The sequence below is a fragment of the Carettochelys insculpta genome, chromosome 8, assembly GCF_033958435.1.
Source record: "Carettochelys insculpta isolate YL-2023 chromosome 8, ASM3395843v1, whole genome shotgun sequence".
Classification (NCBI taxonomy): domain Eukaryota; kingdom Metazoa; phylum Chordata; order Testudines; family Carettochelyidae; genus Carettochelys; species Carettochelys insculpta.
In genome coordinates this window covers 11,943,577-12,188,507 of record NC_134144.1, presented here as the reverse complement: position 1 = coordinate 12,188,507, position 244,931 = coordinate 11,943,577, and the positions used below count along the sequence as shown (strand labels likewise).

Sequence of the window (244,931 nt, the reverse complement as noted above, 5' to 3'; positions counted from 1 at the left end):
AAAAAGGGTTGCAAGTGAGGGAAGAAATGGGGCAAAGGCTCAAAGCAATGAACAGGGAGAACATGATTTGCAAAGGTGTGTACTTAGTGCTAGCACAGCAAGTGAATTGGAAAAGTGAGTCACTGGCTGGAGCCTGGAGGTTTGAAAAGGCAACCAGGCTGGTTAACTTTTGCCACCTGTGCTCTATTTTCAGAGTTCTCCATTGAGAGCGCTGCAGCTAGTTTTTTTATTACAAGCTTGCACCAGCAGCAGACTGGGACCAACACTGGCAACCACCACAGCACCTTGAAGTACCATTTTGCTTTAAAAGAAAAAAACGGGGGGGGGGGGGGAACAGAAGGTAAGGAGCCGCAACGACATCATTTTAAAAGAACACCGTCTTTTGGATTCTGTAACTCAGTTATCCATTGGGCTGGTACAGAAATAAAACACACATAAATTCAGAGGATTTGCTGCATTAACATTTCTTCAAAGACGCACAAAGTTGTGAGCTTGCCCAAAGCTAACAAGTCACAAAAAAGATTAATTCCCGTCCCTTTGGTGACATTCACTCGCTTCACTGCAAATACAGCGTTTTGCTTTCCGACTTCCAGCAAACTGCTCAAGGGTCTGCATTCATGGCCCCAAGGGAAGCAAAGACAAGACAAAGGAACTCAATCATAGGAAAAGGAGAACAAGTCTCATCAGCCTTTCAAGGCATTCCTCTGCTACGATTACAAACAAGTGCAGCTCCCAGCGACACCTCACGCGAACGGACGAATGAGAGGGCTGACGTCTGTCAGTGGAGGGTCCGGGGTTGTGTGTGTGTGCGTGTGCGTGTGTAAGTAAAGAAAAGAAAAACTGACCGATTTAGCTCCCCTAGAGAACATGAGTGCACAGTCACAATGACCAGCAGGTAAACATCAATTAAAAAACTATGAGACTAGAATGTCTGTGTACTTTTCACGCCACTGACTGAGAGCCAGCATACAGTACAAGCAGCAGAAGGAACAATGTAAAAAAATTACAGCACCCTTGAATTGTAGCAAAGCTTAACAATCTTGTTACTAAGACACTAGCCAGCTAACTGAGCATGCTTAAAAATAACAATGCCAATGCTTTTAAGGACACTTTATAAGCACAACAATAGTAAAAACGAAACTTTTGTGAACAGCTTGAGAGATTCAAAAAAGTGCCTTTCCATAGCAGTGCGTTAAAAAATGCACACAATGGTGTAGTCTTATTGCTCAAATAAACTCCTCTAAAACAAGAGAACAATTTCCAGGAGATGCGGAGGGCGCTCAAGCAGAGTCACAAATCAGATGCAAGAGGTCAGCACAGACAGCACCACAAAGTTTCTCTCTTCAGGATGCACTTCTTTAAAGCTATCTAAGTACAGATGTTTTGTGACCGCTTCTTTCCTTGGCAAACCCTCATTTCCTCACGTGGATTATTATTATTATTATAATACCTTTAAAAAGGGAAATGAGGTAACCAGTGCTGCTCACATCTATGAGTCCAAGGGGCAACTCTGTTCTCTTACCAATACTAGTGTCTGTGTTACTGATGCAAGTGATATATTACAGCACCGCTTGTGATATCTGGGCTGCCTTTCTTTTAGTGTCTATTAATGAAGGGAAAAAAAAAATCTGACCCACTCCAGTCTTGATAGTGTCTCTTTAGTGGTCAGGGAAATGCACACAAGTGAGCATGTTAAGGTACAGCGCTAATATTGGCGTTATTTTACAACGGACACTGTACTGCACATGCATGAGACACAAGATTGCTGATACTAACTATACTACCATACCACAATGTCCATACCCGCGTAAGACTGCACAATCAAAAACTAGCGGCTTACCAAAAAACAAACAAACAAACAAAAAAAAAAAGAATCTATTAGTGTGACCGTATGGTTGTAATCAGCAGCAAATAAATAACAAATCAAATAAAATACTCTAGTTCCTCCTAATAAGGCCCCTCAGAATGTAACTGGATTCCTAGCAGATTTTATCAGCTCCCAAGTTTTTTATATATATATTTTCAGTCATCTTCCATGACTGCCAGAAGTGCAATTTGTTAATTAATAGGCTTATGCATTTGTTACAGTCGCAAAAGGTCAAAGAAAACAGGTTTGCAGGTATTCTTGGACAGAAATTACCAGTCCCATCCCTCCCTCCCCAAATGAAAACTTCCAGCGCATTGATTGCAAATTACAAATAATGCTTCCTCAAGGGCTCTCAGCCTTCAGGCACCCATAAGAGAAGCACCCCTATGTGATGTGATAGAGTATTAGTGAGCACTGAAACAGACCTGTATTTTCAGTAAGATGTATACATGTACTGATGATATATCCCATGACATACAGCTCACAGGATATACCACAGGAAATATCATTGAGCCTTTGGTGCTGGGCTGCAGGTCCTCCCAACACGTCAGGAACTGCAGCCCAGCAATGCTTGCAGGAGCACCAGGCAGCTCTCAAAAAGAGTTCACATGGCGTTTCTTCAGACCGGTACAAATAAGCTACCAGGCTCCTTGCTGAGTTAGACTGGAGATTGGCTTGGACCAATAAATATGCGTCCCACTTACTGTATGGACAAAGAACTTGAGCACCATGAGTGGTTTTCAGCTATTTCGAAGGGGAGGCTCTGTGCAGTATAAATATATTTTACTCCAGCCCATCATATATAATTTTCTTTTTGCTCAAAATGTATTTATTTTCAGTAGTATTCCCACTAGGAAGTTTTGGTGTGTTGTGTCTGCACTGTCAGTCAATTGACAATGTACAGAGACTGACAGAATACTTCCGCTCTGTACCATTTACCCGTCACAAACTGCCAAAAGATGCTTTTTCTGATTTAAAGTGCCCCCTACGTCCTCATTTTCAGGTAAAGGTTTGACTGGTTAGAGTCCAGTCCCTGGCAATATATACGTCAGTGGACTGAAACAATAAATACAGATCTACCAAATCATTCTGGTTATCTTCTAGAACTGCGACATAATATATCACAATCGATTATAGAACTACATTTATCATACATGCACAAACAGGTCTCACATGGACAGACACTACGAACATTTCTTTTTTTCCCCTTAAATGCTGGAAAAAACAAATTAAGAAAGCTTTTTGGTCCAATCCAGATGAAGGATAAAAGAAATCGCAAAGGAGAGGACAATGCTCCTCTAACCCTCTTGAATAACCAAACCCAAACCCTCTAACTTTTTGGACTACTTCTGAAAGGGAATGAATACAGTTACCCTTAGTGAAAGTTGGAGACCACTCGATCATGTTATGGCCCCAGCCACATGTCCTCTTTCTACACAACGTACAGATCTGATGATTGTAGCAGTGACTGAAAGTCACGCTAAATATAGTTTGCCTAACAATTACCAGTCTCTGGAAAGCTTGGTGTTCTGATCCCGTTTGGGGGGGGCAGGAGGTGGCCCCCTCCGCAACGTTGCATAGCCTGATATATGACTGCCTCCGTAGCTGCCAGTCTTTTGCTGATCAGCAAGCAGTTCTGGTGGGGGCGGAGGCAATGCCATGTCATCCATCGTGGCAGTCGGTTCTGTTCTGGACACCCGGGAAGAAGAGAGGGAGCCGTGCCGAGTGATGGACTTCCTCTGCAGAGTCCTGTTTAGGTCTGCCAGGAAGCCAGGCTGCACACTAAGGCTAGACTTGGGCGAGGTGGGCACGTGCGGAGTGACTGTCCCATGCGATTCCACGATTTCTGCCTGCGTGAGACGTGTGCTGTCATTCCGCTTGGGACGTGTGGGCGGAGGGGCTTTCTTCACAGACGATTTAGACCAGGGCTGAGGCTGGGGATTAACAACGGCGACTTTTGGCGATGTGCTACCTGAAAACACCGACGGGATCTCTACTGGTGGTAAAGGCAGGTCTATTTCTGGGGGAGGCGGTGGAAAGTCAGAATCGGATGGAGGAGAAGGAAATTCGACCACAGGCTCCTTCCCAGAGACTCCTATTGTAGGTGCCTTCACTGAAATGCTTCCTTGCTGAAGAACTATAGGCAGGTTCACCCCCGAGAGATTTAGCTTTCCTGGCTTTGGCGGAGCAGCAGGAGGCGGCGGAGACTCCTTGGAAGGAGATCCTGAAGGCTCTGGTGGGTGTGCAAATTTACTGACAAGGCTGTCCACCGACGGTCTCTTCGACTCGTGATACTCCGCAGAGCTGCTGGATTTGATGCTGGAGTTCCGCTGAGGTGTCGGTGGTGGCTTCTTCCCTCCTGGACTTGAGGTCTTGCCGCCCTTTTTGACTGGAGAGCTCGCCTTGTCCAAGGTAGGAGAAGCTGCAGAGGTAGCTGGGGAGGGTGGTGGAGGAAACACGAGGCTGCTCTCAGGAGGAGGAGGAGGAAAATCAGGAGATGGAACAGAGGTGGGCTGCCACTTGGGCTTTGCTTTCACTGCTGGGGGAGACTGTGGTGCCCCACTTGCTGGGACAGGCTTCAAAGGCAGCGGCTCTGTCCCTGGAGGGGTTGGAGGAGGTGGAAACTGACTGGCTATTTGCTTCACAACAGATGGTCCAGGAGGCTGCAAGGATGGGGGAGGTTTGACAGAGAAACTCTGTTGTTTCGGTAAGGTTGGTGGGGGAGTAGGGCCTGGAGGAACTGGTGCTGGCGGAGGACTGGTGAAATTCAGCTGCTTTTTGATGGCAGGAGGAAGGGGAGTGGGCTCGGGTGGCAGGAGATCGGTCACTACGGGAGGTGTGGCCTTTGCACTTGCCTGTGTGGGGACAGGCAGGGGGGGCTTAGGAGGGGCTGGCGGGGGAGGTGCTGCAGGCACAGGGGGTGGGGGAGGGGGCGGCGACGATGCAGCAGCTGGAGTGATGTTCTGTGGAACCTGATGGATTTTGAGCGGAGGCGGTGGGGGGGTGAACGGTGGCCCGGAAGGGGCACAGGGAGCTGGTTTCAGTTGTGCCATAGCCGATCCAGGGGTTGGTGGAGGCGGCGGAGGGGGAGGCGGGGGAGCCACCAGCATGGGCAGCTTTCCCAGTGCTGGGGGCAGGGGCGCTGGTTGGATGACGGGGGGAGGTTTAAAGAGAGGCCCGGTGTTCTGGGAAGCATTCTGCAGCCGCGTTATCGTGCTGTACTTGACAAACACGGTGGCAGCTGAGCCCGTCGAAGAAGTGGACTGGCTGGGAAGAGGTGGAGGGGGCGGCGGTGGAGGGGGTGGAGGAGGTGGAGGGGGCGGCGGTGGGGGAGGTGGCAGGGGAGGTGATGGCTGAGAAGCTGTATATGGGGTGGCCACTTTAATTTGTGGGGAGGCGGCAGGTGCTAGCGAAGTGAAGGGCCGGCTCACAGACTCCATTTTGGCCTAAAAGAAGGGGGTTAAAAAGAGAGAAAGAGACATTAAACGAGGTTCTAAATGTGTTTGTCGTTGAGAAAGTAAGACACAGGCTACAGCACGCAGCAAACAAGCACCACGATGCAGCCGCAGGAAATTCTGGCCACTGATGAGATGGAGAAATCTGCATGCACTGCCGGGGGCGGGGGCTGGAAATGGGGTCTCACGAGAACTAAGTGCTTGGTTAATGCAACTATCTGCCTGAACATGGCCTGGATCTGAAATTCTGTGATCAGAGAAGAGTTCAAGGGGCGGCGTGTGCATCACTATTGTGGTTGGTATTTGAGGCCTTTAAGAGCCCCTGTCATTCCAAGAGTTGTGCTTGCACCAGGCCATGCTATACATGTTCCCTGTGTCTACAGGAGCCCCTTCCTTTCAAAAGGGGCATGTTAATGAGCGGGTCCGAAAGATGCTCATGAGGCACTGCAATGAATATGCAGTGCCTCATTAGCATAATGGTGGCCCTGGCGATTCGAAAGTGCGGCTTTTTGAATTGCGCGCCGCCTGTGGAGATGGGACCTTTCAAAAGGACCCCCCAAGTTTTCAAAAGCCCTCTTTCTAACACCAGACAGGAAGGCCCCATCTCCACGGGCGGTTCACAATTCAAAAGCCGCACTTCCGAATCGTCACGGCCGCCATTATGCTAATGAGGCACTGCATATTCATGGCAGTGCCTCATGAGCATCTTTCGAACCCGCTCATTAACATGCCCCTTTTGAAAGGAAGGGGCTCGTGTAGAACCAGCCATTATGTTAGCTGTGGTGAAGCTTTTAATGTTTTGCGACAAGGAAAACTGAAAATATTCTGAGACAAGTGCAGTACACTGCAGGAACAAGCTCTAAATGCTGGTACATCACTGTGACACTTTCATCCAACATGCACTGAAGCCCAGCAAAGTAGGGAGAAGTGGGGAATTCGATGGAAAAACCCTCGGACATATTGTATAAAATAAAAAAAATTGCTATGAAAAGTCTATATTGGTAAAGAGTGGCTAGACATGCAACAGAGAGCACGGATGAAAATAAATGGGTTGAGACAGGAAAGAATACTTCATTCTACCAACTACTGAGCCAATTCATCTGATTCTATTCAATAGCATTAGGGTTACAGTGTTTTTAAAATTGTAAATATAAATGTCTGTAAAGATTGAAGAACATAATTATATTTTTCTCCTCAGATCTGTCAACACCTATCACCTTATAATCTCCTTTAAGCCCAGTGATGTGTTACATGGGGATTGTAGTGAAAGCTTTCTTAACATCTCAACGCCAGAACCAGATAACTGGCAAGGACAACCACCATTATTAAACCAGCGGCGCTCAAGCTTTTGCACCGGCGGTGACTCCCTTCACACAGCAAGCCCCTGTGTGCGCCCACCCCCCAACCTTATAAATATACAAGCTTTTTGTTTTTAATTTAATACCATTATAAATGCTGGTGGTATAGCAGGAGTAAAGTGAAGGTTGACAGCTCGCAACCGTGTGTGTGCGTGCATCCTGACTCCCAGTTTGAGAACCCCAGCACTACACTTTTTATAAGTCGGTGCCACTATTTATGATCTATGAATAGCTAGCTTATAAGAAATGCTTTGCCGATCAATTTGTTCTAAGGGCCAATCCAGGGATATTACTCCTCATTTGACTGGGAGAAATATTAATTTATGCCACCCAGCTGAAATAGAATGCCTTATAATGACTCTATTTGTCAGATTAGGCTAGTAAGAGACAAGGAATCAGCCAAACCCCGAGAACAATTCAGCAGGTCCAAAAGAAAGATTAAGATCTCTTAAAATGGTTAGTCTGCACAGCTGCGGTAATACCAGTCACCCAGGTTAATGTGCTTTCCAAACAGCCCCTGACCTGAATTCTGCCCTGTATAAGGCACGCTGGCCATCGCATTTGAGACCTGAGACAGTGAGGCAACAGGAGAAACACAAGGAGCGTCAAAACACCAAGTGGTGACAGGAGCGCAAAAAGTGCAGATCGGCGCAGAGAGGGTTTGGGACTTAAAAACCACAGGGGAGGCTTTTCTGTGACCACTCTGGTCATTTCAAAACCACTCTCTGAACTCTCATTTTGGCCCTTATTTTGTATCACCATTAAAAATTGGAGAACAGTTTGCACACTAATAAAAACATTAATCTGAGTAACAATGTATTTGATGTCCTTAACGCTAATGACCTAAACTGGTTAATAAAATTTTCCTAGGCTGATAGTCTCAGAGGAGTAGCCATGTTAGTCTGTATCTACAAAAGCAACAAGTCGTCCTGTGGCACCTTATAGACTAACAGATATTTTGGAGCATAAGCTTTCATGGGCAAAGACCTGCTTTGTCAGATCTTTGTCATGCATCTGATGAAGCGGGTCTTTGCCCACAAAAGCTTATGCTCCAAAATATGTTAGTCTACAAGGTGCCTCAGAACTTCTTGTTGTTTTAGGCTGATAGACAAGTTCATGGTGTCAGAAATACAGAGTACTTCATTTGCTCCAACTGTATTGTTAAAGAGCCATCATTTCATTGATTTGACATATCATTTCTGAACATGTCTTTAAAATTTTAGATACAATCAAGGATGAAGAATTTTGCCTGGCATCTGGGAGGGGAATTTTTTACACGAAGCAAATGAAATACATGTAATGCTGGGGAAAGGACAAAGAACAATGAATCTTAACTATTAAGATGCAGAACTATTTGTAACAAATTACGTAAGTATGTTCAGTGAAATCTGGTTTATAATGGTCCAGAAGATAATTAATTCTGCATTTCAGATTTTTTCTCTTTGCTTAGGCAGCTGTAAATGGCTATATTTGCAGCTGTTCATTCACAACAGTGAGGTGTATCTAAGAATATTTAAAAACTATAAGAAGCTATTTCAATTTGTATATGCAACAGCTACGCTATTGCTAAAACATTATTGGCCTGCAAAATTACTTTATATGCATGGGAATCTCACAGACAAAATAATCAAGAACAGCTCCCCTTGCTCCATCCAGTGATCTAATGCGTTTATGAATGTTTTCCTTTTTGGGACTCTTCCAACACCTTTTCATTTTATCAGCAGGGTTCCCACTATTCACTCTTCCTTTGCTATTCATAACCTGCATTATGATTCTTCTTCTGCTCAATGGCCCACTCCTTCTGAAGCTCCTCAGTGTTTTGTCTGGCAAGAAGATAACCAAACTATGAAAGCCCTCCTCCCAGCAGAGGGCTGATAACCTAGGAATGAGAGACGAAGCACAAGTCCCACAATGATCTGAATCAGAGCTACAACCAGACTGGCAAGCCAAGTCTCCATTCTGAAACTTTATAGCTTGTTTCATCTCCTGTAAAACCAGCCAGACTCTCCAAAAGGCACTGTAGGCCAATCAATGATCTGCCTGTACCAGGCATGCCTCACTGTGATTGTAACGACCTCTTTACAGTATTAACATTCCAGTGACATCTTCTTCCTGCCCAATATACTCTAATTCTTATCATCGCCTTACTTCTTTGAGCTCTGGTATTACCAAGGTCAGAGATCTAAGCAAGACCAAAATTAGGTACTATATATATTGTTTCACGTAGCGATTGCTATATTTGTACTCAATTCTTCAGCTGTAAACTGTTACACTCAACTATTTCAAAACTGTACTTTTCACAACTTAATATACTTTGTATAAATGCAAGAGTGAACTCTGGAAGTGTTTAGGGCTAGATCTGCAACATCCAAGGACTTCTTTGTGGCTCCCAACACTATAATTGCGAAGTAACAAAATAAAACCCTCCTGATTATTTTTGAAAAACCAAGAACATCTAAGAACCCAACAAACAACTCCTATCTTAGTAGCAAACAATATGCGATCTCAAAACACTGGATAACTCCCTCTTTAATGTGCAATGCATTGTGGGATGTGATACTGTATCTGTGTTTTGATCATGTTGCTAATAAAGTCTTGATCTTGAAAAGGAAAAGAAAACTTGTGGCATTTCTGCTGTGAAGGGCAACGTGCAGTTTCAGACAGAAAACTGAAATTAAACATGAAGTAAAACTCGCATAATTAAAAAGGGTTCAGGAACAGAAGTCAGGAAAACAGTAATACACACACAAGTGTAAAGTGTGAGGAAACAGAATATGTAAAAGGTTTGTGAACGTCTTGCAGTAAACACATACTGTATTACAAATCATTGTTTGTGTGTAGTTCTTAAAATAGGGGTTACAAAAAGTACAGTTTGGCGTTATTTATTAACGACTGTCTTATATTCCCGTGCACTGCGGCTCTTGAATTACTGAGTTTTTACCAAATTTGGGGGGGGGGAGGCCCTTTTTGCTATTTTGGTTGCCGACCCCATGGTTTACAGCAATCATTCACCTATCTCGGCAAGTAATAAAACCTTTCTTGTTTAAAAAAGTTGTTCCACTTGGTGTTTCACACAAACTCAAGCTGATAAATTATAGAACTTCAGTCCTTGTACATGGATAACCCCCAGTAAGGAACCGTAGGAAAAAATGTGTTTTAAAAATGCTTTAATCAGATATCTACTACAAATTCTCTTTGGTTTTGAGATGAGCATTGCCAGTGGCAATGCGGATCTGTAAGAATACATCATCACAAGTCCAGAGGACTGAGCCTTTTCCAACCTGTTGAACTACAAGAAAATTAAATGCAAAAAATTGAAGTGCAGCGGCGAGTTTTCAGTGTTAAAAAAAAAAATCAGGAAATTGAAAATTACAGTATTCATAGCAGTATCATCTCATCCACATTGCATTTTCTGTACCAATGCAGATTTTCAAAGGCACATGCCTAATGCCTGCTCAGATTATGCATATCAGGATCACAAGCATGAACAAATGTTCAGCTCTGACGCAGTTTTGAAACTTTGGTCCACAGCATGCAGCATTTGTTCTTACGACAGCAAGTACTTAATTATCAGATTTAAGTAAAAATCCCCCATCCAAGACTACAGATACTCTGACAAACTATGAAACAAAGTATGTGCAGTGTAGATGAGTTAACATTGCTAAGAAAATGATAACTTGTATGTTGCTTAACTTCTGCATGTTTGAATTTGACAATTTGTGTTGCATCAATTTATTTTCTTCATTTAATTACACAGTCTACAACCATAGTTCTCAACTGTGTCTAGCTCCTGGAGGGCTGAGAGCCAGTCTCAGCTGGTCTGCCACATAGGCCTGGCTGTAGACTTGTGGGGCCCAGGACAGACAGCTGAAGCCCAACCGCATGCGGCTGAAGCCTGGTGCGCAAGGCCTGCCACTTGTTGCTGAAGCCAAAGCTTGAGCAATTCAGCTCCGCAGAGTCTTGCTTGCTGCCCCAAAAGACTGGTCCTGGCTCTTCCATGCAGAAAATCAGTTGTTGTGGTACAAGAGGGCAATGGAGCTTTTATAGCATGTTGTGGGGGTTAGAGATAAATGGGTGAGAAATCTTATTCTACAACAGCCCATCAGCACTGGAGGACAAACGAGAGCTGTACGCTTTCTACTTAAGTGAATACGTTTCCATTATAAAAAAACATTATCTTTTCGAAACAAATGCAGTGTCTGTCATAGATGAAAGATTGTCAACAGTTGAAGAACGTAGTCCCAAGGTATCTCTCACACACTGTCCTGACAATGTACCTCAACTCTGAGCTGACACTTAATTTAGATGCAGCGCCAGTTCTGGCACCACCTCTGCCAAGGCTACCAACGCTGTCATTCATAGTTGTAATGTTTGTGGTGTCTCCTGCTGTTCACAAGAAGTGGCATTACCAACTTACTTCACAATGGAGGAGTACGACCTCGGTGATTACTAACCCACAGCTGAGCCAGGTAATAAGGAGTTGAAATTCTTTATACCCCAATTCCCAATATTATGAGGCATTCACTCTCCTCTCACTACTTAGTTGCTATATCTCTTTCAGATTTTGTCCACAGCATATTAAAATTTACTGCTTCCATTCTTACAGAACCCCAATAAAAGCACTGAGGGGAAAATAGGCTTGTTATCTGTCTGCTCCTATCTTTACCTCTCAGGTCTTCACAACCTCACAATGGAAGGAACTGACCAGCTTCTTACATAGAGAGACCTTCCCAAAAACATTCTGACAGTTAATGTTGTTCCTTGGTCTTTTTCAATGTTACTCAGCAGAATTCTGAAGCCCCGGTTGTCTTATACCTAAATTGGAAAATGGCTACAAATCCTGTCAAGTTCCTATGGGCATGCATAAAACCAGTAAGAAAGCTCAAGAGGTGATGCATTAGCCGGGAGAAAGCTACATTTGAAAGTAACTATTAAGCAATCTACTGAGAAGGTGGAGTAAAGAGAAAAGAATCTCAGGAGAGACAGAGAGATGCAGACAAGAGATCACTCTGTTCCGTACATTTTGTGGGGGGTGTTGAGTCTCATGCTAAAGTCTTCTTGTTACCTTGCTGGTCTCTTCCAGCTGAGTGCCTCGCTTCCAGGCCTCAGAGAAGATAGAGCTGACAATACTTTGGGAACGGACGTGGCCAGTTGGCTGTGTGTCAGAAACTCCACTGTCAGATTGATTGGAGTGATTTGATTGAGACTCTGTTTAAAAAAATACCAAAACACAGGTAAGAGTTCATTTTTATCCAAGTCAGTCAATGCATTTGTAAGGTGACACTTTTATGAATGGAAGTTTCTAAGTGCAGAGGTGACAGGTTAATTTTATGCTTGCTAAAAATACATTAGGTCACCAAAGGATCCTACTTCCTCTAAAATATTTAGCTAATGGTCAGGCACGCTGGAAAATTGCATGTGGGAAACACACCCCACCCCCCGATACACTGATTCTAAGAAGTCCTGACAATCAAGACTTCAACCTTGTGAAGACAGCAGCATATCAGTTATGTTACGTGAAAGCTATCCTGGTTCCCTGCTTTGCAGGAGCTTCTGTTCATGCTGCCTGGCCCAAGGATGCCATGAAGTCATAACAGTTGTACACCTTAGTCCTGGTGGCTCCAAAGGTATCTTTACAATGCTCTGCCCATGCAAAGCATAACAGTTCTACAAACACATTGCTTCCAGCAGAACTATGCTTGACTACCCCTTGCAGGTGCAAACCCAGTTCCATGCAGCTGTAAATTAGCTGTAAACAATGAGTGAAAGTTAATCAATTTTTGAACAGCTGGTTGTCTTAAAAATGGGATAGTTACAGGTTGGAGACCAGTGTTCTTAAAAGTCTGTGGCTGTGTCTACAGCGATCCTTTGAAACAAGTTCTTCTGGAAGAGAGCTTCCGAAAAAACTTCGTTTGAAAGATCACGTCCACACACAAAAGAGTAGATCAAAAGATCCATCTGTTCTTTCTACAGAGAATGTCCACACGGCCCATGCTCTCTCCAAAGAACAGGACAGGGATCAAAAAATCCGATGCCATGAGGACTGCTCTTTGAAAAGAAAGGCCTGCAGAGTGTCTACACATGCTTTTATTTTGAAAGAATGTGTCAGAAAAAGGCACTTTTGCTCATCGGGGAGAGGAAAAGGGCTGCTGGAAAAATGGCCGCATTCCTTCAATTTCAGATTGAAAGAGTGCATTTTGTGTGTAGACGCACTGTGGGTGTTTTTCAAAAAAGGCCTAGCTTTGCTAAAAAACCTTGCTAGCATAGACTCAGCCTGTGTGAACTGCTTTGTGGAATTTTGCCTTTGAGTAGAGATTTTTTTTATTTCATATATTTTATCCCACCAAAGCAGTTTAAAAACTGTACAGGTTTCCATTCATCACTGAAACACAAGCCGGGGTGTAATTTTGTAAATTGGTGAAGATAGGTACAAAGCATTTGAAAGGACAATTCCTTTTCTTGGCTTTAGATAAATTCTCTTTTAGCTGTGAATGAGAAAAGTAGAATATATTAATATCACAATGTCTGAAGATCAGAACAGAATAAACTGCTTTTTGAGATTAAAGACAGTCTGAGGCTATGAAAATAACCACTCACATTTATTAGTCACAGCAGGAGTTTTCAAATGATTTCAGGAGTAAATGGTATTAACAGTATTTCCATTACAGGCCAGGCTGTTATAGTTACCTGGTAAACTGGAAGAGCTGGATCCTGACTTGATACTGGAGCTGGATAGGGAAGTCCAGTCATATGCTGACTCTGTCCTCTTCAGTGCTTCCTGATAGTTCACATACAGTTGCTTCCCATACTAAACAAAGAGGAACAATAACATGTAACAACTGTTTAGACGGTGCCTTTGCCAGCTGGTTGACTTATGACCTGAGCTTCTCTTGCCCTCAGTTTCTTTTAGACATGATAAGTAGCAGGTTCTCTGCTAAGGAACTTAGGCAGTCCGATTATTTTCAATGGGAGTTTAGTTTTTCTTTTTGTTTAAGAACAGTAGCATTGTCTTTTCTTCTTCTTTTCTTGTCTAACTGCTTACCTTATCCTGGAGAAGAAATGTCAAACAATTTGGTAACATGGAAGAAAAGTGAAATAATATCTACTTGATCTACTGAGCCAACCAGCTTGTTCTAAGTAACCTCTACCTTTACCACTAACTCTCTATTTTTGATACAGCTACCTTTCCCAAATCCATGTCTGAGTTAGCCCAAAATGAGTCACTATGGCTAAAAACTAACCATGTCTCACATCTAGTGGGACTTCACCGAGGGACCAGACGTCAAGAAAAAAGATTTGTGTAAGCACCTAAAGCAGCAATTCTGCTAAAGAAATGTATGCATCGTTGCTAACATCAACAAGAAATATGTACAAAAGCAAGCTTCAGACTTTTGTGGAGCTTCAAGTTGAGAACAGCTAAATAAAGGGAAGCTTATCAAAAAATAACAGGCATTGTGTCAATAACTGTTTCAAAAAAGTAACATTTGATCCATAGCTGATTAACTTCTTGATTAGTTAATTTTATGTCTTCTCACTCTTCCCTTACCGATACCTCATCTGCCTCAGCAAAATAATGTATAGGTCACATTATTAATTAATTCCATTACAAGAATGGAAGAGGACTAAAATGATTCAAAGTCATTACCTTAGCAATACGGATGCCATTTATCCACTGGTGTAGTGTTCTCACATCATCACAGCAGAGATATTTGATATACTGAGACTTCTTCTGGATTTGAGGGTGCTAAAAGAGATTATTTAGTTTTTTGGTATTTTGTTCTAAAGAACATTAAGAACTGAAGACTTTAAAAAATGCTGCTGTTGAAGAATTGACTCACTCAAAATGCTGTTATTCACTCCCTGACATTGCTAATTTCAGATCCATTAAACAAATAAAGCAGAAAATGCACAAACAACTTTAATCTGTTAAGGTTTGGATCAGGACTTCCTAACTGTTAAGTAAGTGGTATGTCATTGAAGATGGTCTATATGTTCGGTTGGTAGGATAGCACGTTCCAGGAGGAAAATAAAAGATTACTTTGCACCCAAATTGGCACCATGAGGACTGTCTAGCTAGCACCCACTGCAGGTTTGCAATACCATAAAACAGGCTAGTCTTCCAGTTTGGTATAGGAGCTGGTCTGCCCTCTTTTAGTTATTAGACTTAAGTACATTTCCCCTCAAGTGGCAGCACTTTTACTCAAGTAATTTTAGGGGTACTTTTCCCACCTCTGATAACAACCCGTCTTTGAATCCATTAACTTTCCGGGGTGTGGGGAGGGGGGAAGCTGGGGGCGAGGGTAGAAAGAGAGAGACAAAGGTAGTATATCAAATTCCCCTATATTTGCTCTGTACATAAGACACTTAAAACCATGTAACAACTTACCTTCAGCACTAAACAATAATCTGTAGGTGCTTTGTACTTGTTTCGATAGTCCTGCCCATAGTAAACATTAACATGATCTAGCTGAAGAAAGCACACCAGATCCCGCGAAACCTATTAAACACAAAAATATTCGATTATAAAAAAATATCAATAAGGAAAATAATAGCTACAATGGAAAACCTTGATTTAAAGAATCACTCTTAGAACTGATCTACACACAAAATTGCACCAGTTTCACTGGCAATAAAATATTTCTCCAATTTTGTTAAACTGGGGACAACTTTTACATTGGTTCGGGCTGGCAAGGTAAAAAAAAAGTTGCATGAAAATGAATCTCACATCTTTAGTTAAATCACTGAATTTTGTGTTTGTAGATAGCCCTTTAGACTAGAATCCCACAGAGCAAACTACATCAGTGCGAGTGTCTGCCCCATTCCAAGAAGCTAAACTAAAAACCAAAACTGAACTAAACCAAGAAACTGGTGCCCTCAAAATTCAATGAGAGCTAGCTAATTTTCTACAGGCAAAATATCTGTATCTGAGTTTTAACCAACATGAGGTATAAGAAGTGAAGAATTAACAGAGAAAAATACTACAGTTATCTGTGATACAAGTTCCCAGCATGTTGCGAAATGTTTAAGGGGTTTTTTATTCCACTCACATAAAAAAACCTGTAGTGTTAATTAAAACATAGAACACATAATCATTAAGACTAACCAACAATATGCCAAGTGGAATAAGTCTATTCAGAAGGATTTTTTAAAAAAAAACAGGATTTGTTTTTTGCAGATCTGCGCCTTTTTGTGCATTATTTGTTTTGTTTTCATTTGACAGTATTATATTCCAGGCCACCACTACAACTTAAAATCAACAGAGGATCAACAGAAATGTTCCCATTAGAAATTCTTCAGCAACTACTGCTAATATAAGCATTCAACCAGATCCACAATGTTTTAAGATTTCCTATTTAAGTACTTCTCTTAGGATAGTTTTACTCACAAATTCAGCAATGTAAGGTACACCCTTTTTATATGATTTCTTATATGTAGCTTGTCTAATAAAATTGAAAGCCTTAAAAGGAAGACAAATATTTGAAATTTACTCAGTTCTACAGGGAGACACTGTACCAATCAGAACAGAACACTGGGTTGGGATTTATTTGCTTTTGGTGGCCAGATGCTGGATAGGTGAATTGTTGTGCTTTGGACGGGCAATTTCCATGCACAGTGACTTGCATGAACAAACCTGGAAGTCACAAAGACAATAATCAGTGTAGCAGCTTAGTATTTTCCTACCAGGATAATATGACATCGACACTGAAAACAAAGTTGTAGAAATTGCGCAGTAAATGTATAATCTACATTGATTCTAGCAGTGCTGGTACCCTGGTGTCCCCAGCCACGTGACTGGCTGAGGGGGAGGGCCGGGGAGCTTATTGAGTTCCAGGATTTTTAAAAACAAACAAACAAACAAGGCACTGGATTCCAGAAACTGTGAATAAAATAAGACTGAGAAGAAACCCTGGAATATGAACTACTAAAACCAGTGTCATTTGTTAGTCTAAATGACTGAAGTATTTCCTTGGCACATGTTAGTCAAGGATACACTAATACTGGTAGTGTCACTTAGTCCTTAAACTGTGAAAAAAGCACTATTGGACCAGGCAGGCGAGAAGATACTGAATTGGTCTGTACCATACTCTCACACTTTTTGAATTTGGAATCAGGCTGTTTTACATCAAATCCTTCTTGAATAAAATTATTGTTCATTTATATTTTAAAACTGGGTTTGCAATTAATGGGCTGTAATGATAACATAAGCAAAAACCTAGTGCAACTAAAACTTTGAATATTCCAGGCTCCTTCTACACATGCCCATGTAAATTATCACAAGAATGTCCACTTTGCTTAAGTTTTTCACTCAGGCGTTAGAGAGTTACCAGACAGCATGCCAAAGTGAGTAAAATAGTGATTGCCTGGAGTAAACCAAGGACAGCACCTTTGCTTTTCCTTTAGGGACATAGTAGATTCCAGAGGCTCGCAAAAGAAAATAACGCTTCTTCCAAGACTTCTTGCCATCCTCTTTCAGCCACAGGACTCCCTCAATTTCTGGCACAGTGACAGAACTTCCACAAAAACATTCCTACAGAGAGTCAAAGGGAGCAAAGGGGCAAAATTACATATAACAGCATATTAATATTTTCAAATGACAAAATAGACTAGGTTTAGTATCCTATTGGCTGATGTTCTTGATTAAGGGAATATATATATATATATATAGCATGATTGGTGACTTCTCCACTCAGTTCTAACACAAAGGGCAAAATGATAATTATGAATATGTGCCAATTTGAACTTTGCCTCTGATTTAATAGTTCTTCCATCTGTAAACAATGTCAGTAATGGTAGTGCTTGTTGACAGGTGTGAAGGTTTCTTAACCAATGCATATATATCAGTAATGGTCCCAAAAGTCCTCCACAGGCTTTAACCAAACCTGACAGATATGGGTCTGCAGATCAGCTGTTGATTCAAAAGCTTGGTATTAGTCAGAGACACAGCTGTGATCCTTTCTAGTATTACCTTATCTAGTATTTCTAGTAACCTTTCTAGTATTACACCATCTCTGCTTTCAGTTTGCATAAAACTATCTAGAATTTTAAGTTTATGAGGTTATAAGTGATACTTATGATGTTTATTCCTATACTTTCTTGGTTAACTGTTCAAAATTCTTTTGATTTTAAGTAGCTTCCTTTTCAACAGTTACTGTTCTCCTTTGCTTTTATGATTTTTTTATATTGTGGATGTTTTTAATCTATTAAATCAGGACAGTGCCAAATGCTTCTGTGCTAGCTAAGTAACACATTTGTGGATATAGCATATGTTGCCAGAGAAGAATATGCTTTAAGTTTTCATGGGACAGTCAATGCAGTTTGGATACCACTGTCCTCTGAAAAATCTCTCTCCTCTCACTGATCAAACATCAAAGTAGAGTTGCGCAAGTACATAGCATTTTAACCCCCTAATGGATGGGGACTTTCTCTTAATTTGTCTATTCCAAAAGCTCCCAGTTCAAGAACAGCAAGAATCTCCCTGGGGTACATACTTATATCTGACACAGCCTGTTCAACACTTCGTGGAACTTCCATTACTCTTTATCACTTTAAAGCTTAGTATAGTTGAAGAGTTTAACATACTGTAGCTCACAAATCACCACTTTCATTTTTGTTTTGGTAGTCTTACCTCCAGCAGCACTTCTTTATTTCTGTCTGCCATCTCAGAGGTTTCTTTTTTCCCCAGCAGATAGTTCTACAGTGAAACAAAATAAAAAGAGGAAATTATTATTTAAGTTCTGAAGTGAAACCATGTTACTTTTTTCACTTGCTCACACTGATAAGAATATAGACTTGGCTGGTCCCTTAGTACAACTAGGTATTATATATAAAAACAAACAAATTCATGACTTTGGAGCAAAATTGAGACTCACTGGTAAGTGGCTAAAGAATAAATGGAACTAAAATATTATATTCTGCAATATTACATGGTAGGACAAAAACTCAGATTTTTTCAGGAATACTGATCTGTATTGTGATATTACTTTAAGTAAAAACATAAGATACAATTCTCAGCCATCATGGTTAGCTTTAAAGCCAGTCACTGATTGGTGTAATATAAGCAAACAAGAAAATTAAAAGCCCAGAATAAAAATTGGATGAACATTAGCGGCGCTATTCCAACCCGCTATTCATATTTTGGAAGGAATGGAAACGGGAATGTTCTATTTCATTCCACTAAAGCTCTGTATTTTTCCAAATAATATTTATTTCTATGAAAAACATCATGATTACCAATAGCTAATATGCTTCTTTTTCCCCAAAAGTTATTATCTGCACTGTGCATTATTAGTATGATATAATCCTTTTATCTAGTAAGGTGATCCTTCACTACCCCACTAACTCAGATGGGACTGAGACAGGGAGCATCTTCCAGACACCTTAATATTCAACTTGCTTTCTCTGGAAGCAAAACAATATTCATAGTCTTAGGTCAGACCAAGGTTTTAATTGAGCAAGAAACAAATTCATGCCAAATTCCCTCTACTGTTGGGCCATTCTCCTTACTAATAAACAATGAAATGGACTGATCTCATACATTTTAACTTGGACTAAGCTTGGCTAAATTACTAAGATTTTGGGTGCCTCATCTTGACATCTCAGAAAGGAACCCGATGTTCAGTTCCTGCTGAAAAATCTCTCTCCCTGGAGCACACTGGGGGGGGAGTTAGCCAATGTTTCGAGATCACATATCATTTGCTATTTAAATACGAGTTGTTCATTTTTGGGCTTTCAGACATTCACCATTTACTGAAAATAAACTTTGCAATTATAGAGCCACAGGTTGCAGACCCCTGTCCTACATCATCAAGGTTTAAATTTAGGAACTGATCTTGCACTGACAAAAGAGTGTTCGGTAAGTACTATTAAAATGCTAAGCTCCTCTGTGTTTGAACAGATATAAATAATAATAATAATAATAATAATACAATGTTGACCAAGATATGACCAAGAGACATTTATAAGTTTACATTTAAGTGCAAAATCAAAACAGCTTGAGACTTACTTGGGGGTTTTTGAAAAGTGCATATTTTTCTATACGTTCCACAAATATAAGTTTGTTTTGACTGTCTCTTGTCCAGTTTAGAAGATTTTCAACTAAATTTTCATGGTCCTCAAAGATTCTTTCTGCATGAACAAGAGAAAAAAAAATGTAATTTCTCATATTATGTACTATGACCTCAAAGAAGGAGCCTGTACATAGAATAGATGTGAGGAAAAACACAAATATGGTTAACAGTCTGTTAGAATGGAAGATTCTAGAAAACTGCTTGTTAAACCTGGTGTATTTGAAAGTTTATTCATTGTAAAAGTATTCTAAGCTTTACAGTTGTAACAGAACACACTGTGCAAACTGTAAATATACCCTTTTGTGTCCTTTTCACAACAAACGTAATTTCTGGGAGGCTCTTACAATGGGACTATTTATTTTAACTGGTGGGTATTGGGTTAAATTCTTCATTCTATTTACAGAACAGGATTTGCAGGACCATTTGTGGAATTTCATTAATACAACATAAAAGGTAGACAGAAAGTTCATAAATTCATGGTCTCCAGCAGCACCCTTTATTCATCATCCAATAGGCGGTTTACAACTGTGAGCCATAAGTGTTGGCATAACACATACTTATCACACTACCTCATGACCAAATATATCTAGTAATAAATTATTTTTATGGCAAAACCCAAACATTTCACAAATTTGCAATGCCTGTGGATACAGGACAGTTCCTTGGTCTCATGCAGATTAAAGTAGTCCTGCTCATTTTTCATGTATTTGTAGGACTGCTGAAGTAAATTATCTGCCTACAAAAAAGACCAACTTCCATCCTTTTGGCCACTGCAGAACAGCACGTGACAATTTGAGTACGCTGAAGGGAAGGAAGAAAACTATATTGGAAAAATACAGTTATATTTGAGGGAAAAAGAACAACTCAGAAATAGAGAGCTTTAAAATATTTTGGCTACGTCTACACTAGCCAAAAACTTCGAAATGCCCATGCAAATGGCCATTTCGAAGTTTACTAATGAAGCGCTGAAATACATATTCAGTGCCTCATTAGCATGCGGGCGGCCGCGGCACTTTGAAATTGACGCAGCTCGTCCAGACAGGGCTCCTTTTCGAAAGGACCCCGCCTACTTCCAAGTCCCCTTATTCCTATGAGCAGATGGGAATAAGGGGACTTGGAAGTAGCCGGGGTCCTTTCGAAAAGGAGCCCCCTTGGGACGAGCCGCGTCAATTTCGAAATGCCGGGGCCGCCCGCATGCTACTGAGGCGCTGAATATGTATTTCAGCGCTTCATTAGTAAACTTCGACATGGCCATTTGCATGGGCATTTCGAAGTTTTTGGCTAGTGTAGACGTGGCCTTTGGAACCAACTTGTTTCCTTTAAAATGTGTTGCGGGAGGGGGGGTAGAATTCTACATGCAAGGATGTGCACCCTATCTGCACCATGGGAAACATTTATACTTGAGCAGAAGATCGCTTTCCGAATCAAATGAAAAGCAGCTGAGAATTTACATCTTCCATTTTACTTCACCAATCAGTTATACTGTATTACCACCAGAGGGCACATAGAACGGATCACATGCTGCAAATCCAGAGCTATGAGCTATCTCTGTAATGAAGAATACGGTGACAGATAATATATCAATGCCAGATAGGAAACGTTAGCAAAAAGCCTTTATAACAGACATATCAAACCAGCAGGTGTCTGCAATGGACAGCCATGGCGGAGGGGTGTGCTGTGACCTGTGGCTGCAGAGCCGCCTGGAACAGCTGAAGAAGCCCCCCTGACTACCTTAGCCACCAGGAGAGACTGCCCCCGGCATCTGCAAGCCCCAGTGGTCCCATGCTAGGGACGTGGGGGGAAGTTCAGTGTTCAGTGGGAGGCCAGTTGAAGTGGTCTCCCCTGACTATCTTAGTCGCTGGGGGAGACTTCCCCCCCCGCCACAGGTGGCTGCAAGCCCCCGAAATTCTTTCCTCCCGTTAGAGCCCTGACTGTACACAAGCTAGGACATGATGCTGCCTGGCAGCATGGTCAGCACTGAAAGGGAAGCACATGCTTTCATTGGGTCAGGGGCTACCCACATGATGCGGCTGAGTGTGGGAAAGGCTCCAACTGCATGATGCCTGTGGGGCGGGGGGGAGGGTTCATGCACAAATGTAAACCACTGAGAAGTTTCTCGGCGTCTTATGCAAGCACGACCCCCACAACAGGCTTGTTGCCACGTGGTGTGGTGGGGCAGCAGCTGGTGCCAGGCAGCACAGAAAAAAAATACCAAGAGACAGAACCACGAAATCCCTGCAGGGGATATTTGTAATGGGTAGATGTGCTCACAGTGCTAATTGCAAAGGAAGGAAGACGTTTCTCAGGCTCTAGTGCAAACATGAGCCCACAGACACAGGCTTGCTGCTCCTACTTTGAAATCCACCGTCTTCCTGTTACCTAATTCCTGCGCATCTGGAGGGCAGTGGCCAGAGCGGAGCACTGAGGAACATTGTGGGTTATATATGGGACACCTCTGGAGGTTAATAAATTCGACTTTAAGACGTGGCACTTCCACACTGGCCTTCAATTGAACTTTTGAATTTGAGCTTGACACTATCCCAGTTAGGTAATGGCGATACTGTAAGCTTGGTATTAGTGCTCCCTACATCGAGCTAATGGTATTTACAGTGAAGACAGTCATGTGGTAATATCGAGCTAACTGCCTTAAATCTGAATTCATCTCGTAGTGTAGATGCAGCCTTAGTATGAAGAAGCCCATATGGGCAAATGGTGCTATTACTAAAATAACTGGTAACACTAAGATATCAAGAAAGAATCAACATGTTTATTTACCCATTTGTAATTCAGATATGGTTTCTACCAGCGACCAGTCTAAACTGTAGCCACAGTGGGATTTGTCCATCAGATTGTCCAGTACTTGTCTGACTGTCTGTCTTTCATCCACCATCATAGTTTTGGAGCTGTCATCAGACATGTGAACTCTGATTACCAGCTGTGTTCAAAAGGGGAAGAGGAATAAAAGAGATTAATTCCCCAGGCATATTTCTTATTGATCCTAGAGTACAAGAATACATTTTAGGTCAGGTAGAAATTATATCATAAACAATTCCTTCTTCCTTAAAGATATGAAGAACCATATTTAATAACCAGATGTTCATTTCAATGTCCATATATCAAAAGGTCACGTTCCTCTTGTAAAAAGAAAAAAATCTACACTGTATAAAGATGGCCTCATTTTAGTTACATAGTAAGAAAGGAAACAAAACCTTCTTGCAAAAATTGACTGTTCTAGTTCATACAGAATCTCAACACAAGCTTGTCTCAAGCAACTAGATGCACGCACAAAGGGCTTGTATAAATTCATATGAAATGTTAGGTATTGCTCTGTTAAACAAGGATACAATGATAATTTGTTTCCATTGAATCACAGAATCATAGAACACTAGGACTGGAAGGGACCTCAAGAGGGCATCGAGTCCAGCCCCCTGCCCCAATGGCAGGTCCAAGTACTATCTAAACCATCCCTGATAGACATCTGATAGACATAGATTGATCTACTGGACAATGAATTTTTGTTACTGTTTTTATGCTCATGAAAAAACATAAGTATGCAAGAAGCTAATGTGTTATTAACTGAAAATTATACGAGGAGAGTTTTGTGTATTCCTGCTATTCCTGATAAATTTGTGGTTTTTCATTTTTTAGCATCTACGTTTTCCTAATTTGTTGAAACCAACAAAAACATAGACTCGGACATAATCAAGCCTGACCTCTTGTACAACGCAGGCCACAGAACCTTGCTCACCCACTCCTGTGAAGATCCATAATCTCTGGGTGAGTTACTGAAGTCCTCAACTCACAATTTAAAGACTTCAAGTTACAAAGAATCCACCATTTACTCTATTTTAAACCTGCAAATGACCCATAACGCATGAAGTTAATTGGATTACTGGTTGAAGTAAATTAGTATTTGAAAACTCATCTCCAGATTACAACCTCTATAGTATTTTGCATCATATTTAGCAAAAAACAAGCAAAACAAAGTCAAACACACTTAAACGTCAATTCTTAAGTATGATTAAAAATCCCAACTATACATATATAAATGCAACACATGACACACAAAACACTAGTATCTTTCCAATTATGACTGACAGTGCAGGTGGCAGGAAGCTTTAATACAAAAATTTGAAAATTTGCAAGTCATTAGACTTCTGCCACTTTCTGCCCCCTTTTGCATAAACAGTTTTTTACCTGTGGAGCCATCAACCAAAAAAAAAAAAACCCACCAAAAACACCTGTCTGATTTAAATTGTCTTTTGGAAGGTGTGTAATGAAAGCAGCACTATTTTAAAGACTTAACTGCTACTTCCCTGCTTTTTCCTCTATTATTTTAAATAGAAGACAATGTCTAATCTGTTATCTACCCTAACTTAATAGAACAGTGTCAGAATCTTTTTCCCACATTCCATACGATTTGTTTCGCTTTCTTCTGCTCACTCAGCTGGCAAAGTTAAAAGAAGTTGGTTGATTTGTTTTTAATTCTTGTGCTCTGGCACAACATTGCAACATTTGATTTGTAAATATTAAACATGGAATGTTTAAATATTAATATTTTCAGTGATTTAAAATATTGGACATCATATTCTTAAAATTAAAAGATATACACATGTATTTATTAAACATATTTACATACTGGTACTAAATTACTTGACAATGTCCCTAAATTTGGAGGCAGTGTATTTTCCACCTTGGACAGAGCATCAATTACTGTATTTGTGTTGTCCACTTACTATTCTAGTGCCTATTGTTACTCATTAAAGTAAGGTTTGTGTCTTGCAAACTGGAAGTTGGGAGAGTTACAGGTATATTGAATGAGATTCTAAACAAACAAAACAGTTTGAAATGCAAAACTACTGAACTGACAAAGGCAAAACTGAATATGACTGGACCTCTATTTCAGCTGTGAATGCCTATTGCCAAAGTCTTTTAAATCTGTACCCAGCTTTAGACTAAGCTATAACTTTAGAAAAATGTGATGCCATACCATAGATTTTAAATTCTTGATTAAGCACTCACTGGATGAGAAAAGAAATAGAATAATTACTTAAATTTACATCTACCTAACTACAGGTCAGAGAGTAGTGTCCCTCAAAAGAAAAGCTAAGCATACACTTATTTTATTAAAATAATTTAAGGGTAATTCACAACAATTTTCAACATGTAATCCTAGGAATCATGTAAAATATATTTACCTTTTTCACTTGTGCCTCTTTAATCTTTTCCAAAGCAACCCTAATCTTCTCAGCTTTCAGTTTAGCAGCCTGTTCTTCCTGTGGAGAGACAGCATACCAGTTAAACAAATGTCAATCTGATTTGAGGACTCTGAAGCTTCTAAATAGGAGGTTACCATAGGATAAACTTGGAGAAGGAATACTAGGTCCCCCACAGGCAACAATTGCCATGGTGAAAATTAAAGGAACCATCACGGATGCTGAAAAAAGCTACTATGTTTAAGATGCAAAGACTTCCTGTACCTGTCTGACATGCACACACACACACACACAGAGACGCTGTGGTGTTGAAGACTATACACAATCATTTTTCATACAACCAGCCACTGTTGCATTGCTCCTTTACATTCTCCTCCTTTCTCATCCATCGATTACTAAGTGCTTGAATTTGCCAAATATTTATAATGACAATCCCAGCTCATACCATATTTGCACAATTAAACACATCCAATAGATTTTCAATTTATCAAAGTTAGTATCACAATGAGATATACCATGTCCTGATGGTACAAAACACTTCCATTAAATTGCATTCCATGCTGTTCCAGGGGGGTTAGGAAACTTTTAACATGTTACATTGGTTAGCAAAAACTAAGCATTTGTACACAACCTTTCATCTATGTTCTAAACTATGTTTTTCCTTTTTTTTTTTTTAAGTTACATTCGTGATTTGAAGACAAGTTAACCTTTTCCAGTGATAAATCACTAAATAATCTAAGGTTGTTACAATTTAAAACAGTAAAAATCCAAGAAATTTCAACCCATTCTAGCTCTTAATTTGCTTTTCATAAAGAAACTGGTAAACTGCACCATTACTAATACTTACTTTCAAACTCCAGCAACCTAACCTCTGCCTGCAGGTTTCAAATTTCAGAATTCTAAGATTTGGATTACTGCAGTGTGAAATGTCTAAGAAACACACATAAACCTCCATACAGACCTCATAATTGGAAAGCCACACAATCAATAACAATAGTTCTGTCGGTACCCTCAAAAACAGAGCAAAAATAGCTCCCTTCTTCACAAGTATGGAAGTCAGTCCCAGCTGGTCATTCACTCTTCATTGTTTCGTTCTACAAATATTATCCCTATGCTGCTGCTCTCTCCATCACACTGTTTGGATGAAGTTGCTTTTTACTTAATGACAAAGGCTTGCCCATTTTCCAAATTGTGTAGAGCTTTACTTGGTGTAACACTGCTACCGGCTTTTTTCATTTCCTTGGAGCTACAGTTATTATTCTCATCCTCCAGAGCTGCCCTTTTCCTAGGCTGCTTTTTCTTACTCATATTTAGCTGCTTCTGTCCCATCATTCTCAGATTGTACTTCTCTACTACACTGAGGAGAAAGCAACAGCTGTGGAGGGGTATAGACTTGCTTGTGAGAAACATAATATTTTGCAATGACAGGAGCCAATAAGCTGACAAGAGTGGTAATAATTGGGATTTGAAACATTATCTGAAAATTCAATTAGGCAAAGAACAATGCTTTTTTATTAGGCTAGTGAGAGCTAGGACTCATTTTAATTTCTCATAAAGATAGTATCATATAACTAGGAAAGGTTAGACCAGAATATCTTACTTACCAAAACCAGATATATCTCACATATTTAACTTTAACCAAATGTATACAATTCCAGGATTGCAGAATAATCATTCTACCTCTTAAGACCTGGTGGCTACTTTCTATTATTATTATTACTTTTTCTTCAATTTGGAAGGGTCAGGCTCCACAGTTAGCCTTTTTGTGCGCTGGGCCTGCTCCTGCTCCCAGTGAAGTCAAACTGAGTAAGATGGACCCTTTATATGTTTTTAAAGCCAATTTGGAGGAGCTGAACAACTTCTGGCTTCTACAACAGTATCTGTGTACTCATGCATAGACCTCATGACTCTAACACACCTCTGTCAATGCACTTCAGTAAAAGCCATCTGATCCACCACTTCGAGAACTGGCAAAAATGGTTAAGTGGCATGCCCAGCTGGGACCAGCTGCTGCAGGCCAGTATGAATGCCAAGATGGGTTGCCAACTGGGGCTGGCAGGAGTGGGGTCAAGTGCCTGCTGCCAAGATAGGGCCACTGGGAGTGGAACTGGCTCCCCTGTGTCCTTTCGGGGCTTGTACAGCAGGACTAGCTGCCTGGTTGGGACGGTGGCCCCAGTGCAAATAACCAGTATATTTTACTATCTCGCAACCCCCCGTTCCCCAGGGATGCTGGATAATTAAGCTTCTACTGTATAGTCTTTTCTCATAATCTAGTCCTAAGCGATTCCTTATCAGAGAACCATTAAAAACTGTGGCGGTTTTATGATAAACAGTAAGTATGTGCTGTTTCTATGACCAATTTAATTTTCATTTGAAACCTTAAGGACTGAAACAGGATTGGAACCAGAGATGCAACAATAGCCTAGAATCACAGAAAAGTTGGACTGGAAGGGACCTCAATAGGTCAGCAATTCCAGTTCCCTGCACTGAGGCAGGTCTATGTGTTATTCAGATAATCCCTGACAGGTGTTCATCTAATTTGGTTTAAAAACCTCCAAAGATGGAGATTCTATAGTCTCCTTAGATCAGGAGTTCTTAACCTGTGGGGTGTACCTCCTCAGAGGAGGTGCAGAGCGGATACAGGGGAGGTCTGAGGTGCCCCCCAGAAAATTTACTGCAATTGCTTTCTCACTGTATAAAATTCTAAAGTTTAGAATTCTTTATAATTAATATTATGAATTAAAATTATTAACATTAATTGCTTATTAATTAAATAATCGGGGTACTTGAGGTGAGATTGGATACTTAAGAGAATAATGTCAACTTTCACCATTAGAGCTATTCGACCGTATTCCACCATATCACTTTAAACTGGTTACGACAGAAACTATCATCTTGCTAACAGTGTTACATTTTGAGTGGCTGACGCAACAGGAGGTGATATTTTTTTCCCTCAAGGCTGATACTTTTAAAAAATTAGGTCAGCCACAATATCACGCCTTTGTAGAATTACTGCAATCTTCACACACATCCCGTGCCTTGATTATGCCTATTCAAGGTCAGGTGTACTGCTTTCTCTTGCATCGTGCCGTATTGTCACGTCCTTTGCCCACATGCACTGGTTCAGTTAGCAGTCTGTCTTCGGTGCGGGTAGTGTTTTTTGCGTTTGATTCTACCACGATCGATAGTTTAGTTTACATTTATGTATCCCCTCAAGAAGACGAGAAAATGTCAAAGAAAAAGAAATACAGTGAGGATTATTTGGGTTCACATGTTGTCTTGACTGCGATGGAACCAAAAAGCCTCAGTGCTTTGTATGTCCAAAAGTCCTCTGTAATGATAACATGAGGCCTGCCAAACTCCGAGAGCATTTTGCAAATGTGCACCCAGGAAATTCTGGAGACTTGCTGGAGTCGCTGAAGCAGAAGAAAGCTTGATTCCACTCATCAGGCACTTTACCCAAGTTGGGTTTTGGAGCTACTCAGAAACCACTCCTTGAGGCCTCCTACAAAGTGGCATATCTCATCGCAAAGAACAAAAAGCCTCACACAATCAGTGAGGCTCTGATCAAGCCTTGTGCCCTTCAAATGGTTGAAGTTGTTCTCGGAAAGCAACAGAGGAAACAGATTGCTGAAATACCTGTCAAACGATGTCATCAGTTGTCGAATTTTGGATATGTCATCTGATATTCTGGATCAGCTCATGGAGGAACTCAAGAAAGTGACACTGCCCTTTGGACTTCAATTGGATGAAAGTATTGATTAGGCTCAATGCAGTCAACTCTTGGCTTTTGTAAGATACACCACTGAAATGTGCATGAAAGAAGAGTTTTTGTTCTGTGAACCTCTGTTGGCTACCACAAAAGCTGCTGATGTGTACCAGCTAATCGACGAGTTCTTTTCAAAAAATGGACTGGGCTGGAAGGCAACACTGGGCTTCATATGCACGGATGGTGCACCTTCCATGCTGGGGAAGAAATCTGGCTTTGGAGCTTTGGTGCAGGTGAAGGCCCCACAGGTGGAGGTCATCCACTGTTTTCTACATCATCATGCATTGGCGTCAAAAAACTCTTTCTCCAGGACTGAAATCAGACATGGATACCGCTGTTCAAGCAGTGAACTTCATCCGGTCTCGAGTTTTGAACCACAGACTCTTCAAAATATTCTGCCAAGAAGTTGGAGCTGCTCATGAAGTATTGCTATATCACACAGAAGCACACTGGCTTTCACATGGAAATGTCTTCACTCGTGTTATGGAAGTTAGAACTGAGATAGCCATGTTTCTTCGAGAAAAGGAAAACAAACTGTGGGAAGAGTTCGAAAACCAAGGTTTCATTGTGTCGTTGGCCTATCTTGTAGATATATTCTCGCAATTGAATGACCTCAACATTTCACTTCAAGGGTCAGAAGTGACTGTTCTGGATGCAAATGAGAAGATTACTGCCTTCCAGCAAAAAACTGGCTCTTTCGAAGAGACATGTGGCGAAGAACAATTATGAAAATTTTCCTACTCTGGAAAATGTTCTTCTCTCTGGAAAGGGTTTGTTAGAGATGGTCCCAGACTGGATTCAAGGAGATATTTTGAGGCATCTGGAAAATCTCATGGACTCTTTTGATAATTACTTTGTTAAAGATGAATTGAAAAACGACGAGAGAATTCGAAATCCTTTCACCTTTAATCTGGACTCAAGGGATGATGCTGACATGCAGAAGGATGACCTCATCGATTTACAGAGCAAAGCTTTGCTGAAGCAAGGATTCTCCAATCAAAATCTTCATGAATTTTGTTGCTCTCAAATAGCTGCCTACCCAGTTTTGGCAAAGAAAGCTCTTTCAGACTTGATCCCATTTGCTACAACCTATCGCTGCGAATCTGGATTTTCAACATTGGTCAATGTGAAGACAAAGGTTAGAAATCGGTTGGATGCCAGACATGACATGTGCCTAGCATTGTCCAAGACTGTCCCTCAAATTTCTACCCTTACTGACTGAAAGCAGCAACAGCCATCTCATTAAGGTGGCCCTGAAGAACTTTTTAATTTATTTATTTTTATTTTTTTTGTGTATGTGAGGAATTGGCTAGAAATAAAATCCCTTTATCATCTTAATTATGTCTTGATTGGTTCATTGATTAATTTGGGGAAGGATGGGAGGTGTAAACATTAAGTTCACTTTCAGGGGAGGTGTGAGGGCAAAAAGTTTAAGAACCCCCTGCCTTAAATAATTTGTTCCAGTGCTTATCTACTGGTAGTGTTAGGAAGCTTTTCCTAAAGTCTAACTTAAAGCTCCCTGGCTGCAATTTAAACTCATTATTTCTTGTCCTGTCCTAGTTATGGTTACGGAAGACAATTTAACACACTCTGTTACATGATTTATGTATGTAAAGTATGTTTTCACAGACTGATCACTCTGTATCTGACTTATCCTTTCCCACCTTCAAAGGAAATCCACACAACCTTTCAAAAGTACAGCCCAGGCACTAAATATCATGGACTGAATGGAGACGCTGGATTTATGGCTTATTCCAACAACATGTAACCTGCCAATCCCCCTTTTGTTCTATATCTGAAGGGATGTTTGTGGGTCACTCCGCCTTGAATAGTCCTTTACATCATATGTTATTTTTACTGTGTCTGTCCATGTTTGTCCAGGCAAGGTTCTACCATGTTCCCCCGCCCCCCAGTACTGTACCCATCCCAGCCGTCACCTAGCATGAGGCCTGGCCCAGTCCCCACTTCACTCACACCCTGCACCATGCCATCTCCTACGCCAGCTCCCATCCCACCCAGCGCGGGGCCCAGTACAACCCCCAATGGAACCCCTTGCCCAGCCAGGGCTTGGCCTGGTCCAGCCTCACAAATAAGCCTCTCCCAGGTGCCAGCCCCAGCCATTCCCCCAGCCAGCACATGGCCTGGATCAGCCCCCTGATGGAGCTACTCACTGACCCATAACAGTCCACCTCCCACCCAGCACGGGGCCCAGCCAACCAACAGAGCTCCCCCTGCACCGTGTCAGCTCCAGCCCTCTCCTTGGTCAGTATGGGCCCAGCCCTTCCCCCAGTGGAGCTCCTCCCCCAGCCAGCCCATGGCCCAGCCCATGCACTTTGTATGTGTATTACAAAAGGTTTCTGACTAGAACTTTCTTCCAGCCCAACTTTTGCTTGCAAGCGGAGCTGCAACAGGGCCTCTAGTGCTAGCTAACCAACCTGTTCCACCTCACATTTTGCTGATAGGCTGTGACTACCTTTCCCAGATCTAAAGAAGAAACACAGCAGATCCCTGCAAGATTCAATATGCTCTTCTAGCTTGATTGTGACCCAACGACAAATACTCTTCTGATTATGCTTTTTCAACCAGGTGTGCACACACCTTATAAGTAGGCTGTACTTCTCTAGTTTGTTTATAAGTAGGCCATGTGAGATGGTAGCAATAGCCTTACTAAAGTCGAGCTACATCTACTGCTTTCCCCCCTTATCAACAAGGCTTCTTACCCTTGTTAATAAGGATATTAGGCTGGTTTGACATGAGCTTTTTTTGACCAGTACATGCGTATGACCATTTATTGCACTACTAATTAATACTAAAAATTAACTAATTTTAGACTAAACAAGAAAATAAAAATAGCCATACTGGGTCAGACCAAAGATCCATCTAGACCAGTATCTTGTCTTCCAACAGTGACTAATGCCCCAGAGAGAATGAAGAGAACTGGTAATCATCAAGTAAGTGATCCATCCCCTGTAACCCATTCCCAGCTTCTGACAAACTAAAGCTAGGGATATCATTCCTCCTCATCCTCCATGAATTTATCTACCAATGTTTTGAACCCTATTAAAGTTTTGGACTTTACAACATCCTCTCGCAAGGAGTTCCAAAGGTTGACCATATGTTGTGTGAAGAATTTCCGTTTTTGTTTTGTCTTGTTTGATTTGGCGACCTCTAGTTCTTGACTATTACAAATGATAAAATCCTAAAATTGTCATTTCCATAAAAAAGATCTTATTTACTAGCAGAAAACTCTAAAGAAGATTAAAATTCATTTATAAGAAAAATCAAAGCAAAACTAAAATGTGATATTTAAAAATAGTTCTTTAATGATTAAACAGACTGTTTCTCTTAAACTACCAGACGTGCCAAGGCATGTATAGGACACATGGCAGGTACTGCTTCATTGATGCAGGGTGGGGAATTATGTACGGTTATGATTTTCCTTTCCCAAAAGTACAGTTGGATTATGATGCTTTCAGAAGTATGACTGGATAAAAAATGGTATTCTTCAAACTTGCTGCATGCTAATCAAGCTGCCTGTTCTCTCCTTGTCATACCAAATACACTATAAAGCAACAAACCCTGAAACAAGGGACAAAGAGGATTAATAAACAAGAAGCAGCCTATGCAGCTAGATAGTGCACAGAGCTAACAACATTTGTCATTCCATGTGATGTTATTTTTGTGAGAAGACAGACAGGTGACAGTAATATACTTCAATACAGCTGCAAGCCATTCAACCATATATGCTAACAACTGTTATACACGCTGCCTGCATTTTAGAAATATGACTGATTAATCAATCTAATCACTTTTAGCATTAGCAATTCATTTCCCCTACAATGGTAAATAAACCTAAAATAAGAGCTTCAAATAGTTAGAACCTCTCGGAACAGGAAATACCAGCACAAGTCACTGAGGGTGTACTTACACTATGGGGAAGATTAGTAACAGAGAGAAAGCCATGCTAGTCTATATACTATCAAAACAAAAAGGCAGTAAAGTAGCACTTTAAAGACTAACAAAATAATTTATTAGGTGAGCTTTCGTGGGACAGACCCACTTCTTCAGATCACAGCCATACACAAACAGACTCAATAGTTAAGGCACAGAGAACCAAAAACAGCAATCAAAGTTGACAAATCAGAAAAAAAATTATCAAGGTGAGCAAGTCAGAGTAGAGGGGTGGGGAGGGTGGGGTGTCAAGAATTAGATCAAGCCAAGTTTGCATAAGAGCCCCTATAATGACCCAGAAAATTCGCATCCTGGTTCAAACCACATGTTAATGTGTCAAATTTGAATTTGGGGAAGATTGCTCTGGTCAGGGTTGATCTTTCCAAGTGTGATTTTGTGTGCCTGATAGAGATGCGTGAATTCTAACTGTCTGGGGTCAGCAGTCAACTGCTGTACTCGTCAATATCACAAGGAGTAAGAAACTCTCCCACTGACCTCCCTCTGTGTAGACAGTCAGGTAAGTTGACTGCAGATAAGTCGATTCTGGCTATGCAATTGCCATAGCTAGAATTGGATATCTGCAACAGACTTTCCTGCCTAGTGTAGACCAAGCCTAAGATGCCCCCAAATCTTACAGAAATTAGATCTAATTACAGAAGAATATCACTAATTTTCACATCATACATACAGTAACCCAAAAATTCTCAAAAGTCGGCTTTGTTCCGTTTCTCAAAGCAGTAGTAACTACAGTGATAGCTTATTAATGCAAAATATAACATCATACAGAGAATCGAAATAGATACAAATCTTCCAGTGATGCAGTATTCTTGAATAACTGATTTTGTTTGCTTTATCTTCAGAGCTGGCAATTTGCTGTGATTCTCCCATTAAGTGAATGTCAGCTGCATCTTTATATTACTGTTACATGAAACACCCCTCCCCCCCGCAACTTTAATGCATTTTTTAAAAGTACCACGGTTAAAACTTAAGAATTCAAAAGTTAAAAGGTTCCTTCAGTAATGCTAACCCCTATTTAATAATTCCCCATTAAATTTGTAATGAAATATGCTTTAACACAAAAAACGTAGGTTGTGAAATGTGAGTTAATGTTACTCTAAGTACTTAACCCTTTGCATTTGTCTTCTTACATTCTACTGGACACAAACAAAGTTTTTCGTGGCTGAACTCCTTATATTTGGGTTTTTTTTTAAAGCAAAACTTACCTGTATTTAATAGACTTAGCAATTAATTGGTCCTTAAGCTCTGAAGTTTACACTTCATTCAAGTGACTGGGGTGGACATAATTTCCTAAAACATGAACTGGATCACTTAACTCAATGGGATAAAACACTTTTCATGGACCTTTTCATTTGATGCCTTTGCAAGTGTGTACATGTGAACACTCTTCCAGCATACAATCTACCAGCTGCAGAAAGGACGTGAGGAAAGACATGAAACTAAAAGTACATTCAAGATTTTTTTCCCCATGACATCATACTTCTTAATTCTCATGCATCCAAACCTGTCCGGGTTTTTTAAAAAAAAGTGAAAGAGGGAAAGAGCAGAAACTAATTTTTGCTCTGGGCTGCTGTTAGAGCTCCCTCATTACACAGCATTTGGAACAAATTTCCACAACACTTCTTAACTGGTCAATAGCTAACAAAAATATGGCTTACTGGGGGGCGGGACTAAAATGTAATTAGCAAATGCAGCCAAGTAAGCAAATATCCCTTGTTGCTTTACTGTATTGGTGTAATCTGTAGATAGTCTTTGTCTTCAGATTCTCCCCAGCTTCTCCCTAAAACACAAGCTCTAATGGACTGTGCAAGACTCTCACCAACAGAAAACTACATAGTTTCTATCACCTCAGCTGGTTGTCACTAAACAGAATCACAGTCCATATCTCTCCTCTCCTCTGGTATAACAATTCTGAACTCCCAGGGGATACAGTGATTATGATTCCCAACATGATGACAGCACCAGAAAGCAGATAACAATATATTAAAATGTGAGTGTACCTTTTGGAGTGTTACTGATTCTTTCTATGTGTTATGGAAATAAATTAGGCATTAGCCATAACACTCTTTTGTGTTTCTTGTCTTACTAGTATGTTTTTCCAGATTACACCAAAGAACATTCAAAATAGTAAATTTTGATCCTTAATTCTAAAAGCTGTTTCTAGCAATTTTAATTCATTTCAAGGATGGTATTGTTTGCTGGCAGTATGGGAAAAAGCATTCATGTGCTTTCCATAACTTGGTTTTTATACCCGTATAGAAGAGAACAGAAGAACTTTTGGATTCCACAAACTTTTGACTCCACTTGACTTTTTAAGCTAAGAATGCTAGCATGACTATTACATTCTGTCCTATAACTTGGAATGTTGGATGGATACCTGCATTAACTCAATAGAGTATACTTAAAACGAGCCAGCTTTTAAAAAACAGCCCGAGAAGAAGAAAAGTCACTAGCAAATGCAACAGATTTTTGGAGGAGGGGAAAGAGGAGTGAGCATCAATCACATAAATCTGTAAATGGGAACAGCATTCTATCAACAAGGAAAAAAGTCACATGCAGGTGGAAAGAAGATGCATCACCTTGGTCAGCAAATGAGAAGGCTTTCCTGCAATGTTTCGCAGAAGAAGGGATGTTTCCCTGTCCAGATAGGAGTGCTTGTACAGAAAGAAAGAGAGAGCGAAAATAAGTCAAAGGAAATCAGTGCAGTAATTTTATAGTGTGTTGATAATAGTAGACAAGCAGAATATAAGCAAACACTTAAAAACTTTCGGCACTTAACCTCTCCACACAAACTCCTCCCATCCATAAAACTAACAATCGCTAGACAATGAATTCCAGAAACACTTGACTGTCAAAACACGCCACCTTGACTCTTCACCTGTTTTTCAAACACATAAGAATTATAAAATGTACTTAAGGAATTTTTTTCTTACCTGTTACTGTTTTCTTTTCTACAAGACATTGGCTAGTATTTTCAAAAACATCTCCATGACTTTGGAGCACAAGTAAATGGGACTTACATTGCTATGTCTACACTACAGCATAAATTCAATTCTAGGGCACTTAGCTGATTTTAAATTGTGACTGTTCACACAGCAAAAAACGTTAGTCAATATTAGGGGGCGCTACGGCCGATATTCTTACTTGGACAGCCTGAGGGAGATTAATGGGAAGTTTGAGTTTAAGCATTCGGATTAATGGTAATGTGGAAACAGCTTCAGTGGCCTCCAGAGTTGTCCCACATAGATCCCCCACAATGCCCCACAGTTGTCCGTTCTGGCCACTTTAATATGCAATGCTCTACAGGTATGCAGGAAGTAGGTAACATACATATTGTAGCACGTGGGTATGACAGTTCCCTGGTGTGCTAATTGGCTGATCAGGCAATAGTTGTATCTAAAGGGAATACCGCCCATTAATTCAAATGGAAGCAGGCATATCTGGTTTTCTTTCACCTGGGATTCCCTGCTTTGCCTTCTTTCCCTCTGAAAAAATGGCTGTTTGGTTTCCATGGGAGTGGAATGAGGGCAATACATGTGGGAAGATGACACCATGTGCCCATGACCACTTGCGGGGCATTTTTTCCCATACTGCACCAGTGAATGCTATGGGGCTCAAGGAACTGTGGGATAGGTTCCCATAATGCACTGCTGCAATAGTCCATCTTTGGAGGTTTCGTATGGCAGCACTCACTCAACTTTGTGGGAAGTTAAGGATACTCAAATTCGAATTTATAAAACCCAGCTTTACAAACTCAAATTTACGGAACACAAATTTATCTTGTAGCGTAGACGTAGCCTGAGAAACTTTTGAAAATCCTACCCACATCTGACAAATCCTATACAAGTGAGTTTGCTGCTTCTGCTATGCAAAGATGAAGATAGGACAATAACTGCCAGTCATGGAACCAGGACATGCTACGCAATCTTTGTGCTCTGGCAGTTATTCCCAAGAACAGGAGTTCCAAAACTGAAGAAAACACCTTACTATAATGAGAGTAACTGATCATAACAAACTATTGCCAACAAATTAAACTTTTTTTTAATGTACAGACATCCTCTTCTCACATATATTCTGCTCTCTCTGTCAAAATACACTCCTTGACGGATGGGTCAGATTGCCCTGTATCTCCCAAGTGAGAAATTTGCAGATACAAGAATTTTTTTTGACAATCACATTGATCAAGAGTTAAAATTGCTCAGATGAGAAAGCTGATCAAAATAGAACTGATTGCACCTCAGTTAACGATAGGTGGAAAAGGAGTAAAAATCATGAAGAAGTCTCTATCAGAGGAGGGTGGAATGTCGTTCAGGAAATATCATCCTAGCTCAGCTCTAGAGCAGTATCGTGGACATTTCTTATTCCAGTAAATGGCAAACAAATCTGTGGTTGGTGTCCCCCACTGTCTGAATAGATTAGGAAATGCTACTAGGTCAAGCTCCCACTCATGACTGTGTGGAAATTTGCAACCTGGACTTCTGCTGTTGAGTTGTGTGTGCCTGGGAGGTAGGCTGTTGAATGAGAAAGTACATCCTGGCATTTGCGTGGGCATTTAGAGAGTGCTAAATAAAAATCCACGTTTCGGCTTTGTTTTTTCATGTAGACTTTTGATTTAAAGCATTTTGATTATTCCTAGTAATACAACTGTAACTTGTAAAAGCTGTCATTCAGTATTCCTATGTCCAGCTTTGCTGCATTCAGGATACTCTGTGGTTCTCCATTCTGAATCTATATAATATATGCCTGAAGATATATTTAGGGTAACAGCAATAATATGTAAGATGACAATGCAACATTGTTTGCACGTGCATTTAAACAATCCCTCATGTTTTATTATTTACTTCAATTCTTGGTATGAATCTCTCTACCCACATTACGAAAATACTGATAAATGGTATTTACATGTTCATAACTAATTCTCACCAATCAAAATGCACGAATAAAAACGTTTTTGAGAATTATTTGAATATTTCAAATTAGCAGTTATGTACCCAACATCCTTCAGTTGCAATAAATATTGCACAGTACAGTGGTATCCAATAGAAATTTAAGGATTGCCACAGGACTCCTGCCCAAGCCAGGCACCACCCGCCCCGCGCAAACTGGCAGCAACTCACCAGAGCCGCCCCGCGGCTGGTGCCACTGCCGTGCAAGCTGCGGCTGGGGCTGCACAGGGCTGTGGAGGGCTGCAGCCGCTGCTATTATGTGCTTGTCCCACCAAGCGGTGGGGGGCCTGCATGGAACGGGCCAGTAATGCTCCATGTGTGCAGCTGTAAAGAGCCACACGTTGCCACACCACCATGTCCAGAAAGCGTATTGAACGCCGCAGGCATAGTACGGAGTTACTGTGTAGGTGCCAACTGGGGATAGCTTGCACTGAGAAGGAAGAGAATTGGAAGGAAGACAACAATTCTAACATAAAAAGAAATTATCCCTCACCACTTCTTTTTCTAAAGCAGAAGTACATTTGCAGGAGCTGCCCTCGTAGGTTTTCCCAATATTTTATCAGTGACCTTAAATCTGATCCTGTAAAAGATTCTGACTCGTTGGAGCCGTGTGGATCTATACCCTGTTTCCTTGCAGAACTCTGAGGACCTTTTCCCTCTCATCTTGATTTGTGCTCTGAGTTTCTGGATTATTTTTTAAAACACCCAAAACAAAACTCTGCTCAAACTAATGATCTTTTTCACTGGATTTTGTATTGAAACCCCCTAAAATCTGCATAACTTTGAAGTGAAAGAATCATTAGGTCCTAGGTTTAATGTTTTGATGAACAGTTAAAAAAAAAAAAAGCATCGTGCCTTGAAAACTCAGCTAGTTCCTGTTTTATATTTTAAAACAACCCCCCACCCCTTTCGCCACACACAAAACAAAAAAACCATTGAAGGGGGTTGAGGGAAAGGGAGAAAGAACTGGTGTCATTTGTTATTTGGAATTTAGATGCATGGGGTAGGTCAAGCAGTTAAAACAGGGAAAGAAAAAGTTAAAAATTGCTTAGAAAAGTTATCAGAGGGGGAGCTGTGTTAGTCTGTATCTTCAAAAACAACAAGAAGTCCTATGGCACCTTACAGGCTAACAGATATTTTGGAGTATAAGCTTCTGTGGGCAAAAACCGATACCTTTTTAGAAGAGTTCTTACTCCTGTCCTTATCCCTCAGCGTCAACAACGCCTGCTGCTGTGGGCTTTTGTGAGCCAAGAATACTAAGGCAGGTCTCGGTGCCAGAAGCATCAAGGATACTAAGCTTGCTATAGAGCATTTGTGGCTTTCTCAGGGCTCACTGTTCCTAATGTCTTACCAGACTGAGCCCTAATCATACAATTACTCTATAAGCAATAATAACAGCTATCAATCAGCATTAAGTGCAGCAGAACCTTTCAAAGAGAAGGGGAATTCTATCCAGAAAAGCGGATTTATCCCATACACACCTTAAAAATAAGCAGTGATGTAGAGAACTGCAAATTTGCTCAGGGGGCATTCACCTTGCTACGGTGGCAACTTTATTTTATGGCTGGAACGCTAAAGGAACATCCTCCAGCTCACCTGGCCACATCATTGTTAGCATGTTACCTGGCATGTACTGGTGTCTACAGCCACACTGTATTTCTGCAAGCTTCATCCAAACAGTAGGTTTCTCATCACAGGGGAATAAACTGGTCTAATCCTAGATAAATCCTAGATAAATTTGGCCCTATAACTATAACTTTTACTGATTTATTCAACCACAAGGAATAGGGAGCAGGAAATTTACATAAAAGGATGACAGTTTAATGGTCCACTTAGTTGTCAGTTTTAAGTATTATCCCAGTTCCCAAAAAGGAGCAGAAATTTACAATCCTTTAAACCAGTGTTTACCAAAGTGTGGTAAGCATACCACTGGTGGTACACGGAAGGATTTCAGTGGGTATGCAGCAGATAATAAATTACTAAAAATCAGGTGATAAGCACTGGGATAGGGGTCTGTCGGAGAGGGGGTCTGCCGATAAGGCTGAATTCTCAGAAGGGGCACACGAATGTTTCAAGTTTGGGAAATACTGCTTTAAACTAATGGTTACTGTTGTACAAGTTGGAATAATTAAAAATAGGCGCTTACAAAACAAACATGGACCACACATGCACACGAGCACTTTTTTTGTTTTCTACAGCATCGATTGAGAGACTCTGGACCTAGGCATTTTTAAAAGTGAACATATCAGTATTATTGAAGTACCTATTGAAGCAAAATCCAAATAAAGAAGAACTAAGGGGATTTTGGTCCCATTGCTTCACTGATCTATGGCAAAAATCAAAATGCAGATATTCAATGGCAAGGAGGCACTTAGAAAGACGAAATAATGAGCTTTGATTGGATTGTTTCTGGCCATCAGAGTCAGATCTAGCAAATCAATGACAGCAACTGCCAATATGAATTTGAGATGCAGTGAAATTATGTCAAAGGGCAAACGGCTGAAGTCGGGGGTCACAGCCCAAAGGCCATCTGCAGCCTGAGCAGTTCCACAATGTGGCCCACAAATTTGTCTGTCCCAGCGTGGGGGTGTTGATACACTTGGACCAAGCCCAGCCCTTACTCCACCCTCTCCCCCTCATCACACACCTCCCAACAAACACCCTCCTCCAAGGAACGCAGCCTTGGCGATTAGTGTGTGGTGAGGGGAGGGAGCTGGCCTGGTGCAGCAGCAGAGGATGGGTCCCCTGCACTCACCCTGGCAGTGGGAGCTGCCGGGAAGCGGAGCGATGCACAAACCTCTGCTCTGCCACTATCTCCCAGGCCAGCTCGGTTGCTCTAGTTCACCACAGCAGCAGACCAGTCCCAGCAAGGGCTGGCTTGGGAGTCGACACAGCGGTGGAGCAGGCTGCCGCGCAACTCTGTTTCCCTGCAGCTACCGTTGCTGCAGTGAGTGTGGGGGAGGAGGAGTGGGGAGCCCAAATGTTGCTGCCGGCCCCAGTCCACCTGGGGCTTTACAGGCTGAACTGAGTACAGGGGACTGTCCCATCCATAAGACTGCTGGGTGACCCCCTCTCCCTGCAAACCACAGAGCCTGGGGCAGCTGCACAAAACAGTCTTATGGACAGGACGGTTCTGCACACATCTCCCCCAGGCCTCAGGGATATGCCTGCAGCAGCAAGGCGCCAGCAGCTGGAAGCCACTCAAGACCCACTTACTACTGGGAAGGTGCCACAGGCCCTCGGGGAGGGGGTAAATCGCCAGACAGAGATGGGGGATGCATGGATGTTGGGGGGGGGAGCATGCAGGTTGGCAGGCAAGGCTGGGAGACCTGCATTGGGGGGTACGCACACAGAGCATGGAGTCACCCTCCCACCACCTGGCAGAGAGGGGTGCCCATTGGCCCACTGGGAAGATCCAAAGACCAGCACTGGCCCTAAGGTAAACTGAGTGAGATCCATGCTATCGTCTGTTGCAAACCTACGGTGCCCTTGACTCTGGAACACTCTGTTTAGTTTTGGGCACTTCATTTTCAGAAACATGTAGAGAAGTTAGAGGGAGTGTGGATAAGAGCAACAAAATGATTAAACAGCTGGATGGTTTGTTTTATAAGACAAATTAAAAGACACATTACAGCTTGTCAAAGCAACAGCTAAGTGCACATACCAGTCAGTTCATACCACAGAGAGACGGAGATAATTCAGGGTGTGGTCCAATGGAGCAGTAGGCATGAGAGAGTAAAACTAAGAAAAGGATTGTTTATAAACCAGATTACTTTTGTTTCATGTTATAGGGCAGAAATACATTCTGCGAACTAAGTTTGCATTTTTAAACCCTTTAAAACCTATGTAATACAGGAAAACGTTTAATTCAACAATCAGGAATAGTTTTGAGATTCATAACTGGTAAATTATGGAATAACCTTCCATGAGCAGTTATGGAAAACCTATTGCTTGAGACATGTTGAGATAGACTGGGTATAGAGCAACAGAAGATTACTACAGCAAAAATAATCCAGCTAAGGCCCCCTGGGATGGACCACATGACTGTCAAAATTCTATGATTCTCTGCCACAGGTGAAAATTTTGACCTACAACTACCTTTAACCTGTTAACCAATTACCAGTGGGTGCAGCTAGGGAGGACTCCCCATCTGCCTTCTCCTCCCCTGCACACGGTATGTTGGGGACTGAAGCTGCTCTGGCCAGGCTGGAGCACCCCCGCCAGCCAGGCACCCGCAGCTGCTCCAGCCCAGATGGAGTTTCCCTGTTTGCAGCACTTATGTGGGTGAGGAGCACTCCAGCGGGGCTGGAGCAGCCCAGGTCCCTGGCATGCCAGCCCCTGTCAGCAGCCTGTCCACCACCCTCCCGCCAGCTGCTGCAGACTGGACTGCTCTGGCTGGACTGGAGTGCCCCTGCCCGGTGGCCCTGCAGGGCTGGGGCAACCCCCTGCCCATGGTGGTAGGAGGACTGCTCCAGCCCCCACCAGTTAACTGATTAACCATTAACATCCCTACTTACAACTCCTTGACACATGCTGTCCTTTTAAGTGTAATCCTAAATGAACTTTTTTCCTAGGTACAATTTATATCTAGAAATACCACTGACGTAACATTCAGAACAGTATCACACACACATTAAAAACCAAACCTGCACTAAAACTTGCTAGTTCAAAAGGGGGTGAACAAAGTCCTTTTCTGGTAACTTTTACATTTTCAAATCTTTAATGTATTTGACTATCATATCTGGATTCAGATATTTCTGTCCTTTGCCCAAACAACTTCAATATAATAGGCTAGAATAAGTAGAAGGCAGCCAGTGGAAGTATCTCCTGCTTGCTTATAGAGTTTAAAGATCAATTATATTTAGCCTACACAGTAAAAATACCCCAGCCACAACACAATGTGGCCCATTTAAGCTGTGTCTACACTAGCGCGTTCTTTTGAAAGAGCAGGCCCCACTTAGAAGTAGCACATGGCACATCTATATGTGGCATGGCCCATGGGGCAGGGGTCAGTGGCCACAGCCCGTTTCTCTCTTCCCCGTTTCTGCAGATGCACCATCTGAGGGCCAGGAGAGCCTCGCCCTGTCTGTGGCGCCGGACAGCCCCCCAGAGGTGAAGGATGGTGACTGGCTGGAGCCGCTACCAGAGCCAGGACGGGCCTGGTTGTGGCGGAGCCAGAGGTGGCCAGCGGAGGACCTCCACCTCATCACCTCCATCCGGCGCCAGGTGGAGCTGACCAAGCGCCAGCTCCATTTTGAGGAGGGGGAGGCTGCCTGACACTGGGAGCCCTGGGGAGAGTTCCTGGCCACTTATTAAAGAGATGGCTACATCAAAGAAACTGGCTCAAGTAGGCTGGTTGTGAACTAAGCAAGAGTGATCTGGTGGAGGATTTTTACTGCCAGACAAATTTAATCTAGGAGCTACCTAATGAAGGCAAATTAAGTTTAAAAAAGATAGGGTCTCAAAAGCTATTTTTGAGATTGGTAGGAAACTTAACAGAGGTCATACAGACTCCAGGATTTGGAAGTGATGTACAGGACAGAGGAAGGTTCCTGGATGACAGAAGACTCTGATCAAATCGCATAGAGCACTCAAGTGCAGTGAAGAGAAGAGCCTTGGAGTGGCATATATACGTGTTTTATTGCTTTTTTTCTGTAACTGCATATTTTTTGTGCTGTCTAAACTACTGAATGACTAGTTTTGGAAGGATTTTTGTTAAACAGAAGAGAACAGGGGACCCAGCACTAGTTTCAGGGCCTGAGCAGTTGGACTGCAGGATCTCTGAAGGGGTCCTAGAGAGGGGATCAGTATCCTGAGAGTATGCCTGGAGAACCTGAGCCAGAAGCAGTGCTTGAACTATAATTACACTGAAGAAGGTTAAGAGAAAATGGGTTCAGAGTGGTAGAAGCCAAATGGTGGCCTAGTGGTTGTTCTTCTGGGGGGAGCTTGATGAAGGCTGTGACAGATTCCTTCATGGGTCTTACTGCAGGATTTCTTCACAAAAAGTATTCAGGTAGTCTCACCACAGTTAGTGTAAGCAGTACCATCCAGCTTGTTTTGGTCACCATAGATAAGGCATTTAGTGTAGAATGAAGGAAAGAAGACTGATTTTACATATCAGCATTATACATGCTTTTATCTGATGTTCTCACTAAGGTTTGTCTTCACTACACGTAAGACTGACCAGTGAGGGTTGATCTTTCAGAGTTCACTTTTGCATGCCTAGTAGGGAGATGCAAAATTGAACTGAGGTTGTCAGTCAACCCCTGTACTCTTCAATATCGGGAGGCATATGGAGGTCGATGAGAGACTCTCCTGTAAACCTCTCTCCGTGAGGACAGCCAGGTAAGTTGATTATAGATAAGTTAATTCAAGCTATGTAATTGTCTTCACTATCTGGTGTAGACCTGGCCCCAAAAACACTCCCTTCTCAGGAACTATGTTTACAACAGACACAAAAGAAACTCACTACGTTTGAGTGATTTTGCACAATACAGAATAAATTGTCAAATTATATTTAGATACTTTCCTTTCTCAAAATTTATTTTAATAGGCCAAGGATAGATCTAAAGGGAAACATATGGCGAGAAGAAAACATGATGAAATAAAATGTACAAAATGAAGTAAAATATATATATGATGTATCTGAAAAAGCAAGTCAGACTACATTAAACTTTCTGTTAATAGTATTTCAGATTTTGCATATTCTCAGTTTACATGCTGCCGTTAGATACCATAAAACGAACACTATATCAAAACACTATATTAAAAATTATTCAGCTCAAAACCAAGATTTGCTGATCAAATAGTTTCAACTGATAAAAGATTTATAAAATCCTAATCAATAGCTTTCAGAACAATCCTTTAATTACAGAAAAACCCAGGCAAGCTATGTTTGAACTGCAAATCTTAATCTACATAACTGATAATCAAATAAATAAAGAAATAGGGGATACTTCCAATAACCATGAAGACTTTAATCTCAAACACAAGCAGTAAAAGGAAACGGTTTAACCACACATATGTGTTATCACAACACATTCCACCAATTGCCCCAGGTTTTATGTCATGAGAACATATCACATTTCAAGAACTGAGTTTGAATAGAATAGACATTAATTTCCTTAAACTTTTAAACTGTTTTTAAAAGTTTTTAAATATTTTTTAAAATATGAATACTTTTCATGTATATTTCATTTAACAAAAATCAGCTTGCTTAGATTTTCATAAAAACATGGCACTTGTGCTTGTTTCACATTACTTTTAGTCTTTCTTCCATCCTTTCCTACCTATGCATCATTAGACCTACATTCCCGGAGAGGTTCATGGACCAGCTATTGGGGATAGCATTTTACAACATTTTGAGAGACTCCTACACACTAAGACTAGTGCTGGCAGCTTGATGCAAATGAGCAGTCTCGAAAATGCAAAACAGTCACTCAGTTGCATATTTCAGCAGCTCAGTTGCATATCTGTGGCAGAAAACAAGAAGTGAAGATGTGGTTCTGATGGCAAAAACCCCTTTTGTCGGCAGCCCCTTATCCCCGGAAGAAATCAGAGATAAGGGGCTGCCAACAAAGGGAGCTTTTGCCAGCAGAACCACGTCTTCACTGCTTGTTTTCTGCAACAAATATGCAAATGAGCACCTTGAATATGGTAATGAGTAGCCAATTTGCATTTTCAAGATTGCTTATTTGCATCAAGCTTCCAGAACTATGGGTGACTGTAGCACAAGCCTAACACTAAATGCTTACCCTATTCTAAGATATTTCAATGCCAAAACTCTATTTGCTCCTTGTCTCAAATATTACCAGCATCTATAACTTAGGGATGTTAAACAGTTAAGCGGTAAACATGAGGCTTACAAGTACAGTCACCAGTTAATTGGCCCTTGTCAGTTAACTTTGGCAGTGGGAAGCTGCACCAGGCCAGAGCAGCCCCGGCTGTGGGGGCAGTGGGACCCTATGGCTGCAGTAGGACCCCATGGAAGTGGTAGGCCAGGCAGCAGGCCCTGAGTTAAAACAACTAACTAGTTAACCTTTTAAACATCCCTAATGTAACTTGAGTTCAATATAGTCAAGCATATTTTCAAATATTTACAAGAGAAGTTTCTATAAAAAACACTTCCATCCTACCGTTTAGGAGCTAAATGAGATAAATGGTTCACATTACCACTCACACAGTGTTTCCCTTGTAAGAATGCAATGAAACTAATGTATGTGTCAGGCAACATTATTAACTGTACTACAAATCTCTTGCCCATCAAAACCAGCGTACGATCTCTCCCTCTGTGGTAATAAAATACTCATTTACAATTTGGTAGTTTCCATTTATCTGAAAGAAAGGAATGAGCGGGTTTTCATATTTTTTGTTTGCTATAAAGAGAGAACAGTTCTGAGATTGCAAATATTTTTATCAATCTCAATTTATAAACAAAAAGATACACCTGCATCCATCTCAGAGTGATACTCATGAATCATCTAACACTTTTGATTCTAGTAATATGTTTAGATTTACTCCAAAATAAACGTGAAATGCAAAATTGTTAGGAAGTCCCTGCTAGACAAGTTAAAACAGATGCATTGAAAAGACTCACACACAGCATCATGGTGATTACTGAAAAGTACGTACTGCACTGAAGTATAACGAATTGCAGCAGAAAAACTTTCAAATACCCAAAACCAGTTTCCCTCTCCTTGAACAAAGAATTTCAATTTCCTTTTTAATAAACTCAATAGCTTGCTTCTAATTCCTTAATTTGGTAGGGCTCAAGAGGAGAACAAAATTTCAAGTTAAAAAAAAAGCTGTATAAAATTCCAACACGGAAGAATTTCACACACTAATCAAACAGATTACTTCTTCCCAGTCAAACACCTAAAAATGCAAATTTATACATATTAACAAAAATCTGTGCATCACAACCTGTTTATTTACAAACTGAATTCCTTAATAATTGCTTTTTAAAATAGGCAGATAAAATATTGCATCTTGCAACTACATGATAGTCAGAGTTACTACATGACATGCCATGCACTTAAGATTGGCAGACATATTTTAAAATAATTTCAATGGTTATCAGTAATTATTTTAAAGCTTTTTTTCTGCTTTTTTTCTATTTAGACATTCAGAGTTGTGCAAAGTTATGGATTTTGAGCTTTTTATCCCAATTTTTATCTATTTAAATTTTCAGAAAACCAGTGGGGGGAATCAGACAGTGGGTGGGTGAAGGGTGACACAATATTTAATGACAAAAAACGTTAAAGTTTTGTATCTGTTAAATCATAAATTGTCAACATCACTTGTTAAAAAGTAAATGTCCTTAAATCACACACAACAATTCTCAAGCAACATTCTTTTTACTTTGTAAGTTAATTTCAACAATCTTCAAATGGAAATACTTTTACATTGGGTTGTATGTAAACAGAGAAACAGACATTTACCAACAAAAAAACTAATCCTTCCACGTCCACAAGACACTATTTTTAGACATAAAACTCCAGAATTTAAGGCTTGAGTGCATTGCTCAACTTCAGCGAATACAAGTGAGTTGCTTGTTTTATATCAGTTCCTTTACCTAAGGAGGCTGCTCCTTTGAAGTTAGAGACTTGAGGGAACATACTTACAAAAACGTTTATGTTAGATATATCAGATGTACTTAAGGATCGTGATTTAACAATGTATTACTTGAGAGATGTATAGCCTTTACATTATCCAATTAAAATGCAGTACTACTGTAAACAACAGAATTTACATGTTCATTAAACTGTCATTCTAGACCAACTGTAAATATTAACAATTTGATGCAGATTTCAAAATTCCTCCTCCAAAAAATCTTCTGAAATCTTCTGAAATTCCTTAAGAACTTACATCTTAACTTACTAGTTTCCTGTTACAAAGTAGACTATTTAGTAGATCTAAAGACTGTTTGAAATTTCATAATCAAGTTTCATCCCTTTATGGCACTCTTTACAGAATGACTCACTATGTGTAACACTAAGGACACACATAAGATCTTAGGAAGAGTAGCACATCCTACAACTTTTCTTAAAAAGTCATCTACATTGTAAAAAGAAGAAGACATCTCCATTGAACTTTTTCCTTTCATAACAGCCCATCAAAGTAAAAGACGTTTACCAATGAGAAAAACTACAAATATCATAGCCAAAAAAACCTAGCCAAAGTTTTTTATGAATAAATGATAACAGTAAGCCTATTTATCAGGCATTTAAAAAGTAAGAACTAAGTCAATATACAGATGAAAAAAAGAATGACAAGTCAAGAACAAAGGAAAAAAAAGGGACTACCACAGAAAAAGTTCCTACTTGGAGTGAGGAGGAGAAAACCCATATGCATTTTACTGTGTATTTACATTCACAGAATAGTTGTTCTACACATGTGAATACTTTTACTCAAACTGGAGTACAGTATACAATTATCCAGCTGACTGATTTGATTCCCTTAATACAGATATTAATTACAAGGCTATCTACATTTGCTTTACTCCTGTCTGATTTATCTTCTAAAATGACTTTAATTAAAAGGAAGAATCCTGAAAAACACCCATGTAAAACACTGGATTTAGATGAATGTATTTATAGCAAAAGTTTTCCGATGATTCGTATGAATGCTCAAGTTTTGGATTTTGCTTTTTTTTTAAACTTTACTTTTATGATGGCAGCAGAAAACCTACATATGAAATCTGAATAATTTATTTTCATGAGATTCTCTTGGTGTACTGAGTCATTAAAATATATTATAAATACTAAATAGCTTGCCTAATTTAGCCAGCTGAGGGCACTGTTGTGCAATTCATTCACATGTTTTACAACTCCCATTTTAAAATCATATCTATTCTCAGACTAAATTTAAAAGGGAGATGGGATCAGAATCAGTGACATCTGATACGCAAAACCCACATTTTGGTTCTCTTGACAATTCTGTGTAAAGTTCACTCTTACCATAATTTCACATTGTAATAGTGTTCCCTATTCTTCAGACTCGTCTTTAAGATGCAAAATTACACAGTACTTTTGAAGAAAAAAGTCTAATTTGAAACAGACTATAAATAAATTTGAATAATTAAAATCTCTGGACGAAAGACTTTTATTCTATGGTCAGAAATACTCAGTAAACTTTACTCCTGGTTCTGCCACAAGGCTGTTGAGTGACATTGGACAAGTCGCTTCATCTCCATATGCTTCAGCATCCCCACCTGTAAAACTGGAACAGTGCCACTGACTGCCTTTGTAAAGCTCTTTGAGATCTATGGATGGAAAGCGCTGCATGAGTGCGACATATCATCCTTACAAATCACAGACTGCATCTTGTGGAGAAATCTCACATTGCACCCTTACCTTGGAATGGCTGAAGCTTTGTTAGCAGCAATCAGGATTAACATACAGTTTTAACAAGAGTGTAAATCAGCAATGGGCAACCTAGGTTTGTGAGATGGCTGCATTAGCAGCTGCTCTTCATCTCGGTGGGCTGCAAGACTGTCTCCTGGGATGAGGTAGTTTGGCTAACCACACTGGCCTACCTAGAAGTTGCGGGGAGGGCCAACTGAATTACAGCAGCTCTGATTGGTTGCACAAGGAGTGCATGGCTGTCACAGTCAATGTAGTGTGCAATCAGCACACACCTCTCTTCATGCACCTTTGCTCTACATCTGTGTCACTTTAGTAATAGGGGTAGGAAAAACAAACAAACAAACAAAAACTATGGAGATGGAAAGCAGATGAATCTGGCAGCAAAATGCCTCATGGGCCACATATAGAACACTGATGGCCCACATGCCACTCAGGGGCCTCAGGTTGCCAACCATGGGTGTAGTTTAATCAAACTATAGGCTGAACCTCTCTCATTCGGCACCCTCAGGACTTGACTGGTGCTGGTCGAGAAAATTTGCTGGACCATGGAAGTCAGTATTTTCTAGCCCATTACCAACATTTCCACTGCTGACTGGGCTATTAGAAGACATTTAGGGGTAAATTACAACTAAATAACAGAACGGAACAGAACACTGACAGCCAGGATTGGTGGCTGTCAACAAACTTCGTAGGACAACAGGAAGTCTGGCCACACCCATGATAAGTGGTCTTCTGGCTAACTAAAATCACGCCTGGTTATGGATGCTGCTGGATGAGAGAATTCCAGATTAAAGAGGTTCAATCTGTAACATATTCGTGAATTAAGTGGTAGGTGATAGGTAAAGATCAACTGTAAGGAAGTCTGCAAAGAGCTACAGGATATGACAATCTTTGTACATAACAGAGGTATTAATGTATAAGATTCAAATCACGGATGCTGTTTCTAATTACAAGAGGCGTTGGTATGGCTACAGATGCTGAAATAAAAAGTTCAGACAGACATGTCATAACTTACAGGAGTTAGCTCAGCCTCCTCTTCTGTGAAGTCAATGTGACGCTTGGGCTGCCTGATGAGATGTTCCACAGAAACATTATGCTGTGAAAGTGAAGGAATGGGGGAGAAGTGGGGAAATGAAAGAAAAAGGAAGAGGAGGAAAAGGCACCATTTATTATCATGCAGGAAGAACAGGAAGGAGCAGTGATGTGAACCAGTAAAAGAAAGGGAAGTGAAAATAAACATATCAAGGAACATGCAGCATCCCTGTTCCCACCCCGTTGTGCATTAATGATCAATGGATTTTAGGGGATAAGAACAGACACTTATTTTCCCATTTCACTTACAACCAGGGAGCAATTTGTATATTATAGTAATCAAAAATTGGTTACTACAATAAACTTTCATATATCTGGTAGCCCTGGGACCAGGACTTTGCTGAATATTCACGTTTTGGATAATAGAGCGGCATAACTAACAATGTACAACACTAAAGAAAAAAAGATTAGACATTAAGAAACAAACAAAAATGTAACAGTAGTGTTGTACACTGTAAACTTATACGGTATTTGCTGTATTTATTTGTATTTACTTTCACTATACCATACTTGTGGAAAAAGTAATTAAAATTTACTTATAGTTAACATTCTGGTTATTTGAGAGTTCCAGATGACAGAATGCCAGACACGAAAGATAAGTAATGAGAGGTACCCTTGTTAGTTTGTATCCAAAAGCAGTCACATAGCACTTTCAAGACTAACAAAATAATTTATTAGGCGATGAGCATTCCTGGGGCAAACCTCCTTCTTCAGACCTGGAGACAGTGCTGTACTGGAAATGGCATGACAGTTTTATAACACAGAGAGACGGAAAAACTGAAATAAAAACTAACAAATCAGACACACAGGACAGAAGGGGGGAAAGTAGGCAGAGAGATGTGCTGCCTGAGATCAGACAGGACACTTACAGGCTGGGTCTACATGGACCTGTAGTGCTGGCAGCTTCATGGAAATAAGCAGTCTCGCAATTGCAAATTGCTGCTCATTAGCATAATCGTGTTGCTAATTAGCATAGCCTTGAGTGATCTCCCTGCCGGCAGAGGCTGATGACGGTAGTAAACAAGCCGTACAGACGTGCCTCTGCTGGCAAAAACCTCCTCTGTCGCCAGCCCCTTATGCCTGAATTTTGGGCATAAGGGGTTGGCAACAGGGGGTTTTTGCTGGTAGAGGCATGTCTACATGGCTTGTTTAGTGCCAGCAGTAAGATCTCGCACGGCTATGCTTATTATCTGCAAGATTATGCTAATGAGCAGCCATTTTCAATTGTGAGAATGCTCTTTTTCATGGAGCTGTCACCACTACAGGTCCATGCAGACCCAGCCACAGTTAGCAATTCTCTCCCTCCGCTCTGTGTTGTAAAACTGTCATGCCATTTCCAGTACAGCACCATCTCCAGATCTGAAGAAGTGGGTCTGCCTCATGAAGGCTCATCACCTAATAAATTATTTTGTTAGTCTCTAAAGCGCTACAGGACTGCTTTTTTGATTTATTAGATATGAAAGCGTTTACTGTATTTTCTTTCCTAGTAGTCTAGAATGCATTTGTTTATTTTCATGAAATCTGTGTTATCTTTAATAATTTTCCAGCTATGTTGAAACTGATTAGGAAGACACCACACCCAGACGCTACGGGGTCCTGATCTAAAATATACTCTCCCCTTGACACTGTTGTCCCTTCCAACAAATATATTCTATGATTCTACATTAAACTAAAATGGAAAAGTGTTTTTATTTTATTCATAACCACTTGTAGGCAATCCTTATCCAACTAGGTAAAAATTAATCAACATCACATGCAAGAATGACACAGCAGCAATACAAGAATAAATAACAGTCCCTTTGGTACATCTCATGTCACAGAATCAAGTTCCTCTGTAACCCACAAGAAGACTGAGGTTTTATTTCTGCAGCTTGTTACAGTATGTGATTTATTAAAGAAAATTGCAAAAATTCCCCCCACATTTTATAGCTCCGCTGAATGCTGCCGTGTTCCTAATTTTTGGTCAGCTGTTCCAAATGTGTGTTTTGGCTGAACAAGTAATCTTGCTAATTTTACACAGATGTAGTATCTCTTCTCTTGCCCCCACCCTTCTCCAGGATGAATCCCTGCCCTTTTGCACATTTCACTATTTCAGTATCAGGACGACAAGAAACTGGTTTACAAAGCAGAAAAATATTCTATAGTCATATTTTATTTACAAGCGCCCATACTAATTCATCACTGCTTTTAGGGAGGGAATTTCACTGGGAGTTGTGTGCTTTGGATAGAAAAGTTAACATCACAGCGTAACACCATATCATAATCCCGTTCTTCTGTTCCTCAGTTCAGATCCAGTTCCTTGGCACAAACCTACTTCCTCTGAAGTGTGATTTGTGCAGATTTTCATGTGAGGAGTCTATGCATTTAGAGGTTTCTAACAGGGTTCTACTGATGTGTGAAATCCCCGTTCAATTATTTTCTTATGGCTTATCTAAACAGTGAGGTAATGCATGATTCAGAGGGATGATTTCTTAGGGCACTAATATGTTGTGCATTAATTGATCCATATAGACCTTGCTGGTGAGCACTAAAATTTCTCTTTCATGTAGTGCTGTTTGAAACCGTATCAAAAAGCAGACTGCCATAATGCACATTATCCATATACACATGCCCTCCGTTTGTTCATATCAATGGAACAGTATACACAATGCGTATGTACCTACTGAATGCGTGCGCGTGTACACGCAACAGAAAGCCTATTCAGGGTTATTGTTGTGGGATGATTTCTTCAGAATCAGAGGCTTTTTTAATCCCTTTCTGCTAAATTATCTGTTACTTCTGGGTAGAAAAATGACATTTGAAAGGAAAAGACTGTCTGAAAGGAAAGCGACTTCTCTGACTGGGACGTGTGAAGAGCTGAAAGGCTTAGAAAGATCACTTTACTGGGACAGCCATGGTATCAACAGTAAACAGATTGTCATCAGTACCTTTAAACAGAAAAAGCACAAGCACACTTGGATACAAGCCCAAACACTGAAAGGAGATTCTAGTCCAGCTGATTGCTGCTGGCAAGTATCCAGATTCCTTCCACAGATCAGGAGAAAGACCATCATTTGAGCAGCTTATCTTGAACTAAGCCACTTCTTCCCAAAAGAACGTGTTGGACATCGGAAACTGTCATGGATTTGGAGGCTCCAAAAGAACTTAGAGAAAAGAGAGCGAGAGAATGTGGTCGTATTTAAATTTTGGGAGATGCAAAAACAGAGTGGTGAGGGTTGTATCAAGGTCTGGATAGACAGATATCTTCAAACCGATGAGTTACCTTCAACATGCTGTTGGTAAGGCTTCTTAAGAAACAGACAAATAAAAACTGAGGCTAGTGGGAAAATTACTTTGTATTTATTTTTTCCCTTTCATACTCTTAAGTTTCTGGCAGACTGTGATGTAGTGGGGGGTTCGTGTGTGAATGTGTGTGGGTCACAGAGGGTGTGGGGCAACCAGGTGACATCTCTGGACTGCAGTCAAAGGTGGAGCCTGAGGGGTTTGAATTGAACCGGGAGTTGGAAAGCAGTTAGTCTGGGCTGGGAGAGAGAGAGACAAAGAAGGGGGCAAGGCCCTGGCTCCAGGGGCCCCTCAGGGCCTTCTCTCCCCAGCACAGATTGGACCAACTGTCTCTGCCGGCCATACTGACTCCTCTGTACTATGCTGTGTCCTGTCCGCTAATAAATCTGCTGTTCTGCTGAGTGAAAGTCACTCTTGCCTGTGGACAGGGAGCAGAGCTTGGGGACCCCTGAACCCCATCACATAGACACAGCAGTATATAGCCAGTACTTTTAAGAATGAAAATGTTTTCATCTCTTGGTCTTCTACTGGCTCCTTGTGTTTGTTTTTATAGCTTTAAGAATAGTAAGTTAAGGTGAGAACGAAACTGTCTACCACGTTTGCCTGCAAAACACATTACTTAAAAGTCAAAACGGGGGGTGGTGGTCATGGAGACAACACTTAGCCTTAGAACTAAATGCAGTCAAAATATGACTGTAGTAGCAACACCAGGCATTTTAAAATTTTTGTTCCACAAACTAACAAATTCCTTCATTACTGCAAATTGAACCAGCTAAGTGTAACAGACAAGATACTATTTTTTTTTAACTGGAATGAGGGAACCTCCATTAGCACAGTAAATCCTAAAACTGTACTTAGGCAATTGGTTCAGTACGGTCTCAGATGGAAGAATGTCCCCTACTGAATCACTAAGAACAGTCCCTTACATCAAGTTTTCCATGTTAGATTCCAGTCCACACACTGATCGAGTCTGAGTTCTCTTTGCTTGTGTGATCTCAAGACACACTACAAAGAATCACAGTTGCAGGCAAGGAAACACATTAAAAACAACAATTGATTTTAAACAACACTCAGGGAACATGCAAAAGCAACGAGGGGTCCTGAGGCACCTTATAGACGAACAGAAATGTATGAGCATAAGTTTTCGTGGGCAAAGACCCACTTCGTCTGAAAGCTTATGCTCATACATTTCTGTTCGTCTATAAGGTGCCACAGGACCCCTCCCTGCTTTTGCAGATCCAGACTAAAACAGCTACCCCTCTGACACTTGATTCAGGGAATATATTAACCAAGAAAACGATGGTACCGTTTCAGCAATCTAACTACAAAGCTATTAATTAAATGGCTGGAAGTGAGAAACTACATGCGGGCCTCCTGTACTACGCACAGAGGTTGATACTGTTTTCACAAATGTGTGCAGTAAACTAGCAATTTACCTAAAACAGTGCTTTTTTTGTGGCACTTTGGCAGCCCCAGCCATGGGATTGGCTGGGGGAGAAGAGCAGGGAGCTGGTTGAGTACTGGCTCCTTTTTTTGTGAAAACAAACCTAAACAAATAATAAAACTGATTTGCAAACAGATTGGAGTTTTCTATGATCTTCCATTACAAAGTTCTTCAAATCTATCTTGGTTTCCTTTTTTAAAAAATCTGAGTTAAAAAAGAAAAAAAATCAATATTCTTCAAAAAAGACTTGTCTTAAAAAGACTACCACGTATTTGTAGCAAATGGTACAAACAGAATACTGTGCTTATTTTATACATAAAGCACCTATGGAAGGAACTAATGCAGCTGAATACTGCAAAGTGTAAACAAATTCCTCAAATTACAAACCAATAAGTTTCTCTCTAAGATATTTTGAATAACTCCACAAGATTTGGCAAGTTTTGATTTGTATTTCAGAAACAATAATAACTAGACTGCTAATACTTGTACTGCCAAAAAAGTTGAAAACCAGATAGTGTTTAAGGTTGATTGATTCACAGAATTTTCCTTTGCTGCTGCCTTCTGCTGCCTTTTTAAAGTCATCAATATCACTGATGATATCATGATAAACTGTTCAAAAAAGGGGAGGGGATGCAGGAGAACGAGCTGTGTTAACAACTATGGCTAAGTCTCATTTATTAATTATTTCATTGTGTTAAATTTTACAGGCTAAACAAAGGTTAATTAGAAGCAACCTAGAATACACGGGCTTTCACTGCACACAGCCAGAACGCCTTAGAAGAACTGGCAAAGAACAGACAATTTGGAACCTCAAAGTTTAAGTTCCAGTCCCTGATTGATGGAAGTCATGACTACACAGAGCTGCATAAACAAACTTTGGCATATATGCTTGATACGTGTCAATCATACACAATTCATAGAACATAAGTAGGGCCCTACAAATTCCCATTTCACTTTGGTCAATTTCACAACCTCCAGGTCTTAAAATCATTAAAGCTCATGATTTCAGCTGTCACCCCAACCCCGCCGCTGCATCCCACCTCCCACCCAGATCCCGTTCTACCCCCACTCCTGCACTCTCCCCACCTACCCTCAGGCTGTTCCCTCAGCAGCTCCCTCCCACATACTGAACCCCTCATTTCTGACACCATCCCAGAGCCTCAAGGCCCCCATAATAGTTAATCTGGCCTTAGGGGTCATCCTGATCCTTGCTAGTCCCCTCCTTCTGTGGGGTTGGAACTTGAGGGAAATGAGGCAAGTGTTTTGTTTTAATCCCTGCTTCTTCGTTGGGGGCTACATCTGTGAGGGGGTGTTTTTGTTCCATTTTGATTTGGTTTGGCTTTGCTTCTGACTGATTTTAATGTGGGCCAGTGGCCCGTGATCCAAAAGAAGGTTCCCCACCTCTGATTTAAACTTCTATCTAGCTACCACATAGGACTATCAGATATTTCACATCTGTTTCCTGTTCTATGGACTGGGAAGCTTTTGCTGTACAATGTCAGATACTGCAGGGGTTAATTTAATGATGGCCATCATACAAACCCACAAAGGCACTAAGCTGCAGTTGTTGAGGAAGGCAAACTTTGAATTTTCTTATGTTTAATTCTTAATATTACCATTGTCTTACAGTGTAGTTTTACACTGAAACTGGTTTTACTTGAGCCTGTAAGTCTAACAATTCATAGTCTGACTTAAGTTTTGATATGTGCCCCCAAGCTCCATGAAAAATGAAGAGATACACTAACTGTGCCGAGCGAATTCCAGCGCAGTGTCTAACATTATTTTCAAGTATGTACACAGAGGTTCTCTGCCCTGATTTCCACATCTTACATATTCCAGCTGAACTCCTCCTGTCACAAAAACTCAGCTAAAGGATTCCCTTCTCTTGACCCAAGAACTTATGGGGAAAGAGAATTTCCCATTATTCCCAGGTCAAGATATTGTTAAGAGTCTACCCTTCCTAGGCCTCTGAGGTGAATAAAGGAACACCTTAATTTCTTTCCAAACGGATTAACCTTGTATTCAACTATAAAAACAACGGGTGTTATCATTTAATGTTATTCAGGTTTGGCATTCTCCTTCTCTCATTATTCCTATCAAACCTTGGAGAGGGGAAAAAAAGATAATTTTTTAAAACCACTCTGCTGCTGCATAAGACAAGAGCAGAGATGCCAAGCCACTCATGCTTCTTGCAGAAACTATTATAGAAAAGGAAAAGATTGTGAGGGTTGGCAGCCTTAGGGATACAATACAAAGAGTAAGAGACTAAACTCATGGTTGCACACATGGACAACCTGCCCATCAAAGGTTCTGGTAATGAGGGAGCACTTATGGACTTTGTCCATGGAGAACATCTGGGGAAATATTCTGCATCCAGATCCACTCAATTCTCCATTGTTTTCACTATGAAGAGGAGAATGGAACACAACCCCAGCAGAGAGAGATTTAGGTAGCAGTGTCTTTGAAGAAAATCTTATATTCAAGAAAAGCAATGAGAAGTAACTGTTTTGTGCAGATACCAAGAGAGAAACACGAGACAACTTTCCCTGTTAGGACAGACAGTATAGTTGTGGATGTCTAAAACTGTCAAGGAATCTACCAAGGAATTTCTGAAAGCTGCATACTCCAGCCTCTTCTGTCAAGTGCAATTGAAGAGAAGGACAAGGTTTGAAGTCTGTTTCTTTTTTTTAATTCAGAAAACTGTCCCCACCTGGTTTGTAATAGAAGAAGTTCCAAAGTTTTGTTTGGATAGATTACAGACCAGGAGTTTAGGATTTTCATGGATAGATAAAAATGTATGGGAATTTGATGAACCCAAAGGGTTCATCATCTGAGGTCTTATGACAACTTGTTTCACAAGCTTGATTCTGCTCAGGCCACAAGAATAGCCACAATATACAGAGTGATGATTAAAAGAAGTTGTGAAAACGCCTAAATCATACAGGACATACACCTTGCAGAAGAACAGAGGCAGTTCTCGTGGACAGAGCCTAGAATTTTTCCAGCCCTCACCGGATAGTGAGTCACCAAATGATAAATGATAAATTAGACAAAAAGAGTAGTAAAACAAAGCCTGCTGGTTAAACAGATTGGCTTAGTTGCTACTACCCCAAAGAAAGGAAATAAGATATGGTTCACACACTCATCTCAAATGACTAACAGACGGGTGTTACCTTCCTCAAAGAGAACATTCTTATCAATTTACGGCACAGAAAAAATAGCAGGATTCTTATGAGAAGCAGTCAGTCTCCTCATTCATGTTAAAAACAGTAGTGGTTTACAAAGGCCAGCTCATGCTCAGGTTTACAACAGGTTCTCTCACTTGTAATCAGTGGTTCAGTTGCGAAAGCAGGCAAAGTAAACAACTCGGTAATAACAGATTAAGGTAATCTGCAACACACACTTGTGCACACAAAAAAGCAATTTCCTCCCCACCCCTTCTATCCAACTTTCAATTTGTTGTGATAAACACTTTTTTCTTAGAAAAATGTAAGCAATTAAGGAATGCTGGACTGCTTATTATTTATTCCATAGCAAAAACTGGAAAATCCAGGAAAGAAATAAGGCAGGATTTTCTTTGCCAAAACTTCCGGAACAATCTCAGGGATTCTTCAGCATATCATTTGCAAGATAAGAGTGAGTGAGACAAGAGTCTCAAACTGCTGGGTCAGCTACAGAAAATACACTTCACTAAAAAGTTTACATACAAATCTTGCATCTAAGTTTTCCCCCATACAATCCACCCTCCAAAAAATCCATTTGTGTGTAACACCTTTGTCCTCTCAGATCGACTTAGATCCTAGAGCTCTATAAAGACAAGCACAGAATGCAGAAACACACAGGAAGGATCGGAACAGTTTAACGTTTTTAGCCTACTATTGCAGTGCTTCTGCAGCTAATCATGGTACAACTTACTCTGCATGAAGCAATGAAATACATTCAGTTGATGAACTTCTAAATTGTTTCGGGAAGAAAAGGATAAGGTCTTCAATGACTATGAACAATAAAATTCAGTATTTACTGATCAATAAATCAACTATTTCGTAAGTCACACTGATAGTTTTTTTTAAAACAGCCGCCTCTGATTCAGTACCTTATTGGTACCCGTTTCACTGAAAAAGCTGACCTTATACTCCGCACATGCCCATTCCTGAAACTTCACTCTGGTACAAAGCAACCAGGAAACAATAGGCAATGATAATTATACTAACTTTAACTTTCATGGATAGGGAAACATCTTTCCGATGTTTCACCTTTGCTCAGGATTGAAAACAAAACTAAATGCAACTACATTACACTTCATATAAAGCAAACTAATTGCAAGGATAGTACTACACTGAATAAATGATAGTGAGAACCAAAAGAATAAAACATCCTCACAGGAGCGATCTGGGCTGGAGTGGGGCGCAGAAGTGGGCTGAGGGTGGAGGATGTAGGAGGGAAGGGGTTGGGGTCTGAGCAGGAGGGGGAGTGCAGGACCAGGCAGCTCTGGGTGTGGGTCTAGATGGGAGGAAGGGTTCAGGTGGGTTTGGAGTACAGGATCTGAGAGGGAGGGGTTACGGTGAGGATGAGGGTTCTGGGAGGGAGGGAGCAGGAAGAGGCTGCGGGTAGGGAGTCTGGGCAGGAGAGGGGTGTGGGTGTAAGGGGTCTGGGAGGGAGGCTGCGGAGCAGGGTGGGGGTGGGGAGCTGGGGTGGGAGGGACAGTGCAGGAAGGGGGTGGGAGTGGGGGATCTGGGTGGGAGAGACAGTGCAGGAAGGGGGTGGGAGTGGGGGATCTGGGTGGGAGAGTGACACAGGAGCAGTCAAGGGATGCAGGATCTGAGCGACAGGCATGTACTTACGTGCTTATTTTTGGACCTACATGGCTCTGGGCCCATCTACCCTGCTCCCAGGCACCACCCACTGCTGCTCCAATTGGCTGGAATACTGGCCAATCAGAGCAGCATTATGAAGCCTCTGTGCAGTGCTGCTGAGGGTGCTGCTACTCCACTTCTCCTTCTCCTGGCTGGGGGAACAGCAGCGAATGGCTGTGCAGCCCAAAGCTGCTTCCTGCTCCCCCACCCTCCAGCAGAGCTGGCAATCTGGATCTGTCTCCAGCTTACCTGATCCAGCCTGTGAGGCTCAGGGCTCCCTATCCCCCAACCCCACTGCAGTCTGGATGCTAAGGAGGGCAGCCTGAGGCTTCAGGGTCTGGATCCAGAGAAGCTGCACCCTGGATCCTGACTGCGGGCTGGGGCTTCCCCACCCCATTATAGAAGATTGTCTCTAACTTCCAGGTGTGCCTTGACTGGTTTGTAAACAGAAGAGGATTCTGACAAGTGACAGCCATTCAGGCTACAAGGAAGACACCTTGGGTTTGATTTTTTGTTTTGTTTAACCCATTCAGGCATATTTCCAGGTAAAATGACACTGTTGGAGTATGGATTAAATAAATAAAATAAATATGAGCTGTTCCTTACTTTCTAAGCATTCTATACAAATATCAAGTACTAATGTGGTCCTGAGAAGTTCATGAACATCAGTCAGAACTGAGGTATCTACCCTTCACAATAGATAAACACATTTCTGCCTCATAGTTGGAAGAGTCATTCTTTTGCTTCAGCTGAAATAAGATATAACATAGTATTCAAACCGATTTAATTATCCGCAAAAATAAGCCACCTTTGTCCTTACTATCTAATTTCAACAGAGATGAAACTAAAAAGCCTGTCTATCAGCAGAGCAAACTTTTGGATGACAATCAGGTTATCAGTAGTAGTTTCTAATGTTATCAAAGAATCATGAGTAATTCTTTCTGACTGAAGACCTCTGATTCACTAGGACATTCTTCCTTATCCCTGTGGGTTCCTTCAGCTACTCTAAACTTGCATTGCAAACTAATATGGAATTTTCTGAAGAATTTCATAGTTGGTGCTGATGACATATTCACTCTTCACACAGAAGCAAAATGCCCATTAGGCCTCCAAAAAATATCAAAAGATCATTTGCAATTTGGAGGGTGAGAGAGTAGTTGATCAATTTTCTTCTTTATCGATTGTTTCAAGGTAGTACATGTATCATGCTAGTATTAGTACAGCTACATCTATTCTGGCTATCCAATCTTCATTTCTATTTCTGCAAGTGATACAACATTTAAGATCCTTGGAAGCAAATTCTTACAAAGGCACAGTGGGATATATATGAAATTTCAAAGGCACTCGGTAAGTTGCCATGTGTGTAATGTATCTTTTTGTCTATTCAAAAAAAAATTTTTCTGCCTAAGAGCTAGCAGCAGAATGATTTGTCTTAGAGATAAAGAGCAGGTCAAAATGGAATACTTTATGAAGACAAGGGAGAATTCAGGCCTGAAGAAAAATAGCCCATATAGAAAAATAGCAAGAACTTCAGGTTTATATGCTGAATAATCTCTTATTATTGAATATTTGAATACATTGTGTCATTTACAATATATTATGTTATTATGCTGAAAAAATGATAAATTAACAGAATTTATGTATGCTATTTTTCTTTCCACATAAAGCCAAAATAAATCATGGATTAGTATACATTTTCCTCTTTTTTTGGAACTGAGTAATAACACAAAGGTTAAATCTTTGGACACTGTCATTCTAAAGGCTATACTAATCTGACTAGTTTTAAACATAGTAACATTATCAGCAAAGAGAATGAAAAGGCTCTTTCTGAAGCGGACGACCAAAATTTATCACATCACTAACCTCAAAAGTAATTTTTAAAAACTCTGCTATAAAATAATTACATGTGCACCTCTAGATTACAGTACTGGACTTTCTGAACATTTAATGTAGTAACCTTTTAATCCTTAAAATACAGAAAATGTTAACATGCAACTAGACAGGGTGGTGGGAAGCCCCTCAAAAAGCCTTATACGTGCTTGAATGGAATCTTTTTTTACAGGAAGCAAGAGAACCAACTAACCATCACTGATCCCATGCCACATTGAATATACGTGGCCGTGATACAATCTCTAGTGGAAATAATGATACTCTACCTCAGTAATTGGCTGCCCTTGCTGTGTTAAATCCAGTTCCTGAGGTCTCGTCATTTTATCAATATCCAAGGAGTCCATGCTGGATGCTGCAGAGGTTATGCTGGAACGGGATGAGTTACTGATGGAGCGCCCTTCAGCATCACTCACTGTGCCGGCTGATGCTGTCCTTCTGTGCTGAGCAGTAACTACAGGTTTAGCATCTTCCATTACAGATTGCTGGGCTGCTTCATCCATGCTCAAAGAAGCTTTTTCTAATTGGGCAGTAATGTCATCCAAGGAAAAGTTGGCATTTGAAGACTTAGTTACCCTACCAGATGACGACAACGATCCTTTTATACTGCTGTGTTTAGAGGAAAGTCGACCAGCAGGTGGTCTCTGAGCTACTTTCGTTTCTGTGGCTAGACATTTCATTGCAGCACTGTTTGCTGACTGTGACCCAATGCTGCTGAGCTCCTGCTCTATGGAACAAAGATCAGCCATGAGGGCATCCAGATCCACGGTCTCCCCCTGATTAAGGGCTTCTGCAAGGAACAACAGGCATTAGCTTGCTCAGGACTGACCCACTTCTCAATCCTGTTCTCCAAGCAGTACCACTTGGCAATGGAAACAATAAAAACAATTCAGTAATTACACCATTGTGAATCTACAGAACTCAAAATAAAAAGATGTTTTTAAAATTTAATTTCAGAGTGATACATTTGCCAGCGCAAGTGTCAGTAAGGAAGCCTATCATGTAAGTGAATTCTTTCAAGTTTACAAAAGTGCTCAATGAGCTACTACCAGGTTAAAAACCCTCACTGACATTTTTTGAAGAAATAGAGAGGTGTTCTCTACATATTTTTAATTAATTTTATTGGAAGATGTGTGGCAAAAATCTGCTCACTGCTTTGAAAACCAAAACCCATTTTAAAAAAAATGCAAGTTTCCTGTACTATTCCCAGGGTCAGAGATAAAAAACTGACATTTTTTTGTAGCATTAGCTTTTTTGTGTTTTTGTTTAACACAATATGATACCTAAGCACTGCATCACTCTTTCAGGTGCAATGTTAATTAGATTTTTTTCCCCATTTCCACCCAATGGGGTTTATCAATCCCATCTTTCGTTAAAGAGATTATCAGAACAATTGTTCTTTTCAAATAATCACTCTGATTCTCAGACATTAGCTGCTGCTGGACACCGAGTTTTGGATACTAAGAATTCTGTGTCACATAAACAGGATAACAGAATGTAAGCAAACTAGAAAATGATATCCTAAGTATTCCTGGATGCTATGTTTTAAAGCTAAAGGATTTGAGTGTTTTGTAAGATGTCTGCTTATGCTAAAACAAATATTCCTTTAATGTTAGAAAAAAATTGAGGGGTTGAGAAAATTCTGTTTACCATTCAGATTGTACATGGAGAAGCGATAGGAGAAATTGGCAATGTTGGTTTCTTGGCGAAGAGGGGATTTCTTGACTGGATCCATGGGCTTCTCTGTATCCAAACTCTAAAAAAAAGTTGAGAAGAGAGAAAAGAAGCTAAAATAAAGTTTGTATTTAAATATCACTGGAGGTGGTGCTCATACAACAGTGTTACAAATATGGATGACAGCCTAATTTCAATGGGACAAATGTAAACGAAAAAAATTAAGTCTTTTGTAGGCTTTGCAAGAGCAAATACTTAGGCACCAGACTACCAAGATTAACACCAACTGCACAACTACAAGAGATGTTAAAATAAATTCACTCTGCTGGTAAAGAAGTGAAAAGAAGGAAAATCCATTCATAAACTTGTTTTTCAGTAGTACTGTTCTTTCTCACAGCCTTTTGAAAGAATTACTTTACTGAGATTTTCTACAGGGATCTGTATCAGTTTGATTATTAATGTAATTTGTGAAAAAAAAAAAAAAAAAAAAAAAGTAGTAACATCTCAGATGCAAGCTTCAGTATCTTTCCAGGTATTGAAGTTCGGTTGACTGGTATATAACTCCTTAGGTCATGTGTTTCCCTTTTTAAAGACAGGTAATACATTTGCCCTTCTCAGTCTTCTGTGCCCTCTGCTGTCCCCCAGGATTTCTTAAAGATAATTGCTAACAGGTCCAAGACGCCTCAGCTAGTTCCTTTAGTCCCCTGGGATAAACTTCACCAGGCCCTTCTCGTTTGAATATCTCTAACTTCTCTAAATGGTCTTTAACTACTTCAGACCCTATTTTGACTTGCATTCTTTCCCCCAGCTGTCAATATTATGTTGAGTATCTTGTCATCATAACTTTTTTTTTTAAATGAAAACTGAAGCAAAACAGGAGATAAATAGCTTCCGTGATATCAACAGTTACTAGCTCTCCTGTTTCCCGTTCAGTAGAGGACCTACACTTTCCTTTATTTCTCTCTTGCTCCTAATGTATTTAAAGAACTTCTTATTCCCTTTTATGTCCCTTAATGATTCATTTGTAGGTCTGTGAAATTAATGACCAGATACTTGGAGCTACAGCTAGAAACCTGCATGGATACAAATATCTATTTGCAGACAGACATCGATGTCCTCTATTCCCAGGAGACGCTGTGGGAAAAGGAGAGGCGTGTGCTGCCAATGGTCCCAGGAGCTAATGCCCTACCCCAGCAGATCCTCTTGGCCACGCGACTGTACTTCCCCCAAGACTGCAGGGCTGTATGACCCCCACAGAGGAGAAGCAGCTGGTGGTGAGGTTGGAGGTGGTAGATTCATATAGCTGGGAGGAGCTCCCAGACCAGGGCATTGGCTCCTGGGAACAGCGGCATCATGCACCTCTCCTTTGGCCACAGCATCTCCTGGGAGTAGAGTCCTGAGGATCACCAACATCCAACTGTGGATCGACACTTATATCTGTGTAGGTCTCTAGCTATAGCTCACCAAGACAAAGGACTTGCTTATAAAGGAAAGCTATGCTAGTATAAGGTAGGCTGTGGCATAACGCATTGTGGGAACACCTATCCCTCCCAATGTGCATTATTTTGGCTCAGCTCGTATCACTTTGGAACAAACTCCACTCTTATTTCAGACCGGGGGGAGGGGGTCATGGGTACACTTGCACCCTCAGAAATCACGAAACCAGGTATGAAAAAGAGGCAGTTTCAAAGTCTGTAAATAGAATAATGGGTGGGACATTCACTAGGTTCAGTCTCGCTACAGCAAGAGATGAAAGAAAGGGCAGGTTGCAGCCACTCAACTCTTTAGGTCTTCACACGCATGTAGCCCCAAACAGACATCACTTTTCAAGAAACTCCACTCTCATGTGCATAAGGTGTATGTGCTCCCTACAGTGGGATTCACACTGATACATACTCAGAACTAACAATGGTGCCAATTACTTATTGAAATATTTGACTCTTGTATTCAAGAAGGGTCCCTGACCTGTGTGAGTTTGTCCAGTTCCCCCAGCCATGCCCCAAACATCTTGTCCAAATCTTGGTCTTCCTTATCACTATCTTCTTCTGCGCCATGATCAAGTTCTTCATCTGATAATTGCTCCATCTAAAATACAAAAGAAATATTCCAGTCAAATTACATTCAGCATTTAAAAAGCAGTAACAAGGCCTCTTTAGACGATTATATTGAACACTTATGACCATTCCGCAGGACTGCAGTTTGAGAACCTTACTAAATGTCTATCTACAAATGATATCACTATACTAGGAAATGTCATCATTGAACAAAGAAACCATTGAAACCTATGCAAGAGGTAAGATTTTTCCCTAAGATAGTATTAAGTTGGATAAATTTTCTGTATTAACTAAATGTCGTTTTTGTTTCTACCCAAACAAGCCTGAGACAGAGACAGTAGAATTCACTCGGTAAATATGGTCAGATTGGAACACCATGCAAAATGCACTGGAGTATATGTTTCATCTTACTCTGTGAATATGAGTTGTCTCCTCTTCTTTCCCCTCAGACGACTACCTTTTTTTGCTACCATATTTTGGTTAAAATATTACAACTATAATCAACTCTGCATTTCAAGGGAAACACTACTATTTATTTGTTAACCACTGCAGTACCTGGATTTTTTAAAAGACACAACCAAATTAGCAGATACACCAGCTGAGCACCTGGTCTACAATAGTACCAAAAGTCCCCTCCTCAAACAGCTTACAAAATAAAAAAGCAAATAAGGGCACAGAATTTACTGAGAAAAGCCAGCAGGCAGGAATGACTTAGGGGATACTTTTTTATTATTAATGTTATTCTTACCTTGCTTTTTTGGGTATGCAAAGTCAGAGTATATAGGAAAAAATGTGACTCAGTGAAGTGTGATAGCCGAAAGTGTGTAAGAAGCAATAAGTACAAAGGCAAAGATGGAAGCAAGATATGGAATCATCTAAAGCTATGTAGAGGTTGTTGAAATGAGTAGACTTAAGACCAGTGTTCCCTGTAGTAAGCTGAGCACTTGGGTGTCTACCCAGGAGAGAGTCAAATGCTGCCCAGCTGATTAGCAGAGGTGCCCAGCCAGCAGCATGTACTTTTTATTGGTGGTGCACATCAATAAATGCCTTAGTGCACATAAAATTTATTCTGTACATGGATGAAAAAAATTAGAAGGACCATTCCTTAAGACATCCTGTAATACAGAGGCAGTGGCAAATACAGGTTCTAGCTTTTTCTACGAAGAGATTCTGCCCACACTGTACAGTGTATTCGGGAAAAGAGTATCGACGTGCCAGAGGTGATTATTGCAGAGCGAAGGAACTTGCATCCCACTTCGATATAACAAGTTTGCCAACAACGTTGTGTCATATGCTAACCTCGTCTATAGTTTCTCAATGCGGGCTCCAAAGGAGCATGAGCAAGTTAGTGTAACATCTAGGTAAATGGGATTTACAGAATGAGTAAATACTAACAAGGCTAGGCCTGTTCCCACTGAAGACAGACATCTAGCTGTAAATTCCAGTGGGTGCAATACTGGCTTATTATAAGTGTCCTCCCCCTTTTACTCCAAGGCTATATCCCAGGTTTTGTTTTTAAGGTCGATGACAGATTACATCTCATTAATTTGGAGAAATCACTGACACCATTTGCGTGAAGTAGAAGGATCTGGATTGAAATGGCTGAAATTACTTTCACAACTCGCTGTCTGAAGGCCTTAGCCCATGCTTTTCATGCCACAAAGCCAGCCATGTGTTACCCACAAGAAATGGCATGCAGAATCCCCGAACAGATGTGCCTCCAAACCCTTCAAAAAAAGCAAAACCAACATACTTGTAAACTACAGTGTTTGTTATTTGCGAAATCGTGGAAAAAAGGAACCCATAAAGGTCACATTAACTATTAAAGTTATAAAATAGCTAAATAAGTCCCTGACTACTGGGGACTAATACATACTAAAGTGCAAGGGTATGCAATAATTTCATGTGTGACCAGATATCCTCATGCATTTTTTTCCCCAAGCATTTCCATGAGACAGAGTAATTTTTTCCCCATTAATGCAGTATCAGAGAGTTCATTCAGCCAGTCTGTATAATAGAGAGAATTGTTCTGTTTTCTCAAAATAATCCTCTTGGTCACAATAGTTACTCTGATCCATTTTTAATGCTACCTGATAATCCATAAACAATTTTCAAAAATGAAAAGGAAGTAGAGGGAGGCCTAAGCAAAAGTTTTCAGAAGTATGATCCTTGAAGTTAGGCTTCTAATTTCATTTTTAGGCAACTGAAAAAACAACAAGCCACTTCTATTTAGCACAACTCGTCAGTGGGAGCTCACCATATTTGAAAATCATGACACTTCTTATTGAGCATTCTAAATATGGATTTAGAGGCCTAACATTAGGCACCCAGATCTCAATAATTTTGGCCATCAGCACCTGCTTAGCCATGGCAGCAGTTTATAAGAACAAAGCTGTCTTCTATCTGAGCAGCTTCTGAACCTCCCTCGAGCAGCCCAGCTCTTCAAAATGTTTATGTTAACTTATTTTAGCACACAGGTCAATTATTCCAGGGAAGTGCACATGAGTCAAGGGAAATGATGATTTTTTTTTTACAGTTCATAATTCTGCTGAAACTAAATTCAGTTTCATGGCACAAAAGAAAAGGCACTTATTCAGTTATAAAGCTCTCTCCACACCAAATATACATACGCAGAGGCAGAGACACCAATGTACTCAGACTCTAGGGGGCACTCAACACCGGATCCACCTCAGATCCCGCCTCCACTACACCCATTCCTCCAACCCCATCCTTCCTGCTCCTTCTCACACCCCCACCCGCCTCTTCATACCCCTGCTCCTCCCCATGGAGCCTCCCAATGACTGCTGAACAGGTGATTGGTTCCATATCTGCAGGGCTTTTTCTATGTGTGCTCTGCCCCAGAGCACATAAGGAGTTTGTGCCTATGATCAAAGATCTGTTACAAACAGGGGACGGACAACATCTTCTTTTAACACCCTCCCCGCACAAAAACAAAACACAACAAGAATCTTTTAGAAAGCCAGATGGCAGGCAACCTAAATACAGGCTTCAATACCAGCTCCCCCTGTAATATATACAGGTGGTGACAATTACTGAACTCTAATCATTAAACCACAAAAATATGGAAAAGCATTTCTATAATTTGGTTTGAAATTAAAAGCAAGTCAGACTAACACTATTGTGTCAGACTATTTGAAAGATACCAGCCTCAAAAAAGTACAGCTAAACAACCCAAGAAAGCATGCAGGACCCCTTATAGTCTGAATCCTTATTATAAGAAGAGACAAAAATAAAAAGGTTTTTTATTAATATATTTAAGAGTCCATTCTTCTGACACGACTTTGCCTCTGCCATTTACAAGATCAGTACAAAGCACCCAAAAAGCCACAGAGCTAACACAAAGTACGTAAGTGACGTCTAACATGCCTCATTACATTCTTTCATGCTAACCCTTTAAGACATGCATTGCTAGCAGCAGTCTTCGGACTAAAGAATTCAGCCCTCTAATCCAAGAAATTTAGCTGACCACAGTTAAGTAATATCACTCTATCTACCGGAAATGCAGTCTCACTGCATCAAAAATAGCTTACTTTACACATCTGTTTACAGAAATGATGCTTAAGTGAGCCAGAGAATGCCAGCAACACATCCTGTCAGCGTTTAAATATTGGATGCTCTCCAGATTTTGTTGTAATACACTTCATGCTCACTGCACAAACAAAAGAAAACCTCTCTCAGAAAAAGACAGTTAAAGTTTTGAGATTTCATTCCCAAGCTCTTTTATGCAAGTATCAAGGGAGTTTTGGTGACCATTCAACAGGAAGGAAGCTATCCATCCATCCATCCATTCCTGCTGCCATCAAGATTAATTAATTTTAAACAGGTACTAGCATTCTCTAAGCTTTCCACCTCTGGGCATCTCACTCCCCTCAATATACTAACATGGTTCAGTTGGACTCATAAGGCAAATATATAATTTTAACTTTTCCAAAAAGCATCTACCCATAGATTGATTGTTTTACATTAAACCACAGTAGCTACTATTTGATCTGACAATTACAGAAAAAGAATAATAAGTCTAGTCAGAAATGGTCAAAGCTTTGATATCTGAATTATCGGTTCATAAATAATTTAATAAGTAGCTTCAGTAGCCAAACCTATTTACTAATTCTCTGTGGCTCTTTTTTCCCCCTAGTAAATTCTCTAAGCTACACACAAACAGTCATCTTCATTATAACCAATTCCCTTGCTACAATTCCACTACACCCTGAAACACCCGAGACCCACAATAGTAAATCCTGCATTTATTCCAAAAAGCAAAATTAAAAAGCGGGGAAAAGAGAAGCAGCACAGGTGATGAACTGAGAACAGAGCATACAATGAAGACCAAGACCAAAGAAAGCCAACAAACTCTGAGGAGTTTTGTGGGGAGAAGAAAGTGACATAAAACTGGTAAAGAAGTCTTCCCTCCCAAAGAGCTGAAGCAAGAAATAGATACTAAAGAATGTGCTGATGGCTTGATTTAGCCAAATCTCAAATTGCAGCATAAAATTTAAAAAAATAGTAGTTACTTTTAACAGTAACAGAGAGAAAGCCGCGCTAGTCTATATGCTATCAAAGCAAAAAAGCAGTCAAGTAGCACTTTGAAGACTAACAAAATAATTTATTAGGTGAGCTTTTTTTTTTTTTGTTAGTCTTCAAGTTAGTGCTACTTGACTGCTTTTCTGTTTTGATAGTTACTTTTAAATTCAAAATAGCATAAATTTTAATCTTGTTACAAAATTCTAAAATGCTAACTTTTGGAGAAACAAAGCGATGGCTGAAATGTTGCAAATAAGGACGGTATACAACTGATAAAATATAGGACTACTACCTCAATGTTTAATTACAAGACAAGGACCATGCGGAACATATCTGAAGGGCCCCTGTAGCTGTGCTGATGACCTGGACATACTTTTGAAGAAGAGGCGTGTGCATGGTCGAAAGTTTGTCTCTTTCAACAACAGAAATTGGTCCAATGAAAGAAATTGCCTCCATCCCTCTTGTCTCTCTAATGGGGAAGATAACATACTTACTGTATTAAAGAGGAATATTTCATGTGGCCAATAAAGAAGCGAGATTTTGCTTAATAAATTATTCAAATCAATTATATCTAAAAAGTTGATTTTTACAACATATCACATCATAAAACTTTATTAAAAAATACTTCTTGCATTCATGTTTTATTTTCCCCCATATCATTTTACTTGGCGACTGAATGGATCAGTTTCATTTTCCGGTTCTCATACTCTGTCTCTTAATTATTTTTGAGCTTCGTACAGTACTACTAAATGCTGCACACCCACACAAAAAGTCATTTGTAGTTAAGAATGTACTGTTTTTAAACATACTGATGCCGTGAACTTGAATCTAGAGAAAAATGTCAACAGTAATTTCAGGTACTACAGCTGTGCCCTTAAGCCCTCCTTACAATTTTTGTGGTTTAAACAACAAATAATTATTTTGTGTGTGGGTGTCACATTCATCTTCCCTCAATGCATGAAAGACAACCAGACACACACACGAGCATTGAGCACACGGGTAACAATACCATTTTCACAAAAAATGCTGTCGAGTGCACAAAAACATTTAAATGAATACTTTTTTTCTTCCAGTTTCTCTTAAACATCATACGTGCTTACTTGGAATAAGGAAAAAAAATTATTTAAAACAAAACTGGGAAATCTGACTAATGTGGAGTGATCAAATTCAAGGAAATGATGAAATAATGTAGGCAGTACTTAACATTTGCAGAGATTTTATATGGCTGGCCTCTCTTCCCTTAACCTTCTTTTGCCACCACTAGACAGTATTTATTCAGTAACATTTTTCATAGTTTATCCTTCCAGTAGAAGAAAGTACCTAGTAATATTACTACTGCATCTTTCTGAAGACTGGAAATCACATTCTCCAGGTCACTAACTGCTCCTCTAATTATTTTAACCTGGCATCAGATACTCTGCCCTAATTTTATTAGCTCAGTGGATAAAAGTCAGCAGCCCGAGCAAAAATTTCACAAGGACTGTACTGTTTTACATCAGTCAGCCTGGTACTAAAATTCTGTGCTGTCTGCCAGCTCCTTTGCAACCCCACCCAAGCCATCCTGACATCAGCTGTATTTCCTATAAGTCCTATATTTGTCCTCCTTGCTTACTGTTTTTGGTTCTCTGTGTCTTAAATATTGAGTCTGTTCTGGTCTGGATACGGTCTGAAGAAGTGGGTCTGTCCCACAAAAGCTCACCTAAGAAACTATTTTGCTAGTCTTTAAAGTGCTACTTGACTGTTTTTTGTTTTGATCCTATAAGTCAGTGTCTGTTCCCAAAAAGAACACTAAAATGATCAAATATTTGGTCTCATTTAGATTTAGACTCACTGACCCTGGAAGACAGAATTTCTTGGAACAAAGCCCAATCATGTTAACGGTCATATCAACTGTTAGCCACTACAAAGGATTAATTCAATGGTTAAATTCATGTAAAACAAATTGGTTGATTATATCAGATCACTCCTTTGATCACAGTAATAAAGTGAAACAGAAGGCCGAGGTGACAGGCCTGTTTTCTCCTATAGACAACCTCCTAACCTTATGAGGATTCTCAGTAGCAACCACAGGTTATACCACAATAATACTAATCCTGGAACTTTTCCTCGCAACACGCCCTGTTTTCAATTTTGTCCACATATCTATTTTGGAGATACCATCTCTGGACCTAACCATGTTAATTACAGAATCATGGGCATGTTCTCCTGTTCCTCAACTAATGTGTATATATATATATACACACATACACACACACACACACAATCATGTGCCAGCAATGCCCCCATGATATGTGTACTGGGCAAACTGCAAACACTCTTCGCCAAAGAATGAATGGACACAGAGCATACATCAAAAATCTCCAAATACACAAACCCGTCAGCCAGCACTTCAACGGAGTGGGCCATTATGTTAAAGACCTCAGAGGGTGTGTTCTGGAGAAGAGACTTTAACAACCATCTACAGAGAATGATCGGAACTAACATTCATATTCAAATTTGACACATTAACACTTGGTTTGAACAGGGACAGCAATTACTTGACCCATTATAAGGATTCTTTCACATACTTTGATGTTTGACCAAACACTTAACTTCCCCCACCCCACCCCCCCTCTTTCTGCTCTCCTATCTGATTTGCCTACTTTGATAACCATTCTTCTGATTTGTCAACCTTGATAATTTTTGGACCTTTGTGCTTTATACATTGAGTCTGTTCAGTTATGGCTAAAGATCTGAAGAAGTGGGTCTGTCCCACAAAAGCCTATTTCCTAATAAACTATTCTGTTAGTCTTTGAAGTGCTACATGACTGCTGTTTTGTTTTGAAAGAATACGGACTAACACAGCTATCTCTCTGTTAGTAATAAACAAAGTTGCTCATGTTCATACTTTCTAACATGTTACCATTGTCATAAGACAATTAAAACATGTTACAAATTCCCATATAAACACGCAATGCTCTTCTACTTCCTTTCCCATGACGGCTGAGTAAAGACATTCAAGTAATGCCATAATCTAACTTGAAAGTTACATGCATTTATTACACTGTTTAAAAACCACTGCCTTATCTGCAATGTTATCAGTAAAACATTAAATTTGTAGTTTTCTTTAAGACAGAGCTATTTGAAATCCAATTCAAACCGAGAAAAGGGAAATGCAATATTTGATATTTTATTTCTTAAGAGAATTTGGGCACTAAAACTTTAAATGTGTTGCATCACCAAGATGAAGAGCAAAATTAATTTAGTAATTTAAGATTCAAAGAGAATGGATTCTTCAACATTTCAGCTCTAACTTAGTTGAAGTCAACAAGCTATCTGAACAAATTTTTGAGAAATACGACTGATTCAAAAATAATTCAGAATTAAAGCTATTCCCTCAGACCCGGATTTTGCATTGTAAACTATATGGGTTGTCTGCTGTACCCGTCCACACGACCAGCTGAACTCAATAAGCTCTACATCAGTGGTTCTACATGAAAAACTTTCCACAGATCACCAGCTGTGGCGCGAAGGAGGGTACAGGAGCAAGAGGTTGCAGAGTCTTGGCTGGAGGAGGGCACAGGAGGGTGCTGGGAGCCCAGGGTCTGAGCATGAGGGATATGGGGGGTTGCTTACCTGGTTCTGCACCCCATGCTGCTCCCAGGCACTATTCTATGTTTTCCTTAATGAAAAAAATCTTTTGTTTATAATCAAGCCCAGTGTAAATTGTTATCACCCGGGGAGGGTTAACACTGCCCATATCTCCGTTTCATTGATAAAGGGGGCTTACCTAATGAGCCTTCCCTGTGCAAATCCTCTGTGACTGCACCCCGTCACATATACTACACAAACAGAGGACACACACAGTTAAGGTAGCAGTTGAACTTTAACTTTCACATTCCCTGATTAACAGCCAACAGAATGTTAAGGTTATGCATTTAACAGGTTTAATCTGGTTGGCCATTGGTTACCTCCCCCATCACACATAATATAAATACAAATAGACAAATAAAATACAATGTTTTACAATACCTTGATCAATCTTCAAGGAATTTTAAATTTCTCTCTTTTCAGGTCCCTGAGAAACCAGACACTGCTGCTGTTATTCAAAAGGCTCATCTGAATTCTCACTTTGAATTCCCAAGAGTGAAGCGGGTTTCTGAATGACTTCAGGTAGTAAAGCTGTGACTAATAAATCAGATGGCAGATGAAAGCAGAGCCATCATTAAACCTGGTATATGGAAAGCTATCTGGGCCAGCATGAAAGTAACATACAATGTTCTAGCAAGTCATCAAAATTAGTTTCAATACACTTTTAAAAAACATTTACTTTTTCCTTCTTAAACACTGGGTCTGCACCACAGGGACCAAATAAATTCCAACACACTGGGCTCTAATGCTATTCATAACACATCTACCTTTTCAACACTGAATTTTCTTTCTTCTAATTTGATGTTACTGGCTTCAAGAATAACAATATATTCAGTGATTCTATCTTCAAAAGCTGGAGGGTTGACAACTGCTTGAATATTTCCGAAAATTCAACACTAATTTTTCTTGACAAGATCAAAACAAGGATAGCTAGATAACAGCCTTAGGGCTCCTTCCAAAAGTATCTTTTTACCAGATTGCTACTTAATTTAACGCATACACTAGAAAACAGTATCCCTTTCAATATACTATCCAAAATAGTGTTAAAGGCGTAGTTCAGATAAACTAATACTTTACCAAAAAAAGAGAAAAAAAAAGAAGGCAGAGATGTAGCACTTTAAAGACTAAGAAAATTATTTATTCAGTGATGACTCACTTCATCAGATCAATCTTATTTCCAATACAGACTTAAATTTATAAGTAAAGAGGACAAAAAAAAATGCCATAAAAACTGACAAATCATATACATAGGACTGAAGAAGGGGGATGGGGGATGTTAAGCATCCTGCCTGAGATAATTACAAGCATCAAAGGAAGGGAAGCAGTCCTTGTAATGCGTGAGGTAATCAATGTCTCTGTCCATACCATGTGTTAATGTGTCAAATTTGAATATGATTTCCAATTCACAAATTTCTCACTGTAATATGTTTTTAAATCCTCTGCTCTAGGACACAAATTCTCAGGTCTTTAACAGAACGGCCCACTCCACTGAAGTGTTCACTGACCAGCTTACGTGTATTGAGTTTCTTAATGTCTGCTCTGTGTCCATTTATTTTTTGGCAAAAGTTTTGCCCAGTCTGTCCAATGTACATAGTGGCAGGGGATTGTTGGCACATAATGACATATATAACGCTGCTGGAAGTGAATGAGAATGTGCCTTTGATCTTGTAACTAACACAGTTAGGTACAGTGATGGTATCCCCAGAATAAATATGTGGACAAAGTTGGCATGGGGGTTTGTTGCAAGGAAAAGTTCCAGGATTATTAATCATCATCATCATCAATCTTCTCTGAAAAGAGAGTGGGTCCCTCAAATGGCAGGCCTTGAATAGTCTGTTGGACCTCATAAGGGAGGCAGACACCTGCAACCGTGCCCCTCTACACATGGCTACCCCCGGGGTCATGACTCTCATGGCTGTGTCTGCCACATCCAATGCTGCCTGGAGGGCCACTCTAGAAATGAGTTTATTCTCTTCCACCATGGCCACGAATTTAGGTTTAGAGTCCAGAGGGACTAACTTCGAGAGCTTTGAAAGAGAGGTGGCCATGTTGTACGCATATCTACTAACCAGAGCCTGCTGGTTAGCAATTCGTAACTGTAAACCACCCATCACATAAACCTTCCTGGCAAACGTGTCCAACAATTTAACCTCCTTATTTTTTGGGGAGGGACCCTGAAACCCCTGTCTCTCCCTATGGGTTGCAGCATCAACTGCCAGGGAATCAGGGGAGGGTGCATAAATAGATGTTCATTGTTCTCAGAGAACACAAAATATCGGCATTTATTTTTCCTGGCCATTGGCAATGTTGAGGCCGAGGTCTGCCACACTGTTTTTGCCACGTTGGCAATTGTTTTAATGATGGGCAAAGCCACTCTTGCGGGCACTGAGGAGGACAAGATGTCTGTGACAGAATCCGTGTTGTCCTGTACCTCCTTGGCCTGTACTGCAAGCCTCTGAGCCACCCTGTGCAGGAGGTGCTGAAATGCCCTGCCGTCCTCCAACGCCGCTGATGATGATGACCGCAGTGAGGAGGAGATTCCCGTGACCTCCTGTTGTGGAGCCAGAGCAGGGGGTCCCAGTGGCACTGGTTGGGGTCTCTGTGAAACCTGCAGTTCCTGGTGCTCCTCACCTGGACTGACTGAGGTGCCGCAGGCGGTGCCTGAGTTAAAAGCTGATTTAAAGGTGCCAGGCCCAGCACCAAGGCCGTGGGTAGCCATACTGCCAAAGTCAGCCACTGTTACACTTAACTAGAACTATTTACAATTGATTAACACTACTTACACGATCTACAACGCTACCAGAGACGAACAAGAAAGAAAAGGAGAGCTCTAGCAACCGACAGTGCGTCGAGAAGGAACTGAGCAGGGAGTGGGTTGGGTGGTGCATAACTGGTCACCATATTGGCACCACTCCATCTGACCCAATGGCTACTGGCTAGGGCAAAAAGCTTGCAGCGACTGGGCATGTGCCAGAGCGCACACAGTGCGGAATGTACATGAGCAATCACTCGAAGAAGAAACATATTTTTGTATACACCAAGATTTGTGCATGCACACCACCAGGAGAAATTAAAACCTAGCTCTGAGCGCTCTGCTAATCAGTTTATTGGGAAAACTGCTCTGGGACCCGTTTTAAAAATACGTGTTACATTACCCATCCTCCAGATTTTGGTACAGCTGCTGATTTAAAGGACAAGCTCCAAACCATATTAAGTAAATATAAAATACTAAGAGAAAAAAGGACAAATATAGAAGATATCTGCTCAGCTGCTGACAGTTTCTAAAGTGACAAGGCTTTTTAAATCTTTATCCCTGAAGTCTACTCTATGCTTCCTGCTCTTCTCTACTAGAGTCTCACCAGAAATACTAACCTTACCATCAACAAATGGTAACTAATATAGGTAATTTGGTCTTCCATGTGAAACCCACTCCAGCTCTAAAGGATGCATGGAAGACTATAAGAAACTTTTCTTTAGCTCACCTCCCCTTTGCTTCTTATTATTGAGGTCTTCTAGGTCTTAAACAGCATTCAGTGTGAACTTTCACATACTGTTCAAAGTTACAACACAACTTTGGGCTATCAGCCATATGTAGGCACTGAGACCACAAACTAGGGAGAGAAAAACTCTGCTTAAAAGACTCGGCAGAGCACCAGGTAGCCCTTAGCTCATATGGTAGAGCACATTCACTCCTGTAGCCACAGGTTCAATACCTTCTGTTGACAACTGTGTCAGGTTTACAAATATAGTAGCTAAATTTTGTCCCTCATAAAAGGCTTAACAGGAGGCTATGAACAGAACTTCCTGAATTGGATTCAATGACAAAGCAGCTGCAAGATGAACATATCATGAGAATCTTTAAGCAAAGAAACTCAAAGAAACACCCTTCCTCTCCAAAACCTAACGAGGCATTTCAACACACTTCAAATTGATGCCTACCAGGTAAGTGCCCGAACACTCTCTTTGGCTTGTAGATCACACTTTCTTGGGATGAGAAGAAGCAGGTGTGATAGGCAGGCCTTCTTTCTATTAGGCTTAAATGCATGTCACTTCCTGCTGTTGTGCATTAGGGGTCGCATTGCGTGAAGGTTCTCTACTTCTTACCTCTGTTGAGCTGACCCATACAACAAGCAGGATTTTATTTTTAAAATTAAAAAAAAAAAACTTTAACATGTATATATATACACATACACACTAAGAGTGTTTTGCAATTTCCTGTAAACAGGCTGATGCAACAGAAAAATAACCTAACTTTTTAGAAGTGCTAACTATGTATAGCCACAGAAGATAACCAAACATACCTAACAGGATTTTTCACACTCTCACTGAAATCCAACACATCTCTATGCATACCTTTTAAGACAAACTGTTTTAATGCCTCTTCCTTTAGTTGTATGCAGTGTTGTAGCTGTGCTGGTCCCAGGATCTCAGAAACATGAGTGAGGTAAACCTAAATTAATTGACCACTGTTTTATCAAAGAAGATTTGAAAGGTCTTACATCTCTAGAGACTATTTTTAGGAGGCAAGAGGAGAAAGCACACCCAAAAATTCTTGGAATTTCTGCTGAAAGAGCTAACAATCACATCCGAAGGAGAAAGCAAACAGTGACAGCTTTATTCTAATATCTTTCAATGTCTAATCTAGTAGCTCGCCAGACAGATGCTCTCTTGAAAAGGAAGAGACTTATCATTCATTACATTCAATTTCCTGAACCAAGACGTCAGCCAGAGACACCAACTGGATGTAAGGCTAATTGTCATAAAAAATCAGAGCATCTCAGACTGCACCATGTCACAGAGGATCTTTCATGAGACAACCTGGAGACCTCTTAAAGCATTGCTTAGCTAGTGACTCTATGAAATGAAGGTGTTCTCCAAATAACGTTTTGCATTAAAAAATTCTAGCCAAGCAGAAGATATAAATTCAGGTGTGTCCATTAAACCCAATTTCCCACAATTCCACTCCTCTCACCACCTGCAGCAGTCTTGCCACTTTTGTAAGCATGAACTCAGGAAAAAGAATAAACTAGTACAGTATATATAAGCTTTAAGCTATTTTAAAAACAGACTCACATGGTATGCTTTTTATTTAATTTTAAAAAATTAGTACTAATTTTCTAATATTTTCATTATGCAGTGAGAGAGCTGGTATCAGTGAAAATTTCATACTGTACTTTCCATCATCAAATAATGTTGATTTTTGGACATATTTGTGCTGCATTCAAGCTTTAATTTGAATGGGAACTGAACTTCTCTAAGAAAAATTAACTAAAAAGATTTTAATTCAGCAGAATTACAAACTTGAGTCCAAAATAATTTTAAGAAAGCTACTCAGTGTAAGTGGCAGTATTTCTACAAATTAAAATTTTGCAAACTGCTATTGAGCTGTTTTAAATTGTTAGCAGGATGTGCATTCAGACAGGATAAATATATATATCTATATATTTATATACACACACACACACGAGAGCACTTAATTATAATTAAAATAAAATACATCTTCATACAGCTGCAACCTTAGCAAAAGGGGATACTGTATCTGATAATTTTTTGAAAGGCTATAGTGTGTCAAGTTAAGCATTTCTACCTTAGCCATACATTCTGAATATTCCAGAAAGTAAGCTAGTAAAACTCATAGTTCATGTTAATAACTTTGCCCCTTTCCTTTCCATAAAAAAGGAAATTTTGTTACTCATAGGCTGTGTCTACACGAGCCCCAAACTTCAAAATGGCCACGCAAACGGCCATTTCGAAGTTTACTAATGAAGCGCTGAAATGCATATTCAGCGCTTCATTAGCATGCGGGCGGCCGCGGCACTTCGAAATTGACGTGCCTCGCCGCCGCGCGTCTCGTCCCCACGGGGCTCCTTTTCAAAAGGACCCCGCTTACTTCGAAAGGACCCCGCCTACTTCGAAGTCCCCTTATTCCCAGATGGTAGGCGGGGTCCTTTCGAAGTAGGCGGGGTCCTTTCGAAAAGGAGCCCCGTGGGGACGAGACGCGCGGCGGCGAGGCGCATCAATTTCGAAGTGCCGCGGCCGCCCGCATGCTAATGAAGCGCTGAATATGCATTTCAGCGCTTCATTAGTAAACTTCGAAATGGCCGTTTGCGTGGCCATTTTGAAGTTTGGGGCTCGTATAGACACGGCCATAATGATCTACTAAAGGTGATAGATATGAGTTCCTATTCACCAAAGCTGAACATGTCAAATTTGTGAATGAATTCCAATTCGGATAGCTCCTGTATAACACAGATAATATTCAAAGAGGCCCATTTCACGACTGACATGTGCATGTTGATCATAAAACCTCTATGAACTGATGGATGATGTTTGTATTTCAGAGAAGCACATAGTAAGAGTCACTGTAATAAAATTATGGTGAAAGGGATCTCCATGGAAGGTTAAAATAATTACTGACGCCGGTACTCCATTTCAAAACAACAGAATCTATCTAGGGTGAGCAGGTACCCAGTTTTCTACCCGACCACCCAGTCAAAAAGGGACCCTGGAGACTCCGGTCAGCACAACCAGCTGGGCCTACGGAGATTCAGTTGTTGGGGCTGCAGCGCCAAGGCAGGTTAGTCTCCATCTCTCCTGGGACATAGTGCTGCACTCTAGAAGCAGGTTTGGCTCCTAGGCTCCTCTGTGCGCTGCTCCTGCCCTTGAGCTGGACCTGCTGACTGCTTCCAGGGCACAGCACAGAACCGGGACAGGTAGGCAGCCTGCCTCAGAGTAAGCCAGAGATCCAACCCTCTGCCCCACTGCTGAGCTCCCTCCTGCACCCCAATCGCCTCATTCCCATACCCAACACCCTGATCTGAGCCCCCTCCCTTCCAGCACTCTGGCGTCCACACCCCTCCCACACTCCAATCTCCTGCCTCAACCCATGGGCCTTCCCACATTCCCTTTGCCTCACTGCCAACCTGTCTCCCTCTGGCACCCCGAGCCCCTTATTCCACACCCCCACTCCAGAACCTGCCCCCCATTTACAGCCCACACCCAACACCCATCTCAGTCCAGTGAAAGTGAGGGTGGGAGATAGCGAGCCACAAAGCAAGGGGAATGTAGTGTGGGTGAGAGGCCTCTGGGAAGGGGCAGGGCTAAGTGTTTGGTTCTGTGCCAATAGAAAATTGGCAACCCTCAATCTATCATGCCAGACTCTTAATTTATACAGTGTGGGTACTATACAATACAACTAAGAGAAGTTGCCAAATTCCTTTCAACAAGAACCTTGTGTCAATCCTTACACCACAGCTTAAAATGATAGAGTAGTGTTTTAATGGCTATGATCAACAATCAACATTCCTGAGAAACTGTTTTAGCTATCCAGCTGGAAAACTTCATGTATCTCTGTGCTAATCCTAAACTATTGCAACTGGAAAAAGATTTGAGACTGCTGTGAAGAATTAAGATTACATTATTAATGGCATAACCTCTACTGAGCAAGAGCTAGTATATCTTTGATTGATGAAAAACAAAAACAAAAAACACACTCATATTTCAAAAGAACCACAAAATATATGTTCCATTTATGTAGAAAATATTTTCCCCCTCATTCTTAGCATTTAACTAAAATGTGCCTACTCCATTTTATAATTAACTATTTGAAAGAGAACACACTATAGACACCTATAATTTGAACAGTTTTTATTCCCTATGCTATCTGGAAACTACATTCTTGTAGTCCCAAAGCAGCAAGCGTCTGCAGGAAAAAAAATCATTTAAAAAGCTTGTTTTAAAGAAAGATTCAATAAAACACCATCAAGTCTTACCATTGAGCAATCAAGAAATCATAACTCTTCCGCAGAACTTGAGTGGATTGATTTAAATCAAGGCAATTTAAATCACCAATAAATAAATAAATAAATAAATAAAAGTGACCAAAAAAGCTAAGCCTGACTGGGCTTAGAGTGCACTTAAAATTTTGGAGTAAGCCCCATTGAACTCACTGGCACTTCTGTTTTTTAAAGAAAAGTACAGATTAGGGTTCCCTTGGAAAAGGTGAGTTATGGTGAAGTAAGGGAATAGACCTACAGCATTACCATTATGGTCTGTGACCATGATGTTCAAAAATAAGGGGCATATATTATGTAAAATAAAAGAAAACGGTAGTGGCAACTGACAGCTAAAGATTTCTCTTACTGCAATTTTCTATATTGAATACATGAGTGCTAGATTCTAAACCTAGTTGACTAAACAACCCATTAAGATTAGCTAAGACAAAATTTTTTCTAGCAACATCCAACACAGCAAAAGAACACGAAGATTTACTTGTCAAACTATACTTACATTAAAAGGCACAGAGAGAGCTGTGAAGAATGATGCATTGCAAAGTGAATTATTTAAGTTACTCATTGGTTGATCCACTCAGCCACATCCACATCTTCATTCACCTCATTTTCTCCCAATAAGTAGTCTTCCTTACAAAGTTTCATTCTTGCAACTAATCCCTCCACTCTTTCTTACACCGCTTACACATGGTACATTTTCCTCTTTTCACCCAGGAATATTCCAAGATAGGGGAGTCTCATATGCTCAGAAACCATGACAGATTTTCTGTGGCAAACAGCGTGGGGTCAGATAAGAAACTGTGTGTGCGCTGAATAATGTCTTCCCCTTTTCTTTCCACTCCACTCCACTGCTCCTTTCTATGTTGCCTCCATCCTTTCCGACGGATCATCTCTCTGTCTTTAAGACAGTGTCTTAACTAACTCCTCTGCTGTGCTTGGCCAAGGTCCACCACTACCTAAGCACAAAACAAAAACAATCCTAGCCAGCGCCTATGTTTCTTTGTACATGTTACTTCTTAGTCTGCTGAAAAACAAATTAAAAGCCCAGAACTTTCAGGAACCAAGAGCTGGTACATAGGCTGGACAGATTAGAGCCATTAATTCATTTCTATGAGGCTGTAAGTGTATATCTATCTAGCAAGTCTGTGATGAGATTTAATTGTCACTTATTTTTAATTGAAAAATAAAGTATTTTATTATTTTAATACTTTTTAAAAACTCCAAATTAACTACAAAATTGACTTTTTTCATTTTTAAAAATAAATCATGGATCTCTACCCACCCTGGAACTTCTTAACCACATAATAATAGGTCTCACTGTATGGTCTGACATATGAAGTTTTCAATGTAATTTGGGTTGAAGTGAAAATGGATAGCTTATGTACTTTAAAAAATTGCATAAAAAAAAAGTCTGTACAGTGGAAGTTAATTTCTAGAAAGAAAAGCAGGAGAATATTCCCACAGAACACGGAGAGCTCTACTCAAGAAAGACCCACTAGGAGCTGGAAGGGGCTAGCATACATGACAATCAATGGGCCCAGGAATAAAAGAACAGCTCAGCTTCTTTTTTGTTTGTTTCTTTCTGAAGACTTAACTAAATTGATTAAATCCACAATTTACAGGGACCAGACCAGAATTATCCCAACTGCTCCTCAGTCGGGCCATCAACATACTGCAAACACTTCTGCCATCCCAGCAAACAGAATAAGTGGTCCAGTGGGAACACCTCCCCTGCATCTTTTACCAGTGCGGCTAGAGGAGCCTGGGGGATGCACTGTACAGTGAGTGGATCACCAGAAACCTCCAATAGTGCCTGAGCTGCAAAGGAAGAAGATGGGGCACAAATGCCTTTGTGCTAAGTGCACTAGCTGCATCTTGCCTTTCCTCTTGCTTCTACAGGAAGAGATTTAAAAGATTCAGTGTCCTTCTGATAAGTCTCATCAGACTCTTGCTGAAGTCCTCCTCAGCAGCCAATTGGGAGCCTGTCAGTAGCCAGGGAAGACTAACTTCAAAGAGGATTTGTATTCCCCAGCCAGGCTATGTCTACGTGACAGATTAAACGTGAAACAAGCTATGCAACTTGCTCTTCACAAATTGCACATTTCAGCTTGAGTTTATTTTGAAATAAGCTATTCCAGCCCTTGGCACTGTCCTAACCGGTGCTTTTCCACCTGTGTGCTGTGACACACTGGTGTGCCATGAAAACTTTAAAGTGTGCCGTGAAATTCTGTCAGCTGCCCCTCGCCGTGGCTCTTTGCAGAGCCACCGTGGAAAAAGAGGTGGAATTGATGATCCCATTCTACCAGTTAAGGCTCAAGCAACAAGGCTGCCTGAGTCCCAGCTGGCGGGTTTGTCAATTTCCCTCCCCTTCGCTGCAGTGGTTCTCTACCATCAATGCATTTGATCCTTGTTTAGCTTGTTGTTATGTACTATGTTGCAAATCTCTCTTCTAAGATGGTAACCACAGTAGAAGTAAGTAAATGTGACCTTTTTGATCAATCGATTCAGCTGAAAAAAGTGGATGTGCTGTGGAACTGTTTGCCTCATTGAAGTGTGCCAGGTTACTGAAAAGGTCGGGAACCACTGGTCTGAACATCACCAAATGTCAAAATAATGCAGTATTTTGCAGCATCCCTTACTCCTCCTGCAACGAGGACTACGGTGATGCCGAAATAGCATGCCCGTTATTTTGAAAAGCATTTAGAAATAACAGGCGCATTTTGCAGCCATGGAGCAGCTGTTTTGGGCTACCGAGGTCTCCTGAAATAGCTCTGTCATGCAGACATAGCCTCAGAGACTGCAGCATGATCTCCCTGCCACTACTGCTGCAAGAAGAGACTGCAGAACAACCCTTACTATCACCAAGAAATGCCTCCCAACTGCTGCTGAGGAAGATTCATAGATTCCGAGGCTGGAAGGGATCATGAAGATCAGCTAGTCCAGGGGTCAGAAACGTGTGGCTCCAGAGCATCGTGCAGCTCTTTAAGGAGTCATTTGCGGCTCCAGACACTGATTCCTCTGCAGCTCTGGAAGCTGTAATGACTCTCTCCTGCCACCACTGGAACAACAGCTTGTATCTCCAGCCCGGCCAGCACTCGACTCTCCCTCCTCCTCTGCTCACATCTGGCCAGATCAGGAGTCAGCAGGGGGTGGGGAGGACCAGCATTCAATGCGGCAGGGCGACGGAGCAGAGGGAGGGAGCTGGCCCTATTGCTGGGCCTCCTGGACTAGAGCGGAGAATGGTGCGGGGGATGCAGAGAGCAGGGTCCGACTCCAGACATGTACAGAGTAGTTTGCGTGTCTCTTCCCCACCTTTTCTCATTCCTTTTCTTGCCCATGAAGCTAGGCTCCTCCTGAATCCACCTCCCCTTAGACGTGCTGCTCTGTCCGTGCAGCTGTGTGCTGATCCCTCATGTCTCCAGGTGAGTCAGGCTAGCAGTGTCTCTGGCACATCGCTTAAGCCCCAGACTCTCTGGCCGTGCAGCAGCATCCTGTTCCCACCACACAGTGTGTGCTGGCTTAGCAAAGCAGCAATTACCCACTGGGCCTGTTGCTGCTGGACGGCAGGGGGAGGGTGCGGAGACCCTCACCCTGGGAGTGCCTGCAGGATAAGCTTGCAGAGCATCACTGTCAATACATAAGGCAATGCACTCTGTGTTGTCTTGTTTTATAGGACAGTATCTCAACGACTGGCTGACGGATGGGTATTGATCAATGAAATCTCCCTGACAATTTAAGAAGGCAACAAGCCAGTCCCTGGGATCAAAATGGCTTAGATAGCAGAACTGGCTGTATCGTTGTGCATCCATAACCCTGCTACCAAACAGCACTTAATGATTTGAACCAGCTCCAAGAAAATAAGTTCTGCGAGCTAACCGAATCTTTTTTACTCTTTGGGAAACACTATTGGCTACCACTTATTACATCAGTAGTAAGCTTAGTTATGGACACAATTATGTTTACACCCTAATTCTACAAACGTCTTTAAAAGCATGTGAAGTAGATGGGACCTAGATCCTCTGTGCAAAAATATCTTACTCTGGCGTCCTGGGGGCAGACCACCCTAAAACAAGTTTAAAACTTTGACATTATTTATGAAGGACTGTCTCATATTCACATGCACTGCAGCTCTTGAAGTATTGATTCTGTAACCAAATTTGAAAAAGTGACTCTTCTTGCTATTTTTGTTGTAGACCCCTGGTCTAGCCTGAGCTCCTGGATAATGCTGGCCATGGAACTTGCCAAAAATAATACACAGAGCTGATCTTTTGGAATATCCAATCAAATTAAAAATGGTCAGTGACTGAGAATTCACCACAACTCTTAGTAAATTGTTTCAATGCTTAGCTACACTCAGTGTCAGAAATGTACAACTTATTTCAAGTCTGAATTCATCTAGACTCAACTTCCACCCATTGGGCTGTGTTACACCCTTTGTTGCTGACTGACAAACCCATTATTAAATATTTTTTTCCCATTTATATAATTATCAACTGGAATCAAGTCACCCCTTCCCTTCCCTTCGGTAAGCAAAACAGAGTGGGCTTTTTACTGTGTAAGGGAGGTTTTCTAATTCTTTAATGCAGGGGTGGGGAACTCCCAATCCCAGGGTCCACATCCAGCCTCCCAGGCTCAGCGCTCCCCTCCCCAGAATTTGAACCATGGCACAGTGGAATTGTAGAGCCCCAAGCCTCATGGGCCAGTAAGGCAAGCCACGGCCAGGGCCAACCCATGGGCCCTGCTCGGCAGGGAATGGCTCCACGTGGCAGGGGCTTCCCCTCCCGCAGCTGAGGAAATGGCAGCACAGTGCTGCCTGGAGAGGCTTTCTCCCACCACTCTGACTGCTGGAACTACGCCCAATCAGAGCAGCAGGGGAGCTGTGTCAGAAGAGTGCCCCGCCCCCATTGCCCAGACCCACCCACCCTTGCTCCTGCATCCCCCACCCATCCTCACTCCCATCCCACCCAGATGCCCTCCATCCCCAGTCTGCTCCTGCAGCCCTGCCCACCCTGACCCCTTCAGTCTGCAGCTGCACTCCTTCCACTCAGGTCCCCTCCCTCAGCCTGATTCATGGCAGCCCCTCTGGCTCAGACCCCCACCCCAGCCACCTAGACCCCCTCCCCCAAAGCCTGCTTCTGCACCCCCCTCCCACCCAGATTCACAACCCCAGCCTGTTTCCCGGCAGCCCTGCTCCCACACTGAACCCCTCACTTTGGCCCCACTCCAGAGCTATCATCTCCCGGCCCCCACTAGGCTCTAGGGCTGGAGTATGAGGGGAATGAGGGGAGGGTCCTTTTTTGTCTGTTTTTCAGTTGATGACAATGTCAGTGAGGTGGGGGGAGGGACGTCGGGGGGTGGGGGCTGACTGACATTTCTGTGGGTCAATAGCCCCGACCCAGAAATGATTCCCCATCTCAGCTCTAACTGCTCTTGTATGAATCCTCTTCAATTTAGCAATATCCGTCTTGAATTGTGGGCACCAGAACGGGACACAGAAGCCCCTCTTGCACTAGTACCAAACAAAGGTAAAATAACCTCTCTACTCGTACTCAAAATTCCTGTTTATATACCCCAGGTCGCATTAGCTCTTATCCACCATATCTCCCCAATCCTTTACACAGTCACTTCTTCCCAAGATAGAGTCCCCCTCACCATGACTACCACCTACACACTTTGCTCCTTGATGCACATCTAATTAGCTGCACTAAAATGTGTATAGTTTTCTTGTGCCCAGTTTACCGAGTGTTGAAGGCTGTTCTGAATCAATCACCTGTTCACATTACATGTGTGTTCAGGGATAAGGAATGAGAGTCCATTTCACCTGGAAATGTTCATATACCACTGACTGAAGCAGAAATAATGTGACAGCACCATGATAAACTTTGGGCAACATATCACTGAAAAAAATCCTTTAGATGTGTCTCAAAATGGATGGTGCTGACAAGGACGAAAATACTTCTTCATACATAAAGTAAACAAAACAGCTTTGAAATATTCTATATGATTTTGTTTACAGATTCTCTGCCCTGAAAGGAGGGACTAAATATCATAACTTTATTTGGTTACAGTATAAGCTATGGCTATTACTATCAGTGGCTACGTCTACACTAGCCCCAAACTTCGAAATGGCCACGCAAATGGCCATTTTGAAGTTTACTAATGAAGCGCTGAAATGCATATTCAGCGCTTCATTAGCATGCGGGCGGCCACGGCACTTCGAAATTGACGCGCCTCGCCACCGCGCACCTCGTCCCAACGGGGCTCCTTTTCGAAAGGACCCCGCCTACTTCGAAGTCCCCTTATTCCTGTGAGCAGATGGGAATAAGGGGACTTCGAAGTAGGCGGGGTCCTTTCGAAAAGGAGCCCCGTCGGGGCGAGACGCGCGATGGCGAGGCGCGTCAATTTCGAAGTGCCGCGGCCGCCCGCATGCTAATGAAGCGCTGAATATGCATTTCAGCGCTTCATTAGTAAACTTCAAAATGGCCATTTGCGTGGCCATTTCGAAGTTTGGGGCTCGTGTAGACATGGCCAGTATGAGGTAAAAAAAAAAAAAGAAGTATGAAAGTTGTTTAACAGAAAGCTGTAATTTTAGTTAAACACTATATTCTTCACAATCAGTAATGATGGAAAAATAACCACTCAAAAATCATTTTCAACATATAAGGAGGTTCATTTTCTATGCTTAAGATGCTCACAGAAGACATGTTTATGCTGAAAGCGCTACATTACTTCCGTTTCTGAGCAACTCCTGTATTGTACTCCCTATCTGAAGCACCTAAGCCAGTACTAGCTGCAGTACATAGAGGCTCCTTCTATGTAAAGAATTAGTGTGGTAGGAGATCTAAAGAAGCTGTCTAGTGATACATGTGAAAGGATCAAACCAAGAAAAATCCAACTACAATTATTAAGACGAAATCTAAGGCCTCTGAGACACATTCAGGTTTTTGCAACATATGTATTTCATCCCTGACAAGGGAGGGGAGTTAATTAGTGCCCATGGAAATTGTGCAGTTCGTACAATTCCTCAGTGGTATGACATATACTTTTTCCTTCCCTGGAGGAAGAGGCTGACAGCTGGGCCTTGTTAAGGAAACAGGCCTTTGAACCATGGGGTAGGTCATTGCTCCCAAGAGGAGAGCACATTCTGGATCCCAGGCTGAGAGGACCCTGTCTACACAGTTTAGCACTGAAATACATTTAAAAAAAAAAAAAAATCACTACTGTCCAGGGACATTAGCTCTCCAGAAAAGGCTGCAACCACAGTCAGTGATATTTCAGAGTAAGAGGATACTCCTGGCAGTTAAAAACTACAATGCTATTGTTTCTTGGAATTTCAACACTGAAGTCAACTGAACCTCTGCAACTCCACTAAATAAAATGTTCTCAAATTTACCTTAGAGAAGGAATTCTTGGCTACAGTCGGTACAGACAGAGTTTTTCACTTAAATATTGTTCCACTGCATGAATGAGCACTGAGCTCAACTTCACACAGGTGACTTGGGTAGATAAAGCTTTACATTTTAGTATGTTTGGTAACTGACTTTTGTCATTCAGCATTTGATTATTATTTCTTGTCTCTAAATTTAGATTTTTGTTAAAGTCTCTTTGGCTATGTCTACACTTGCCCCATACTTTGAAGGGGGCATGGTGATCAGATGGGAGCTGATGGGAGATTACTAATGAAGTGCTGTGCTGAACACACAGAATTTCATTAGGCTAATTCTCCCCTGCGGCAACTTTGAAGCTTCACGCTTCGAAGTGCTGGCATGCCGTGTAGTTGCAGGCACTTCAAAGTGCCTTTACTCCTCAAAATTTTGGATCACTTGGCACATGAGTTAATGGTGTTCCACAGAGACAGATCCAAGACTCCATGGGATTCATAAACATTGGTACACATTTTCCTATGTCTTTGTTCTACACAAATTCCTGCAGCTTGCAACCAATTAAACATTCCCAGTACCACAGAACCTCAGAGTTACAGACATCTCAGGAATGGAAGTTCATAACTCTTATCAAAATGTCATGGTTTTTCTTTCAAAACTTTATAATCGAACATTGACTTAATACAGCTCTGAAGTTTTACTATGCAAAATATAAAATACTGCTTTTAATCATCTTCATTGAAATGAAACAAACACAGGAACAATTTCTTTATCAGGTCAATTTTTTTTTAGTAGTTTACTTTTAACAGAGAACCATATTGTATTTGGGTTTTTTGATCTCTGCTGCCTCATTGCAAACTTAGAGATCCAAATGAGGTGGGCGGGTTCACTGGTCAGTTCTGAGTTTTTATTGTACCAAGTCAATCTACTTGATTTAATCTAAGTGCCATGTGTCATTAAACCTAAAAGATATATTCTGCCTTATTCTAATGACTGACTAGCTCATAACAGGAGTTCATAGTTATGTGTGGTCAGGGAATGGACATTATGTTGGAAGCATGAGTGGTTTATTGTTGATACTGGGTTTTTCCAACATTGTAAAAAAAATCCAGAACAATTTGGGTGAATTCTTATTTGTGATTAAATAGTAAAAGAAAATACTAAAAACTTGATAAAAAGTAAGCCATTATTTGCATTAGTGGCAGGTGTTCTATAATACTGTTTAAAATAATTAAGAAAACTTATTTATAGTCTTTTTCAATATGAGTTACCTGAGTATTATTTGTTATACTGAAAGCAGAATGTAAATTTCTACAACTATTTTTTTGGCATAATTTAATGACTGAATGGATTTATTTTCTAACAACAGTCTGAAGTCAGTAACAATTAAAGGAGGCCTCTCAAACTAGTGTCAGATGAAATCTTATTTTACATTACTATTAGGAATACAAATTCACTTGTTCATGAAGCAAAAAATAACTATCAAAACAAAAAGCAGTCAAGTAGCACTTTAAAGACTAGCAAAATATTTTATTAGGTGAACTTTCGTGGGACAGAAGTATGAAAGTTGTTTAACAGAAAGCTGTAATTTTAGTTAAACACTATATTCTTCACAATCAGTAATGATGGAAAAATAACCACTCAAAAATCATTTTCAACATATAAGGAGGTTCATTTTCTATGCTTAAGATGCTCACATAAGATGGGAACTTTCTGAGTCACTATAGGGGCTCGTCTGCATACTTGGCTCAATCTAATTCTTGACCTCCCCACCCCTCAACTCTCTGATTTGCTCACCTTGATTATCTTTTTCTGATTTGTCCTCCTTGTTTACTGTTTTTGGTTCTCTGTGCCTTAAATATTGAGTCTGTTCTGGTCTGGCTATGGTCTGAAGAAGTGGGTCTGTCCCACGAAAGCTCACCTAATAAACTATTTTGCTAGTCTTTAAAGTGCTACTTGACTGCTTTTTGTTTTGATAGTGTATAGACTAGCACGGCTTCCTCTGTTACTATTCAAAAAATAACTGTTCTCCTGAGCATCAATGTAGTGCGTTTTAGTGCAGCATATCAAATGTCTGCCAATTTTATTTAAAAAGAATCTCTGAACTCAGAAAACATCCAATTTCAGCTCCTCAGTACACTTAAGTACAGAGTACTAAATCATAGCAAGGACAGCATGTTTGCACCAACAAATATAATGGCTCTCTCAGCAACTGAGTGTGTTAAATTATAGTTTAACCATGGAAAAAAAATCTTTAATTGGACCAAAGTTCTATTTTATTCATTTTCATTCTCATAATAATGAACAATACATACTCTGAAAACTAAACCTCTACTTATCTGCAAAACAGGTACAGCAGACAGCAGTTGTAGAAGCTTCCTCAGGTGCTCAGTCTGTGTGCTAGTTTTGGAGTATAATAGTGAGTGAATTATATGTATAAGATGAAGTGATGGGCAAATGAATTTTGTTTTCATCTTCTGTACAAAGCAACATACTGCTGCATAGCTGTGTGTAGGCTGAAGGTACCATGATCTGAAAGCAGTGGAGGTTATATGGTAAAGAATCCGCGTTGAGGAATATAATGGAATTAATAGTCACTGAAAGGGGTTTGAAAATACTCTGGTGTGTGAGACCAGCTTATACAAGACAATGAAAATCTGAGGATACTGAGATTAATAGAAATTCTTAATGGGTCCTGTTTCCAGCACAGTGTTCCTGACTTTCTCTTTTAGCTGCCTAGATTGATAGGCCATTCTACCCGTGTTCGTGACTATCTCAGGCATAAGCAGCAGCTTTTCTCCTCATTTACTACCAACTCCAAACATTTCTATGAGTTCTGACTTTTACCTTGTTTTGGTATTTGATTAAACATCTATGGACCAAATGTTACAATTTCCTCCCCACTGGGTAGTGAATGAGAAATAACCCTGGTATCTTCATTTCTCCAAGAAAAATTAAGCCTCCTATGAAATGGGCTCTGATTCCTTGGGAAATTTGCATAAGGTTCTCTTGAACCAAGTATACACATTTCTCTTACAACAACACATGTTTTCATTGCTCTGACTAGAGATGGAAGAGTGAAAATCAGACATCAGAGCTCTACAGACTGAGAGGTTCTAGTAATGGGCTTCAAGGAAAGAAGACAGGAGATTCCCTGTTGCATTCCTCTACAGCTACCCAGCTCAAAAATACAGTTCATTGATGAAGTATGGCCCACAGAGACCATTAAGTACCAGTAATATTATCTAAACTTTAATATTTTGTTTGTGTGGAAATGTATGCTAACTTCATATTTTCAAGAGCACCCAAATCCTACTGAGAGTCAAATTTCCCTTATAAATAAGTCATTGAGACTACAGTGCCTAATCCCCAATGCATTTCATAATCCTTAGCCACTAACATCCAGGGTTGAAAATTACTGACTAGTATCTACAACACTCAATAATTTTTAAAAACTCACAGGTAAAACAATTTCAGCAAATTAGAACTTATTCCCAAGTTAACTGGGATGCTCTGTCCAGGACACCAAATGTAGTTTACCTCGAAGTACAAACATTTAAAAAATAACGAAGCTTGATTTGAGCTGACATACTTTGATTAAAGAACTAAAATAAACCATCTTTAAAAATCTCTTCCTCTTTCTTCCAGAAAGCCAGATGAAGCCCAGTCCCCTGCTGTGGACATCTGAAAAGGAAACTTCTGCTCACCCAGCCAGCAGCAGTGGGAAACATTGTTTCCCATTGTCCCTGTCCCTCTTAGGCACATCTTGAGAAAACGAGTATCTGAAAGATCCCCTAAAATTCTCCTTGACACCTACAGCAGTTTGGAAACTTTTGGACATATACAGGCCTGCTGACAGGGCAGAGCAGAAAGTCCTGGCAATTCAAAAGGGCCCAGGATTCTCAGATGGTGCCATGACTGCAGCAGTGGCTAGAGCCCTGGGCCCTTTTAATTGCCACAAAAGCCCCTTGTGGGACACACTGGACAATGCTGAAAGTTGCCTGGCAGATACTAGCCCCCAGTCGCACCCCCTTTGCACCCAAGTCCTTACCCCCTTTAGGTGCATGGAGTTGCGCACCCCTCCCCACTTTGCCTGCCCAGGGGTCTGGCAAATCTGTTGGATGCACTGGATACATATGAGAAAGAAAATGCGATGCATCAAATACAGTTCTGGTGAGTTGGCTAGCTTGGGGGGAAGGATAGCTCAGTGGTTTGAGCATCAGCCTGCTAAACCCTAGGGTGTGAGCTCCATCCTTGAGGAGGTTATTTAGGTGGTCTGGGGCAAATAGATTTAAAAAAAAAAATCTGTTAGGGATGGTGCCTGGTCCTGGCATGAGGGCACAGGACTGGACTTGATGACATCCTAAGGTCCCTTGCAGTTCTGAGATGTGAATCTCCACATAAGGTTTTGTTTGGTTTTTTTTATACATACAGTGGGCAACTCAGATCATTATTTCTTTGTCTACCTGCCACCTCTAGAGGCCAGCACATAAACAAGCCTAGAATTTAGTGCATGGCTCAACCTCCTCAGCCCACAAGAAGAGATTCTGCCGGACCAGTGACATGCACCGTGAAAAGGGGCTGCTACCCTGCTTTCGTTCTTCTCAGACTGGCATCAGGTTAACTTCATTGGTTTTAATGTGCAGCTTTTGTTATATTGGTGCAAGCGCGTGTGTGGCTGTGTATCCAAAAATAAAAGGAGTCCCTACAGCACTGCGCCCAAGCAAGAAGAGGTACAACTAAAACCAGTTTTGTGATTTTAGTGCAAGTTTGTGTATAAACAAGGCCCTGGAAGAGATCAGTTGTCAGAACTTCAGCGTGAGGCTGGGAAGGAGAGGAAGCAACGTTACTATCCTTCCTAAAACAAACAGGCTAGAGAGCCATGGACCAAGCTACACAAAGAAGGGACTGACCACTTGATCTTCTACAGGGAAACTACGGACCACCACCTCATCCTTGATCATCACTACCAGAGGCTCCATTTCTCCCCACCAAGCTGGGACAGACAGGTTTCTGCTGCATATGGTGTGGTGAGAGTCAGTAGCAATTGTTTTTACTTGCTGAATGATCCATCCATTTTCTTTACAGGTGAGTGAAGTCAGGGCTGAGTTGGTGTGGAAAGGTGCCAGTGTGTTGTGTCCACCCTTTTGGCTTTTCCTCAGAAGCTGCTGTTAGTTTCTCTGTCACTGTCCTCTACTGTGAAAAAGAGAGGAAAGGAAAGGCAGGAAAAAGGGGGGGTCACCTGAACCTAACCTGCCCACTAATCTTCTCTCAGAGCTCTCAGCACATTGACTGTGACTGCGGTGCTGGAGCAGCAGCTCAGCTGCGACCCCCTTTAGGCACCTGGGAAGAGATGTTGCCTTGATAAGCTCTAGAGGCAAGAGCCTCCCGCTTGCCTGCCTAGCGCTGAGATCCTGGATTCTCAAGCTAGAGAGCATGTCTAGTGCAGTCCTGCCGTTCTCCATACCCAGTAGCAGGTGCTGACACAGAGTGAGTTTTATTTAGGAGATGGTGACAACAGTAAGGCTAGGGCAGGATTATTCAGATTCTTTACTACACGCACCTATCACTTCTTTGTCCACACTCTCCACGCACAACAATAGGTCAAGAAGGGACAAACAGAAGACTTGACGGGACAAGACCATTTTCTCTCCCCTCTCTCCTCCCTCCCCTGCAAACCTACAAAGTAACATTACTCCTTTATAGGGAGGTAGAGATGAGGATTAGGAGACATGTGAGAGAAGATGCTAGAAAGAAGACATAGGTGATTACTATCAGAAATGAACCATCCTGCATACAGTACACCCTCAAGAAGCACAATTTCTATTTGCTCCTAACTCGGATTAACATGAGTTAAGTGCAAATCAAACCCCCGCCCACTCCCCAGCTCCCGCAGCTGGGAGAGCCTGGTGGGCACACAGCTGCTTGCAGCATGGTTTCTCCCAGCCGGGCTCCCCTACACTTGCCCCAGCTGCCCATTCCCCCGGCAGGGGAATTCCAGGAATCTCCCCAACCAATTTACATGAAATTCGATTTACATGAAGGTTGCCCAGGATGCAACTCCATGTAAACTGAGGGATTACTGTACTTACTTTTAGAGCTAATAAACAGCAATATTTTTGTAACTGCTGAAACTCTGTTTGGGGCAGCAGCAGTAAACTGTAAGAAGGTACAGGTTGACCCTCTCTAATATGGCACCCTTAGGACCCGGCTGGTGTAAAACAAAAGAATTTGCCAGACCAGGGGAAGTCAGTATTATCTAGCAGCATTATGAACATTTCCACTGCTTACTGGGCTCTTGGAAGATATTTAGGGGTAAGTTACAGCTAAATAACAGCCCAGAACACTGACAGCCAGAACTGGTGGCTGTAAACAAACTTTGTGGGACCCCAGTAAACGTGGCTGCACACATGATAAGTGATCATCCAGATAACTAAAATCATACTGGATGTACTCGTTTTACCATGTCTCCACAAGTTCTCATTTCACATACATATATCCTCCTTTCCTTCCCTTGCTTTTGAATTTGAAAGCTAAAATTGTCAAAATTTACCTTCATAAAAGTGGATCATTAAATCTTTGAGAAATTATACGATTGAGAAAATATGGCATTAGTTAGCCCTGGTATTGGGAAAAGTTCTAAAGCCTTTGTGTAAATTTAACTGAGATTTTATTCTTGCCTATTTTTGAGGGAGTCCTTCTTATAAACCTCACAGATGCTGGGGACTTCAGTGTGAAAGCAAGTCTTGACAAACAGGATGGTTAAAAACGCCAGAAAAGAACAAATCTATGACATTTTATTTCTTCTGAATTTTACTGCCAAAAATGTTTGTATCCCAGCTTTTGGAAGTGGAACAGCTGTGTTGTAGGGCTCCAGAGTCATTGCATCAAACCAACTTTGGACAAAAGTATAATAGACAACAGGGCTCTGGAGAATTTTATCAGCGAGTGCAACAGCAACAACAAAAATATCCATATCTGATGCACAATTCAGTGTTAATTCCAAGTTTCAGCATTAGATTGCCACAGGGCGCTCTTTAACCCTAAGGCAGCTAGGAATGGGAAAAATTACAGCGAGTTAAATTCTGCACGACATCATAACTAGTACTTGGATATTTCAGTGTAGACATTTTTTAAGTTCTTACACATCACCCCTCACGGGAATATGATCTACATACATATCAGTGATGTGCACTTCATGAAAAAGTTTAGAGGAGTTAAAAAGCAAGCTGTAATTAAAGAAGCCCTTTCCTAATTATTAAAATAAAGTTTGGTAGTTATAGACTACTATGGTCAATCCCTCATTACAAATAATTATTATTAGCAAAAGCGTAGCATTAAAATTTTTTTAAACATTTTATTGTGTTCAGAGTTATTCCATTGCTCTATATAAGTACTATCTTAAAACCTTTTTTACCTGATTTACCAAGAGATAGGGGAGGTAAACAACTCTATGCTGTGGCCAAACGTGACAAGAAATCATTGGAAAACATCAGATTATTCTATGCTTGCTGAACTCACATTCAGAGAAGAATGCCCTTCCCAAAACACTAATATCATCTGAATTTAGAGAATCGTTACTTATTTATAGCACCATCCAAGCCAAACTTAAGTTCCTTTCTAAAACACTTACGCCTGTGTTCATGAAGTTGATCACCAATGCAGTCATTTCCTTCAGCATAAACTGGACATTGGCAGGAAAACATGACTTACAGCTAAAACAGTAACAGTATAAATCTATGGAACAAGACATAGAATGTACTAGTTACTGTGAGTCATTTTTTTAAACAGAGGTTAAACACATCCTAATATGTCTTACATATAAAGGTTGTCTCTCAAGATTTTTGGGTGTTTCAGACACTCAGTCTCCATGAAAGACCCCAAAGTGAAAGAAGCATGTTTTCCTTCAATGCATTGGGTCAACTTATATTGAGGGCAAAGAGAAGCCACCTAATTAACAAAAATTAAGTCAGATTACATCAAGCAAAAGTTGGTAAAATGTGTTTTACTAGGACTCCTCCTCAATTAACAACAGAAATTTGGAAAGGATTTATCATGAATCCTGCACAGAGCTAGAATAAGAAAAAAAAAAGGAGGAAGGAAGTTCTTATTTATCCCCTTAGTCAAACAAAAACATTATGTCACTTTAACAGCTGTGTAATAAATTGGCAAGAGTCAGACCGAAGAGTTTTTCTACACTATATCCCAAAAGAGCAATTATTTTTGTTTCCTCAAAAATTTCTTTGGCAAGAAACCTCTTTAAGAAGTAAACCAGATGAATAAACTTCAGAATATATTCTAAAAGTAGAATGCACATTAGACATCACATTGAGTATTTTTGCTGCTGAGAGTAGTTCTACTAAGTTAATCACATTGTACAAGAAATGAATTGTGAGCCACCTGTGACATCAGAAAGGTAGTTGACACAAATTCAGATCTTGTTAAGAAAAACAGCCATCAAGAACTAATTGATCTATATTAACTTTTGTAGCTGAAATAAAGAAAATAGAGGCAAAACTAGATGTTTAAAATATACATCACAAGGGTCAGTTTAAAAGTCATATTTTAAGTTACTACTACTGGACCTTAAACCCTAAAGTGAATTTGTCTACTGATCAAATGTGATGATTCTAAGGTACATCATATTCATGCAAATTACATGTAAATACAACTTGTGACATGCTACTAGTTGCAATTTAATATTTACTTTGAATTCCTCTAGTGCATATTGTCTCAGTTGTAGTGGTGAGAAGTAAGTCTATGCCGTTGTAGACAAAAATGTCAGCATTAAGGCACTACTGTAGAAGATGTAACTTTTAGCATAATTTCTCAATTTTTTTCCTATTTACATGAAGTGGAAGGTGACCGATAATGCCCAGACATAAACCACAGATAATAAAGTACAGAAAGCATACCAAGATTGTCCACTGGCCATATTAGTTCGCTGGACCCATTCCATGCCTACAATCATCAGGTAGAGCCAAGCTTTCCAAGTTCTTCCTCCTCCTTTTACTACTCCCATGGACCTACTACGGTTTGCCTGTGAGAATCCAAGACAGACAGACCTAGTTGCCCCCTCTGACAAAGTTTGGCAGATTAACCTTTGAGAAGTGGTGTTCTTGTAGCTGAAAATTCCATATCAGATGGAATTCTTCTGCACATCTCCCTTACTTCCTACCACACCTTAACAACACGAAGAAAGCCACTCACTCATGTTGCACAAGTCAGTTTCTTAAAATGCAAAGCCTATCATTAAAACTCCTCCCCTGCACAATTTTTAGGTAATAAATTCCAGAGGTACAGTCTCTTGTGACAACATCCATCTTTCCAAGGTCAGCATTTTGCTCATCCCAGTATTGGGAGGATGGAGGAAAGTAATCCAAAACAGGGTCTCTCATGTCACTGATGGGTACACCAGCATCTCCCATCCACGATAATAGGCTGGGGAAGAATCACTTGGTCACTTTGCTTTATCTCTACAGGTATTTTTTCTTAATTTTTTAATATCTATTTTTAACTAATACCTCATTTTGTGCCTAAATTGCCTGACAATGTCCCTTAACTTTTTAAAAGTGAAACTACACTTAATAAAAGAAGCCACAGAAAATAATTTTGGAAAAGTTAGGCAAAAGTAAATATAAATAAAATTTAAAAGCAAGATATGTGTAGTATAAACCTTACCTGTAACCACTTCATAGTCCTTACAGCAAGTAGAAGTAACTTCCAAAGAGAATCTAGGTTTATTTTAAACGTATCCTAACTGAGGAAACAAAATTGCTTGGGGAGGGAAAATGGGGGGGAACCCTAACCAGTACTGGCTACCTTTCATTTCTCTATTTGATTTTAATTACCTCTGTTGAGTTGGATGCTCATATTGTGCAACGGATACAGCATCTCTTAACAAATCTTTTGACAGGTCAGTGCTGTGGCGAATCCAGTGCAAGAAGGGGTTTTTTGTTTTGTTTTTGTTTTTAAATGTTGGAAAAAGCTTCTCTTTTCTCCCGTGGAGCTCCTGAGCTTCAGGAAACTCTCCAGGTGAAGGAAATGCCATACAATTTAACTTTGCTGAGTGTCTGGGCTTCCTCTCATGCTGATGAAGTGATTCCCAGATGCATGTATATTATACTGTCCAGCACCTATTATCTGCAATTTTTAACTCACAAAAACCAAGAAGGAAATTATGGCAGGATCCTGTTCACTTCCATCACAACAGCTGGTCAAGCTAATTGTAATGATAGAGTGGATCAATGCTGTAGAATGGTTTTCCTAGATTAAATAAAACGCAGCACCCCTCTTGCAGTTATTCAGGCTCTGCCAAACCTCAAGAAAACAAATAAGCAGGTAAAATTACAAAGTAGAATCTACAATCTGAATCAATTTAATATTCAAAGTAAGTCAGAGCATACCACATAACTGTTCCATTGTACATTAAATAACTCTTACGTTCCTGTTTGCTGTGGTGTTGTAGCTGCATTGACCCACGGCTAAGAGAGACACAAGCGCGGGTGAGGTAATATCTTTTATTGTACCAATTCCTGTGTAAGCTTGAAATAATTTCTCTAACCAACGAAGTCTGTCTGATAAAAGATTCTCAGCCACGTTGTCTCTCTGGTATCCTTAGCACTTAGAATACCCTGCTAATAAAAGTAGCAAACATCCTGGAACCACGACATTAGAAACGCAGTTAGAGATGGGATGGATGTTTATTGATTTTATTGAACTTTAAGCATATATTCTTAGAGAGCACCTTTGATTTACAGATCCAATCTAGAAATCTATCTGAAGAGACTAGACTGGCAAGCACTGTTGCGTGACTAGATTTTGTCAGAGAGCATTTTATAGAGTAGGTGTTCATACATTTCAAACTGACAAAGATGACATGGCTGGTTCTCAGCATAATGAGGAAAACAAAAAGTCGTCCTGTGGCACCTTATAGACTAACAGATATTTTGAAGCATGAGCTTTTGTGGTCAAAGGCCTGCTTCATCAGCTTTGCCCATGAAAGCTTATGCTCCAAAATATCTGTTAGTCCATAAGGTGCCACAAGACTTCTTCTTGTTCTCGAAGCTACAGACTCACACGGCTACATCTCTGATAATGAGGAAAGTTATCTTGCCAGTCGGGCTATGTATAGAGTAGAGAATTTGTCGACAGAAGTTTTTCTTGAAGATCTCTTTCGACAAAACTTCTGTTGACAGATTGAGGCCAGACTGCCAGGTGGATAGCAAGAGTGATCCACTCTGTTGACAGAGCGGCTGGACAGTCCAGCCATTCAGTCGGCAAAACAGCCAACCGGAAGCACAGCAGACAGGGCTGCCTGGTGTCCTGGAAGCCCTTTCTGTTGACAGAAGGTCCCCTGGAATGTCCAGATCAGCTCTTTGTCAACAGATCTCTGTCGACAGCAGCATAATTCTTCATGGCAACTGGGGTACAGCTGTCAACAAAAGTGCTGCGTTCTGGCGACTCACTGTTGACAGAATACCCATGGGAATGTGGATGCTCCACAGGTTTTGTTGGCAAAATGGGCATTTTGCCAACAAAACCCTCTAGTCTAGACATAGCCTTAGAGTGAGACGGCCGGGGAGGGACAGACGTGAAAGAAGTGGGGAGAGCAGCACTCCTGGATTTCAGACTTTTTTTTTTTTAAAGGGGAAAATGTGCTTGTTATAACCCATGATTTTCTTCCCTGCATCACAGGCTGGGCTTCTGAATTTCCATAACTGAGTTCCTATACCTGAGAAGAAGAGTGGATAGCTGGGATTACCTATTTGGCACTTAAGGCTGAAAGGACTCTAGTCCACTCAAGAATGGATACTGAAGTAGGGTCCAAGTGACCACAGACCCTTAAGAAAACACTTCACACTGTGTTTATAAACTTAAGACTTCAGCAAAATATTCACTGAGCTCAATACCTAGAAAGTCCAGTTTCAGCAAAATAAAATAAAGTCTTAAAGAAAATATGGCCTTTAACAGAAGTCAGGTGAATTGAGAAGGAAAACATTTTCCCCGCACCAGCCTACAATAGTACGATCATTAAATCAGGCCAAAAGAAAAACAACCCTAAACACACCATTTAGCAGTACAAAGCTAAAAACCTCTACCAGCACCCAGGGAGGTTTCTAATAAGCAAAATATATCAAACAGCAAATGAAAAGGAACTCATAATGTCAATATTAGCATTAAGTTGATGAGACATCAAAAACTGATTTCACATGCTGTTCTGTACAAGAATTAATAAGCAAAAATTAAACTAATGCTCAGTACATATTTAATAGTTCCCAGTTTCTAATTTACACTATTAAAATTTTCCTTCTGTACATCGTGCTTTTCCATATATCCTCTGTGATAACCTTTTAAAACATTGAGATGACTAATTCTAAGCACTTCATTATTGGCCTGGCAACTTGTCATATGTAGCACCCACTTAAGCGTTAAAGGATGCCAGCAATTTCCTCTATAACCATTAACTGAAACATGTCATCTCAACTCTTTCCATTTAAAATACAACCTCAGAAAACATTCTCTCCTTAAGTTATCTACAGATCACAGTGGACATGCCAAGCTGTCTGAGCCCAAGTAGATAGGAGCCAACACAATCAGTATTAATGAAAAAAGTTAGACGCCTCAAAATCTAAGTTGAGATCCTACATCTCTGCAAATTGAACTCAAACGAATGTAATTCTCTTTTTTGAACGGCAGTGACAGCATATCAGTGTTAAGAGAGCAAAATCACATAAAAAACCTCAATCAACTACATACAGCATTGTCAAATCCAAGGCATGCTATAAAATGCACAGGTATGCAATGCAATGTGTCACTTGCATTTTAAAGACAGTTGTAGCTTTATTATTTAACGAAGTTAGCAGCAAAATCCAAAGGGTTGTGTTGCTGGGGCCTAGGTTTGTTGTTTTGTTTCGTCAAAACGGCTGCTGAAGAGAGCCAGCTGGGTGTCATTTCCCTCTGTCCCTGAATTCCTGCCATCCAGAGGCTACTTGTGTTATCATATCTACATATTTTTGCAAAAACAGAGGAAACAGTTCCATTTTTTTTTTTTTTGCATCCTCCAGTTGCTCTTTATAGTCGTGGGTTTTTGTTCTGTGGGAATTTTCTACAATAAGAGAAGTGCTGCTCTTTCAATGGAAATACCCAAACTCTGACATTCCATTGTAAGGCTTATTTTTTGCATTCTTTCCCATCGTAGGTCACCAAAGAAGCAGCATAAGGAGTAATTAACGGGCGAAGCTTTGGAAAGATTTCTCACCCCTGATTTTATAGCAACACCAAGTAGAGCAAAGATTCCCAACCTATGGGTCGGGACCCGAACATGCATTGTAATTAGCTTTTCTAAGGATTGCTGGCTGGGCTCTTCAGGAGCCTTTACAGCCACTTGACTCCTCCTCAGCTCCCAGCCCCTGCCCCACAGTGCTGAAATGGAACTCAACTGAATTGGTTTAACAGCTGGCAGGAGGGATCCTGCCCTGAAACCAATTAAACTGAGTCCCATTTAAGCCTGCAGGGCAGGGAACTCCCCTGCTGCAGGTGGGGGAAGGGAGTAGGAGGGCAGGGGGAAGCCAGGCAGAGAAGGAGGCAGCCCAACAAAGGAGCGGGAGGGGGGTCAGCAGCGGCAGCTTGGAACTCCCCTGTGAGGTAAGTGGGGGAGCCAGGGTGGCTAAGACAGGTTTAAGCCTGTGGGGGGGCGGGGCGGGGCAGAGGAGGCTGAGAGCCAGTCAGGGCTCCGCACCCTAGTCGGATCCCATCATGCTGCTGGGGGGTCCCCTTTGAGCAGATTTGTATTAACATGTACATGAAATTGCAATATTACAAAAAAGTGACAGTACCTTAAGTAAAAGGCTAATGTAACTTTAATAGCTACTGAATAGTGGTAAGCTTAATGAATGCTTGAGGATAAGGCACTTGGGTTACGTCTGCACTATGAGATAAATCGGATTTTTGATAAATTTGATCTTTTAACCTCGTTCTTATGAATTTGAATTGAAATGTCCACAAACCTTCATGAAATCTGACCTATTGTTTTTTCATGATGAGTTTCCGCATCCCCATTACCCAATGGTTCTGTTAGCTGCGCATCCGTTGCGGACGTTAGATTAGTGGCGGGTAGCTGTGCCTTCAGCCCTCCCCCAAAGCTGCCCGGGTTCCCTGTGCCGCATGTCCTCTATGGATGTTGGCATAGTGGCAGGCAGCTGTGCTATCAACCTTGTCCACTCCCGCCCGGTTCTGTCAGCCACATGTCTGGACCTCTATATTTGCAGGCCTGGGCACTGCAGAATTCAAATTCAAATTCAAATTCAATCAAAAATGCGCAGGCTTCCTGAGACCTTCCTCCTGCGTGCCTGGATAGAGAGCAGTGGAGAAGGAAGCGACCACACATGGAAGGTCACCATGTAGCTTTGTGGGACAAACACAGGACACTTCTGGAGGCTAATAAATTCAAAATAAAGACATGGAGCTTCCACACTAGCTTTTACTCAGAATCTGAAATTGATGCTATACCCATCTGGTAGTATCAACATTTTGTTATCAGTATAAGGGCTCACTAATTCGAGCTAATGGTATTTACACTGAAGACAGTGACATTTTAATATCAAGCTAATTCCTTTAAATTTGATTTTATGTAGTGTAGATGCAGCCTAACATGCCATAATGAAAACCAAAGCTATCAAGAACCGCTTCACAAAAGCTTCCAGTCATTACAACAAATCTGTAGAGATGACTGGCTAAGCTCATGTATTCACATTGGTTTAAAGATAAGCAGTACTGTCGCACCTTAAAGACTCATTTAGTAGGTCAGGAGCTTTTGTGGGTAAGACTCACTTCTTGAGATCTTTTTCCGCAGGTGTCACCCATGAAAGCTCACGACTCAATAAATTTGTTAGTCTTTAAGGTGTTAAAGGACTGCTGCCTACTTGTGAAGCTACAGACTAACACAGCTACACATCTGAAAATATCTGTTTAATGAGTCATCCGGGGTATAGATTTTTCACATCTGAAAGTCAGTTACACTGACCAAATTTCCTCATGTAGATCTGGCCCACAAATGTATTTTCAAAATCTGGTTTAATATTTACAGTTTGCAAATCTGCAGCTGACCTCATTACCAAACCTGTTATCTCCCAGCTGCTCCTTAAGAGTAACAGGCAGTAAAACGGTGAAGGATTGCCAGCCAAGTAATTAAGTGCACACACTTCACAACAAGGAAGAGAGAACTTATTTCCGGCAGTACTCCATTATCAGATAGCCTTCCACTTCTTACAGACAGTGTCTTCACAGGAATAACACTTTCAGTCTAAATGGAAATATACAACCCAAACTTCTAAAGCTACTGGTGCTTTAAAACAGAAGCTGATCAGATCCTTAACTGCTTCATGCCGCATGAGAGATTCTCTCAACAGATAAGAATCCACAGGGAGTCTAGAACTGACACAGATAGCCATTTGGGCTACCTCAACCTCCTGCCTCCACATGGGGAATGCTCTGAGCAGGGGAACAGCAGGGAGGATACAGATTTGTACCTTGTCCACACCTGGTATTGCACTCCCTGTGTTACTACTGCAGCCAACGCAGAGCTTAGAGCAGCTTTTACAATGCTCTGAATTACGTCAGGGCTTATTCACTCCTCCAGAGAGCTTGCAATCAATGAGAAGCAAGGTTGCTTGGATCCCCTTTTCTCTGCACTCTCCCAAGCTGCCCAGTGGAGGATCTGGCTAAAAAGTTTATAGATATTTAACACTGAAAAACATTTGCAATTTTCCATGGGCCATCTGCCACTCTGTATGTAACTCATCTTCATTATTTATGACTCTTGTGGCTTATATTTCAAAAGCAGGTCACTTTTCTAAATAGGCCTATAATGTCATACTTCATTTTCTCTTTAGAAGGGAGGAAAAAAATATTTGACTATTTAACACACTATTTCAATTGAGTCTCAAAATGTGCATACTGAGATACCTGGGTTCTATCTTGTCAATAAGTAAACGTGGGATCTGAAAGTTATGCTCATCTCTCCTTGGAGTCGCCTGGACAGACAATAATGAAGATCCTTCATGTCCATTATGTCCTTTTGCATGCCCTATTGCATGCAATTTATTTGTTTTACCTATACAAACTTATTGACACAGGTTTAACGGAAAACAGATTTTACTCTGTAAATCAAATTAAGTAAATAATTTTTCTGATGCACAGACAGACATAGAATCCATTTAAAATGTTAGCTCAGTACTAAAAATGGGAGGAGGTAGTAGTAGTATTTTGTCACTGGAGCAGTCAGGTGAGACCTTGAATACACAGAGGAGTCATATTGGTGTCACGAGGATTGATTTTTAATAGCAGATTTTAGGGGTACAATTTAAGCTAAAAGCATTACAAAAATATCAAGATCAGAAATACTGAATACATCCTAAATGATACTTAGTATGAGGACTAAAGATCTGCAAGTATCACCTTCAAGACAATATTTTACCCACCTTTGAAATAAAGTAAATTGAGAAACTGCAGAGTAAATAGACAAAATGCAGTAATGAACGTGACAATATAACAATGTGATTGAAATGTACCCTGGAATCATTTACCTAGTCCAACATTTACTGTTTCCTGAAGTATTGCTTTGAAGCTACCTTCATTTCCTCCTTTTAACAAAACAAAACAAAACAAAAAAGCAGCCATGTAGCACTTTAAAGACTAACAAAATAATAACAGTGCTATATATTTGTTAGTTTTTAAAGTGCTACATGACTGCTTTTTTGTTTTGGTAGAATACAGACTAACATGGCTATCTCTCCGTCACTATTCCTCCTTTTAAGTGCTGTTCCGTATTTCAAAACATTATAAATACACTACTACTACAATGTATTTATAATGTTTTGAAATACGGAACAGCACTTAAAAGGAAGAATAGTGACGGAGAGATAGCCGTGTTAGTCTGTATACTACCAAAACATTTATAAATACACTACCTCCTCTACAAGGTCATCAACTGATTACACAATGCAAAGATGTGGATAAAAATTTAGCTCTACACATAGCAAGTCTGCCTTCCAAAATGAGTTTGACTCAATTGGTTTCATGTAGATTATTTCCTTAGTAATCTACAAGAAGTAAACCCAGCACTTAAAGGTATGAATACTAAACATTGTTTGTTAAACAGCAATTGAACAAGCATCTGCTGAGCTTGCGATTTATCTGACCAAAACTAGAAAGAGACAATGTGACAAGGTTTATTTTTATTGGACCAGTCTCTGTTAATGAGAGACAAGCTTTTGAGCCATACTATGCTGCATACAAAACCTAGGACGACCATCGTTATATCAGGGTGAGGAACTCGCAGCCTGCTGTCCAGATCCAGCCTGCAGCTTGCCTAGATCTGGCTTCAGAAGCTCAGGACTCCACTCTACAGCCTCCAGCCCGCTGAAGGGCAGAGGGCATGGAGCCCTGAGCTCTGAGGGCTGGAGCCAGGCAAGCCTGGGCTGGATCTGGCCCATGCATTCCGCCTGTCGGGGGAAGAAGTCTCTCTCGGCTCCATGCACCGCTTCTGCTCCCTTTCCCTCTGCCCCAGCTGGAGGAACCGCAGTGCCAAGAAGCAGTACCTGGAGAGGCTTTTCCTCCACCAACACTCTGATTGGCTGACATGGGGGTTCAGTGTGGAAGGGGAATTGTGGCCAATCAAAGCAACTGAGGGAGAGGCATCTGGGAGCGGGGGGCAGTGGAGGGGAGAGCTGACATCCATCTCCAGCAACCCAGTTGCTTCTGCACCCCTCTCCCACCAAGAGCCCCAGCCCCAGTCCACTCCCGCACCCTCCAATCCACCACCCAGACCTACCTCCCCAAACCTCCTTTCCTGGCAGCCCCCTTCCACACTGAACCCTCATTTTTGGCCCCATCCCAGAGCCTAAGTGGAGTCCTAGAAAATCTACTAGCCCTGGCTCCCCTAGGCGCTCTGGGGCTGGTGCACAAAGGGAATGAGAGGTCTTTTGTTTGTTTTTCAGTTGTTTTCAGCGAGGCACTGTTGGGGGGGTTGTTGTTGTTTTTCTTATGGCTCAGAAGCCCCAAATCCAAAGAAGATTCCCCACTCCGGATCTATGTACAGTTTAAAGCTCAATTCTTCCCTGGATATCGATTTAAAACGGCACTGCCTTAATGCACAACTGACTGAATACACGTGACAAAACCTTCTTCTCGTCATGTTTTAGAAACAAATAATACATCTGTAATTTATCAAGTTACAAAAAACAAATAATCGGTCAAGATCAAGGCGTCATGGGAATTCATAATAAAATGACTATTCAATTTCAATACTTAACAAGCAAAATGTAAAAACTACACACAAAGTTATGCTGCATTTAAGACTCCCTTTTTACTGGGACATACACACACATACATTCTCTCTAACTCTCTCTCACACCAACCCCACTTTAGGTAGTTAGACTGCTCATTAACACATTACAAGTTCTATAAGGCAATAAAATATTATCAAGCTACAGGAACTAATCTGAACATTTGCTGTTAGCACTTTCTCTCACAACATTAAATGCTGCCCGTTTTTTAAGTCTTAAAATTGGAAGAAAATGAAGAAAAAATGTACTGATATCCAGCATATTCTAATTATACTTGAAATAATCCAGAGTCAATCAAGAGTCCTATTTTTAAGTATCTGATAATTACGCTTTCCTAACATTGCTTGAATCTTGCTAAAATACTTTATGGACAGGAAAAACATTGCAACCCATTTTAGAAGCAAACACGCAGCTGCTGAAGTTGTCAACAGTCTACGCCTTTTCCAAGTCCTATGGCATGTCACAACACAGTGAAAGCATGCTCATTTGTAAAACCAAATATTTAAATCTACACTGGAGGGCTAAGGAATGCAGTCAGCATAGGGTCAGCTGCAGCTTTTAACTTTTTCTTTGGAACACAACTGGTTCCTTATCCTGAGCTTCAACTCACTCCAAAGTTTTCAAAATTAAGATTTAGGCAGCTTTAGCTGGAAAAAACAGAATAGATTTAGGTAAGAAGCCAAACTAAATGTTAAAGTATTTTATCTACTTGAAACACATTTAAATCTGATTCATGCACAACTTCTTTTAGCACTTCCAGTTTCAAAATTCCTTCAGGCTTTCAGGGGTGTGAAACAGGTGAGCTGCAACATGAAACAAACCACACAGCATAAGAGAGAAAGGTATATATGATAAATTCTGATTCTCTGAAGATATGATTCCTGAAGGACTTGCACTTTTGCTTCTTAACTTAAAATCAGACCTCAAAGTAATTTTGATCCCAGATGACAGTAAAAGCAGGGTACATTTTAAGTTAGGCCCCATGCTAGCCATCAGAACCACATCTTGGAGGATATAAATGCTACCATCCAAATCTTTCAATGAGTTTCTTCAGTTGCATGGGAGGTGGAACTTCTAACATAGGTCTATTTTAAGTGATTGATTATGAAAAAATGCCCTCAATGGGAAAAGGTCTGGTTCACCTTCTTGTTTCAGGTGAAAGAAGTCTCAAAAAGAAAATTTACTCATTTGCTAATGGTCCAGAAAACTGGTATCAAAAGAAACACAAGTTGACAACCAACTTTAAACTTGTTAGTCCATGCCAAACTACCCTTTGACATCAAGCACAAGAAGCATGGTCTCCTAGAGATGGGCATATAAGTGGGAAAAAGATGTTACCCAGTGTGTCACAAAGGTGGAACTCCAACATTACTTTAGAGAAGAATCTCTGATGAAACCACAGCACCATTTATCCTTGCAAAATCTGATATAACATGCATAATAAGCCGTGAAGCTCTATGAATGATAAAGTCTCTCTTTAGGAAAAGCCAGCTTTTCCTATAAGAAACTCACAAGAATCGAACAATTTAAAAAGAGCTTTTATCAGTTTTGTCAGGATAGAGGGTGGGTGTGGAATAATGAAGAGTTTTGGGTTTGCCCAATATGAACCTAACCTACAGGGAGCCAGCATCTGATGAAGTGAGTCTTTGCTCATGAAAGCTCATGCTCAAAACTTTTCTGTTAGTCTGTAAGGTGCCACAGGCCCCTTCGTTGCTGTTACAGGGAGCCATGTAGCCTACATTTAGCTCAGTCATGAAGGACCAAGGTACTTACCAAATACACCTGAGTATTAGATTCTAAATGTTGAAAAACAAAGTTGAACAGTTGCTGTGCAAAGTAAGTGGATCCACTTTGGCCCTGTATGTACTGTACTGCATATCTGTCTGGGTCCCCAAGATCACTGACTTTTGCTTGTATTTTTGGTAAAAAAGGAACTAGTGGAAGGGTGTAGAGACTCCTCCTTCCTCAGTGGAAGGAAGGCATCAGTCACTAATGCAAACTTTCCACAGTGTCATGAGGGGAAAATTGATTTCTTGTACATATGACTGGCAAACCACACTGATATCTTCCACAATGGAAGAAGTAACAGATAGTAAGCCGTGCTAGTCTATACACTATCAAAACAAAAAGCAGTCAAGTAGCACTTTAAAGACTAGCGAAATAGTTTATTAGGTGAGCTTTCGTGGGACAGACCCACTTCTTCAGACCATAGCCAGACCAGAACAGACTCAATATTTAAGACACAGAGAACCAAAAACAGTAAGCAAGGACGACAAATCAGAAAAAGATAATCAAGGTGAGCAAATCAGAGAGTGGAGGGGTGGGGGGGAAGATCAAGAATTAGATTGAGTCAAGTATGCAGACGAGCCCCTATAGTGACTCAGAAAGTTCCCCTCACGATTTAAACCATGTGTTAATGTGCCGAATTTGAATATAAATGTCAGTTCGTCCACTTCTCTTTCTAAAACGGAGCGATAATTTCTCTTCAGTAACACACATACCTTGAGGTCATTGACAGAATGCCCCGTTCCATTAAAATGTTGACTAACTGGTTTGTGGATCTGGACTGTTTTGATGTCTGTTTTGTGCCCATTGACCCTTTGTTGAAGGGAGTTAGAAGTCTGTCCAATATACAAAGCATCTGGGCATTGTTGGCACATGATGGCATATACGATGTTAGTAGAGGAGCATGAGAAAGTGCCCGTGATTCTGTGAGTAACCTGGTTAGGTCCAGTGATGGTATTTCCAGAGAAGATATGTGGACAAAGCTAGCAGCGGGCGTTGTTGCAGGGAAAGGTTCCAGGACTGGTGTTCCTGGGGTATAGACTGTAGCTGTTAGTAAGGATCCTCATGAGGTTGGGAGGATATACATACGTATCTCATAGAACTGGAAGAGACCACAAAAGGTCATCGAGTGCAGCCCCTGCCCTCAGTAGGACCAAGCACCAAACCCAACAGTTTTTTTTTTAAATCTATTTGCTCCAGACCCCTAAATGGCCTCCTCAAGGATTGTACTCACAACCCTGGGTTTACAAGTCTGAGCTATGGGTGTGCTCATGACAATCTATTATTGATCAGCTTAGTCCCTCTGTGATATATTTTCTTTTCCCAGGTAAATGGAAACTAGCAATGGAACAGATTCCAATCTCACACCTGCAGGCCTTCCCAAGTCAGGTGCGCCTCCTTGCACATTTATGTGGAATGTGGTAGCCTTAATTTTTGAAATTTCAGCTTTCTGAAAACCTTATTATGTATACGTACATGCCCACATTGAGCATATTTTTTGGCAACTGCTATTCTTTGAAAGACAGAGTTCCCCGGCTTCCTATTCTCATTTAGACGCATCCACAATCACTACGGTTGAGTAGGAATCATTCCTAATGGTAACTTTTCCTGGACTGCCACTAAGCTACCCCTTCTCTGATCCAGAATGACAATTCTTTACAGCAACTTGATTAATCATTTGTAAGACTCTAAGATACATAAAAAAGTATATGTGACAATTTAAATATCCATTGATAATGAAGTGACATGTCCACATAAACAAAATAAAGTAGTTTTTCATTAAATTGGGGCTTTGGGGCAGAAAGTGAACAACTAAAGTTCACGTGAAAATATTTTCAATGCCATTAATCAAAAATAGTTTGTATAATGTTAGCTAAACTATTATTGCATAAAAATGTCACAACGAAATGCTAGTTATAGTATATTACTACACCATCAAGAATACTTGAAGTCAGAAAATATCCCAACGTTGATGACCATTCAAAAAAGCCTGATATTATCTTCGAAAGATCCAGGATAAATCCCCATAAACCATATAGAAAGACTGACATGACATATATAACTCCTTGAAGATATACTATCTAATGAACTAATCTATACATGGCAAGTCTGAAAGTTAATTAAGAAAAAAACAGGAACAAAGATGAAGATAAATCTAAGCACTTAAAATATATTTACAGGTGAATAAAAATCGATTACTTTTAAAAAGTTAAACATCAGATTTTTTTTTTTTTTAAATTAATTGAATACTAAATTTCTCATTTAAAAACAACAGTTACAACCACTGCTTTTTATCCTAGAAAAATAGGTGCCACAACTCAAGTCTGATGATTCGTCATGGGGGGTTAGGGTGTTCAATTTTAATGCCCCGGTATCTGCACTGCTGCAGGACTGGCAGGGGCTCATGCCCCGGTCCCAGTGCTGCTGCGGAACCGGCAGTGAAAATTTTTCGAGTGTTCTAATGGAAAAAAGGTGCCAGAACTCCATTCCAGTGCATTCCACTAGAAAAAAAAAGCCCTGGCTACAATTAAATCTCATCACAAACATGCCACATTTGCACTTTGTCTCATAAAAATTAATGAATACCTCTAGTCTACCCAACCTAACTACCAACTCTTACTTCTTGAAAGTTCTGGCTTTCGATTTCTGTTTCTCAGCAGACTAAAAAGGAACACGTGCAAAGAAGACACAAGCTGGATAGAATGGTTTTTGTTCTGTGCTTATGGGGTGGTGCACCTTGGTGAAGCATGGCATAGGAATTATTTAGGACATTGTCTTAAAGACAGAAAGACAATATAAAGGTAAGAACAGAGGCAGCATAGACGGAACAGTGGAGTGTACTGGAAGGAAAACGGGAAGACATTCAACACATGAACAGCTGCCTCTATTCCCTCACTCTTTTGCAACAGAAAAGCTGTTATGGGCATAAGGGAGACCCTGTTTGGGAATATTCTGAAGAAATTAATTCCCTGGGTAAGAAAGGAAAAAGTATCAAAACTCAGCTTTTCCAATGGAACTCCATTCTATACTTTTTTCCCCTCACAAAACTGAAGTGCCAGAAAGTTCAATGGACTTACTCCAAAATTAAGTGCACTCTAAGCCCAGTCAGTCTTAACTTTTTAGGCAACTTGATTTAAAACATTTTTGGTGATTTAAATCATTATTTTAATCATTCCACCCTTATATATTTCTTAATAAAGAGACCTCAGGGGTGAACCACTTGCTGACAAATCTGAAAGTACAGAATATAAACTAGGATGTCTTATTTGCTCTGTATTGGACTTTGAACCTCAGAAAGAACATAAGTCACTCCTAGAAATACTCAGAACTAAGATATCATTAACTAACATTGGCAAATATAAAGAAGTGATAAGTTACTTTTACACTCAATTTTTAATCTACCATTTCCAAGGATACTTTTTAGACCATGCATTGACTTGTAATATTAGTTGCTCCTACACAATTACAATGGATTGGTAGTTTTCTGCACGCTGCAGGTATGCCACATTTTATTCTTATAGCTCCATTCTTATAAGATTAAAAATGTACTTTGCATACATAAGTCCAGTATCACAATAACTGGAGTTTTATCTCTGCTGTATTTGACTTGGCAGAATTCAATTTTTAAAACAATGTTGATGGATAATATGAATGTTTATTTTAACCTCTATTTTCAATTTTTATCCATTTAAATTCTCAGAATTCCAGGAAATTATGAAGGGTCAGAATTATTCAGTGAGAACAACAATTATTCAATGACAACTTTGACATACAGAAAGTGAAACTTTATAACAGTTAACACACAAATTGTCAACATCACTTGACCAAATACACAAAGTACATACCTCTAAATCTAACGCCAGGTTCTTAAACAGCAATTTTCTCATGTTGCCTACTTGCAAATTTTGATCATGCCAAGGGAAATACTTTTTTTATTGGTCTGTGTGTGACATTATGGTATGCTGACATTTGCTTGTAAAAATCTTTCCAACCTGAAACGTTATCAATTGTTGTTTAAATAGCACAAACAAATTCAGCTACCACGTTCCATATCAACAGGTAAACAGTTATATGGGTTCTCTGGCTCATCTAAGAAGTTCACTCATCTTCACACTCTTTCACACCAACCTCTCTGTCAGCAACTGCAAGGGAATGGGAGATGAAAATGTTCTTTATAGCCACACCTTTCCTTAGGCTGTCTACAGTACAGTACAAAGTCCATTTTAAGGCACCTAGCTCAATTTTACAACGTGACTGTCTTCACTCCAAATACCGTTAGGTCGGTTTTAAGGGGCACTAAGGTTGACTTTCTTGCACCGACCCTCCGAAGTGACGTAACACCAAGTTAGAATTTAGAAGGTCAAATTAATGTGCATGTGGAAACAGCGTTACTTTAAATCTATTTTACTGGTCTTCAGGAGTGTCCCACAAGTATCCCACAATGCCCCACAGGTGTCCATTCTGGCCCCTTTCAGCTCTGTTGCTCTGCAGCTGTGCAGAAAACAAGCAACAGGAAGCCCAGAAATTTGAATTCATTTTCTTTCTGACCAGTGTGGATAGCACACCTCAGGAGCCATCCATCGCATCTAGCCATCGCGTCAAGTCACCTAACCATCATGACTACTCAGGGTTCTTCTCAGGATTTGAGTTTTCAGGGTTTGATTGCAAGAGAGCTCCAGCGTGGAGCCATAGTGAGATCCTGATCTCATTTCTGTGTGGGGTGAACAATCAGTTATGAGCAGACTACGAGTCAGCAAGCGACATGTGGAGACTTGGAATTTTGCAGAGCTTGATCGTGAAAGAGTACTCCCAGGACTCTCAAAATGAGCTCAGGCAGAACTATCACAAAGTGAGAGAAACCAACTGGCAATCTGGTTCATCTCCCAAGATGCATCAGTACTATGAGCAGGTGGACTCCACTCTTGGCCCCAACCTACCAGGACGCCGGTGGGAGCAGAGAGTGGGAGCAAGAGGCTGATGAAGAGGAGGATGCTGACATTCAGCAGGCATGAGAGGAAGGTGATCCTGGCAGTCTGGAGCTCTTCACACTTGACCTTGAGCAAGTCCCCTCCTCCTCAACATCTGAAGCTCCGATGTCCAGCAATGGTGCAGAGTGAGTATTTTTTTGAACGCTGCAAGCAGGTTGTGGCTGGACTGAGGTATAGGTTTGCTTCTCTGAAGCACATTTTTTAAACTGCTATGAGCAGGTTGCAGCTCAGGCACGGTGGATCTAGGTCCCTTAGAACAGCTTGTTAATATTTCTGGGGATGTTGCGCTTAACCTTTATGGAGATTTCCATAAAGGTCTCAGCCAGATACTCTTATTTTTCTCATGAGGCTTTTGGGGAGGCCTGACTTATTGCAGCTTCCACAGTAGGACACCCTGCCACGCTAGGCAACCAGTAAGTAATCTGGTATCATGGTGCCACACAGCATTCTGGCAAATTTTCCAACTCTGTGCTCCACCAGTATGAGCAGATTTTCTTTTTTCACTCTGTTATTCTTAGGAGGCTGACGTTTCTTTTTGCAACCCAAAAGTAGCATAGGAATTTTGACTAGTTTTTCTCACTGCTCCTTGGGCATTTAAATTTTTAAGGAACACACTGCTGCACCATGTGGCTGGGGGGCTCTCCTGGCCTGCTCTCCTCCCACCACGCTGCTGGCTTGTCCCCTGCATAGGAGAGATGAGGAGCTACCGAGAAACATTTCTCTATGCTTTACAGTTTACAGGGCTGACCTCCCCACCCAGTCTGCCATGCAGCCAGTGGGATCAACCCCTTCCTCCTGCCACACAGCTGCCAGGCTCTGTGGACCCTGCTTCCGCACACTGGCATGTCCAATGTGGGCTTGCCCTGCTTTAAATGGCTTTTTCCCTGCAGAGGCTTGATGAGGAACGGCCAAGAAACATTTTTTCTGTGCTTTACAGTTTACAGGGATAACTTCCCACAGCCCGTGTGGCTGTCTGGCTGTGCCATCCGTAAGCCTGCAAGATCCTACCATGTCCACAATGAAATGGTCTGGATAACTAATAGCTTCTGTTCTGCATAGATTGATTCATTATCACCCTCAAGAATCCAAGAGGGGCCATGGAAAACAAAAGTTGCCATAATTGTCAAACAAAGACCCATTCATTCAATGGGTAAATACTTTGTGTCATATTTAAAAATTGTACCTAAATTTTTACCCTCACTGTTCTTCAACAGACATTTTTGCAACCTGTTGCTATAATGAGGCGAAAATAGAGATTCAAACAAGACATCATCCTGCAGCAACTTGAAAATGCTGACAGGGAGCGAGCCAGAGCTGCTGCTAACCAGTAGTGGACACAACAGTAGCAGCAAACCATGCTGCAGTGCAGGAACGAGGACTCAGCAGAGTTCCTGATGGCTGCAGGGGAGCAAACTGAGCTCCAGTGTTCCATAATGGAGCTGCAGTGGGATGCCTACCACAGGACTCATTACGCAGCCTCCACACCCTGTTCCCTGGCCTCTCCTCAACATGGCTTGATCCCTCCATTGTCAGGGTCCCCAAATATGTGTGTGGGAGAAGAGAAGGACAGTCTCTTGATTCATGCCCAAGACTTCTCCACACTGTAAAAGGCTCACGTTCCACCATACGATGCCAGGATTCCCCTTTTTTTCTTTAATCCTACGTACCTCTTTGCCCCCCACCTCCCGTAAATTACAAACAATGGGATTTTTTTGTGAAAACGACAGTGCTGTTTAGTGGTGGACATGGGGTGGAGTGCAGTTGGAGGTGGTTTCAGAAAGGCCAAGCACACCATCGTGGGAGGTGATGGTGGTGTCACAATAATTAAATGCAGCAGATTCATGTGGTTGTCTGCTCATTCATAAAGCTATTTTTCAAAGCTCCCTGATTGCAGTTGCTTCTGCATGTGCATTGGTGAATATCCTTGTGTGTGGCTGTGCATAAGCCCTGCTCATGGAATCTGCCTCTGCAGCCCAGGCTGGCGTGAAATTTTCTCCCTCTTATTTGCAAATATTATGGAGAATACAACACACTGCAACCACGGTATGGATGTTGGTTTGGGAAAGGTCCAAAGGGGTCAAAAGTCACCTGAACCTGTCTTTTAAATGGCCAAAGGCACATTCCACCATCATTCTGCACTTGCTCTGTCTGTAGTTGAAGTGCTCCTGGCTGTGGTCCAGGGTGCCTGTGTATGGCAGCAAGTAAGCAGGGTTGCCTAGTATCACTACGGGCATCTCCACGTCGCCAATCTTGATCTGATCTAGGAAGAAAGTCCTATCCTGGAGTCTTCTGTACAGACTGGAATTTCTAAAGATGCACACATTGTGCACTTTTCCTGACCATCCCATGTAGATGTCAGTGAAATTACCTTTGTGATCTGCCAGGGCTTGCAACACCATGGAGAAGTACCACTTGCAGTTTATGTACTCTGAGGCCAGATGGTCCGGGACCATGAAAGATGGAACACACATCCCTATCTCTCCCCTCCCCCAGAAGTTAGGAAACCCCCTGGCAGCAAAGCCATCCACTATGTGCTACACATTTCCCAGAGTCACAGTCTTCTATATCAGATGATAACAGATAACATTGGCTACTTGGATCACCACGGCCTCTACTGTACATCTCCCCATCCCCAATTGACTTTCCACTGACCAATAGCTGTTAGGCCTTGCAAACTTCTGCAGAGAAACTGCCACTTGCTTGTGAACTGTCAAAGCAGGTCTCGTTCTGGCATCGCTGTGCTGCAGGGCGGGAGACAGCAAATCACAAAGTTCTATGAAAGTGGCCTTGCACGTGCAGAAGTTCTGCCTTTTGACATCGTATGCCTTTTTCAGCTGAAAGAGCATTTAAGGGAATTTAATGCTTGTAGATTAACAACAAAACCTTAAATCCCCTGTCAAGCTAAAAACCAACTACAAATGAGGCAATGATAGTGGAAGTGTCCAACTAGTGACCGATAACCTTGTTGCGCAAGTACCTAAAGGCAGAAAAATCTATGTCCAGGCAATCTTCATCCTCTGTTGAAATGCACCTAAATTTGACTAAAGCATTTTCCGAAACATTAAAAAACAGCTTCTTTTATTCCATAGGAAATTATTTGTAGTATCAGTTGTATTCATTATGCTTTTTAAAAACCCTCAACTGTTGCATGTGGCCATATTTTGCTGCCTATAAATTATACACAGGTCTGGTGTCATCGTGCACGTTTCTAAGGTCAAATTTGCTGATTTAATGGTTAAGGAGTCTTAAATGATACACAGACTCTTCATTTTAAGTCTTGTTTCCTGGGGATTCCCAATTCAGGTGTAAAAATTCCTTTCAATAAAACATCTAAGCCCCAAAGTATTCCACTCCATCGCTCCCCGAGGTTTTAGGGAAAAACCTGTGGCGACACCATGAAGCAATTGCACATATGTATGGTTTATTGGCATAATGTACATTTTACATTCCTATTCAATTAGGAAATAAATCAAATGTAGCATGCATATATTATAAACGGATGGTTCTCAACCATGAGGCATGTACATCTGGGAGGCTCATAGAGGTCTTCCGGGGTACCACAAGATGTTTGCTTAGTTTTAAAACAGGCTACATAAAAAGCACAAACGAAATCAGCACAAACTAAAACTCCATATGATTTGTTTACATTGCCCTGTATACTATATACTGAATGCCAGTACAATATTTATATTTCAATTGACTAATTAAGTAATTATATAATAAAAATGAGAAATTAAGTAGTTTTTTAGTAATAATGTATTGTTGGGCGAACGTATTGTATCGTTGTATTGCAAAGGACACACATGGGGGTTCAGGGCAGGGGGCTGAGGGAATATGCGGGGTGCAGAGGTCAGTTTGGGGATGTTTGAGGAGGAGCCGAAGGCAGGAGCTGGGGGTGGTGCAGAAGTCAGGGATGGGAGCATGAGGAGGGGATCAGGGCAGGACGCTGGGGTGGGATGGGGCGACAAGGGCACACTTTAGGGAGGGCAGGGGGCCTGTAGCCTCTCCCCTTCCTTCCTACCAGCGCTGCTTGCTGTTCCCTTGCCATCACTGTCAGGGAGTGAGAGGAACGCTCAGAGAACGTGCCACTCACTCCTCTGCCCCCTCCCCACATAGCCGGGAGGGAGAGGAAGGCAGGCAAGCTCTGCACTTTCCCCTCGCCCCCTGACACTGCGGTAAGGGGAACAGAATGCAAGAAGCAGTGTTGGTTGGAAGGGGGGGTGGGACTCAGCCCCCCCACTCTCCCTAATGCTTCTCTGGGGGAGTGGGGGCTTGGGCACTCCCAGACCAGTAGGGGGCATGTCCCAGCCAGCCTCTTTCAGCCAGCTGCTGCTTAGCACAACAGCCTGCAGAAGAGTCTCAGGAGCCTGACTGGAAGCACAGCCAGCCTCCACCTGTAGCAGAGCACCCCAGCCAGCTCTTCCCAAACTGGTGCACTGGGACGTACCAGCTTCCTTTCATCTCTGATTGTGACACTTCTGTATTTTTTACACACAATACTGTAAGCAAGTAGGTGTTAGGTGAAGAGAAACTTGAGAGATATGCAAGTACCTCTGAAAAGGGTACAGCAATCTGGAAAGGTGGACAGACACTGGTAAAAAATTGTGCATTTAAACATCCTTATGGTTAACGTAACAAAAAAGCAGTCCAGTAGCACTTTAAAGACTAACAAAATAATTTATTAGGTGATGAGCTTTCATGGGACAGACCCATTTCCTCAGACCATAGCCATACCAGAACAGACTCAATACTTAAAGCACAGAGAACCAAAAATAGTAATTCGACATGGTTAACGTAATTCTACTCGGCACCGCAAAAAAAGATATTTACATTATAAACTCTTTGGATAGGTATGATCACTATTCTCAGTGGTGTCAGATGGCAGAACAAGGAGCAATGGTCTGAAGCTAAAGAGGGAGAGGTGTAGGATGGATATTAGGTGGTGGATTCTCCATTCCTCGACGTATTTAAGTCCCAGCTTGACAAGGTCCTGGCTGGGACAACTTGCGGGAGTTGATCCTGCTTTAGGCAGGGGGCCCGACTAGATGACCTCCTGAGGTCCCTTCCAGCCCTAGGATTCTATGATTCTTTGGCCTCAATCCTGTAAAGACTTACACAAGTCCTCTATTTTTACGTACCGAGTAGGTCGATTCAAGACAGTGGAACTCTGTCTACTGCACAGAATAAGCAAGTTCTTAAGTCTTTTCAGGATCAGGGCCTACTTCTGTACAGTCCTTAGCACAATGGGACCCCCAAGGCGGCTGAGGCCAATAGGGGCTACTGAAATATAAATAATAGCAAACAAAAAAATAGACAAAACTTCAATTTTTTAAGTCTGAATACAGACCCCCTCCACTGAATGACAAAACCAATTATTTGCTTGAAATAATTCAGTAAAATCAATTTCATAGCAACAAAAGCAAAGACATCTGAACATGAAGGTTAACATTGACTAAGGTTAACATTATCTTCAACTTACTTCTCTCTGTAAGGCTTCAAAACCCATCTCTAAATGATGTGTGATCCTAAATTCCTTACATGACATTTCTGGCTGTGATGCGGAAAACCACTTGTTTTGCTTTCAAATTCTCTTTTAACGTTGTCCAGGTTTGTCAGCAAAGTGTTCAAAACATGAGAGTTGTCTGGTGCCCTCTTTTATTTCCAATTTTTGATTTTCTATTTAACTTGAAAATTCAGTTAAACTATTCATTATCCTGTACAGATGGCTATTTTATGACTTGCAATTTCAGCTAAGATGCAAGAATTGTCATTTGTTTGGGGAGTTACTTTGTTTGCTGTTCTTGTTTTGCTAATAAGAATTTGAGGAATATGACCCAAGTGTTTAATGAGTGTAATTTTCAGCATAATGTATCTTACTTAGTATTTGTTTAGACATGATCAGCTAATTCACGCTTTCAATGTTGTCCTTGTTTAATAGACTTAAAGTTGCTTTCACTAGGGTGACCAGCCATCCCGTACTGGGCGGGACACTCCCGTATTTCAGGTGCCAAAAAGGTGTCCCTACTTCTTTTTTAAAAGGGGCTAATTGCCCCATATTTGGCCCCCCCCACCGTTGACCTTGTCCCTCACCCGCTGTGCAGGCGCAGTTGCTGGCCAGAGAGCGTGTGCGGTATGTGAGTACATGCTCTCCAGCCACAGGAAGAGGGAGCCAGCAGGGGGCCCTAAAAAGGCTGGAACTCTTTCTTGCCTCCCTGAGGCTCAGAGAAGCCACCAGCAGCTGCCGCGTCCCTGAGTTGGGGAAGCTCCGATGGTTGCTGCTTCCTCGCCATCTCCTCAAGGCTCGGGAAAACTGGGGGAGCTCTGGCGGCTGGCGCCTCTTTGCCACCTCCCTGAGGCTAGGGGAAGCTGGGATGAACATGGGTGTTGCTGCTGCCTCCTTCCCAGCTCCACGAGGTACTGGGAGCAACAAACACACCGCCATGGCTCCCACCTAGTTCCCAGCTCCCCGCGCCTCAGAGGAGCTAGAAGAAGCGGAGGCACTGCTGCTGCTTCCTTCCTGGCTCCCCGAGGCATGAGGCAGCTGGGGAGGCAGCCCCTGGCAGCCGCAGCTGGGGAGCTGACCCCTCGCCCATATCTCCCTGTCCTATATTTGGGATAGGGAGATACGGCCACCCTAGCTTTCACGCTACATATTACTTCTAAAGAGTGCAGTCAGTGGGGGGGTATATACTTCCTGTCAGTGCTGGAACAACAACAGATAAAGTCCCAATAAAAGTCCTAACGGAATATCATTTTCCGGAATGGAGAACAAAGGATACAATATTTATGAGATGCACTGGTATATTGCTAAAATACGTTGCTTAAAAAGCTTAGAACGAACTCCCACGGTGTTTCAAAGGTAGGAGTGGATGAAAGTCATAAAATAAATCAATGTCTTTATGGTAAAAATACCAATCAGTCTATTGCAAAAAATAAAATAAAAGCAAATAAGCCAAAAAAGTTACAATGCCAGAAGACGTTTGAAAAATTATCTTGAATAAAAATATGGCAAGTTGAATACACTGACCCAGTAGCTTACCCAGAAAATGGGTCTATCACACAGTAACCCAAGCTTAACTTAAGGGTACATCTACACTTACTGGAAGATCTACTCCTTCAGGGTTGATCTTTCAAGGTTTGATTTAGCATGTCTAGTGGGGATGTGCTAAACTGAACCATCAGGGCTCTTCAGTTGGCCTGGGTACTCCTCATTGTTGTGAGGAGTAAGGGAGGTCAACCGGAGAATTTCTCCCATTGACTTCCCTCTGTATGGACAGCCAGAAAAAAAAATTAATCTAGGATACATTGATTCCAGCTCTGCAATTGTCATAACTGGAATTGCATACCTTAGATTGACTTTTCTGTCTAGTGTAGACCTGGCCTAAAGCATATAAATTTAGTACTTATGGACATTCTATACATATTCTTATTAAAAGCAGACAGGGTTAAAAGAAATTAAACCTCCATAGACAGAAAGTTCCTAAACAATCATAATGAACTATGGCCCTGGAAAATCTCTAAACAAAATCAAGGATAAAGGTAATGGTTTCAAGTCATTATTGTGCACTCTTTCAGGGAAGGTATAATGGATGTTACATATAATGGATTGTTCTCTCAGTCACATCAAAAATCTTGGTATAGTACTATAATTATCAAAGGGCTAAGATACGCATCAATTGGTAAGATGCAATCCTTTCTTTGACTAGAGTATTTTGTTTCTTGGCAATACAAGAAACGCTTGAGTTACGCAGGTGTTTCATTCCTGCAGCCCCCATGTAATTCAAATTTTCGTGTAAGTAGACAGAGGACAGGAACCAGGCTGCAGCCTGGTTCACAGCTCCCTTTGGCTCTTGCAGGAGCTGGGAAACTGACCAGCCTAGCAGAACTGGTCTGCTTCTAGGCTCCCAGAAGGGCGGGGAGAAGGGAACCAGGTTTCCCTTTCCCCACTGCTTGCAGGACCTGGGAAACTGACCACCTGGTCAGTTTCCCAGGTCCTGCAAGGGGCAGGTAGCTCGGAATCAGGGAGCAGTCTGGCTCAGACTGCCCCCTGATTGCAAAGAGGTGAAACTGACCAGGGCAGGGGCCTTGTTCAGCTTCCTGGCTCCAGCCAGTGTGGGTGAGCCAGGAACCAAAGGCAGCCTGGCTCCCAGCTCCCCTCTGCTCCTTGGAGCCAGGAAACTAACCAGGGCTGCTGCCCTGCTCAGTTTCTCAGCTCTGCAAATGGAGGGGAGCTGGGAGCCAGGCTGCTACCTGATTCCCAGCTCCGGTCACTCTGGAGACTGGGAAACTGCTCCTGTCACGGGCAGCAAAAGTCAGGTTGCTGCCCCCAACAGGAGCAGTTTCCCCATTTCCCCACTGACGCATGGCTGCTGTCCCTAACAGGAGCAGTTTCCCTCTCCTATCAGAAGCAGCAGTCCCGTTAACCTGAGACACGTGCAATTTGATTGTGTGTATCTCCAGGGTTTCCTGTACTGTTTATATTGCTTTCTACTAGCAAATCTAGAAAATCGTGGGTAGCAGAACATTTCATCACAGAATGCTATTCCGAAAGCTAGCCACTTCAGGGAAACAAATTTTCTAACTGGAAAGAAATTTTGGGAGTGTGGGGGAAAAAGCTATATAGGCCCTTCACAATTCCATATGGTCCAGAACTTCACAAGAGATTCCGTACATGTACTCTTGCAACAGTATCCCAGTGCCACCCAGACATATGAAAGCCACCAGCTAACTGAAGCAGGGGAAAACAATTAGCTCTATATTCTTCCTACCCACCCACCATTCAAAAGCGAGACTGAAGTATTACACAGGGACACTATCAACTTGTGTGTATTTTTAAACAGCTAAATTAAAATTCTGGCTTATTCTTTTAGATAGTATGTCCACAATGGGCTTTTTAAAAACTGTTTACAAGAATTTTTGTAAGTGACTTTTCTACTCCTTGTCTATGTTCAGAAGGGTTTTTAGCAGAAGCAAAGCTGACTATGCACAAATAATAGTGAGAGTAACAAAGCACAAAGTAAAAGTTCAAATAATTATTTTTAGCAATTTCCTTTGGTTTGAAACACCTTAGATGTTTCTAGTAACTGTATTAGAGAAATAATTTTCAGTCTAATTGTGCTGTCTAAGTTATGTGCTTTTAAAAAAGCTCACTCTGGTGTACAACATAGTTTTAAGTTATGTCTACAATCACAGACAACAATAATTCTCAACCCTTCCACAACAGAGCACCAACTTTACAGACACTTCAGTACCTTATTTATAGAAAAGGAGTAAGTGCTTCTTTTTCTGTGAATTCTAATAGCCTTCAGCAAGTTCAAAATCACTGTTCAGAAATCCAACTAAAATATACAGGTATTTATTAGTTGCCACACAATAAGACAATTACCCAATAAAACTGAAATTGCTTTAAAAACGAACAGTGAAGTTATTTGGTGCCTCAAATTATTAGCCATATTAAAGCGGAACAGAAAAAAACTCAACAGAGATGGGCAGTAAATTAAAATGCTCTTTCAAAATTCAAAATATATTTCTGTACACAGACACGCCTCCGCCTCCTCCTCCCACTGGTGATTTTCTCTATGCACTAGAAAACTCATCTTCATGAAAACCATTGCAGACATCAGCCTCTGCCTGGGAGGTTCTTCAAGTCTCATTCTGCCCCTCATCACTGTGGATGGCAAAATAGCTACACAAATGCATTTTTTTTAAAAGAAGGGGGAGTTTAAAATTGTAAGTTGTCCCCATTTTTCTCCCTCCCCCCGCCGCACTACGGAACGGGGTTTTAATGGGGGGGTTGGTTCTTTTCAGTGACGGCCACCTACCCCTGGTGACCTCGGCGGATGGGACGGTGGCTTTCAGCCCCACAGCGGACGGGGTGTGCGCGGCACAGATCCGCGGGCTCCTCTCGGCCCCAGTGACAGGAGGCGCAGCCCCACCTTCGCGGGCGAGCTGCCGCTCGGCACCTCCAGCCCAGGCGAGCGGCTGTCGGGAGCCCCAATGGCGGAGGGAAAGCGGCGCGTCCCCCGCACCTTCCCACGCGCCCCCCGCCGGGAGCGGGCAACAGCCCCACGCGCAGCCAGGGGCGCGAGGCGAGCCCAGCCAGCCCCAGCTCGGGCTCCACGCGGCGGCTCCAGCCCCCACCCGGGGCCGGGTCCGGGTCCAGCTCCGCTGCCCGCCCCCAGGGGCCGATCGACGCTGGGCCCGGCCCCCCGGAGGCGCTGCCCAGGCAGGACAATAGGGTGAGGGCCCCCCGGCTCCGCTCCCCTTCCCCGGCGGGCGCTGAGACTCACCGCGGCGGCTCCTCCTCCTCCTCCTCTCGCCGCCCGGCTAATGGTGGCGGCGCGGCACCCCCGGCGCGGAGCCGGAGCCGCCCCCGCCGTGGCCGCCTCCCTGGCCCGAGGCTGCGGCGCGGCTGCTCCCGCTCCCCACCCCAGCGCCTGACTCAGCCCCGCCGCGCCGGGCTCTGCCCGGCCACTCACTTCCGGCGCGCAGGCCCCGCCGCTCCCTGCGCCGCAGCCCGCCGGCTCCCCCGCGCCCGGCCCCTGAGCGCGCGCGGCCCCGTGTCGGGCGGGAGCGTCCACATTCCCGCCCAGCGCGGGGTGGCGGCCCTGGCGCCGGGAGCTGAGGGGGACGCGTGTCCCTCAAACGCCCTTAACATACAGCGTCGGCCCCTAGCGCGCGGCCAACCTGCGGCTCAGCTCCCTGGCTCCCGCGGTAAGTGCCCCCGGGTAGGCTCGAACCTGGGACCTGCGGAGCGGCACGCAGGCGCCGCTGCAGCAGCCTGCGCCGGAGCACGGCTAGTTCTCAGCCCCTCCCCCCCCGGGCGCTTGTTCTTTCTCTGTGAGGTGGTCTCCCTACCACAATGAACCACACCGAGGTGTGCAGGTTACCCATCCACACTGCAAGCTGGCAGGGCGCAGGTCTGAGTCCCAGCAGGATCAGAGCTGTGCTCCACCCCTCTCCCCTCGCCTGGTCCCGAGCACTTCCAGACCGGAGTCAGAGTGGTTTGTGTATGGACGCAAAGGGACTTTGGCTCAAACCCAAGTCAGAGCTCAGGTTTGCTGTGCAATGCAGCTATAATCCGGCCTTCAGTGCGACAGGTCTTGGGACTGGGTGTGAGAGCGCTATTGCAATGTGCATTTTGGATAAGCTATTCCAGAAAATCCATCAATGTGGATGCATTTCAAAACAACACTGCTGTGTAGAGAAGTATCGGAGGGTAGCTGTGTTAGCCTGTAGGTGCAAAAACAACAAGAAGTCCTGTGGCATCTTATAAACTAAGATATTTTGGAGCATAAGCTGTCATGGGCAAAGACCTGCTTCATCAGCTGTAACCCACACACTTCACTGTAGCACCTAGACCCCAGGGAAAGGATGAGCATACTCTACAGCCTGAGCTGAGCAGCAGGTAGCTTTTTAGCTCAAATCATAGAGGCGCTCCAGATGCCCCAGGTTCAAGTCTGCCTGTGGGCAGTTACGTAGAAGACTAAGGCTGGGTCTACACTTGCCCCCAACTTCAAAGGGGGCATGTTAGTCAGGGTGACAGGAGATTACTAATGAAGGGCTGACGTGAAAATGCTGCACTTTCTTTAGGCTCATTCTCCCCCGTGGCAACTTCAAAGTGTCAAACTTCGACGCGCCAGCATGCGTGTAGCGTGAGGAGTAAAGGCACTTCAAAGTAGTGCAGGTGCTTCGAAGTTGCCACGGGGAAGAATTAGCCTAATGAAATGCTGTGTATACACTGCAGCACTTCATTGGTAATCTCCCGTCACCCTGATTAACATGCCCCCTTCGAAGTTGGGGGCAAGTGTAGACAAGCCCTAAGAGCTTCTGTTGACAACTATGCACTTTGCTGTGGCACCAGATCCTTAGAAATGCTTGAAGGAGCTTCTCTCCTGTATTTCTTCTAAGGCATGCAGTAGCCAAATAACTCTTCTACTGATGAAAAGAAGTCACTAATAAGAGTTCTCCCTTGCACAGCTTAACTGTATCAACATGCAGCCAATCACCAGCATGACCATTCTATGGCTAGGGCTACATTACAGCAGTCCTTTGAAAGAAGTTCTTCCAGAAGATCTCTTCTGAAAAAAACTCCTTTTGAAAGATGGAGGCCACACATAAAAAATCGACCTGCTGTTTCGATAGAGTGTAGCCACACAGGGCTTTGTTGAAAGAACGGGTGAGGAAACGCCGCAGAAGAGGTTGCATGGTTGGCAGGTCCTTTTGGGAGTTCTGTCCAGGGCTCCTCCCAAACACTCCCTCCCTGCACATGCTGATGTCTGCCTTGCTGCACAAAGCACAGCAGAGCTGGTGCAGGGACCAGAAGCGGGTAGCTCACAGCTATGCACCCACAGCAGCTCCCTGGCCTGAACCGCATCCACACCCTGGTCAGGCTGCTGGCCACAAAGATTGCAGCTTCCCTCCATCTCCTCCAGTGGCACAGCCCTCATGCAGGGGCCAAGGAGCCCAGTCCCCCAGACCCTCAGCAGCACCTCCCATAGGTGAGCAGGCACATTTGGAGCCATCCTACCTGCTCAGACTGGTGGGACTGGCTGGTGATGGGTGAGTGGGATGACATGCAGTGGGGAAGGAGATGTTCCTGGAGCTCTGCATCTGGCTAGCCCCTGCCCTCTAACACCAGGACACACAGATACAGCCCCGCTTGCCCATTGAGAAATGGGTTGCCATTGCGGTGTGGAAGCTGGCCACCCTGGACAGCTACCGCTCTGTGAAACAGCAATTCCATAAAAATTCCAATTTTTTCCATCCATTTGCAGAACACACTCTGTGATGTGTACCACCAGTAGAAACACATCCTGCTGGCTGTAGGTGCTCTGTTAATCCTCTTGGTGGTATTTGAATCTCTCTTGGTGACCACCCAAGCACTAAACTTACAGGAAACACTTGCTGATAGGTATATTAATTTTCACTTCAGCTCTGGGATGGTTGGTTACCAACAATGACAATTCTGCCAGTGGGCATAAAACTGATTTTATCAACAGGTTACATTGTTTCTCCAGATTCCATTAAGCCAGTCATGCTTTTAAATGGCTTACAATGATAATGAATGGATTGGAGGACAAAGAAAAAATGGTAATGAAAATGAATCAAGTGAGCACAATGAGTGCATCCTTGTGAGATGCAACCAGTCCATTCATTCCTCACTTCATACTCCAGCTTGTACCTGCTTTCAAATTGGTATTAGAACAATGCAACCCAATTTTCTAAACCTCAAAGGTTCAGAGCTAGATATAGCTACCCCCCGCCCCGAGAATATAATGCAAAGAGAGTTACATCCTCTGTGTGTCTTGAAAATATTGGTCTGTGTGTACAAGTTCGTACTTTCAACTGCAAAATATCAGCCTGTACCATGTATTTAATCAGCTTAAGAATTCCATAACTATTAATAACCACCATCCTGATGGATGTGTTTTCTATCAGTCACAAATTATAATTAGAAAGTAGCAGTGGCAACTGATCTCTACTTTTCCTTCTTGATTTTTTTTATTATGTATTTTAGTTGGTCTGAATACAAAAAACTAAAATGTTATATACACGCAAGCATACACACTTGAAAGTTGGAGGGATCTTCTGCAAACAGCATACAAGGCTAACCAGACAAATTTTGGAAACGTGGGTTAAAAAATCCCTCTCACTTCTTAAACACTTCATATACCTTGTGGGATTCATCATAGTTCAAAAACAACTTGGTCTATAAATGTCAGATTTGTGTCTTATCCGTTTATAGAGCTTCTGCACTGCATCAGTTCAGCAGGACTTATCTTTCCACTTTAAAAATAACCACAAATACCTTGCTCAGCCTTAATCACATCAGTTGCTATTGTAATTGTAATGCCACTTCTAAATGGGAGCTACGAAGTAACAAACTCTGTTGATTTATTCTGTTAACAATGGACAAATAATCAATTTCTAAAAATAATTATAAAAAACAAAGCAGAGTACCCCTTATTTTCTTAGCTAACATAGACCTATTTAAAAAGTGAAAAGAAAAGGGATGCGACAAAATTAATAGAACAAAGACACCATACTACAAACTTATTTCACCAGAATAAATCAGGAATAGTTCCACTGGCTTCAGCTGAATTACTCCTGATTTATACTGGGGTGACAGAGACCAAAATCAAACAATTTCAAGGAAATGTAGGCTTCCAAATGGTAAAATCAATAAGAAGTCCTGTGGCACTTTATAGACAAACAGATTTTTGGAGCATAAGCTTTCTTGGGCAAAGACCCACTTTGTCAGATGCATCCGTTAAAGTGCATCTTTGCCCACTAAAGCTTATGCTCCAAAAAAAATCTGTTAGTCTATAAGGTGCCCTAGAATTCTGTTGTTTTTGCAGATACAGACTAACATGGCTACACCTCTGATGCTCCTAAATGGTGTAGACACACTGGAAAATAATATCTGTGGTACTTAAACAGGTGGAACAAGGGCTTTTGTTAATCTGATATATTGCCAAAGGAGACCCCAAATGCAGAGGAACCATGATCATTGCCAAGTGCGGAGGATCCAGCTCATAAAGAGAGCACAAAAATAGATTATGTAATTGTGGCCCACTCCATGTGTGAGGTGGGGAGGATGATTGGACAGCTGGGTATCATGGCCTGGCATAGCTCCTGCATCTACCTACAAGCACAACTAACAACTAATAAACTTCATGGGATTTTGGGGATGATGAATGAGGGAGAACAGCAACTATGGCTTTGTATAATATCGGTGGAATATAGTCATGACTATGGGCCACACATATGGGTGCCCCTCAGTATGACTCCTCGCTAGAGGAGGGGGTCATTCCACTCTACCCCCTATCATGGTCCTCCATGCAAAACACGTTTCTTAAGGTTTTGTATGAGGGACAAATATTACACCCTCAGTGTAGAGGAACAGTTAATACAGCTCAGCGTTTTGCTTGAAGTGCAGTGTACTCAGTTGGAAAGTCAGTAATGATCTGGGGGAAACTAATAATAATCTGGTGAGAAGTATAGTATAGAAATATAGTTCAAAAAGAGTCATGAGGTATTTTGGGGCTGTAAAGCCACAAGAGTAAAGTAATATTCACAATTAATTACGCTATCAAATGATAGAATGCCATGTATTTCAATATTTGGATGTTTTCTACATTTTCAAGTGTTTCAGTTACAACACAGAATTCAAAATGTACAGTTCTCACTTTATTTTTATTACAAATATTTGCATTGTAAAAGAAGACAAACAAAAGAAATACAGGTTGGACCTCCCTGCTCCAGCACCGTTGGGTCCTGAGCCATCCCGAAGGAGGGAGTTTGCTGGACCGGGGAGGTCAGGCCACTCTTGGCCACCCTGCTCCAGCCAGCAAGGCTCCTTGCCCCCCAGCAGCTCCAAACCTAGGCTGCCACTGGCACCATGCCCCCATCACCAGAGTTCCCCACTCAGAGACAGCAGTGGCTCCACACCTCCTGCTGTCCGGGCTCCCCCAACACCCAGGGCCACTGGGGCTCCCTTCTCTGTTGTACTTAAATGAATTATGCAGGATTTTTTTTGGGGGGTGGGGATAAGGAAAAACCCCACATCTACTAGTAATATACAGTAAATTCTGTCTTAACTGGCATTCTGTCATCTGGAACTCTCCCATAACCAGCATTTTAACCATAAGTAAATTTTAGTTACATTTTGCATAAGTGCAATATAGTGAAAGTTAAATACAAATAAATACAGCAAATACAGTATAAGTTTACCGTGTACAACACTGCTGTTGTTGGTAAATAAATAAAATACTCTACATGCATTTCTGTTTGTTTTGTAATACTCATCGTGGGTTATTTTTAGTGCTATGCATTGCTAGGTATAACTTCTCCATTATCCAGAATATTTGAATAACAGGCTATCTCCTGCTCCCAGGGCTGCTGGATATGAAAGATTTTACTGTACATATATCTATCAATGGTGTTTCATATACATATGATATACTATATTCATCCACTCATACACACACAAAAACACACTCTGTCTTATTGTTTAGTTCCCAACTTGTTGCTTGTAACTTATTGGCCAGATGAGTTAGATGGGGGAGAGGAAGGAACCAGACTTTTGTCCATCTGGATCATACGCCAATGTTGACAGGATCCAATTCTATACAGATGGTTTTTCACCCGTCTTTTTGTGTGTTTCAGTCCATAGCTCTTATCCTGTCCTACTCCCCCAAGACACTGTATGACCATGAGTCATCACGTACCAGCAGATAAGACTTTGATCTTTTCTTGATGAGGCTTTTGTCTCTCTTTCTTGGGTGCATTGTTCTTCAGCCATCAAGGCAGGGCTGGCTGCTGGTCATCCAGACAGGCTGGCTTCAGGGTCTAATCCCATTGCACACACCCCTCCCCCACATTCACACTTCTAAATGAGATTACAGACACACACCCAATTTCAAACAGAGTCGAGGCAGTACAGACTTTTTAAAATAGAATTTCAGTTACAATATGGAAGTTACAAGAACAGATTCTTGCACGGGAATTCTTAAAAAGCTACTAACAAATGAGTCCAACAGTGGTCACAATTAATCATGTTACATAATATCATATGGGCAGATACAGTTCATTAAAAAGGCAATTTCATCTTTTAGCTCTATAGCTCTGTGCCCTGGGTAGCAGGGGCTCCCTGATCAGGGCCCACAGCAGCTTCTCTCCCAGCCAGTGGGGCTGCCTGTCACTAGACCATCTGAGCCCCCAGCCACTGGTGGACCAGCAACATCCGTGGTCCTGCTGGACCAGAGATGTTGTTGGGACCAGAGAGTCCCAGACCAGAGAGGTTCATCCTGTAGCATTTTGCAGTTCATTTTGTACGATCCCTTTGTTGTACCTCAGGAACGGTGGCTGAAGGGGAATACAAATGCTTCTCATATGTAGTATGTAAATACCTTGCAAAACAGCTAAAAAAATGCCATGTGAACACCTGTTCTCACTTTCAGGTGCCATGGTAAAGAAGCAGCAGGTAGCAGTATTGCCCATACATGTTAACAAACTTGCTCGTCCTCGGGTTTGGCTGAACAAGAGGCAGGACTGAATGTCTTTGCAAGCTCAAAAGTCATAAGAACATAAGAACATAAGAACATAAGAATGGCCATACTGGGTCAGACCAAAGGTCCATCAAGCCCAGCATCCCATCTGCCGACGGTGGCCAATGCCAGGCGCCCCAGAGAAGGAAAACAGAAGACAAGTGATTTATCTCCTGCCATCCATCTCCTGCCCTTGTTATGAAGGCTAGGGCACCATACTTTATCCCTGGCTAATAGCCATTTATGGACCTGACCTGCAAAAATTTATCAAGCTCTTTTTTAAACCCTAATAGAGTCCTGGCCTTCACAGCCGCCTCGGGCAAGGAGTCTGACGTCGTTTTGCTTTTGAGTGCAGTTATGTAACAAACACCCTCCATTTGTAAATTCCTTTACAAATACTTGCATGAGGTGAACTGAAAAATCATATTATTTATCCTTTTACAGTGCAAATATACGTAATCAATAATAATGTAATGTGAGCACTGTACACTGGCAACAGAAGGGGGAAGCAGAGCAACCTGGCCTCAGCCTACTCCACTGGCTCCCAGCCATATGTTGCACCAATTTCCACTGCTGGTGGGTGCAGGGGATCCCACCCCTCACTTGATCCCCCTGCTCCCATGATGCAGCTGGGAGCCAGGGGAACAGAGCTGGCGGTGGCCAGGTCACTTTGCTTCCCATCATCACTAGTGAGTGTGGAGGGACCAACCCTGCTGCTTGTGCCAGTCCACTAGTTTCCTGGGCCCTGTGGGGACCCCAACACATGAGACCTGGGCTGTTGAACAAACTGGACTCTGCACACGGGCTCCTGGCTCCTTGTCCCTTTCTGAGGCATCTAAGTGGACATAAGAAATAGCAGATAGAACAACATAGGCTACTAAACAAAACACATAAGCTAAGCCTAATACATGAAGATACTTGTTACATGCAGTATCTTAACCTAACAGCAACTCTAATCCTATTTGCTCACAGGCTGGAAAGCCTTTCAGGCTGGGTTTGAATCACCCCTCTATTCAGTCTTAGAAGTTTCCAGCAGTCTTCTTGGGTGGTAAGTAGGGGTGTCTTGACGTTTAGCAGCCACCTCTATTGCTTGGTTTCACACCGTTATGCAGATTTTGCCCAAGGTGGGAATCCTTTGTGCTCATTTCAAACTTTCCCACCTCTTCAGTGGAAAAGTACAAGGACCAAGATGGAATTCAGTATCAGGTGACATGGTCACATGTCTTTGTAGGTGTAAATGTAAGATAATGCACATTGGAAAAAATAACCCAAATTACACGTACAACATGATGGGGTCAAATTTAGCTACGACAGATCAGGAAAGGGATCTTGGAGTTATAGTGGATGGTTCTCTGAAGACATGCACGCAGTGTGCAGCGGCCGTTAGTAAAGCAAATAAGATGTTAGGAATTATTAAAAAAGGGATAGATAATAAGACAAAAGATATCATACTTCCCCTACATAAAACTATGGTATGCCCACATCTTGAGTACTGCGTGTAGATGTGGTCTCCTCACCTCAAAAAAGATATATTGGCATTAGAAAAGGTTCAGAAAAGGGCAACTAAGATGATTAGGGGTTTGGAACAGGTCCCATATGGGGAGAGGCTAGAGAGACTGGGACTTTTCAGTCTGGAAAAGAGGCGATTGAGAAGCGATATGATAGAGGTATATAAAATCATGAATGGTGTGGAGAAAGTGAATATAGAAAAATTATTTACCTTTTCCCATAATACAAGAACTAGGGGACACCAAATGAAATTGATGGGTAGTAGGTTCAAAACTAATAAAAGGAAACTTTTCTTCACACAGCACACAGTCAACCTGTGGAACTCCTTGCCGGAGGAGGCTGTGAAGGCCAGGACTTCATTAGGGTTTAAAAAAAGAGCTCGATAAATTTTTGCAGGTTAGGTCCATAAATGGCTATTAGCCAGGGGTAAAGTATGGTGCCCTAGCCTTCAGTACAAGGGCAGGAGATGGATGGCAGGAGATAAATCACTTGATCATTGTCTTCTGTTCTCCTTCTCTGGGGCACCTGGCACTGTCCACTGTCGGCAGACGGGATACTGGGCTGGATGGACCTTTGGTCTGACCCAGTATGGCTGTTCTTATGTTTATGTTAAGTTCACCCAAAGTTCATGAGTCAGTTCCACTGTATAACATCTTCAGGAAGACAGTTCTCCTTCACAGAATCATAGAATGCTAGGACTGGAAGGGACCTTGAGAGCTCATCGAGTGCAGCCCCCTGCCCTCAGGCAGGACCAAGTACTGTCTAGACCATCCCTGACAGACATTTATCTAACCTGTTCTTAAATATCTCCAGAGATGGAAATTCCACAACCTCCCAAGGCAATTTATTCCAGTGTTTGACCACCCTGACAGTTAGGAACTTTTTCCTAATGTCCAACCTAAACCTTCCTTGCTGCAGTTTAAGCCCATTGCTTCTTGTTCCATCCTCAGAGGCCAAGAAGAACAGGTTTTCTCCCTCCTACTTATGAAACCCTTTCCTTCACTCCATTTTGTCTTGCTAATGGGCCATTGGCACTGGGTCGGGCTTCTTTATTTGTGTTCCTGATGGACTGGTAATTGGCTTTTCTCAACGTGAAGAAATAAATAGTACATCTATCGTCAATATTCCTAATTTCAATACAGAAATGATATACACACACCAATAGAGTATACACGTTCAGTAGATTACAAACTTTCCAGTGATACCTTACAAGAATTATTTTGCATAAAGCATTTTCCATTTATGCATATTGAGAAGCAATATTTTCAAAATGCATAGGAAAGCCTCTGTCACAACGAGATTCTAGAAATAGAAAGTACACTGCATAGCGGAGTACTTCACATTTATTGAGGAAGTTCTTTTGTTATAGGATAAGGCGCATCTGTGATTAACTTCACAATACAATTTGTTATTTTATCTACCTCTATTATATCCTCTTTTCCTTTCCAGTAGGTAGCCCCATGCTTCTGTCGGTTCCTTTGATGGGAATGAGAAAACTCAGCACATCATAGGACTGGGTTCTCTAGTACTGCCATTACCATGTCTTAATATTAGTGTTCCACTAGACCTCTCCCACTGTCTTCATTTTACACAGCGAAGTTTCCGGTTAATTTCCAAGTCCTGTCCATGGCTCTGCTGCACATATTTTTGAGTGTATATGTGTGTGTGCACCCACCCATATATAAAATCCTACTGGGAGCAACCACACACAGAAGGTGGGACTTTCAAAAGTGCTCAACATTAGCTCAGTTTGATTCCTACTGAAGTCAACACTTGATTTCAGTGAGAAGAGAGCACTGAGGACTTTTGAAAATCCCACCCACAGGAATTAGTTATATTAAACCTCCTGGACACAGGTTAACAATAGGGCATTTCAGTCTCCCTGTGGTGGAATATTTCCAATTAATCTTATGCCTGCCTTCAAAACGTTATTTAAACATAGGCCACGTTTTCCCTACAATTTAAATCTTATTTATTATTTTTAAAGTATTTAAAATATTTAATATTAAAGATATCTTTGCTGTGAGACAAATGAGTAGCTGTTTTCCCAAGCAACAATTCCTTAAAAATGTATCAGTCCCTACTGATTCTCTTTCTTTTTTCCTTTCTTCTAACTTGATATGGTTACAGGGAGAATAATGTGGTTGGGTTCCAGCCTCCAAAGTTACATCATACAGCTACACCATAGAGATTTTTATTGTCCTATTAACAAAGAGAAGATTCTGTTCTTTTCACTGTGACACACCATATGAAATACAGGTGGAAAAAGTAAGTGTAGAAGATGAACTGGAGAAGAATTATTAACACCACAATGAAGAAAGACAACATTAACGGGGAGGAGGAACAAACCCAAGCTTGGGAACTTTTCAAAATGAGTGCTAACACCTAGGACAGGGATCTTATTCTTAGGAGAAAACACCGGAGGCATATTTTAAACAGTCAGAAATTATGGAACTAGAGGCTCCAATGTTGCCTATAATTACACCCCTGAATAACTTCGTTTATGTGAGAAGTCTCATTGAAAACAAAACTCCCGTGCATAAGAGTTTGTAGGATCAGGCTCATAGTTTGCTTAAGAATTAAGGCACAAGCTCTAATTTTGTTATGTCAGATACCCTTAGTTTTGGAAACCTTTACTTCAAATAACACCACAATTGTCAGTGAAAGGAGAAGGTCTCAGTGGATAGTGTCAAGGAGAGAGAGAGGGCTTCATCTCCCACCTAGTCATGCTCTTGGCCAGTTGTACTATGCTTAGGGCTGGAGGTTTGCTCATGCACATATTTAGGAACTACTTAGAGAAAAGTGTAAAAATATACAAATAGGTCACTGATGCATCCCTGTAGCTGCAACCCAGATGAATAATTAATAATAATAATAATAATAATAAAACAATGGGGGTGTGATTTGGTTTGGTTTTCACTTGGTACCAATTTATTAGCCTCCCTTGCAGCTTTGGGTTTAACTTTTTAGTTCTGAGGAAAGTTTGATTGACTGACCTTGCGCATAGCTCTTTCTGCTGTGATCTCAAAGGCATGGCCGACCTGATTCATATTTGGATAGAAGACACTTAAGGAAAACCCAGATGTTTTAGGAAGCAGAAGCACTGCTGGTGATTCAATAGGTGGCATTCTCCAATGTCCCAGGAAAGCGTCTGGAGGTACTATCTTGTCAGCGTTGCCGATGAATGTAGAGAGAACAACAAGAAGTCTTGTGGCACCTTATAGACGAACAGATATCTTGGAGCATAAGCTTTCGTGGGCAAAGACCCACTTCATCAGATGCAACTGTTATATGCAAAATATCTGTTAGTCTATAAGGTGCCAGAAGACTTCTTGTTGTTCTCAAAGCTACAGGCTAACACTGCTTCCTCTGTGATACATTGACAGTAGAACATCAGAGTTACAAATACCAGTGTAGCAAACTGACCAGTGAACCATGCTCCTCATTTGGAGCTGGAAGTACGCAAAAAAGGCAGCAGCAGAGACAAAAAACGAACACCCCTTTGGCTTTCCCTGCAAATACAGTGCAGTTCTGTGTTAAACGTAAACTATTTGAAAAATTAAGGGCAAGTTCTAAAACACTTTGACAAGACAAGGAAAGGATAAGGATGTTTATGTGCATATCCTGTAGCAATGCACTGCAGTTTGCAGAGGTGCGCAGGATGGTTGCACCCTCTCCAGGCTGCTGCAGCTACACTTTGTTACAGTAAGAGGAGTAACTATTTTAAATAAAAAAAAGACAAACTAAATAAAAAGTTACATTGTTGTGATTTTAAGGCCACAAGTTTAAATAAAACATTTGGATAATGCAAATAAGCATTAAAGTTCTTTTACAATAATTCCTCAAAATGTACGATTTCAAGTTGTGCTTAACTTGCATTAACCTGAGTTTATGCAAATCAAATCCTGCTCCCACTGGCCCTGGCTCAACCCCCTCCTGTCCCATGTGGCCGTGGTTCAACACTCCACCCCACCCCCTGTGGCCCCTGTTAACACCCTCCTCAACTGTCCCCCCAACCCCAGGACTTACCTTTCGAAAGGAGCTCCAGTCGCTCCTGCTGCTTCCCTGGCTGCAGAATGTGCGTTCTGTTGGGGAAGAAGGCTGCCCCCCACCTTAAGCGAACACATGGGAACACCGTCCTCGTGTAACTTGAGGGACTACTGCACTGAAGCAAAATTAATTTACACCGATGCAACATTTTATAATACTGTTAGATTATTTAAATGCTCGCTTTTATATAAGTTTGATCCCAGTGCTTTCATCTCAACAGGAACAATCTGATCTCGGTGGAAGTTTGGGGTGGTCATGGCCTCACATGAAATTCTCAGCACCATGGGGTTGGGCCCACTACACAGTGTTCACCATGCAGCTCCAGGCTCAGGTACCCAGCTGGATTGGGTGAACCCTGGCAGCCCTGGGACTGGGAGCGAACAGGGGCACAGAGCCTCACCAGCAGCTCCAGCACTGGAGACCTGGTGGTGGTGAGGTGGTGGGGAACCTGCTGTGTACTGCCTCCTCTTTTTTTTTTTTGTTTTACAAAAAAGAGTGCTTCCATCTGACATCTTCCATCTGAAGACACAGCAGAAATTCTTGTCCATGCCCTCATTATGTCCTGTCTGGGCTACTGCCACATCATCTGGCCTTTCTGATGCTACTGATCTGCCTTTGGATCTATTTGAAATGTGACAGCTAAGATCACCTTCCTGGCCTGTATTTCTGACCACGTCACACTTTACGGGACTCATTCCATTAGACTTTACTTCTTATCTTTAAGGCCCTTCATAATTTACTCCCTTTCTCTTATTTATCTGCTTCTGAGACTTGTAACATACTTTCTTTTCTCTGCCACTTTTCATTTGTCTACATCTCCCGCACACACCCTTTACGCCTCCTTCCCTCAGCTGGGACAGGAGTTCCCTAAACAAATCAGTGAAACCACTGTCTGATCCTCCTTCAAATCTTTTGAAGATTAACTTCTGTCATGGTGCCTTTGCCAGATTAGTGACTGACTACAACTAGGACAACCACCATCAGGATATTAATACAAAACCAAACAAATAACTGCCCTGTAGACAGACACACACACACACACCAAAAAATCTAATCAAACCCAAACCAAAGAAGTGGCAGGGAACATGCTAATTATGCACAAAATAAGTTTGGGTGACCTCATTCTACTATCTTCTTTTTTTTTCATTATGCTTCCCTCATTTTCTTCAGTGTATTGTCATGTGCTTCAGGCGTTGTATCAAACTACAGCCTAAGCTCTGCTTGCAGGAACTGTCTCCTAGCATGTGTTTACACTGCCTAGCACAGTGAGGCCCCAAACTGTACAGGAGCCTCTGGAAGCAATTATAATACAAACAAGAAATAAAAACTGATGCAAGAGAGGCTTGCTATTCCAGGGGTCTGCCTCGCCCTGAATACAAAATGGGGCACTGGACTTGAGAACCTGAGGGGAAAAGGACACTGCCCAACCTGTTTGGGGTGGGTCTTTTATTCATGGTTTATGTTTATGGGCCCTGTTTGTGCTGTTTTCCCAAATTAAAGCCAAGTTATTTCTCTCCTTTTGTTAAAAGTTTCTTTTCTGTAGTCAGACTCTGTGCTTGCCAGTGGGGAAGCACTGCCCCTCGGAGGTGCCTTGGGATGGTATTTAACTTGCCCAGGTTACTTGGTGAGGGCTAAATCTGATTCTGTGTTGGATGGCAGAAAAAAGACTCGTGTGTGTGGAACCCTGCAAATCCACGGGCATCCATGCTATACCCGCGGGTATCCACAGCCAACGTCCACCCTTTATTTTTGCATCTATAGGATTGGATGCGGATACTAAACAGGTGGGGGGAGCAAGCACTCCTACCATGGAGCTTTTCCTGCTCTGCCACTTCCCCAGCATGTACTGGGGTGTGGGGTCAGTGTGCTCCTACAGTGGAGCCTGTCCTGTGCTCTGCTTCACTCCCTGGTGCATGGCTGGGGTGCAAGGGCTTGTCCCACTCTGCCCTGCCAGGTGCTCCTAACAGGGCAGGACAAGCACCTGTGCTCGGGCCATGTTCCTTGCCAAGACCACCCTGACCCTGCTTCCTGTTAAGTGTTGGGCAGGGCAGAGTAGGACAAGCATCCACATCCTGGCCATGCTCCTAATCAGTAGAGCCCCAACCCCACTCCTCTCTAAGTGCTGGGTAGAGCAGAGCAGGACAAGCATCCTGCCACAGCCAAGTTCCTTGCCAGGAGTGCCCTGACCCCACTCCCTGGTAAGTGCTGAGGAGCGGGCAGAGAATGGGACAAGCTCTGTTACAGGATCACCTGGCAGGGCAGAGTGGGACAAGCACCCAAGCACTGGCCACGCTCCTACAGTGGAGCTCGTCCTATGCTCTGACCTGCTCCCCAGTGCTCACCAGGTAGCAGGGTCAGGGCTGTACTGGTAACAAGCATGGCTGGGGTACTGGTGCTTGTTCCTTTCTGCCCCACCAAGCGTTCCTCTCAGGGAGCTTCTCCAGCTCTGCCCTGATCCCCACCGCTTACTGGGGAGCAGGGTTGGGGTGCTCCTACCACAGAGATCGTCCTGCTCTGCCTTGCTGCCTGCACTCCTGGTGAGGAGCATAGAGGGGACATGCACACATGTCCTGCTTCCCAGTCACATTTTCACAGGTGTGAAGAAGGCAACATGGGTGGAAACATCAAAGATTGCTGAGTCTGGGAAAATGAGACAGTCTCTTTAGTGTGTTAATAAGGAGGGAAAAACTGGGGTGGAGATTCTAGAACTGGAGAAGGCTGGGAGTAGAGATTCTAGAATTGGAGATTCTAGAAGCAGGGAGGAACTGGAGTGGAGAATCTACACCTAGTGGATCTTCTAGCACAGGAGGAAGTGGGGTGGGAAGGGAGTATGTTGAGAGAGAGCATAAAAGCCTTTTTCAGAGGGCAAGACTGAGTCCCAATAAGCCTTAAGCTATGTCTGCACACTGTTCTGATTCTGCATGTATAACTCCAGGTGAATGAATAATTCTGTATGTGCAACTTAGGCAATGAAGGGAAGTTAGAAAGGAGTGGCATTTTTAATTTCCTAGCATTGTTGGTTTGTGGCACAGGCGTAACATAATTGAAACCTAGTTTGTGTATTTAAGTTCCTTGTTTCTCAAAAAAGACATTTCATAATGGAATGCATCCTCTCTACCAAATAGAGCAGCTCTGAAGGAGGTGTTCTCTTCACCCTGAATTATATTTGTTCGGCAAAAATTAAGTTACAGTATCTGCCAGTAAGAATTCTTGAGACTGTTTATGAAAACATGTACTGTGCACAGAAAAATAAAGGCTATTTTTTACCTAAAAGTCTTAGCTGGTGATTTTCTGAAAAAAACAGTGAAATCAGCTGAGACCATTCCAGGTACAGACAAAATTGGTTCCTCAATGGATTCTGTTTTTTTATGAATATGAAGCAAAATTTACTCCGTAATCAAAAGTTTCAAGCTTATGTGCCCAAAGTTAAAAGCCTAAGACCAAATGTGTCTGCCAGACTTATAGAAGTATAACCACCTCACTCAGAACAAAAAAGCAGTCCAGTAACACTTTAAAGACTAACAAAATAATTTATTAGGTGATGAGCTTTTGTGGGACAGACCTACTTCTTCAGATCACGAAAGCTCATCACCTAATAAATTATTTTGTTAGTCTTTAAAGTGCTACTGGACTGCTTTTTTGTTTTCATAGTATATATACTAGCACGGCTTTCTCTCTGTTACTACACCTCACTCAGGTGTGTGAAAAATTCACACCTTGAGTGGTGTAGTTATACTGACCTAAATCCCCCATGTAGGCAGTGCTGTGTTGATGGAAAAGCTTCTCACAGTGACGTAACTATTGCATCTCAGGGAGGTGCATTAACTATACCGATGGGAGAAGATCTCGTGTTAGCATAGGAGTATCCTCACTTAAGTGCTACAGCTTACAAAGACTCCAAAATAAGAACGGTATGATTTTCCAGATTGTTTAGCATCCACAAATCTCACTGAAAACATCAGGAGCTGCCAACACCCAACACTTTTGAATATCTGACCCATTTTCTTTAAATGTCTAACTTTAGGCTCCCAGGTTTGAAATATTGGGCCAACAGCTGGAGTGATAATTTAAATAAGCAGGACTTGTTTAATAAAAAGATAGGCTCTTATTGAGGTTACAGTGGACCAAAATAAATTGGTATTTTTATTTTTACAATATAGAAAGATATGCGCGATGAATAAACTTTCTGTCAGCAAAAAAAGTTACTCCCTGCTGATTTTAGTTCCGTGAACAGCTGGATTTTTCAGTCTGTTGGCATTTCCAAAAAATTCCAGTTGTTTTGGGTCAAGCTGAAAAACGTTTTGGTGAATTGAAGGGCTGAGAAAACATTTGTTTCAAATTGAACACCACATTTAGTTCAGAGACAGACAAGCTCATGGAATGTTTTGGAATTGCCAAATCTGCATGCGTCACCGAAGAAAGAATTTCATCTGAAGAATTTTACCCAGCTCTATTCTTCAGTAACTTCTAGATAAGGAAGTTGTCCTCAGAAGTTCTTTAATTAGCACTAATTTATTTAATGGCAGATCACTTTCCTGTGATGACAGTACTTTGCTTTAATGAGACTTTTACCTGAAGAAGAATTTTGTGGTCTGGCCCATTAATTTGTAATTATAGCCATAGACGACGACAGAAAGAAAAAATGACAGAGCCACAGTATGTAAGAAATATGATCCCTTTATAATTAGATGATTAATTTGGACACAGAGCATCTGAGGGCATATTTACTTAATCTGGAAGCGGGTAATAAAAAAAAAAATCACACGCCCTGGTACCAGCCTCTCCTTTTGTACTGAAGGGTGGTTAGGTGCTGCCCCTGCCCCAGCCTTTAGATTGCCTGCTCAGGGAGTGGCCATGTTTCCCAGGAGTATACCTGGCAGAGACTGTGCAGGGAATATGCTGAACCAGCATGTCCTCCTCCTTCCTGGCCATGCCCAATCCAAATCAGTGGCTGGTAATGGAGCTGTGCTGGAGCTGTGCTGCCCACCTCCACAGGAAATAAAGAAAGAGATCAGCCACTCCAGAGAGTTTTTGTCTTGAGAGCCCTGTGCCTGGGGTTATACCATCAAAAACCAGCATAACCCAGAGTTGAATCTGCCCTTTGTCCCTCTCTATTCAGGTGTTATATTACATGATCATTCCAGAAGCAACGATGCTCTTCTCTTAACCTCAAACACTGCATTTTAGGGTCCATCCTACCAGGATCGCAGGGGAGTTTTCAGTGGGTAACAATTTCAAATGTTAATGAAAGCCTCATTAATAGTTCTGGTCCCAGATGTTATGTGCTTGGGGCAGAATTCTATTCTTTCATTGGCACTCTGCTCTATGTAAAGTGATTATAACAGAGACTCCTACTGTAGTCACCAGCAGGTCAGTGAAAAGTAAGAGGCACTTACATTCCAGGAAGATATTTTGGAGTTAAGTAGTGATCTTGCATTGTTAGGTTATCAGAGCTGATTATCATAGTACAACTAAGATAGCCTGGAAAAAAACTAACCGCCCTTGAACAAAAGCCAGTTTCTCCCTGGTTTCAAAAAATCTGTTCTCTCTCCATTTTTAAACCACTCATCATCTCTAAAAATCATGCGCTAAGCAACTGCCTCCTGTCCAGCATGGGATTCTGTTAAGCCAGGATTAGAATGCACAAGTTATTGGCTCTTAGACCAAAAATGCCTTGGTTTGAGAGGGTTGCATTAAGAAAGCTATTTATTTACTGAAACTACTTAAGGACAGGAAGTATAGCTATCGACAGACAGCATTAATCATCACTACCACATTATCTGTCATCCTAATTAGAGAATGATGTACAATATAGTTTCCTGATATGCAGTAAGCACTGATATGGATTTTGGTCTTTTCTGTGGTAAGGACCAAACCCACCGAAATTTCATACTCAGTGGCATGTTGTGCAACTATAGAAAACAGCAAGATATTAGACAGCTAAGAGCCTCTATATGAGCAACACTTCATGTATGCATATGAGCAACAAAGCCCTTCTACTCACCCTATGCCATACGATGGGGAGAGAAATGGGTAAGACATGCAGTAGAAAGGGAAGAAACAGATGGCTGCACTTGGCTTTTTCCCACATCAACCCTCTCTGCAAAAGATTTCTGCAGCCCAGAGAACATGAGGGGGCTGGGACCCCATTTTCCCCATGTCTCTCCCCTCCTACCCCTGCTCTACCCATGCCCCACCCCTACTTCTCCCCTGTCCACCCATGCCCTCTCTGCCCCTAGCAGCCTCTCTCTGTGGAAGCACCAAATCTGCTCCCGGAGGGCAGGCGGGGGGGAGTCCCCCTTCCCTGGAGTGGCATGGCCTGGGAGTAGCACTTCTGGGCCATGCCACTGTGGGGAAGGGGTGGGACTGCCCTGAACTCATGGGAAGCAATCTGGTGCTCACACTGAGTTTGAGGAGGGAGGTGACGTGTGGGGGGATGCATGTGGCCCTTGAGTACCTCCCACGCATCACCTATGGCATGGGGCCTTTGCAGGTTTAAAGTAGTGTAAACAGTGGATGCTCTGTAATCTGAGGTCTTTAAATCATGATAGAAGCACTTCAGTAACTCGGCCAGAGGTTAGGGATTTGTTATAGGTTGGCTGGTTGAGGATCTATGGCCTGCGAAGTGCAGGAGGTCAAACTAGACTGAAGTCTACTTTTAACCATCTAAGTTCTTTAATTTTGAGACAGGCTGTCTGAAACAGAGAGCAATGTGTGATCACTGAGACATTAAGTAAGCAATATCCCTTTCTCTTCCTTGAGGGTGGCACATGTGGGCTTGCCTACACTTCCGCAAAGATTGACCTGGTCCGGGTTGATCTTCTAGAGTTTGATTTTGTGCATCTGGTAAAGACACGCAAATCAATCTGTCTGGGATCAGCAGTCGACCCCTGTACTCCTCACTATCACAAGGAGTAAGGGAGGTTGATTGGAGAAACACTCTGGTTGACCTTCCTTAGTGAAGATCATCAAATAAGTTGGTTTCTGATACGTCAGTTCTAGCTAGGCAATAGCTGTAGCTAGAATTGCATATCGGAACTCGACTTTCAGATCTAGTGTGGACGTAGCCACAGACAGGGCAGTAGAGCAAGATTGGAAGAGTGAAACAGAATGACTTCAGAACAACTATACAACCTGCTATACTCTTTTAAGTACAATATTGGTTAGATATTCAAGGTGGAACCTTTTCATGCCTTAGGCGTGGTCTGTACTATACCTTAAAGTTGACAGCAGATACACAATTGTAGCTACGACAACTGTGTAGTTAAAATCGACCTATCTGCAGTCAGCTTTAAGGTCTGTCCTCACAGAGGGAGGTCAGTGGGAGAATTTCTCCTGTTAACCTCCCTTACTCCTTGCACTAGCGAGGAGTGCAGGTGTGGACTGCCGACCTCAAACATATCGGTTTTGCACATCTCCAACAGATGCATGAAACTGTCAGATGGCAGAACAAGGAGTAATGGTCTGAAGTTGAAGAGGGAGAGGTCTAGGTTAGATATTAGGAAAAACTACTTCACCAGACAGGTGGTGAAGCATTGGAATGTGTTGCCTAGAGAGGTGGTGGATTCTCCATCCCTTGAGGTTTTTAAATCCCGGCTGGACAAGGTCCTGGCTGGGATGACTTAGTAGGGGTTGATCCTGCCTGAAGCAGGGGTCTGGACTAGATGACCTCCTGAGGTCCCTTCCAGCCCTATGATTCCGTGATTCTGTGAAACTGAACTCCAGAAGATTGACCCTGACCAGGTCGATCTTCCCAGAAGTGTAGATGTGGCCTCAGTTACAGTTTCTGTTTAAAGTGCATGTTCATAACCTAAGAAGACCTTGCCTGGCAGCTCTGCTTCATTTCATCTTCAGCATAACTAATAACAGAAGGTGTATCTGAGGACTTCAATAGACATGGCACCTGAAACTGTATCTTCAGACCCAGCTGGCCTTTGCTGGGTTGTTTCTTCCTCGTGCAGCCTTAGCCTCTTTTAGCACCATAGTGGCAGCAGAGTGTACAGATCAGTTTTTCTACTGATATCACTGAATATTGCTTTCCTAGGCACTGTCTTAGTTTTCTGCTTCTAGCACCCCTGCTTCTGTTACTGGAAGTACGGATGCTTTCTTGATGGAGAATTGGAAAGTGGCTGAATCCACAGAGATGCAAAAGTTAACCACACAAATCTAAAACCTAGGGACCTGATCCTGGACATTTTGTCTCAAACATTCCTTCTGCACGCTAATGGTTTCATTGATTTCAAAGAGATATTTCAATGAGAAAATTACCTGTCTATGTATACAACTTTGCCATTGTGAATTAAATAGCCTTGTGGAAGAAATATAATGGAACAGGCATCTCAGAATGTAGCTCGGTGAGATTCCATGGGTCAGAAAGTGCAGAGCCTAAATTCCAGTTTACTTGTGGAATGGCAGCTGGTTTTGGAATTCCACTTCATAGCGTGTTCATGGGTTTGTTGTACTGTTGCATGTTTACAGAAGCCACGGCTGCCAGTTAAACTGTGCATGTGGCATCGCAGGGAAAGAATCTGGGACTTTGTGCTCCCAAATACGACTACTAAAACTTGTTCTGTATTTTAGGACAGCAGACCTGTGAGATCTTATGCATTTACAGAGCTCTGTCTATCAATGAAACTGAAAGCATTTTATCATATCAGCTAATTCCTCTAAATACCATCACTGTGATGTAAGGATGTAATATTACCCCCTTTTAAGAAAAAATGGGGAAACCGAGTCACATAAAATGTTAAGTAACTTGCCATAGTTCAGACAGGAGGGAGGGAAGTGAAGGGCATAAAGACCCAGGTCTCCTGACTCACGCCATAGATTTAGCCACAGAATCTGTCCTTTCCCAGCAGAGAGCTAGATAATATGCCAATCTTGGCCAAGATTGTTTGGGTGAACTTGGGAAAAGCACAGATCTTCTCTATGCCTTGATTTCTTCCTCTGTGAAACAGGGACGATATCTATAGCACAGAGATGCCATGAAACTTCATTTAGTCATGTCTGGGTACTTCTTTGCATTCTTCCAATGGAAAATGTGACATCAGTCTGTAGTATTGTTCTGTGGCACCCATACACTATAGCTTGGGCACTAAAATAGCACATTAAGACCTGCTTCCCCATAATAGCTTCATAAGATGCAAGCAGATTTCAGTGAAGTTCCTCAGGAGGCTCACTGACATCAACACATGTACAAAGGAAGGGCTCTTTGAGGCTGACTGCTCACGACCAAATAGATTAACAGATATTTTGGAGCATAAGCTTTTGCGGGCAAAGACCCCTGGGTTTCTGCTCATGAAAGCTTAGGCTCCAAAATATCTGTCAGTCTATAAGGTGCCACAAGACTTCTTGTTGTTTTTAAAGATACAAACTAACACCGCTACCCCTCTGATACTACTCACAACCAAATAGAAACTTATTGCAAGGCATCTTCCTATAAAAATGATTTACACTCTGGAAAGCACTGCTGGAGAGATTACACGTGACAAAATGAGGCAAAAGGAATGGAATGACTAGATTAATAATCTCTTTCCCTGCAAGGTGATCCATTTTGAAAGGAGGCAGTGAAAACAGCACCTGTGGTTACAAGGTATTGCATCCATCCTTTTGCTAGATTAACTGCTGGCTCTGTAACCCACGCACCCATTGGGTGTGATTCACTGTTTCATGCAGTGGGATTTAGACCACTTGCAGAAAAGAAAGGGCGAGTCTCCTCACCAGCCCTACTTGTGCATCAGCTGGGTTTTAGCTCATGTGTCAAAGGCTCATGCACGAGCTCCTGGGGTTCCAGCTTCAGTTCTGCCTGCTGACATTACAACTCCACAGGACCTTTTGTCCACATGCAGTGCCTGCAAAGCTTAAGGTCCGGTGGGTTCCCTAGGAATGATGTAGGTCTCAAGACAGTACAAACACCTGGTTTGGGCTGCGGAAAATAATCTCCCAGAAAATTCACTGGCGCATTAGAGCAGAGAGAATGACTCATTCCCCTCTCTCCATGCCCCATGAGTTTATTTCCTCCAGGCAGCTCTCAGCATGAGACACCTCCAGACATTTGTCAATAACTGCCTCTGTAAAATCCTAGAGACCCACTGACCATACACCATCAACAACCAAGACCTGTTGCAACTGACTCACCAACTTCCTGCCAAAGAGGAAATCAGGAAGAGAAGATGGCGATGGGTTGGATGTACCCTTAGAAAACCAACCACCACCATCACAAGGCAAGCCTCAAGTTGGAACCCACAAGGAAAAAGGAAAAGAGGGCTCCCAAGAGACACCTGGCTTACAGACCTGAAGGCAGACACTAAAAAGACGAGATACACCTGGTCAGAACTGGAAAAGATCGCCCAGGACAGGGGATGCTGGCGAATGGTCATCAATGGCCTACGCTCCAAGCTGTAGGCTTACTCCTCCTCCTCCTCCTACTGGTAGGGTGCAAATCACCATGCATCAAGCACAAGTCTTCAGGGCAGGACTCTGATAATTGGACCCAGATCTACCAAAGACCCAGATGCCCACTTATTCTGTTGCCAGTGAAAGCAAACATTCTTTTGCCCACCTCCCCCATGGCCATTCCAATCCCCATTCTCTCTCCTCCAATATGAAAACTGGACATCACCTTTGGTTGTGACCAGGTTGTAACCAGCTGCTCAGGTTACACAGGACTCTGTTCTAGTTATTAATGTGCTGAGTCATCCTAGTGGTATATCATCATCTGCGTGTCACATGAGGTAGAAGCAGGCTGAAGAGGTAATATGTTCAGTTAAGCTTTTATAGAATACTTCAGCAGGCAGGAGTGGGAGCAACAAGAAGACAGGCAAATTACAGGGGGTTTTACTACTGAGGCAGCAATTTAGAGGAATTGCTTTTACATTCATTTGGTTATCCGCATGTTTCAATGTTTTGGCTAAATATAGGACATCCAAACCAACTACAATGCACAACAAATGACTAAAAACAGGAACAAAGGAGAACAACCATCACCCAGCAACAAGCCACAAGCCAGGCAGCAGGAGTATCCATATGGAACTTACTCAAGTGTCTCATCTGTAGTTTTGCAGAGGATCACTGATAAAATCATCACTAGGCTATAATGTAATTTTGACTTTGTTGACAAGGGGCAGGTGATTGGCATAGCAATATAACAAAGTGCATTTGTCTGTATCAGCACCTACAAAAATACACATCGGTAAGCGATGAAACCAGTGGTCACAATAGACGAGAAACATGCCATAAGAGACAGAAGGCCCGATCTGGTCAGGCACCATGTCGTCAGCAACTCCGAGGAGAGGGTGCAGAGGAAGGTGGGGTGGTTGGGTGGGGAGAGGCATTTGATCATTCTGCCAAATTGTTATTTCAAATGTTTTCATATGGAGTAAGTGAAAGATTGGTTTTAACCCTTGTAGGGCCAGTGTGGGGCAGATGTCCCGTCATATGCTCCATTGTGTTTAGTTACACACTACTGCAAAGTAAATGGATTCCCCATTCAGAGATCAGCCCCCACCGCCCACTGGTGCTGTATATAATTCTGACTCTAGAGACAATGCCGTTTGCACCTGTTCACACCAAGCCTGCCTTTGGGCTGTAACTACATCCATAGCCAGTGCGTTTTACACATTGGTTAATTGCTTTCCCTTGTTATCTCTTGTTCCCTTTTTAGAAGTGTTAGAAAGTCCCTGCCATGTGGGCTCAGTGCCTTTATGGATCTGACAGATTTTAAAACAGCCAGCGGGTGATTTTCCATGTACTTTCTGCTTTCCGAGTAACACCATTGACAATGTTTGTTTTGGATGGGGTTCCCCAGGGCAGGCTGATGAATACCTTCTTGATCTGGTTTCCTTCCCACGTCATATTTTATTTTGCTAAAGGAGCTCCTTCCCTAGTTGTGAGAGCTCTTTATGTGGCATGGCTTTGGTGGGATAAGAACATGCTGCACCACACTTAGGAGTGGCAAACGGGAAAGACATTCCAGCTCCCCTGAAATACATCCAAATTTGACATTGGAAAAAGCAGGTTTAATACTTTACCATATATGCTGCATTGTCTAGTCAGGCAACAGTCATTCACACCAATAGACACTCTCCTGTGAGAAGGATCTAAGGATTTGGCCACTCTGGAGAAGAGGAGTCACTTATGTCAGGAGAGTGTGCAACTTATAAAATGCAGTGCCTGCAAAGCTTAAAGTCCTGTGGGTTCCCCAGGCATGATGTAGGTCTCAAGACAGTATAAACACAAATAAAAACATTCAGTAAAAATCCAACAAGCCCACAGCCTGTCTTCAATTCAGACAGTTTTCCCTCTGTCTCCCTTTTCTCTAAGCAACAAGGTCAATTTTACAATTTTCAGTGAGAATCTCTGGTTTAAATAGGAAGTAAATCTACGTAAACCTTCAGCACTAGAACAATTGACTAGATGACACAGTCAGCATATCAGGATAAAGCAGTACCAATATTAGCTTTAGGGATAGCCAGTGTTCAAAATAGTACAGTCACTAGGTTTATGAAGTTTGTTCTGGAGCAGAAGCAGGCAAAATACAGCCCATGAACTAGGGGGAGTGGTTGATACGCTGTAGGCTAAAGGTAGTGCCCAGAAAGACCTAGACAAATTGGAAAATTGGGCTAAAAGAAATCTGATGAGGTTCCACAAGGACACGTGTTGAGTCCTGCACTCAGGACAGAAGAATCCCAACCACTGATGCAGGCTGGGAACCTAATGGCTAAGCAGCAGTTCTGCAGAAAAAGACACTGGGATTACAGTGGATGAGAAACTGGATATGAGCCAGCAGTGTGCCCTTGTAACAAAGACGACTAATGGCATTCAGGGGTGCATTAGAAGGAAAATTGATGGCAGATCTAGGGAAGTGATTATGCTCATTTATTTAGCACTGGTGAGGCTACATCTGGAATATTATGTCCTATTCTGGGTCCCCCATTACATAAGGGTGGCTGGAGCACATGGCATATGGGGAGAGGATGAGGGATTTGGCCTTATTTAGTCTACAAAAGAGAAGAGTGAGGGTGATTTGATAGCAACCTTCACCTATGTGAAGGGGGTTTCCAGTGAGGATGGAGAGAGGCTGTTCTCCGTGGTGACAGATTGCAGAACAAGGAACAGTGGTCTCAAGCTGCGTTGAGGGAGGTCTAGGCTGGCTAGCAGGAAATACTAGTTCACTGGGAGAGTGGTGAAGCTCTGGAATGGGTTACCTAGGGAGGTGGTAGAATCTGCTTCCCTAGAGGTCTTTATATCCCAGCTTGACAAAGCCCTGGCTGGGATGATTTAGTTGGGATTGGTCCTGTTTTCAGGGGGAGGGGTTGGACTCGATGACCTACTGAGATTTCTTCCAAACTTATGATTCTACGATTCATGATCTGGATTTAACCTGCTGAATATTTGGATCCAACCCACCATGATACTCTGGGCTACCAATGTCTCAGTGAGACCCTTGTTCAGGCTCCCTGCCTACTGTGACCCCATGCGCCACTCCAAGCAGTCAGAGTGTGTGTGTGTGTGTGTGTGTGTGTGTGTGTGTGTGTGTGTGTGTGTGTGTGTGTGTGGTGCAGACCATGGGGAGTAGAAGGTCTCTGTACACTGTGCTAGCCCCCAACACAAACCCTGTAGCTCCCATTTGCCAGAAATCAGCTAAAGGCAACTGCCTGGGCCATGCTTGAGGGTGCAGGCAGCTCGCTGAGATCCTTCCCATGGCACACATTATGATGAGACTTTTACATTGGCCCCAGCAGCAGACTGCTTTGAGTGACATGTGGGGGCATGGCAGGCAGGGAGCCCTGGGATGCCACTTGATTGCTGGCTGGGACTTGTCTATGGTAAGTGCCTGCAGGCCAAGCTTGCACCTAGCACCTCACCTCCTCCCACACCACAGCCTCCTGACCCTCTCCTGTCGCATGTCATAACCCACAGCCCTGCACCCCTGTCCCAGGTAACAACCCCTCCTTCATCCAAATCCCCACCCAGGCTCCACTCCTTCCCTGCACCCAAATCCCCTACCCTGAGCTCCCTTCTGCATCCAACTTTCATCCCAGACCTTGCTCCCCCTCCACTGATGCTGAGAAAGTGGGCCTTCACCCATGAAAGCTTATGCTCCAAAATGTCTGTTAGTCTATAAGGTGCCACAGGATTTCTTGTTCTTCCCTCCCATCAAAAATCATTGCCCACCCCTGTTATGAAGTGCGATTCAAATCCTGGCTTGCCTTTTGGGAGGCACATTGGCCAACTCCCTTGTGCAAACCAAGCAGGATTTGACCTTTGGAGAGACAAAATGGATTTGCTCAACAAAGGGGATTAATTTGTACCATAGAATGTGCCATTTGAAGAAGATATTCATTCTCCCTTTGTGCTGTCAGATTAATGGGTGTTATCACCAGGCACGACAGCACAGCACATTAGCAAGACTCTCTCGTGACCCATCCGCTCCAGTTCTAGCCATGAAATCCTCTGCTTTGCTGGGTTTCATTCAGAACTTTAGTGGTATCTGATTTCTTGCATATGTGGAGAAGATGCTGAGTAGGACCGTTGCCAGAAGGCGGGGCAGCTCTCTTGCTCTGGGGTTTATTAAAAAGGATGGGCTTTTTGGCTTTGGAGTCAGACTGAGTTTGGCTAGGATTTAGGATCAGGGCTTGAGAGCCCATTCTGATTTGGCAGTTGTAATGTCACGAAAACATCCCTTTTCATTAAGTTTGCAATTCACTGGAACTAGAAAATTGGTCTCCTATTGTTACAGGAGCAAACATAAGGGCAGGTCTTTGATCCTCACCACTTCTTCAGAATCAGAAGGGGCTTGGATTTAAGGTTCTGGGCTTGAGCTACATGTACTGTTTTGGTAAACACAGAATGAACCCTTTGAGCATAGGCGTGAGAGGTACTGTTGGGGGCTGTTGCAGCTCCCACAAGTTTTTACACCTGGTTTCCCTGTCCCTGGAGGCCAGCCCTGCTGGGATTCCGTCAGCCTTATGGGCTCCACTGGCCACCAGGGTCCTGCTCCACACCATTCCCACTCGCTTTGCCAACCCTTGGGGTTTCACTGCTCACCAGCCTCACAGACTCCACTAGCCCTCAGGGTCCCTGCTCCTGCTGGCCTCATAGGATGCACTGGCCGTCAGGTCCCACTGCCTGCTGACCCTGCCATGGGCTCTGCAGCCCACTGGCCACACCAGCCCTGGCATCCCACTGCTGACCCAGGGCTCTGCAGCTGTTTCCCGCTTTAGACCCAGACTGGGGTGGGAAGGGTTGCCAACTCTCCTGGACTGTATGGACCAGACGCCATTTGCAGCAATGGAGTTGACTCCAGGAGAGTTGGCAACCCAGTGTCAACACGTCTAAATGGGGCAGAGGGAGGAGTGTGCGCAGCTTAGTACCCCCACCCCACAATAGCTCCGGCAGAATACCAGCTGACATGCCTTGGGCACCATATGGAAACAAAGGAAGATATTTCCCTGCGTCTTTCTGTTTATGCCTCCTGTGGTGATTCATTAACCTTCCTATTCAATGCATCACTTCTTGCCTGAGCTACATGCGGTGTATTGCATACAACATTGCTTTACTACTTAACACTGGTCCTACTTTCCTTCTTCATGAGGTTTGAGCAAATCTATCCAATAGATAGAAACATTTCACACCAATCTCATGCAGTGGAACATGTCCCTTCAGCAATATGGAATTTACTTTTCTATTGAAGTCCAGGGAAGAAGTTTCAATTTGTCATTTAGGGTTGCTGAGAACCTATAAAGGCTTCTGCTGGAACGTGAAATAAAATGCCAGACAGAAGTGTGATGCACAGAAGAACCAGTCAGCCCAGAAACCTTCAGGATGCTTTGTTATTGACCTCACCCTGAAGCAGCTTCACGCAGTCCTTCACTCACTGGGCTCATTAACGGTTGCTATAAATTCTTGCAATATTGGTAACAGTGTTGTATCCACTCAATCAGTTGTGTGAGAACAGGAAGTGCTGGAAATGGATAAAGCAATGCAAAGAGGCTTTCCACCCCAATGATGCCAGCCCAGCTATCACAGGGTGCCTGGCTCAGCCGGGATGCTGGCCATGAGGCAGTGATTTGTTACCTCTTCATTCATGTGGCATGAAAGGATCTCCTGTTGTAGAAGTGAGCTGCCCAGTCCCTGGCCATCTGTAAACAGCAGAGACTCAAGGCAGAGCAGTTGAGGTAGGCACAAAAGTTACACAGCCAAAACTTGCCCAGCTGGCGTAGTATCAGTTTATGGATTCGACACTTGTGAAAGCAAGGAGATGGCAGAATAGCAGGTTTGATTCTGTGCTTCAGATACCCCAGGAGAGCATTACACACTGGAAAGTCTTGCAGTTTGTGTGGTGAAGACTGGAGTCTGTTGAGGACTCAGCCCTTTACTGGTGAACTAAGCACAATCTATGGACTGGACAAAGTGGTGTCTCAATGATTCTCCCACTGGCTCTCCCTGTCAATTATCAGGAGGTTCCCTATCAGATGCAGTGCCTGGAGGGACACAGATAACAGCAAAGCTGCCCTCAGGAGCAGCCACATCTAGATTCAAGGCCAGACGTGTGTGACATTGCCTGTTTACCTTTCATCGAGAAAATGATGGTGCCAAGGCGTATTTGAATACAGTATAGATGCCTGTTACTTATGGAATCTAGCAATGTGTGCAGTTACGTGAGCGAGTGATGGAGAAGTGAGCATTATTTTGGCAACAAAGATGTTCATTACCAGGATATCAAGTGAGGGGAGAAAAGTGTGAAAAAAGAAAACCTGAACTTGACTATTATTTGATGTGTTTTGGCATTCAGCTCTGAATAGGGTTATTCTGAACTACTGTAAAATGATCTCTGTTGTCAGTGATGCAGCATGGATGTTTGAAATGCATTATTCTGCACTGTGATGAATCCAGCCCTACCTATTTGGGAACAGTGTGTCTTCCAAATGGAAATATTAAGACAGGGGAAGCTCAAAAAATAGGTCAGAATATTTCTAGTGTTCTTTAAACGTAGCTTAGTTTGTCTAAGGTGCTTTTCATGCTCATGAAATGTGTCAAACTCATGCCTGGAAACTGAAATCCTTCATATATCCATGGAAAAGATGTAGAATGCATACTATCTCTATAAGCTTCTTTATAGCAACATGTGCCATCTTTTTCTGGAAGGATCAACTCTAGGGTGTCCTCGAGGGTTAAGAGGTTGTTTAGTCTCCTTGTCCAGTCAGACAAGTCACAGAGATTTTGACAGCAAAGATGGCAGATGCAGAGAACTTAGTGGATGATCAGTGCTGTACTAGTGAAAACGTTCACACTGAATCTGTCATGCTCAGCAGACATTGAAATATCCGCTAGCATCCAGCAAACAAAGCTTACAGTATCACAAATTCCCTAATAACAAAATCCTATTAAAACTGTATTTTCTCACCATGGAAACACCCGTCATGAGAGCCTTGGTAACAGACATCTCATTCTGCAGGTGGATCCTATTTTACGTTCTTGAAGCCGGAGCCTCAGCTGATGTGAATCAGCATAACTCCAAGTCAGAGTTATGCTGATCTACCCCAGCTAAAGACCCTGGAGGATTTCAAACCCTCTGGAATTTTTCTGCCCAGACACTGCAATAAAAACACATTGCTGGGGTATAATAGGGCAGTAGGCAGATCTCTTCTGGACTGGCACAACAATCCCAGTTGTGACCATGCTTGTGATTTAACAATTTTGTTCCCCTCAGAAGACAGCAGAGGTGCTTTGCCAGGGGGCTTTGACTGAAAATATTTGTGCACAGAAATGAGAAATAAAGCAATGCTATTAAGGTTCCCCCTCCCCATTACAACATTTTAAATATATTCTTTAATTAAATGTATAGCTGTCGACACTTCATCCTCTTAGTAATCAGTGCAGTCATTCTTCTTGTGCTATTAACTTCATTCCTTTTTATCATGGTTTGCAGGTATCTGCTTAGAGTAACTTCCTCGATGCCCTCCTGTACCCCAGGTCGCAACCCCTTCCCAGATCCTGGTCCCCTCCTGTACCCCTCCTACAGGTCAGAACCCTCCCCTGCACCCATACTTCTTCCTGGACCCTGCACCCCATATCCCTGCTCCAGGTCACAACCCCTCCTTCACACAAACTCTGTCCCAGATCCCACACCTCCTCTTGCATCCCAATCCCTTACTCCAAATTCCCTTCTGCACCTAACCTCCATCCCAGACCCTGCTCCTGCTCCATTAATATCATGGAAGAGCACCACCCTTGATCACTTATCAAATACTTGGTGTGCCCACCCCCATCAAAAATTATTTAGCTTTAGTTCCAGCTAAATGTGTTTTTACTTGGCTCAAACCATGCTCACCACCTTTACCCACACTGACTGTATTTCCATTGAAACCACTGAACTACTTGTTGAATAAGCACTACTTAATGCAAGAACAGTGACAGAATCGAGCCCTGTGAAGAATCAAGCATCTCACATATGTCTGACCTTCCCCTCACTCCCAAAAAGATGCTAATATGTGCTAAGATGCCACACATGTTGGCAACTGTACTTGATTTCTTCCTGGAGTTTCTTACCCAATATTATGTCATGAATAATATTTAATAAAAGGTAAGGAAAATAATCAGACTGCTTAATTTATTGGCTCTAGTTCAGTGTTTCTCAACCTTTTTTTTTAAATAAAGTACCCCTTTAAAAGTACCACTGGTTGAGAACCATGGTCCTTAACCTGAGGTCTTGCAACAAGTGCCATTCAACCTTTCCAGATAACTGTACCCTTTTCAGGAGTCAGACTTGTTCTGCAAATCAAGTCACTCCTCAGTTAAAAACTACTCACTTACAAAAACATGCAAAAATATCACAGAAGACAACTAGTGAAAACTTGCTGACTTTCCACCATCTTAGTATCAAATAATGAATTGCAGAAGAAATACTGTGTTTACATTTTAGCAAAAGGCATATGAAGCAGTAGAAACAAGTCATTGTCTGAATGAATTTTTAGATGGTACTGACTTTACTAGTATTTTTTATGTAGCCTGTTGTAAAACTAGGCAGATATCTAGATGAGTTGATGTACCCCCTGGAAGACCTCCGTGACCCCAAGAGTACATGTATTGCAAAACATGTACATGGTTGCAAAACACTGCTCTAGCTGATGTGGCTACTATAAACATGTATCAGTCCACAAGTCCCATTTGTAGCCTGAATTTTAAGGCCTCTAAAGTTTTTAAAGCACAAAACTTTCTCTATATTTGGATAGAACTGTTACTTTAGCAGCTAAATTTAATTTTCAGCTATTTCAAGTTTCTTATGAAATCTCTACCAATGAATCTCCGGTGTTTTAGTCTTTGCAGCATGCTGCATGATATAGTGCGATATGTGAACTTGTAACCACTCGTAATTGAAAGACTGATTTATTACAAACTGTACAACTTCACTGCAGATCCTCTGCCCGAAACTCATTTGAACCTAAGGCATATGAACGAAAACTGGGATCACATACTTTTCACTGGGGCGTGGGAGGAATTTATGGGAGACAGAAATCACATATGAATATAGAAATAACTTCTGTTGCCAAAATAAGGTAATTATATGCATATAATCATTGTTTTATATAAGTCAAGGAAAATGTATTGACCTCTCCATCCAATAAAGACCATTGGAAAAAAGTTCAAGACGTTGAAAATGCTTTATACTGCATCTTACAGGGACCCCGTCTTAACAAAGCCAAAAATATTGATCTGCAATTTATTTTTATACATCAGTTAGCTGCATGCACAGAAGCCTTTATATGGAGCTTTTGGTTTCAATCCAAATGCTTCAGCACTCACTTTTAAAATTCAAGTCACCAAAAACCAAACAAACAAAACCAAACTTCTCGCTGTCAGCGCAGCAGCCACGACCAACCTATCAATACTGAAGCAGGATTGCCACATAACTGCAAATGTTTCAATGAGGAAACAAATGTCATCTTCCAAATCATTTTAGGAGGAGAGTGAGAAAGAGTTTACTTTTTATATATTTCTCAGGAGAGTTTTTTTATGAAGTCGGAACCAGAACCTGTTTTGCCTACAGAGAGAGAAGTACCAAAAATGTTGCAAAGGACAGAGCATTTATCACCAGTGCATGTCACAGAAAGACCATTTGCTAATGGTTTGTTCCAAAGAAATGTCAGGCAGGAGGAGAAGGATGCAGTCAATCTATAGACTTGTTCAAACTTGATTAGCCTGCAGTATTCACATCTACTCATAGGTGGCATAACCGAAGACCACGTAATGCACTTGTTGCTATGGTATCTATGGGTTTTTAAAGCCCAGAGAAGAAACAATAGCATGAACCCTTGCAGCTGCCCCTGAGTTAAAGGGAGATAGGCAAGGATGACAACGTTCTTTACCTCTGTCATACATTTTTGGTGAGATTTACAAAGGTATTAAGCACTTGCAGCTCTTCAGGGTTTCAATGGGAGCTCTGTATACTCAGAGCCTTTGGCAAAAATCCAGCCATTTATTTCTAAATGCCTCCCTAAGTACATGAAAAAAATCCCTGTCTACTTTACAAAATAAAAAAGGACTCCATCGTGTTCAAAATCCAGCCCCTTACCAGGTGAGAAACTGTCACATGAACCACTTAAATTTCAATGTAATTGCACTAATCCTGCCCTGTCTCCATGTCATGCATGTCAGCCAGGGGAAGGCAGAAGCTTACCAAAATTTTTGCTCCCTGTATGCTGGAGCTTGGTGGTCACTTGAGAATGAGTAGGAGGTCTTCATGTCACCCTCCTATATGTCTCTGTTGATGGCTGACCAGCCCAGTTCCGGAGCTGCAGATCTCATGGCAGAAGGGGCAGGTGTTGGAGGGGCAGCTGCTGGTAGCTATTGAAGTGGAGGAGAGTAGTTTTGCTGCTTTTTTCTTCTTTGCTTCTCCTCGTCTGCACTGTGCAGGACCTCTCAAATTGTGCCACCCCCTCACGGATTACCACTCTCCAATGAGGATGGTCCTGGGCAAGGTTCTCCCAAGCGTCAACACCAATGCTGCACTTTTTCATATGTACCTTTAGCATGTCCTTATATTGCTTCCTCTGGTCCCCAATGCTCCTCTGTCCTTCCTCCATCTTGGAAAACAGACCTCCGAACCACGTGAGCAGTCCAATGAAGCATGAGGGAGCATGCAAGCAAGAGAGCAGCCAGGTGGGAGGGCAGACAGTGTGAGGTACAATTCTAGGGTTGCCATCTCAGCTAGCTCAGTAGTGGCAGTTGCAATGCTGCTGAAGCCCTCACTTTTGGAGCAAAGCATTATCAGGAAGACTTTTTCTTCAGCTGCAAAGTTTAAAGGGGTTGGCAACTGAAAGAGGAGGTTTTGTTTGGATGAGCCTTATCTGACTGCTCAAACCTTTGGGGTCTGCAAAAGCTCAGAAGAACAGATGTTTCCTTCATTGCTGCTGGAGCTTCCCTTTTCCCTGTGATTTTTTTCTGTTCGAGGGGGGATGGGAAGGTCTCTGGCATTGGGCTTGTAAGCAATGTATGCACCATATAGACGGAATATTATTTGGGCCCCATCTTTGAAGTGCCAAAGTATGGTACTCCTGGCAGGCTACCATTGATTGAGGGTAGCACAGTAAGCAAGGATCCAACAAGGGACTGACAACTTTAACTTGATTCAAGTATTGGTGTCAGCTCTTATTTTATCTTCACCACTTCCCCATCTCTACAGACAGCTTTGCTGGTCACCACTGAAATTCACTGACATCTCACTACACAGCCACTCAAGTTTGCTAGTAGCAAATAAACAGGAAGAGAGGTGGAGCTCATGATGGAAGCATCTAATCTGTGTTGGAAAAGAACACAAGGGAATTTGTTGCTTTGCCTTCTGTACATTTATGCTTCCTCTACTGCCAAAATGCTGAGCTTTTAAAAAATGATTCTTTTTCCCTGCTACTTCCATTTTCAATATTCATTTACCACTGACATACCTGTTTCAGAAGTGTACGAGGCTATGCATGTTTGATAGGAATGCAAAAAGGTTTGCAAGTTTGATTTAGAAAACAAGAATTTGTAAGAGCCATGTGCAGTTTAATAGTTCACAGACATGAACTGGTGATAAAATATGTATTAAATTACTGTCTAATCCAATATTATTAGGTTTATTTTTTTCCTGACAGTTTTAATAGTTTAAAATGACTTTTTTTCAGTCACAAGCCTCTTACAATGACCTGACCAGTCCTATTCTAGAGTGAATTACAGTCTAATCCTGCAGCTCTTAAGCAGGAATACTCTTATTTCATACCACTGTCCTCAATGACATCAAAGGGACTGCTAGAGTAAGGGTTGCAAGACTGGGCTAATAGCTGTACAAGAGGAAGTTGCTTCCATGTGCTGCTGAAATAATTCTTATTCTTGATTTATGAAAAATGTGTTTATTAATCCTCTTTAGGAATGAAAATGTATTTTTAATGCTTAAAGTGAAGGCACTTCATGGCATCAGGGGTTCTGGAGTGCAAACCAGCAGGCCTACAAAAGAGCTCAGAAGTAAAAAGAAGGTGTGTGTGTGTGTATGGGTGTGTGTTTGGGAACTGCTGTTTAATGTGTTTTTTTTTAAGTGGTAGTACATGGAAGGAGTGCTAAGGATGAAATTCTGCATTTCATTTTGCAGGGCTTTCTAGTTCCTGCCTGCTACTACTTACTCTAACTTGTCTTCACAAGAGTCTTCTTCTAGAGACCCAGAGGTATGAATTTACACCCCCTTCTCTTTTGGTCACCTAGGATGAAATCTGGTGGAATGTTACTGACTTTAGTGGTGGCAGGATTTCACCCCCAATGAATACATCCTTGGGTGCCACAAATGACCCCTTCTGTGCACTTTGTTGCAACCAAGTATTTCTATTTTTGTATCAACCTTATTGGACTAAGTGTCGAAAAAGAGAAGTGATTTTCCTGGCCAAGATGAGCATGCTGAAGGAACAACAGTTTTCTGTCTCCTTTGGTGACTCAGCTACTCAAGTAACCTCCTCTTTTCTTCCCACATCTTCTCTCATTGCCTGTTTTCCTTTCACTGCCCCCACACCTCTTTTGTGTATGTGTGGCAGTGTGGTCCACTCACTGCAGGTCTGGCACCTCCTCCTAGTCACGCTGAGGATTAGCTCTTGTGGCCAACCCCCACCCCCCATGGTCATACTGTCTCTCTCTCAGGTTTGCATCTTGTCTTTTCCTCCCCCCCAGGAACCATAGCACCTACTTTGAGACTCAGTGTTTCCCTCCTTCCAGGGCATGTCACTAAGGGCCCTACAAATCCAAGGATAACTGCAGTTAGCTGCATCCATGCATGTGGATGTCCACAGCTCATTTTTGCTGATGGGGATATAAATTATGCATAGGGTTGCCCCACCTCACACTGTGGTCTATGCTGGCCTTAACTCCTTCAACTCCTGTGTGATATGGTCACTCCAGTATGCCACTGCTGCCAGCCTACCTTTGCTGAAGATTCTCATTCATTTCTTTTTTCTCTACTATTGCAACCCCCATTCTATGTTCTCCCCGATTGCCAGTGGTCCTTATCTCACACATGCAGAAACCCCTGTTAGCTTTCTTGTATGTATGGAGGGATTAAAGAAATCATACTTACCTATACTGTACATCTGCCGAGATTCTGGCCAACAAATTTATTCCTGCAAGACCGTGGAGTAATTCTTAGGGACTGCACTCCAGCAGTTTCATATGGAGTACATGGAGCACACAAGAGATTGCCATTTTGCATAACCTGCTATCATGCCCTGTTTTTTAACAATTCCCACTCATTGTAGACATAGTATATTAATTAGGAAGCTCTTGAACTTACCCACAGTGTTAAAGATAACCTGCTTCCTATGAAGCAGACTCCCTTGAAATCTCAGCAGGTTAGTGTATATGCCCCAGTTAATACAAATTATAGTTCTGGTTAAACTTCGCTTAAATTGTCTTCAGACTCTTGTGACTGATGAGATGGCTAGGTTCCCCGCAGGCAGCAAGGTAGCCTAGTGGTTAAGTCCCAGTGTTAACTGAGAGCCCAGGGTATAGGACTTCCAGCTATTTACCAAAGTCTGTTTCTTCAGTTGGGGCATGGCCCCAAGAGTCCACTTTCTGCCTCATCAGTGGGGTTTTCCTTCCAGCTCACCCCCTTTGCACCCAAGGAAGGGTTGAGAGGGTTGCATCCTCTTGTGGCCAGATCAGCAGGCTCAGGTCATGCAGACAACAGAACCAACTCCTACCCCTTCACTGATCAGCCCCTAACTGACCCAGAGTCTCTCCTTTTATTTTCCTTCCAGGCCTGGCATTGGCTGCAGGTGAAATGGGGTGGGACTAATTGAGCAAAAAGGCCCAGTTTAGCCCCTCCACTGCCAAGCCTTCCTTTCACTCCCTCACAGACGTTGCTAGGCACTAAAGATTAGTGCTCTTAGAGTTCCTCCAGAAGTAAAAGCCTTTCCATAAGACTGCAGAATGCCACATGGAAAGTCACTGCTCTAGAGAATGCTGGCTTTTGTTATGGCAACATGGTAACAGCTGTTACGAAAGGAGGCAAAGCTCTGTAAAGTGAAATCAACCAATTGGACAATAAATTAAGAATGAGAATTGTGAGTGGGGGGACTACTTTATAATGCTAAGACTCTTAGCTGGTAAACGTATTACAGCCATGGGTAAAACAACTTTTGTTTTAGGAAGATGAGGGGGGACAGATTGTTTTCATCTGCTGAGTACCAGGGAAAAGCGCTAACATTGCTACTTTGACAATGTATGATGTGTGACACAACCAAGTGCATTTAGCAAGAACACAAATTACTCCTTAGCTCTGAGGAAAAAGAAAAAAAGTGCTGAAGATTTGCAAAGATGAAGAAATAACTGAGCTTGGAAAGAAGCATTTCTCCCACATACTTTATTTTAAACCCTGTAAGGCTCACTGTGTGTATTGATCGTATTCAATGAGAAGCAAATAATTTTTATTTTTAGCAGAGAAAGCAGATGATATTAAGAAAGAGACTCCGAGGATGGTGGGCCAGAAGGTGAGATTCAAGAATATATTGTATTGCACATCTGGATTTCAGAACCTCAGTGAACAGTTTTGTGCATTTGTCTATAAACCTCAGTAGGGAACTTCAATTCCAGCTGACCGTTCAAGTTACATTTCTTAACTGGCAAAAACAGACATGACAAAGTCTCCAGTTCTTCTGTTTAGACATCTTCCTAGTGTGTTTAGGAACTGATAACCAAGTTGGTGAGTTACTTGAAAAATAAATGGGCAGCTGAATAATTACATCAAAAACAAGTAATTAATGCTGCAGTGCACTTCCTCCATCACAGGGCTGAGGACACCTCTCCTGGAGTAAAGCTGAAATCAATCTTGTTAACAATTTACTAGCTCTTTTGCCACAAGATATTCAGAATACAGAAAGCCAAGGCATAGATGTGACAGTTGCAAGCCTGTTGTGAGCACATGATTGAAGCTTTGCCTGATCTAACTCTGAATTGGGGAAAATTATGTAACATGACTGAATTTCCAAACCTCCCTCAAATTCTTTGTGCATGGTTCTGTTAAAAAGTGTGGTTCCTAAATGGAGAGCTAACTAAAATTTCCATGCTTTGTATTCAGGTACTGTGAAACACTCGGCAGGGCAGGGATGTTATGTTGGCTATGTTTTATTAGTAAATGTTAATGGTTTATTGCATTCGTCAGACAAAAATCACTTATTTTATCCTGCCCTGTTTACCAGGTGGTTCAGCTAATAACCAAAACACCAAGGCCTTTGTCCTAAAGAACTTATAATCTAAGGAGGCACAAAACCTATCAGGGAAAGTGATAAGATAAAAGACGAGGGAAACAGAGGATAAGATAATGACCTCTGCAACTTCTTGCTTTATTTTAGATTTTTCTGTGGACTAATGTAGATAGTTCAAGCTAGGTAATGGTACCACTCCTGCCAGTATTTATAGCTGCATCCACATAGCTCCTTCCTTTTGGAAGGGGCATGGTAATGAGTGAGGTTGAAAGATGCTAATGAGGCACTTCCATGAATATTCAGCACCTCATTAGCATAATGGCAGCTGCAGTGATTTGAAAGTGCTGCCCGTGTAGATAGGAGCCTTTTGAAAGGACCTCCCAATCTTCGAAAGCCCCATATCTCTATCTGGTTTTAGGAATAAGTGGCTTTTGAAGATTGAGGGGTCCTTTCGAAAGGCCCCCCCCCTACACGGGTGGCGTGCGATTCAAAAGTGGCACTTTCAAATTGCTGTGGCTGCCATTATGCTAATGAGGCACTGCATATTCATGTCAGTGCCTCATTAGCATCTTCCAACCTTGCTCATTACCATGCCCCTTTCAAAAGGAAGGGGCTAGTGTAGATGTAGCCTGTGTGTTTTAAACCTTGTAAGGCTCATTGTGTCTTCTGGTGGCCAAGCTTACATTTGTGTGACGCTGTGGGCAGGATCAATCTCCTGGGAAAGTTATTGAAATATGTAATTGGTGTTCTAGAATGTAACAGATGAATTGTAAAAAGCTAGACAGAAGAAAGAAGAAATATTGAAAAAATGAGGAAAAAGACAGAAACTTCAATACTATTTTCCTCTTACTAGAATTGTGTTACTAGACCAGGGTCGTACAAAATCTACTAGTTTTCCAACACAGACCTACTATAATTTAAAGGTTCAGTTGTAGGACTGATTTCAGCTGACAGATGTTACAGAATGTCAGATGACATTGTTGTCTTTAGGGCTCACATAGTCCAGTGGTATCCAGTCATTACACATCAAATTATAGAATCCCAAAGAACCAGAATCCATGTTGCAGGAGACCAACATCTGAAGGATTCTGCACGGAGGCACAAATCCATATATAGCTACTGTGCTGCTCTTAATTGCTATATCATGTTACTCTAAAGTGTTCTGCAGAACATCCAAACACAACATTGAACCAAACAAAAACAAAGGGGATATGAGTCATCATCATTCTCAGCAACTGTGATTCTTTGTGACTGTCATTGCTATATGTACAAATGCTTCCTTGTGTGAAGTCAAAACCTAAATCAGAATCAACCAGAAGGTGGCCTAATTAGATCAGTTTTAAATCAAGGTAATGTCATGTGAAGTCATTAACACATGGTAAGGTACACAATCCTCTTATGAAATAGTAGCTTGATTGAATGGGAAGAGGAAAAGTTGAGTGGATTGGATCTCCAAGATGGAAGGAATCAAAGCAGAACACAATATAGTTCCATAATATGTCTCAAAGTGCTTTAAAAAGCAATGAGTTTGTAGGGAGATAATTGTTTAGGCAAATACTGCACTCAGTGTGTCCTTAGCATTAGCTTATACAACATTTTAGACATTAAAACCTCTTTCATTTTCAGAAAGAGAATGTTAATTAGAACACAGGAGTTACCATCTACTTTTAATGCTCAACAAGAAATTTGCAAGGGAAGGGTACTTAGTGAAAATCCATGTAAGGAAGGAGACACAGTCTGCGCCTATATTCCTGTCCAGTTGCTTGTTTCTTTGTGAAAGCTGCTATGTGGAACACCATTAGAGGGTTGTCTTGTCATGATGCTTTCTCCCTGGCTGGTATCCCTAAGGAGAAGCCACTAGAATGGAGGATACTGAATTGCTCATCAACAGGCACACAGCAATCACAATTGTTCACAAGTGGCTTATAATTTTGGAAGCCCGTCCTCTGATATACCCTAGTCCAAATTTGAGAGGGCTTTTACTGCTATGCTTAGTTGTATAACAAAAAATCAATTGACTTCTGAAAAAGCTTGGCTGAGAGATTTATTCAGCAATCTCTAACACCAAACATACTGTTAGAAATGGGACACTGGGAGGGGCACTGCAGCCGTGTATTGATATATAGATAATGGTTTTATCTGTTCAGAAGGCTACACTCAGAATAGAGAACGAGGAGCTGTTTGTGGGAAGGACAGACGGATATAGATTTAGGAGCATCACTGGATGCACATGGAAGAAGACTTTCTTTTTCTTTTCAACTAATGGGTGTTTTAATTAAGGTAAGAACAATAACTTAAGATTTTCCATTCAAGATATTGTTACGTACATTAAGTTGAACTTACCAGTGTAGCTCAAAAGAGGGATAACATTTCAAGGTTCAGGAGAACAGTGTGATCCTGAGGTTCTGTGAGCCAGACTGTGGTGGGTTTGGAAAAAGAACTAAAATCTGGTTCTTTGAAACACAAGGTGGGCGAGGTAATAGTTTTTATTGGACCAATTTCTGTGGATAACAGAGAGAAGCTCTTGAGCTTACACAGAGCCTTTTTCTTCAGGTGAGCCATTTGGGAACAGTTCATTTTGATGCCAGGAAATAATTCATCTGCTGCTTGAGAAAGGGCTCCCTGAATAAGATTACTCTGTTTCCTTGTAATATTGATTGCCACAGACTTGATCATGAGGGCCAAAGCCTTGTCATCTGACCAGTGAAACATCTTGGAGAGGAAAGGCATGAGATAAGGAGAATATTGCCTGGGGTGAGACGAAGCATCTGCTGTCCCAGGTCAAGCCCTTTTCTGGTGAGCTATGAAATCTTTTTAAAGTAAAACTATTAAAAATTAGTTCTTTTGAAGGGATGTTATTATAGTCCTCTGCTATCTTTAGCATATTCACTGCCCAACGTCAAGCAGTTCTTGAAACAAACAGAAAATCAGTGTTCACTGAAGGCATTAGACAGCACAAAAGGGTTGCCATGACAACAGGAATTCTAAAGCGATGCCATCCGAGACCTAAAATATTTAATCAACACTTGCATTACAGGACAAACATTAACTCGGATATTCATCATCACAAGTTGTATTAGCATTTATCGTGTCAAAACTGAAAAGCCATCTCAGGGAACAAAAGCAGAAAGAGGTGAGATCTCTTTTATTTATCAATGGCCAAGAAATTTACATGCACAGACGTGTGTACCGCCAGGGGAACAGCTATAGGTATATCTGTGGATCTTCCTACTTCCTTGACTGAGATGGCACCCTGCATTTCCTATAATTGGGAGAACGTGTTTTTGCAGGATCCACACTGCTATCAGTCTTAAACTGCTTTTTGGTTTTGTTCCTCCAATTCCTTTTGGGTTACACCCTATCACAATGCCTATGTACCTTTGGACGCCAAGTTGGACTAACAGTTAGCCAAAAAAATCCAGAGATTATGACTCGCAACATAGATTCACCACCACCAATCAAGGTAGATGATGCAGGCTTACCAAGCACAGGCAGCTTTACGTACTTAGGCAGCATCATCCACCATGATGGAGGCACCAAGAATGGCAGCTACAGCAGCCTAAGCAAGGTCAGAAATGTCCTCAGAAGTATGAACAATGTATGGAGATCTACACAGTACAGTGTCCACACCAAGATTAAACTGTACCAGAGCTGTGTCATATCAACACTACTATACGGCTCAGAGTGCTGGCAGATGACAGAGTGCAACCTTGATAAGCTCTCTTCCTTTCACACCACTAGCCTTCACAAGATACTTCTCATCTTATGGCCAAAGACTATCTCCAACCATAACTTGCTCCTGCAATGCCACCAGGAGAACACGACCACTATCATCCTGAGAAGATGCTGGAGGTGGATGGGGCATGTGACGAGAAAGGAGGCACACACCATTGTAAAGATAGCACTTCACTGGACGCCTGAAGGATGATGGAAATGTCGCAGGCCCAAGAAAACATGGCAGCATACTGTCGAGGCAGACATGAAGAGAATGAACTACAACTGGGACACACTGAAGAAAATAGACAAAGACAGTCAGAAGTGGAGGACCTTTGTTGGTGTCCTACATGCCAGCAGGTGTAGCAGGCTTTACCTAACAAACTAACTAACTTTATCAAGCCAGTGTGGTAGGTCAGACACACACACACTTCTAAAATTACACTGAATTGGGATCCAATCACACACAAGCTGAATTCCCAACTATTGTAGTTTTGTTGATATCACTTCTTGAATCTAGGCAATTATAACGAATGACAGTAAACTGTCAACCATTGGATTGCATTGCACTGTAGACTTGTATCCAGTAGCAGGAGTACCCTATTTTAGAGAACAAAATGCATCGTTCACACAGGTGCTTTCAGGAGGACAGAGCTCCAGGCATATGGCATCCCTATATAAAACTGTTTCAAAACAGTTCTAATACTACTTCAGACCTGGCTGTTTTAAACTGGGTCTAGAACTTGAGGTTAAACTGTCATGAGAACTTTAATCCACATGACATAGCTCCACTTTCCTGTCTCGCTCTTATCCCCTACTGCTCCAGCCAGGGCCACCAACCAGGGTGGGGAGAGGAAGACCAGTGGATAGAGGGGGCAGGTTTTTGGGCCTGGGGCTTATGGATGCCACTGTCACTACCATGGCAACACCAGTAATGGGAACCCTAGGTCCTTTCATCACTACTGGAAACACGTGGTGTAGTCCAGGTGGTGCTGAGGGAGGATAACCCATGACCCCACCCCCTTCATTCTGAGGCCCCTCCCCTTTCAGGTGGGGTCTAGAACTGAGATGCCCCCTCAGGACCCAGCAAAATCTGTCACCATCTCTGACTCCATCCTGCTCTTTTCTTTGTCTTTTCTGTCTTCCATACCTCTTCTTCATTCCCTCCCCTGTCTCAACACCATTGTGCACTAGAGAATGACAAGAACACACCAAAAGGGCAGAGACGAGGGAACAAAGCACAGATAAGGTAAAAGAAGAAACTGCAGCTTTCTGAACCCGCCGCCCAACCCCCGCTTGACCTTCAGTGGGAATTTTGTCCAAAAGAGGAGGCATAGAAGGCATGGAAGGAAATAGCTCATTGAGATCGGTTGTATGTTAACTCAGATCAAGCAGTGATATACATACCCAACTCTGCAACAGCTCACAGCAATGAAAAGAAAGTAGGGTACATGTAGGAGGGAAACATATTTCTTACAATATCAGTGCTTTCCCAGCAATCTCTTAAGCAACACAGACTTTCTATCTGTGTAAACACCACGCGTTTTTACCCTCAGGAGAGCGCCAATTGGAATATGAAAAGGCTATTTATGGCAGCCCAAATACAATGAGTTTCTTGGTTTGGCCTTGAAAGAAACCCCCAGGTGATTGATGCAACTTCCTAACATTACTGATAAAGTAATTCAGGCTATGTCTACACTACGAGATACATTCAAATTTATTTATATCGATTTTCTAATTCTGGAATTTATAAGTTCAATTTTGACCATCCTCACTTCACACTGTGCTTCCCACAAAGTCAAGTCATTGCTGCCACACACACATCGGCTAAAATTGACTGATGCAGTAGTGCATTGTGGGAAGCTATCCCCCAGTTCCCTCATCCACGTAGCATTCTGGGCATGCTTGCTGTTCTTGACATCATCTTCTCCCATTGCATTTTCATCATTCCCCTCTCAATCCCTGAAAATATGTCAATCCCTGGAAATAACGCAGAAGACACTCAGAAGAAAGAATTTTTGAATTTCCCACACATTACATTGCCAACACGGGTTCAGAGACTGTATTCTCAACTGGTCATACAATGATGATTGCATGCATCTGATCCCTGAAAATAATGCAGGGGAATGCTTTTTAATTTGAGAGTAATGTAGGAAGAAAGAATTTTTGGTTGCCCCATTCATAATGTTGACAATGGACAGGGTTTTTGGCTTTTCAGTGCACCACAAGGCTTTCGTGCAATGACCGTGTTCTCAGCTAGCCATCCACAGAGCATTCCACCTCCCATCATCGCAGAAATGTTATCCCTGAAAATAATGCAGGGTCCTGGAATGTTTCTTACATTGACAAGCATGTAGGAAGAAAGAATTTTTGGTTTCCCCATACAATATATTGGCATTGGGGAGGGTCTTAATGCGGGGTCCTGGACTGTGCAGGAAAAAAAGAATTTTGGTTTTCCCCCAGCAGCAGCAAGCCCTTTAGCCACTGAGGGAGACTTTTCCCCTGTGGCAGCAGCAAGCCCAGGTATAGGCCAAGGTGGGGGAGGTCACTGGATGACCAGTTGAAGTGTTTCTTTCCCCAGTGACAGCAAGCTCTTTAGCTGCCAGGGAGACTTTTCCCCAGTGGCAGCAGCAAGCCCTGGTATGGGCCAAGGGGGAGGGGCTCAGTGGATGACCAGTTGAGCTGTTCCTTCCCTGGCAGCAACAGCAAGCCCATGGTGGCAACAAAGCCCCCAGTATCTTAACTGGGGGAGACTTCCCAATGTGATACTGAACTAAACCAAATGCTGTTTAGTCTCAATACAGGGCAGGGGACAAACTACCCCAAAACAGGTAATGGCCAGATGAGTGACCTTCCTACGTATCTGTGAGCCTTCTGCAGCTTATGGCTTATCATCTGAACAATGGAGTGCCTCTCTCACTCTTCCTGCTCCAGGTCAACATGTTTCTATAATGTCTTCTACCTGAGGATCTCATCCCATGTAGGTAGTTCAAGAATGTACAGGAAGCCTATGGTAGAGCTAGAAACAGATCCCAGCCTTCTTGGCACTTAGTTGGCTGTTTTAATCACAAGCCTATCCTTCTTCCCTTACATATTTGTAAATATGAAACAATCACTAGTAGAAGATCTGAGCTGAATTTGTATTGGCCTTTACAAGAGGCACTTAAAATAATAATTCACAGTGAGGAGAAGATAAATTACCCTGAACCGCTCCAGCACTACATTGTATATATAGTCTATGTCTTGGCAAGTCTAATTATTCACCCCACAAAGCCTTTGTGAGATTTCCTGAGCCACCGCTGTACTTTTGCTTTAAATCTGGTAGGCTGACGATACCAGAGGAAGTGAAGTTGGAGGAGGATGTCATCAATGCGTGCTGGTTAACTTGCACTCACCTTGCTTCAGTCAGATTTTTGGAGGAGAGACATACATACACACAAATTCTTTACTGTATGGGATAAGAGCAAAGAGTCTATGAGGAGAATGGCTGTGCTAAGGACAAACTTACTTGTTTGTAGGCAGTCATATTTCTGCAGGGCTTAATAAAAATTTGTTTAAGTTATTGTAGAAAAAAATCAGAAATATCATCCATTAATGACTGTGTTTGAAGATACTGACAGTAACAGAAAAGTTACCTTTTTTGAGACCTAATTCTCCACTAAGCAGAAGTAAAACTCCCCCTCAGGTTTCTCTTTCTAAGCTGAAAAGGGAAACTTGCAGTTTCATGGGGTAAGTTCTTTAAAATAAAACATGTCTTCTAGGTTTAAATTGCAACTTGAGGAATCAATCATACAAAGCAGCAGTTTTGGACAAGTCTAACCTCCTTACCCAACCAAGGAAAATACATTGCAGTCACATTTTTTTGTATGAAATAGATGTACTGGTTTCACAGAAAATCATAGAATTGAAAGGGATCTCAACAGGTCATCTAGTCCAGTCTCCTGCACTCGTGATCTAAATATTAGTCCTGTCATGTCTGCGGGGGATCTGATTAAAGGCAGGACTCTGGCTGTTTACTAGTTTTGTGACACTCTCTCAGGCCCAAGGGCAGTCAGAGAATACATGCCTCTTGGGGGCCGCCACTGAAAAGGAAAAATAAATATAGACCCTATTGCTCTTTCTCTTTGTCCTTGTTAGAGTTTGGAGCTGTTTTTTTTTCAGTTTGTGCATTGAGCCACAGATACAAGCTTGTACGGGATCCTTCTGATGACTAATTCCCAGCCTCGTTTTTTTAATTTCTTGAAACTACACGTAATACAACCCTGTAAATCCCCAGAAAACCCTCGCAGACAGCCTTTTGTCTCCATTAACAGGAACACCACCTTAAACAGGAGATAGTTGTAATACCAACACAGCTGTCTGGAGAGGTTTGGACACATCCATGGAGTTGAAGGCAATGCTGTACTGAGATGAGGACTGAGGTAGGAGCAGCTGTGATTCATGAGGCATGGAGGCTGTAGGTGGGGTTTTATGAATACGCTTTCTGCTCCTTCCACAAACATACAGTGGTGAAGTAATTCAGCTATTTTTTGTCTCTACCAGAGCCACAGGAGGGTTTGAAAGAAGATTTGGTACATGAGGCAGAACTTGGCTCAGTCAGCCTGAGCCTCACTGAATACCATTGAATCATTCTTATTTTAATCCACATTATGCAGCAATAAGTAGTGTTCATCATAATTAGATTTACATTGGTTGCATGGGATTTTACAGTTGGAGAGGGACCTAGCATCTAAGGGAACTGCAGGGAGTTTGAAGTGGTACTTTTAAAAGGGAACTAATAAATGATAGGTAGACAGCAGTTGAGGACGTTTATATAAACCCAGCCAGCTATATAAGAGTAGCAGCCAGTGAACCTAAGGTCACATTTTCTGGAGGGCTGGGGCGAGGGAGGGTTGGATACTTTTAAAAAAAGATTAAAAATGTATTTGGAGCCAATAAGCTGTTCATGTTGTAAAACTGTGTAGTTACATGATGTCATTACTTCGGCCCTGGATCCTCCCCCATCCATTATTTTGTTCTTTGTAACAGTCCCTGCATAATGTCCTACGTGACACTGGCAGGCCAGAGGTCCGCCCTTGCCAAGGCTTTATGCATCAGCTGAGCACTGACAAATTCATGTCTGGAAACTAGCTCAGCTGAGCTGTATGTTAGTTTGTTCAGATTATGTATTAGACTTACAAGAATATGTTTAGCCTCTATGGAACGCGCGTATGTTGTTGCGCACATTCACTTAACTTATAATGTCTGTATTCCGGGATGTAGGGTGATCTGCAAGTTTTGCTTTATAGCTGTAAGAATGCTTGCTTTGAATCTGTGAACTCAGTTGAGAGGAATGGGTCCTCTGCCCATGAAGGTTGACTATCAAAACTAAAGGATCAACATCACAATGCAAAGTTTTAGTTTATGATCCTCTCATACCCATCAAGGAACTACGTGCACGAAAGCCTGTCCCACCTTCTTGAGTACTGGAAGAACAGGATCAAACAGTGATACAAGAATTTGTTCTCTCTCTTTTGCTGTTTGGACTCTTACTGGGCTAAAACTAAGAAACAGAAGCAGCAATTCCTATCGTCAACCTGGGTTAGTTCTATAAGATTTTCACTGCTGACATGTTACCAAAAGGTCACTTTTTGGAACTGTAGACCATAATTCATTTGTGTATGTGGGTTGCCTGTTGTAACCTGTAAATAATTCTCATTTTTTTCCCCTTGTTAACAAGCACTTAGTTTATTATTGAAAGTTTGGCTACAGGTGTTGTCTTTGTGTGGATCTGAGCATTGAGCTCGGTGAGTGACTGGTTTCTTTTGACTGGAAGCAACCTGAATGTTTTGTGAACTTTGGTGAATAGTGACCAAACATCAGTAAGTCCAGCTTACCCATCCATGATAAGACTACTGTGCACAAGAACAGCCATACTGGGGCATACCAAAGATCCATCTAGCCCGGTATTCTGTTTTTCAACAGTGGCCTATCCCAGCTGTCCCAGAGGGAATGAACAGAACAGGTAATCATCAAGTGAGCCCTCCCCTGTCACCTGTTCCCAGCATCTGACAAACAGAGGTTAGGAACACCATCTCTGCCCATCCTGGCTAACAGCCATTGATGGACTTATCCTCCATGAATTTATCTAGCTCTTTTTTTAGCCCTGCTAACGTCCTCATCTTCACAACATCCTCTGACCAAGGAGTTCCACAGGTTGACTGTGCATTGCATGAATACTTCCATTTATTGTTTTAAACCTGCTGTCTATTAGTACTTCAGGAGTTCACATTTGTTACTGGGTTGATTGAATCTAGTTATAGAACATACACCAAGTTTGGGGTGTCTGCCCAGTTTGGGTTGCCACCAATGGTAGCAAACCACTTCTGAGAGCATGACATCCTAAATTACATTTTGGACCATCTGGGACATAGATTCAGTCATTTTGTATGTTTGTACAAAACCTTGCGCAATTGACCCCTGCCCCTTTTATAGTCACAGCTGTTGGATGCTATAGTAAAAAATAATAATAAAATCTCAGTGGACTTGCATCATTACAGAAAAACTGACTCGCTGCAAACATCCACTATGTACAAAACAACCCACCGCAGGAAAGAATTTCTTCAGGACAAGATTCCCCAAGACCTGTCAACACATGATTAAGCTGACATCATTTACCAATACAAGCACTTCAGCCTCCACGGATTGGTATCTGTCTAACTATCAGTATAATTTATTCAGGAGCTCCTTCCCCACCTTTCAATTTTCTGGTCATATAACATACTTTAGAGAGCTATTTGGGCCAGGCCTGTAGCTCATGGTAGTCGGTAAACAATTGCAGCATCTTCCAAACCAGGAATGAAAAGGCCTTCTAGCACCACAAGTGGAAAAACCTTTATGAGTATATTAAAGTACCACTGACTTTATTCGTACTTTTTAAATTTAACATTCAGAACACCACAATACCAAATAATGACAGAAAAATAGTGTGTTGGAGTTTTCATTCCAGGATGTCAGGTCATATAAAAGAGTGAAGTCTGAATGTCCATCTAATTCAGGAGGATTGACTGGCCCACTGTAGGTGTTTAGTAATTTGGTGAAAACAGAGGTGGCTCTATCCTATACCTTTGGCATGGTGACAAATGTTGTTCCAATCATGGCTTGGTAAAGGCATAATAAGCTCAGTGGCAAACTCCAGAATCCAAATTCTTTGAAAGTTCTTCTACAGGTGTTACCGTTTCTCTAGGACCCTGAAACTGAAATCACGAAAAGAAGAAAAAGGTGCCTGCTGTAGCTGGCTTAGCAGGTTAGCCCCTGTAGCTTCCACAGCCTAATGAGATTTCTAGATGATTTGCTTTTTCCAAAGAGTGGAACAGTCACATGGCCAGTTTGGGTCAGAGTTTGGGCATCTTGATAAGGGCTAAAGTTCTGGAATAGGAGTACAGGCTTGAATGTGACAGTGAAATTCAGGGTGATATGCTCTCCTTTGGACAGTGCAGAGAGAACCATTCAAGTGAGGTAGAATGAAAGCTTTGGAGGATCATTCCCAACAGAATGATAGAACTTTTCAATCGCCTTGGGCCTACAGACCTAAAATGAGACACCCATGAGAACAGGCTCACTCTAGTGATAACCAGCACTCTCTGTGTTCTTTTGAATATGCTTATTCTAATTTGGCATTCCCCTTCACCTAAGTCCTGATCAGAACTTGAATTTATTTTATTTAGTACATAGACCAGTTTCCTAGAGCAATGTGAATAAAATGTCAAGTCTTAACGAGCTTTGGTATTATGGTTTCTAAAGCTACATATGGAATTGTAGTTGTTTGCTTTAAAATTGGGTCATAAAGATTCTCAGAGTTTCAACTCTGCAAAATTCTGCATCATTTAAGGGTCATAGATCAAATGCCTTCATCAAACAGTCTATAAATTACAAATATTTCCCCCCCTTTGGCTTTCTTCGTATTAAACAAGCTTTCTCTTGCCTTGGAGTTCAAGGTTCATCATAGTTAGGCAGATAGAAGCAGGTGGCCATTTCAGTATAATGGCAATCTCATTTACTCTTTTTTTAACTGTGAATTTGGCAGCAAATTACTGTGGGCTGTTTGTTAGGATGGGGGAATTATTCTGCCTAAAATTAAAACAGAGCTGAGTCCTTGCCCAGAATGCACAGTAAACCTTGTGTGAACATGTATTTGCTTTTAATTGAAAACATTTCCTTACTGTTTTCCTAACAATCTGATGATGGAACACACTTGTCACTCCATATTATTGGTAAGAATCTATACCACAGAATGAGGCCAGGCTCTAACACACCCAGAGTATAATGGAAAAAAAACCCCCCACAAAACCAAAGTGAAAGAAATAAGGAATGGGCCTTAAATTGCAGGAATTGGAAGCATTAAGAGTCAGGCTGGGGGACTGAGTCACTGATGTGCCAATCACTCTTGTGCTGCCTTGGACTATGTATTCACAGCACAGACTAAAGGCATCTCCAAGTGACAGTGAGGTATGTCAGAGCCAAAGTACAGCAATGAGTAAAGGTCACACGCTAGCTGATTGAAAACAATACCCATAAGAGCCTCACGGTACTTAACGGAACTGGGCTGGGTGAGTAGGTGGAAGGGATGAGAACTCCCTACTTAAGCATTTAAGTCAGATACAGAGACCTGCTAATTTTTTTCCAACTGTCAAGTATTCCGGTAGAAAAACATCATGCAATCCACCAATGGAATGCTTCTTTTTTATCCTTAATAATATAGCCTCATTCTACAAAAAGAAGATATGGTCAGTGAACCTCATCAGTGGTGCAGGCCAGAGGTGAAAGTCACAGCATCCAAATGTTCCATTGCTTTAGTCACTGATATTACAACTCCAGAGACAATTCTTACAACACTAGCACCTTTAATAAATGAAAAATCTCTCACTGTGCATTGCCATGGGCTCCCTGAGATATTATATTTAGAGATTTTTCCAGAAATAGAATAACTAAGCAAAATCACTAACCCTGTTAATCTGATGGTCATTATTTTTATTACAATAGCATCTAGAAGCGCATGCTGCAACCAGATTCCCTTTTGTACTGGCCACAACACTAATATATAGTATGAGATGGTTCCTTCCCTGAAAAGTTTAGAGTTTAAATAGAGAAGAGAGAAAGGAAGTATTATCCCCAATTTACAGATGAGTAATTGAGGAACAGAGGTCAAACAGGAAGTAACAGAATCAGGAGCCAAGATTCACAGTCCAATGCCTTAACACAGGGGTTCCCAACCTGGCATCCACAAGGCCATCACAGGGTGTCTGTGAAAAAAAATAAAAGAGAAATAGAAATGATCATAGAAAGTAGAAATGGCTTTCATGGGGGTCTATGAATGGTTTGTGGGTGGTGATTGGGGGTCCACACTAGTGAAAAGGGTGGGAATCACTGCTTTAGCATATAATATGAGATGCTGACTGACTCTTTTTCACTTGCTACAAAGTGACGCTGTAGTGTTTTTCTCAGTTGCCATGGTTATCTGTGACTTATAATAACATACAGTAACTTAAATTGCAATGGGTGAATCTCAAAAGGCTTTGCAGTTTGGATGAACATCTGCAGGGAGGGGGCTAGATCCACCAATTTCTTCGTTTCAGCTGTTTTTCCAGGACATCCAACTCTTCATTGTAAAATAGATCACAAATGCAGCTGGAAACAAAGGCTTCTTCTAGGGGCTGCCAGTGACATCCAAGGGAGATGGAATGAAGCAGCTGGGAAGTCTATCCAGAGACAGAAAGGTAACAAAAGGCTGGGTTGTCCAGGCAAATGTGTCCAGAGGAAATGGGAAGCATGTGCAAAGGGAGAGGAGAAGAGGTCACTTAATCTTCAAACCTGGTGGGGCAGAGAGGAACAGAGGAGATCAGAGGCTTTTTTTCCAAAAAGCACAAGACCTGTAAAGTAACTGACACATAAAGCTGTATGTAGGTGTAGCTGCCACATGGGTAATTTGCCAACATGCATGAAAGGAAGGCAGCCAGAAGAATTGCTACTAATAAATGTCTCTGCCATGAAGGAGCTTGAGAACTTCAGCAGAGACCTCTGCTTTAGGCAGGGGGAGGGACTAGATGACCACCTGAGGTACTTTCCAGCCCTTTAATTCTATGATCCTATGATTAGGAAAAAGAACTATTGATGAAGAGAGGGGCACACTCTGCAAGAAGCAAGCCTCAATGATAACGATATGAGAGAGGCCTGCCAGGTTTGACAGGAGCATATGGGTAGACAGCTGGGTTATGTCTACATTACAGAGATCTTTCAAAAGAAGCTCTTCTGGAAGATCTCTTCTGAAAGAGCTTCTTTCCAAAGAGTGTGTCCACACACAAAAACATGGATCAAAAGAGTGATCTGCTCTTTCTAAAGAAAGCATCCACACAGCCCCCGCTCTTTAGAAAGAACAGGCCAGGGATTGAAAATGAAGGCTGTTCTTTTGAAAGAAGGGCCCTGCGGAGCATCTACACACCTTGTCCTCACCGGATATTTGACATTCGTAATGGATTGTATCAAACTGAGAAAAGCAGCTGCTAACATCAGCTTTACTTTACACCAGATTTACACCAGTTTAGTTTCATCAGAAATTCTAAATCTTAAGAAGTGAGTCTATCCCATGAAATTTCATCATCTAATAAATTATTTTGTTAGTCTTTAAAGTGCTACGTGTGCTGTTTTGTTTCGTGAACGTCCAGTATGTTTAGGATATCTTATTCCTGAGCACCCCCACCCAATATCAAGTAGAGTACTTAGTAGAACTCCATCCTGGAGCACAAAAGATAGGGCAGATGTCAGACTTCATCTGATGTTTCTCAGAGGTGAGCAAGAACTCTGTGTAAATTTGAAAGCTTGTCATTCTCACCAACAGAACTTGGGGCAATCAAAGAGACCATCTCACCCACCTCGGCTGACTAGTCTTCGTCAAAACACTACATCTTATGGAAGGTGCTACACTACAGTCAAAGCATGTGGTGAAAAGTAGCATTTTAAAAGTTAATTATCACATGAGTAGCTTGGAGTGCGTGATCTATGACCTCCCAAAGGGAATCTGTTCATTGGTTCTCACTGGGCAAGAGTCTGCCCATACCTACTATTTGAGGAAAAAAGCAGTCCTGTAGCACTTTAAAGACTAACAGAATAATTTATAAGGTGATGAGCTTTCATGGGACAGATTCACTTCTTCAGATCTGGAAAATTAAGCGTCAGTTGTGCTAATATGGAGTAAATTTTCAGAATGATGTGCTTGTATTGCATGTGCGCAAATAGGAATTTCCTGCTATTGCTCCTAAGGGGAGGTGGGTGAGCTGCAGTAACATGAGAACCAGTCCCACTACTGTCGTGTCTACACTGAAGCACTACAGCACTTTCCTGGGTGGTAAAGTTTTCCAGAGGTGATGCTAAATACCGAATGTCACAGCTACAGGATGAACTGTACTTTAGACCCTTATATAGACCCTCTTAAGGCTACCTCTTATGGTACAGGCCTGGCTCCCCACACATACTGCTGGGTGGAACCACCTGGTCAACCACCTCTGGCATCAGTCACTGTTTTCCAGCCATGGTAACCCCGCTGCATTTGTTACTCATGGGTTGATAGTGAGGTGGTTAAAGTGACTCAAAAACAGCATCTTCAGACCAAACCGTTCTTTATTCATTCCCCCAAAGGTACAGAGCACATAGAGCAAAGGGTAAATCCAATACAAGGCCTATATGCCTGGGTCTAACACTTTGATCTTTCCTGGCCTGCTTTTGTAAGTTCCCTGCAGCTCAGCTAACTACCATCACCAGCTGGGAGAAACTGACATTACTGCTTGCAGCACGTTGTCCGTTTGCATGTTCCCTTGACAGCATGTCTATTTTTTCTGAGATACCCTGGCAGGCGTAGGGTGACTCACTTGTCCCCTCCCTTTTCTATGCTCAGGATCATAGAATGATTTAATGTTTCCTATGATCATTCTCTTCTCAGCCTTGGCACAAATGGTGATGGTCAGAGATGTATTACAGGTTGAACCTTTTTCTTATCCAGCACCCTTGAGATCTGACTGGTGCCAAAAGAGAGAATTTGTCTAGCACATTACCAACACTTTCACCACTTACTGTGCTCTTAGAAGACATTTAGGGGTAAATAAGAGCTAAATAACAGCTCAGAACCAGGACTGTGGGCTGTAAAGAAACTTTATGGGACCACTGGAGACTTGGCCACATCCATAATAAGTGATCATCCAGCTAATTAATATCATGCCAAATTATAGATATTGCCAGGTGAGAGAATTCTGGAGTAACACACAACCTACACACATATCCAGTGATAAGAAAATATGTTCCTATTTTGTTTAATATGACAGGGAAGGGTTCTTGGCAGATGTATGCAGCAATGTGGTTTACTAAACCCCAAATAAACCTGTCCACCAATGTCTGAATACTAAACTGTTTTGCACACGTCCATGTAGTTAGCCAAAGGCTATTTATGCTTTACAGAAATGGGCCTAAGGCAAAACATTGGATCCAAACGTGGACCTGACCTAGATCTAGAATGAGGAATTCTAATTCTTTTTATATGCTTGAAATGTTACTTCTGGAGAAACCTTTAATATTTTTTAATCCAGATGGGTTTTTATTCTCTAATTTTAATTTTAACCTGCCCCACCTTTGCTCTGCAATCTGATATCTCACTTCACACATACAGATTATTATTATTCACACTTCCTGGCCATGCTCTGCTTATTGTTATATCACAGAGGCTATGTCCAGCTCACAACAATTTGTCTACAGAAGTTTTTGTCAGAAGATACCTTTCAACAAAACTTCTGTTGACAGATTGCGGCCAAAGTGCCAATCGTCCTATCAATGGAGAATGGCTGGACTGCCGCATTGGTCTCTCAACAAAAAGTCCAACTGGAAGCACAGCAGACAGAGCTGCATGATGTCCCAGAAGCCTTGCCTGTTGACAGAGGGCCCCCTGGAACGTCCAGACTGGTTTTCTGTCAACAGATCTTTGTCAACAGAGGTGTTATGCCTCGTGGGGAGCAGGATAAGACTGTTGACAAAAGTGCTGCTTTCTGTCACCTTGGAAATCTGGATGCTCCCTGGGTTTTGTCGACAAACCACTAGTGCAGACATAGCCAGAGAGAATTCATGCGCATCTATCCCATTTCCTTCTATTGGCAGGTCAATGAGCTTCTGTTTCTCTAACTCTGATCCTGGACCCTTCCCCATAACAGTAGTTTGGATACAATGACAATTTTAAAGAAAGCAAATATGGCAACCTAAGAGAATGAAAATGTAAATTATGCTCAGGGCTAAAAAGAAAAACCAAGAGCAGAAGTTAAAATAGCAAAGAAAAAGACAAAGAGTCCTTACAAATCAGAGTCAAGTGAAAATATTAGAAAAGAAGGGTTGTATTTACGCTTGCTATAGGTTAAGGAGAGCACTAAATATTCGTTCCCCTTTCTTTTAGTGCAGAGCCACAAGAGGTCTTGTTTTACAAAGATCAGTCACAGAGAAACTCAAAGGTATCCGTGCTATTGATCAAGGATTATTGTTCTCACTCTCTTATCAGAGGGATGTGTTACCATTATCTTTGTAGTAGGTTATATTTTCCATATATTCTTCTTTTTTCAATAGTTGGCTGAATTAATGGTTGATCAGGCTACTTTATCACACTTTTTTCTATCCATGAATTAATCATAAGTGCATTCTGATTTCTATTAATTTATTGTGAGCATTCACCTAACAGCTTATTCACATACCCCTCAATTGATGGGTTGGTCATAAACTGTTTTCTTTGCAAATACTCTTATTTGTTTACTTCTCTTCCCCCCTTTTTGTGTAGCCTATCTGACATGCTAATGATTTTGCTCTCTGAGGCCACCGGCACACAGTAAAGTTATTTCAAAATAACAGCCATTATTTTGAAAGAACTGTGTGAGCATCTACACTACACACAAGCTATTTCGAAATAAATTCAAAATAATGGTGCGTTAGTTCAAATTTTGTAAACCTCATTGCAGGAATAATAATGTCTATTTCGAATAGCTATTTCAAAATGGGTACTGTTATGACACAGAATAGTGCTATTTTGAAATAGACCATAATGGCATCAAATGGCACTATTTCCAAATACATGATGCATGCATCTGACGAAGTGGGCCTTTGCCCACAAAAGCTTATGCTCCAAAATATCTGTTAGTCTATAAGGTGCCACAAGACTTCTTGCTGTTCTCGAAGCTACAGACTAACACAGCTAACTCTCTGATACCTATTTCCGAATAGGCAGTGTGTGTCTGGACATGCTATTTTAAAATAGCTGGGCACTATTTTGAAATGTATTCTTGTGTGTGGGTGTGTTATTTTGAAATAAGCTATTTTGGAACAGGTATTCTGGAATGCTGTGTAGATGCAGCGTTGTTGAATGGTTGAAACTTTTAAAACTGGAGTATATTGGGTGAAGCATATCAGCTAATAAACAGCCATTAATGCATCTCTCTTATGAGTTCCCAGATGAATAATAACTTGTGTTAAAATTTACAACATGTTTAGAATTCATAAAGATTCTGGCAATCAAATCCCTCAAGCATGACCTCAGAACAGCAGCAGAGAGCTCTAATCAGGAATACAGTCATGAATCACTTTCTTTGATTATGAAACCAGCACTGTTGCTGACTAATTTGTCTTGTTTCTGCAGGGTTACACTGAAAATAATTAAGATTTTGCTTGAATACAGCACATAATACAAACTCCAGAAATAATCATGGACATTTGTCTAAAACTTAATATGAGAATTTGACGTAACAAGATCAAATAATACTGTTTAGCTTGAGTTTAGAATCAGGATACTTAATTTTTTTAAACATTCCAAGGAGGCAGCACAGTCTAGAATGGGAGGCTGAGGGGTTGAATACACTTACAGTATTGCAGTGGTGCAGCTGTGCTTCTGTAGTGTTTCATAAAGTCCTTACTTATGCCAGTGATCGGGCTTCCATGAGAGGTGGTAGCTAACGTAATGAGAGGAGCCCCTGCCTTGACATAATGCTGTTAACAGTGATCAGGCTGATACAGTAAACTCTTTGATATCCAGCAGCCCCAGGTCTGTGAAGTTGCCAGATAATCCAATATACTGGAGATGTGAGAGTTTCCAAATGCTCTGTGTGGGACACTGCACCATGCAGGGAATCGCTTTGGGCGGCTTGTACATCACCGTGTGGGAAGCCACTATGGGCATTTTGCACATCGCTGCACCAGGAGCTGCTCTGGACAGGGCGTCATGCCACACAGGGAGCCGATGTGGGTGGCTCATGCATGGCTGTGCCATGCGGGGATCCACAGTGGTTGGGAGAGTGGAGAAGCCTCTGACCGCAACAAATGCCAGTTAATAGAGAAGTCCAGTTGTTTGAATGCTGGTTAAAAAAGAGTTTGCTGTATTTACATGTAGGAGTGTGAATTTTCACCCCTTCTCTTCTCCCCCTTCCACCAAAGCATGTGGTTATGCTGACATAAGTTGGTAGTATAGATGTGGAGATCTGTTTTTTCATCCTAACAATATCTTTCCACCTCTCAGAGGGGTTGTAAACCTACCTCTCGATCTTGGCAATTTTATTTTGCACATTCCCATGGCAACTGCTTATTAACTAATAAATCTGAAATGTTTTGAGCTCCTTGAAAGGAAGGTGCTTTTAAAATGATGTGTGATGCTTTTTAAAAACTAAAATGGATTGTCAGTCCCCTAAAATCATCCAGATTTTCCAGGGTGGAAGGGTTTATTTTTATCCACTCTCCTCTAATGAAAACTTTGAAAGAAATCTTTCAAGGATGAGTTAAAGAAGGATTCATTTTTTTCTAAGAAGCATCCAGTTTAAAATTAAGAAGTACTTCCCAGAATTTTGGTCACTGGTTCCTGAGCGGAAATATTTGAAGCTGTTGCTAATATATTTATGGTGTGTAATATTCCATCCCAGAAAACATTTCTAATTTACTATGACTCAGTATTTTTCTTTTTTGTTGCAACAGAAAAAACAAGGAAACTTCTGTTTCTCATCACATTTTGGCAGAGAATTATGCTGCAGGCTGGCTTTGGCAGAACCAGAGTCTGAGAAAATGTCACTCCCTTGGCAGCAAGAAGTTGAATTTGGACATCGTCTAGGTTTGCCCAGGCCTATGGAAGCCACTGTCTTCAGGTGAAGAAATCATGTGAAAGTGCTTATTCTACAAGTTACTGTGTATTAGCGTCAAACAAAATAATTATTTCCTGTGAGGGTCACTCAGCATGAGGTAATCCCAAGAACTATGTTCCACTGGATTACGAGGCGAGGCTGTTTAGTAGCTCTGCTCTACAGATATTTCTTTAAAGGGGGCATAATTGTATTGAACAACAAATTCTGACTTCATAAGGAAGAATATATGCTTTTGAGTTTGTAACCAAGGGTGAGCTGTATAGGGAGGGGATGTCAGAAAAGTGCTGTACATAAAAAAAAAACCCCAAAAAAACCCCAACCAAACAAAAAAAACCCCCAAAAATAAAACCAAAAAACCCACTAAAAATCAGGAAACACAAGAAGCAAGAAGGCATAAGACCATAAAAACGGCCACACTGGCTCAGATCAAAGGTCCATCTAGCCCAGTATACTGTCTTCCAACAGTGGCCAATGCCAGATGTCCCAGAAGAATGATTGGAACAGGGAATCATTAAGTGATCCCTCCCCTGTAGCCCATCCCCAGCTTCTGACAGAAGCTTGGAACACCATTCCTACTCATCCTAGCTAACAGACACTGATGGACCCATCCTCTATGAATTTATCTCTTTTTTGAACCCTGTGAAAGTTCTGGTCTTCTTCACCACATCCTCTGGCAAGGAGTTCCACAGGTTGACTGTGTGTTGAGTAAAGAAATACTTCCTTTTGTTTATTTTAAACCTGCTGCCTATTAATTTCATTTGGTGATGCCCAGTTCTTGTGTTATGGGAACAAGTAAATAACCTTTCCTTATTTACTGTTTCCACACCGTCATGATTTTGTAGACCTCAATTGTACCCTCCCTCTCTTTACTCTCCTCTTTCCTAAGATAAAAAGTCCCCACCTTTTTAATCTCTTCTCATAAGGCAGCCATTCCAAAACCCTAATTATTCTTGTTGCCCTTGTCTGAACTTTTTCCAATGTCAAGATATCTTTTTTTGAGCTGATGAGGCATAAATTTAACAGCTTCATAACCAAAACATTATGAGAGAAATCCTCAGCTGATGCATACAGTCATAGTTCCACTGAAGCCAGGGCCTGATTAAGTGTCAGATGCCCCACTGCAATTTACATTGGCCATACTGGACAGTCTCTACGCAAAAGAATAAAAGGACATAAATCAGACATCAGGAACAGTAATGGACATAAGCCTGTGGGGGAACACTTCAATCTCCCTGGACACTCAGAAGCAGATTTAAGGGTGACAGTCCTGAAACAAAGAAATTTCAAAAATCAAATGGAGAGAGAAATCTCTGAGCTGCAATTTATTTGCAAATTTGACTCCATTAACCAAGGCATAAACAGAGGCTGGGAGTGATTGGCAGCTTACAAAAACAGTTTCTCTGCCCTAGGTGTTAATATCTCCCCATTAGACTCTGACAATGGCTCATATGCCCCTGTCTGATCTGACTTGTTTTTTCCTCTTTTGATAGGTACTCTTGATAATGGGCCATTTCCACCTTGCTGAATAGACCTTGTCAGCTCTGGCCCTTCCTTTTACTGAGACCCCATTCTTTAAATACCCCTCTGAAACACCCCCCCCGACTCATGCATCTGATGAAGTGGGTCTTTGCCCGCGAAAGCTTATGCTCCAAAATAGCTGTTAGTCTGTAAGGTGCCACAAGACAATATATTTATAATGCTTTATAAGAGTGTTATTGGCAGCTCATGGAGAGCACAATGGTCTGAAACCCATGCGCTCAGGGTTCTAGTCTTGGCTCTGACAGTGGAGAAGTAACTTGTCCATGGTCATCTGACTATTTCTCACTCTGTAAAATGGGAATAATTATATGTACCCTTCTTTGTAAAATACTTCTGAGATCAACTGATAAAAAGTGCTACTCAAGAGCAAGCTTGGATATGAACTGGATATTTTGGGGAACACCCTGCACGGGTCACATAGTGCTTCAGAAATAATGTGCCCATTAATCAAACCATTTATATCACATCATATTATTGTGAATTTTATCTCTTTCTCAAAAAGTGTGTGGTTGCAGTCACATGTTCCTTCGACTGAGGGCTTGTAGGCAAAAGAAAGGTACAATACTAAGGAGTGCTCTCTGGCATAATTCACAACAAATAGCCCAATTCAATTGCTAAAGTTTTGAGCTCTTTAGATAGCATAAAGAACCCATCTATTTGTTCAGTTGAGAACTGGGCAACTCATCAAAACATGTTCAATGTGATATTAAATATGTTCTTTGCACAGTATTATAATTTAGTCCAGCAACTGAAAAGTCCATGATTCCATGGTGTATGCACATGATGACTTGCTGTTTTCCCATTGGACAATGGTAATATAATGTCACAACTAATATTCTAGGCAATCCCTGCATTTTCATTCCTCTGAAAAGAGAGCCTGTAGAAGTGACTATTGACTATTGAGAACAGTTGGTTAATTAATTTAGTTGGCCCCTGAGTCAGTGCTTTCTGATTTTTCTGCACACAATGGCTACGTCTACACATGAAGCCAACATCGAAATAGCTTATTTCGATGTAGCAACATCAAAATAGGCTATTTCGATGAATAACGTCTACACGTCCTCCAGGGCTGGCAACGTCGATGTTCAACTTCGACGTTGCGCGGCACCACATCGAAATAGGCGCTGCGAGGGTACGTCTACACGCCAAAGTAGCACACATCGAAATAAGGGTGCCAGGCACAGCTGCAGACAGGGTCACAGGGCGGACTCAACAGCAAGCCGCTCCCTTAAAGGGCCCCTCCCAGACACAGTTGCACTAAACAACACAAGATACACAGAGCCTACAACTGGTTGCAGACCCTGTGCATGCAGCATGGATCCCCAGCTGCCGCAGCAGCAGCCAGAAGCCCTGGGCTAAGGTCTGCTGCCCACGGTGACCATAGAGCCCCGCAGGGGCTGGAGAGAGAGCATCTCTCAACCCCCCAGCTGATGGCCGCCATGGAGGACCCGGCAATTTCGACGTTGCGGGACGCGGATCGTCTACACGGTCCCTACTTTGACGTTGAACGTCGAAGTAGGGCGCTATTCCGATCCCCTCATGAGGTTAGCGACTTCGACGTCTCGCCGCCTAACGTCGAAGTTAACTTCGAAATAGCGCCCGATGCGTGTAGCTGCGACGGGCGCTATTTCGAAGTTAGTGCCGCTACTTCGAAGTAGCGTGCACGTGTAGACACAGCTAATGAGTAAAGTGGTGCTCCGGCTAGGTGCCTGATTTTGTCTCAGAGGACTCACAGCGGATCTTATCCACAAGGGAGAAAAGCCAGGAAGTTGTCAAAAAATCCAGCCCCAGCCATTATTGGTGTGGCAGAGGACTTTTCTGATGAAAATGAACAGCATTTTCAGAGCTGTACTGAATATCTGAAGTGATATTTTGTGGCTTATTACTCAAAGAAAAAGATAGGATGAAATTGGGCCCACTGAAGTAAATAGCAATATTTCCATTTATTTGTGTGAGGCAAGGACTTTATACTGCAGGAGCAGAAATATCCACTTCTCCCAGTTTAGGATCATATGAAAGTCTCAGTTCCAGCCATGGAAATGCACAGTAATCTCACGGAAACTAGCAAAATGACTTCAGATTTGCACTGATTTGACTGTGAATAGAATTTGCCTGACAGAGTCCAGACAGATTAGACAGATGGAAATCGGAGTTAAAAATGGCTTGAGGAGAAAAAAGGCATTTTGTGTCCCCAAATTAACAGTACTGAGGAACGTTACCATCTATAGCTTTGGTATTGCTTAGCAAGGGGAACACTGTCTGAATACCTGGAAACCTTAAAGTAAACTAAAGTGAATTGTCATTTTGAGCTGTTTCTTGACTGTTTTTTCTATTGTTTGTCCTGAGCTAGGAGACCTCTTGGTGAGAGCTCTATTACAATGCTCCAAAAGATGACTGTCAAAAAAAAATCCAGGTGTTTATCAAAACCTGCATCCACTGGATCCTCCAGATCCATGGGCCATATACCATCGACAGCTTGTGCCAACTGACTCACCAGCTTCCTGCCACAGAAGAAATCAGGCAGAGAAGATGTTGATGAATTGGACATACCCTTAGAAATCCAGTCACCAACATCACAAGGCAAGCCTTAAGTTGGAGCCCACAAGGAAAAAGGAAAAGAGGAGGTCTACTTGGTGTAGAGACCTGAAGGCAGACACTAAAAAGATGGGATACACCTGGTCAGAAATGGAAATGATCACTTAGGGCAGGGATGGTGGCAAATGGTCGTCAATGACTTATGCTCCGGTAGTGGAAGAGGCTACTGCTACTACTTTTCAGAGGAGCCTTGGCCATAGAGAAGGACCATAGATCTGAAGTGACAAAGAGAAGTTTCTACAGTGTTTAGAAGCAAACAGTTTAAAAACCAGTGATTAGAACAATATGGGCCCAGTTTGGAAGAGAAAGGGAGTCAATGCAAGAGGTGTGTCCTTGGAAACAGAACAGAGATTTGTGCTCCTGTTAAAAGCTGGATAAGCTGGAAGTGAGGAAGCTGCATACTTGCTGAAGAGAATGCCATTCACTGCAGGGATCAAAGAGAAAGCTATTCAGCAACATTAAGTATATGGCTAGAGCATAAGGAATTGGAAAAGGTAGCATCAGAAATGCTGGTTGGCACAGAGAAAATAATACACTGGGCAGTTACAATAGGCCTGCACATGAAGGGGGCAGTTTCTTAGACTGCATGTGGTCTGTTTCAAACATAATTTGGTAATGGTACACCTAGAGCCAAAATGATACACCTCATTAGCCCCAACCTTTCTGGGGGGAGAGGAGAAGGTGGAGAATGGAAGGTGAAGAATGGCACAAAGAGCCTTACTCCCCTCACCCCTGTAACTACTCCCCCACCCTTCCACAAAGGGCCAGGGACATGGACGGCCCTTGGGCTCTGAACTTTTCATGGTCTCCTCCATCCCAAGAGTCGTAAGGGGCACAAAAAAAGGGCAGGATGGGACTCCAGCCAACATTAGAGAGCATAGGCTGTGCAGTCCCACTTGCACCAAGGGAGAGACAGTACTTTCTACGGTACAGTCCCATCCTGCATTTGCCCAGGGGTTTGCCAACATTGCTGCAGTCAGGAAGGTGCCTAAATGGCCCCGTTTTACCCAGGTGGCATAAAAAAGAGACTTGAGCTTTGGGGAAAATTAAACTGAAAGAGGAATGTTGTGTTAAACACCATCATCCAAATCTGATTTTGATGAAGGCTTCAATTCCATCCATGTTGGGTGGAGTTCCAATCACCTATGTCTGCCTTGATTCCAAGTACAGAATATAGTCAGCAATATAATGCCTACAATACATTGGCATATTTGGGCCTGGATTGGCTCTGATAAAATGTATGCAGGTTCATCTGTCTGTGCCAGTGATAGGATGGCATGGTTTTGCAAGGGCAGACCAAGGATGGTTAATGAGGCATGGAGGGAGGTTAAGGAGCCATTGATATGGTCAATAGCAGTGTTTCTTAAACTTTTGAGACCATGGAACACCAAACAGTAATATTTTTTTTGCATAACACCTATGCAAATGTTCTTCAAAAAATTGCTGTCAGATCAAAAAGAAACCAAACATCAACATATACAACAAAAATAAAATGAAGTCATTTAAACAGGTATCATAGTAATGAAGATGTAACATTGCATTTGGTTTTAATGACAGAGAATATATATGATCAGTGTATGATATCAAAAAAGTGTCCGATGATTGCGGCACACCAGCAAGTTGTTCATGGAACACCAGTGTTCTGTGGAAAGTAGGTTAAGAAACACTGGTCAATGGTATTGGAAATTCTGAGCTTATTGTTCCTGTCAGGACCACCAAGCACTGGTTTAGTCATCTCATCTAAAAAAACCTCCACTTGTGTTTTTCTTTTTCTCCCTCTGCAAAACAAAAAAACTGGTCTCAAACAGAAATGCCTGTGCTTAGCATCATGAAATTCCATGAGTTTCCACACTGATTACCAAACATGTATACCCACTGATTTAGCTATCAGATTTCAGAGCTGAGCTCTGAATGAAATATTTCCTCCCAAAGATCTTGTGTGCATGCTCCCTAGAGACCAAAGGAGCACTGTTGACCTATCCTCCCCTGTGGCTACCAAAAGTGAAAAATCCACAAATCAATTTCTCAGAAAATCCATATTGGAAACCACCCTGCTATTGACTATGAAATAAGTGGCAGCAGATTGCGTATGGTTTGGTATCCTTATGACTATATAAATATCCCTGCAAATCTGATTTCTGCCAGAACTACAGGAAAGCCACAATGAAGTAGCTAAGTCAATGGGCATCACAACATATGTGCCTTGGAATGCCTGTCATTCTGTCTTGCCATCCAGGGAAGAATTCTGGTCTAATTTGCAGAAAAAAATGAGCTAGTGTTAATCATAAAAGCAACAATAATGGCCTAAATGTTATGGCCTATAGCAAAAGCACTCACTGAGAAATTTGTTTGCTGCATGCTCACTCTCTTTAGCTGTCAAATAGGTAACAGTCTCCAAATTCTCACCAAAGGTATTTCAGATACTCTTTGTGGATGATGGTAGAATGCCTCCTAGGTCAGCTACTTAATGTAATCACAAAACACTAGAACTGGAAGGTACCTCAAGAGGTCATCAAGTCCATTTCACTACCCACACGGCAGGACCAAGCACCATCAATACCATCTGCACTGGGTGACACTCCCACACATCATGCCCTAAAGATACCTAAAAGAGTGTTACAGGAAGGAGGGAGAAAAATTATTCTCCTTAGCTGTTGATGACAGGACAAGAAGCAATGGGGTTAAATTGCATTAAATGAAGTTTAGGTTGGACTTTGGGAAAAAAATCTTGTCAGGGTAGTTAAGCACTGGAATAAATTACCCAGGGTGGTTGTAAAATCTCCCTCTAATGTTTAATATGAATTCAGGAATCAGTTTGATTCGCAGAAAAGGCATAAATATAACTTTTTGCCAAAATATAATCTCTCTCTCTCTCACTCTCTCTCTCCCCACCCACCCCACCCCCTCAAAATAGTGAAATAATATTGTAGCTTGGAATCTACTCTGATGATATTTTGAGAAGAAACTCAAAGCACTATATGACAAATTCTACTCATGGGTACAGATGTGTAGATTCCATAGATGTCAATGGGAGCCATACACATTCATTTCATATTATTTTTGGCCCTGCGATTTGTTCCTTTTGAGTGCAGGAAATAGTTTTGCATCAAAGATCTCAAGAAGCCTGACCATGCTATCGTTATGGTGGAGAGTATTAATAGGTGCCATTAAGCAGGCCTGTGGTTTATAGACAATCACAGATCCTTCTTGCAGATTAAGTGGAAGGAGTAAGTTAAATACCTCCCTATGTGATGATAGCTGGAAACAACAGGAGGCTGCTGCCCAAGGCACAGCGTTAGCTAGCAAATCCTGAGCCGGGCTCAGGTGTATGAGGACTCCTTTTGGTTTGGCTGCTAACTCAGATGGTAGAGCTTTGTGGGCAAATCGTGCATGCTTTTAAGGCAGGAATCCAGTAGGAGAAACAGTTGGGAGTGTGGCCTTGAAAGGGGCAAAGAGACAGAGTTTCTTGGGCACACAACTGATGGGAGAGACAGACTTGGATATAGTTTAAGCAAGGGTGTGACCTGCTGTTTTGTCTCTACTGTGTTCAGGATGTAGTATACACTCTTTGTAAATGAACAGAATTGCACCAAAGTGTACATACCCAACTTGTTTCATCCTTTGCTTCTCATAACGGAAACATGTCTGGAAGTCCCCTTTCAGACATTGGCTAGCCAAAAGAGGCGGGCATGCTGCTGAATGTTGGAATGCCTTTAACACAATAAACTTATGCCAAGGATGAATTTTTCTTTTAAGCCTCAGAGCGGTATCCGTGTTAGTCTGTATCTTCACAAAACAAAAAAGCAGCCCTGTAGCACGTTAAAGACTAACAGTATAACTGATGATCTTCCAGATCTGAAGTGGGTCTGACCCACTAAAGCTCACCACCTAATAAATTATATTGGTAGTCTTTAATGTGCTACAGAACTGCTGTTTTCATTTAAGCAACAGAAAAGATACTTCCTAACGATAAAAAGCTGAAGTCATCAAACAAGTTAACTTCCGGTTAAGTTGAAATGCTGCCAGCACAGTGGTTTCAGTCAGTATGTACATCAAGTGCTCTTCAGGGGGCAAAGGAGAGGAAAGAGAGAATGTGTGAGTGACTGAACCATTTAGCCCACCAGGTTGGCTTGTGGTTCCATCTTCAGATTTCTTTGTGGGAGGCGGGGTTTAACTGTGCAGCCCACCATTATCACCATGATATTCTGGATATTTGCTGCTCTCAGCTTCACTCAAGCCGCTGAAGTAACAGGTAAACCATTTTGAGCCTTTCCAATGACTTTTGTGAACTTTCAGTAAGATGCAGGTGAACATAAAAAGTATTTTTTTAAAAATCATACTCTTCTCCAAATTTCAGCCTCAGAGGTTTTTTCATTTGATTTCTCTTTGGGTACATTTGAGGGTCAGATCACATATACCACAGGGATTGTCCCCTGGTATTTGTCCGTTTTGAACATATAACTGCTACCGAGATGCATTCTCTTTATTTTGGGGTGTAAACTGATTTGAGGACTGCACTTTTCTCAGGTCATCTGTTTCTGTAGCCTCCAGAATGTTCAGTGTGCAGTGAGAGTTCTTCCTGCATAAAGGGCTGGCAGCCTGACCTCTAAGCATATTAAGTAAGAATTAACAAATATGTAAAATGGATAAAAGTAGAGGGGTTTTTTTAGGACAATATATGAGTTGTTGATAGTTGGTACTTTTAAAAATAATCTATTGCTGCCTGCTAAATAATCGATTTCCATCTGCAAACAAAAATCTCTATTTAAAATGTTACTGAATATTTAAAATCTCTTGCTTATCTCACCCTATGTTTTGTTTTCACATTGGCTGTTCAGTTTAAGTAGCTTTATAATTGCCCCATTTTTGAAGGGATATAGAAGAATGCAAAGCAAGGCAGGGGATGATAGTTTTTGCTGTGCGAATCTCAAGCCAAAGTAATGCTGAAATCATTGGTCTATGAATTCAAGTTATCACTTCTCTAAATGTCAGCACTTGTATATTTACAGGAAAAGAGATGAATAAAACCCTCTTCTTCTAACAGAGCTGGTCACATGTAGATCATTCTTAAACTGCTACTGGTGCTTAACAAACGAATTTTTAAAATGGAGTTAGAAACAGTTCTTATGTTTTTCTGTAATTTTCTTCCCTGGTTAGGAATATTGTAACGTGCCTGAAATCAAGATCGATATTGCTTCAGACTTCATTGGCTTCTGCTCCTTATTCCTCTCTTGAAGTTACAATTTTCTTTTTCTAACGTCATAATTATTTCCACAGCAGGCATTAGGGTTGTCACAAACAGATGAGTATTACTCTAGAAATGCAGATAAGCTGCAGGAATAGGTGAACAGTGGGAGGGTGGGTGTGGGGGTGGGATCAGTGAAGTGCCAGCAGCTTTTAAGTGAATCCTTTGTACTGCAGTATGTATTAAGGATATACGCCAATGTTTGTGTACTTGCTTATCTTTAAATATTTGAGCAGGTCCACTGGATTCAGTGGGACTACACAAATATGTAAAATTAAGCCCATGTGAGGAGCTTGCAGGATGAGAGCTTAATGAGCACTTGCCATAAGTTTATTCTCCATCTTGTCTTTACATTTAGATCCTGAGATGGTTAAAAAATCGAAATTATTGTTGGTCCTTATCTAATCCAAATTCCATTAAAGTCAATGGCTACACCTACACTAAAGGGCTTTGTGGCCAAAACTGGCATCTGCAGAGCATCCACACTAAAAATACGTTTTGACGACTTACAGTCGACAGAACGTGGCACTTTTTTTGACAGCCTTCTGCCTCTCTCCCATGAGGCTGAACACCAGACATTAAATACATGATATTTCAAATTAGCGCAGCCCACTAGGACAAAAAAGCTGTGTGAACACTCTGGGGGGGGGCCCCTCTGTCGACAGACAGGGCTTCCAGGTCACCAGGCAGCCCTGTCTCCTATGCTTTAGGTTGGCCATTCTGTCAACAGATCGGCTGGGCAGTCCGGCCGCTCTCAATCAACAGAGCAGGTCGATAGAGTGATCCGCTTTCACGTGTGGCTGCAATCTGTCAACAGAAGTTTTGTTGGAAGAAATCATCCGACAGTAACTTCTGTCGACAAATCACTGTCGTATAGATGTAACCAATAAGAACGTTGCCTGACAAAGGACAAGACAGTCCAATGATAACACTGTCCCAGAGAACTCTGTATGTTGACCTGAACCACGATCTTTTCATTAATATTGACCAAAAGATATGTTTTTCTTACTTGTCTTTCTGGCTGAATAATTATTTTACTGGAATCTAAGAGGCAGTTAGATTAGTCTATCTGCACTAAGTTTTCATAACCAATACAGGTAGGTTCTCACCATATGGTGTTGCAAATGACCTCAAACTTGTACTGCAGGTAAACTGCTGGCTCATGGTCTTTCTTAGTTAAAAACCAACTCGTAACCCACCCAGGTTACTGGGATGTAGAATGATCTCTGGTTTGAATGCAAAGTGAGCTGTGGTTTACCAGACACTAGGACGACATTAACTCATTTCCTCCTCTTTAAATAAGTTAAACAGACACATGGACCCTGCAAAGTAAGAAGCTGCACTTAACTAAATGAGCAGTGTCTTTCCTGGCATTTGGTACCTTTTGTCACACAGTATCAGAGGTGAAGCCATATTAGTCTTTATCTGCAAAAAAAAATAAGTTCCTGTGGCACCTTATAGACTAACAGCTTTATTGGAGCATAAGCTTTCATGGACAAAGACCCACTTTGTCCATGCATCTGACAAAGTGGGTCTTTTCCCATGAAAGCTTATGCTCCAATAAATCCGTTAGTCTATTAGGTGCCATAGGACTTCTTGTTGTTTCTTCACACAGTACTTAACATAAGGCGCAGGAGATTAGCAAAGGCATGAGTCTCTCATGATCAGGAGAAATGGATATCCAGGAGGGGTTGTTTCATTCCAGAGGAAACTACAGGCTGAACCTCTCTAGTCCAGTACCCTGGGGACCTGACCAGTGCCAAATGACAGACTTTGCCAGCTCACAGGTCAATATTGTCTAGCAGCTTTATCAACACTTCCACTGCTTACTGAGCTCTTAAAAGACACTTAGAGGGAAACAACAGCACAGAACACTAAGAGCCAGGACCGGTGGCTTTATGGGACCCAGGGAAACTTGGCCACACCCATGATAAGAGGTCATCTGGTGAATAAAAATCATCCTGGATTACAGATGTTGCCAGATGAGAGAGTTCTGGATTAGAGAGGGTCAACCTGTACATATCATAGACAGCTGGTTGAAATACAGGCAACAGAGAAAAGAGCCTTCAAAGCATCTCATAAAAGACTGGAAGCAGCTGAGTAGCCTTAAATTAGAATTGCCTTTTTTGTGCCATACACATGTATTTCTTTATTTGTAGATTTTTTTAGCCCTTTTCAGTTTCCTACCTTACCCAGGCATTCAAATGGGTCTTTTCTCTGTTATGTTTATACAGAACGATAGTTAACAATGGCAAAGAAGCCATTGTTTCCAATAGTTGTATGGGGGAAAAGAAGGAATAGAATTATTTTCTTCTCTAGTCTACCAATTAAGGATGGGATGTTATTAATCACTTGCTGACAATGTATGGAAATATTTGGAGAAACAATTCTTATTCCATACTTTCATATTTTCACTATTTGTCTTCCTGGGTCACAATGACTTCAAAGGATTTTTTTTACTTGCATAAAATATATGAGATCAGAACTTCAGTGTTTTACAATTATTAAGTATGGTGAGGACTTTAGAGTGATGAAAAGTCCTAAGTGTAATACGAAGAATGTAGGATGAGAAAGAGATGCTTATGACAAGAAAATCTTACACCGACTATATGCAACAGTTGCTTATAAAACCAAAGGTCCCAGTCCAAGACACACTTATGCATTTACTTAACTTGCTACAGAGAATGGTTCCACCGACTTCAATGATTCCACCCCAGACCTTAAGACTTTTATGCAACTATAGATAGTGATTTTTCATAACTGTTGCTTTCTGGACTCATTAAGGCCAGGTGCAGTCATGGCTCTACACAGGTGTTTATTATGATGTACCTTTTACACTGAACATAGCCTTTGGAAATAGTGATCATAGCTGCTATTTGGAGAAAATGATAAACAAATGGAAACACTACAAATCCGCTTCGGTACCCAATGACTGGAAGACGGCCAATATAACGCCAATATTTAAAAAAGGCTCCAGAGGAGACCCTGGCAATTATAGACCGATAAGTCTAACATCAGTACCAGGCAAATTAGTAGAAACAACAGTAAAAAATAAAATTGCAAGGCATGTAGAAGAGCACGAATTGTTGGGCAAAAGTCAGCATGGTTTCTGCAGAGGGAAGTCGTGTCTAACTAATCTATTAGAATTCTTTGAAGGGGTTAATAAACATGTGGACAAGGGGCACCCAGTGGACATAATATACCTAGATTTCCAGAAAGCCTTTGACACGGTCCCACACCAAAGGCTTTTATGTAAATTAGGCGGTCATGGGATAGGAGGAAAGATCCTTTCATGGATCGGGAATTGGTTAAAAGACAGAAAACAAAGGGTTGGAATAAATGGTAAATTTTCACAATGGAGGGGGGTAACTAGTGGTGTTCCCCAGGGGTCAGTCCTGGGACCGATCCTGTTCAACTTGTTCATCAATGATCTAGAAAATGAGGTAAGCAGTGAGGTGGCAAAGTTTGCAGATGACACCAAGTTGTTCAGGACAGTCAAAACCAAAAGGGATTGTGAAGAACTACAAAAAGATCTCAGCAAACTGAGTGATTGGGCAGCAAAATGGCAAATGAAATTTAATGTGGGTAAGCGTAAGGTAATGCACGTTGGAAAAAATAACCCAAATTACACGTACAACATGATGGGGTCAAATTTAGCTGCGACAGATCAGGAAAGGGATCTTGGAGTTATAGTGGATAGTTCTCTGAAGACATCCACGCAGTGTGCAGCAGCAGTTAGTAAAGCAAATAGGATGTTAGGAATTATTAAAAAAGGGATAGATAATAAGACAAAAGATATCATACTTCCCCTATATAAAACTATGGTACGCCCACATCTTGAGTACTGTGTGCAGATGTGGTTTCCTCACCTCAAAAAAGATATATTGGCATTAGAAAAGGTACAGAAAAGGGCGACTAAGATGATTAGGGGTTTGGAACGGGTCCCATATGGGGAGAGGCTAGAGAGACTGGGACTTTTCAGTCTGGAAAAGAGGCGATTGAGGGGTGATATGATAGAGGTATATAAAATCATGAATGGTGTGGAGAAAGTGAACATAGAACAATTATTTACCTTTTCCCATAATACAAGAACTAGGGGACACCAAATGAAATTGATGGGTAGTAGGTTCAAAACTAATAAAAGGAAACTTTTCTTCACACAGCGCACAGTCAACCTGTGGAACTCCTTGCCTGAGGAGGCTGTGAAGGCCAGGACTCTATTAGGGTTTAAAAAAGAGCTCGATAAATTTTTGCAGGTTAGGTCCATAAATGGCTATTAGCAAGGGGTAAAGTATGGTGCCCTAGCCTTCAGTACAAGGGCAGGAGATGGATGGCAGGAGATAAATCACTTGATCATTGTCTTCTGTTCTCCTTCTCTGGGGCACCTGGCATTGGCCACTGTCGGCAGACGGGATACTGGGCTGGATGGACCTTTGGTCTGACCCAGTATGGCCATTCTTATGTTCTTATGTTCTTATATGTTTCAATGTTTTACCATTTTAACAAAGCCTAAGCTTCATTTACGAGAAAAGTGTTTTCATGAGTACAAGATAAACTTCAGCTATGCCTGTGCAGTGCGTTTGTACACCAGCCTCTTCGGGCAATAGGTTCAAATCTTATTTATTCATGCAGATTCAGCTCCTGTTCTGAAATCCTATTCTGGGCACAGGTGACATGAGAGATTGATGGCCCAATTTTCTCTCATGGACCAAATATATGTTTTGTCATGACTGACTTTCTCCAACAGACAGAACCATAAGAGAGAGAGAGAGAGAGAGAGAGAGAGAGAGAGACAACAGGCCTTCCTGAAGGCCAGGACTTGGGCATTTTGGTAGAGTTGTAGACTGAGTTTGCATAGCACTTGTTTGCATTATGCCTCCATCAATGCATGTAGCTTTCATGAGCAAGAATTTGTTCCACATAACAAAAAACAAAACAGCTCAATCTCTTTAAATGATAGTGCAATTGAATAGCATGGAGCTATCTTGCAAAGCTCATCCTGGTTTTCAGCTTGAACAAAACATTTGTAAACAGTTTGATTCCACTGATCCACTTTGCTCAGACTACAAAGATAACCTACATTCCATATCAAAACAAAAAAGCAGTCCAGTAGCACTTTAAAGACTAATAAAATAATAACAGACTCTGTTCTAGTATGGCTATGATCTGAAGAAGTGGGTCTGTCCCACAAAAGTTCATCACCTAATAAATTATTTTGTTAGTCTTTAAAGTGTTACTGGACTGCTTTTTTGTTTTGGTAGTATATAGACTAGCACGGCTATCTCTCTGTTTATATTCCATATGTTCAGCTAATGAAGAACCAGAATGGAAGCTAGCATCGAGCCTGAACTGAAAGGCCAACAGATTTGGCTGCGAAGCCGAGAAAGCAGGAAATAATTCTGAGGAATGTAGTTTGGGTAGAAAGAGCAAAAAATTTTAATTTTGTTGCCAGTAACACATCTCTGCAGGTGTAAAAATTATCCAATAGTGCAGCTAAACAGGTGAGTTCAAGGAACTTGGGGTTACATGCTGCACTTCTGACCGTAGAAACCAGCCTATGACAGCAAAGCTGCCTGGAAGGTTACTGGAAGAGTCTAAACAATGCCTTGAGGGGCTTGCCTCAGTGATGAAACCTCTCGTTTTTCTTCATAAGTATTTTTGAAAGCTTTGGAGTAATTTCTCTAATCCACCAATGTATTCTGGAAGTTTCTGTCAAGGATAGGCAGAGTGGAAGCTCACTGGTGCAGGGAGCAGCTGCTTGTTATACATGTGTACAGCACCAAGCACAACTGGGCCCTCACCTCTAGGCATTACTGAAGTTCTGTTACTAATAAGAACAAATTTTAACCACAACTCCTCACTCTCCAGTTATCAAAAAGCTCACAGTAGGACTCAGAGGCCCAAATGTGATCCATATAAAGCAATTCTGCAAATGCCTTGAGCACTCTGCCCCAGGTTGTGTATTGATTGCCTTGGTGAATTGAACCACATCCAGGTACCATTCTTGGAAAAGGTGTTAAACCCAGGCCAAAGCTGGTGCTAAAATATTTTAAAACAGCAGTTCGTTGAAATGGGTTAGTTGGAACATTTCAAAAGCAGGCAAACAAACCAAACAGCTTTTCCCCATTGTAGACAAGGTCTTACACAGTAAAACAGTTCTCTCAGCTGTCCTGGCACAATGCCATGGAATCCAAAATCTGGACCACTTTCAGCCAGTGTAAGGGGACTTCCTGCTCTGAGTTAGTTTCTCACTCTTCTGAGGGCAGAGCTTCCTGGGTTTTTCAGACAGAGGAAAGTAGGCCAGGTTTGTGGCAATATAGACAGGTTTGTCGCCCTGCGCTTGTACACACAGCGCTAGTCAAGCTGATGCAAGAGGCCTCAGAAGAAGTGACTGCAATCTTTTTCTCCTTTGCATTCTCTCCTTACTAGAGAGGGGGCTCTGCAGAGCCAGTACACAGGGCCTGCTCTCTTTCTCCATCCCCAGAGAGCCAACGGCTGGCAAACAGATCCTAGTATGGGCGTAGTGGCCAGCTTCTGTAGCAGCACGCATATGTTCCAGACTCCCATTGGTGGGTTGTCTCTGCTGCCTGCTCCCTAGATCAGTCCTGGCCAACTTTCCTTTCCCAGATTCCTCTCCATGTACTTCCCTCCTCTCCCAGTGTCAATATTTGCTCTACCTCCCCACCACCACTTGCTCCCCATATACTTTTCAATGGATGGTTTCCAATTGCTATCAGGCTGGTAAGCAGAAAGTTCCCGAGAGCAGTTGCTGAATCCTTTCTTCTGCTAAGCCACTGGTGGTTGATGCTGGAAGCTCCACCCACTTCTGTTCTTCCAACCAGTCAGCTGAAGAGTGGCGTTAAGGTCTTCTAGACTGCAATAGGCTTAGATGGGACCCATACCCCATTCCAGTCCTCCCCTCCCACTTTTAAGGATAGTAGGCATTGAAGCAGAAAATTTGAGAAGGACATAAGCCAGGGCTGAAACAGTAGCCCCCTTAGCATGCCCTGTGACTCTGCCCATGGCTTGGTCAAATAGAGCCCACAAAGGCCTCCTATAAATTTTATCCAAATGGAAAAGATCTGCACAAAGACTTGTATGGTGACAAGTTGGAAAAGTTTTGCTGCTGCTGAGAGGCATTCCACCCCCTCGATTCTTTTTTCTGCTGTCCAAACAAACAGGAAAAGAAAAAAGAGTAAAGTCTCACTTGGAAAGGACTATTCCCTTTAAATGAGCAGCCTTCTATGCAGTCCGTTACAGTGATTCAACCACTTTTGGCACACCGTGGTAGAGAGAGTCCTTGGTGATGTGGTTGACAGAAACAGCTCCTTTTCATGCATCAGGCCAGTCAGATCAAGTAGGCTTCTATCTTTAAAGGAAGTGTAACTTTGGGTCATTAGTATGCTAAATGCCCTAGATTTAAGTCTCTCTCACCATCTTACGGCTGATCCATATAAGAGGTTAAGAAGCTACTACAGCAACTAGCCAGAGGAATGTTTTTTTAATTCAGGTTTCAGAGGCTCATGCCATTCTAAAGGCAAGAGGGTCAAATTCCAGTGATGGCCTAACAGGGGTCAGTTAAACCATCAAGCTATTTCTCTTTTAATAAGGTTCTTCTTGGATGATCAAGCATATGTGTAAAGGTGATCCTATTTTTTGTTGTTGATTGGTAAACCAGACATTAAATACATGATATTTCAACTTAGTACAGCCCACTAGGAAACTCAGTGCAAAGGAATGAATACCTTGGTCACACTGGTAGTTACAGTATCAGTGGGTACAGGTACCTTGAACAATTGCACCAGCAGGACACATGATTTTTAAAAAATCATATAATGTATTTTATAAATAAACATTCTTCTTCCATCCTCTCTCCCAGAAAACAAGATACTAGTGGAACAGCATCCTCTGATTGTAACATATAATAGAAGTGTTAATTTGGCCTGCAAGTATGCTTATAATGGAACTGGGAATGAATTCAGAGCATCACTGAATAAAGGAGCAGACAGAGCAGTTGAAGTCTGCTACATTTCCTGGAATGGATCCTCTCATAAAAATCATTCGAATGCAAACTTCAACTGCCTGGTCACAGTTGACAGCAATGAAAAGCAAGTGAATTTCAGTCTTTGGAACCTGAATACCGAACAAACCGATATATACTTCTGCAAAATTGAGGTCATGTTTCCACCTCCTTACATCTACAATGACAAGAGCAATGGGACCGTCATTAATGTGAGAGGTAAGACCCAAAATATAATTGTCCAATATTCTTTTCCATATGTGAACACCGTAAAGCAAGAGCTCACAGCATTCCTGTCAGGTACATAATGGCTACTTCTCAGTAAAAGGCAAAATTCCCTTTCCCCCAAATAAGGGGTCTAGCAACCTGCTACAGGCTGAACCTCTCTAATCTGAAACTTCTTCATCTAGCAACATCCATAATCTGGCATGACGTTACTTAGCTGGATGACCATTTATCATGGGGGTGGACAAGTTTCCTGTGGTTCCATAGGGTTTGCTTCCAGCCACCAGTCCTGGCTCTCAGTGTTCTGTGTGTTATGCATCCGTAATTTACCCCTAAATGTCTTCTAAGAGCCCAGTAAGCAGCAGCAAAGTTGGTAATGCTGCTAGACAATATAGACCTTCCGTGGTCCAGCAAATTTTCTCATATGGCACCGGTCAGGTCCCAAGGATGCTGGATTAGACAAGTTCAACCTTTCCTCTGACGGGCTTATCCTTTACAGAGGAGTATTGGAGCAAGGAGTCAATCAATGGAAATTAAAGTTATTGTGTTAAGTTTTCTATGTTCTCTGACATATTGTCTGCTCTGTTTCTTTTAGAGATACCACACCGACCACCAGAATTACAACATGAAAGGCCTTTTTGGGCTCTGGTGGTGACTCTTGGAGTTCTGGCTTTCTACAGTGTGCTAATAACTGCAGCCTTTGTTATCTGCTGGGTAAGAAATAAAGCTTTTTTCCCCTTGCTTGTTCCTCAGGTACAACCCTACCATTCCTCCCACCAGCTTTTGACAGGCTGATACAGTCGCACTCCACAATTATTGGCATTATTGGCACAATTATTGTCAGTTTAAGAATAGCCATGCTTTTCCATTGTGGTTGCCATGCTCATCAAGGCATGAAGCAAAATCTAACAGCATTTACATCAGCAATCAGGTGGAAGTCAAGTGTTCATACCAGAGTCCTAGCCCTGGCAGAATTCTCACTGGAGATTTAGTAGGAGAGTTGACTGTGTCTCACACGGTCTTCACACTAGTACTATTGGGTTGGATTGTCCCATCCCCTCATGTAATAAAACCAACAGGACAGGAATCAGGGACAGGAAAACAACAAGAACCCCCTTGTAAACAATTTATATTAGTCTCCAGAAGGATGTGATAAATCCTGATGCTCACCTACAACATGCACAGGTACTCTGGCTCAGCAGATAGCCAAGCCCTTCCATACTGCTTCAGTTGGCCCCTCTCCCACCCTCTGTGGGAGCCTGAATCCATTGGACTCTCCTAAACCATCTGCCACTTCCCCTGCTGTCAGTTGCTCTAAAAGGAGACCCATGGAGCAGGCAGCATAGGAGGGATAATGCAGTCTCGGAACCTTTTCTTTCAAAATATCCATGGAGCAAAAGGGGGAATTGCTGGCACACTCTGGCTTCATCCCCAGCTGCATGATTGCATATACAGATCTGCGAGGTCTGCCAGGAAGGAGATGCAGATGCTGATGTGGAGGGTGCAGAAGTCCTCTTCTGAGCCATGATGGAGGCAGAAGTGTGTATAAGCCCCATATTGTAGAGATGACATCTAGACTATTTAACTCATGTGCAGGATTGAATGGTTAACATATAGGGTACCTTCCTCCTTCTTCCCTCCCTCTCTCTCTCAATATATTTTCAACTAATTACTAGGCAATCTGGCTGCAGCCCTGACACCTCCTTCAGATTGCACCCTACATCTGAGTACAGAAACCCAGTCCCATTGCCAGCCAAGGTCTCTCAATTACACTGTCATTGTCCTATAGACACACAGAGTTCACTGCAATGAGAATTCCTGATGGTTCGCAGGCTGGCTCAAGCATTGCCATTAACACATTTCAAGCTAGCAAATGCTCTCTTCTCCCTTGAAGAGATTTGCTCTGACTTTGTCAGAGGAAAGCTTAAATGGTTACAACCTGTAGGTGAATTGCTGTGCAGAAGCTGTGCCTGCATGAAAACCTGTCATTTCAGATCCCTAATTTAGAGTCTGAACAATTGTTTCTCTACTGTTTGGATTTGCTCTCTCCTACGTTTCAGATACAGATTATTAGGAAGATGTCACTCTCCTATGGAGAACAGCAGTGTGGCACTCTGATTCTGTGCTGTGCTTGCTTCAGCCATTTTTACCTGCAGCTGGTACCCTCTGAATAACATGCATTTGGAGTGCTGCATAGTCAGGTGTAAAGAGAGCTGGCTAATAGAGATCACAGGTACAAAAAAGCTGCCCACATACTTTCAGCTAAGCCAAACCCGAATTCATTCAGTGTTCTTATGCAGGTTTTGACCTCTGTCAAGAAAAGTGCTTTGTTTTGCAAAACCACCCGCCCTGCACTTTGCACAGTCAGGTTAGCTAAATATTTCTGTCATCCTGAAACAGCTCTGATCTAGCTAGAGGGTTTAAAGTTGTACATTGGTCTAAATATTTGTAAGTTTATATCTGCATTATAGTATATATACATGTATATACACGCATGACTGTATGTAATGATTTAGACTTGCAGTGTCCAATATGGTCGCCACTTGCTACATGTGGCAAATAGGACACCATGTTGTGGCAAATACAGCTCTCAAGCCACATTCACTACAATGCACCAATGTGACCCCTCCTGAGAGCCACACGTGAGGAGTGCTGTCCGCTCGCTCTGCGCACGAGCCCCACTACTTGGTAGGAGAAATGCGTGGTAGCAGCAGCAGCCCTGGTGGCTCTGGTGAGTCGGTGACATTTAGAATGGAGGGACTGGGGGTGCCTGGCTCTGGGGAAGGGGGCAAACACTCTTTTAGAGTGGGCGGGGGAAATGTGGTGAATATGGAAAGACGACAACCACAAGAGTGGCGATTTTTGAATTCCTATTGGACACTGCTGATTTAGACACACACTGCATTGTTTCTAAGCAATGTAATTTACTTTTGCAGACTCGAAGGCATGAAACTCGGTCACGATTTTAAAGCCAGGAAATGTGAAAGTTGTTATAATCATCTTAACTCTCTCACCCATGTTGAACACATCTGCTGAAATTTTGCACCTGCAGGCATATCTGTACCACACCCATTCACATCAGTTAGATTAACACTTGCATATCTGAAGAGAGAATTGCATTGGTTTTATTCTAAAATATTATTTAATAGTAAATCTAGCAACCCAGAGTATTCCACCTGTTCCTGGCACAATGTGAAATTTAACATTTCCTCACGTCAAAGAGATGAAAATAATCGTCTTAACATAATTACATGCATGGCTTTTTTGAAAAAAAAAAAAAAAGGGAGAACTCTGAAACCCTGATCTTTGTACTGTCTTCCTGGTGTACTTCACTGACTGCAGAGTCATAAGTACGCAGCTGTGTAAGTCCCCGTGAAATACCAGCATAAAAAAAGTAACTAACCTTTATGCATTCGTGGTATTCCACGGAACTGACATTTATTGCTCTGCTGAGTTACTTATAGTTCCAGATTTAAGGCTCTCACATATGTGTATATATAAATAGACATACATAATGCACGTTATATGCTTTCCAAGCAAATCATTCTGTAGACTGGTCTTCAGTGAGGACTAGCCATTTGGTAACCTGAGTCAATTGAATTGTGTTTTATGATCACGTGCATGCACACCCAAAAAGAGTCACAAGCAATTTTGGAAAAATTATATTTTTAGTCCTTACTAAAATTTAAAAAAAAAAAGACATTGCTCAGTCTTTTGAAAATACTTCAGATGCAAGAAATGTAATCAAAAGAGATATTTTTACCACGTTACAACCATAGAGTTGTGACAGAAGGGAGGTCCCTTGCACAGTTGTTAATTCACAGAGGCTAAACCTAGGTAGGAATGATGGTTTAGATTAGAGGCTAGGATGCTGAACAACACTGCAGAAACCATGGGCTCAGTTGCTTGCTCAGCCACAGACTTCCTCCCTGTCTTCAGGCCAGTCACGTAATCTACTCTGTGCCTCGGTTTGCAATCTGCAAAATGGGCATGGTACTTCCCTCCCACATGGAGTTACTGTGAGGCAAAAGTCCACTGATGATTGTGAGCTACTCAGGGCCAGCGGGATGAGGATAACTTCTGCTTCCTTCACGTAGCAGGCTGTAGCTTGCTTGGGAGCTGGTGGATAGGGCTGCACAGTTACAGACAAGCAGGAAGAGTTTTCTGCTACTCTTATTGTGCTTACATTAGCTATTTTTTAAAAAAAACACTCCAGTCAGAAGATGGGAAAACCCCTTGCTGAGTGCACTTGCTTTACTTCTGTTGAGTCATTCCTCCAGCTAAGAAGAGAAGGTTGAACACAGTCTTACTCTACAGCCAGTGGAACTCTCTTGTCATATAGCTTTTTCTGCAGATGGGCTGCTGGGACACCAACAAGAGAGGAGGGCCAATACTGTAAAACATTTTATGTTCCTACTTATGCTGGGTTTTTTGATGAATTTATTTAACTTTAGGCACTTGCTTCAGTGTTTTCCTGAAAAACTATGGGGAATAATTCCAAGTGGTGAATATGTCCGAGCCGTGAATATGTCTAATAATAATATAACCCGCTTGGACAATTCATTAATTGGAAAGGAGGACAAACTAATCAAGTCCTTTATTCTTCTTGAGCCCAGCTTTCATAAATACTCTGAATTCCTTGCACAAAGACTTCCTTAAAATTATTCAGCCAGTGGAGGAAAAACTAACCACAGAAATGTTTTCATACTTTCTCCCTTAGTGGAAAAACAAAAGGAACAGAATCCTGATGAGTGACTACATGAACATGACTCCACGCCATCCTCCTGCCCCAAAGAACAAGCATTACCAACCCTACGCACCAACGCGGATACACACTGAATACCGCTCTTGGGAACCATGACTATCTGCTTACCAAGTTGCTTATACCCCTGGTGTGCTTTTACATGTGCATTTGGACATGAAAAGACATTAGTCTGTTATATCTGATGACATATCTACATCATAGCAAATACTGGTCAAACTTTAACTGATGCTGTGTAAAAGTAGGCTGTTTGTTATGACGGCTGAAAACTGTCTCCAACTCATGTTCAGTTATTGGTGGGTAAGGGAAAAGAAAACACTGGATTTAGGATTGGGCTTATTGTTAACTGTCGCAACTAATGATATTTCCCAATAACTTTCACTTTTTGCTGAAGGTTAATTTCTAGTTAGGACTATGTGTAACGTGAAGAATCATGAGTCTGTGGAATACAGCTCTAATTGGTTACTATTATATATGGCACCAAGCAAAATGTTGTTGAAAAAGTTGGTCCCCTCTCACTTTAAGGAGGAGAACCCAGTTTCAAGTTCCAAATATATGCTCAACAGGAGAGTCATCCAGATGTATGGCAAGTCAGCTGTGTGCCATGTGAACCATTAGATTATTCCACAGTTGGGCTGTAATGACAGATCAAGGGTACTTGAAATCCACTATACATTAAATGTGAGATTCTTAAGTTCTTAAGCTGGCAACTGTGTGATATTTGTAGGGGAATGTGAGTGGAGAGAGCAACCCTTAGGAAACAATTCCATACAGTGAGAAAGTAAATAAAACTGCAAGGCAGATCTAGAACAACAAGCAAAGAAGAAAGAGTTATAGTCATCATGAAGAGAACTTTTCTGAATTATGCTGGCCTGCAATAATAAAAATACAGGACTTGGCCAAGGTCATGAGAAAATCCTCACTAGAGCCCACTGAAGACCGATTTAAAAACAAATGGGTCAGATGTTTGAATGCTCAGCACACACAATTGGTGTTACATTTTTAGCTGAGCTGAGGACCCACAGTGCATCCAGCATCCTGAGCTCTCCTGAAAACTCTGCCCATATAGTCTGGTGCCTAAAGAGCAGCAGAGCTTTTTTCACAATTGGGTCACAATATTGAGTGATAAGATCATTTGAAAATTTGCTCCTAAACACCCTATCATCGGATGGACTGAGTGATTTCCATTCCCTTTGCAGTCATTAAGAACTGAAAGCTCTCAGCACTTGGCAGGAGTTGTTTGGTACCTGGAAGGATCAGGCTCTAAGTGGGGTTTACTGTTCTTGTATAAACTTTTCTCCAGGGATGTTCCATGGAGGAGTCAAAACAAGGGCTAGAATAAAACTCATTCAGTGATTTTCATGTGGCATGTTTCCTTGAACAATGATTCCAAAATTGCTGTAGGATCAGCCCAGCACTAAACCTCCTCTCAAGTTGAAAATAAGAGGTTCTTTCCCAGTTCCCTTCACTCCTTTTAGAGGTGAGTAAAAGACAGATTTTCAGTCTGTGGAATATTCTGATAATTCTACATTTGGTTTCAACTTGAACTAGAGCAAATAAATTCCTTGGCTTTGATTTTCCTCAAAGCTTACGGGAAACCCTAACCCATATCCACACAAACCATGGAAGATGCACCAGTGGACAATTAAAAACTTATCAGTGCCTGAATGTGGTCACCTAGCACAGACCATGACACCTGTAACAACACAAAGCCTGATTCACAAATAAGGGAAGGCCTCATAGTAATACACTTTGCCACTCCTGAGACAACTACCTGACATGTACCTAAATGTAAAGCTTTAGTTGTTAATCTACATCTACTTCAGCCTTTCAAAGGACAGTTCTGAAATACCAATTTTTTTCATGAACCAGAAATTCCAAATAATTTTGATTCAGAAATGATGAAACAAGTCCAAGTCAACATTTTCATTGGAAATTCAATGATTTGATGTTCTTGAATCAAAGTATTTTGTTTAATTTTGTTGTTATCAGTGGAAATGCCTAGTTTTAAGTCCTTTAACATTAAACTGAATGTCCGTACATTGCCTCACGGGAAGTCTGATGCCCTTGTTCTTAACTATGGACGAGGCTCCCTGGCTGGACTACATCTCCCTTGATCCAAGTGCAGTAATATGAGTTCCATGATTGACTACTCAGCTTGTGTAGAGAGCAGACAGTGTTGTATTGTGGGAAATACAATGATGACAGGGAGTCCAATCAATGGGGGGAAACTGGGGCATACTCTGAATCCCATGAGCCAATGCAGCAAAATAGGGAAATTCAGTTTACCGTTGAACTGACTCAAAATATGGAGATACACATCACACAGAGCTGGAAAGAACCTTGGAAGGTCATTGAGTCCAGTCCCCTGCCCTCTTGGCAAGACCAAGCACCATCCTCTTTTTTTTTAATTTAAAATCTGTTTGCTCTAGATCCTGCAACAGCCCCTTGGAGGAGTAAACTCACAACCCTGGGTTTAGCAGGCCAATGCACAAAACCCTGAGCTATCCCTCCAACTTAGTGTGGATCCATCCCAAGATAAATGTGTTCATTTGTGTTTCCAAATGGGGAAAAATATCAGAAATTCTGGAAAATTGAAATTTTCCTGTATAAGTTATTTTGTGCTGAAATTGCATTTTTGTCAGAAAATCATTCTGACAGAGGATTCCTGGTCAGACAATGGGATCCAGTGTAATTTAAAACTATACTATGTTTGAATATGCCCCAGGGAATAATCTTGTTTTAGCAAGGGAGTGAATAGAAAGAATTAATGGGTTTTTCCTTTTTCCCTTTTTGGGACTGTATCCATCGCAGGAAGTCCATAACTCCATTGCCCCAGGAGCAAGTTAGGAACCTGACTGAGAGGCTGAGAGTCACAGTCCGGTCCCTGCTTCCTTCCTTGATCCATGGGAGAAGTTAGCTGTACTACAGCTATTGCTGCTGCAGCCTACTTTCTCTCTGAACTAGCTGCACCTGCTGGTATCTTGGGAGCAGCGAAGGCAAAGCTCTGCCCATCCTCTGTCTCTGCCTTAGCAGCCTGACCACTCCTTGCCCACCTGCTTGGGTGGGGAGAATGGCAGATACTCTCGCTCCAGCCAGTACAGCAGTGATGGGCAACCACAAATGGTGATTGGGCCTCATGAGTGGTCCTCCTTCATCTCACTGGGGTTCCACCTGCAGCCCCTCAGCCACCTGTTTACTGTTCTCCACACACCTCTCACGCAACGGGGCACCAGAGCCCTGAACTTACCTGCTCCTCCCGCGTCCTCCCAGTATTTTCAGAGCACCACAAATTGTCTGATTCATGCTCCATCTCCTCTCCTCCCCTCCCCTCCCCTCACAGAGCTGGAATGCCTCAAATAGGTGATTTATGAATGTGGTGTATCAGCTGTTTGAGGCATTCTAGCTCTGGGAGGGAGCAGGAGGAGAGGGGACAGGGCACAAATTAGTTGATTTGCTGCTCCTCCAAAAGCGCTGTGAGGGAGAAGGAGGAATAGGTATTGTGGAGCTCTGGAGCCCCAGTGCAGGAGAAATATGTGGGAGGGGAGGCACCCAGGAGGTCCGTGGGCCACAGGTTGCTCACCACTGATGTAGATTCTAGCAATGTGACTGGCCTACACAGAGGAGTCAGGGGATTCCTTTCCCTACTTGCAGCAGCTTGCAGTAGAACTCCATGGTAAATTTATGGATATTCAGATATAATCACTGCCTATATCATCTTACTGACATCCTGCACCACAAGTCACTGCCAAGTACTTCATCCACCTGCAATTTAACAGAACAAGTGCTGCCATTAGAATACACTGTGAAAATAACATCTTATACTCTGGCACAAGTATAGGATGAGCAGACAAATGTTTGGGCAAAATTTCTGGTTTAAAATTCTATAGGTGTTTCCAGACTTGAGAAGCAGGTTTATTTCATTATGTCCACACACCTTGGCATTTTTATTGCACTTTTATAACCTTCTTTGGGAACTGTTAAATAGCTGTTGTAAAATAAATTTGGAATACTTTGCAAGGCCTGGCATTAAAAGAAAAAAAATTACTTTTTAATGTGATTGTTAATATTTGTTTTCCCTCCCTGAACACTTCATTGGGTTTCAACTTACATGTACAATCACAACAGCACAGCATTGTAATGTAGAGTGCTATGTAGCTCAAGCATTAGGTAAGTATTTGCTAAACAGCAGAACACAGCCTGACCAGTTACATACTGGAACGTTAGTGCCACTTTTTTAAAGAAAAGTTAATTCATGTGGGTGACCAAAAAGAGGGCACAAATAATAAACATAGAACAAAAGTATATGTGAGGGAGGACCAAAAGGAAAGTGCACAAGTTCTGTTGCTGGGTTGAAAAAAGCAGCAATGTAATAAGAAATTATGGGTTAAACCTCTCTAGCCTGGCACCCTCGGGACCTGCCCAGTGCTGAAGGAGAGAATTTGCTGGACCACGGGAGGTCAATACTGTCTAGCACATTTCCAACACTTCCACTGCTTACTGGGCTCTTTGAAGATGTTTGGGGTAAATTACAGCTAAATACCAGCACAGAACACTGAGAGCCAGAACTGGTGGCTGTAAACTAACTTGATGGGAACACAGGAAACTAGGCCACACCCATGATAAGTGGGCAGCCAGCTAACTAAAATCATGCTGGACTACAGATGTTGCTGGATCAGAGACTGCTGGATTAGAGAGGTTCAACCTTATTGTGAGGCCATAAATTGCAGGCTGCTGGCAATGGATTTTGTTTGGCTGAAATACCATTTTTATCCACCATTGGAGATGTCAGGGCACTAAAGAGCAATTGTATGTGGAGCAGTGGCCTGGTAAGTCCCTACCCTGGCTCTGTGAATGGTGACTAATATCTCCTGGTTTGTATGTACTCTTGGCTGCTTCAAGCTACAGTCTGGCCTATGTCAGTGTGCAACATGCCAGGGTAACTATTGCTTCTACTGGCCCTACAGTCAGCACGTCAGCTGGCTGAAGTATGAAATAAAATGAGAATGCTCCCCACGGTGCTGCCCAGGGCTGCATAAGAGGCCAGTGAGGAGGCCAGTGGAGGACAGCCATCTTCCCTACGGAGAGGTTGAAATTTAATCATGCATGCTAGCCATTTCCCTAGTCCTACTCCTCTGTACACCCCCGAACAACCTCTGTAACTTGGATTTCAATGTTAAATAAATGCAGGGGTTGAAATTATCATTTCTACCCATAGGTGGACATAGGGAATGAGAGAAAGGCTCCTTGCCTGGCTTGCTTCCTCAACCCACACGCCTATGGAAAGCTTGTTAAAAAATCTGTAAAATATCTTTCTTGGTTCTTACTGTTCTAAGCTGTCTCTCTTCATCATACTACAGTGATGAGATTATGGCTACGTCTACACGTGAAGCCTACATCGAAGTAGCCTATTTCGATGTTGCGACATCAAAATAGGCTATTTCGATGAATAACGTCTACACGTCCTCCAGGGCTGGCAACGTCGATGTTCAACATTGACGTTGCGCAGCACCACATCGAAATAGGCGCAGCGAGGGAACGTCTACACGCCACAGTAGCACACATCGAAATAAGGGTGCCAGGCACAGCTGCAGACAGGGTCACAGGGCGGACTCAACAGCCAGCAGCTCCCTTAAAGGGCCCCTCCCAGACACACACGCACTAAACAGCACAAGATACACAGAGCCGACAACGAGTTGCAGACCCTGTGCATGCAGCATGAATCCCCCGCTGCAGCAGCAGCAGCCAGAAGCCCTGGGCTAAGGGCTGCCGCACACGGTGACCATAGAGCCCCGCACGGGCTGGAGAGACAGCGTCTCTCAACCCCCCAGCTGATGGCTGCCATGGAGGACCCCACAATTTCGACGTTGCGGGACGCGGATCGTCTACACGGTCCCTACTTCGACGTTGAACGTCGAAGTAGGGCGCTATTCCGATCCCCTCATGAGGTTAGCGACTTCGACGTCTCGCCGCCTAACGTCGAAGTTAACTTCGAAATAGCGCCTGACGTGTGTAGCCGCGACAGGCGCTATTTCGAAGTTAGTGCCGCTACTTCAAAGTAGCGTGCACGTGTAGACACAGCTTATGTGTGGTGTGATGATAGGAGCCCTGAAGCTTAGCATGCAGACTGTGATGAAGGTCAAGTCAAAAGGTCCCGATCTTCTATAACGGTTAAGTCTCAAAAATCCCAATATTTTTCACGATTAACTGATGTGCCAGAATTTCTGTTTTTTCTAGTCCTGTCAACACTATCCTCACATGTTGGTTAAATTATTCACTCTCTGCCTAGTCTATTTAATGTCCCAGCTCTTTTACTTTCATTTATTCCTATGCTAAGCTCTATAGTTCAAGTGCCAACCCAAATTTTCCAGCACACTGAAAGTTTTATTTTATGTTTTTTCTGCAGAAGCCACTGTCACTGATTTTGCAGCAAAAACAGTCCTGTGTCTAATGATTCTCTCCAGTTTTCATTTCAGGTAGCTATTGAAGACTGGAGCCTTGCAGAATTGTGAGATGCATTTGTTTTAAGTTTGAAAAATTCAGGTTCCCCTTCTGTCCCTCCCTCTGCCACACTGTGTCTTTTCTGTTTTGGAGACTCCCTACACTACTGATTCTCCACAGCCTTTCCCTCTATATGGCTTCCCTTGTTGCCTTTCATTTGCCTTCACTTTCATTTGCATTAACAGGTGTGTTGTGAGCAAGACACGAGAAGTCATTCTTCCGCTCTACTCTGTGCTGGTTGGGCCTCAGTTGGAGTATTGTGTCCAGTTCTGGGTACTGCATTTCAAAAAAGATGTGGAGAAATTGGAAAGGGTCCAGAAAAGAGCAACATGAATGATCAAAGGACTAGAGAACATGACCTATGAAGAAAGGCTGAAAGAACTGGGCTTGTTTAGTTTGGAAAAAAGAAGATTGAGTGGGGACATGATAACGGTTTTCAGGTATCTAAAAGGGTGTCTTAAGGAGGAGGGAGAAAACTTTTTCTTCTTGGCTTCTGAGACTAGAACAAGAAGCCATGGGCTTGAACTGCAGCAAAGAAGGTTTGGGTTGGACATTAAGAAAACGTTCCTAACTGTCAGGGTGGTCAAACACTGGAATAAATTGCCTAGGGAGGCTATGGAATCTCCATCACTGGAGATACTTAAGAACAGGTTCGATAAGTGTCTATCAGGGATGGTCTAGACAGTACTTGGTCCTGCCATGAGGGCAGGGGACTGGACTTGATGACCTCTCGAGGTCCCTTCCAGTCCTAGCATTCTATGATTCTATGATTCCTGTTTGTACACACTGCAGGTTTTGGATCAGTGCAAAACTTTTACATCTGTAGATATTAGCCCCTGTAGCTGGAGCTACGGATGCCTGTGAATAGCAAGGCTGTCATTGACAAATGTCAGTAAGAAAGTGGATTGTGAGGAAATGTACAGAAATCTACTTCAAAGCTAAAGATCAAATCTTTCCACTTTTGCAAGGTTTTTTGCTGCGCTACTGGAAAAAAGTTTATTCAAGATGAATCACTGATAGAGGTGTGATGTTGTTAGTTACTATAACCAGAAAGAAGGCTATGGTCGGAAGTGCAATTCTTCTCTGTTGCTGAGCAGAAATGAGTTTGGAAAACAGTACAGAAGAGCAACTTGCAAGCCATATTTAGAGTCTGTGATTTACAAAGAGCAGGAAACAGTGGAAACTGCTTCTTTGGGTGCAAGTGGATTGATTGTTATGATTAGGAACTTTGGGTGTGTTATTATTTCAGCCTCACAGGGCTCACAGATAATCTAATGTGGCCACTTCGGCTGATCCAGTATTAGGATGCTGACAGTTACATGTAAACCCATTTTCAGAGGGATAAAAACGCTTAATAATGTTTTATTGTTTTATATGCATTCCAAAATCAAGCCACCAGTTCTTCTTATTTTAAAAATTAAAGATGAAACATAGCTCTCCTTCCAGGCTCTCAATCTTATAAATAATAGCTCAGTCTTTGGGAAGAGGTGAGAAATGAAATTAGTCTTATTTGTTTTCTTTGGCCACTGAAGAGGTGGACAGTTTTCAAAGACAGCAGTCTTCTTAGTCATGGGAGGTGAGTGCAAGCCTGGCTGGGGAAGGCAAGTCCCAGCTCTGCCCCTTCTGCCCAATCCCCCACCTGTTCCACAACCTCCCCTCCCTGCTCTGCCCCCCAGAGCCAACCTGCAGTCCAGAACATCCCCAGGTCCCTTAGGCTACGTCTACATTAGCACACTATGTCAAAGTAGCCTATTTTGAAGTAAGAACATTGAAATAGGCTACTTCGACGCGTATCGTCAACACATTCTCTGGGGTTGGTGCCATCGATGTTCAACGTCAAAGTAGAGACGGGGAACGTCGAAAGGAGCTGCCCCGGAAGGAAATGTGGACCGTCCACACACACAAGCACTCCCTGTCAAAATAAGGGGCCAGCAAAGCTTACAGACGGGGTCACAGGCTGGACTAGTCCTTCTGGGGCAACAGCAAGCTGCTCCCTTAAAGGGCCCTTCTCAGACACACTCGCCCTGCACAGCACGAGGTCCACAGAGCCGACAACAAGTTGCAGACCCTGTGCACAGAGCACGGACCCCCAGTGCAGCAGCAGCAGCAGCCAGAAGCCCTGGGCTAAGGGCTGATACACATGGCGACCACAGAGCCCCTCAGGGGCTGGACAGAGCGTCTCTCAACCCCTCAGTTGATGGCTGCCATAGAGGACCCCGCTATTTTGATGTAGCAGGATGCGGATCGTCTACACACGCCCTACTTTGACGTTGAGCATCAAAGTAGGGTGCTATTCCCATCTTCGTATAGGAATAGTGATTTCGATGTCTCGCCGCCTAACGTCGATTTCAACATCGAAATAGCTCACGGCGTGTGTCGACGTGACACGTGCTATTTCGACATTGTCCCAGCTACTTCGAAGTAGCTGGCTAGGGTAGACGCACCCATAGAGTCCCACCTCCCAGCAGGTGGCAGGGTTCCACCCTTCCTAGTGGACTACAGCATTTGGCATCTGGAGACCTGGGCAGTCGCACCACAGTCTGATCCTTCCTGGCCAGCTAGAGAACTGCCACGCTGCGGCCCCAGCCCTTCTGGGCAGATGTAGAGCACAGGCAGGTTTGGGAAGGCAATACCTTCCCTTGCCTACATTACTGGTTATTACATCATTATGTGGCTTTTTCCTACTTGGCTTTTGGTTCCTTACAAAAACCTATTTTGGATCAGGCTGATACATTCTCACAGGTTGGAACACTCACCCAATCTGCTTTTCCTTAAACATTTCATAATCAAGAAACAGAAGTTGTGTGAAGTTTTCCTGTGATATAGCAAAGCCCTACGAAACTGATTGACTGATCTATCAAATCTAGTAAAGGCTCGATAAATTGACTGCCAAGCACTCTTACATTGACTCTGGCATCCACAAGGACAAGAAGCGCAAGGGCAGTTGATGGAAGAGTGCTGTTCATTGATATCCCACAGCAAAAGCACTTCAGTAAGTAGATCTAAGTACATTGACTTCAGGTACACTATTTAAGTAGCTGAAGTTGTGTAGAGTAGCGCTAATTAGATATGTGCTAACCTAGTCATGCATAGGGGCAGGAGATGCCTGGAATATGCCAAGAGGCCTACGATGCTTTCAGACAGTAGGTTTGAGGCATAAACTGAAAATGTAGCTCAGATATTAACAACAATCCTCATTCTGAAGGAGAACTCAGCATTCCAAAACAAGAGCTGAAGCTGGGCTAAAGCCCCATTCTGTGAGCTTGCTAACTCTCCCTTGCCAAAGGCAGCAGATAGATGGATGAACTTAATGTGTTGCCTAACAAAAGTTGAAGGGGCGGTGCATAGGATGAAGCAATGTACATTGCCCAGCTTGCTAAGGAAAGGAAAGTCAAGAGGTGTAAGTTTAACCCCAATGGCTTTCCTAGTGTCTCATTCAATTAGCTCTCTCCGTTGTGAGTAAAAATAAACTCTCCTTGCTGTCCATGACAACCTTTAGGCTATGTTAATTTCTTACACCAGTGGTCGGGCTCTGAGCTGGATTTTTCCTCCTGAAAGTGATAAAAAGGGTTGTTGAAATCTAGCTGACCTGTTCTTGGTCTTCTTGGCCTCCTCCAGCATGTAAAATTGGCTGAAGAAAGGAAACTTGTTTCTAAGCTTGAGTTCATCTGCTCGTTGTGGACAGAGAAATGGGCTGAAGTCCAGGGCTGAATATTGACTTTGGGAGCATTTACACTGTTTGCACTTTCTTCATTAGCAGCATGCTAAAGTAATGCCAAAAAAGATATTATGAATATAGTAATTTGGACTACTAGGAAAGAAAAAAGAAGAGTTTTCTAGTTGACGTTTTTTTTGTTGAGTCCTGACTCTGTTTTTATGAAGGTGCAATCCACCACTGGGGACGAGAGAGACCAATGGGCAGGGACAATTCTAAAGGGTTAAAGGTAGCCTAACAGTAAAAAACATGTCACTGAAACATTATAACAATTTCTTGGGGGCTGGAGAAGAACAAATAAGCTGCGAGGTTCACACTCTAATATAGACTTATTTCTTTCTTTAGCCACTATGTGACAAAGAAGAAATGGAACCTTCTTATCTCAAGGAGCACATTTAATCTCTATAAGGCCTCTATATACTCCTGGGAAACCAATTGTATTTATTGGTGGAAGCCATCTTAGATCATCTGAACAGACTTTGGTGTACTGCAAATTTCACATGAGAGTCTCCCTTGACCCCTGTCTGGTAGGAATTCAACATGGCAGCTTCCCACTGAGAGAAGGGATGGATGCACTTAGTTTAATTGTGTGTTGTTTTCTTTGATTTGCCTGCTGTCTCTGTCTTCCCGGGCTCGCTGGTGTCACTGGCCCCTTCCTTCCGGTGAGGTGAGGCCAAGACACCAAATAGTTTTTAATGGTGAAAACAAGCAAGCAAACAAAAATAAGATATATATAAAAGTTTTTTAAAAAAACAAGCTTGTGGCAATCACCTTCCGGGAGAGGTGGAGGGATCTGGTTGGCTGAAATAAAAAGAGGAGGAGACCTATAAAGCTGGTGTCAAAGAGCTGGGCAAACCAGTTATCCTGGGCTTAATGTGAAGGGAGTGTTGTTGAAGCTAGAAAGGAAAGGGCTGGAGTTTCATGGGTATTTAAAGATCTGAAGATGCAGATAGGTGCCTCACTGGATTCTGTGAAGAGCTTAGGTATCTAACATTTTTCACTAGGAGGTAGGACTGTAGGTCCTTTTGAAAATCCTACTGGACACCTACCTGCATCAACAGGCATTTAAATACCTCTAAAAACCTGAATGGTCTGTTTTGGCTTACAAACATGCAAATGTAGACGTAAAATAAACAAGACATATTTTTTTGGGGGGGCAAGTTTATTTCTGTCCTTTCTTCTTACTGAATGAAATGCATTCTTTTGGTTTCATTTTAACCAAGACTCTTTCTTTTCAAAATCATTTTTTAATTCATTGCTTTATGTTGCATTTCTGTAGCCTGACTTTAAGTCATGGAGACAGAGAGGCAAAACGAGGACAGAAAAAATAAATAAAGGATGTATCTGCAGCAGCTTTACAAAACCGTGTTTCTGAACCTGCCTACTGTGAAAGATTTAGATGAAGCTGTCACAAAAAGAAGTTCAGAGTCTCTAGGTTACATAAAACACATGATCTGTGGGGAAATGTCAGTTAGAAATGAGCAGCAGCAAACAACTTTGTTTTCCTATTGTTGTGGCTTTGTACGGTGACGATGACACACAAAGATGAAATGAAGCAGCATGAGCTCCCGTGGTTTATCGCTGTTATTGTTGTCGTCAGTAACGAAAGGGGATGTGTGGGTGTCACCTGCAAAAAGAGAGTCTGTTTCCAGAAGGAAAGTATCAGTATCAAAGATCAGTGAAGACCAAACGGTCTTGTTTAACTCACACATATCCAACTTCCTTCTCTCTGCTGACCTACTGCACTGAATTAAGGCCCAGGATTTTCGTAGATTTACTCTTTTGGGAGAAGGAGAGAGAGACTTGGGTCACGATCAACTCTGACTCCAGAATGCCAAAGTCATTTGTGAATCTCTGAAATGCATTGGCTCCCATGACCTGGAATTTGATTTATCTTCCCCTTACTCCCCCTACATCCCTACTGACCTCTGAAGACTTGCAGCAACAAAAGCTTATCTCTAGTGCAATCAATTTTTAGAAAAGCATTCTGCTCCGACAGTTATTCTTAGCAGACCCTGGAAGCCAAGGTTCAACACACCACAACACAAGGCCTTACCGACTGGTTACGAATCCTCCGAGGTGTTTTTCTGATGTGGGAGGGAGTCTTTATATATATACTCATACACTTAAATTTTGCCATCTGAATAAATGTGACAAAAACCAGGCCCTATAAATATTTTAAGAAGGATTTTTTTTAACGAAAATATTATTTAGAAAATAATTCTCTTTTTACTTTTGTGGGTCTCACGAACCTTTCCACGTGCGTTTAATGTTTACAATCTATTTTAGGTGAATTAAGTCTATGGATTTGGACTTAAATGAAGCCAAAATGTTTGCTGCTTAGGAACCAGATTTGAATAATGTGGATACATATGGATGTCAGCGTAGTGACCTGTCATCTTTGGGAGAACTCAGAACTAGCATTTGCCTACTCTGAGCACCAATAACGGGTTCTTTACTGATGAATCTGTATGTGTGCGCAAACACACAGATTTGTGAGCCATTTCTCCAGCTTCTCCAGTGTTAGCATATGTGTATGAGGGAGAAGAGAAGCCCTTGTTAAATCACCATCTTAGATTCCAACCATGAGCCACAGGATGTACATTTGGTCTCAAATGTCACAAAATTCACGTTGTTTGACTCATCTTTATTGTTTATTTCCCTCGATTGTCAGCTTTTGAGACTGGAGAAATACCAGAGGATTGAAAAATCAGTGAATTTATAGTGTCAATATTTTGAAGAGGATTCTCCTCTCTTCCCCCCGCAAATTTGCTGAACATACTGTATCCCTATTATGGGGCATATTAAAAACAGTCTTCTCTTTCTTCTTAGCAAAATGGAAATGTTTGTGTTGGTTTAGGAGAAGGACTTTCCTGTGGTTCATGTAAGCCCTCAGATTATTCATCCTCATCAAGAATTGTCCTCCTCTTGATCCTCAGGCTAAGACCCAGCAAACGCAATAATACCTTCAAGCCAAGCAGACTGTCTGGATTTCACCTTCCAGATGATTCCACTTCTTTCTTGGTGGCTGCAAATAACACTCTTGTTCGATACTAACTAAGATGCTGCTTCTGCAATGGTGTCTGTAAATGTGTAACTTGACTGATGGGGGGGATCCCATTGCTGTTGATAGGCTTATTCACAGGAGAAAAGTTACATATGGGCATAAGCCTGCAGGACTGAGGCCTACGTTTCTGTAGAGTGTTCTTCTCCTTCATGCAAATATTGGGAGGCTCATCCAGGTCAGCCAGCTGGGAATCAGCACTTTCAACAAGCAATAGGCACAAATCAAAATGTCAGAGCCAAGTACTTACATGTGGTGTGGTGGTAAAATAGTCAATCCAGACCTGGACCTGGATTTTATGGTGTAAGTTTCTATCTGCTCTCAACAACTTGGTAATGCTGTCAGAGTAGAGCCTGATGCCAGGTGGGCTACATGTCCTTTCTGGAAACCAAAACAACTCCTTCCTAGTGGTAGCATCTGGCTTGGAAATAGCCCACCTGCAAAAAGAAGTGAGGCCCACAAGAGAGGGGAAAGAAATATGGAGGGATTTCAGGACTAACTTTCTGGAGGGAGACTGGGCTTAGAATTGGAGCAGGGGCTGTGCAGGAAGAGAGGCCCATGGAAATGCCTGGGTCTCTTCCTATCACTGTGAAGACTTATTTGGGTGACATCTCTTAAGTTATCCTTTCTCTTTCTCCTCAGACCAGTAAAGCAGGTGCAGCCTGGTCAAACATCACTGCATTAGAGCAGCAGGCCTGGGAGGTGGGCAACTGTCCCAGGGCCCAGTGATTCAAAAAGGCCTGAAGCTCCTGGCTGTTGCCACTGTGGTAGTGGCTGGGGCCCCGAGTCCTTTAAATCACCACTGGAGCCCTGCATGATGCAGTCCGAGCAGCTCTGTGGTGGGGGGATTGCATTGTGGTCCCGGTAGCACTAAGAACTGGCTGCTCCAGACCTGCCCCCTCCTGCCCAAGGCCCTGACCTTTCCTGAAGCATGTCGGCTCCCCTGTAGAACAGCCCCTAGAATGTGCTTCACCCAGCTCAGCAGCTCTTTCATACATCTATGAAGAGTCTGTCTCTGTCCCTGACCCTGTCCCGAGGAGCTTATTGCCTGCACAAACAAGGCAGACAAAGGCTGGAAGGAGAAAGAGGAGGAAATGACTCACTCAAAGTCATAGGGCAGCACAATAGAACAGAACAGAACACACGCTTCTTAAGATCCAGTCCTGTTCCTCTTCTGTTAGACCACACTGCTTCAGTGCTGCTCAGGACTGTGCTATCCACCTCAATGAAAAAGGCCGGATCTACAGCCTGATCCAGGGCGGCCCCCTCAGATCACCATTGCTGTTTCCCTTCCATTGTCATAGCTCATAACTTGAAGATGATTTCTCAGGTGCCCCCTACACACCTTAGCTGTGTCTACATGTGCACGCTACTTCGAAGTAGCGGCACTAACTTCGAAATAGCGCCTGTCGCGGCTACATGCGTTAGGCAGCGAGACGTCGAAGTCCCTAACCTCATGAGGGGATCGGAATAGCGCCCTACTTCGACGTTCAACGTCGAAGTAGGGACCGTGTAGACGATCCGCGTCTCGCAACGTCGAAATTGCTGGGTCCTCCATGGCGGCCATCAGCTGGGGGGTTGAGAGACGCTCTCTCCAGCCCCTCAGCTCACTGGTGGCCGCGTGGAGCGGCCCCTTAAAGGTCCCCTCCCTCTCCCTGCCTCTGCAGGAAGCTGAGGGAACGTGCAGGCTGCAGCCTGCACACGCGGCCAGCCTGCACCTCCCTCAGCAACCCAGCCAGCTGAGATGGCTGCCCGGCAGGCCCCCCAGCACCCCCAGGGGACCCCCCTCAAGGGGAGCCAGGGCAGCCAGCCCAGCCAGAGGGGCAACCAGTCTGGGAAGCGGCAGCGGGGCCCCTCCTGGACGGAGGCCGAGCTGCGGGACCTGCTGGGGCTCTGGAGCGAGGAGGAGGTGCTCCAGGTAATGGGGAGCAAGAGGCGGAACGCAGATGCGTTCGCTCGGCTGGCCAAGGGCCTGGCTGCCCGGGGTCACCCTGCCTGCACTCCTGACCACGTCAGGAGTAAGGTCAAGGAGCTGCGGCAGGGTTACGCCCGGGCCTGGGATGCGGCCAGCCGATCTGGGGCTGCCCCCGTCACTTGCCCCTTTTACAGGGAGCTCAGGGACATCCTGGGCTCCCGGCACACCTCCTCCCCTCCGGCCACCCTTGACACCTCGGCTGACGAGCCCCAGCAGGCCCTGCAGATGGAGTCTGCCCCGGAGGCAAGCCCCGCACCCCGGGGGCCCCCCCCGGAGGCCACCCCCAGGACATCGCAGCAGGAGGAGGAGGAGGAGGGGGCGGGGGGGCTCCTCTTCTGCAGAATCCAGCCTGCAGATCCTCCTCCTGCCATCCCGGAGCAGCAGCAGGGCCTCCACCCCCCGGGGATCTCCGGATCATGGGAGTGGACCGACAGGTAGGTACCCCCCTCTGGTGGACACCCCTGGGCTTGAGGGGCGGGGGTAAGACATATGTGTGCAGGGCCCCCCACATGCTCACATGGCCATGGCCCCAAGGACACCAGGGCCATGGCCCTCACAGCACTGCAGCCATCAGCCCCTGCCCCCCGCACCCCGCATGACAGTGCCATGCCCCATCCCCGGGCCAGGGGGAAGCGGAACCTCGAGGGGCCCCCTGGAGGAGGGGGTGGGACACCCCGCAGCAGCAGCATGTGATGGAGTGGGGGGAGTGCCAAAGGGAGACTCAGGCTACATATGAGCAACAAGAGCCGAATAGCTCCCAGGGCCAAAGGAGGATCCTGGGGCTACACTGGCAGGTGACACCTCTGCCCTGAACAAACAGGAGGGAGGAGCCGAGCTGGCTTGGAATTGGGGGGCGAGGGCAGGGGCCACAGGTAGAGCCTAGGGGAAGGGAGAGCTGGTAGGCAGCCAGCCTGAGGAGGGGGAAAGCTGCATCCCCGAGGGGCACCCCTTGGGGTCTTCTCCCCACGACGGGTTGGAAGGACTGTCTCTTCCGACAGCTGGTGCTGTCACTCCTGGCAGAAACTGGGCATCTGTGGCCTAAGAAACCTCTCCTGCTCTCAGACCCTGCGGGGTGAAGTGAGAGTCGCTCCCACCAGGGGACGGGGTGCAGGGCAGGGGGACCCCTGAACCCCATCCATCACAGCAGCATCTCCCGGGGACGGGGATGGGGAACCTGCAGCACAGGGCTGGGGGGACAAAGGCCACGACTTGGGGCCCATACTAACGCCTGTCTCCATTCTTCTTCCCCCCCTCCTCTCCTGTGTCCTGCACCTGCACCATCAGAAGGACTGGAAGAGAGCGCCGGCGAGGCGTCAGTTGTCCCGGAGAGCCCTCCGGGACCATCGCTCCAGGGCAGCCCCTCGGCCGAGGACCGACCGGCCCCATGGCAGGCTAGACGGCGGACCCCGCGCCTCCAACCGCCGACGGCGACGGACCCCCAGCTGCTGGCCATCCACCGTCGGCAGCTGGAGGTCGCGGAGCAGCACCTCCAGCTGCAGGAGCGTGCGCTGGCCTGGCTCCAGGAGGCATGGGGGGCCTACATGGACACATTTAACCGCCTGGTGGACTACCTGGCCCCCCATGCCGCGCCGGCCGAAACATCGCCCGCCCTGCCTGCTCCTGCAGCCCCACCACCAGCTGCTCCGCACGTCGCAGTCCCGTCCGCCGTCGCCCCGCCACCCACCGGCGAGGGCCGGAGCGCCGAGGGACCCCTGGAGCCACCTGACACTCGCCGGCCACCATACCTTCCAGTCCAGCCCGCTCCCACCCAGCCACGGACCAGGCTGTGAGCGCGGCGGGGCTCCCGGCCGGCCACGCCCAGTGCCGGGCTATAGGGGCGAGGGGCCTGGGACGTGGCCCCCCCCCCCTTGTATATCGTTGGACCCTGTTTTTTTCGGTCCCCCGTTTGCCCCGTCCCCCCCATGTAAATAGTTCTCCCCTTTATCCTCCCTGGTTTTCTTTTTATTATGGCAGACAGTTGTTTCTTTGTATTGTTTTATTTTTGTACATATTGCTTTTCTTGAACGTTTGTACCTAGTTTTCTGTTTGTGGTTCACATATTTATTTACATCCAAAAAGAAAAAAGTTTCGGAAAGAAAAAAAAATATTTCGGAAAGAAAAAAAAAATTTACGTTCAGCCACAAGTGCGTGCTGTCATTTGTCCAGGACAAGTGGGACGGGGGGGCGGTGGGGTGCTCCATGGTGTGGGCGTTGGGGCAGGAGTGTGGGGGAGGAAGGGGCGGGCAGTAGGGGGCCTGGGCAGAGTTCACCCCGCGGCCTGTTCGTCGAAGTGGGCCCGCAGGGCCTCCCGGACCTGGGTCCCCTCGGGGTCCACCTGCCGACTGGGGGCAGCAGGTGGCTGGACGTGTGCCCTGGCGGCCTCCGCAGCCCAGCCCTGGAAAAAGGTCTCCCCCTTGCTCTCGACCAAATTGTGCAGGGCGCAGCAGGCACCCACAATCTGGGGGATGTTGTTGGGGCCCGCATCCAGGTGGGTCAGGAGACATCTCCAGCGTCCCTTCAGGCGGCCAAATGAGCGCTCCACCACCTGGCACGCACGGTTCAGGTGCTCGTTGAAGCGCTCCTAGCTAGCGGAGAGATGGCCCGTGTAGGGGTGCATGAGCCACGGCCGGAGGGGGTAGGCCGCATCTGCGATAACGCAGAAGGGCATGGTGGTGTCCCCCACAGGGATCTCCCGCTGGGGGATGTAGGTCCCCGCCTCCAGCCGGCGGCACAGGCCCGATTTCCGGAAAACCCGGGTGTCGTGGGTGCTGCCAGGCCAGCCCACGTAAATGTCCTGGAAACGTCCCCGGCTGTCCACCAAGGCCTGGAGGACGACAGAATGGTAGCCCTTTCGATTGAGGTATCGTCCTCCACTGTGATGCGGGGCACGGATGGGGATGTGAGTCCCATCCAGAGCCCCGAAGCAGTTGGGGAAGCCCAGGGTGGCAAAGGCGGCGATGGTGGCATCTGGGTCCCCCAGCCTCACGAGCCTGTGCAGGAGCATGGCGTTGATGGCACGCACAACCTGCAGAGAAAGCACATGGGACAGCACCAATGAGGGGTGAGCAGGGTGTGCGTGGCCCTCCCCTGCCCTGCCCTGGCCTGCTCTGGCCCACATGCCCTGCCCTGCCCTGGCCTGCCCTGTCCCCCATGCCCTGCCCTGCCCTGCCCTGGCCTGCTCTGGCCCCCATGCCCTGCCCTGACCTGCTCAGGCCCCCCTGGCCTGGCCCCCATACCCTGCCCTGCCCTGGCCTGCCCTCCCCCCGTGGGTTCGCTTACCTCCATGAAGACAGCCCGACGGTGGCCTTGCCGACACCAAACTGCTGCCCAACGGATCGGTAGCTGTCTGGAGTGGCCAGCTTCCAGACAGCGATGCCGACCCGTTTCTCCACAGGGAGGGCACGCCGCATGGCAGTGTCCTGGTGCCTGAGTGCGGGGGTGAGCCACTGGCACAGCTCCAGGAATGTCTGCCGGGTCATGAAGTTCCTGAGCCAGTGGTCGTCGTCCCACTCCCCAAGCACCAGCCGCTCCCACCAGTCGGTGCTGGTGGGGTAGCTCCACAGCCGCCGGCGTGTGAGGTGGGGGGTGGAGCGGGGTGCTGCAGGGGTAGGGGTTGAGCCCTGCTGCCCCGGGGGCATCTCCTCCCCTGGGGCAAGGAGGTGCTCAGCTGCCTCCTGCATGGCATGGGTCAGGGCAAGCCCTGCTCCTGCCGGGAGGGCTGGGTGGACCTCTAGCTGCTGCTGCTGCTGCTGCTGCTGCTGCTGGGGGTCCATGACTGTGGCGCCCGGGGTCTGTGTGCCTATGGCTCCTCAGACCGCGTGCTGTGCAGGCTGAGTGTGTCTGGGAGGGGCCCCTTAAGGGAGCGGCTAGCTGTTGCCCCGGAAGCGCTAGTCCGCCCTGTGACCCTGTCTGCAGCTGTGCCTGGCATCCCTATTTCGATGTGTGCTACTTGGGCGTGTAGACGTTCCCTCGCTGCGCCTATTTCGATGTTGGGCTGCGCAACGTCGAAGTTGAACATCGACGTTGCCGGCCCTGGAGGACGTGTAGACGCTATTCATCGAAATAGCCTATTTCGATGTCGCCACATCGAAATAGGCTACTTCGATGTAGGCTTCATGTGTAGACGTAGCCCTTCAGTGCCACCTTCCTGCTCTGCATGTGCCTCATTTTGCCCCAGGCACAGAATTGCCTCCTGGATTTTAAATGCACTTTTGTGGCAGTCAGGAAGGCAACTCAACCTCGTTCACAAGTTCTTGTGGCAAGGGGGGGCCCTGCAGGGATGAGACCTGGAAAGCTGCTCTAGGCTGGGAGCAATGGGATAGTAACACTCATGCAAATTATAGCAGGTCAGATAGGAGGGAGAGGGAGAGGGGATCCGTCTCTGCTTTGTGCTCTTCACAGATTTTGTTTGTGTTCCTTGTGATATTATTCAAGGCACATGATCCACAGCTACGCTGCCATGTAGTTCTCTCTCCCAGTCATCGGCAACATTGGGTTGTCACAAGAGGCACCCTGGCACCTTAATTTATGCAAGAGAGTACCCATCTGAGCTCCGGGGGAGTGAAGAAGTTAGTAGGCGAGTGAAAGGGCATTGTGGTGTGTTCTGCTCTGGGAGAGTGGCAAAGTGCAGACAATGGAAATTCAGAGGTTGGAATCAGGCTGTGCCTCCACCCCACGAGCTGGAACGTGCCCAGGCCGTCCTTGCCTAGTACCTGTTTGGGAAGGAGCAGGGAAGGCTGGGGAGGAACAGGCCCACCAACAAGAGCGGGGGAAGATGGGCAGTTGCCCGGGACCATGTGATATGAAAGGGTCTGGGGTTCCCAGCTGCTGCTGTTCCTGCTACTCTGGCCCTGGGCAGCAGTGCCAACAGCCACTGCGGGCCCCAGGGCAAGGGGAGAGATGGGCTTGGCTCTGGGCTGTGAAAGGAGAGGAGCCAAGAGCAGAAAGGGCGTGGCCAAGGGCAGTCAGCCCACAGCTGTGGCTGGACCACAGCGCCGGTACCTCCCACTACTCCCTCACAGCCGCATGCAGCTGGTGCAGCACTGACGAAGCATTTCAAAGGGGCCTGTAGCTCCGGCCGCTACCACGGCTACTTTGGCTGAAGCTCCAGGGCCCTTTGTAAAGCTGGGACTGAGGGCAACTCTCCCCTTTGCCCTTTCATCAGTGGGCTTGGCCCCGGGCCATTTAAATCAGTGCTGGAGTGCCATGCAGTACACTCCCGACAGCACTCAGGGCTATCAGGAGGGATGCACTGTGCTCTGGGCAGCACTCAGGGCTGGGGGAGGGGTGCACTTTGGTCTGGGCAGTACTGAAGGTTGGGAGGAGGGGTGCACTGTGCACCGGGCAGTGCTGACGGCTGGGGGAGGGGCACACTGTGCTCCAGGCAGTGCTGAGGGTTGCGGGAGGGGCACACTGTGCTCCGGGCAGTGCTGAGGGCTGGGGGAGGGGTGTACTGTGCTCCGGGTAGTGCTGAGAGCTGGGGGAGGGGTGCACTATGCTCTGGGTAGTGCTGAGGGCTGGGGGAGGGGTGTACTGTGCTCTGGGCAGTGCTGAGGGCTGGGGGAGGGGTGCACTGTGCTCTGGGCAGTGCTGAGAGCTGGGGGAGGGGTGCACTGTGCTCCGGGTAGTGCTGAGGGCTGGGGGAGGGGTGCACTGTGCTCTGGGCAGTGCTGAGGGCTGGGGGAGGGGTATACTGTGCTCTGGGTAGTGCTGAGGGCTGGGGGAGGGGTGTACTGTGCTCTGGGCAGTGCTGAGAGCTGGGGGAGGGGTGTACTGTGCTCTGGGTAGTGCTGAGGGCTGGGGGAGGGGTATACTATGCTCCAGGTAGTGCTGAGGGCTGGGGGAGGGGTGTACTGTGCTCCGGGTAGTGCTGAGGGCTGGGGGAGGGGTGTACTGTGCTCTGGGTAGTGCTGAGGGCTGGGGGAGGGGTGTACTGTGCCCTGGGCAGTGCTGAGAGCTGGGGGAGGGGTGTACTGTGCTCTGGGTAGTGCTGAGGGCTGGGGGAGGGGTGTACTGTGCTCTGGGCAGTGCTGAGAGCTGGGGGAGGGGTGCACTGTGCTCCGGGTAGTGCTGAGGGCTGGGGGAGGGGTGCACTGTGCTCTGGGTAGTGCTGAGGGCTGGGGGAGGGGTGCACTATGCTCTGGGTAGTGCTGAGGGCTGGGGGAGGGGTGCACTATGCTCTGGGCAGTGCTGAGGGCTGGGGAAGGGGTGCACTATGCTCTGGGCAGTGCTGAGGGCTGGGGGAGGGGTGCACTATGCTCCAGGTAGTGCTGAGGGCTGGCTGCCCCCCAGCTCCACCACCTCCACTTGAGGCCCTGCCCCTTCCAGAATATGGAGCAGGGCCCCCCACTCTGCCTTGCTCAGGGGCCCAGCGAGGCTCTCAGCCCTGCTACTTAGTACCTGCCTATGCAACGTGCACCATTTCATAGTTTTCTCATTAGCAGCCTGATCCAAAAGCCCATTAAAATCAATGGAAAGACTTACCATAGCTTACAGTGCAAAGGGCACTCATTGGCTGGAGAGTCAGCACACCTAGGTCTCTTATTTTGTCTATACCGTAGCTGTCCCAGTGAGACCTCAGCTGCTAGGAACTACTACCATGCAAATAATAATTCAATTGGCTTTGAGTCCAGCTGTCACTCACTTTCTCAATGAACACCACTTTTGTTCCTGCACTGAGAACTGGGCAGTGAAAATGCATGGTCAGAACATGAGGCAGATGCAATAGAAACGCAAATATCACTGAGTGCTTCTCTGAGCTCTTTTCACTTCCCTTTCAGGGGGCCTCTTATTTACCACTCAAAACACATCTGGCCTTAACTGCTTTAGTCTCACCGCAGCTTATTTTTACTTTGTTACTTTATTTTCATTGCTACCCTGGCAGCCTCAAAGGAAAGCCAAAAGAGCCATGTGAGCAGAACATTATGTAAGCCATAGACCTCACTTTAAGCCCAAGAAACCACACAAGTGAATCCCCTCTCACTGAGTTCAGATTGTGCAGCAGTATTCTAGACAGCTTCTAGCACAACGGTGAAGGTCACCAATGCCACTGCCCAGAGATCATCTGCAGCATCAGGGTGTTTTGGGTTTTTTGGGGTGGGGGAAGGGGATGCTAAGGGAAGATTTAAGGGTCTAAACGTATGCACCCGAGTGGCCAAAGGAGGAGAAAATCCTGCTTCCACTTCGTGGCCTCACACAGAGGCATACGCAGGGTATATAGCAGTGTAAGACCCCACTAAAATGGGGGTACCACTTTGCTCCCCTGTGCTGCACCTGGGTATGCCTAGCATAGCCAAAGGACAGAGCTACCTCAAGCAGCCTTAACCCTCTGGCTTCACTCTGCCCCCCCGCCACCTCTGCCTCCAGGCCTCCCAGCCAAATCACCCTGGTCCCTCAGCCCTCTGGCTTCCACCTCCTGACCTCATCTCCTGGCTGCATCACCCTCCTTCCCCCTCCACCTGTTCCACCTCCTGGCTCCAGTGCCTGAATCCCCCAGTTCCCCATCCCCTGATCTGACCCCCCCCTGGCTCTGGTGGTCCCAATGTCCTAGCACCCTCTTCTACCTCCCAGCCCACAGCTCTGGCAGAAGTCACTTCTTCCCTTCCACCTATTCCCTCAGCAGCCTCTCTGCCCTGCTTGCCTTCCCCCCACTGCAGAGTTGCTGACCTGCTGCTGGTGGGGAGGTTGGGCAGGTGCTCGGACTGTGTATGGCACCCGAAGGCAGAAGGACAGCTCACAGCTCTCCAAGCAATAGATCCACATTGGACTTTTTGAGGCATTCTGTGGAGGAGTTGTGCTCGAACAGACGCCCTCTCAGCATGCTGCAGGGATAGCTGGGGGTTGCCGATTTTAAATCAGTGGAACTCACTATGGCGATATGGAATTTGCCAGAAAGGGGGCGGAGCATAGCTGGACTTGGTAGGGGTTCTCACAGATATTTTTGGTGGCCTTAGAGCATGGATTTTAGTCACAGCAACATATTTTCCCTACATCTGTCGGCTTTGCAAAGGGCAAGGGCTTCATCCCGAACAAATAATACATGGTGTTCTCAGCAGCTGTGGGTGTGAGCAGGACAAGACTAGCTGTGCCTCATGGAACAATTGTGCGTGAAGGAGATGTGTTATGCAAATGTTTCAGTCAGCCTTTTGCTAATAATCCCTCCTGCATTGCTCCCCTTTCTGGTCTGAATCTTGGAGGCCCATCACCTGGAGGTGTTTCACATCAAAAAACAGTTCAATGGTTCATCTGGAAGAGCATCCTCAGTGCTTCACAGCAAAGCATAAAACCTCCACAATGAACTTAACCGTGCGGAACTCCATCTTGTAAGAAATGTGCCTGCCCCTCAGCTACTGATCATCTGTCATTTTCAATCAGGATGCGAACCAGGTAGCTCCTAGATTTAGCATAATGGCAGATTCTAATTTTGACCAGATCAATTATTTGGTTAAAGTTATAAAATTTATTATTATTTTTATTATTATTATTATTGTTATTATTATTATAATACCCCAGTGAGTGCAGTCACTTTACTTTCATCATAGTATAAACAAATAGGAATCACCACCCTTTGGAACACAGTGCATCCCTCCTGATAGCCCTGAGTGCTGCCCAGAACACAGTGCATCCCGCCTGATAGCTCAGCGTGCTGTTGGGAGTGTACTGTGTGGCACTCCAGCACTGATTTAAATGGCCTGGGGCCAGGCCTGCTGATGAAAGGGCAAAGGGGACAGTTGCCCTCAGTCCCAGCTTTTCAAAGGGCCCTGCAGCTTCAGCCAAAGTAGCAGTGGTAGCAGCCGGAGCTATAGGCCCCTTTGGAATGCTGTGTCAGTGCTGCACCAGCTGCATGTGGCTGTGAGGGAGTGGTGGGGTGTGTGTGTGTGGTGGGGGGGAGCCAGCACTGTGGTCCAGACAGTGATGTGGGCAGACATTTGGAAAAGACTCCAGAGCTGAAATAAATCTGTTTCGCTTCCTTCCCTCCTGCTTCTCAGCTAAATTGCGTGTTGGGGCGAATACATGACCAGTGATAGAGCAACACCACTGTGGCAGAAGGGGAAAGTTGATTGAATGGTCCTTGATTCACAAGCCACACTGAATTCTAAAGAATCACAGGGATGTGACTGAGGGGCAGTATTTGGGTCTGCATTTCCATCATGACCTATAAGGAACTTAGTTTTAGGAGTGTATTAATTTCTTTCTGCAGTGCCAATGGCCTAGCTTTGGGCCATAAGCGACTTCTCTTAATAGAGTGTTCTGACAGCAACAATCCTCTTTGCTGCAGGCTGTACTGGGGAATAATGAATCTTAATGGCATTATGTTCTGTAGTTTCTTACTCACATTGTTATCCATTGTCTCGTAACAGAGTCCATCAGTAAAAGATGCTGCTGCTTAATTAGGTTCTATTTTCAGTGGTAGGGAATCTTGCCAATAGGCTCTTGTTAATTCCGTATCTGATATGTTGTCTCTGTGGTGCTCAATTATTCAATAATCTTTTCTTTCAAATTATTTCTCCTTGTTGGAGGAGCCACTGTGGGGAACATATCTTCTTGCACATCAGCAGCTTCACACACACACTGTGGTCTCAAATATTTTCAGCAGTATAAGGAGAACAGCAGCTGTGAGGCTAAATTAAAACAGGGTACAATGCTCTACTTTTGCAAGTACTGATACAGGTTAAACATCTCTCATCCGGCATCCTCAGGACCTGGCTGGTGCTGAATGAGCGAATTTACCGGACCACAGTAGGTCAATATTGTCTAGCAACATTACCAATACTTTCACGGCTTACTGGGCTCTTGGAAGACATTTAAGGGTAAGTTACAGCTAAATAACAGCACAGAACACTGAGATCCAGGACTGATGGCTGTAAACAAACTTTATGGGACCACAGGAAACTTGGCAACATCCATGAAAAATAGTCGTCTGACTAACTAAAATCATGATGTATTACACATGTTGCTGGACAAGAGTGCCATAATAGAGAGGCTCAACCCCTGCTGCAGGAAGAAGAGTCTGATAAAAACCCAGTAGCAGTACCCTGCTGCCTCTTGGCTACGTCTACACTGACAAAAGACAAGGAGCTCATAAGAATAAGGGGATTTCAAAGTTGGTGGGGTCCTTCCAAAAAGGACCCCTGTTTGGATGAGCCCTGTGGGAGAAAAAGGCGGCAATTTCGAAGAGCCGCGGCTGGTGGCATGCTAATGAGGTGCTGAATATGCATTTCAGTGCCTCATTATTAATCTTCGAAATGGCCATTTGCGTGGCCATTTTGAAGTTTTTTGTCAGTGTAGACATGGCCCTTGTGTTGTAGGCAGGTTCTTCACCATAGCATGAAGTGGTGATTCCAATTTGTTTCCACCATGATGAAAGTAATCTGATCACACTCATTGGGGGTATAAAACATAAATCACAGAGTGTGACAAAGAACTCTTTTGTCCAGTCTAAATTCTCTGCTAATAAAGTGAATGATCCACTTGATGTAGTACAGTGGATTTCAAACTTTTTAGGCTGTTTCTCTCTTTCCAAATAATGTAATCTCCTGCATACCCCTATGAAATAGGGTCATAATGGCTGTGTCTACACATGCCCCAAACTTCGAAATGGCCATGCAAATGCATATTCAGCGCTTCATTAGCATGCGGGCGGCAGCCGCGCTTCGAAATTGACGCTCCTTGCCGCTGCGCCAGATGGGGCTCCTTTTCGAAAGGACGCCGCCTACTTCGAAGTCCCCTTATTCATGGCCATTTCGAAGTTTGGGGCATGTGTAGACACAGCCAATATAACTATGATTAGACTACCAAGTCCTGTCAAATAAAATGCATTATCTACCATTATGAGAGCTCATGTACCACTAAACCACTGATGTAGAGCATTATTTGGTAAGCACTCCATGTACAGGTGAAGGTAAGGTCCTAAAATACAGTTAGCTGTTCATAAAAGAAATCCAATAGCCCGTTAGTCCACAGCTGGCTACTGTATGGCACCTAAGAAAATATAAAACTGCTAGAAGAAAGGGGAACGATACATACAGAGCATCTGTGCCTGGAGAATAAACCTCATTCACAACACAAGTAGAGAAAAAATATACTCTTCAAGGGATCAGATACTGCGAAGGAATAAAACATGAATCAATACGGACTTCTGATTCCCAGCTGACAAGAAACTGAAAGTGATCTAAATAAGACAGGCACTTCAGAGATTTCAAGCTCACCGATAGACACCATTGCACCATATGAGGAACTAAGGGATAGATTTGGACACAGCACCTAAATAATTCATAAAGTCATTAAGACATTGACTCTGTTAAAAGCTGGTGAATTTCCTTATGTACCCTGAGAGAGAGGCCCAACTGGGGCTTAAATGCTGGATCATCTTGTGTGTCCCTGCTGAATAGAGAAAATCCTGCGCAGATGGTCTTATTTATGAAGTCTTTAAGAGTATAGCTGGGTACTTAAATCTGGGTGTGTAAAACACAGAGCTGTATGAACAAGTCATTGTACGAAATTTATTTGTATCGCCTTTGATAATACTTTTTAAGTAGCCTGTTGTAAAACTACCCCAAAGAGTATCCATGTTCCCAAGGCATTCTCTCAACAGGACATTGACAGAACATGGCACTTCTGTTGACAACATTCTGCTGCTCACCCCATGAGGCAGAACGCCTCTGTTGACAGAGATCTGTCAACAGAGAGCCAGTCTGGACACCTTGTTGACAGACAGAGCTGCTGGGACCTCGGGCAGCTCTGTCTGCTGTGCCTCTGGTTGGTCATTTTACCGATAGAGCGGACGGGTTGTCCACTCTGTTGACAGAGTGGATCGCTCTTTCGATCTGATAATAACTTCTGTTGACAGATTGCTCTAGGGTATACACAGCTTAAGAGGAAGCTCCTATTCACTGTCATTCAGAACGATGAGGGTTGGTCAGGACAAGAGCTTCTCACAGGTGTAAGCTTTCGATCAACTTGCATACAAGAAGACTGGCAGAGATGATAAGGCAGGGGAATCACAGACTGGAGTAGCTACCTACTCACCTGCCCCTTTCCAAACAGCTCATTCCCTCTGTGACAGCAGAACCCAGGAAGCACCCAAAGTTATAATCCAAGGAGATGATTTCTTTCCTGTCTCTGCCATGTCAAAACGAAGCATATACTTTTAACAACAAAAATGACTTGCCTGCAATAGTGACTAGCCACATGCATTGTCATTTAAATTGTTTTTACGTAGAAGTTGATTTTTAAAACTGTCTGAATTTGGATATGTTATTTTGGATGTTCAAATGACAAATCAACAAGCAGAGAAGAGATTGTAGCTCTGAAATGCACCTGAATGGTGACTTGCATTCTGAAGCCAAGATGTATTTGAAATGGGTTGGGCTAGTCCATCCTCAGCATAAGATTTTTATAATGGAAATGCCAGCTGACTAGTAACCATAGCAGCACATCCGCTCTGCTAGAGTGTGTGTGTGATTACTTAATGCAGTTTTAAATCCTGCCTATTAGCCAGGGCTTTGGGCACTTTCACAGCATAAAAACATGCAATTATCCAAACAAATCAAAATGCTAATGACCTTTCTTAAAAGGTAGACACAGCCTTAATAGGCAGTATGCAATCTCTATAAAACACCCACTACAAGCTGACTTAAAAAGGGGAGGGAACAGACCCTACCGTGTTGTGAATTAAAATATGTCCACTGACAAAAAGAAGCTGCTCCCTGATTTGCAACACTGACATCAAGCGAACTGTGCTGATGTACTCGAGAGAGCTGTGCTTATTTATAGGAGCTAAGGAGCTGCTCCATAATTTTTAGAAGACTTTCCTCTTGGCCCAAAACAGAATGTCTCCTAGCACCAGCACCATGTCCCACTTTAACTTAAACATCTTCCCCAGTCAGCTCAGGAAAAGCCTGGGAGAACAAATAGCTTTTGCAGCTGGCTCTGTAGACCACCAATCCTGGACAGCAAGCCAAGAAAGCAAGGCAGTGAACCTCTCTAATCTAGAACCCTCTCATCCAGCAACATCTGTAATCTGACATGATTTTACTTAGCTGGGCAACCACTTATCATGGGTGTGGCCAAGTTTCCCGTCGTCCTATAAAGGTTGTTTACAGCCACCAGTCCTGGATCTCAGTGTTCTGTGCTGTTCTTTAGCTGTAATTTACCCCCTAAATGTCTCCTAAGTAAGCAGTGGAAGGGTTGGTAATGTTGCTAGACAACATTGACTTCCTGTGGTCTGGCAAATTCTCTCATCTGACACCAGTCAGGTCTTGAGGGTCTGGACAAGAGAGGTTCAAATTGTACTTACATGGTCTACTGTTGTTAGACAGAGATGGATCTTTCAAATAGCCATGACCCAAACCATTTAGCTCACTTCAGTGGGATTTGGATCTGTCCTTTAGTGTTTTATAGGACAAAGCCAATGCCTTAAACTACTGTGGAAACCAGCTGACCATGCCACAGTGAAAGCACCAGTACAACATGCAGTCTGTGAGAAATGTTGTTTATCTGGTGCTAGCCATTCTGCACTATGTAAAATACTGAGGTGAGTTTAAAGTGTTGGCTCAGTAACCTAGTCTCAGGGTGGAAAAGGCACACATAAAACTAGTACTTATGCCTTGCACTCTCAGTCAATACATTGTAAGTGCAATAACTAATAAAAGGAAATTTTTCTTCACACAGCGCACAGTCAACCTGTGGAACTCCTTGCCCGAGGCGGCTGTGAAGGCCAGGACTCTATTAGGGTTTAAAAAAGAGCTTGATAAATTTTTGCAGGTCAGGTCCATAAATGGCTATTAGCCAGGGATAAAGTATGGTGCCCTAGCCTTCATAACAAGGGCAGGAGATGGATGGCAGGAGATAAATCACTTGTCTTCTGTTCTCCTTCTCTGGGGCGCCTGGCATTGGCCACCGTCGGCAGATGGGATGCTGGGCTTGATGGACCTTTGGTCTGACCCAGTATGGCCATTCTTATGTTCTTATGTTCTTAACTGAATTGCTTAGGGAACTAAGTAGAGTTCAGACTATTGCTTAATGATTTGGGATAGAAATGGAACCTACGTGCAAAACTGAGGTCCAGAATCCAAAGTGTCAATGTTGTATAGCTTTGGCTGCTCTCTTCTAGACATTGAGGCGAAAGGCAATATCTGGACGATGCCTTTTCTTTGTTCAGAGTGGAGGTTCTGGTCTGGTCAGTTGCTAATGTTGGTAGTGCAGAAGTGTTTGTAAGGGGAAAAAGGTCAAAATATATCAGTTTTTGCACCAGTGACCTTTCAAATACAAAAATAAAAGGCTCAGGCAACATGACATTTGGATGAAGGGCAGGAACTGTGGTGTTGCTGATGTACTTTTGGTTATGAAATGTTGAAAGAAAAACCCTCTGAGAATTACAGAAGAAACAGAGCTTCTGCGCATGGGCAGCCTGTATGGTGTTGAGTGATTCAGAGAAAAAATGCTTCAAGAGTTGAATGGATTCTATTACGAATACAGGAAATGCAAATACCCAAAATACTGCCCTGAATTTTAACTATTTCTGCAGTTATTTTTTAACTATTTCTGGAGACCTCACATTGCCTTCAGCATGAAATGAGAACCCATGTCATTTCAAATTGTGCACCAGGATCCATGATCTTTCAACTTCTTCAGTAATTGTAAGCCACTTTACACAGGCAGGTTGATTTAAACTGAAGGACCCTTTTTTTTTTTTTTCCGTTTCTGTTTTTGGTTCCACAAATCAATTTTTTGTGGATGGAATCTCATATTCTTCTGCAGAATAACTGGATGAAAGCTTTAGGCTGTGTTCTTGTACAGAAACAACAGACCAGTGGAAATTAAATAAGAACTCTTAATTTGTAGTCACAGAGATGAAGGTTTTCTCCTCTAAGATCTCAGCAGTGTAAAAGCAATATACTCCAGAAAACGCTCTGTACATTTTGGGCCCTTAGGAAAAAAACAACTGGATTTTCATGAATTTCCTTGGCAGTCCAGAACTAGCATAAAGGCATTACACTTAATTTTCACTCTTTGTCCTTTTAATAAGTCATTGTGAGCTCATGACCACCAGCCCATCCCTGCATCCAGGTGGTAAGGTCTCACCCAGGCCCTATCGAGGCAGGTGGGCGTTGTGGAGGGGCAGCAGGCGGGACTCAGGAGACAGAGGGGCCTCAAATATTGACATTTTTCTACCAAGTCATTTCCATTTATTATACACCTTGCAGTTACAACAGAGACAATAAAAGAAGTTATATGTGTACAAAAATGATGTAAATCATTGGGATCTCAGGCCTCTGCCAATTTTTTAATCACATCTGAATTCACATCTGCATGACCGGAGGCTGGAATAGCTTCTGTGCTTAGTGATTCTACATTATGAAACACAGTTTACAGTCTTTGCATAGTTTAGAGGTTTTGAAAGCCATGATTAATTCTGTTATTGTAAAGTGATTGGTCTGAGGGTGAGTTTAAACTTTAAATTAGGTATTTATCTTTGATTGAAGATTTTCATATTCCTGCTTTTCTTATGTCATTATATACCATAAATACATCAAGCTCAGCTGTAAGCTCCCTCTTCGTCCAGTTTTAGATTCACCTTTACAGGTTTTTTTTTGTGATAATAAACTTTTAATTCTAGTTGTTTAATAAACTTTATCTCTAATTTGGCAATCATCCTGTATTCATATTCATAATAATGCAACAGTTATTAGAGGAATTTAATAACAGGAACTTGTTAGCAGACAAATGTCAAGACTTTGAAATAAGGCTTTAAGGGCCATAGTAAATAATATCCCCAACCCCAGACTGTTACTATACGATATTCATTGCAAAATATATACAATTAAAATTTTATATAACCAATAAGCTTTTAGCAAATTAATTTATTGTGTATTACTGTGTTTCAAAAGAACCCCTTTATAAAAATGAACTGACGATTTGAAAGTGGTGCAAGTTAAGAGATGGTAAATGCAACAGAGTGAAGCAAAAGTAAATAGTTTAAAGCCAATAATATAATGTCTTGTAGAAAAGATGCCTTGGCGATTAGACAGTGACCATATTGAGAGTAACTCTTCCAGTTCTGGTGATGAAAACTTTGTACCCACAACTAACATTTCAGTGCCACTGCCTCAAAATGAGGAAAACATTAATCAAGACACATAAATGCCAAAAGTAGTGGTAGATGCAGAATCTATGCTCGATTTAGAGGCTGTGTGGGCAGAAAATGAGGACCTTGGAGATACTGTGCAGCAAGAGTAAGAATTTAGGACTAGCACTGGACACAGTGTAACAAAAGTGGCATCACAACCTGATACTGAACTTTTTGATGAGAAGAAGGTTGCTCAAATGCAGCAGGTTCTCGAATTCAGTTGTTTTCAGTTTACTGAAAGACGCTGAAAATCAAGAGACTGACTGTGCTGGACCATGGAAAAGCCAGCTCTGTACTGTGTAAACTGTTGCATTTGTAACTGTAAAAATTCACATACATCAGTAGTCTGATCCATCTGCTTGAAGCATCAGTAGAAGTTGGAGGAAGTTGAAACACCAAATATCCACACATGAAACTTCAGTATGGCACAAAGATAACTATTTTGCATGGAAATCAGCTTGCAGAGCAGCACTAGCTGACAGTTCAATTGAAAACTTACTCCTGAGTGAAATGAACACAAAAACTGATAACTAGAAACAAACTCCTTGAGTGTCATTCTTTTTCTTTCTAAGCAGGGGTTGGCTTTGTTTGGTATCAGTCAACATATTGGTGACCCTACAGATGGAAACTTTCTTGGTATACTTGAGCTTCTTCGCAAGTATGACCCACTTTTATCAGGTCATGTTAAGCATGTTCATGAATTACAAGAAAGTGGAAAACGCGTGCAAGTCCATTATCTGTATACCAGAATACATAATGAGTTTATTAAGCTGAGTGGGACATTTGTGCAAACAACAATTCTTGAAAAGATATGACATGCAAAGTACTTTAAAATTATTATTAATGCAACTCCAGACTGTTCTCATAAAGAACAGATGACCTTGATTGTTCATTATGTTAAAACTGCAGGAAGTTCAAGGGTTTCAATTGAAGAATAATTCATTTTGTTTGATAATTTCACAAAAAATGGTAAAGAAATCACCACTCATGTATTAGAAATTCTGGAAGGCTTCAAATTAAATTTTCAAGTCTACATTGGCCATGCCTATCACAGTGGATCCATTATGGCTGAGAAGTATGGCAGATTATAAGCAGTCCTAAGCAAAATCCAAACTGTATTTTCTCCACTTGTGGCAACCACACACTAAATCCTGTTAGCACTGATTGTGCTGAATCATGCAAGGAAGCAATCACATACTTTGGAACAATTCAGCAATTGTACAACATCTTTAGTATCAGTCCTCGAAAATGGGAAATTCTGAAGCAGCATCTGCCTGTTTCCCGTCATGGCATGTCAACTATGAGATTATCCGCACGAACTGATTGTGTTAAACCAGTTGCACTGCTTTTGGACTCTGTGAGAAAGACTTTAAGTGAGCTTGAAGATCTTACTCTCACAGCACAGGCTCATACTGTGCTTAAGTCAATTTGGAAGTATACATCCAAATTTGAATGCGTTTTAATGTCATCTATATGGATGAAGCTGCTAAAAATGATCCACAAAACCTTCTTGTACTTGGAGCATGCAATGCTACATTAGATGTTGAGAGAGATAACATTGAACAACTTCTTAAAGATAGTTAAAAGATTTGTGATCAATGGGCATAATCCTTTCTGGGTCTAAATCAGTAGCACAGGTTATTGTCATTTCACCTGAGTTTTCCACCAATCAAAGCTTAACATCTCAATCTGATGCAGAAAGGCATTATCGAGTCAATTTTTTGTTTTTTTTATTGACTGCATCAAATCTGTTCTTACATGTCAATTTGAGTGACTGCAACAAATTTGTACCCTTTTTGGATTCCTTTGGGAGTTCAGAGAACTAAGTGATGGAGATCTATATTCAGCAGCTGAACAGTTTCAATAAAGGTACAACAACAATATTTCAAGAGATCTCTGTGATGCAATCGTCTTCCTGAAATGTAGACATTACAGTACCTTTAAATTGTACTACAAGACAAAAGAACTGCTTCAAGAAATATTTGATCTCGTCCTATTGACTGTATTTTTAATATCACAATTGCATTATGTATTTTTATCAGTCTCCCTGTATCAGTGGCTTCACGTGAATGCACATTCAAAGTCTTAAAACAAGTAAAGAACTATCATCATTCTACGAAGGGACAGGAGCATTTGAATGGGCTCACAATGCTTAACATTAATAGTGATGTTGCACATAAATTAGATTTTTCTTCTCTTATAAACAAGTTTGCACACAACAAAGCCATAAAAGTATTCCTAAAATGAAGAGTTTTCCTTGCAGTGGAAACTCACAACTGAAGTTACATTTTTCATATACATGTTATTGGTATGACTTATTTGTTAATAAATAAATGTCTCAAGTGTTCATTTTCATATATTTCTGTGGTTTTAGTATGTACCTGTGGATGAGAAGTTAGATACATTGGGGGGCCTGAACCTGGGCTGGGGCCTTTAAACTCAAAGTGGCCCAGGGCTCTGTCATTCTCTGAGAGGGCCTGGTCGCACCACATCTGGCAAGTCTGGCTTTTCCTTCAAGAACTGGAGGACAGGATTCTTCTCTCCTTCTTTGCAAGCTGTGATGATCTGGGGACACGTCTTTGGACTTAAGAATGCTAAGTGAAGTTGTGAATCCTATGTATATATTTCAGGTTGCAGACTTCATTGTGCATGTGCAGCCTTTTGCCTTCTCTCTGGCCTGTTTGCTTCTGTTTTGGCTTGAGTTTTCAGAGGGTGGCACCAAACAATAACAAGACAGTGATTGATGTTTCGGGCTTTGACTATTGAATGTAATTGCTCTAGACAAAGGAAGGCTTCCTACCCAGGGATACTGATTTAAACTGGCAACAATGAGTCTTTTCCTCGTGGACTAAAGAATCAGGAAAACTGGCTTGGGCATCACCTGATGCACAGGGCTGTAGGTTTTCAAAGAGCCAAAGCGGGCCTATTCAGGAGCCATTTTCTTCAGTCCCCAGGGGAGATGTCACATACCATGTGATAGTCTACATGAGGCAGAGGGCACTGATGGCCCTGACTCCCAAGGCTGTTGCGTCCAATGTGCTTCCTGTTCGTCACATGTGGTGAACGGGGAAGTGGATTGTAGTGAATGTAGCTCAGCAGCTCAGGAGAGCTGCACATGTGGGGTGACCCTCCACTCACTTTGCGTACGTGCCACACCACATTGTGGGACAAGCGCGTGGCAGCAGTTGCAGAGGTGGCTTCTCCAGCCCTGGTGGGCTTGGGTGGCCTGGCAGCTCAGGGGCTCAGACAGCTTGTGCAGCAGCTCAGGGGGCTTGTGCGGTAGCTCTTGGGCTCAGGGGGCTCATGGCGGCTCAGGGGCTTGTGCCGCATGGCTCCAGTGAATAATCTGGGGGTTGTGTAGCCTGGTTTAAGGGGATGGGGCTGTGGTGATCAGGTAGATTTCTCTTGGACACCACTACACTAATTATTCCCAGGGAAAGGGTGGAATAGAAAGGGACATGTGTAGTATTTATTGTTTCATATAGTCTGTACTGTCCTGTACTTGATCGAGTATAAATCAGTATAAAGGAGTTAGAGGTGAGAAGTGTGTGCATTGACTACTTTACAACTGTGTGGGTCTGAGCAAAAAACTGGAACCAGAAGCATCATGCCTTTGGAGGGGCGTTCTGGGAAAGGGTGTTTAAGTACCCGGGAGGAAGAAAAGTCAGTGTTGCATTCAATGAGGCCAGGTGCCTGGAAAGCAAGCAGGAGGGGAAAGGGGGATGCCAAGTAAGAAGTTCATGCCTTGAGAGCGTGCTTACAGGCTCAAAGGCCAGGGTAGTGCCTCCATTCAGGCTTCAGAGACTTGGGGGACCTGAGATTCTAGAACAGAAGAGTCTGGAATCCCCCTTGTAGCAGTCCTAATGGATCACTAGACTCTGTGACCCAAGCCACTGGATGTATTTCATAATGTTAATGAGGGAAGAGGAAGAATGATCTTATGGTTAAATCCTAGACCAGCACAACAGGAGATCTGCCTTTCAGTCCTTTCTCTGCCACAGATGGTTTGAATGACCTTCACTTAATCTCTGGGGCTGTGTCTAGACTAGCCCCGACCTTCAAAGGGGGCATGGTAATTAGGGGTGTTGGGAGATTACTAATGAAGTGCTGCGCTGCATATGCAGCACTTCACACACACACACACACACACACACACACTTCATTAAGCTACATCTCCCCTACAGCAACTTTGAAGTGTGGAACTTCGAAGTGCTGGCTTGTGTGTAGCCGCGGGTCAGCTGAGCGTACTTTGAAGTGCCCATGCTCCTTCGAAGTCCCTTTACTCCTGCAAAGCTGATCCGTGGCTACATGCAAGCCAGCACTTTGAAGTTGCCGCAGGGGAGATGTAGCCTAATGAAGTGCTGCATATGCAGCGCGGCACTTCATTAGTAATCTCCCAACACCCTAATTACAATGCCCCCTTCGAAGTTGTGGGCTAGGCTAGACACAGCCTGGGTCTCCCATCACCACCAGTAAAAAGGAAGTGTCATGAAACTTGTGCAGATGCTATGTGGTTGAATTGATTAATATCTGTAAAATGCCATGAGATCCTTGGATGGAAGGTGCTATCTCAGACCAGTGCAAAGAAAATGTCATCGTAGGAAATAAGTTGTAACTACAAAGGGGATCTCTGTAAATGGTCAGTAACAGGATTTTACATTGTATTTCACTGCCATCTGTGTGTAACCCTAGCTGCACTTTACCATATAATGCTGCACACTACATTTATTTACAGCCACCTTGCACCATCTATTGGTCACATTTGTGCATTACTTTTTGACAAATGAGGGCCTAACTGCCTGAAAGCAGACTATATTTGAGGGTATATCTATACTGCAATCAAAGGTGTGACTTCAGCAGATATAGACATAGGCTTGGTTACACTAGGAGGTAAGTCGATTGCAGATATACACTTCTAGCTATGGTAATTGCGTAGGTAGAAATCAACCTATCTGCAGTCGACTAACTTGGCCATCTACACAGAGGGAGGTCGACGGGAAAATTCTCCCATCATCTTCTTTACTCCTTAATCTTGCACCAGGTTTTACATCTCCCAGTGCAGCTCCTATGGCTGAAGGGGAGTTACCCCAACTTACACCAGGTTGAGAGCTGACGACTACACCCTCAATAGTATGAATGACCTCATCTTCCAGGAAAGTACATATTTCCCACCATCCATTTCAGTTCAAACATTGTTAATCACCTCTTCAAGCCCTCTTACACCGGCCTTTTGTCACCACTTCAGCCCTTGTTCAAAGAGCTCCAGGAACATGACTTAAGCAGTTATTTGAAAATCAACTCCTTTACAGGGTTGGGCTTGGCTATTCTTTTATAAGGGTATACCCACACTACTGGGAAGATCAACCCAGGCAGGGTCAATCTTCTGGAGTTCGATTTCGTGCACACAGTGAGTGAAGATGCGCAAAATCAAACTATCTGGGATTGGCAGTTGACTCCTGTACTTCTCAATATTGCAAGGAGCAGGGGAGGTCAATGGGAGAAATTCTTCTGTCGTTCTCCCTCTGTGTGGACATTCAGGTATGTCAGTTGAAGATAAACTGATTCTAGCTACACAATTGCTGTAGCTTGAATTGCGTATCTGTAATTGACTTAACTCCCTAGTGTAGACCAAGCCTAAGAGAAGTAGGTTGTGTCCTAACGTGGCCTTAAAAAGGGTCCTATATTGGCTTGCATGCCAAACAGGCTAGTTGGCCATGGAAGGAGCTGAGCTAACTCAGCTCAGTTTGACATATTAGAGCCTCCACACAAGAATATGTTAACTTTGTTACAGCCATGTAAATCTGTCTGTGATTGATTTTTCTACTGAATTTACAAGACTACAGGAGAAAAGTTGGCCAAATAGCTCAGTGGTTTGTGCATTAGTCTGCTAAACCCAGGGCTCTGAGCTCAATCCTTGAGGAGGCAATTTAAGGCTCCAGAACAAATACAAGTGGGGGAGGGGATGGTGCTTGGTCCTGCCAAGAGGGCAGGAGACTGGACTCAGTGACCTCCTGAGGAGGTCCCTTCCTGCTCTCTGAGAGGTGTAAATGATGCTACTGCTGTATGAATATCTGTTTTGCCTACTTACCCAATTTCATTCCTCACTGCACAATTAAAGGCCTGGACTTATGCACATCCAACACAGTGAGTCTTGAGATCCCCAGTTTTGGGTTCCATGAATATTTCAAATCAGAGCTCAGTGAAAATAAAACCATCTATATGTGTGCACTCTAACTTGTCAGCTGGGCAGATCTGCCATGAGCATCAGGGTCCCTGATCAGTGCCCCAGGAGGCTCCCCATCAGGTAGGGCCCAGGGCGGGAGACACACTGCTCTGCTGTGCCCCTCCGATCAGTCAGTCTAGGCTCAGGGCTGGGGGGAGGATGCTGGGGGTGGTGCTGCCTCAGTTTCCCTTATGTGGGGCACCTGATAAACGAACAGATATTTTGGAGCGTAAGCTGTCGTGGGCAAAGACTTAGTCTGTTAGTCTATAAGGTGCCACAGGTCTTCTTCTTGTTTTTGAAGAGACAAACTAACTCTGCTACCCCTGTGATAAATGGGAAAAACATTGTTGGCTGTCTGCCAAGACCCAGATGTGACTGAAGCCTGATTGTCTGGGGCAAGGGACATGGGGGGCAGGCGGGGGGGTAACACTGACCCAGAAAGGGTTAAGCAGCTAGCAGGTGAAATGACCGAAATTTAACCGTTAAAGGCATATTTTAAATGCTAATTCTGGCTGTTGCTTATGGACAGCTAAGCTGGCTCTGTGCACACACTGGTGTTTGAAATGCAGCCCTCTCTTGGTAGAGAAGCAGCAGTAATACTAATTGTACCTGTTTGTTTTCCTCTGGCTAGATAGTCGATATGTGAACAGATGGGCCTGCCTCTTGATGTTGTCTGTAGGTTTAGGGAATACCTGGGAGTTAGGCTGGAAGGGTAGCTCGGTAGTTAATGAAGGGGCCTTGTAAACACAAGAGCTAGCAGGTCAGCCCCTGAGGGGGACAATCAGGGATGTATCAAAACAAAAAACAGTCAAGTAGCACTTTAAAGACTAGCAAAATAGTTTATTAGGTGAGCTTGCGTGGGACAGACCCACTTCTTCAGACCATAGCCAGACCAGAACAGACTCAATATCTAAGGCACAGAGAACCAAAACCAGTAAGCAAGGAGGACAAATCAGAAAAAGATAATCAAGGTGAGCAAATCAGAGAGTGGAGGGGTGGGGGGGAAGGTCAAGAATTAGATTGAGCCAAGTATGCAGACGAGCCCCTATAGTGACTCAGATAATTCTTTTTCAGAATTATCGCACCGTTCTGGAAAGGGAAACAGCCGAGCTGGCTTTTATATTCAAATTTGGCACATTAACACATGGTTTAAATCGTGATGGGAACTTTCCAAGTCACTGTGAGCACAAGGGACTGGCCTTGACCTCTCGACGTCCCTTCCACCTCCAGGAGGTGGATCTATCTCCCTATGGTACTATTACCACTCAGATGACACGTGGGTGTAATAATTTCATTGTCTATGTGTCTTCCAGATTTGTATTAACTGGGAGGTGATATGCCAGGGATTAGGAGAACTTTTTATCGTCTCCACCAGCTGTTCCGTGGAGCCCTGGCTGGGCGGCTGTCAGGAGCCATGGGTGGGCTTCTGGGGAACCAGAAAGGGGCTGTGGAAGCTGTTGTATTGCTGGCTCGGATCAGCTGCTCCATGCTTTGCAGTTTGCTCTGTTGGAGCCACCTCAGAGTGCCCCTGGGACACAGCCCACAGAGGGCGGGCAGGGGAATGTGCACAGGGCAGAGTGGAGGGGGGGGCGTGTCATGCAGTGGGTGTTGCCCAGCCCGCTACCCCACAGTCCACACTACCTTTTCCAGGAATGGCTGCGACTGAGGCTTGTGGCAGCAGAGGCCAATGTGGCACATGCTGGGCTCTGAGCCTCTGGAGCCAGTGGGGGCAGAATCCCAGTGGCAGGTGGTGGTGGTGGTAAATGTCTGACAGTGGGGGGGCCAGCATGGGCAAGCAGGAGCTCTGGTCAGGCAGTTATTACCCAGTGAATAGGTCAGGGGCGGGTGAGGATTGAATTCCCCTGGTTTGGTTACATGTGTTTCCTACTGTTCTGTAGTAATGCCTTGTGAGTGCCTCAGTTTCCTGAGACACCACATCTGTGCATAGCGGTGAGGGGAGGTTCTTTTAGTGTGAGGACTTTGCCCAGGTAGGCACTAGCCCTCCATGCCCTTTGTAGCCTAGGGGACACCTTTTGTCCAGAAGCAGGTCAAAGGAGGGAGGAAGGGCCTGGTGGCTGGGATTTGAACTGGGCAATTGAGTGGGGCAGTCTGGTCTCGTTTCGCTGGAGGCGGGGAAAGAGGCCAGGGCCCTGGACTGTGGCCCCCTCTGGGCCCCTCTCCCCACGATGGACAGTACTGACGGCTTCTGGTGACTGTGCTGACACTGTGCTGTGTCCCTGTTGCCTGAGAACCTCCTGTTCTCACCCACCAATAAGAGAGTCACATCTGGCTGCAGATGGGGTGCAAGGCCTGGGGACCCCCACACTCTGTGACATATCCCCACCCCACATCGAGCCCCCATTACCCTAAACAGCCAACTCACTGCAACCAGCCCCCCCAAAAGCAGAGAAAACGTCATGAAATCCAAACAGGTTCTTCTGATCCTAAAGGATCAGCCACATTCCCAGGTCAATGCATAGCTCTAAAGAGCACACTGGGTCAAGCCTTTAGACTCTAACATCTGAAGGTTTATTAGAAAGAAAGAAAGAAAGAACGAAAAAGAAAGAAAGAAAAGGTTGTCAGTAAAATTGTTAAAGGAATCAAATTACATACCCCAATATGAAGTTCTTGATGCAGGTTTGTAGTACAGGTGGAAGAGACTGACATAAGTAAGGCTCTGGAATACCAGCCTTTGTTAGGAAGGGGCATCAATCACGTCCAGCTTGGGGCACCACCTTTGAAGAGGGATGTGAAGAAATTGGAAAAGGTCCAGAGCAGAGCGACAAGAATGGTTAAAGGTCTCGAGAACATGAGCTCTGAGGGAAGACTGAAAGTACTGGGCTTGTTTTGTTTAGTTTAGTAAAGAGAAGACTGAGAAGGGACATGGTAACAGTTTACAAATACCTAAAAGAGGGTTACAAGGAGGAGTGAGAAAAATTGTTCTCCTGGGCCTCTGAG

The 244,931-nt window shown here is 42.9% G+C and overlaps 2 protein-coding genes across 9 annotated transcripts; one reads left to right on the top strand and one right to left on the bottom strand.

The window, feature by feature from the left end:
- Positions 1-2,154: 2,154 nt before the first annotated feature.
- On the bottom strand, positions 2,155-157,287 carry RAPH1 (Ras association (RalGDS/AF-6) and pleckstrin homology domains 1). Of its 8 annotated transcripts, XM_075000710.1 has the most exons (17): positions 124,053-124,214; positions 65,211-65,330; positions 63,222-63,327; positions 61,841-62,361; positions 50,029-50,109; positions 35,281-35,355; positions 24,946-25,023; positions 22,523-22,682; positions 19,684-19,805; positions 18,307-18,372; positions 17,065-17,208; positions 15,067-15,177; positions 14,326-14,424; positions 13,368-13,488; positions 11,746-11,888; positions 7,203-7,248; positions 5,124-5,313 (listed from the first exon to the last, which is right to left on the bottom strand). In XM_075000710.1, the coding sequence occupies exons 2-17, from the start codon at positions 65,328-65,330 to the stop codon at positions 5,249-5,251; spliced, it is 2,058 nt and encodes a 685-aa protein (XP_074856811.1). In that variant the 5' UTR covers positions 124,053-124,214; the 3' UTR covers positions 5,124-5,248. The 8 variants fall into 8 exon arrangements, with proteins under 8 accessions (XP_074856806.1, XP_074856803.1, XP_074856804.1 ...); XM_075000705.1 differs by lacking the exons at positions 7,203-7,248; positions 124,053-124,214 and adding an exon at positions 157,054-157,287 and having other exon boundaries at positions 2,155-5,313; XM_075000702.1 differs by lacking the exon at positions 7,203-7,248 and having other exon boundaries at positions 2,155-5,313; positions 124,053-124,218.
- A 33,012-nt stretch (positions 157,288-190,299) lies between these two features.
- Positions 190,300-204,465, top strand: CD28 (CD28 molecule). The gene is made up of 4 exons (XM_075001767.1): positions 190,300-190,366; positions 199,239-199,598; positions 200,200-200,318; positions 204,325-204,465. The coding sequence occupies exons 1-4, from the start codon at positions 190,312-190,314 to the stop codon at positions 204,463-204,465; spliced, it is 675 nt and encodes a 224-aa protein (XP_074857868.1). The 5' UTR covers positions 190,300-190,311.
- Positions 204,466-244,931: the final 40,466 nt, after the last annotated feature.

Coding starts and splice junctions, on each gene's coding strand:
- RAPH1 (XM_075000705.1), bottom strand. CDS start 65,330: ATGGAGCAATTATCAGATGAAGAACTTGATCATGGCGCAGAAGAAGAT. Junction 25,024..35,280: donor CTTCTCATTTGCTGACCAAG/GTGATGCATCTT, acceptor GTCTCTCCACAG/GAAGAACAGGCTGCTAAACT. Junction 22,683..24,945: donor AAGAGGCACAAGTGAAAAAG/GTAAATATATTT, acceptor TTTTGAACACAG/CTGGTAATCAGAGTTCACAT.
- CD28 (XM_075001767.1), top strand. CDS start 190,312: ATGATATTCTGGATATTTGCTGCTCTCAGCTTCACTCAAGCCGCTGAA. Junction 199,599..200,199: donor GACCGTCATTAATGTGAGAG/GTAAGACCCAAA, acceptor TGTTTCTTTTAG/AGATACCACACCGACCACCA. Junction 200,319..204,324: donor CAGCCTTTGTTATCTGCTGG/GTAAGAAATAAA, acceptor TTTCTCCCTTAG/TGGAAAAACAAAAGGAACAG.